The 288,358-nt window shown below is 37.7% G+C and overlaps 12 protein-coding genes, 1 long non-coding RNA gene, 4 other non-coding genes and 9 pseudogenes across 25 annotated transcripts; 9 read left to right on the forward strand and 17 right to left on the reverse strand.

Moving 5' to 3' along the window:
* The first annotated feature begins 38,393 nt into the window (after positions 1–38,393).
* LOC147487249 (small nucleolar RNA SNORD96 family) lies at positions 38,394–38,485 on the forward strand. Its single transcript, XR_015203331.1, has one exon. It is a non-coding gene; the product is annotated as a small nucleolar RNA SNORD96 family (small nucleolar RNA).
* A 4,524-nt stretch (positions 38,486–43,009) lies between these two features.
* LOC147487250 (small nucleolar RNA SNORD96 family) lies at positions 43,010–43,099 on the forward strand. Its single transcript, XR_015203332.1, has one exon. It is a non-coding gene; the product is annotated as a small nucleolar RNA SNORD96 family (small nucleolar RNA).
* Positions 43,100–43,266: 167 nt separating this feature from the next.
* LOC147487251 (small nucleolar RNA SNORD96 family) lies at positions 43,267–43,357 on the forward strand. The gene has a single exon (XR_015203333.1). It is a non-coding gene; the product is annotated as a small nucleolar RNA SNORD96 family (small nucleolar RNA).
* A 649-nt stretch (positions 43,358–44,006) lies between these two features.
* On the forward strand, positions 44,007–45,531 carry LOC147487252 (phenylacetaldehyde reductase pseudogene; annotated as a pseudogene).
* A 4,584-nt stretch (positions 45,532–50,115) lies between these two features.
* TRNAP-AGG (transfer RNA proline (anticodon AGG)) lies at positions 50,116–50,187 on the reverse strand. The gene has a single exon. It is a non-coding gene; the product is annotated as a tRNA-Pro (tRNA).
* A 64-nt stretch (positions 50,188–50,251) lies between these two features.
* LOC147487254 (uncharacterized) lies at positions 50,252–52,909 on the forward strand. Of its 2 annotated transcripts, XM_086572412.1 has the most exons (4): positions 50,252–50,415; positions 50,489–50,598; positions 51,176–51,253; positions 51,402–52,909. In XM_086572412.1, the coding sequence occupies exons 1-3, from the start codon at positions 50,333–50,335 to the stop codon at positions 51,214–51,216; spliced, it is 234 nt and encodes a 77-aa protein (XP_086428538.1). In that variant the 5' UTR covers positions 50,252–50,332; the 3' UTR covers positions 51,217–51,253; positions 51,402–52,909. The 2 variants fall into 2 exon arrangements, with proteins under 2 accessions (XP_086428538.1, XP_086428539.1); XM_086572413.1 differs by lacking the exon at positions 51,176–51,253 and having other exon boundaries at positions 50,254–50,415.
* A 5,069-nt stretch (positions 52,910–57,978) lies between these two features.
* LOC147487255 (UDP-glycosyltransferase 73C3-like) lies at positions 57,979–60,326 on the reverse strand. The gene is made up of 2 exons (XM_086572414.1): positions 59,566–60,326; positions 57,979–58,939 (listed from the first exon to the last, which is right to left on the reverse strand). Exons 1-2 carry the CDS (start codon positions 60,189–60,191, stop codon positions 58,051–58,053), a joined length of 1,515 nt encoding a protein of 504 aa, XP_086428540.1. The 5' UTR covers positions 60,192–60,326; the 3' UTR covers positions 57,979–58,050.
* Positions 60,327–63,170: 2,844 nt separating this feature from the next.
* LOC147487256 (UDP-glycosyltransferase 73C3-like) lies at positions 63,171–65,193 on the reverse strand. Its single transcript, XM_086572820.1, has one exon. It carries the CDS (start codon positions 64,847–64,849, stop codon positions 63,350–63,352), a length of 1,500 nt encoding a protein of 499 aa, XP_086428946.1. The 5' UTR covers positions 64,850–65,193; the 3' UTR covers positions 63,171–63,349.
* A 2,420-nt stretch (positions 65,194–67,613) lies between these two features.
* Positions 67,614–69,399, reverse strand: LOC147487257 (UDP-glycosyltransferase 73C3 pseudogene; annotated as a pseudogene).
* A 398-nt stretch (positions 69,400–69,797) lies between these two features.
* Positions 69,798–71,613, reverse strand: LOC147487258 (UDP-glycosyltransferase 73C3 pseudogene; annotated as a pseudogene).
* A 1,422-nt stretch (positions 71,614–73,035) lies between these two features.
* LOC147487259 (UDP-glycosyltransferase 73C25 pseudogene) lies at positions 73,036–74,982 on the reverse strand (annotated as a pseudogene). The gene has a single exon (XR_015202194.1). The product of XR_015202194.1 is annotated as a UDP-glycosyltransferase 73C25 pseudogene (transcript).
* Positions 74,983–75,378: 396 nt separating this feature from the next.
* Positions 75,379–77,403, reverse strand: LOC147487260 (UDP-glycosyltransferase 73C1-like). The gene has a single exon (XM_086572819.1). The coding sequence runs from the start codon at positions 77,082–77,084 to the stop codon at positions 75,582–75,584; it is 1,503 nt and encodes a 500-aa protein (XP_086428945.1). The 5' UTR covers positions 77,085–77,403; the 3' UTR covers positions 75,379–75,581.
* LOC147487261 (pentatricopeptide repeat-containing protein At3g47530-like) lies at positions 77,363–78,373 on the reverse strand (annotated as a pseudogene).
* Positions 78,374–78,975: 602 nt separating this feature from the next.
* On the reverse strand, positions 78,976–85,306 carry LOC147487262 (UDP-glycosyltransferase 73C12-like; annotated as a pseudogene).
* Positions 85,307–87,699: 2,393 nt separating this feature from the next.
* On the reverse strand, positions 87,700–143,533 carry LOC147487263 (ARM repeat superfamily protein). 3 transcript variants are annotated; one of them, XM_086573010.1, is made up of 51 exons: positions 143,397–143,531; positions 143,220–143,310; positions 143,091–143,145; positions 142,878–143,009; positions 142,736–142,807; positions 142,390–142,480; positions 142,198–142,293; positions 141,353–141,431; positions 141,189–141,252; positions 139,048–139,151; positions 138,828–138,933; positions 137,900–137,989; positions 135,602–135,679; positions 134,846–134,913; positions 134,668–134,767; positions 133,977–134,111; positions 133,800–133,889; positions 133,605–133,670; positions 132,577–132,675; positions 132,416–132,490; positions 125,666–125,725; positions 124,800–124,889; positions 121,155–121,276; positions 119,945–120,074; positions 119,788–119,867; positions 114,183–114,318; positions 112,664–112,745; positions 112,321–112,466; positions 111,947–112,027; positions 111,760–111,860; positions 111,253–111,491; positions 111,052–111,161; positions 108,960–109,085; positions 108,761–108,835; positions 108,534–108,667; positions 108,382–108,454; positions 108,116–108,247; positions 107,857–108,038; positions 107,644–107,766; positions 107,398–107,458; positions 107,192–107,287; positions 106,363–106,463; positions 99,900–100,005; positions 98,910–99,023; positions 98,748–98,825; positions 92,095–92,193; positions 90,178–90,249; positions 90,003–90,088; positions 89,796–89,886; positions 88,180–88,287; positions 87,700–88,114 (listed from the first exon to the last, which is right to left on the reverse strand). In XM_086573010.1, the coding sequence occupies exons 1-51, from the start codon at positions 143,422–143,424 to the stop codon at positions 87,992–87,994; spliced, it is 5,076 nt and encodes a 1,691-aa protein (XP_086429136.1). In that variant the 5' UTR covers positions 143,425–143,531; the 3' UTR covers positions 87,700–87,991. The 3 variants fall into 3 exon arrangements, 2 of the variants coding, with proteins under 2 accessions (XP_086429136.1, XP_086429135.1); XM_086573009.1 differs by having other exon boundaries at positions 89,796–89,889; XR_015202383.1 differs by lacking the exons at positions 87,700–88,114; positions 88,180–88,287; positions 89,796–89,886; positions 90,003–90,088; positions 90,178–90,249 and adding an exon at positions 92,403–92,479 and having other exon boundaries at positions 92,109–92,193; positions 143,397–143,533.
* A 4,092-nt stretch (positions 143,534–147,625) lies between these two features.
* Positions 147,626–148,309, reverse strand: LOC147487264 (uncharacterized). The gene has a single exon (XM_086573991.1). It carries the CDS (start codon positions 148,307–148,309, stop codon positions 147,626–147,628), a length of 684 nt encoding a protein of 227 aa, XP_086430117.1.
* Positions 148,310–165,603: 17,294 nt separating this feature from the next.
* On the forward strand, positions 165,604–170,549 carry LOC147487265 (protein FAR1-RELATED SEQUENCE 5-like). 2 transcript variants are annotated; one of them, XM_086571012.1, is made up of 4 exons: positions 165,604–165,915; positions 166,110–168,188; positions 168,278–168,880; positions 169,461–170,549. In XM_086571012.1, the coding sequence occupies exons 2-4, from the start codon at positions 168,064–168,066 to the stop codon at positions 169,474–169,476; spliced, it is 744 nt and encodes a 247-aa protein (XP_086427138.1). In that variant the 5' UTR covers positions 165,604–165,915; positions 166,110–168,063; the 3' UTR covers positions 169,477–170,549. The 2 variants fall into 2 exon arrangements, 1 of the variants encoding a protein (XP_086427138.1); XR_015201170.1 differs by lacking the exon at positions 169,461–170,549 and having other exon boundaries at positions 168,278–168,516.
* LOC147487266 (uncharacterized) lies at positions 170,304–172,657 on the reverse strand. 2 transcript variants are annotated; one of them, XR_015201172.1, is made up of 4 exons: positions 172,296–172,657; positions 171,070–172,032; positions 170,856–170,949; positions 170,304–170,695 (listed from the first exon to the last, which is right to left on the reverse strand). It is a non-coding gene; the product is annotated as an uncharacterized LOC147487266 (long non-coding RNA). The 2 variants fall into 2 exon arrangements; XR_015201171.1 differs by lacking the exon at positions 172,296–172,657 and having other exon boundaries at positions 171,070–171,466; positions 171,799–171,928.
* Positions 172,658–172,665: 8 nt separating this feature from the next.
* Positions 172,666–177,467, forward strand: LOC147487267 (hydroxymethylglutaryl-CoA lyase, mitochondrial-like). Its single transcript, XM_086571011.1, has 8 exons — positions 172,666–172,831; positions 172,915–173,089; positions 173,195–173,374; positions 174,531–174,611; positions 174,703–174,866; positions 175,746–175,882; positions 175,979–176,094; positions 176,978–177,467. Exons 1-8 carry the CDS (start codon positions 172,677–172,679, stop codon positions 177,224–177,226), a joined length of 1,257 nt encoding a protein of 418 aa, XP_086427137.1. The 5' UTR covers positions 172,666–172,676; the 3' UTR covers positions 177,227–177,467.
* Positions 177,468–218,858: 41,391 nt separating this feature from the next.
* On the reverse strand, positions 218,859–225,714 carry LOC147487268 (RAP release 2, galactose-binding-like domain protein, putative (DUF1997)). Its single transcript, XM_086572435.1, has 6 exons — positions 225,432–225,714; positions 225,140–225,330; positions 225,010–225,055; positions 224,111–224,190; positions 223,874–223,990; positions 218,859–219,346 (listed from the first exon to the last, which is right to left on the reverse strand). The coding sequence occupies exons 1-6, from the start codon at positions 225,628–225,630 to the stop codon at positions 219,275–219,277; spliced, it is 705 nt and encodes a 234-aa protein (XP_086428561.1). The 5' UTR covers positions 225,631–225,714; the 3' UTR covers positions 218,859–219,274.
* A 2,483-nt stretch (positions 225,715–228,197) lies between these two features.
* Positions 228,198–228,892, reverse strand: LOC147487269 (protein DMP9 pseudogene; annotated as a pseudogene).
* Positions 228,893–244,105: 15,213 nt separating this feature from the next.
* Positions 244,106–247,111, forward strand: LOC147487270 (uncharacterized). Its single transcript, XM_086573992.1, has 4 exons — positions 244,106–244,387; positions 245,030–245,488; positions 245,755–245,874; positions 247,034–247,111. The coding sequence occupies exons 1-4, from the start codon at positions 244,106–244,108 to the stop codon at positions 247,109–247,111; spliced, it is 939 nt and encodes a 312-aa protein (XP_086430118.1).
* Positions 247,112–254,323: 7,212 nt separating this feature from the next.
* Positions 254,324–256,683, forward strand: LOC147487271 (uncharacterized). The gene is made up of 4 exons (XM_086573993.1): positions 254,324–254,668; positions 254,785–254,985; positions 255,089–255,450; positions 256,056–256,683. Exons 1-4 carry the CDS (start codon positions 254,324–254,326, stop codon positions 256,681–256,683), a joined length of 1,536 nt encoding a protein of 511 aa, XP_086430119.1.
* Positions 256,684–260,448: 3,765 nt separating this feature from the next.
* LOC147487272 (putative receptor-like serine/threonine-protein kinase At4g34500) lies at positions 260,449–265,782 on the reverse strand (annotated as a pseudogene). The gene is made up of 7 exons (XR_015201304.1): positions 265,433–265,782; positions 264,933–265,037; positions 264,710–264,832; positions 264,318–264,434; positions 261,292–261,345; positions 261,055–261,184; positions 260,449–260,973 (listed from the first exon to the last, which is right to left on the reverse strand). The product of XR_015201304.1 is annotated as a putative receptor-like serine/threonine-protein kinase At4g34500 (transcript).
* Positions 265,783–265,856: 74 nt separating this feature from the next.
* Positions 265,857–266,669, reverse strand: LOC147487273 (protein DMP8-like). The gene has a single exon (XM_086571319.1). It carries the CDS (start codon positions 266,667–266,669, stop codon positions 266,061–266,063), a length of 609 nt encoding a protein of 202 aa, XP_086427445.1. The 3' UTR covers positions 265,857–266,060.
* Positions 265,857–267,293, reverse strand: LOC147487274 (histone H2B-like; annotated as a pseudogene). Its single transcript, XR_015201305.1, has one exon. The product of XR_015201305.1 is annotated as a histone H2B-like (transcript).
* Between the last annotated feature and the right edge of the window lie 21,065 nt (positions 267,294–288,358).

The raw sequence follows: 288,358 nt of genomic DNA on the forward strand, positions 1-288,358 counted from the left end.
CTTAGCAGTCTTGAACACACTATACACATTGTATAATAAGTCAGCCAACCCACTAAGGACATAATTTCTACACAAGAAATCAGCATGAAACCAAGCATCCTTGGCCAAAACCTTCTCCTTGTCGGTTTCATCAGGGCTTACATCAGGAGCCTTATCCCATAGAAACTTTGCCAAGTTCAGGGCGGTCAGATAGAAGAGCATCTTCTATTGTCGGTGATTGAAATCAATTCCATCAAACTTTTCAAGCTTCTCCCCATGAGGAATAGAATGGGAAACAGCAGTAGGAACAGTAACAGCAGGAGTAACTGGTGGTGTTGTCATATTCTGAAATACAACTACACTTTGTTATTCCCTTAAACCAAAAAAGAGAAGAAACATAAACAAATTCTGTTCGGTAAAGAAGAAGAAGAAAAAGAAATTTGTCTTAAGTTGTTAGGAATATACAACTTAATTGTACTTACTCTTTACTAATTACCAAACTATACAAACATTTTTCTTATACTTCTTATTTAAATCCGAGACTAGTGTAGATACACTATGTCCTTAAGACATATTTTCCCCCTCATGGTGCTTGAAGGTTGATGGGAAATTGTCTCCCAAGATATAACGGATTTCCTTCTATAGAAAGCTAGCACTTCAATTCTATAGAATCAGCGAACACAACATAGTATTTGACTAAGAACAGAAAAAGAAGAGAAAGATCAGAACTCTGTGTGATCTGGTGTGTCTTCTCTCCAAATTCATCCACTATTTATAGGTGAGTGGTGCCTCTTTGAAACAACATAGTGACTCTTGGGAAAAAGTAAGCAACTCTTTGAAAAGTCACATGTTTCGAAAAGACACACCATTTCGGCATAAAGCACTATTTCGAACCAGTGCCTATTTTGAAAGGTCACACCTTTTCGGCATGATGCATTATTTCGAACCAGTGAACATTTCGAAAGGTCGCACCTTTTCAGCATAATGCACTGTTTCGAACAAGTGCATCCTTTTGAAAAGGTTTTTCTCACTTTACGTACTGTTTCAAGAAAAACTCATTTCATCTCAAGTGGGGTAACTTGGGAGACAAACTACTCATTCATATTTTAATGGATTTTTGCAAATTCATTTTCCTAACAGATTTTTCCATACTTTGCAGACCGGTCTTTTCAGTATCTTGTGAGGTAAACTATGGTAAAACAATGTCATGCAGATGAGTTTCAACTCCCCACAGTTCAATGGTTACTTAACATCATCAAACATACATGCAAAATACAGTATACTACACGTACTAAAAGAAACTACAACAATAATATGATATACTATACTATGACAATAACATGTGTTACTCAAGTTTATAATTATGATCATATTAAACATAGTCATATTATGTTCATGCTATATATATGAAATGAAATCCACAAATGATTATGATAAATCTTAAGGAATAGAAGATTTACATATGAAAATGTTTTCTCCAAGATAATATTATTATCAATCTTCTTTTCATCATTCAATATTCCAACTTTCATAGTGAAAAAATCCACACACGTGTACATCTCTTTGGCTATTTATGTATAGTCATATGATGATGATGCCTAATAAGACAATCCACAAATGTTTCATCTCCTTGTCTAAAATAGTCATAGGATGATATTATCTAATAAGATATTCCACAATTTTACATCTCTTTGACTAAAATAGGTTTAGAAGGATATTAATTGTCACATATATTGTTTCTTCTCGTAGACAATGATGCTCATTACAAAAGAATTATATGACATAGTTAAACTTCATGCGAAAAGTAAATAATGCATTCATGCCAAACATGGTTAATATCATACCTTAGGTTTCGGAAAAGTAAATTTTAATTGTACCCCTCACAATTAAGGTATACGAGATTAACAAATCCAGCCACTTAATAAGCAAATAACAAAGGACTCTACGTCCTCTTCTGACATGAGTTCAAATAAGATAGAAAATCTTATCAACAAGACATCAAGTGCAACCACAACATCTAATGGCCGGCTTAACCCATTAATGTATTCAACTAGCTAGTAACAATTTACCACTAAATTATCACCAAGTTCAACGTAAATCCAAGATGATTAATACCCAAAGGTAGCATGACACACAACCTTAACGTATGCTATATTAGATATAAGCTACAAGTTACTTCATTTTTATTAACAAGTATTCTCATAACATTATAATTATAATCATCATCTAACAACACGTACACGTACTCAATAGACAATGTAAGTAAATTATGCATTAAATGTGATTGATACTAACAATCTTAAGGTCCTCTTAGACCATCTACATACATCTTCATGTATAAAGAAAATTAATATCAAACTACATCTAGTCAAAGCAATCAATATCATTAATGATCAACACCTCCCAAGTATAACTTTTAACTAGGTTATTAAAAATAAAAACTTTATGCTTAGGGATTTCCCTTCTAAGAATAAAACTATCATGCAACTTTAGATAAGAATATCATCATATAATCAAACTAAAAGAATTGCAAAAGAATGAAAGAATATGATACCTATCCGATTGAAAAATCAGATTACCACGTTTTCCTCTATCTAGAAACTCAGTCCAAAAACACTGTAAAATTGAACCATCTCATGATGAACTAGATATCGAGCCACATACCACTGTAAAACTCTTTGAATCAGCTATCCAACATAAAAAGAGGGATGCAAAACTGAGCTTTGAGTTGAAAGTTATTGTCGTTTTCGTAACGAGTGATGGAGCAGTCCAAAAGATAAACTTTGACATTTTTCTTGTTTGAAATCTCATATTTGACTCCCACAAATGTAGGAGAAAGATATACAACCATCTAGGGTTTGATAAGCCACAAAAGATCGATAAAGGTTTAATCTTTAAATGGTTTTCCTAGCAAAAAAGAAAATATTAGCAAAATATCTAAACCCTAACTTAATAAAACAAACAATATAATAACTCAAAGCAAGTAAACGATTTATCTTTTGATTGCCATTTGAAAACACTATCCTCTGTTCTACGAAAATATCTTCTTAAGATTGTACAAAGGGTTAGATAATCGAATATAACTAAAGGACAGAGGAAGAATGGACTCTTAAGGAGTGTGAATTCCCTGTCCTTAAGAAGAGATTTCACACCTTCAGATAGTGTAAAAGAATTCACAGGTGTTTCTACTCACATGATTCAATGACAAATTAAACCCTAATTGTAATACTCACAAGCGCACAAGGTCTATTGTAATAGACAAGCAAGAGCGAGATTGATCCCACAAAGAATGCAATTGGGGACAATTGAGTTTTAAATTATTACTTAACCTAATCCAAAGAAGGTTTGTTTTATAAAGATTTGAATTAACTATTACTAAACCTATTTAATTAAACTACGAAAGCAATACAACTTATGTTTAAATTATCAATGGAGAAAAACTAAGGCATTTGAATCCACCCTAGACTATTGTATGTAGGTTATCTTAGTTTAATTAATTTAAACTTCTCTTTTTATTATGAGTAGCACCATGGAAAAGCAACCCTTGCTATAACACCCAGCTATTTCTATTTATTATTATTTTAATATATGATTAATATTAACAATAAGAATAAATAAAATAAAATAAATAGGATAAAGATTAGTAGAAAGAGAGGAAACGTGGGAAAAGAGGATAAACCCTCTTCCCTGTTTTCGGGGGTTTTGAAAAATATAAACACAGAGAGAAGTTCACACAAAAAGTTTTACATAGAGAAGAAAGAAGAAGAAAGGGGTGGATTTGTGCACCTCTTATCTAGCTTTGAATCGGATTTTTGGCGTTCTATTCTATATATATTTTTTCTGCGAGATCCGAAAGGTGAGTAGATACTGTTATCTTTCACTGAAATTATCGACATTCACATTACTACATATGTTAGAACTACGTATGTTAGTCTATTTAAAATTTGCTTATTCTGTCCATACATAAGTTTCTATATAAGTTACGATTTCTGTCGAAACCATGAGGTTCTGTTTTTATTCACGAGTAATAGTTGAAACAAACCTTTATTGGGGGGTTTAAATGTTTGAATGGGTTGATTTTTATTTGATTGATTTTATTGGATTGTGTTGTGTGAATTGTCCGATTTGAATTCCTTGAAACTGCTGGTTTGTTTGGGATGTGAAATCTGATCGGTTGGTTGTGGTTGGATGTGATACGTGGGTTAATATTTAGGGGATGTTGTTGAAGCTCCGAAGGGGTGTCAATGGCGTCGATGGAGAGTTTTGGGAAAATTTTGTTTGGTTGTTTTTGGTTTAATTAAAGTGGTAGGGGTTTTTTATTTTGATTAAAATTGATGGGTTTATGGTGGCTGATCGGTGGAAGCTTTGGGCAGGGCAATAATGGAGTCGAACTCGGTTTTGGGATGTGAGGGGAATCGAGTTTTGGTTATGTCTAGAGGTTGGGTTTTTGTTGGGGTTCAAAATCAAACTATTTCGGTGGTGGTGAGTGGGAGTTGTGGTGGCTGATTCGGTGGTGGTGTGAGCTATTGAGGAAGAAGAAGGAGACTACGATCTAGTGCTCTAGGGCTTCTATTTCTTTTAGTTAGGCTTAGGCCGAAATAGAACTGGTGGGCTTGAGTTTGTTTTTAAGTTATAAGACTTTTGGGCTTAAGTTTTGTTTGAGTTGGGTTTGGGCCGAAATATAAACATGTGGGCTTAAGTTTTGTTACGATGGGCTTTGGGTGAGAGTTTGTTTTTGGCCTGAATCTGTGCCTGGTTTGGAATCGAGTTTTCACATAGTTAGGGTCAGATTCAAACTCTTTCCAAAACATGACAAAGTGAGTTTTCTGAGTCGTCTTTCCAACTCAATTGGTCTCGTCTCATTCTGAGGTCTATGGAGGTAGATATGGCGTCTGCAAGTTTGGTTAACAGAAAATAGTGCGTCAAAAATTAGTTTCTGCGCACTGTGTTCAAGTTCAGTTTTAATTTAGTTAGAGTTTGAACTAAATTTTTATGAAAACATGAAAAAATAAGATTTGGAAGTCTGCTTTCTGTTCCAATTGGCCTCATTGCATTCCGAGGCCTGTGCAATTAATTATGGTATATGGAAGTTTGACTGGTAGAAAATAGTGCATCAAAAATCAGTTTCTGCGCACTGTGTTCGAGCCTAGTTTTCAAATATTTAGAATGAGATTGAGTATTTTTGTAAAACATAAGAAAGTAAGTTCTATGTGTTAGATTTTCAATGCAAAAAGCCTCGATGCATTTGGACACCTGTGGAAAGCGTTGTGTCATTCAGAAGATAGTCCGTCAGAAATCTAGTTTGCTAAAAATTAGGATGTTTACCAAGTTTGAACTATTTTTACTCCGAGATAGAATGACATTGGGACTTCGAGTTCTACATGAAAAATTAAGTATACCTATCCTAGTTTTCAAATAATCAAGTGGTGTATCATTTGGATGGCTATAGGAAACGCTATTATTTTGGCAAGTTACCTAGATAATCTACCATGTTTTCTTTTTAGGGGAGCTCTAGTTAACTTTTCTTATTGTAATGAGATAAATGATTTTACTTAGACATACGAGTGTCTTGAATCTTGATTGCTTAATTTCACATTTGTATTATATTCCAAGTACAGTTGTTGCATATACACTAAATGTTAGTATAGATTTATGTTATATCACGTGACATGTTATATTAAAGTTTGTGTTTAATATATATATAATTGAGGAATGAAAGGGAAATGAAGTGTACAACCTTAAAACATAAATTCTTATTGTTCTTTGACTTTGACTATATGTCTGATAAGAACAATGAATGCTTGATTCCAATCTTGAAAGATTTGGATACGTAGGCAGCTTTGAGCAAAAGTGCAGCCACTATATTATATAATATATATTAGTTATTAATTAGTTATTGTGATAACTATATGTGTACAACGTTAGTACTTAATTGTGTACGTGATTGTGGTTCTTTAAAATGTATTCACGAGACATTTAACTAATGCGTTATTCCTGATTGAACCTTTTGATATCTATGATTTATATAATTGATAATGAGGTGAGTTGATTAGTTATTGTGTTTGGAATCTTTAGTAATGATTCTATTGTTTGAGACGATGTTTGTTTTGTAATGAAAATATTATAATAAATGAGAACTCTTGAGTGTTAAAATTCGGTGTAAAAGTGTACGGTAAAAATTTAATGTATCGCCCACATCTTTAGATCTCTCCACGCCTCTTTGATGAAAAGAAATGAAAGGAAATATTTATGACTAATGACATGTGAAAAGCCGCCTTAGAGAAGAACTAAGGCATTCGCCTTGCGAGTGGGCTGTATTCCTTGAGTGTACGAAAATGTAGGTTTGAATTCCTTTAATGTGGTGGGAATGACCTAAGATATTGATTGAATGTGCCATGATTGACTTGTTAATGTTATGATGGGTATTCTTTGAATGTGGCGAGAATGACCCAAGGTATTCATTGAATGTGTCATGAATGACCTGATATTTTGTTATGCTCAAAAGAGACTTTGTGTATGTGTATGGAAAGCTGAGAGATGGATTTGGCTCACAAGTTACGAGTTTATAGGATGAAAATATGTTTCCTGTAGGCAATATCCCCGCTTGGGACATATGTCTTGTAGTGGTACTTGGTGTGAGTGAGACACACGGATATGTGTGATTTGGCAAATGTGTGAAGTACAAATCATGGAGTAGGAACTAAAGGTTGGGTTGTGTCTTTTAATAAATGAGTCAACAAGATAATTAATAGGCAAAGTAAAATATTTATTTTACATGTGATAGAGTTATTGCATATGAATATTTATATATTATGATGTATATGATTTCTTATGAGAAATGTTTATGTGGTTTGTATGAGTGGATACTCACGAGGGATGAATGTACTATCTGGTTGTGACTTTTTCCTCGTTCTCATAAGTAGACGAGTGATATTAAAGTAAAATATTGATTTTACGTGTGACTGAGTTATTGCATATGAATATTTATGTATTATGATGTACATGATTTCTTATGAGAAATATATACGTGGTTTGTGTGAATTGATACTCACAAGGGATGAATGTACTCCCTGGTTGTGATATTTTCCTCGTTCTCATAAGTAGACGAGTAGTTTTTAAGAAAAAATATTGGCTTTAAGTATGAACGAGTTGTTGGATATGATTGGTGATATATTATGATATAATGCATATAATTTCTTACGAAGGAATGCGAATATGGTTAGCGTGATATGATGGATATGGTGGTGTGATATGAATGTTAGTTAATATTGGTGATATATTATGATATGATGGATATGGTGGTGTGATATGAATTTTAGTTAATATTTGTGATATATTATGATATAATGGATATGGTGGTGTGACATGAATGTTAATATTGACGATATATTATGTCAGATTATATATACTCATGATGGTTGCAGTGAGAGTGAAATAAATGTGTTTGGCAAATCTAACTTTGTTTTGCAGGAGGGTAGGACTTATTAACTTTTTATGCAGAGATGTTGTCCTACCCTAAGAGCACGTGCTGGCTTAAAGGTAAAGTGTATCAAACTCATATTTAAATAAGTTATCATATGTGTATGTAATAAGTGGAATGTAAGTGGTAATTATATTGTGAGTTATTTTGGAAAGTGAGAATGATGAATACTGTTATATGCATGAGATTTCTTGGAAATGTATATTGGGGGTTGAAATCTTACTTGGGAAGAAATTGCATGCCGTTTTGAGAATACGGAACTAAATTGTCTTTCAAGTTGAAATGATTGTAATAGTATATTTCTTGATTTGAAAGATTGAACATACTGCTATACTATTTTATATTTTTAGTCTTACTCATACCAGCAAATTCAATTTGCTGACTCATGTTTACTTTGTTTTGCAACGTGGGTGTGTTTTTGGAAACATAGATGGTGGAGTGCAGTGCATGATAACACGTGATTTAGATTTGCTCTTGGAGTCTTATGGTTTAAGTTTTTCTGAAGTGTATGATTTTGTTTTGAGACAAATGAAATAGAGTTGGTTAGTTTTTTTGTAGTTTAATAATGTGATTGAAGGATTGTCCCTTTTGGTTTTAAATTTGATCTCATATTTTAATATCGTGGTTGATAATATGTTATTAAGGTTTCGTTTCATCCTAGGTTTTCAGATGATTGAATAGGGTGATGATTGAGATAATTATATCTTGGATAATTCCCTATTTTAAATTTTTTGAAAATTTGGGGTGTGACACTTGCTTAATCGAAGAAATGATCGTGAATCTCTTATATAAATCTATTTATTAGGTTGATTGTATTTCAGTAAACAACAGTATAAACTCCTAGCAAAAGTTGTCTTCTTATAGCACAATGATAAGCACCCAAAACTGTAGTTTAAACCCCTTAATATCTAGTATTTTATTTAGGCAAATTGTGTTTATACTAATGTGAATTTATCTTTGTTTACTTGTTTTTGTGTATTTCAGGTCTTGGAGCTGAAGAAGTGAATAGGGTAGCTAACTACCTTGCCGGATTGAACCATAACCATGAGCTGTCTACTGTACATTTTGCTAGTCCTCTAGATTTTGCTTTACAAACCATTATAAACGAGGACGCAAACGGAAAAATCTATATAAAGAAGCATTGATTAATACAAGTGGGGGTCTGCCTAACCCTAGCTTATTTAAAAAAAACATCACTTTTATGTGGAAAAAGAGTTAAGATGATTGTTTAAGAAGTTATATGGTTAAATGTCAAGTTTCAAGAAGAAAAAACCTTTAAAAGCCTAGTTAATTAAAGCTAAAAAGTCAAAGTCAACTCAGGCAGAAAAAAGACAGAAAGTCAACAGAACTTCAAATGGTCGTACCTTTGGGCTCATAACTCAAAATTGTGCCTATTTTATATCAAAATGACCAGCTCAAAGAGGCTTTCTAATGATCTAAGCCTCGACCCAATCAAGAGTAGCAAAAGTGGACAAAAAAGGTAGTGTAGTAAATTCCAACATTTTGGATTTAATCCTTTGGGGTTTGGACTTGATTTAGTGGCCCAAAACTCAGCTCCCACGCCTATGCATGAAAATTGTAATCTAAACCTCTAGCATATAAAGAGGATTAAGGCAAAACCCTAAACATCTTCTCCCCCAATAGTTTAGTTTTAATTAGGGTTTATATTGTTGCCTCCACTCCATTAAAATACCTTCAAGTTATTATTCTAATTGAATTTTTATTGCTATTATGTCTTCTTATTATTTTATTGTTTATGATAGTCCAAATAATCAAAGCTAAACTCCGATTAGAGGGAGTTTGAATGAAGCTTTAAGAAAACTTGATTTGTTAGTATAGAATTGTTAGTTAGAACTTCAAGTTTAATTAGGTTTTTCTTGACTTAGAGATAAGGAGAGTTTAACTTAAACTAGAGAATTGTGAGTTTTGTTATGAGAATGGAAAACAAACTTTATCTCATGCTAATTAGTTTATGACTAAATATAGTATAAAGTAATTAGGGTCATTAAAAGTCTAGGATTTATATTTGAGCCTTGTGTGAGAATATAAAGACTAGGTTTTTCTCAACAATTTATGCTAACATGTTAAGGAAGTGAAAAGTAGATTTCAATCTCTCTAACTTTCTCTATATTTGATTCGCATAATTCTATTGTTTAGTTTAAGTTTAGTATAAGTTTAAATTCATAGTATAATTCGTAGTATCATCACAATAGTTAAATTCTTATTCAAACATTACTGTCACTGTACCATTGTTTTTCTTGATTTAATTAGTTGAATTCTATTTAGTCTTAATAGTTTAAGAGTGGATTTGAACCTTTATTAGATCTATATTACGTGATAGTATAGACAGAGAGTAGAGTATTGATCTAAACACATGTTTGCTAGATTAGGTATTAGTGTTTTATATATTAATAATATTGTGTTTAGCAAATTAGTGTTTATCACACAACTTCTCACAAACTTATTTAAACGTAGAGACGATGCTTTGATAATAACAATTAACTAGTCAAGACATGGGATCATGCAAGATATAATTAATGAAAGTAATCCTATTAATATCAGAGAAATCAATCAATTATATATTATATTGTAAAACCAAGTTAGAGAACAAAAAACCAATTCAACTACAAAAAAACCTACGCAAGTATAGGGCTTCTTCTAATCCCTAGCTTGTTATTTAGCTAGGCATGGTAAAAGGAATAACAAATAGTAGAAGAGAATCAGCTATTAACAAAACTGTAGTCCAGAGTGGGTGTCTTCTTCTCCAACTCGTATGTTCCAGCTCCAACAGTTGTGCTCCAAGGATCCTCCTGTTTTAATGCAAGTTGAGGCTCCTCTACTCTTGATCCCTCTTCGGTATATATAAGAGTTTGGTATAATGTATGCAAGAGTTGGAACTGATGTGGGAACGTTTCGTTCGGTGTTTGAATAGAATTGGGAGTTTTCCAATCTGCGAGAGAATCGGGGAAAAAACACTATTTTTGTGCATACTGAGAAGGAGGGGCGGGCGCCCTCTGACTTTGACTGTGGAAATCCAAACTTTCACAAAAGCTTCAAAATGTCTTATACATGCCATTTTCAACCTTGTATCGAGTATCCTCTCTGTAATCAAACCATGAGGATTTTACAATCCTGTAAAGTCTCCAATATCAGCCCGTTTTGTCGCATTCATGTCGATTTCTATAAAACCAATGAAACAAACTAATTAAAGGAGAATATATAAATTAACTGGACAACTTAATATAAATGTGTAACATTTATGTGCTTATCAGCTACTCTCCAGAACAGCAACAACTCTCTCTGGCGGCTAGAGGAAGAAAAGAAAGAAAAGGTTTTGGGTTTCTAAATCATTCACTTTGGTTGAAGACTACAATCCTTTATATAAAGGTTCAATGTCACTCACCAATTAAGAGCTAACCTCTAAAGCACGGACGCACCAACCAAAAGGTTGTGCTCTTGTCGGATGCGGATGCGGACACGGCATGGTCGTGCGTCCGACGCGGTCAACTAAACTGGACACGAGTTAAGACGCAATTAGGATGCGATCAATATGGTCAGGATGCAGATTTTGACTTTAAAAAATATAAAATAAATCAAAATAATGCAAAAAAACTCAATTTTCCGGTTTTTATTTTGTTAAGACTTATGACATGTTTTTAAAGTTTGATTAGGAAATATTAAACTTAATCTTGTGACTATTTATCTTGAGTTTTAAATTTATGAATGTTGATACATTTAATTTAGTTTTTAATGTTCAATTTATATAAAACAAAATTATAAGTATTAATTAGTTTCCGCATCCTTTGTTGCGTCCACGCGTCCTACTTTTTTTAGATATAACCTTGTCGTCGCGTCTGTGTCTGCATCCGCGTTCGTGCAACATAAGAACTAACTAACCAATGTGTGACAAAAACAATAATATGGAGTGTAAAACTGACTTCCAAGAGTTTTCCAACCAATGTGGGACTATCACACAAAAATACAAAGAGAGAAAGACCACACTTGTTCATCTTCTCAACCAAGCTCACATAAGTAATTTGAAATACCAAAAGGAGAATTCCAACACATTATACATGGGCACATAACTTGGCAGGATGAGCAAATATGTCAGGCCACTTTCTTTTTTATGTTCCGCTTGACTTTCAAAGTTCGAGCAAATAAACAAAACATAATGGCCTCTTGTATACTGGACTTATTTAACTATACACATAAGAATGTCGTCTGATTAATTGGACGACATGTCTAAATTGAAACTTTTTGAAAGTTCGTTGTTTTTTTAGACCTGCACCCCCATTTGAAAAAAGAATTAGACTGCACAAAATGCCACGGAATTTCTCGATTTATCGCGATATCTGCCGCTTTTTTAGCAATTCGTCATCGAAATACTACGAAATGTGCCTTGGTATGGGGAACTCACTGTATCGGACAAATATCGGCAGATGCCACGATAAATTACTATTTTGTAACAATTTCTATTGGTAGATTTACCATTCAAGCATGGAAACAAACCTTATAATCGAATTGCTAGGGGAAATGGTCAGAGAAAAAATGAACTAGAAAAGAGAGAGTGAGAGCTAGTTGAGATGGAAAATACATGACAATTTAAAAACTCAAAATACTTGAGAACGCTTCAATCTGTTTTATCTGCTCTTTCAAATCTAGTTTGTTCGCTCTCTGCTTGGATTGGACTTTGTTAAAGATTATGTGAATGGGAAAGAACAATAGGGTAGTGATTTCATGCTCTTAGGTTAAGAAATAACTACATTAAAAGTGGGAGTACTAGATCATTTCCTTTGGGCAACTTGGAAATTAAAAACTTATAAATGTGTTGAAACCACCCCTTACCTCCTATATATTCGGTTAGAGGTGTCAATGGGTCGATTTTGGGTCTGGTTTTAGCGGTTTCGGTTTGGGTTTTACTATATATTTGCGGTTCTATTGGTTTCGATTCTCAACTGTTTTAGTATGAGAATTATATAACTCAACCCAAAACCATCAAAACCCACGGTTTTTTATCAGTTTTGGTTCTAATTCGGGTCTTTATTATTTATTATAATTATTAAACAATTTCAATTATTTAAACACTAAAACTTGTTTTTATTTTTATTTTTATTTTTTCTTTTCCTACGTGATAATATTTTATGTATAATTAGTGATGTATCAATAATCATATTTACATCAATCTATGAACATATATCAATCATGCACGTTAAAACATTTACCATTCATGTGATAATTTCAAGCTTTGATATAGAAATGAAAATAATCAAATAATCAAATAATCAAATTTGATTTTTTTTACGTGCATACATATATATTTGTTTCTTTGTATTAACTCGATCGTGTACACGTGCAATCACATATATTTGTTACCTTGATATATTTTACGTGCATACACATATATTTGTACATGTATATTAACTCGCATTTTAAATCGAACATGCGAGTATATACATGCGTCTTACAATTACGTCTCATCACTAATTTTTAACATAAACACTACATATTGGTTTATAATAAGTGCGTGTACCACAATATATCAAACATGTGTATCCTATTTAAATATACACGTGCATAAGTTAATAAATATAAAATGTATTAGTTAATTCATAATATATATACACGTTGACATTATTATTAACATCTATGATACACTTGTTTAACGTATTGTTATAAAATATATATTTAACAACACACATTCACTATTATGCTATATATATTTAATAGACTTTTACACGTAAAAAACATATTTTATATTATAATGTATGAGTTTGATTATCTTAAATGTAATATAATACTAAATTTTATATATCAAAATCATAATAATTGGTTCTGGTTTGGGTACCCATAGGTTTTTTACTATTCGGTTCTACGGTTTCGATTCTTTATCGGTTCGGTTCTTACTGACCCGTTTTAAATGGGTCTAACTTTTTAAGACCCAGAACCGGAACATTCAATTTCGATTCCGGGTAATGTACCCATTGGCACCCCTAATTCTGTAATATCGATTGTAATTTCTGAAATTCCGAAAATATCAATTTTCCAAACCTCATTTTATCAGTTCACTACCTGATATATTTACCCTAATTTCAGTTTTTGAAGATTCTGATATATTGCTCTGGCACGAAATTTTGTTCTATGCTTGAGTTGCACTCCAGACTAACTCGCCGTCTCAGGTAACACATCTTGACCATTATCTCTGTAGTCAAGGAAGTGAAATGTCTTGAATACACTTGTCGTTGTAAACTACCAAAATAACCCTTCACTTCCCAATTCAAGACCCATTTTCATGTTTGAGAAAGAAAGAGACATGTGTCGACATCTCATCTTATCTAATCTAACAGTCACAAATTAACACTTAATAATATATATTATTGGACACGTGTCGACAAGAGGGGTATTGGTAGCAAGAAAAAACAATTAGAAAATAAATCTTAAGCTAGAAATTACACACACACACACACCCCCCCCCCCCCCTCTTAAATCTCTTGAACACCCACCATCATTTTTACCCATATTAAAGTGTTACTTTTAATGATTCCTGCCGCCCCTAAATCTCTTGAACACCCACCATCATTTTACCCATATTAAAGTGTTACTTTTAATGATTTCAAACAAACAAGAAATAAGCCAAAAAACCCCACTTTCCAATTTTAATCATAGTCTATACTACTAAAAAAAAAAGGCTAGTGTGTCACTTTTTAAGTAACAAAAATGACACAACAAGTCTGATGTGTCGGGTTTTTTAGATTTACAAAGCGACACAAGTAGTGGTGACACAACAGGTTTTTGTCAAATCGACACAATATATATAGTACTTGTGTCGGTTTTTAAATATAAACTGACACAACAAGTATACTACTTATGTCGGTTTTAGCATTTCACAACTGTAAATTTGATATGGGGAAAACACAAACTGACACAGGAAATAGAACTGTTGTGTCGGTTCTTCTTTAAACCTCACAAAATTAGATCCCTTATTGTGTCAGTTTTAGTAGATCACTTGTTTCGAAAAAAAAAGAAACGTAGAACAACAATTGACCTGTATAAAAACATTGTCATCCACATCAATATAACACAACTAACGATCTCAAAAACAATTTCATTTCATTACTAAATAATTCCATTATCCAACATCAGTATACAACCAACCAACTAACTATCCAAAATACAAAATACAAGATGTTCACAAAACCCACAAAATAAAACCTAATCAGCCTAGTCTAACACCATGCGAGAAAATGATTTCACGTCTAGCTTTTATCCATCCATCTAGCCCTCATAGCCGCGTTCTATTAAGTTCAATCTACAAAAAAAGGGAAAAAAAAAACCAAAACAAAAGAAGTAGTTAGGTTCAATATATCGTAAATCAACAAAATTCATTATAGTATAAAATGCAAATACGTTACATATTCACATGGCATAACCTCAAATATGTGTTTTTTAAGTCAGGGTAAGCAAAAAACAATTAAAACCAACAAAATCTAAAAAACACACCATCCATTGATGAGTACGTACAAGTGATCTAAAGCTCATATTCCTTCACCTTCAACCCACTTTCCAATAGCTGCATAGCCTTTGTCACCTCTAACAATAACATAACAAGCACTACTAGTTTGGTCATCTGGTATATACCACTGTTCCCCTAATAATAGTGGCTTATAGTCATTTACCATGGTACAAAACTCTTTTCTAGTTTTAGAACAAGAAAATATGTAACACCCCAAAACTCAAACAATTGCAAACCTATATGACACGTGGTTTTTATAGTAAAATTTCGACAACATCTCCTCTATATTTTCGACATTTCATAAATATAAACTTGTCATTACCTGAAAATCACAATCATATATTTCTCATTGGTTTACTGATAAAAGTGATTTTACGTATTCTAACTATCTATGCGTAAACACAAATAATCAATTTACGTAAATACGTGTTTATATCAATATTCCTACTCTCAATAATGAAGTAATATAAGAGAGTCAGGATTCGTTCCACTCTTAAACCCTCAAGACTTAATAGAATTCAACTACTCGACACAAGGAACAATGGTGAACAATGAGAGTAGTGTGTAATTTCTAATGTTATTATACTATCATTTCTATATGAATTTGAATACAACATAATCTAAATATTCTAACTTTATGAAATTTAACTAAACAATAATCCAACCCAACATCAATAACTACGAAATGACTAACAACCAAGAAATGAAATTAGATCTAAGCAATAGATAAATGACAAAATCGAATTTGATCAATAATAAACTACTTTATTTATCTAATGAAGCAATAACAATATTTTAATACTTTAAATAAAAACAAGGGAAATGAAAACTAATTAAAATGAAGATTTAATTCTAGATCTAAAAATTATTCTAACCCTAAACTCCATTAACATTAGCTTCCTAACCTAACTACTTTTTCTACCTAACCTAATTGCCCTTAACAAAGAGTCAAACTTTTGTTTTTATACTTTCAGATCTAAAAATCATGCATGGGCTTGGAGCCATATTTTGGGCCGGGAAATCGGGCCCAAAACCCAATTTCTTTAGTCCAAAATGGGCTCTTCAGCTGCAGTTGGCTTCGACAGATGTTTTGTCTACTTTTTCTCCTCTGATTGGTTCAAGGCTTAGACCATTGGAAAGCTCTTTCTGAGCCGGTCGTTTTGACATAAGATACTCCCAATTCTGAGGTCTGAGTCCAAAGATACGACCCTTCGAAGTTCTGCTGACTTTGTGTACTATTTCTGCCCGCGTTGACTTTGACTTTTCAGCTTTTGACCGGGCTTTACAAAGGCTTTGTCTCTTTGAATCTTGGCCTTTATCACAGAACTTCTTAGCAACCAACCCTTGCTCCTTTATCTCGCCAAAGTGGCACATTTCTGCACATAATTGACTTTACTGCCTGAAATACATAAAAACACGTAATCAGTATTAACTCTTATTTATTACTCACATAATTAGTCTAAAAGTATGATTGTTAAGGGGTTAAAACTACAGTTTTGGGCTCTTATCAACCACCCCCAAACAGCATTTTGCTTGTCCTCAAGCAAATATGAGAAATTAGCATAAGTGACCAAAAATGGAGTTCTATCTACTCGTTTATTTGTAGCGATTGCATTGACCATATGCAACAAGGCCTTAAACCACTAGGAATTCCCTAGTGAACGAGTTATAGCCTCGTGAGAGTTTTCCAGTAAAGGTACTCACAAACTTTATCTATACTACAATGACTAAGAAATAAAACTATTGTTTCCTCATTCATGTCTCAACTATCTATACATCTCACTAGCAAATGAATAAGAATAACCAAGTCAAAAACCTAAGCTAATATATGCATAATAATCAATCATCTATGATACAAGTATATATACTATGAGTAATACTATGAAATGCCTAGCAGGTTCGTTTCTGAAAACTCGGAATAGCGTCCTTAAGTAGGTCCTCACATAAATGTCAAGACAAAAACCACTCGATTTTTTTCCGCTCAAGTTTATTTACTCGATGTAATGCGGTGGGCACACTTTACCCTACAATCTCAATGACAAACAAGGAAGCCGGAGTCGATCAAACACATCTGCCACTTACTATCACACTAACCTATTCCTAATTGAGCTAGAGGTCTTTATTAGGTGTTGCGAGGTTTAGGAGATGGTTTAAGAAGGAAGGAAATGGATATTCAGCAGGACAAGTCTGAGATAATAGAGTCTTCATATTATGTAACTTAGAGAAAACCTTGTTATTTTCTTTTGCTTCTATACTTTGTTTCCATCCTTAGCCATATTTTTCTTTTTCTTTTCTTTGGCTTTTGACTCCCTTTTATTCTATTTTTGGAGTTTTTATTTATTTCTATTTTTCTTTTTCTTTTCCTTGGATGGACAATTCTTTTCTTTTTCTGAAGCAACTAACTAATTTTTGTTTACACAGGTTTTTCTCTTCTTCTTTCTTCACTCATTCTATTCTCAGACTTATTCTAGATTGGGTAAGTTGAATTTTTTATTTTGTTTTGTTTTTGTAACAGGGTAAAGGAATTGTGGTTTATGGAAGGGCTAATGAAAGGCTCAGTGGGGCGACTAGCTGAAAATATACTTAGGTCAGAATTTCTAGCTATATCGATCCAAAAAAGGCCTAAATTCTCTCTTAGGACATGGTATAGTGGTCAAGCAAGTGGATGTGTGATTTCTCTATTCTGAATATACTTCTCCCTTGTGTCATTTCTCAAATGTTTCACTCATATAAGGCTTTAGGCTATATTCTCACAGGATTTGTAGAATAAGTACTCTAGCCTAGATTTCAGAAACTTACTGCCAAACAATCATAGATACTCATGTAATATATTTATAGATAGATGCAAAGATTATTACCTACATATTAACCTAAGTTTCTAAAAACTATTCTAATGCAAAAGCTATGTGAGACTTCTAGATTATTAAGAGCATAGAGAAATAAACAATACCAATATTCCTAAGTGTATAGCATAAACTTTTTATTTATATTTTTGAATTTTATAATTTTTAACAAGAAAACAAGTGCATATTATACATATCTATATCCTAACAGATGCCTTAATTACACGTGTTTCTATGCCCACCCCCAAACAAGAAACATGCTTTGTCATCAAAGTATTTAAATAGAGAGGGTAGGAAAAATACCATGGAAACGTGTGAAATTCTGGAACATCTGCAAAACAAGGTTATAACATACTAATATAGAAAAGAAAACTGACGCAACTCTATATGAGTTCCATCCATTATGGGGTTAACAAGAAATAAATTGCTTGGGACATAAGCAGACACTAACTGGAATTAAAAAAACTTACCTCCACTCCAGCGTTTACTCGTCATCCTCCTCTTCTATAAAGAAGTGAGGTTCCTTCGCGTCCATTAAAGATTGCCATCCTGCTTGTATGATTACTTCGCGAAACCAAGCACCATAGGTGTCACTTTGGAACAAGTCTTCGAAAGACTGTTCCGGTATGATACGCGGGGATGTCATCACAAAACTACTCTCTGGAACAGCTGCAACAATCCTGAACAACCCACGCAAAAAAAATCGGAAATTTTCTGGTCTACGGAAGTTAGGGCGCAGGTGCGCTCAACTTGGGCGCAGGTGCACTCAGTGCAAATTTTCAGAAAATGATTAGGGCGTAGGTGCGCTCCACTGGGGCGCAGGTGCGCTCCGAGGTGCTGATTGTTGAAAATTGAGACGAACAACGGGAAACGTGGGAGTGAAAGGTGAGAGATGAATGTGAGATGTAGTGTGGGTTGTGAGTGTAGAATGAATGAAATTTTTATAGGTTTTGAATTGTTAAAACGAATTGGGAAGTTGCCAAAAAGCTTTAAGGCAATTTCCGGAAACAATAAAATTTCCGAACCCGAAAACGGAAACAACTCATATTCTTGATTCTAAAACAACCCTAATATCTTTTTGGGTGAATTTAGGATAGAAACTGCCTAACTCATCGATATTTCATCCTACCACAATATCTATTAATCGATATGCCCATATCGATAATATTCTCAACCCTCACTCCAGAACAACTTCTAGACTGGAGGATCCTACCACAAATCATGCTAGAGTAAATAATACCACCCCCAAACAATTTGGGAAGGTGGGATTAAAGATAAAAATAGCGCACAATTTGAAAAGAACAACATTATATTAAAATTAAAATTCAAACAACATTTAACTACCAAATCAAAGTTAACTACGGAATTTAACAACGTAACATCCAATCTACTAAAAATAATAAAAAACAACATCAAAATAACAAACAAGGAGAAATCTAGCTACTCCTAAAGGGAGCGAGGTGGGGATAAGAATAGGAAGTTTAGTGATCAAGCATGGAAAAACCAAACACCCCACCCCCAAACAAATTTTTGAAAATAGGTTTTTGAAAATTTGTTTTAAAACGTGGGTCTTTTAAAGTCAGATTCCCCTAGACTTAATGTGATATATATGTATTAACATGCAGTTTCTCATATATCAATAATCTAAACAATTGTGGATCTTTCCATAAATAGTTAACACGGAATGCACCATCAAACAGAATTAAGAACCAAGATTTCCTATGACATAGCTTAGTGGAATGAGAGCAAAGCCTGATAGATCTAAAACCTAATCGAGCATACAGTTTCTTCTTTAACCTCCTACGAAAGGGATGCCAAGTAAATGAACGTGAGAAAATTGATGGTTGTGGAAGATACGTGGGATGTGGATAATTTTGAGAAGGAAGAAATGGAAAAAATGAAAAAGTGTCAGGTGGCTTGTCCTTGGGTGTTACTTCTTCACCAGATGGTTTTAGATAGTTATGAAGCATAGGAGAAACAAGAAGGTCAAGTACAAACTCAATGGTTCTTTGAAAAGGTAGAGGGTGAGGAACATTCGTGATGGAAGGTGAATGAGTTACATGAGAGTGTGAGGTGGGTGAATGGTGTTCAACTAGTGTTCTTAGTTCTATATCATCAGAGGCCTTGAGATATGCAAGACATTCCTCAATAGGTGGGTAAGAAGAATCACTGGGATAGAGGGTAAAAAATTCTTCTTCCGTCATCGCGTTAAGAGATGAGTGGATGTCAATAGGAGGGGACTCGCGAGGTGGCAAAAAAGGGTTGCAAATGAGTCGAAGGAAATCTTCCTCGATGTTATCTACGTCTAGGGAGTAGAAATTGTGATCCTTGCTTTCTTCCATAAGAGGGGTATCTACTAGTGTGGGGACTAAAGCGTCAGCCGCACTAATGTGAGGTACAAAACTCTCAATGGACTTCACTTCTCCTTCTATAGGCAAACCTAGTTGTCCCTGTTTTTGTCTAAACATGTTAACTTCTACAGAAAGATTTCCAAAAGAAAGAGTCATTGAGCCATCCCGACAATTGATTTGGGCATTGGCGGTTGCCAAGAAAGGGCGCCCTAAGATGATGGGAATAGAATCATGAGCAACTTCTGTGTCAAGAATAACAAAGTCGGCTGGATAGTAAAAATCCTGCACTTTAACGAGAATGTTTTCAACCACACCCTTAGGATACTTAATAGAACAATCGGCTAACTGCAAAGTCATTTTGGTTGGTTGAAGTTTTGTTAGATCCAGTTGTTTATATAAATAAAAAGGGAGTAAGTTAACACTCGCTCCCAGGTCTAATAAAGCAGTTGTTATAAAGGTATCACCTAAGGTGTATTATCTTAGGGATCGACCGGGTCCTTGTACTTAACAATTCTGTTATGTTCGGATAAAGAGGATATTGTTCGTTAAGAAGGCTTCGCGGGGTATGTTGGTTTTCCTCTTCTTGGTGCACAACTCTTTTAAAACTTAAGCGTGTCCAGTAGACTTTTATAGCATCTAGAAAAGGTAGGTTGATAGTTAAATTTTTAAACATTTCCCTAATCTCATCAAAATTCTCGTCCTTTTTAGACACAATTAGTCTCTCGGGATACGGTGGTTTATCTTTATACCTAATATGAGGGGGAACATATTTGTTAACCGTTGCTTTATCTTTTATCACTTTCGAACTAGGTTTCCATATTGGAACCTCTACAGGTGTAGGGTCTTCACTTTCTATTATTGGGTCTTGTAATGTTTTCCCTTTTGGTTATGGTTTAACTGGTACTTCTACAGTTGTAGGGTCTTCAGCTTCTATTATAGTATTTGGTATGGTATCATTTTTAGTTTGCGGGTAATCTTTAGGCATAGTCACTTGGTTATCAACTATTCGCCCTGAACGAAGGGTAGTAACTATCTGTAGGTTCCCTTGGTTTATATTACCATTACACTGAATACTTTTTATTTCGAAGGCGGTGTTTTTTGACTTAGGATTAGGCACTGCTTGACCTGGAAACACGCCTGTTTGGTTATTATTTTGGTTAGAAGACATGTCAATAACCTTTTGGCACAAAGACTGCATCATTTGCATCGTTTGTTTCATCATAGTAGAGTTTTGATCATGTTGATCTTTCATAAAGTTGGAGTTTTATTGCATAATTTGATTTTGTTTTTCCAACAAGGTCACTACTACTGTGTCTGTAGATGGTTGAACTAGAATTAAAGCTTGTTGAGCGTTCATGTCTTGATGTTGATAGTTCTGGGTCATGGGCCATATACCTCTATTCTGGTCACCTAAGTTCCCTTGTCCTTGATGTTGAGTTAACTGGTTGAAGTGTGATGGTTGTGGTGGTATTTGTGCATAGACAAGAGGACAATAGAAGTCGGAATGCTCAAGACTACAACAGACATTACAACGAGTAGAGTTAATGTTCATGACCGGAGTGGGTTGTTGTTGAACGAGATGGCATCTACCTTTTAGTAAGGGCATCGATAAGAGTTTTAAGCTCGGGATCATGTTTAACCTCAAGAGAAGAAGGAGAGGAGCTGGAGGAATTGTTACCTCCCCAATTGTTGTTCTTCTTAGATTGATCTTCTAAGAATTTATAAGCCTCCAAGGCTCCTTTACTAAGAAAACTACCCCAGTCATGATATCTAGAACCTCCTTATGATAATGTGAAAGCCCCTTGAAGAAAGCACGAACAAAGCGTGTCTTTCGCAAGATTATGATCGCGGGCATTCAATGAGAAGATCGCTGAAACGATTCCGTGCCTCCGAAAAGGATTCATGAGGATTCTCGGCTGAAGAAATGAATCTTGTGAAGCATTTCATCCGTCTTCGATGGTGGGTAAAACTGTTCCATGAACAATTGAACAAGTTGAGCCCATGAGTCCACGAAGAGTTTGGCATTTGGGCAGTTAACCAAGATGCCGCCTTGTCGGGCTAGGGTGAAAGGAAACACCCTAAGTTTAACTTGATCCGACTTTACGCTAGGATGATGGAATGTAGTGAGAACTTGGTCTATCCTACGCGTGTGCTGGAAAGGCTTCTCGTGGTCTAAACCATGAAAACCGGTAACAAGTTAAATATATTAGGGGGATTCAAAATCCCCCACTAGGTCTGCAAGAACGATGCACGACTTAGGGCCATCGTTTAGGGCTTTATAAAAATCAGAGAGAGGAGTCTCTTGTTCTTTAGCCATTGATGCAAGTGTAGTGTGTGAAATTTTAGATAGGCGTGTTGTATTTATTTCTATGAAAAACAAGCCTGATTATACTAGAATTAAAACTCCTCTGACAGAAGAGGCGAGGAGTGGAAGAAGGAGTACATGAATGCCTCCTTGCTACGCGTTTGAATAGCGTCTTGTATACGCGATCTCAGTGTATTTAACAAGTTTGAAACACTGAATAACTTGAAGAAATAAAAATTTGAACTAACCTGTGAAAATCGGGCTGTTCATGATGAATTTTCCTTGTAGGGCGCAGGTGCCCTCTCCTTGGGCGTGGGTCACACTCAGTGTAAGTTCAAGTTACTGTGTTTGGGCGCGGGTCGCGCTCAGGTCAATGTTTGAGTTTTAGGCCTTTTATCGTACTCCAAAAACTTTGACATTTTTACAATAATTTGCTAAGACTTTTATCAAGTAGCCTGTAAAATTTCAGATCAATCGGAACTATGAAAGTCCCTCTACTGCCCTGCAAAGTTTGCAAAACAGTTTTCGGACACAATACAAAACAACCGAATGGTTAACCCATCAAAACAAAGCTAAAAATTTCCAAATTTTTACTGGAGACTCCTGACAGATCCTACTTGTTCCTGTAAAAATTTGAGAGCAATTGGAGTTCTACAACCTCTCCTTATCGGCTGGTGTTCCAGATATTAAGTGTTTGCAACACTGTAGAAACACACTGGAAACACTCCACTATTTAGGAGGTCAAAACAAATCAAAAACTCGTCAAAGTTTTACTGCAAACTCCTGACTTAGGATAGATACTCCTGTAAAAATTATAGAATTTTTAGAACTCCCTAAGTAACCTTACTCGTCTGTTTTTCAAGAACATACGGTGTGAAAACTGAAATGCAGCACTATAAAGATCGTATTTTTTTTTCACAAGGTAAACCAAATTTGAAAAATCTGAAAATATTCCAGTAAATCAACAACACATTAAATATTATGTCTGAAAATATTTAGAATTTTCGAAAATTTAGAAATACCTTCACCGCAGTGTTTTTCTCTATGAATCCATGAGCCCTATGCCTAAAACAAAGAAACAGTTCGAAAATTCAAGAAATAAGAATGAAAAATTAAAAGGGTGGGTGGGTAGAGAATGGGGGATTGCCCCTTGGATTCAAGCAATTGAATTCTTGTCTTGAACGAGATTAAGATGGTAGCGGCGCCATTTGATAAAATGTAAATTTATGTATAAATTAACTATCTATGCGTAAACACAAATAATCAATTTACGTAAATACGTGTTTATATCAATATTCCTACTCTCAATAATGAAGTAATATAAGAGAGTCAGGATTCGTTCCACTCTTAAACCCTCAAGACTTAATAGAATTCAACTACTCGACACAAAGAACAATGGTAAACAATGAGAGTAGTGTGTAATTTCTAATATTATTATACTATCATTTCTATATGAATTTGAATACAACATAATCTAAAGATTCTAACTTTATGAAATTTAACTAAACAATAATCCAACCCAACATCAATAACTACAAAATGACTAACAACCAAGAAATGAAATTAGATCTAAGCAATAGATAAATGACAAAATCGAATTTGATCAATAATAAACTACTTTATTTATCTAATGAAGCAATAACAATATTTTAATACTTTAAATTAAAACAAGGGAAATGAAAACTAATTAAAATGAAGATTTAATTCTAGATCTAAAAATTATTCTAACCCTAAACTCCATTAATATTAGCTTCCTAACCTAACTACTTTTTCTACCTAACCTAATTGCCCTTAACAAAGAGTCAAACTTTTGTTTTTATACTTTCAGATCTAAAAATCATGCATGGGCTTGGAGCCATGTTTTGGGCCGGGAAATCGGGCCCAAAACCCAATTTCTTTAGTCCAAAATGGGCTCTTCAGCTGTAGTTGGCTTCGACAGATGTTTTGTCCACTTTTGCTCCTCTGATTGGGTCAAGGCTTGGACCATTGGAAAGCTCTTTCCGAGCCAATCGTTTTGACATAAGATACTCCCAATTTCGAGGTCTGAGTCCAAAGATACGGCCTTCGAAAGTTCTGCTGACTTTGTGTGCTGTTTCTGCCCGCGTTGACTTTGACTTTTCAGCTTTTGACCGGGCTTTACAAAGGCTTTGTCTCTTTGAATCTTGGCCTTTATCACAGAACTTCTTAGCAACCAACCCTTGCTCCTTTATCTCGCCAAAGTGGCACATTTCTGTACATAATTGACTTTACTGCCTGAAATACATAAAAACACGTAATCAGTATTAACTCTTATTTATTACTCACATAATTGGTCTAAAAGTATGATTGTTAAGGGGTTAAAACTACAGTTTTGAGCTCTTATCATTAACCCAGTTACTTAACTGTCTCGACCGATGCCAGAGCATTCAAATAACTGGCTTACACAAATGAGATCACTTCAACATTAGGACTTAGTACGCCAAAGTACTTTAATGTCTCGACCGATGCCAGATCATCCAAGCACCTCATACAAAGTCATTACCGAAAACACAAGTAAAATACATACATCCGAGTCCCATAGCTATCGAAAGGTTTACACCCTTAACAAATGATATTTACTATAAAACTTTATAAAAGAGAAACAAAAGAGGTACAAAGACAATACTTATAGACCTTAGTCGCCTTTTAGTACTTTGGCGACTAAATTTAGTGTACTCTAATTTAGTATCACATCTTCCACACCAATTTAGTCTACTTTACTTTAGCCACATTCTTAGATCTTAAAACCTCTGTTGTTTCTTTTGTAGCCTAGTCTAGATTATATTGGAATCATTGTTGTTTCCCATAATTGTCATGGGGTAGCAGCGCGAGCCTGTGGTCTCGTGAATTTAGAACCCATGAGGGTAAGTTTATCTCACTCATGGAAAGGCATGGAAAGAGGTTAGTTTCAGATTAAACGATCGAGTTGCTACTCTGTCACTAGATGAAACTGAGCTTTAATGAAATGAAAGCAAGGAAGAAGACTCTAAAGTGGTAGGATCTCATTTGGTTTGGTTTGGTATTGGTGTTGTTATTGCTTCTAGAATCTTTGCTCTTACTGGTCAGGAAGCAAAGGGGACTGTTGGCCCTGTAGTTGTTCTATCCTATGCAATTTTTGGTATCTATGCCATGTTCTCTGTGTTCTTTTACACCGAATTCGCAATTGAAATCCCTACTGCAGATACATTTCTAATAGAACACACAATGTATACATACTATATTTCCTAAAGTTTCCGTTGATTATAAATTCAATGTTTTCTTTCTTGTTGAGTTGGTAATGACTAATTTTATATCCATACTTAAAATGAAATCCATTCCGACGCCTAGATCCAAATTCAGAACGAGTTCATCTTGTACTCTTCTCATTTCTCCTAATACCAAAAGATTGAGCAATATACCTAACTATTGAAAAAACTGAAGATTAACAACTAAATTGTTCTAACGTACACCTTAACGACTACTTGGACTCCTTAACAAGAAAGCTAGCTAGCTAGCTACTCCATGGGTAGCTCAAAAAATAAATTAGAAAATAGTTCTAATTAATATAAGCCAATAGAGCCCAGATAATACCTTACACAAATAGTCGTGATGATCTATGTGATATATTGGTCGATTAAGTCAATGAAGTCCTGACAAAGTACATCTATTTCCCTAGTCGTGTACTTGTCCTTGCTAGCCAACTCCATCACCTAAGTAAGTCAAGAAAAAAGTTGATGGATCATGAATTTTTTTCGATAACATACTTTTTTCGATATCATATTTTTTTGTTTATGTTGATGTGATATATTAAAGAACATGATAACTCTATTCACCTTCTTTTTTATTGGTAGACCAGGATCCTCGATCAACTGCAGCATAAAGAGCATCACATAATAACCACATAAGATAACCCCCTTTTGTTGTGGGCACTTCACAAAAAAGTATATAAAACAATCAATTATATATATGCAACCAATAACAAAGATACACATTGCACTTTTAGCAGAAAATAGTAGTTTACCTTCACGTAGTTCCAATTTGGATTTGGATTGTTCTTTCTCTTTCCTTGAGATAAGTTAACTGTTTTGATTGCACTAACAATTGCAAGATTTTTGCAATAAGAACGAAAAAAAAAATAGTCAGCCCTGCTTGTAACTTATTTAAACTCATAATCAACCAAACGTTCGAACCGAATGATTTATTCATAAAGGAAACGAATGCAATTCAAGGCACTATTACTAAAGACCATATCCAAATAGCTAGGGTCCAGTCAAAGAAATTGAAAAGGGTACTCATGTGTTTATCTCTAATTTCAAATCTGGATTTGGGTCACTTCCAAGAGAATTAAACCAGTACACTTCCATCGATGGTATGTCAATACGTATTAAAACCCAATGCCCGCTACGACAAATCAAGTATAATTGAATTAAATAAATTCTTACAAAAATAAAAATAAAAAATTATTTCATAACAATTCACTAGATCGAACTCGAATTTTAAGCTCCAATATATGACTAACCCACTCAAGAATTCTTACAACAACAAAGTTTTTTCTTCCCCTACTACCACTCTAGCAACCAATTTTTCTTTTTCTTTTTAATTAGATGGGTCAAGCTAGGTGATGACCAGATGGATACGTGTGTTAATATGTAGGCAAAACTAAAGTGTGACCAGCTCCTACTTACTCCAAGTAGGAGGTGACAACTCCATGTTCAAAGTAACCACACAATGTAATGGGGTCTCATGCATGCAACGAAATGGGCCAACGCCTAGTAGCTAGTCTTATTCTTGTATCTAATCTATCCTTAAATAAATAGATAGTAACACAAAAGAGCAATTGTTTAACTCAAAGAACCAATGATTGAGGTTCACTAAACAACAGGACACATGGTGCTACTATAAGTCGGATATGCAATATGCACTATGGCTATTTTTTGCATGCGCAATTCAGCTTATCATTAATTTACAAGGAGTTTCTTTATGCAACAGACCATACATTTACTACCAAATTTTTTGCATCAGCTTCTTATCTCTCTTTACAACGAGCAATAAGCTAAGCTATAAAAAATAGACTAGAATACTGTTAGGCAATCATTGTCGAATTGAAGAGAAGCTAGAGAGGAGGAAAATAAAGGGAAGGAGGAGAGAGTGGGGAAGAGATCAAAAAAGGGAAATCTATATATTATGCCTAAAATTAAATCTCATTAACACTAAACACCTAAAATTGAATCGAAATTCAAAAGAGAAAAAACATAATGCTACGGTTCAAAATTTCTTATCTACCTCATACACTATATACTCACAATAGTCGCAAGTTAATATCATTTACCAAAATCAGCAACTTAAACATGCATACAAATCATACATAACAAAACAAAACCCTCACCTCGAGCACATCAATGCAATGCGAAACCCTCATTTTCCTCACCCGTCTCATAACATCATCTTCTAACATCAACTCAATAGTCTCACGAAACACATTCAATTCTCAACTTTAGCAACTTCAATAATCCCACAAAAACTCAACACCCCAACACCATTTTTCTTCCTACAATCCACTACCAAGTTGCCAAAAATGGAACTATTCGCACTTAACACACCCGAATGTCTAGATTAATGGGTAAAACAACAATGTTGGCTACTACAATTCTCAAAAAAAAAATGAATGAGAAACAAACGGAAGAATCGAAGAGAGGAGAGAGAAAGAGAAATCAATATCATAAAGTAATGAAGGGAAGGGAGTAGGGGAGGAGGGAAGAGACTTTGTTGTGTCACTTTTAGGTAGAATCATCACAATCAGTTTTTAAGAACCGACACAACAAGCCTTGTTTTTGGTAGTTGACAGTTGGGTTTTGAAACCATTGATAATGACATGTTTTGGCTTATAACTACTAAAACAAAATCAGATTTCAAGTTTTAATTATTAATAAGGACAGACTTGACTTTATTATTTTTCACTCTTTCTAATTTTACCCTTCTATGCTTGGTATGCACAGACGTCTGTGCATACCAAAGGACCTGCACTGACACTTGTGCATACCATTTTATACCAAAGGTGGTACGCATTAACGTTTGTACATACCTAAAGTGGCATGATTTAATATATTTGTCAGTTCATCAAAAAAAAATAGTATGCACCGACACTTGTGCATACCGTGGTACTATTGTCTTTTTCAAATAAGAGTCAACTATTGTCCTTGACAACGTTTTTGAAATATGGGTGGTTTTTTGGGTTCATTATTTCGAATTTTTTTCTTTATCAATTTTGTCCCCTCAAACAAAATTGGTGCTTAATTAGTTGGGGAAGATGAACTCAAGGTTTAGGGCATAATTATCAATGAGTGGTGTGGGCCGTTGGATGTGAGTAATTTGATATTGACACGTGTTATGTACATTCTCTAGTTTAAATTGGATATTGCAAAACTAATATTTCATTTTGATAATTTTTCAACGAAAAGGGTATTCAAGACATTTCAATTGCCCTGGCCATGAGATAACGGTCAAAATGTGTTGACTGAGACAGTGAGTGAGTCTTTGGGGGGTGATAAGTGCTCAAAAAGTGCAATTCAACCTTCGATTATGCCTCTTGTTTAGCCATCTTAGTGGACTAATAGTGTTTGTAAGTTATGTTTTAAGATTCTATAGGTGAAAAAGAGAGTTTTGTAGAATACTAGAGAAAAATGGGTAAAATAGAGCAATTCGGAGCATTAAGGATCACATGGGAAGCCCGAGAACAATCATGGAGAAGGCCAAGGAATTGAAGCTATTAAAGATGCGACTTGGACCTATTTTAAAGCCTATTTGGAAGCCCAAGGCCAAAGGATTCGTTGCTTGGACCAAAGCCCACAAAAGAGGATAAAAGGATAGAGCAGAAGAGACAAAATAGGCTTACGCGTCTGGGATGCATGGATCGAGCGTCCAGACGCATTGATCAAGTCTGGGACACATGAATAGTGCATCCAGATGCATGAATCGACATTGTAGCTAATTCCTTCTCAGTTTTAAAGACGAAGTTGGACTCTGGAAGAAGTCTATTTGTATTAGGAAACAAATGACGGTTTGGAATGCTTCTAGAGCTCGTTGTAACCCCTATAAATAGAGGACATAAGTGCCTCATGTAATTTGCCAATTCACTTATAATCTTGTCTCCAAAACTTGAGGCAGAGAGAGATTAATAATAAAAGATCGGTTTTAACTAGCTGAGTCTTAATAAATTAGTCTTTCTAGTCTTATGTTCTTCGACTCTTCTTCTTCTCGTTCTTCGTGTTCTTCCTTCTATATGGAAGGCAAATCTTCTCCTTCAAGGGAGGAGATGAAGCCGGTGCTTAAGGTTTAATGATTCTTCTGGTTCATGGTGTTCTTCAACCAGGTTAGTTCTTTATGTTTTTAGTTATTAGTTTCATTGCCCAGACTAGGGGATGGAATTATAGATTAAGGTTTTTATTTATTGCAATTGAATATAATGCTAGAATAGAGTTTTATTTATTGTAATTGAATATTATACTATTATTCTCTACTTTTCTTCTAGTTGTGTAGTGTTTTAGAGTAAGGGAAGTATTCCTTGTTTTGCCTTAGAGGGTGATTCATTGAATAGTTGCCCAAGCTCACATAAAAGGAAAGAAGATACTAGTAACATGATCATAGGAATAACCTAAAGTTGAGTTAATTGTTTAACGATGTTTCACCCAAAGAGGGCATCGGCACTCGCTCGATTGCCCGATTGTAGTCTACTTGGAGAACAACATGAAGCAAAAGGTCATTGAATCAAAAGCATTGGTGGATTTGAATCTCTTGAATCTATCTCTCTTATATTCTCTCCCCATTTCCAATTCTTAGCTTTAGTATAAGTTTACTTAGTTTAGTTTAGTTTAGCATTAGAATCTACTATATCTATAATCATAGTTTTTAATCCCTCAAACCCCCTTTCCAGTCCTGTCCTTCATATAAACATACACTTAAAAGTGGAACGATACCCTACTCATCCTTTACTTATTGAGGGATAATTAGGTTTTGATACACTTCTATTTGTTCAACGACAATCATCCATCTACACACACAAAAGGAGTGAGTGTCAACTGGCGCCGCTGCCGGTTTAAGTTGTTTATGTTTAATGTTTTCTTTCAAGATTAGAACTTTGGATTTTGAGGTAATTTTAGCCGTATCATCCATCCTTTTAAGAAAGAAAGAAGCTTGAAGGACATCTTGAAGACAAGATCTACCATCCAGGTTAGTCGAATCTTCATTCTTTTTATTTCATTCTTAGTATAGTTGTATAATAGTTTAGTTTTATTGCTTTCTAGTATAATTGCATTTAGGATCTTTTCAACAATTGAAGTTGTAAGCCAACACAGCGAAACATCAAACTCTAGTGTTTCTTGTCTGAATCTTGACAAACGGACTATCGTCTGTGAGCCGTGGTACTTAAGCAATCCAAGTGATTCACCATAATCCTAGAAGAGACAGCTTTAGACAACGGGCGAGATACTAGCTGCAAAGCCCAACCAAGTTGAAGAAAAGTAGTTTTGCATATTAGTATAATTTAGAATAGTTGTATATTAGTTTAATTGCATTCAAGCATAGTAGGATAGTTTTTCGTCATTTTTGCATTTTCTAGTGTATGCCCCGTCGTCCATATCATCGTCCGGTAAGAACACAACAGTGGACAAGGTTTAACAACCAACTCACAAGAATACTAGACGAGATTAAAACAATGGCCGCAAGCAATGATGGAGGTGTTATGAACCTGAATAATCCTAAAGCTATCCCACCCATGCAAGCACAATAGAGGAAGAAGCTGAGCGATTTCTATTCGCCAATCATTGGAGACCCACCCAAAGATATTATTTTTTTCTAGAGAGGCGCGAAGCTAACCAGGTTTGAACTTAGAGCATCGGTAATCTCTATGTTTCCAAAGTTCAATGGTTTAGATAATGTTCAGCCTTATGTTCACATGAACAAATTTCTATCAGTCCTCAAAACATTCAAGAACCGTAATATCGGGGATGAAAGTATCAAGTTAATTCTTTTCCACTCTCACTCGAAGGTAGAGCATCCGAATGGTTAACCTTAACCGCATACCGATCAATTCAATAAACAACCGGAGAAGTTGAGAACAAAGTTTATGAACAAGTTCTACCCACCCCGTAGAGGCGGATGCCATGCAGAAGCCATCAACAATTTCAAAGGGAAGGTGGCTGAAGAATATCATCAAAGCTGAGAGAAATTCAATAATCTGCTAGTCTCATGTCCACATCATGGTTATGATAAGAGCACACTTGCTCATTTTTTCTATCGAGGACTCTCGATGATGAACAAGAAGATGATACAATCAATGCACAAAGGCAAGTTTACATCGATGGATGGAGAGGAAGCTTACAACTATCTCGAGAATTTAGCTGAAGAAACACAACAATGGACTACTAGCAACGAAGATGTCGCTAGCATGGAGGGGGAGCCAAAGTAATTTGGCTACCAAGCACATGAACAAGCAGATCAAGAACTGAAGTCTACATTGGCCAACCTGGCCACCAGCATTGAAGCTCTAAGTAAGAAATTCAACCAGTTCTCCATGAATCCCACCAAGATCAACAAGTCTCAAGCTAAATCTCTCCTAGTCATGCAAGCTAGCCAATACTGCGAAGTCTGTTCGGACACTTCTCATGCAACTCTAGAATGTCCTAGTTACTATCAACATGCATCAGTTGGAGAGTACAATATTAACTCATTTCAGAGGCCCAACCAAGGTAGTAATAACTTTTAAGGCAATTATTGGAGACAGAACGTTGGACCCCCAGGTTTTCAAGATCAAAGTTATATTCCACAGACAAGTCAAGCTTCACAGTTGGTTCCTCAACAACAATTATACTCTCAGCAGAATTCCAATACAAGTGGAGAGTTAGTGCCTGATCCTAGGAGAAATTATGCCGCACCTGTCAACCTGGAGAATGCTATTACTTTGCTATCACAGAAAAATCAGAAGTTTGAAAGTGTTCTAGAGATTCTTGCACAGTCTCAGCTCAATCTCCAACAATCTCAGGCAAGTCACTGTTCTAGAATGGAGTCTCTAGAGGCTAAGGTTGACCAACTCACTACTATTTTGTCTATAAAGAGACAAGCCACTCAACCTAGCTTATTGGAACCAATATTGAGGAGTGAAGATGTATGCCACATTGGGACAACTTCTAGTACTGATCACCTCCATGATCATGTCAGCTCAGTTACTACTTTCAGATCAGGATTGAAGATAGACAACAAGGTTGACTCATCTGCTCATGATGACATTGCTACAGAGCAATCAGTCAAGATTTCAAATGAAGTTCAAAAGGAAGTGGGAGAAATCCTTTCAACTCCTATTTATCAAGATAACCAAGACAAGATATGCAAAAATGCCAAAGAGGAAGAAGAGCAGACACATGTTGATGTATTTGTACCGAAGGAACCTTTTCCTATGTTTTTTGCTCAAAGCAAAAAAGACAAGCAATTTTTAGAGATGAAGGAGGCATTTGAGAAAGATAACATCAATATCCCCTTTCTCAAAGCGATCAAGCAGTTGCCATCATATGCCAAATTCTTGAAGGATCCATGCAACATAAAAGAAAGTACTCATGTTCCAAAGCGAGCATTTCTAGTTTGGACAAACAACATCCGTTATCCATCGCCAAGCTCGGTCAAGCTCAAAGATCCGGGAAGTCCTACAATATCATGCAAGATAGGAGAAAAATTCACAGGTAATGCTCTTTTAGACCTTGGTGCTAGTGTTAATCTCTTGCCATATCATGTGTACCAAGCGTTGGGCCTGGAGAACCTAAAGCCTACAAAAGTCAAATTGAAGTTGGCTGACCGTTCTACAAAGATTCCCAGAGGCATAGTTCAGGATGTTCTTGTTCAAGTAGCCGATTTCTACTATCCAGTGGATTTCATTGTGATAGACACCCAGGAGACCTTTGATAAAATTCCAATCATTCTAGGCCGACCTTTCCTCGCTACCGCAAAAGCTTTGATAAATTGTCACAATGGTGAAATGAAGATCAACTTTGGTAAGATGTCCATGGACATAAATATCTTTCACCTGTTGCATAAGGATTGTGATGACGCTGAAGGTGAAGAGGTGTACTTCCTTGATAGCATGATACAAGAATCCTTCCATTCGAAGATACAATTGAGAGTGCTCAATCTACAGAAAACTGTGATGAACCTGAGAACCCCACCACGGAGGCCCTGCTAGCCATGTTCTTGGAATCTCGGCAGAAAATTCAGAATTTAAGTGAGCAGAATGGAAAATTGACAGAGAGAGTATCATATCTTGATAAGATGAACTCTACATTTAAGGATGAACAACAGACTTCTACCCAGAAAAATCAGTTGCTAGAGAATCAGCTTAAAGAAGTTTTGGAAAAACAACAAAATCTAGAAACTAAAATGAGTCTTCTGAAGCAGAAAGTGAACCATATTGATAAGAAGAATTGCACTGCTGAAGCTTCTTCTACACCATCATTGTCTGAACGAGAGAAGTATGTGAATCAGTCTACCGCCCACCTTAAGCGCAGTCAGCCAGTCATCCATTATCATTACTGTGGTGGTAAATGGCACATCAGATACTATTATCCTGTTAGAAAGAAAGATTTTTGTCAATCTTCTACACAGAGGAACCACAAGGCCTATCACACAATCATCAGACCTGAAATAGTTCAAGGTAGAGAAGCAACTTCACCAGCAATCTTTCCAGCATATCAAGGAGTATTTTTGACAACCCACAAGGTGAGACCTCCTCGTCCTCCAAACATTCGTCAGATTTGGGTAAGAAAATCTGATCTCCTCACTCCAAATTGATAATACATTACATCTTGGGGATCTAACGTAAAAAGACCTAAAAATTCGGCATCAATGGTAATATCCTACCTTTTTCTCATCCATTTCATTTACTTCTTTATACATTGAGGTCAATGCATGCATAATTAAGGGGAGGGTGTACTTGAGAAATGAATTTTGAAAATTAGTTTTCAAAAACTAAAATATTTTTTTTTCTATATCAGCAGCATGAGAAAAATGAATTTTAATGATGAGTCTGGGATATAGATTATATACTGCTTAGTGTTGAGTTTGATAGATAGTTGATATTATTGATTTCATTACCGCTTAGACTATTTATTATGCTCGGACATAGTTTTTGTTAATAGAATTCTTTATCAAGGCACCACCATAGTACTTGGTCAGTTTTGTATACTTTTGCTAGAAGAGAGATTTAAACCCTTAGTAAACTGGAAGTAGAATTTTTAGACTTAACCCGTAAGACTTGAGCTTTATACCCATTCTTTGGAGAGTTCTTACAAAAAATCCGAATCTTAGTGACTCAACATCTTTCAGTTCTTTATGTCGTTGTAATATAGTCTCATTATTTGTTGATTTGGTTAATCACGAAGTGACATCAACTGGGGAGATAGCCATTAGGTCTTGTAGTCTATTCAAAACAGAGTATCATACTGATAAGTCAAGTAGTGAACCCATTCAGCCTTTATCCCACCTAGTAGGACCATCATATTAAACCCTTTTGAGCCTTACAATAAGTCATTTTCTTCCAAAACCCTTTATCCTTTACCCAACTCCAGACAAGGAGTACAGCCAAAATCTTTATCAACCATACCCATATGTTTCTGAGAATATGAGGGGCACAAGGAGGAAGAAAGACCACAAAAGGAAGATTACAAGGAAATGTCAGAGAGATACAATGAAGACCATCATTATGTTCAAAGTGAAAGAAGCTAGTGGAAAACAAGCATATCTAGTACTAATCAAGGATATACCACTACTCTTCAAAAAAAAAAAAAAAAAAAAAAAAAAAAAAAAAAAAATTGAATAGAATGGATGGAAAAGCTAAGACAAAGGAAGAATTTTCTCTGCAATACAGAATTTGAAGAAATCTTCCAAAGAAAGAAGCAAAACCCTTAGTGTTTTTCAGAAACAACCTTATAATCCTTTTTACCTTTTCTTCATAAACCAATACCCAAGCCAAGTTACAACCCATGACTTATCACTACAATATGGTACGAAGTCTAGAATAGGTGAGAGGATGCTAAAGTGAAGGACCCGACACTTCATATGTGATTGACATTCTTTCCATGAGACTACTTTCATTCAGAAGTCTGTTTTTCAAGGTAGTATGTGGGATGTTCGTATGCATTATTCTTTTCCCCACATACATGAGGTAAAATAATATACCATCTTCTGAGAAATTCTTTGTTGAGAGTATGACCGGTGAGGATTGAAAGTCGAGATTATCTATCTAAAGGTAAACTAGGGATTCCGTTTCTTGGATAGGAGAGTATAAGAGATTGACTAAGTACAAACATAAGCCTTGATTGAGAATTTTGTCAATTTTTACTATCTCCCATCATAATCTATGAGTCTTTGCAGCAATGCAGTTAGCAATGAATACCGTTTGTTGGAGTAAGCACTAAGTGGGTAAGGAATTTCTCTCTCTGAAAAATACTATCATTCTTGAACATGCTATTGATTGATTTTGTGGGTATATCACCTGAAAACCCTCACGAGACTATAACTCGTCTTTTTTGGGGAACTTAAAGGTTTAAAGCCTTGTTACATATGGTAAATGCAATCGCGATGCCTGCGAAAGTGAGTTAGGATTTTATTTTTGTTATTAGGATGTTATTTTGATCACTTATCTATTTTTTTTTATCTTATTTGCTAATAGACTAGCAAAAGGCTAGTTGGGAGTTGTGATAAGTGCTCAAAAAGTGCAATTCAACCCTCGATTATGCCTCTTGTTTAGTCATCTTAGTGGACTAATAGTGTTTGTAGGTTATGTTTTAAGATTCTACAGGTGAAAAAAAGAGTTTTGTAGAATATTAGAGAAAAATGGGTAAAATAGAGCAATTCGGAGCATTAAGGATCACATGGGAAGCCCGAGAACAATCATGGAGAAGGCCAAGGAATTGAAGCTATTAAAGATGCGACTTGGACCTATTTTAAAGCCTATTTGGAAGCCCTAGGCCAAAGGATTCGTTGCTTGGACCAAATCCCACAAAAGAGGATAAAAAGATAGAGCAGAAGAGACAAAATAGGCTTACACGTCTGGGACGCATGGATCGAGCGTCCAGACACATTAATCAAGTCTGGGATGCATGAATAGTGCATCCAGATGCATGAATCGACACTATAGCCAATTCCTTCTCAGTTTTAAAGACAAAGTTGGACTCTGGAAGAAGTCTATTTGTATTAGGAAACAAATGACGGTTTGGAATGCTTCTAGAGCTTATTGTAACCCCTATAAATAGAGGACCTAAGTGCCTCATGTAATTTGCCAATTCACTTATAATCTTGTCTCCAAAACTTGAGGCAGAGAGAGATTAATAATAAAAGATCGGTTTTAACTAGTTGAGTCTTAATAAATTAGTCTTTCTAGTCTTATGTTCTTCGACTCTTTTTCTTCTCGTTCTTCGTGTTCTTCCTTCTATATGGAAGGCTAATCTTCTCCTTCAAGGGAGGAGATGAAGCCGGTGCTTAAGGTTTAATGATTCTTCTGGTTCATGGTGTTCTTCAATCAGGTTAGTTCTTTATGTTTTTAGTTATTAGTTCTATTGCCCAGACCAGGGGATGGAAGTATAGATTAAGGTTTTTATTTATTGCAATTGAATATAATGCTAGAATAGAGTTTTATTTATTGTAATTGAATATTATACTATTATTCTCTACTTTTCTTCTAGTTGTGTAGTGTTTTAGAGTAAGGGAAGTATTCCTTGTGTTTGCCTTAGAGGGTGATTCATTGAATAGCTGCCCAAGCTCACATAAAAGGAAAGAAGATACTAGTAACATGATCATAGGAACAACCTGAAGTAGAGTTAATTGTTTAACGATGTTTCACCCAAAGAGGGCATCGGCACTCACTCGATTGCCCGATTGTAATCTACTTGGAGAACAACATGAAGCAAAAGATCATTAAATCAAAAGCATTGGTGGATTTGAATCTCTTGAATCTATCTCTCTTATATTCTCTCCCTATTTCCAATTCTTAGCTTTAGTATAAGTTTACTTAGTTTAGTTTAGTTTAGCATTAGAATCTACTATATCTATAATCATAGTTTTTAATCCCTCAAACCCCCTTTCCAGTCATGTCCTTCATATAAACATACACTTAAAAGTGGAACGATACCCTACTCATCCTTTACTTATTGAGGGATAATTAGGTTTTGATACGTTTCTATTTGTTCAATGACAATCATCCATCTACACACACAAAAGGAGTAAGTGTCGTGGGCTTCAATGACAATCATCCATCTACACACACAAAAAAGGAGTAAGTGTCAGAGAGAAAGGAATTAAGATTCAGAAACTAGTCCTCAACATATATGTTGGTCAATCTGGTGATCACTAGAGCCGTTAGGGTAACTCTATAAACCCACTTTTACACACTACTAATTTCATATCTTCACATCTTCATTGAACCTAACCCCATTTTATTTTTTTTTGGGTGTTAAACAATTGATAGTTTTGGTTTTGATGATTGTTTTGTGATAGGTATCTAGTTTTAAGAAATGGGTATTGACTTTTTTTTTTTTTTTTTTGGTATTGTCTATATCTCTACTGGTTATTGTTTTGCTTAAAAAATGGGTTTGTATTAAGCTTTTGCTGTCTTCCGAACTCTATAGCTTTATTAGTGTTTCTGCTATGTTCTAAAGACAAATTCGCTTCATTTACCTTATTCCTCCCCTTTCCAAATCACTTTATTGTTTTTTGGTTCACACTGAATTCAGTGATTTTTCATATTCTTACATTTTCTTTTGTGTCGTATTCATGTTCCACTATTTCGACATTGTAATGTAGGGTTTGAGGCAATGTATTTGCACTAATTATTTCCATATCTTATTGATTGATTAACAAGGACAAGCTAGCAACTCATAGTTTAATGATTTGTGTGCCTATGAGGAAATAAGATAAAAAATAACACCATCTGTCGGGACTGATAGGATTTAAATCCATGTTGATTTTTTTGCAATTCTGAGGCACTTGTAATGAAATTAAACTAGTATTTGCCTTTTTTTAGTTATGTAATTGATCGAGTGCAAATGATTGGTTAATGCCAATATCGTTGTAAATGGCACTTAAAATCAATAATTTCATTTCATACTTAATATTTAATAAATATTATAGTGCTAAGTAGGGTCGTATCCCCAGAGACTACTTTAATTTCTACTCTATTTAAAATGACTTATCAACTAGAACAATAAATTAATATTTCTTTGTAGTAAAATTTCTAATTAATGAAAACAAACTATAAAAATAATTGAGACTTAAACAATTATAACTAAAGACAAGGATTTCAAGGTTTCATCTATATAATTTATGCACAATTTTCTCGATTTAATTTATTTTATATAACTCAAATTAAACTATGGCTAGATGCATTTAATTCGGAAAATCTATATTTAGAAATAAATATTAATGTAAAATGTAAACTTTAATTCTTCACCTTTTTAACATTCATTAAATTTAATTTAACTATTGCATGGCAAAATAAATACCACTACTAAAAAAAAGACTTGTAATGACGGCTAAAAGCTGTCATGAAACAGGTTTAATGACATTTTTACGTTAAAGAAGCAACCGTCATTATAGAGCCCGTCATAAAAGTTTACAAAAACCGTCATTAAACTTATGATGGTTTTCGTAAAGCCGTTATGCACTTCAAAGATTTTATGTCAAAAATATGGCTAAAACCGTCATAATAGACAAAAATAATATTGACTTTTACATGGTACCCGTCATTAATTTTAGTACAACCGTCATGATTTTCAGTAAAAACTTTCAAGAACCCTATTAATTTGTGATGGTTTTGGAAAAACCGTCATAAAAATATACATTTTCAGGAAAAAAAAATATTTCAAAAAAAATTATACCCATAAAATTGCATAAATCATTTAGCATGTATACAATCAAACTCCACTGCAAAGTGCAAACAACATAACATAATCACACACAAACTAGCCATTTCTTGATCTAGTTTATAATCCATTCACAAAACATAGTCCATTACATTTAACCATTTCAAAAATTTACATACATTTAACCAAAAATACCCACAAAATGTCTCTAACAAGAACGGTTTGCATGATTTGACTTTCTTTCATCCATCCTTGTTCAAACTTAACCTGCAAAAAATTGAAGTTGAAAAAAATAAGAAGAGCCTATCATTCATAGAAAACGACGAAAGGAAAAAAACATGACTTCTGACGAGACGAAATAAGTGATAACACTAACTCAAAAGGATTACAGAAAAAAGTGTACTTGCAAACATTCAAAATAGCTGAGAAGGTGACAACATTAGGTTTTATATTAAGTTCAGGCATTTTGTGGACAAATCCCCAGATCCACAATAGCTCCAGAGATTCTCCTTTTGCTTCTTCCTTCAAAGGATGCGCTTTTTCAGAGACTAACTGGTCAAACACATAACCCTGTCGCCATTGCTCTCCTTTCCTTCATTAGCAACTTGGAGAGCCATACAAACAGATGATTCATTCATTTTCATTCATTTAATAGTGAATTATCTTAACGGTACCTACCATAGTATTTAACTCTTGAACCATTAAACACAAATAGAGAATCAAATTAACCTTGAAAACTACGGGAAAGTCAAAATTTTATAGCAAAACTAACTCAAAACTTGAATAAGAATGTCATACAAATAAAAATTTACAGCAAGATAATAAATAAAATTGAGTACTTAAGAACTATATAACTAAAATTGAGTGGCTTAAGCACCTTACGAAACCCACTTTCACAACAAGATACATAAACAACAGTACACAACACACTGTTTCCTATTAATGATTCTAATCTAGATATAAACTCACACATAATAATAAAGAGAATCAGAATACAAACACAGCCGCCACCTTGCCCAGTGATTGACATATTCACTATTGTCATGACTAAGCCAACTGAGTTTGCCCTTACCCATTTATTACACCCTCAAAGTCTCAAACCCTAATAATTTGTAACACATCAATCAAACTATTGCTCACATTCGACAAACATTTTATTATATAATAACCACATTCCAAAAATTATAATGAATTTGAAATCCCCATTCAAGCAAAGATGTAGTTCATATCCAAAAACTATTAAGTTAACCAAAATGTACACAAATAAACGACCAACATCTACATAAAACAGTAGAACAGGAAAGAAATGACATTTACCACTGACCTCTAGAAACAAATAACCAGCTTGAAGTTTGGCCATGTTGGCATTTCGAGGAACACCTGTCTTGAAAGCTTTCCAACACAAACAACACCCAAAAAGCCAAACTTGAATATTTTAACACAAAATCTCGTATAGGGAAATAAAAGGTGTGTGAAACTGTACCGGCCGGTCTTCTGGATTGGCGACACATTTGCAGATAGAACTGCTTGGTGAACGAATTGAAACTTTTGAAGCTCTGAAACAACAGAAGAAAACATATAAGAGATAAAATTAGTTAGGGTTTGGAGAATGGCGGATGATGAAAAATGGTTTGGAGAATGGCGGATGGATGGGAGATGAAACTGTTAGGGCGGCGCACCAAGAATGACGTGAATTCGGTTTGAAATTTAAAGAGGATAAGGGAGAGGTTGGGTGTTCGACATTTCGAAATTTCATTGGTTTTCTTACGATATATATTCGTCATTTTGCATAAATGAACGAGGAGTTGCCACTTTTTCAGTTTTTGACGCTTCAGTTAGCCAAGTGCCAATATTTACTTTTGAGTCTGGACGGTTCACTTATTCTGGACGGTTTTTTTTTTTTTTTTTTTTAAGTCTTGACGGTTCAATTGAGGTCAACAACTTGTGCTAAAAATTGTGAAAGGTGTTGACCGGTTTATTATTATTTTAACTTGACTAGTTTAGGAAATCTGTCACAAAATTATTATATTTTCTTGACGCTTGTATTATACACGATATAATGTTACAACAGCCGTCATAAAATCATCATATTTTCTTGACGCTTGTGTTATATATGACATAATGTTACAACAGCCGTCATAAAACCATCATATTTTCTTGACGTTTGTGTTATACACGACATAATGTTGCAACAGCCGTCATAATTTTTTTTCCAAAATACCTATCTTGACGGTTTTCAATAAAGCCGTCAATATATATGAAAAACATGCGTCATAATATGTCTTTTTTTTAGTAGTGTACACACTATCAAAAGAGTAATCCTAAGTATAATATGTCAAACTATGTACACATAATGAAATATATTAATTAAGTATTTAAAACTAAAGGTGTACTCCCGTAATTGGAACTAAAATTATTTGACATGCAAAACAATAATGAATGAAGCTAAGAAAAATTGTGCAATCCTTATATTGACTACGTACATCTTGAAATCCTAGAAAAGAAATTAAGTTAAAAGACATGTAGAATAAAAAAAAGTTATATAAATTTTATTTATAATGAAATAACTTACGTAAACTTCTTCTTCTACAATGAACTACTTTATTAATCTAAAACTTTGATCTCTACTAATAAATCTAAGAAAATGAATCTAAGAATGAACTAAAGAATTCATTGCCTCATGCACTCCTCTCCAAATTAAAGACCTTTATTTATATGCTTACAATGTGATCACAATAAGAAAATTTCCCTCTTAAAACAAATTGAAATGGTAACAAAATATATACTTAGATACCAAGCAAAATATTCTCTTGCATAAAATATTGTAGAAACTTTCTAATCCCGACTTGTCCTTGATCTTCAATTTGAATTGTTTCCTCCATTAAATATTTTCTCCAATAATATCATGGTGTTTATGGAATGGGGAATATTGAGAATTAATAATAATGGAAAGGAAAGAAAATATTTAGGTGGGGAAGATTTTTGCATGAAAATGGAAGGAAAAATATGTATGGTTTGCGGCTAAGATTTGCATGATTTGGTGGTAATGATTGATAGGAAACAAGGAAAGTTAACTTGGGAAATAATATAAAGCTAGATATGATTTTGTGAATAGGAATTGGTGTCAATTAAAGATACCAAGAATATTTTCAAACAATATCTGATCCAATATTCTTGATCACAACCGCACTAAGTCACTTAATAATTTGGGTCGTCCATTCTAATGTTTGGACTTGGGCCTACAATTCCAAATAAACTTAATCAAATATATATATATATATATATATATATATATATATATATATATATATATATATATATATATATATATATATATCAATGTCACATTAGCTAGAGTGACACAATAAATTGCACACAAAACATGCAAATATATTGTTGGACTCATGAAAACGAGTAATTCACAATGAAATAATAAAAAAGCATTATTTTACGTGAATATGGGGAAATTAGAAATAGAAGAAGATTGATAAGGCCTCGAAATAATATATAAAAATAGGCATATTTGGGCACTTATCAGTAATGTTTGTGTTTATGTACTTCTATGTGCTATATGAATCTGATTGTGGCTATGTTGGTTTCAAATTAAGTTATTTCTTTAGCAATTCACTATGTTGAAGTGCATGTTTGAGTGCCTATGAGGATATCAGATATAAAGAACACCATCTTTTAGGACTGATTGGCTGTAATGCCTTGCTGATATTCTACAATTCTAAGGCTGTATACCAGTAAAAATAATTGGGTTTCTTAAGTTGAGGTTTATTTTAGTTTATACTCTGAGGCTTTATAATTTAATTTTTTTCCTTTATATTGAGAGGATTTATAGGCTTCATTTAATTAGTCATGTGCCATTCTTGTTATGCTTTTGCATTATAGAACTCAGCTCAAGTGCCCATGAAGAAATCTTATGTAAAAACACCATCTTTCGGGACTGATTATTGGTTATATGTCTTATCAATATTCTACAATTTCGAGGCTTATATTTAAAAAGATATTGTTTGAGTTGAGTTCTCTAGATTCCAAACATCTTCTTTGCCATTAGTATATTTCTTTTGGGGTCAATTGATTAGTTTTGTGATAGGAGGATTTCATGGACTTGTCAATGTCGGTGTGACGATTGGTCGTATTGTTCTTGTGCACAATGTACAACTCCTTGTCCCTACCTGTATACTGTGGAAAAGCTGCAAAGAAGCTTCTTGTTTGGATCTAGATATATCATTTTCATTTCAAGCAATGATATCATTTTAAACCTTGCAATATTTAGTCCATTATCACTCACCTAATTCTGATAAGCTAATTTTTTAGGCCCTTTGAATCTGGTATATTTCATGTTATTTTTTCTCGACTTGTATAGGTTTTAGTGCTTTTGAGTTGATGAATACAATTTAATGGAATCGAGAAAGCAAACTCACCCTGTCCTTAAACCGATTGCAAATGTTAAGTTTGTGTTGGATGTCTTGTTTTACATGGTAGACATGCTTATTAGATTTGAATGTGTTTCTTTGGTTCTCAGCTTTCAAATGGTAAGGGAAGCTATTTTGTATTCCTTGTCATTTGAGATGGTTGCAAAAGCTATGGAGTGATTTTCTTCTTACGCGTTTTCTTCGTTATGTGTATTATTTGTTTCCATGGTACAAGCTGAACTGATTGAACCTGCGGTGAAGGGAACACTTAATGTTCTTAGTTCTGCTTGTGCAAAAACACGTTCTGTTAAGAGGGTGATTGTGACATCTTCCCTATGGCTTCAGTATAGTGCAACAAAAAACCTAAAACTCTATAAGTTACATTTGATGAAACGTGGTTTTCTGATCAAGAGTTCTATAAGGAGTCAAAGGTACATTTTTCATTTGCATGTTCCTGTTTATCATGACATATATGAAACTCTCTCTCTCTCTCTCTCTCTCTCTCTCTCTCTCTCTCTCTCTCTCTCTCTCTCTCTCTCTCTCTCTCTCTCTCTCTCTCTCTCTCTCTCTCTCTCTATATATATATATATAGGCCCGATCTTAGAAGTACATACTTATTTTAAGTTAAAATAAGTACGTAAGTAAAACTTCACTTAGAAAATGAATTCAAATCTAATTTTTTGTGGATATCATCCACTCACCATAAACATCATCTCTACAAAATTTCAACTCATTTGGAAATCTCTAATCTAGACAAAAGATGATTGCAAAAATACTATTTTCTAGACCGTTAGATTTCTTTTTAAAGATGACAACAATTTTTAGCTAGGTTAGAGGTTTCCAAATGAGCTCACATTTTGTAGAGATGATATTTATGGTATGTAGGTAATACCCACAAAAAGCTAGAGTTGAATTCATTTTCTAGGTGATGTTTTACTTACGTATTTATTTTAACTTTAAAATAAGTATGTACTTCTAAGATCTAGCCTATATATATATATATTTTATTTTATTTTTAAATTTACAACTTGCTAGTTGTGTAAACTTACCACAATACTTCTTTATCACTTTGAACGTGTGATAAAGAACAAGCCACTACAAAATGCTTTGGGGGCATCAATGATACGGTAATTTGTCCATAACTGTCACCAAATTCTGTTTCAAGTAAATATTGACATAATACAGGGTCAGTGAAGAGCAAAGAAAATACTAATCCCTATTAATTTTACTAAGCAGTTTTGGTACACGTTCTCGAAGACTTTAGCTGAAGAGGCTGCCTGGAAATTTGCAAAAAAACATGGCATTGACATGGTTACCATACATCCATCAGTGATGATTGGTTCTCTTTTACAGCCAACACTTAATCAAAGCACTTCGATGATTCTAAACTTGATAAATGGTATGGTTAATATTTTTTGCAGCCGTGGTTAGTTTTTTTTATCTTTCTATCAAAAAACATTTTACTGTCTGAATCTGAGAAATTAAAGAAGGGTTTCTCATGACCAGTGAGTTTTTTATATTCAATATTGGGTTCTTTAATAGTTCAATATTCAATGCATGCAAAGAAACATATGATCCCAACTTGACTTTTGGATGGGTTAATGTTAGAGATGTTGTCAATTCACATATTCTTGCATTTGAGGTTCCTTCAGCACATGGAAGGTACTGTGTAGTTGACAAAGTTGCTCACTATTCAGAGATTGTGAAGATTCTACAAGCTAGAGTTTTACTCTTTTATTCAACTTCTTGAAAAGTAAGTCTCTATTTCCTAAAGAAAGTGTGTTTGCATTTCTTAGTACAGTTGGAACTGAACTGAAATATGCTGCGATTTTATCAACCCGGCCGTTTCACAGATGCTATGCATTGAACAAAATTATTTACTATATTCATGGTTTTAAATCCTCTATCTCATAAATTTCTCAAGTGTGTTGATAGCAAGCCTTTTGAACCAACCTATATTGTCTCCAAAGAAAAGACAAAGAGCTTGGGAATTGTCTTTACTCCTTTAGAAGTCACTCTCAAAGACATTGTTGAAAGTTTAAAAGAGAAGATGAGGCTATCAAATCACAAATGTTCCAAATAAGTAGTCTATTGCTACAGAGCTACGGAATTAGATAACTGCCAAAACCATGTTCCCTCCCTTGTCTAATTCAAGTGTTTTTAGGTTTACTTTGTTGTTTCAACTTGAAATAATGAAATTTTGCTTTCACAAAGTGTTTATTATCGGTGATCGATTTCATTTATCGGTATAATATGTCATGAACTATATGTTTATGTAATACTATTTTTGTATCACTTTGATCATTGAGAAAATTATTTGCCATATTGCATTAGAGAGAAGTGATTCATCCATGGTTCACCCTCGAGCCAATTAAGCACTGCATCTATGATTACCATTTACAAAAAGTTTATGCAGCTGACATGCAAAAGAAGACAGTGCATACCAGACTTGTCATGCAAAGTAGTCAGTCAATATTAGGCTTGTTATTCGATCCTAGTTAATAGTTATAGAGTTGAAGCTTCACTATGCTCAGGCTTGGCTCGCTACTAACAAGCATGAAAATATGTTAAGGCTAGACTCTTACACTATGTGAACAATATATCCCCGACAAAGCCATGAAGGTGTGAATTGAAGCTCTAAGCCCCGAGTAGCTCAATCATTTTACACTGCCAAAAAATTACCAAGCCGGACAAGCTGAGCTTAGGTTTATTTAAGCTAGGTTTGTTTTATTATTGATTTTTAAAATATGTTCAAGTTTGGCTCGTTTGCTAAATGAGTGAGCTTGAGGCCTTGAGAAATGCCTAGTGGTCGGGCAACACTGTGTGGTAGGACACACCACGTCAGGAAAAAAAATTAAAAATAAATAGAATTGAGCTAAGTAATAAAAGGAGTCAAGCTAGCTCGGCTCAAATCACACTCATAGTTAAATGCCTGAATAAATTCATTTTTATTCAATCTATTTCTTCAACTAGTTTGGGCCGTCCGGTTCTTAAGCAGACTATCCGCTTACGGACATGAGAGAGAAACGAGCCAGATCAGTAATTTTTTTATGCTTTGTAGGTCCCTCCAAGTCAAACACAAATAAGGAAAAAAGATAAAAAGAAAAAAAAAATAACGGAACAACAAAATCTAGTTAATAAAAAATGGGATTTACAATCTTTTCCAACACACTTCAACAAGTCATCCCCAACTTTTTTGCCCAAACGGTTTTTCCCAAAAAAAAAATTTTGCTTTCATTTTGAACGAGCACTTGTCTCCCTTTGGTGCAATCTCTACTGGCAGACTTAATATCTCAAATGGAAAAGGAAGAATTCGAATTACAGAGTGAAAGTATTGGTGGAGAAAATATTGAGGTTTATATTCCTCAAGTATCATGTAGTGTCAAGCCGAAAAAAAGGTCAAGTTTTTGAGACACTAGTTGATTCTAAATGTTTTTACAATACTTACGTGAAAGAAGCTGGATTTAGTGTTCGGAGTTGGTTGGAGAGGAAGAAAGATGACGAGATCATAAGAAAGGAGTACGTATGTTACAAACAAGGAAAATGTTCACTAATAGTAGACATTTACACGAAAAGGCATCGAGGCAACTCAAAAGAAGATTGTAGAGCAAAAATCGCACTACGAAAGTTAGCGTCTGGTGCTTTCATGGTTAGTGTTTTCGTTGAAGGGCATAGCCACTCATTGGCAACCACGAAGAGTTCACCTTCTACGATCTCATCGTGGAGTTTCTGATGCCCAAAGATGCTTAAGTCAACAGCTTAGCATGGTAAATATTCTGCCACATCAACAGTTCAGTCTTCTTGGAGTGCAGTCAGGGGGAACTGAGCATATTAGTTTTATAGAAAGAGACTTAAATAACCTTCGTAGGGATGAGCGTAATGAGATGAAGGGGCAAGATGGAGACATGTTTCACGAGTACTTAAAACTTGAACAAGGTAAAAATCCTTCATTCACTTTTAAGATGGAGTAAGATGATGAAAAAAGAATTACACATTGCTTTTGGGCCGACGCGGCGTCTAGACGAGCTTACAAGTTTTATGGTGATGTAGTCATCTTTGACACTACGTACAACACCAATTGATACGGATTAATTCTGGCACCTTTATTTGGAGTTAACAATCAATGTATACATATCAATGTATGAAATCCGGTCAGGATGGGTGCCCGCGCACATGTGAACCATATTTTCTCAGCTGGTATGTCAAGTAGCCAACGAGCAGAAAGTGCCCACGCATTCTTCAAGAGGTATGTTAACAAAGAGAATTCATTGGTAAATTTTATGATTCAATATGGTAGGGGACTTGTGCACCAGCGTAATAAAGAGTTGATGATTGATCACAAAGATATGATTGAGAAACATAAAATGAAAATGTTGCACCATTTCTTGGTACACATGGTTGGAGTTTATACATTTGAGTTGTTTTTTATATTTCAAGAAGAGTTGTGTATGAGCTTCAACTACAAATTTGAGCTTATTGGTGAAAATGACGACTGTCATCTTTATAAAGTTCAAAATAAAATGGTGGAGAAGTCTAGAGTTCGGGAAATTCTTTATCAGAAAAGTTTAGATTTGGCTTCATGCATTTGCAAAAAAATTGAGAGTTTGGGGATCCCTTGTAGACATATTTTGGCTTATTTGAATAAGATGCATGACTTTAATAAATTGTCGGATCAGTATATTTTAAAGCGATGGTGTAAAACTGCAAAATCAAGGATAGTTATAGATGATGGTGGAATGGAGATCACAGATGATAAATCATATCTAATGAAGCGGAGTGAATTGATTCAAATGTATGCACTTGTAGTTAGCAGGGCCCTTGGAAGTAAAGAAGCAACAAAAGTGTATACCGATGCTTTGGAGAGTGCACTTGTAGAAATTAATAAGTTGGTGATTGGTTGTGGTACGAGTAGTCAAACGAGTAGTCAAATGTTTGGTTGTGGTACAAGTGTAGGAGGTTCGAGAAAAAAGGGTTCTAATATGGAAAATAGTTTTTATGAACCGAATCATGTGAGGCCAAAAGGATGTGGAAAAAGGCTTAAGGGATTAAAGGAAAAAGCACTCAGAAAGGTGCAAAAATATCATGGCAGAAAATATAGTGGATGTGGTCAGGTTGGACAACATGATAAAAGAATTTGTCCAAAACTTATAAATCTGTAAGAAATTCTCTTTTATCATTCCATTTTTATATTCCTGATAAAAAATTCAAATATTCATTGTTATGTTAATTTTGTTGCAGTGAACAACCTTTCATGCACGATGACGACACAACTCAAAATTGTAGCACAGATGACGAAAGTTATTCTTCTTTAGGTAGAATCTCTCTCTCTCTCTCTCTCTCATTTCACATCTGTTATTTTTCTATTTGCAGGTAATGGCAATCGACTTGGCTATGGCTCTACATCATATAATGCTAATACAAAATATGAATTAGCATCTCAATGGAGCACTCCAAGTGTTGGTGGCAGCGTGGCTGTTGGTAGTCGTGGCTATGGTGGTTATAGTGGAATTGATGGCTCTTATGCCTGCCCTAGGAGCTATGGTGTTGTAGGAGAGCAAGATGTTAGTACTCGTAATAGTAACAGTATTGGTGAGGGTGGAGAGCAACATGGGTCAAGTGTTGGTCACATGGGAAACGACTATGATGCTAACTATGGCTATAGAAATACATATAATTAGCTGTTTAGTCCATAATCTCACGCTCGATATGCGTTTTGGACAAGATTATAGCAGAGTTATGATGGGTTAAATTGCTTTTGGATGCCATTTAATTTTTTTGGTAGTTTATATAATTCTATCAATTTTAAATTTGGGGTTGATTTTGAGCTTTTGAATTAATTCTAACTACATTTGGATTCTACGGTTGAGTTCTCAACTTTTACATTTTAACCTGTGCTATTTGAGAGTAAAATAAAGATAGAGAGTAAAATCCTTTGTATATATAGAGAGTAAAATCTTTTAGAGTCGAAACCATTTTGAGGTTTCGAACCTCCTGTTACTATTGGTGAAGAGTGGTAGACGAATTGACCAAACTTGTTAGTTTCCTTTTTATCTTTTTCTTTATTTTTGGTGTTGACCTGGAGACCTACCAAGCATAAAGAATTATTCACGAAACTGATCTGGTTCGTTTCTCTCTCATGTCCGCTTCCAGTCCGCTTAAGAACCGGACAGCTAGTTTGGGTAATGAAATCAAGTAATTATGTGTCTGACTACGCTTAACTTGTAATCTCGCAGAGCTTCGGTGTGTTTGAAAGCTTTATATAACAAGGTTGAATCTGCCAAAAGTGAGCAAAAGCGTGGATCAATGCGTTTAAAAAAAATAAAAATAAAAATTGGGGGCATTCCGAGAATTGAACTCGGGACCTCTTGCACCCTAAGCAAGAATCATACCACTAGACCAAATGCCCAATTCTGTCTACCTGTCGCACTAGTAGATTTAACAATACGTACATGTGTGTCGAGAAGTGATACACCCTCACCCAACTCCAAAGTCCAAACACAAAAAACGGAACAGTAAATAATATTCCGAACTTTACATTCCCAATTTTCGTGATGTCCCGGCTGCGTAATGCTGTTCTTGCCACTGGTTTAGTAGCCTTCGCATCTGCTGGCATGGCTTTTCCTTTCTTCATGGCGTAAGTATATCTTTGTTGGTTTTCCTAATACGTTACTTGTTTTGTCTCACTTTTAAACATCATGGCTCTGCAGGACAGCAAATAATAAGCCTGTTATTGACTCCACGAAGCCGTTGCCACCCCAGGCAACTTTCAGGGGGCCTTACATAAATACTGGTTCACGTGATATTGGACCGGACCATGGTACTCACCCGAAGTTGTAATTTATCGTCTTTTGAAATCTGTTTAGTATGCTTTTTTAAGATATCGATTTACTTATTAAGATTGCAGTCTTCCATAAGATAACAAATTATAATTTTTATTATAAAACTTTTTGACATTATGTTAATATTTCTACTGAATTTTACGATATTAAGAATGATGGCCTCATAATTTGAAGGATTGTTCAGATAACATAGTATAGATATTGTGCCAGTGAAATGCCCAATTCCCAAAAGGTTTACCTTGTTTGATCACCTATATAAATGGATAAGTTGATGCTTCCAATCGTAGCCCAAGTTCTGTTAAGGTCTGAGAAGAACATAGAGAACAGATTGTGGATTTGAAAATATCCATCTCAAGCATACAGTCTCGTCAATTGCAGCTTTCTTACCTCTCTCCGCCTAGCTTGGAATTTTCCTTCTGCACAGGGCAACCTGACCAATACACCACATTTTTTGTATAGCATTTCTGTGTTGGCTAACACACCCAATCACGGTTGTTCCAACTATTCACCACCACACCTTATGACATCAGTTTACCTCCTCTTATCTGGTTGCAGATGTCATCCAGGTTGGGGGAAGCAACAAAAGTTCCTGGTAGTTTGGTTTTGTTGTTTGTATTGACTCTGGCATGCCTGGTATTTTAGAATTCTCTGAAAATGAGGTGCCACTTTTTTTTCGTGAGCGTTTGAGTGCGTTGTGTTATCAGAGGACAATATGCAGAAACAACACATCCTTTGAATGAAAGCTTTCGAATTCTGAACTTGACGGTGGCTGTTTTTGTAGGACGTGCTCTATTGGTAGATGCAGCATATTAGCTGCTAAGTGGAATTCCTTTACCAATTGTTATGAGGGTGCACTATCATCGTTCTCACATCCTTTTGGAAGACGACTTTGTATGCATGGAGAGTGGAATTTGAGAAGCTAAATCGACTCTACAGCCCTAGCCAATAACAGTGTAGAACCTGCAGGCATTGACAGGTGCAGTAACTGTGGTACTGAATCTTCTTCCGAAAAGGTCTAGCACTCTCTAGTCATGTATACCATTGGAGGATATGACCTTGGACCATTAGAGGAATGGATACAAAGTGAATGTTCTTATGTCCTGAAGGCATATATAGCAGATTAGCAATTGGGGTTGGTAGATTAGTCAGCGAACTTGGAGAGTGGATGAGTTTGGAATTGTAAACATGTAGTGTTTGCTGTTCAGAGATCGTATGAAAGAAGAATTGGTGAACTTGACGTGGATGACTTGCTAAGAACGTTTTCTTGTCTGAATTGGATGGTTATAGGCTCACATTTGACAACACTCCTCTTCCATGGCTGTTCTTGCGATCTCTCCACATTCTCTTGCTTTTGTCCCCACTTTTCCCTGATTCATTAGTTTGTTTGTAGTTTCTTCATTGTCTTCCTTCTACGGAACTCCAACTACAAAAACTCTTTCGGTTCTTTCCTTTGTTCCCTCTTCAGATAACCATTTCCCTAGTGCTGAATATATCTGGTCACCTTTGATCCCCAAAAGCTTTCAGTCCCAAACCAATCTCCATCACTGAGCAGGTAGTAACCGACATAGGCTACCTTGAAAAACATACGTGACTGAGTTTGTTTTTCTTGATCAAGTTACTTTGTACATTAATTGGTTCTTGTCTCCCATAACTGTGAAACTTATGCTCTTTGATAGAGAACCTTGTGGCATTGATGAACGATGAATGGTTTATCAGGCATTGTGTTAGTAACAATCAACCGTCTGAAAATGGTTATATTTGTTAAGAAAACCATGATAAATGATCCAGCCTAGGCATTCAAGATCCTAGGTTGAGGGGATTTGGCATGCGTCATCATACTGATTGGATACTGTGTTACTGTTTTCATCTAGATTAGATCTGGCTGCTTCAGAAGACAGCTTTGTATGATATGGAGAGCAAAGCGGTGCATCAGATGAATATTTGTATGGACAACCCATTATCAGTGCCATTGCTGGGTGCGCTCTTACTGCTGGTTTCGAATCACTCTCGCTTGCCGGGCAGTTAGCAATAATTTTTCTGTGGACTTCCGGAAATCTGTTTCATGTAGCTTGGCAAGGAAATTTTGAGTCATGGGTACAGGACCCTTTACACGTAAGACCTATTGCTCATGCAATTTGGGATCCTCATTTTGGTCAACCGGCTGTGGAAGCCTTTACTCGAGGAGGTGCTCGGGCCCGATGAATATCGCTTTTATTCGGGTGTTTATCAGTGGTGGTATACAATTGGCTTGCGCACTAATGAAGATCTTTATACTGGAGCTCTTTTTTTATTATTTCTTTTTGCCATATCCTTAATAGCGGGTTGGTTACACCTACAACCGAAATGGAAACCAAGCCTAACACAGCTAAGTTAAGAGATAATTGAGCATGCCATGACGTTGTTAGGATCTCATATAGGCCCTTATGACCCTGGCCAGTAAATGGACCTTTATGAGCCTCTAAAATATCTTTCAGGCCATGACCAATGCCCCAATTGGTCCTATACATGCGACCGGCTATCAGAAAAATAATTGCAATAGCTAAATGATGGTGTGCAACATCGGTCAACCATAGACCCACTGTTACTGGATCTAATCCTCCACGAAAAGTAAGAAATTCCGCATATTTTGACCAATTCAAGGTGAAAAATGGGGTTGCTCCCTCGGCAAAACTGAGATAAAGTTGAGCCAAAAGATCCCGATTCAAGATAAATTCATGAGGAAGTGGGATCTCTTTAGGATCTACTCCAAATACGTCTAGAAATTGGTTAATCGGTAAAGATACATGTACTTGGTGCCCCGCCCAAGAAAGAGGCCCAAGTCCTAGCAACCCCGCTAAGTGGTGATTCAATATAGATTCTACATCTTGGAACCAAGCCAATTTTGGAGCAGCTTTTGTGATAATGGAACCAACCGGCAAAAGCATTAATGCAAAAACCAATGCACCAATTGCGATGCGATAGAGCTGTAATTCACTAGTTATTCTATATGCTCACCAAATCTGAAAAAGTCGGAGGTTATTTGTATTCCTCGAAACCCACCCACATCACCATTCAATATTTCTTGGCCCACTATTGGCCAAACCACCGGAACCTTGGGTCCAATGTGAGTAGGATCACTTAGCCATGCTTCATAATTGGAAAACCGGCACGCGGGAAATACATGCCACTCACCAAAAGAAATATAATGGAGAGTTGACCGAAATGGGCACTAAATACTTTTCGAGAAATCTCTTCCAAGTCACTGGTATGACTATCGAAATCGTGAGCATCAACATGTAGGTTCCAGATCCAAGTGGTAGTATCCGGGCCTTAGCTATTGTTCTTGAGAAATGACCTGGTCTGGCCCATTCTTCGAAAGAAGTTTTTACGGGATCCCTATCCACCAAAATTTTAACTTCTGATTCCGGGGAATGAATAATCATTTAGTCCTCCTCTTTCCGGACAACATACAAAGAGACCCACCAACAATCAAGTAATTAGTAAATATTTGAGAGATATTTATAATTAGTTGTGGCAATTCCACCCAGAAGGTAACGGGTTACTCCTACAACACGTCCTTGTACAATGCTCAAGGCTCTAGGCTAAATAGCAGGAGCAACTTTTAACTTGTTATGAGCCCAAACGATAGATTCAATAAGTTCTTGCCAATAACCGCGGCCGCTGAATAGAAACATTAAACTGAAAGCCCACACAAAATGAGCACCTAAGAATGAACAGAACCATTACTATATTTTATCTAAGTGGAAGAATAGAGTAATTTTTCCTACAGATTAGTATAACTCTAGGAGTTAGTTTTGATTGATTTATGATCCAAAAAGGAAAAAGAATCAAATAACCATTCTATGATAAAAATAGAATAACCATCAATTTTGTGCGCATACCGTGTATACACTAATAATTGAAATATAAAAATACCTGCTATGATTCCTGAATTTGTAATAGATCCACAGGATAGGGAGTTGTTGTTGAGAAATCTGAAACGGGAAGGTTACTTTTTAATTCCTACGTAACCATAATATAAATATAATCTTGGTCTAAATGTAGTATAAAATATGGATACAATCGTTCTAATTTATTGGTTTAATCCGGTATAAATATCAGAAAAAGACTACTTCTTGACAAAATAAACAAAAGATATATCTATTCATGTCAGGTTTGTTTTTAATGGTTTTTCACAAGATAAATAGATATTTTTATCCCCCGGAGAAAGATCTTTCTTTGATGAAAAGTTTTCTATTTTCTTTATTAATCGGCCATACCTATACTGAAATAATATAGGTTCTGAAGTCATAGATACCACCCATGTCAACTTGGGATCGCTCCCTCATGAGGTCTTTCTCATAAGCTTTCACCCATTATAGGACCAAATAGGGCTTGAGAAGCGTAACTAACAGAACTACCTCTAACTGCGGAAGCAAACGGTTGGGGCTTGGTGATTGGGGCTTGGTGAATCATGCTGTTTAAGTAAATGAGCTATTGAAGAAGCACGAGTGATTGTGGAAACAATTATAAGAAACAGACAGGATTTAGTGTCCAGGTAGACCGTAAGTGTATGTTATAGACGGCAGTCTTCAATTGGAGGTCATGCTCTCGTTCTACAGAAGCATAGAGCTCATTAACATCACGTCCGAAACAGTTTGAGAAACTGCAGAAATTTGTAGCAGGTCGGAGCTCAAACAACCCTTCTTTCAAGTGGTAGACCTTTGTTGTAATAATATATTCTCATGATGAAGGAAGGAGAAACAACAAAGAATTGTATTTTGTGCTCAAACTACGACATTGTTTTCCTAGAAAGAAATGATTTTTTCATCTAACATACTCTTGCAACACCACACTTGAATTCGTCTGTCTTTCCGCGGTTCTTCTACGTGTCTAGACTCCGACCAATAGAAATTTATTACTACAGCGCTACCTTTTTTTGATAATAAAACTTCATTCCTATTAAATTAAAACATGCATTATGTGTTCTGCTTGATACAAACAAAAGCTCCTGAGGCCATGAAGAACCACCCAGTTAGCCAAATTAATTGCCCAAGAGTTGGCAGATACGTGGCATAACATAAACATAGAGAATTTAAAAGATTCAAATGCAACAATTAAGCTATCAACTATTGGTCTCTAACTCCACTTATAGCTCACATCTGGGTTGTTGATTATGTTGATCACTCCTTTTGCATGTCCTTCAAAGATAACATAGAGAAACTGTTGTTGTCTAGCCACCTCAACCGCAAACTCAGCAGCGACTAGGTTGGCTTCCTCCTTTGTGTTGATATATTCTCTCCTCGTAGCAGCACATACTCTCCATTCGGGTCCCTGAGAATCACAGCAGATAAACACAGTTTCTTAGAAGTGATATAGGCATTAGCAAAGTTACATTTATACCAACTAGGAGGTGGGGCAACCCACTCCTCCTCCAGAGTAGCAACATCAACAATAGGTGCCGATAGAGTACTGTGAGTTTCAGCCGCCAACACCCATTCTTTCTAGGCTGCCTCGGCCTTAGCAAGGACCAAAATCATATTAGGAGCAACATGTTTGAACCTACATTCATTCCTGTGCCACCACAAGTGATACATCAAAGAGTAAGCATAGAGTGACATGTTTTCGCACCTGTTTCATCTTACTATAACCCATTTTAGTCTCCACCAAGAAGATAACATCCGGATTTAAACGTCTCACTAAACCTTTCAAATTTTGGATTGCTTTGGGAGACCTCATTCCTTGACAGTTCCAGCTTATAATCATCGAGGGGAAGGCTTCTGTATAAGGCCAGAAGCCACAGAACCGTTTTCAGTAATGGTAGCATGTGCAGACCCAAAATCAACACCTCCCATGTTATTCGGATATGTAACAGTCTCAGTCACCATCGGAATCGTAGACCCCGACACAACAACAGTCATCGTCCCTCCAAAATCAGAACCAATAAACACATCCCCATATTCAGAGAAAAAAGCGTCACACATAGCACAACCTCTCTCAATGACCCTCCATTTTCGACGACTGGATCAGTAGGTAGCCCAGAAATTTCAACATTATGAGACCCCATCAGGCGGCTCTTGTAAAACCTTCTGGCCATTTTCACCTATGACACCCAAAGAAACATTTCCCGTAACTTTCTTGATTGCCCTCAAGACTTCTGAAAATAGGCTCAGCATAATTATTTTCCATATTAACCGCGTTCTCACTAGTAATCAGCTGCTCACATGTAATCAACTGCTTAGATAAACCAAACCCAGTAGCACCCATGGTTATAGCATCTCCATTTCTTTCAAGTGATACATGGTGGTCACTAGAAACTATATTCAGTGTGATACTATCTCTCTCTGCATCCATATAAGTGTTGACATATATGAGACTCTAATATATTAATAGAATTGACCATTCACATAAGTTCGAGCTTATGGAGAAATTGACAATTTAACATGGTATCAGAGCTATTGGTTTCTGAGAGGTCTTGGGTTCAACTCCTACCAGGTGAAGATGTCCAGTCCTTCAACCTATGTATTTCCAGCGTATCCCGCTGAGGGAGAGTGTTGACATATATGAGACTCTAATATATTAATAGAATTGACCATTCACATAAGTTCGAGCTTATGGAGAAATTGGCAATTTAACATGGTATCGAAGCACATCCTCGAACTTCACATAAGTTCGAGCTTATGGAGAAATTGACAATTTAACATGGTATCGGAGCTCCGATACCATGTCGCTCCGATACCATGTGCTCTGATACCATATTAAATTGCAAATTTCTCCATAAGCTCGAACTTATGTGAAAGGTCAATTCTATTAATATATTAGAGTCTCATATATGTCAACAATAAACACTATAGAAAATCCTCGAACTTTGCGTTATCCTTCTCTGTATCTTTGCATTGACCCTCATTTGAAACTTTAACATGAGCCCTCTTATCAGTTAGAGGAGAGATATTCTCACCACCAATGTATACTCCCACAGCCAGTCATCGTAGTCATCTATATTCATCTTAAAAAAGGATTTACCTACAGTAAGTTTAGCCTCTTATTTGATTGAAGAATATTTGCCTTTGTTATTTCAATCTGCCAAGACTGAAGGGGTAAGAGTCTGTAAAGCAACATTTTCCATGGAAGATGAGCCGGAGTGTAAATGAACTTAGAAGTGGTGTCATTCTTCCACCGAAATTACTTAATTCATCGGAATTGATACAGCTTCTCTTAGTGTAAGAAAGCCAGGGGAAGAGTGATAACACATTGAATGACCATACCTTAATATTCCGGTGAGTTAGGCTACATATACCGCAAATCACAAAGTTTTAACTCCTTTTTGGGCTTATGATTATTTCTCCTCTAGTCACGGTATGTTGCTTTGATGCTTTCGATTAATTTTAAAGATTTATATGTTTATAAACCTTACTCAACAACATTTGAGAAATCTGTGTAAAACTTTAAAATTAGTTGCCTTTCTTGTCCTCATTGTTAAGTGTTTGTTCGGACTCTCGCTTGCTTGCTTGGTCCTTGATATCTTCGATCAAGAGTGTCAAACTCAAGTGAGAAGATCCACCTTCTTCCATTGCTTTACTTGCCATCTCTGCCAACTCTCTTGCTCTTTTTCTTCTCCCTTCTCCTTCATTGTTTTCATCCATTAGTCGGTTTACAGCTCTCTGAACCTGTTGCTTTGTCACCAATATTCCACCCTTGTCCTCCTCTCCCCAGGGAACAGGATCACTGACTTCAACTGGTACCCCTATGCTCAAAACTTGTACAATTAGCTTCTCATTAATGAATTGGTCTGCAAACATAGGCCAAGTTAGCATCGGAACACCTGCACACACTCCTTCCAAGGTAGAATTCCAACCACAGTGTGTTAAGAATCCACCAATGGCTTGGTGTGATAAAATTAGTACTTGTGGTGCCCAACCTTTGATTACTAAACCTCTGTTTTTGGTCCTCTCCTCAAATTTTTCATCAGATAACCACTTCTCTAACTCTTTATATCTCTCGCCACTTTTGATCACCCAAATGAATGAACATTGCGATGCTTCTAGGCCTAAGCCAATCTCCATAAACTGCGCAGGCACAAGACGACATAGGCTACCAAGACAAACATAAACAACGGAGTTAGGATTCCTCGAATCCAGCCACCTCAAGCAATGGTTTGCATTAACTGTGGCCTTATCACCCCTCTCAACTTTGTCTACAACCTCCTTGTTGTATAGAGAAACAGGACCGACATGCCAAACTTTATTTTTTTTTACCTTCTGGTACTCCTTGATATACATAGGCTCTAAATCACAGAAACTATTGATCACTACTCCATATGCAGTTAATTCAGCCTTATTCATCTGGTCCAGGGGCGGACCTAGGAGAGGGCTGGACCAGGCTTCAGCCCGGGGTCCTTTTGCTTACAAAAAAAAAATACTATACTACCTACACTACTTAAAGCCCAACTGTCCAAGGCAAAAAAGTCTGTCCACATACTTAGAGCATCTCTAGGTGGTAGTATCACCTCCAAAATTGCTTCCAAAACTCGGAATTTTGCAAAAAACCAATTCTAGGTGGTATCACCTATCTAGCTGCATTCCTGGATGCAAATTTTCGATTCCAAATGTGGATGCAGCGCTATCACCTAGCTACAGTGGTAATGTCGCGTGGGTTTTTTTTTATAAACTTTTTCAATTTAGCACGACATTCCCGTGACTGGGAATGTCGCGGTTTTTTTTTTTTAAATTTGGGGTGACATTGGGAGTGTCGCGCGACAGTACCAATAACGAGCGGGGTGAAATTTGCTGCCACCTAGAGTTGGTCAGATTTTAAGAAAAGTTTTGTCAAATTTCGGAGGCAAATCTGCAGGTGATACTACCACCACCTAGAGATTAGAACTTGGGCTTGAAAGATTACACAATGGCATGGCTATAATCTTTTAGGCTTTTAGCCCGGAGAGAGTTGAAGTCCTGGGTCCGCCCCTGATCTGGTCATGCACCTCGTAGTAGTTATTTGGGGAATTTTTAAGGTGGCTCATTATACGCGACTTTGTTATCTCAATACGATCAGGCAAGCCTGGAATAACGAAGGGCTCTGACTCTGAGTTGATATTCTCAATCCCCTTCAAATGAATTATATTATGGGAGCAGAAAAGAGAGAAGCAACACATGCCATGGAAGACCAGTCTTGGTATACTAAATTTGCGAGCAATCTCTGACGTCCACGGTAAGCAAAAATCAGATATTATACAACTCGGCAGCAGTTCCATCTCTTCAATTGATTGTTCTAGTTGTTGTTGTAGCATAGCGGTTGCAGTGAATAAGTTCTTGGCCAAGTCTCGCGAAGGGAGAGTATCGAAATTTTCACATCCGTCTGGTAGTCCTACTTCTACACCTGGGAAATGGAGTTGGAGAAGTCGAATTGGGAGTTTTGATTGCATTGCACGATCAATGGTAGTCTTGAAACGTAAAAAGTTGAGGGGTGTTGTGACTATGGTGACAAGCACGCCACGCTGAGCTATCAGTCTAGCTATGTCTACCATGGGAATCATATGGCCTTGGGCCAAGAAGGGGAATAAAAGGAAGTGAAGCTGATGGCCTTGTTGAGCCATGATTTTAGTGGTTTGTTGTAATGTTGGATATGTTAGAATAGTTGTATCAACACAGCAACTAGAGTAGAACAGAAGGAACAGTAGACAAGGACAGAATTAACATGTAATAACCAAGGCGCGGATTAGGCTGTCTTTAAGGAAAGATTTAAGCCCTTCCAATGCGAGAAAAGGCAACAAGCGATGCGTCTTCCTCCACGAGGATTCAATGGTTAACAAGAGCGACTTTGCACTAGAAACAGACTACCCTCTAGAACAGCAATATAACTCTCTCTGGCGGCTGACAGGAAGAAGAGAAGAAGAAAAAGACTGGTTTGAATTTTCTGTTTCTCTGAGTTGAGTTTCTGATCAAGTCTATACCCTCTATAGACTCACAGCCCTATTTATAAAGGTTAGGTTGGTCTCCTAAACAGATAAGGAAGAGATACCAACTCCTAATAAAACACCGAAACTTGTTGCTCAAGAAAAAAGCAAAACAAGTTTAGGCTATTGGTCAAACCACTACCCACAACAGTAAGCCCAAGTCCAAGCCCGAACCCTACCCGATGTGGTGGATAACCAATGTGAGACTATCTACTATGCACTAAAGTGGAGAGAACACATATGGTTCATCTCCTCCACTTTGCACACACTCACAAGTATTTCGAAATACACTTAGAGATTCCAACAGGATATGTGATGCATTCACTTATGAGTGCGTTTATATTAGAGAAATTATACAGAGGAATGGACGAAGGTTGTCTTGGGGCTTTCTTCCAACGCTATCAACGTAAGCTGGTATGTCAGCATATAGAATTTATTTGGTTAAGAAATTTAGTGTATTGTTCTGGCCTGGTTGATTTACATGGTATTTAATTTTCCACATAGAACTGCTAACATACTATACAATTTAATATGCTTTTTCTTCTTGTTTTGTTTTCTTTTATTTTTCACGTGCCTTTTGATCCAAAGAAACAATTGATTTTAATTTTATAGTTTTGTCTCTTGATCTTTGTATTTATGTTGGTGTACTTAGTGCGTGAATACTTGAGACAGTGAGTTTTTCTCGCAATTCACAACTGCCTCCAGTGGGACACTGGCCGTGATGGTTTTCAAATTGTGAACCCCCATGATAAAGGCGCGCAAGAATAAAAGAAGAAAACGTAGTTTATGCTGGGAAAAAAAACACAGTAGTCTAATAGAGTATATTTAGCAAGATAATTCTTAATATTGACATGTAAAGGATTAACCAACAGTACAGTCGTGCATGTCTACTTTTTCTGCAAACATAAGATAAGTTGTCATTGGAACCCCTGCACTGCTGTACACACCAACAGTACAGCCGTGCATATCTTCTTTTTCTGCAAACATAAGATAAGTTGTCATTGAACCCCTGTACTGCTGTACACACCCCTTCTAGCTAGCGTCAAATTCCAATCGCCATTGTGTTAAGAATCTGTTAAGGATACACATATGAAATAATACGTATATCCAATGCTATATTTTGTGATATATTCTCTGTGATTTATTTTGGATTTATTAGTGAAAACCTCCCATTTTATGACATGCTTTTGTGTTTACTCCAAATTTTGAATCATCACAAAAGTCCCCCAACTCCGTCCCAACCCCGTTCATAAATCATCCATATTTACTCTATTGCATAAAATACTTTTGGGGGTACACACAAATGTATGTCACCAAACTCTCACGTTGATCGAATTATTCATCCCAAGGCCGATATTGTTTCAGAGTTCTGTTGTAGGTAATGGTTGTTCATAGCTCATGTTAAGGTTCATACTCCAAATAAATATAAACAATCATTGTTCATACTCCAATAGATGTTCTTACTGATCATATATTATATTGAAGCATGAATATTAATTGTTCATAACCCAAATAGATATGAACAATGAGTGTTCATTGCTCATGTTGAAATATGAATAGTGATTGTTCATACCCAAATAGATATGAACAATGATTATTCATACTTCAATAAGTGTTCATACTGTTCATACATCACATAATGTATGATATCAGTAAGAACAATGATTGTTCATATGAACCAGTGTTATCAAACTCAGCCTGGTTCGGCGGTTTGACCCGATAAACCGGTGACCCGATCACTAAACCGGATTAGGTCATATAGTAGATCGGTTAGGCAATTGACCCAATAGTAACCCAGTTAACTTGTCCAGTTAACTTGTCCAGTTTATGAAAACCGCTTCAACCCAGACGGAACTGCTGGGTCATTAATAGTGTCTGAAGTAAGAAAATTCAAATTTGTTTGATGAAGACTCGAACCGTGGGCGCCTAAAAAACTGAACAGTAACTCAACCAGTACACCAAAACAAGCTGCTTTGTTAATTTGTGTACAATATTGTAGATATAAACAACATTTAATAAGAAAATGTCACTTTAATTCTAAAGTATTGCAGGATTGAACCTTGGGCATTTGGAAGTGAGTTGACCCTCCAAGACCACTCAGATACTTAGTAAACTTGTGAAATAAATGTACAAATTATATATATATAATATAATAGCCTAACCCACTGGTTGAATCAGTGACCCACTAGTAGAACTGGTGACCCAGTCCTTTTGCCGGGTCAGTGTTCAGGCTGGGTCTGATAACACTGATATGAACAATGAGTGTTCATAACTAATATTGAGATATGAACAATGATTGTTCATACCCCAAATAGATATGAACATTGATTGTTCATACCCCAAATAGGTAGGTATGAACAGTGATTAAGCAATGATTGTTCATACACTAAATATGTATGAACAATAATTGTTCATACTATATACACTGGGTCGTTTCGGTTGGGCCAGGCCACTTATTATTTCGTATTAGGGGTATATTTGACATTTCATCTACCCGAGCCGTTTTTAATTTTGCGTCAAGAGTATACTTGACCTTTCATCTACTCGGTCCTTGTGAATAATTAAAAAAAAAAATGTCCTTACGTAAGTTACTTTCTCCCCGGAGAGTTTCTCCCCGTATAAACAAATCATGTAATCATAAAAGAAAATAAATCACAAAGAATATATCACAAAATACAACATTAGATACACATATATTGTTCCATATGTGTATTCTTAACAGAATCCACCGATGGTTTTGTGTTAACAACATTTAAGAAATCTGCTTAAAACTTTGGGATAAGTCGCCTTTCTTGTGCTCATTGCTCAATGTTTGTTTGAGTGGAAGCTCTTTTGTTTGCTTCGTGCTTGATATCTTCGATCAAAAGTGTCAAACTCAAGTAAGAAGATCCACCTTCTTCCATTGCTTTACTTGCCAACTCCGCCAGTTCTCTTGCTTTTCTTCTTCTCCCTTCTCCTTCATCGTTTTCATCCATTAGTCTGTTTACAGCACTCTCAACCTTTTCTTTTGTCACTAATACTCCAACCTTGTCCTCCTCCCCCCAGGGAATAGGATCACCGACTTCAACTGAGACTCCTATGCTCAAAACTTGTACAATTAGCTTCTCATTAATGAATTGGTCTTGAAACATAGGCCAGGTTAGCATCGGGACACCTGCACACACTGCTTCCAAGGTAGAATTCCAACCACAGTGTGTTAAGAATCCACCAATGGCTTGGTGTGATAAAATTAGTACTTGTGGTGCCCAACCTTCGATTACTAAACCTCTATCCTTGGTCCTCTCCTCAAAGTTTTCATCAGATAACCACTTCTCCAACTCTTTATATCTCTCGCCACTTTTGATCACCCAAATGAATGAACATTGCGATGTTTCTAGGCCTAAGCCAATCTCCATAAACTGTGCAGGCGCAAGACGACTTAGGCTACCTAGACAAACATAAACAACGGAGTTGGGCTTCCTCGAATCAAGCCACCTCAAGCAATGGCTTGCATCAACTGTGGCCTTGTTACCCCTCTCAACTTTGTCTACAACCTCCTTGTTGTATAGAGAAACAGGACCAACATGCCAAACTTTATTTCCTTTGGCCTTCTGGTATCCCTTGATATACATAGGCTCTAAATCATGGAAACTATTGATCACTACACCGTATGCAGTTAATTCAGCCTTATTGATTTGGTCGAGCACCTTGTTGTAATTATTTAAGGAAATTTTTAGGTTGTCCATTATACGCGACTTTGTTATCTCAATGCGATCAGGCAAACCTGGAATAACGAAAGGCTCTGACTCTGAGTTGACATTCTCAATCGCTTTTAAATGAATTATATTATGGGCGCAAAAAAGAGTGAAGCAACACATGCCGTTGAAGACCAGTCTTGGTATATTGAATTTGCGAGCAGTCTCTGATGTCCACGGTAAGCAGAAATCAGATATTATACAACTCGGCAGGAGTTCCATCTCTTCAATTGATTGCTCTAGTGGTTGTTGTAGCATAGCGGTAGCAGTGAATAAGTTCCTGATCAGGTCTTGCGAAGGGACAGTATCAAAATTCTCACATCCCTCTGGTAGTCCCGCTTCTACACCTGGGAAATGGAGTTGGAGAATTCGAATTGGGAGTTTCAATTGTATTGCACGATCAATGGTAGTCTTGAAACGTAAGAAGTTGGAGGGTGTAGTGACTATGGTGACAAGCACGCCTCGCTGAGCTATCAGTCTGGCTATGTCTAGCATGGGAATCATATGGCCTTGGGCTAAGAAGGGAAACAAAAGGAAGTGAAGCTGATGACCTTGTTGAGCCATGATTTTAGTGGTTTGTTGTAGTCTTGGGTATATGATGCATTCACTTATGACTTATGAATGCGTTTATATTAGGGAAATTATACAGAGGAATGGACGAAGGTTATCTTGAGGGTTTCTTCCAAAGCTACCAACTACATGTAGATTTTATTTTGTTAAAAGATTAGGTGACCTGGTTGATTTGAATGGTAGAACTGCAAACATATTCTACAATTTAATTTGTTTTTTCTTAGTTTAGTCTCTTGATCGATCGTTGCTGTATTTATATTGACATTGGCCAATGGCCATGATGGCTTTTCAAATTGTCAACCCCATGAGAAGGGCAAGAATAAAACAAGAAAATGTAATTTAAATTATTAGTTCTACATTTAAATACAACTCTTCCTTTCCTCTTCTTGTGCCTTTTTCTCTTGATTCCTCGTGGCTGCGATAGCAAGCTACTGAAAGCTTCTGGGCGACTCCTATTTAGCCATATATTATGTTACTCAAATAATTAACGCTTGCTTAACGTCAATACACCTATATGGCTATATATAACATAAAAAAGTGATAAAACTGAAAGAATAGTACATAATCAAAAGCCTTAGAATACATTAGATTGCAGGTCAGGGAACATTCCAGGTCAAGAAACCAACTACTTAAAGCGAGAAAAGAAAAGAAAAAAGTTTTTTTTACTTAGTCAAATTTTTGGGTCGAGCGAGAAAAAGGTACTGGACTTTTCTCACCAAAATTTTGTCAGGCGCGCACGCGCTCAAACAAGCCTAATGCTCAGCGTGCCCGCGCTCCACCGTACTCACAGCGACTTCAGTCGTTTTCGGAAACAGTACAAAACATAAGTTTTTTTGTTGGAAAAACTTAACCTAACCAAAAGAAAGAAAGAGAGAAATTGTAAGAGAGAAATTCTTAGTGAGTTGAGTGTTCATTCTTTGTGAGTGAATTGAGAGCTCTTGTAATCTGTTACTCTGGACATCTAGTAAAACTTGGAACTCGCAGTATAGACGTAGACAAATTATCGAACCACAATATATCTGTATCTTGTGATTTGTTCTTCTTTTACATTATATGTTTGTTTAATTTACATTGAGAAGTGTTGGGACAGTACTTGGAGGGTGTTGAAGTCTTGTCTAGTGAGAAATATCAATCTTTGTGTAAGATTGATCTATTTGTAATAGATAACGTTGTTTCCGCATTAATTTATTCACAACAAAAATATTTATTACAACGTACTGTTCTTCTAAAAAAATATTTTAGACGTACACTTTGTGAAATAATTTGTTCTTTACACGGATTACAACAATCGAAACTAAAGGACACCAAAGCCATGATCATGCCAGAACTCTATCGTACTCTAGGTGCTTAATCAGGCTAACCTGAAAAATGGTGAAGAAATGGGCGTAAATCAACGCGCCCAACAAATAATCTCTACAAGCACTATTCCTAATCTAACCAAAGAATTACCAAGGCACTTATATATGTGCCTACATAGCATGTGAGACATAAAATCAAATCATCAGAAGAAGCTATTAAGGAAAGCAAGCAAGATCGAAAGAAAATCATATATACAATACTATGAAGTAAAACAAGCAAGATCAAGTGTTTACACAAATTCTCTACCGGTAAAATTAGTAGCTTATTAATTTCTTTCTTAATTAAGTTTGCGGGAAAATAACATTTACACCCCTGTACATATGGTATGGTAATTGTGGTCTTTCCACCAATTTCAAATCCCATATTCCCCTTGTCAAATAGTACGGCGGACTTTTTCCCAAGTTGCATTGTCATTTTATATATACTCTTTAAATTCCAATGTCGAGTTCCTTAGCTTCTAGCTTATTAAGGAATATTGTTCTGCGAACACAGGCCAAGTTATCATAGGAACACCTGTAGATACTCCTTCCAACATCGAGTTCCAAACACAGTGTGTAATGAATCCGCCGATTGCATGGTGTGACAAGATTAGTACTTGAACTCAACCCCTAATTATTAGACCTCTATCTTTGGTCCTCATCTCAAATCCTTCTTCTGATAACCACTTCTATAACTCTTTATACCTCTCACCACCTTTTATACTGTTTCCGAAAACAGTCAAGTCATGCTGAAATACGGTGAGACGCGGGTGCACCCTTGGGCAAAAGTCGAACGCGTGCACACCTAACAACCTGATCGTTTGCGAAGAAAGGAGCGCGGGCGCGCCCTTTTCCAGGCATACATAAGCGCAGGCGCGCCTTACACGAGAGAAAGAAAAAAAAAATACCTTTTTTCTCTACAACTAACAACAAAAATCAATGCATGGGAGTCCATGTTTTGGGGATCAAATGATGCTCCCATTATTTCTTAAGATTTTAAACTTCATATGTCTAAATAAGTGGTAGAATCTCAGCTCTTTACCTTGCTAAATAGGCATGACTGCTTATTAACATACAAAATCTTTGTTGCTTTCTTGACATTCAAACTGCCAAGAAATACCGCGTAGACATTCAAACTACAAAAGAAATACTAACTAGAACGTAAATGACACTTACTTGTTATCCTATTACATTCTAGTTAGTGTTATGATATATGTGGAATAATTAGTTTTTTTTTTTTGCAGGCAAAATATGAATATTATATATAATAATAATAAGGTTACAATAGGGGTTAAGCACCACCCGGGCTGGATTAAGTTCCCACTATGCGTGACATCCCGAGTTTGCACAAGGGCTTTGATAAACTAAGTGGTTACCTCATTAGGCATTGCCCAACTAGTTGACATTTACTTGCTATAATATTATTACATCTGAAAGCTACAAAGCCAAAATCACTGAATGAAAATTGTACCTGAAAAACATGTTGAACTCTAGGAATCTTGCATAAATCAACATCATCACAGAAGTCTGTTGTAAACGTCTTCGGCCTTAATGTTGCATGTCCCTCACATTGTTCTGTTTTTGAGGGATGAACGCTTTCTTATTAGCCTGGTTCTTGATATCCTGAATCATGAGTGTCATACTCAAATAAGAAGACCCCCCTTCTTCCATTGCTTCCTTTGCCATCTTCGCAAAATCTTTTGTTCTTTTTCTTCTTTCTTGTCCTTCATCATCCTCATGCATTAATTTCCTTACAGCTTTGTTAATCTCTTCCTTTCTCACCAATACTCCAACCCTGTCCTCCTCTCCCCACCGAACAGGGCCACTGACTCCAACAGGGATTCCTATTTTCAGAACGTTTACGACTAGCTTCTCATTAAGAAATTGTTCTGAAAACATAGGCCACGTTATCAATGGAACACCTGCACACATGCCTTCCAATGTTGAATTCCATCCACAATGAGTTATAAATCCACCTATCGCTTGGTGAGACAGAATTAGTACTTGTGGTGCCCAACCTCTAATTACAAGACCTCTATCTTTGGTCCTCTCCTCAAATGCCTCTTCAAATAACCACTTCTCTAACTCTTTATATCTCTCACCACATTTGATCACCCAAATGAATGAGCAGTTAGTTGCTTCTAGGCCTAAACCAATCTCAATGAACTGTTCTGATTTTAGGCGGCATAGGCTGCCAAGACAAACATAAACAACAGACTGTGGTTTCCTTAGATCCAGCCACTTCAAGCAATGTTCTACGTTGATTGAGGCCTTTCCACCTCTTTCCATTTTGTCCGTGACCTCCGTGTTGTAAAGAGAAACAGGACCAACGAACCAAGCCTTACATTGTTTTGCTATCTGGTACCTCTCAATATACAATGACTCCAAATCATAAAAACTGTTGAGAACTACACCATATGATGTTGACTCGGCCTCCTCAATTTGGTCGTGCAAACCTTTCGTGTCGTGAATTGACTTTTTGTTGAATTCTTCAGGTAAGCATGACATTGCTATTTCTATACTATCTGGCAATCCTGGTAGGACCAGTTGCTCTAAGTCAACATTAACACTCTCAAGAACTTTGCAATGGTGTAGGTTGTGAGTGCACAAAAGAGAAAAACAACTTGTTCCATGGAAAACAAGCCTTGGTATATCAAACTTTTGAGCAGTCTGACATGTCCATGGCAAATAAAAATCTGATATTATACAACTGGGCTTTGGTTTCATTTCTGCAAGTGATTGTTCTAATGGTTTTTGTAGCATAGAGGTTGCAACGAAGAAATTGCTTGCTAACCCTCGTGAAGGGATAGAATCCAAATTTTCACATCCCTCGGGTAATCCTACTTCAACACTTGGAAAGTAGAACTGAAGAGTTCTAATTGGGAGGTCAGATGCACCATCAATGATGGACTTGAATCTCAAGTTGTTGAGGGGTGTAGTGACAATGGTAACAACTATGTCACGCCGAGAAAACATTCTCGCCATGTCAACTATAGGGATCATGTGGCCTTGGGCCATTAAAGGAACTAGAATGAAGTGAAGCTGGTCGTCTTGTTGAGCCATGCGAGTTGGTAATTAAGTTTTGGTTTTGTTGGAAGTTAAGAATGGGATGAACTAGGAGATTGACAAACTCCACATTTGGGTATGAAGTGCACTAATCACATGGAATTCATAAAGTTGAGATAATAGGCATGCTGCACGCATCCAAACTTATGAATTTATCTACAAGTAGCTCTAATTTTAATAAATTTTAAACTAGCCTGTGTTTGGATGTTGTGAACTGGCCATATATAGCGGGCATCTGCTAGACTGTTAAGCAGGTTTCCACATGATAATGTTTTTTTTTTCTTGGCTTGGGATAAAAATAGCAGAACCAGCATGCAGGGGTGTGTGCAGCTTCGAACTTTGAAAGTCAGGCGGAACATAAAAAAGAAAGTGGTCTGACATATTTGCTCATCCTGCCAAGTTATGTGCCATGTATAATGTATTGCCAATTTGCCATACACCGCCCATACCCCCTTGCCGTCTCCTTAAAAGTTCAAAGAAAAAAACTGTCTTACAAAACATTATGTAATATATATGTTGCTGATTCTAAAAGCTCCATAAGTACTGAAATCTCCATATTTCATAATACTTTGAACGGTCGGAGTACAAAAATTTTAATGCATGCGCGCAGTGGGGAAAATATATTAAAGACTATGAGTTCTACATTAATCAACAAAGTCTGCTACACTCTCTTTGGCCTTAATGGCACGTATGGTCGACATTGTTCTGTACTTGGCAGGAAGTTTTCTTCTGTTGTTGCTACTTAATATCGTGGATGAAGAGTGTCACATTCAAGTAAGAAGAGTCCCCTTCTTCCATTGCTTCCCTTGCCATGTTAGCAAGCTTCATTGCTTTTTTTCTTCTCTTTACTCCATCATCGTTGCACGTAAGTTTGTATATATATAGTTTTCTCAACATCTTCCTTACTCACTGATACTCGAACTTTGTCACCTCCCCAGGGAACAGCGTCAGTGAATCCAATCTCAACTCCTATTCCTAAAACTTGCACAATGAGTTTTTCGTTAAGAAATTGCTCTGCAAACATAGGATAAGTTATCATTGGAACACCTGCACACACCCCTTCTAGTGTCGAATTCCAACCGCAGTGTGTTAAGAATCCACCAATTGCTGGGTGCGACAAGATTAGTAGTTGTGGTGCCCAACCCTGAATTATTATGCCCCTATCTTTGGTCCTCTCCTCAAACTCCTCTTCTGATAACCATTTCTCTAATTCTACATATCTCTCGCCGAATTTAAACACCCAAATGAATGAGCGTTTTGATGCTTCTAGGCCTAAACCAATCTCCTGAAACTGCGCAGATGTCAAGCGACACTGGCTGCCTAGACAAACATAGATAACTGAGTTTGGCTGCCTTGAATCGAGCCACTCCAAACACTGGTTTTCATCAATTGAGGCGTTGTTACCTCTCTCAAATTTGTCTAAGACTCCCTTGTTCAAAAGAGAAACAGGGCCAACACACCAAACTTTATCTTGTTTCATCTTCCGATACCCGTTTATATACAAAGACTCCAGCTCGTAAAAGCTATTTATGACTACGCCATACGCAGTTGATTCAGCATCCTTTGCTTTGACATGTATAACTTTGAGTCCTGAGGAGGGTTTATGGGTTGATCCAGGTAGACGCGACTTTGTTATCTAAATATGATCTGGCTTGGCAAGCCTGGAATAAGAAACGGCTCCGAATCAGAGGTGACAGTCTCATCAGCCTTATAATGTACTATGTTATGGGAGCAAAGAAGAGAGAAGCAACTTACGCCAAGGAAGGAAATCGTCGGAATATTGAACTTGCGAGCTGTCTCGATCATTTGTCCATGGTAAACAAAAATCGGATATTATGCAACTAGGCCTTGGTTCCATTTCTCCGAGTGATTGTTCTAGACTTCTAGAGGTTGTTGTACCATATTTGTTGCAGTAAAGAAATTTATCACCAAGTCTTGTGAAGAAAGGGTATCAACATTCTCACATCCCTCTGGTAGTCCTACTTCTACACTTGGAAACCGGAGTTCTAGAATTCGTATTGGGAGGTTTGATTGTATATCGCGATTGATGATTGTCTTGAACCGTAAGGCATTATTGGGCGTTGTGACTTGGTGACAACCACACCCCGCTGAGCAAATAATCTGGCCATATCAATAGCTGGGATCATGTGACCTTTTGCCATCATTGGAAAGATGATGAAGTGAAGCTGCAGCTGCCCTTCAGTCATCAGAATTGAATAGGTTGTAACGTTGTTGTTGTGCTGGGAGAAATGTATGATTATCTTAAAATTGGGTATGGATGATGCATTCCTTCTTGGTGTTTATATCACTTTAGTCATATAGAAAGGGAATTAATGTGGTCTCTAGGCCGGCCAGTGTCCAATAGTATCAACGCAAGCTCTAAGCTCTTATCTCAGCATAAAGCGATACAAACACATTATTGACTAACTTTAGACTTTTGGTCATAGTGATTTGATGTTTACTAAACTTCACTATGGAACTTATATGACTCACATAGTAGAACTCCGATCCATATGGAACTAACTTGCGAATCATACATAATAGAAGTCATCTTAGCCCATATTGGCGGCTTGGCGCATGAGATCTAAAAGTCTATGTTCGTTTTTTGCTTTTGTTTTTCTGATTTCTCATGGAGAATTGCTAGCGTCCTGACCCATTAAGGGGGTAGGACGGTCCTGACCTGGTAAATGACATAAAATCTTAACTGTTAACCTTTTAAACAAGTTTCTATTAACATAATGAGTTGACTCGGTCATCTCTTCAGATCCAAATAACAGCCACAGTTCCAAACTCCACCAACAATTCTCCACCGCCGGCGATTGCACAGATCTGATCTTCGGTAAGTAGTAGCTTCACCGGCGCCATCCATGAAACAAATAACTCAGTAACTCTGTCGATTTTCGGATCTGGCCATGGGTTGCACGACCCTCTTCCATATGCTATTAATTTCAAAAGGAAAAGATGGGTGAGAGATGAGAATGTATAAGATCATCAAACCAAGTCTTGCATCAAGAAAAACAAAGTGGAAGAAAACAAGTTATTTTTGGAATCAACTTAGTTAAAAATATCAACCCAATTTTAGTATATTTTGTTTGGGTTCAAATAAATATTCAAGATTCTTCTTTTTAACATGTATGTATTGATGCTAAAGTTGATAGACTTATATATTGGGTTTGCACGGCTTTTTTTTTTTTTCTGTGGGGATGGTGAGCATATATATTTCCGATGAATTAAGACTGGTTGAGATTCTGTATACCAAGAAAGAACGAAGGAGAGAGAGCCTAAAATTATTAAGTGACTGGTCAAGTCATTCTCCATTCAGTTTATTTTGTCATTTACTAGGTCAGGACCGTCCTACCCCCTTAATGGGTCAGGACGCTAGCAATTCTCTTTGTCATGTGCCTTCTAATCTCAAAACAAAAAAAGCCAGTTGTCAGGGAGACAATACAAGATAGAGTCCCCCTTCGCAGTTTACCAGATGACAACTGAAACTACAAGAAGTACTGTCAAATTTTGATTTTTGTTGAAGTTATTAAGCAGGTTTCCACCTGATAATGATTTTTTTTTTCCTTCACACGCTTGACGCTTGTACTGGGACAGAAAAATAGCACAACCAACATGCCGGAGACGGTTGCATTGTTTTTTTATTTGAAGTGAACAAGGTATGGCGGTACGTACGAAAAGAAAGTGGCCTGATATTTTTGCTCATCAACCCAAGTTATGTACCCATTTATTCCGATAATCCCCTATGATTCTCAGGAAAAAACAAAAAAAAAATCAGCGCAAACAAAATTGTACTATGTTGCTGGTTCTAAAAATCTTGATATCTTACGTACAATTTGCCGCAGTTTAATATGTGACTGCATTTTGATAATACTTTCAGCATTTGAAGTATAATTCTAATGCTCCCAGTGACGAAAACAAACCATGATTGGAACATAATCAACTAAACTAAGAAAAGTGTGCCGAACTCTCTTCGGCCTTAATGGCAGGTATGATCCACATTGTTCTGCTTTTGACAGGAAGTTTTCTTCAGTTGTTGCTCCCTAATATCATTAATGAAGAGTATCATACTTAAGTATGAAGATCCCCCTTCTTCCATTGCTACCCTTGCCAACTTTGCAAGCTTCATTGCTTTTTTTCTTCTCTCTACTCCTTCATCATCGTTGCATGTAAGTTTGTATATAGCTTTCTCAACATCTTCCTTACTCACTGATACTCGAACATTGTCTTCCCCTGCCCAGGGAACAGGGTCAGTGACTCCAATCTCAACTCCTATTCCTAAAATTTGGACAACAAGTTTTTCGTTAAGAAATTGCTCTGCAAACATTGGACAAGTAATCATTGGAACACCTGCACACACCCCTTCTAGTGTCGAATTCCAACCGCAGTGTGTTAAGAATCCACCAATCGCTTGGTGCGACAAGATTAGTACTTGTGGTGCCCACCCTTTAATTATCAGGCTTCTATCTTTGGTCCTTTCCTCAAACCCCTCTTCAGATAACCATTTCTCCAACTCTTTGTATCTCTCGCAGCTCCTGATCACCCAAATGAATGAGTAATTAGATGCTTCTAGGCCCAAACCAATCTCCTGAAACTGCGCAGATGTTAGGCGACATAGGCTGCCAAGACAAACATAGATAACTGAGTTTGACTGCCTTGAATCGAGCCACTTCAAACATAGGTTCTCGTCAATGGAGGCCTTGTTACCTCTTTCGAACTTATCTAAGACTTCCTTGTTGAATTGAGAAACAGGACCAACACACCAAACCTTATCTTGTTTGGCCTTCTGGTACCCGTCGATGTACAGAGGCTCCAAGTCGTAAAAACTATTTATAACTACACCATATGCAGTTAATTCAGCATCATTTACTCGGGCCCGTAGGTCGTTCAGGTCTGTTGAGAGTTTGTGGGATGCTCCAGGCAGACGCGACTTTGTGATCTCAATTCGATCAGGCAAGCCTGGAATAACAAATGGCTCTGACTCGGAGGTGATACTCTCAGTCTCATCAGGCTTATGATGTAATATGTTATGGGAGCAAAAAAGAGAGAAGCAACTGATACCATGGAATATAAGCCTTGGTATATCGAACTTGCGAGCTGTTTCAGATGTCCATGGTAAACAAAAATCAGATATAATACAACTTGGCCTAGGTTCCATTTCTTGAAGTGATTTTTCTAGTGGTTCTCGTAACATAGCAGTTGCTATGAAAAAATTTACCAATGAGTCTGGCGAGGGAAGGGTATCAGCATTTTCACATCCCTCTGGCAGCCCTACTTCTACGTTTGGAAACCGGAGCTCAAGAATTCGTATTGGGAGACTTGACTGCTGAGCACGATCAGTGGTTGTCTTGAACCGCAAGGCGTTTTTGGGCGTCATGACTATGGTGACCACCACGCCCTGCTGAGCAAATAATCTGGCCATGTCTACAGCTGGAATCATGTGGCCTTGGGCCAACATTGGAAACATGATAAAGTGAAGCGGCTGGTCTTGATCCATTAGAACTAGTTGCAAGGTTGTTGTTATTTGTTGGGAGGAACGTATATATGTACAGCTATAAATAGGGTATAAATGCATTCGTAAAAAAAGTATCTCTGGCCTGTTTTCAACATTATCAACGCAAGCTCATATGTCAGCAAAGAAAATCCTTTTCTAACAAATTTCTTCAAGTTTGTACTTTTTTTATTTTACACTTTGTCTTGTAACATCCTAAAGATCAAAACGCAAGATACATACAAGATTTATCTTATTTATTTATGGTACCTTTCGTTTTTTTCGATAGCCATTCATTGTATCTAATGTTTTCTAGCTACTGTTTTTCTGAATTGTCGTGTGTGATGTACCTTGTAATCTCAAGCAGACAATCCATTGGGCAGTTCAGTACTTCTGTCTACAGGATATTTGCAATTTTGATGTTGCTCTTATCCTAGATGTATGGTTTTTATAGCCAACACAGTATGGAGACAAATGGTGACTTAAACAATTAAATATTTTTCAACCTGCGGTCCCAAGTGCTTAGGCCTCAGGGACAAGAAACCAACTATTCTTTGAATCTTGAGAGCCTGTCGTAATTAAAAGAATAAAATCGTATAATTAAAAGAAAGAATGAAAACTAGCACTCAGTAGAAATTCAGAATGTTTCAACATCCAACAATCATAAGCAAAACAATTTGAGATATTATCTTTTGGGAGATTCTTTACTACTCCGTTTGATCAGATATAAGCTAGAGTAAATGACACGAGTAAAATCCCAAATTTATAAAAATGGCAAGGAAGTAAAGGTCATGAAAAAAAACACTGGGAATTGGATCAATGTTTCGGCCTAAACAGTTTTCATCTCTTGCATGGTTAATTTAGTGCTAGCGTGGTGCAACATGTCTTGGATAAAGAGTGTCATATTCAAGTGAGATGATCCTCCCTCTTCCATTGTACTCCTTGCCATCGCCCCAAGCTCTCTTGCTTTCTTCCTCCTCAGTTCTCCTACTTCTCCCTTATCCATTACTTCGGTAACTGCCTTCTGAACATCTTCCTTCTCCACCAACACTCCAACTTTCTCTTCCTCACCCCATTGAACAGTGACATTCACTCCAACCCTGACCGCAATTCCCAAAACTTGTACAATTAGTTTTTCATTGAAAAATTGCTCGGCAAACATAGGCCAAGTTATCATTGGAACGCCTGCACACACCCCTTCCAATGTCGAATTCCAACCACAATGCGTTAAGAATCCACCAATTGCTTGGTGCGATAAAATTAATACTTGAGGTGCCCAACCCATAATCAATAGACCTCTATCTTTTATCCTCTCCTCAAAATTTTCTTCGGACAAGAGTTTCTTCAATTCCCAGTCATTCTTGCCACTTCTAATCACCCAGATGAATGGGCAATTTGATGCTTCGAGTCCTAAACCAATCTGCATCAATTGTGCAGGAATAAGACGACAAAGGCTGCCTAAGCAAACATAAACAACAGAATTTGGCTCCTTTGAATCAAGCCATTTTGAAAGTTCACGGTCATCAATTGACATCCTGTTACCTCTCTCAGCCTTATCTATGTCTTCCTTATTGCATAAAGACACTGGACCTATGCACCAAGCTTTATTGCCTTTAATCTTTTGATAGGCCTCAACATATTTGGGCTCCAAACTGTTGAAACTATTTACAACAACACCATATGCTGTTTCTTCAGCCTCTCTGATTTGGTTGCGGATATCTTGCAAGTCCGACGATGGATCACTCAACCCTGCTGGTAGACAAGCTTTAGTTAACTCAACTCGATCAGGCAAGCCTGGAACAACAAAAGGCTCAGACTCGGAATTGATACTGAGATGAGGCTTGTGAAGGTGGATATTGTGGGAGCACAAGAGGGAAAAGCAAGACGTGCCATGGAAGATGAGTCTTGGTATATCGAATCTGAGAGCTGTTTCGTTTGTCCATGGAAAGGCCATATCAGAAATAATACAACAAGGAATGGGCTCCATTTCTCCCATTGACTGTTCTAATGGTTGTTGCAGCATTGAAACCGCGTTAAAGAAATTCTTAGCCGTGTCTCGTGATGGAAGAGTATCAATACTTTCGCACCCCTCCGGTAATCCTACTTCAACACTTGGAAATTTAAGCTGGAGAAGTCGGATAGCTAGGCCAGATTGTATGGCGCGATCAGTGATGGCTTTGAACCGTAAAGTATTGCGCGGTGTGGTAACTATGGTGACGACAATGCCACGTTCAGCAAATAGTCTGGCCATGTCTACCATGGGGATCATGTGCCCCTGAGCCATTAGAGGAAAAAGAATGAAGTGAAGTTTCTGCTCTGCTTCTAAAGCCATGAGATTTAGTAAGGTGGTTTTTTCTCGGAGATACAAAAATGATATAACTTGAACTTTGAAGATATCTGATGAGAAGAGTGTACTTAGTACTTACTTAATACTCTCGCTTCCAAAGCTTACAGATTTTCACAAAGAAAACGTAAGCACCAATGTCAGCAGAGCAGCATGGATATTCTATTATTTATGCAGGCATGGATATATATATTCTTTATTGGCCAAAACTGGGTCAGGTCATGGGCACATCAGAACCCAGAAATTACTGTAGTAACTGAATTCTTCTATATTGCACCGCTTCTGATAAAACTTGATCCGCTAGCTTTCTTCACATGTTGATTATAGTATCCCTCACAATTTTTGCCTCATCCCATTTCCCACTCAAAGCATACAAGTCTGATATTATAGTATAAACACCTCCATCATGCTCTGGCTTCAACACCTTCAAAACATGTTGTATCACTTTCTCAGCCAACTCGAATTGCTTATGCACTTTACACACAGCCAAGGAAGAACTCCACACAATTACATTTGGTTCAATTCTCATTGACTCGATAACTCCATAAGCTTCGTCCAGCTGTCCCGCCTTACCTAACAAATCAACTACGCATCCATAGTGTTGAATCCTAGGTTCCAACTTCCAACCCATACTCTTCAACCATGTTGTAGAAATATTTAAGCCTGTGAATGTAAACTCATTCGGCCTTACACCAGCTTCTTTCATCTTTCCAAACATAAATATTGCCTTGTCACCATATCTGTTTTGAGCTTACCCACATATCATAGCACTCTAAGTGATCACATTCCTCTCTTTCATCCTCTCAAAAAGTAGAAAAGCATTTTGCGACAATCCACACTTACTATACATATAAACCATAACCGTCCCAATCTCGACATTCCATTTCCAACCATTCTTCACCATAAAACCATGAAGAGACCTCCCTACCAACAACCCAAGACTACCCACGTATGAACATCTTGCTAAAACCAATCCACACCTAACTTGGTCAGGTTTCCCCCTAACCATATACCCAGCAATCATGGCAGACCACGACGCAATGTTCTCAAAAAGCAACCGAGCTTTCTCAACATCCCCAGACTTAAATACCCAATAATCATAGTATTCAACGTAACCGTGTTTCTCTCAGGCATTTCATAAAAAAGTTTACAAGATTCTTGAAATGAAGACACGTAATAAAGAATTTGGACTTAAGCCCAAGTTTCACGTAGGTGATTTATCAAGATTTTAATGTAAACAAGACTGAATATGATTATATGAATCAAAAGGGATGGCATTTGAGTGTAGAGTGTTAAAGCTTTTCTTATACTTGGACCCCATCAACTTATTATGCTTCTTCTTGTAAATCATTAAACCAAGTTTAGGTGAAACATTATTTGCATTTTGTTTTCTTCATTCTGAAAATGTCTCTTCTTGTGTTATATAAGGAAGACAAATCATTTTTTCCATTTCCGAATCTACCATTACAAAAAAATTCTAAAACTATATTAAGTGGGGGTAACTTTGACTTTTTATGTTAAACAAAAGTACTGTAGTCACTTGTCATGTCTATTAGCACACGTGAATAGTATCCTCAACGCATAGTGCATTGGGGCTTTGCCTATTTATCGAAAATATTTCACCGCTCCAGACTTGTGCAATTAACGTACAGTAAGACTGTCACCACCACATCACAGACATGACGAATCAAGCATGGGAACATGTTATGAAGCTAGTTAACTCTATATGCAAAAGCAAAATGAAAATAGCTATCACAGAAATCATAACCAGATCGAACTATAGGTTTATATATAGGGGAGTCCTTTGAGAACAAAAGTTTGGTGTAAGTACTAATAATTAGTACGTCTTTTGTCTTCATCATTTGGAAGATATCTTGGTGAAGTCATCAATTGAGATTTGAGAGATAGTACATGCATCATACAGGTGACGGAGCTTTTGTGATCCTCAACTCAAATTGTTTTCAAGTTCTACGGATAATTATTCTAGTATCATCACATGAATATACCTTTCCAAGTTCAAATGCATGAATCTGGAGTCTAAGCTAATTTCACATGTCATCCGTAACTTGACTATCCGATCATAAATTTTCAAAATTCGCAGTACTAAACTGTAGGGTCCCTTGAGTCCTTGAGAAATAGACATAAGTGAAATCCGTGAAAAACACATGTAGTATATGCTTGATATGCATCGGATCAGTTATCAGACCTCTATCTTTTGTCCTCTCCTCGAATCTTTCCTCAGATAACCATTTCTCTAACTGCAAGTCATAGTGGCCACTTCTGATAACCCAAATGAATGGGCGTTTTGATGCTTCTAGGCCTAAACCAATCTGTTTTAATTAGTTGTGAAGGAATAAGACGACAAAGTTAAGGCTGCCTAAACAAACATAAATAACAGACTTTGGCTCCTTTGAATCAAGCCACCTTAAACATTCGTCGTCCACAATTGACAATTGAGACCTTGTTACCTCTCTGAGCCTAATCAAAGTTTCCTTTATTGCACAATGACACTGGACCGATACACCAAACTTTATTTGGCCTTTCTGTACTCATCAAGGTATTTGGGCTCCAAAGCATCAAAAATTCAAAACTATTTACTACAACACCATATACTGGTTTTTCAGCTTCTCTAACTTGGTCCCGAAGATCACGCATATCGGTTTTGGGATCATTGAACCCAGGTGGTCGGCATGCTTTAGTTATCTCCACTCGATCAGGCAAGCCTGGCACAAAAAAAGGCTCTGACTCAGAACTTACACTCTCATGAGACTTGTGAAGGTGTATATTGTGGGAGCACAAGAGAGAAAAGCAAGATATGCCATGGAAAATGAGTCTTTGTATACTAAACTTACAGGCTGTCTCATTAGTCCTCGGCAGGAACGTATCAGAGATGATACAACTTGGCGCAGGTTCCATTTCTTGTATTGATTGTTCAAATGGTTGTTGTAGCAAGGAGAGTGCAACAAGGAAATTCTTAACCATGTCTCTCGAAGAGAGAGTATCAGCACTTTCGCATCCCTCTGGTAATCCTGCTTCAACACATGGAAACTGGAGCTGAAGAAGCCGAATTGGGAGGCCAGATTGAATGGCGCGATCCGTAATGGCCTTGAATCGTTATGCATTATTACAAAGTGTGTTGGCTATGGTGACAATCACCTTGCGTTGGGCAAGTAGTCTGGCTATGTCTATCATGGGGATCATGTGACCTTGAGCCATGCATCAAAGGAAACAATATGAAGTGATGCTGCTGCTCCACTTCAGGATATGGAAGTTACCTAAGATGGTTTTTATAACACCCCGTCTTTTAATTGCTTTTCCTATAATAATATTAATAATAATAATAATAATGTAAATAAATAACAGAGATAAGATATCCAGTAAAAAGCCCGTAAGTAAGTAGATAGGTTTAAAACCCTTGTTTTTCGTAGGGGTTTCTCATGTAGAGTTTTGAGGGAAAAACAAAACGAGAGTTTTAGAAGAAAAAAAAAAAAGGAGAGTTTTACCGAGAAAAAAAAAAAGGGTTGAACAAGAAAGATCGTCCGGTTTATACCAACGACAACTTTGGGGGGTTTCTTTTTTTAAAAGTCGCTCGGTTTATAACAAAGAAGTGGATATTTTACGTTTTATTTTTGTTTACCATCGATTTTGTGATACGAGGTACTGTTCACATGATGCTTTATTTAGCCAATACGATATACTGTGTAGTGTAAACTTAATATATAACTTGGAATAAATCTAAAGTGATTTCTGGCTATGAACAAACTGGACGATTTAGGTATTCAGGAATTGGTTGGATGGAGAGTTGTGGGTTCGGAGGTTGTCAAAACCTTGAACCCACCCAAAACGCCCTCTTCTTGTTTTTTCATTAGAATTCGGTCCTGTATAGTTTTACTGAACTTTTCTGTTGTTGGGTTGGTATATATTGTGTGGTGATGTTAACTGTTGTGTTACCATTGAACTTATATGATTGTTGTTTGGGTGGAATGGGTGAGGGGGAAGCCTTGAAACAGCCATTAATGGCGTTCGACCAAGACCCAAACCGTTCTGATTTTTATGTGTTGTTTGAATGTTTTGTTGTTTGGTTTTTGTTGGGAGAGTGTTGTTGGGTTGTGGTGGATGTGTTGCGGTGGATTGGGTCTTTGGAGAGGAGCCGCCCGAGCTCAAGGGTTTTGTTAATGGCGTGGGATACGATTTTTGCAGTATAACGAAATCATGAATTGTTAGGATAGGTGTGTAGGGGTTTTTGTGGGGATGAAAACCGCTGGGTTTGTTTTAGTTATAGGTGGCCGGTGGTGGCTGCATCGGTGGTGGAGGCGCTAGTGGAGATTTCATGAGCAAGGAGATGAATAGTGACTCACGATTTGGGCTTGGGCCAAATCGTGGTGGGCTATATGTTTTTGTTTGGTTTTTTTTTAAAATTTTAGACTATGGGCTTTTGGCTTTGGGCTTTTAGGTTTTTGGAGTTTAGGCTAGGTTGACCAATATTGACTGTTGACTTTGACCAGAGTTGACTTTGACCAGTTGACCCAAAAATTTGACTTTTTCCTAAAATTATGATTCGGTCTATTAGGATAAGTCTAGGACTATTAGCATGTTTGACTTATGCTAGGACCTTTATAAATATACTTGTGTACGTGTATTTACTGCTTTGTGATTTTTCAGTCTTTTACGATACACAACGTTATGACACTTATACATTCATGAAATTAATAACGCGTAAACCAAAAATAATTGAATCAAGATTTTTCCTTCGTTCTCTGAAATAAGTTATGCAATAAAGTTCAATAATGCGTAAATAAAATTTACCGCACCCTTTTAGAACTCTCCACGCCTCAAGTTTTGGAATTTGAGTTTATGACTGATGAAGTCATATGTTAGGTGGGCATTTATTGAATGTGCAATAAATGGCCTGTTAGCGTTATATAAGAGTATTCATTGAATGTGCCATGAATGACCAGATGGTTTGATCGCCTCTAAAGAGGAACTAAGGTATTCGCCATGGGTTAGTTGAATTCCTCGAGTGTATCGGAATGTAGAATTGGGTATTCCTTGAATGTGGCGAATGACCCGGGCATTCATTGAATGTGCCATGAATGACCCGTTAGTGATATGATAGGTACTCCTTGAATGTGGCGGGAATGACCTAAGGTATTCATTGAATGTGCCATGAATGACTCGAGTTTTGTGCCCAAAGAGGTCGTGAAATATGTGTATGAAAGCCCGAGATGGATATGATATTGTGGTATTCGGTGGGAGAGAGGGCACAGAATGTGTGATTTGGCAAATGTATGGAGTGCAAATCGTGGAGTAGGTACTAAAGGGTGGGTGTATAAGAAAAGTAATTGATTAATTGATAAGAGAAATTGATTTGTTTATACGAGCGTGCTTGGGTTTACCTTTGAATACATATAGAATATCTACATATGTTATATATACAAGTTCTAACTTTCTTTTGCAGGAGGATATGACTTAATAATATTTTGTGCAGGGACGCGGTCCTACCCTTATACAGCGGCGGATATCGGTAAGTGTAATTCAATTATTTAGATATTAAAATGAATTATTAGAATGAGTTAATAAAATGAAAGTTTTGCTTGGGAAGAAACTATGCCGGTTGAGATGACGGAACTACCTGTCTTCCAAGCCGAAAATGATTAGATTATGATAGATTTAAAGTGTAGTTGGATAAGTAAAGTTTGAAATATTTATATGTAGTTAGTCTACTCATACCAGCAAATTCCATTTTGCTGACTCATGTTTGCTTTGTTTTGGCAATGTGGGTGTGTTCTTGGGAACACAGTGGAAAAGCGATGGAACCGCTAGGCGTGATTAGGATTAGTGCTGGAAGCGGTCAGTTAGTTTTCTTTTAGGTCTGATTCTTTATTGGAATGATGTAATAACGTAGTTTACCTTTTTTATGGCATGAGAACATGGTAATGAGGAATTTTATTTTGAGAGTTGGTTTGATGTTTTATTTGGACGAATGATATCTTAATAAAGCAATGGCGGATAATTATTGAGATTATTTTTAATTTATGTTGTTTCTTTTATGACATGACTGTTAGGGTTTTGTATGTGTAGTATCCTCCGTCATAGTCTGGGTTTTTAAACAAGTGAACCTAGTGATGTTTGAGATTTTTTTTATATTTCAAATATTCACTTTGTTATTGTTTAGAAATTCAGACTGTGACAGTTTTCAGGGAGAAAATTGAACAATCCAATTTGGAGAGAGCAAGTTATGTAATGGATAAATTGTACTGCCAAGTTCCAAACACTGCCAAATTAAGGTCCCCCTCTTTGCTGAAATAGAAAACGTGAGCACCAATGTCAGCATAACGATAGCTATTGTTTGCTTGGAAACTTGGACCAGTGTGATGCACTGATGGTGGGTGAGAATTTAAATGATAAGTCTGAAGTTGTCCATATCTGTTTGTACTTCGTAGTAGAATAAACCTTCATCCTCTCCCCTTTATCACATGTCCTTTAACACTGCGCTTCATTCCATTTCCTGCTCGGAGCATATACAAGTTTGATATTGTGTATAAACACGCGTGTCCTCCATTATCTGGCTTCACGCCTTCACGTCCAAAATTTGTTTTCACTTTTATCAACCATCTTGAACTGCTTATTCACCTTAATGCTGCCACCTCATAAAGAAACTGGTCTAGCACACAAGTACACAACACGCTCTTTCCTTCAGCCTTCCAGTATTCTTCATTGTATTATTGCTCTTTTTTTCCTCCAATTCATCACAACTATTGACCATCACACCATATTGGTTCAGCATCTTTAATATTACTGCCGTATGTATTGGAAGTACTTCGGTGCAACCATGACTCCAGGCTGTTATTTTGTCATTTCAGAGCATGCCTGAAAAAAGAAAAGGTTCTGACTGAGAAGTAGCCGTATGGTGGATCTCAATGTACTAAATTATGCAAGAGATAAGCAACAGATGCATGGAAAACAATCCTTGGTGTTTGAAACTTGAGAGCTGTTCCAGATGTCCATGCATGGATGACTCATGTCTTTTTTTTTTGCTAAAGGGTAATTGTATTAGATAGCAAAGAAAAAACAGTATACATTTGTGAGGGCCTTGGGTAGACCACTCCAACATACATTTCCTAAATTTTTAAGAAATAAATCTGAAATAGGTAGAGTGTTGGTTCTCTAACCTATAAACAAAATTAGGTCTATGCTCCCACCATTGCTTCTGGCCTTTTGCTAGGGTCGCTCCTTTCTTTGCACACAAGTCTGCTCCGAAATTTGCCTCCCTCCATGTGCTTGTTAGAACTATATTTGCCTTCCCTTTAGTCCTTTCCCAATCTGCTCTAACTTTCCAAAGGTTATCGAGTTGGTTTGGAATGCTTTGATTGCTGCTGTGGAGTCCGACTCCACCCATATTTTCGTGAACCCCATCTCAATCGCCTTCGTAATACCTTCAACAATAGCTCTTGATTCAGCCACATAGTTTGTATCTGAGCCTATTCCCCCAATGTAAACTCCAACAACTTCGCCTGTGTACTTCCTGAATAGTGTTCCCCAACCTGCTGGACCAGGATTGCCTCGAAAGCACGACCATCCGCATTGATTTTTAAGTATTCAGTGATGGAGCAACCAATAACACTCAAGAATCCTTGGTGCTCGACTCAGTTTATTCCTCAGTCCCAAGGCATGAAGTGCTTCCAATTCTAGAGGGGTGTTGTCCATGGTGCCACCAGAGAGCTCATGTGCTCTTAGAATAGCCCTTTTGATATGTATTCTGACCTGCCCCTTCTCAACATTCCCACCATCATAAAGAACTCGGTTTCTTGTCTTCCAAATATGTACAAGGCAAGCAATAGTCAGGCCGGACTGGATGTCTTTTGTGAGTGGGCTCCCCGGACTTACAAGAATTGAGAACATCGTCCTCGGTAGATGCCTGACCGCAACTTGAATGATTCCTTTAGATAGTTCCATTGTTCTTGTCGAAAGTGCATCCGAAGAGAATGTGTTCCTGTGTCTCTTCATGCTGCAAGCCCAGGCAACACCTAGATGCAATTTTAAAATTCCTCTTCTTAAGCATGTCATCAGTGTGCATAATCCCCTGGAAAATTTTCCAGCCAATGGCTTGAGTACTTGGGTGCAACTTGGCCTTCCAAATGAATGTATGCCTCACCTTTTTCTCGCTTCTTTTCGATTGCTTCATGTGCGGTAGATCGAGAATTTGCCATTGGTAGATGGCATCCGGATCCTAGCATCATCTTGTGTGGAATTTGGGGCTTGTAGGTCATTAACATTGACACCGTATCCGAATCTGAATCATTTCAAAGGGGAAACTCCATTGTCCATTCATGTATGCATTCACTAAGTCTTGAACTGCAATGCCCCCAAAAATCATCTGTCATCTGAAATATATGAGTGAAAGTTCCGGCTCCTGTCCAGTTTTCCTTCCATGTGTTTATGGCTTCTCCAGTACCGATGACCCAGGTCGTATGCACTTTTGATTCCTTGAGAGCCCATTTGATGCCTGGCCATATAGTAGAAGTCTTGTATTTTGTCCACTCATCACTTCTTGCACCATATTTCCCCTTCATATACATTGCCCACCATTATTATCATTTTCTAAGCTCCAAGACAACTTCATCAAAGATAGCTAGATTAATGTCTTTGAGTCTCCTCAGCCCAAGTCCACCCTCTTCCTGTGGCTTACATGTTTTCTCCCAGTTCAGAGTCATGAATTTCTTTTCTGCAGGATTTCCAGACCAAATGAAATTTCTAATAATTTTCTCACACTCCTTAATGACTGAAGCAGGCCATTTGTAAATAGCCAAGTTGTGGACGGATATGCTATTGAGAACATGCCTTGCAAGAACAACTCTTCCTTGAAATGAAAGCATCTTGCCAGCCCAGCTAGTTGCTTTCTTCCTTATCTTGTCGACCAGAAGGGTTAGGTTTGCTTTAGTTAACCTTCCTGTGATGATTGGCACACCAAGATACTTCTCCGAAGGCCACCCTCTTTTATGCCCGAAAAACACAATAGATTCCCTTCGCATGTGGTCATGGGGCTTAGAAAGATTTTGCACTTGTCTTTGTTGATGTCTTGACCAACCGAGCATTGATACACCTAACAAATCTAGAAGAGACTTTAGACATCTTTTATCAAAGATTACGTAACATAAAAATATCATCGGCAAACATGAGGTGAGAGGGGCTACAATAGTTTGTATGTGTTACCATTCTTTTGACTTTCTTTTGGGAGACTAGGTACTCTATTCCCCTGCTGAGACAGTCTTCTGCAAAGGCAAAGAGGAGAGGTGATAGTGGATCTCCTTGTCGTAGTCCCCTGTTTGCTGTGAAATAGCCTCTTGGCCCTCCATTGATCATGACGGATATGCAATTGTTTGTGATAGCTCCTTGAAGCCAATGAAGCCAGGTGTCAGAGAAGCCAAATCTTTCCATGACAGACCAGAGAAATTTCCAATCGAGTGTATCAAATGCTTGAGAGATGTCAAGTTTGATAGCTGCATTGCCTCCATGTCTCTTGACTTTGAGTTCATTAATCATTTCTGAAGCAAGCCCAATGGCATGATGTGAGTTTCGATTGGAGATGAAACCATATTGAGCCTTTGAGATGATTTTTGAAGCTATTGGAGCCAGCCTAGAAGCCAAGATCTTTGTAATAATCTTGTAAGCAAAATTTGAGAGGCATATTGGTCTGTACCGATTAAGCTGGTTTGCATTCCTCTCTTTTGGTATCAGCACAATAAAATTTACATTGTAGCTTTTTGGTAGTCTGCTTTTCAAAAAGAAGTATCTCACTGCTCTATGGGGAGGTTGTAGTTCATGCAATGACTGTTCTTCATCAAGTCCACTGGAAGAGTACTGTCAAGGCTCGCCAGCTTCTAAACATAGGTTGGAGAAACCGGATTGGGAGACCAGATTCCAGGAGAATCAGTAATAGAATTAAAATCCACTGCATTTTAGGTGTGGAGACTATGGTTACAGTCCCACCACACGCAGTTAATAATCTGCCGGTTCACTCATGGGGATCATACCATATACGGCCGGGGGCCATTAACGGAATCAACACAAAGTGGAGTATGCGACTTTGTCAAGACAAGGTAAATATATGTTAAACATTTGAAGGAACAGATCCGCGAACTTGTTGAGTTCAAAAGCTGGATACAAAATTCGAATAAACCTGTACACACGCCGTTCCTGATTATCAAAAAAAAAAATGAAGAACTATAAATTACGTGCCAAACTCTTGAAGAATTGTCCAGTGTTGATATTGTTGACATGACAATATTTCCAATGTTGTAGACTTGTAGGTTTACCAGCTAAAGCTTGAGCAATCAATATTATCAGCATATAGGAACTACGATTCAACGTATACATTTGCAGAGATTTTAGAAAACCTTTTACTAAATTCTTGCAGATAACTTCACCTTGCCCTCGAATGGGGAATGTAGTAATAATTCAGGCTAACGAGGAAAGCCTTACTTCGGCAAAGGCTTATCGATCGTATCGATCGTACAGCATTGTTGGACTTCGCTGTTTTCGCAGTCTGCATTGAAATAGATTTGAAGAGAATATAACAAACTGAGAGTGTTGGAAATACAACTCCATCCAAACCTCGTAATTTTATAAAATATTAACAGTCACTTTACAAGTTCTGTATTTTACAGCACTAAAACATAAACTTGAGCATATCTGACTACAAATTACAATATATATTTTGTTACAGATCAACTATACAACTTGTCAAACACCTTAGAACATGTGATTTGGAATGTTATGCCCTCAAGTCTTCCACTGTGCAGTTTCACTCACACATTACATCCTCTGCTGTTCTAAACGTCTTAATTAGCTCATGTGTCATGGCCACCATTTAGAACTGAATCAGCTTGCTCAAGTCATGATGCCTTCCATGAGAGTGAGTTTGTGGACCTTAGTAACATGCCGATAGATGAAGAACAAGTTGCGCGAACAATTGCATCTGGTGACTGGCTCATTTTGCCAACCAACATACCGAAAACCTGAAAGAGTCTTGTTTCAGTTTCTTTAAGCTAGTTACTATGCCGAGTGAAAAGTAAATAAATACCTGTGGAAAGTACGGAGTTGAGAGGCGCTGGTCATCTGAATGAGACAAAATGCTGCTAGAGAAGTAAATCGCATTTGCTTGGATTGTCGCCCAAGGAGCATCAAATGCCTGTGTCAAGATATGTAATTACTCCAACCCAGACTTTTCATATTCTATCACGTGACTATCTATCATCTACTATTTATGATATTAAAGCAACTATTCCAGAAAATATTGCGGGAGGTTCAAACAATTCAATGTAAATTTGATGTTTACATTGGACCAAATTGCTGATTAGCAAAACATACTATTCTGTATTTTTCTATCTAGGTCACATACTATATTCAATGAACTAATCAACAGACTTCGAAACTTTTCTCACTTTGGTACCAAATTCCACCACCATCTCCATATTTACAACAATCACCACCATCTTTATTACTACCACCGCGGATGCTACCACAAGTATTCCATGATCCCCACTTTCACCACCCTCACTACCACCACCACCACCATTTCATTACCAACGCTCCACTCAATTTCTATCAATGTTTTTTCAAAATGCAAGTTTAAGATTTAGTTTATAGAAATATGGAATTGAAATATCAACAACCCCAAATACAAATTTACAAAGGACATATTGACTTAGGCCACTTGTTTATAGGTGAAACTTGACTCAGATTGCTTTGTTCTTTGTTCTTTCTTGTTTTTTTCTCTATTTATTTATTTGCATCTGGTCACAAGTCGGTTAATTTTTATTTGCACTCGGTAATTTTTTTAGCTGACAGGCTAGCTGGCACCTGCAACGTAAGTCAAATTTCGCTTATAAAAGAAGTGAACGAAATCAAAAGTTACCCAATTGGCCAATTTATAAAAGTATTATATGATGGTGGTGGTGCTGGTGGAAAAGAAGCATGCGGCTTGTGCATGCCTTTTTTTCTTTATGTGAACATTGTGAAATGCTGAGTAAACTTTAAAATTTAAACATGAAACCTGAAAATTTTAACATACACGTTATCTCACACATTGACACAATTTTACCTGAATTACCAAAATGGAAAAAAAAAATTAAGTACCTTAGTTGTATAGTAAGTTGCCCAAAGTAAAAAAGTACAGAATAGTGCATTGATCTAATTGGCAACTTGGCCTATAGATTTAGTGTTGTTTGCAACCATTTAAGTACTAATTCAGTGTTAGCTACTTAGCTCTAAGAAACAAATAAAAAGGAAAAGAGATTAATTAGATGAGAGGCAGTTAAATATTTGTATATAGCAATGTCAGGAACTGACAATTCCAATCATAAAACAATAACCACAACAGACCTCAAGCCTAAGCTAATGGAGAGAGACTTATATACACATCCTAACAATACCAACAACCATATGGTGGACCAAACCTCACAAGATCTTCGTGAGCTCTAGCAGCGGACTTGAAACTCGAACACCCAACCTCAGAGAACCTACTCTTATGTGTGTTCACTTTGAAAGCTAGAGGTGATTGAGACACAAAAACGTATATCAAAGGACCAAGAGTACAAGAAGGAGCAGGCACATCCCTAAAAAACATCCAAGTCCCCCACCATATAATGTCTCCAGTCTAATTAACGTGTAACTAAATGAAATCATGCAGGTGCAAACCTGGATTATCAATGCCATATAGGTATCAGCTCTGGAGGCAAAATGTTGACATATGAGTCTTGTAACATCCCTTAGGAAATCCTCGTAGCCACTTCTGATAAAAGAGGAAAAGAATTACATAGCATGTTTAATTTCTCAACTAAACATAATATAAACTTACAGGGAGCAAGAATCAGATGTCTGAACTTGGGTTTCATTTACGCATACCGATGGTCCGAGTTGAAGTAATGCATGTTTAGAATAGCAGACATATTATCCACTTCCATCAGGTTCACAACACATCGGAGAGTATTCTACAGAAACAATAGTTGAAATGTTATCAACTTTTTCAGTACACAATTCAATAAGAAAACCAAATGAAAAGTACTCAAAAGTATTTTACCCGGCAGGCTTGTCGGACACTAAGATTATCATCATGAACATGAAGAATCATACGTGGAAGAGTCAGATGCACCTGAAAATGTAAAATTACTACCGATTTCCTCTAAAAGTTTTATGAGAGAACGGAGCTTTCTTGTACTGTAAGGTTGTCAAGATGAGCCATGTAAAGTGGATATATACAATATACTTTATCTATACTTATTCACAAGAATCAATACCTACAATTAGTTGATTATTATCCACATTTTCATACAGCCGGAGGATCACTTACAGTACAATAGGAAACATTAAAAATAATGGAAAACCAAAAACTTAAGTAACTTTACAGTTCCAAAATTTCCACACGCAATGACATTTTCTTAAGCGCGTTGATTTAACACAAGATGAGAAGAATCTCACCCCTCCTGAGGAGGAAACTACTGAGATTTGTGGGTCTTTGACTCCAGAAGATTCCAGTTGTCCCATGTTGATTGTTTGTCGTTTTTAAAAACTCCGGTTTTTAAGCAGGATCCTATGTCATGGCTTCGCCATATTTTCCGTGCATGATGCATATCAAATGGCAAGTTGAGTAATGTTATCATTGACAGTGGTTCTAGCGACTCAAGGATGAACCCCAAACCTTATATCATTTCGTGGTTACAGGATGGCGCCACAATAAATGTTACTCACCGATATTTAATTCCTTTGTTTATTGGTCCTACATACAAGGATTGAGTATGGTGTTCAGTTGTCATTGTGGATGCTTGCCATTTCTTACTTGGATGACCATGGAAGTAATGGGGGTGAGAACACTAGTACATTCACTTTTCACGGAGAGACGATTGTTTTGACAACATTGGCTCCAGTACACCCTCTTCCTAATCCACGCCCACCAGTAAAGCAGGGTATTCTAGCAGCAGGATATGACCGTGGTATGTTTGTTGCTATTATTGAATCATTTGTTTCAATGTCCTAATACTATCCCACCTGTGTTACAGCCATTACTGGATTCCTTTTCTGATGTTTGTAATGAGCCTACTCTGTGTTATCAGACCCGGCCTGGCCAGGCGGTTTGACCCGGTAAACCGTCGAACTGGTCCCTTAACCAGGCTGGATCCATTACCAGATCGTTTATGCACTTGACCCAGTGCTAGTTTTGTCAAACCTAGTTAAAACCGGACGGTTTACCAGTGGACAGAGCCCACTAACCCAGTTTGGCTAGCTTTAGAAATCCAAAATAAATTTGAGTGTCATGTGCACATTTGAACCCTAGTTCCTCTTTTCACCCACTAACTAGTTGCTCTGCCACTTTGCCTACCAGCCCGTACGGATAGTCTGATAGATTCTCTCCTCACATATTGATTCAATCGCAATTGCAAAAAACCAATTCCACGAACTCTCAATAAAAAAATCAATTCAATTCAATTCAAAAATTAAATTGGCCAAAGGCTTACAAGTCCTTATATATAGGAAAACAACTTCTAAAACAAGTAAAACTCCCTAAATTCGGAATTAAAAATAACCTCAAACAAGTAAATCAGTGTACAATGTGTAATTCGGAATTAAAAATCTCCCTAAACAAGTAAATCAGTGTACAATCTGTAACTTACCAAATTATATTGATTAGATCAACAGCAATAAGAAGAAAAGAAACGTGAAAGTAGAAAAATATTTAGACGCCAGGAAAAACAAGTCTATTATCAAATTACTGTATCACAGGGTTGTATATACATTACAAATTTAAGTATAAGCGAGCTGTAGTAAGTCTACCCTAAATTTGCAGGTCCACGGCTCAAATAAATTCCGTAAAATTAGCCTAACTATCAAATGAAAAATACAACCACGTTGAAAATCCCTGTCTACGAGCTTCCAACCTAAAGAAAGATAAATATAAATCTTGAAATAGTGTTCAGTAATATAACAGGGTATGGTAAGATACCTGATCAAGGAAAGCCTCACGATGCACACCAACTCCATAGTTGCATAGCGCTCCAAAGGCTGCAAAAGCAGTTGCTCGCAACTTCACATTAATACAGACCTGTTACCGAAAATTGAATGAATAAATCCATCGGGACTAGTAATAAGAAAAATGAAGGACACCAATATGACTCTTTTAATGAAGATAGCTTGGAAATTTCTCAATGGTAATGATCAGCACTAACCAAATATACCATGAGAAATGGGGACTTGGTCCTTTATTAGGATGTGCAACACCTAATGTGGAATTCGTTCTATCAGAAAGATTACCTGGTCCTGGTTATGCGAACTCTTTAGTTTCCAGTGTAACTTCGATGACCAGCAGCAACCATTCACCAAGTCATCTTCTACCAGTACGTTCATAAGAGATTTGTAGGGGCAAGTATATTAGTATCCATGGTTGAGTTAAGGACGGGAAGAAACCAAGTGCTCTTTGATGTGACAGGGCACAAGTGCAAGAAGGGTGTTCTCAAGTGGATACACTCTGCTGCGTCACTATCAATAGGAAACAGCTATACAACTGATGGGCATACACTCATACAGCTGAACTTGAGTCCCGACCTCCAAGAGCACCTAAGGTACTACCATGCAAGTGGCTCCCACCCACCCTAACCCTTATCAAGATGAATGGAGATGGTGCATCCAAAGGGAACTCTGGTCCTAATAGTTTTGGTAATATCTAAAAAGACTGTAACTCTCAGGTCCTTGATGCCATTAGTTAAGGAATACAACCAACTACAAGCTTCACTGCTGAATGTCAGCTATTGTAGAAGGTGCAGAAAGAGCTGTGAAAGAGGGATGGGTGGACTAATGGGTTGAGTATTGATTCTACTGCTGCAGTACAAGCTTTTGGGGGTAAGAAGATTCCTTAGTAATTCAGGAGCAAGTGGTCACAGGCACTTGGATCCCTTCATCTTGTGGTAGTCACATCTATATGGAGAGAGGTCAACATTGCATCTGAACTTCTGGCCAATCATGGTGTCTTTTGGGACCTAATATTTGTTAACATATTGTTAGGAGGCCTCCACTCCGTTATAAAGTAGAGGATCCCATATAATCTACTTTAAATTTAAAAACTTGTAAAAGTTACTAAATTGCCTTGGGGACATACCCTAGAAATTTAGGATGCCCATTCTTTTTTTTAGGTAAAGTGCCCATTCTTACTTTTCTCTTCTTTCGTTTGTTTTTTTTTCATCCTTCAGTCACTACTATAATAGTTACTTATCTAGCCAAAAACCAAGTATGAATCAATTCACTACATATGCAATTTAACATGTGGCAGCTTGACAGAAACAACTCAACCACAGCTATAGTAGGCCAACCTCAAACAATGCATATCATGAGATGATGAGAATATGTTCTAATACTTCAAATTTTCAAAATGGTTCATAAAAAAAATCAAGCAAAAAACTCTCCGTAAGAAATTAAGATTTCAGAACAATATAAGTTTTGCAATCAACTTAGTTGCTAATTGGATAGGTCATCCTAATTGACTTAAAACTATGCATTACACTGAATCTCATTAATTTTATGATCTATGTGTTGTATATCAAAGCATTAATATAGTGAGCATTATTTACTGAGTTCCTATTCATTTAAAGAATTATCATTATAATAGGGCTAACTAATATTGTATATCAAGATTGGATAACTCTGTTAATTTTGGGTATGCAGTTTTAATTCCAATTAAAATTACAAACTGATTACCATATTGCAATTTTCTAATCCTGAGAATATGCATTGGCCCAAAGGTTGATAATCACTTTATTGGTTAGGAAATTGAAGTAGGGTAATCAGTCTGTAATTATATTAACTGGAATTAAAACTGGATACCCAACAGGTAACGGACTTATCTAATTTTGATATACAATATTAGTAGCCTTAATATAATGATAATCTCTTAAAGATATTCACTTCATAGAGAGTAGAGACAACTAGACCAGGTATTTCTGCACCAATGGAAAGATTGTACAATTAAGAAATGGTTGCTGTCTTCCAATTTATCATTATGTTTTGGGGGCAGGGGGCAGGGGGAATTCATCTTTATCCCCAGCTCCTTAGAAATAAAAAGGTTTAGTGAGAAAAGGTTGACAAATCTGCGGAACGAAATTTCATAACAGCATTAAAAAGAAGTTAAAAAAATGGTTGGTTCCTAGTTGGATCTTGCAACCTCATATCTCCGAATATTGCAGCGACGACATTATCATCTAATCTCGCAAGTCAGTAACAAAGGTAAGACTCGAGGAAGAGTTCCTGTAAGCCGTGGGAGGGTGATGAGTGCCACTTTACTATTTTGCAATTGGGCTATTGTGCAGCTTGAAGTTAAGTTATTGTTAAATTCTTTTTGGTAAGGGAGAATGATGTGATGCATAATATTGGCCACGTTACAAGAGTCGTTCAAGACTCCAAACCGAACTTGTATTATAGCAGTTCTTTTGATTCAAACAATATCCTTAGTGACATTATGGGATCACAAAGGAGTCGTAACACACCTCTGAATAATGGAAAGGATCTGGTTTTGTCTGAAGGGAGAGAGGAAACTTCGTCGGTTATATTCCCTAACTGCAACCGTAAATTAGCCAAAGAGGTTATGAGGTTATCGTCTACCGTGAATTATGGGGACCCACCCAGTGGGAGCAGGAGGAGTGTGAGCGGTAATAAGTTTTCTTAATGACGCCAAAGACCTTGTCTTGGAATGTTAGAGGATTAGGTGATATGGATAAAAGAACTCTTGTCAAGGATTTTATTCGTCAGTCTGGGGCTTCGATTGTTACTCTACAAGAGACTAAACTGGAAGTGATAGATAATAATATGATTCAAGATATTTCGAGCAGGAATAATGTGGGGTGGGTTGCCACTCCAGCTTTAGGTACCCGAGGTGGGGTATGTGTGATTTGGGACAAAGATGTGATTGTTGTAGAAGATTCCCTTATTGGGGCATACTCTGCTACCATTTTGTATTATGAGATTGGAAGCCTTGATAAATGGATGTTTTCAGGAGTATATGGTCCATCTAATAAGAGCGATCTCAAGGATCTCTGGGAAGAGTTAGATAACGTTCGAGCTTACTCTGTGTTGGATTCGTGGTGTCTTGCAGGGGATTTTAATATGATAAGGTTTTCTGAGGAGAAGAGTGGTGGATGCGCCATTAACTCGGGTATGAGGAGATTTTCAAACTTTGTTAATCGGCACGATTTGGTGGATCTGCCGTTTGTTGGGGGTAATTTTACTTGGTCAGACCACAAAGTGGACCCTATACTTGTTCGTCTTGACAGGTTTCTCATTGATACTGGATGGGAGGATAAGGCCCCGAACTTGATCCAAACCATACACTCTGCTCCTACTTTTGACCATCGGCCCATCACTTTGGAGTGTAGAAAATCTTCTAAGAAACCCTCTCCTTTTCGGTTTGAGTTAATGTGGCTGCTTGAACCGACTTTTGAAGAGTTGGTGAAAACTTGGTGGGGTGAAGGAGTATTTGAAGGACGACCTAGTTTCATTGTCGCAAAAAAATTGAAGTTTGTTAAATCTAAAATCAAAATGTGGAGCAAGGAAGTCTTTGGGAGTGTGGAGACTCGAAAAAAATAATTCCCTTCAAGAACTTAAGGAATTGGACATTGTGGAAGAGGAGCGTAATCTAACAGGAGCTGAAAGGGACAGGAGGGAGGTGGTTAAAAGAGAGTTAGAGAAAGTGATCTTGATGGAAGAGATTGCGTGGAAGCAAAGATCAAGGGATAAGGAGATCCAAGAAGGAGACCAGAATACGAAGTATTTCCACAGCCTCGCAAATGCTAGGAGAAGAGTTAATTCGATTTCCAAGTTGAACATAGGGGGCTCTATGGTTGATGATGAAGAGGTAATCCGTAATGAGACTGTGAATTTTTATACATAATTGTACAAAGAGCCTATGAGATACAGACCTCAACTTGACAATCTCGAAGTTAATCAAATTTCGGTGGAAGATAAGGAGTGTGTGGAGCTACCGCTTCAGGAGGAGGAGATTTTTGGAGCTCTGAATTCGATGGATGGAGACCGCGCTCCGGGCCCTAATGGGTTTCCTGTTGAATTTTTTAAAAAGTTTTGGACTACTATTAAAAGAGATTTTTTGGAGATGGTGAGAGATTTTCAAATGAACTGTTTTTTGGAGCATAGTTTGAACCATACTTTTCTCACTCTTATTCCTAAGGTGCATGGGGCAGTGGAAATGGGGGATTTCAGGCCTATTAGTCTTGTGGGAACTGCTTATAAAATTATCTCGAAGGCACTTTCTTTGAGGTTAAAAAAGGTTCTTGACTCGGTTATCTCGCAGGAACAAGGAGCGTTTCTTTTCGATAGACAAATCCTTGACGGTGCTCTGATTGCTAATGAAGCCATTGATGATAGGATTCGTTCTTGGACGCCTGGAATTGTTTGTAAGGTGGACATCTCCAAAGCCTATGATAATGTGAGTTGGTCCTTTTTAGATTATATGTTGAGGCGGATGGGTTTTGGAGAGGTTTGGAGAAGTTGGGTCCGTAAGTGCGTTTCGTCTGCGTCTTTTTCTGTCTTAGTGAACGGGTCTCCCGCGGGGTGGTTTAAGAGTTCTAGGGGTTTAAGGCAGGGTGATCCTTTATCTCCCTTCCTTTTTCTCATTGTGGTGGAAGCATTGAGTCGGATTATTCGAAGAGCCAATGAGTGGGGTGTTTTGTCGGGGTTTTCCGTGGGGAGACACAATATTAAGATCACCCATTTACAATTTGCAGATGACACAATCATTTTTTTGGGCAATGAGGGGAATCAAGTTAGATACCTTAGAGGTCTTCTTGCTTGTTTTGAGGCGGTATCAGGCTTGAGGATCAACATTGCTAAGCGCACGGTGTATTGTGCAGGAGGGAGTAATAATGCAGTTCAGTTTGCTAGTGTCTTGGGGTGCTCTCCTGGTGTTCTTCCGGCGTCTTACTTAGGTCTTCCTTTGGGCGCTGCAAATAGGTGTGTTTCTATTTGGGACCCGGTGATAGAGAGATATGGGCGCAAGTTGGCTTCTTGGAGAGGTTGTTACCTCTCAAAAGGGGGTAGAGTGGTCCTCATTAAGAGTTCCTTGTCTAGTCTACCCGTTTATTTTATGTCGCTCTTTCGAGCACCAGTGAGTGTTACTAAGCGGTTGGATAAGATTTCGAGAGATTTTTTTATGGGGTGATTCCGAGAAGGCACATCACTACCATCTAGTTAGTTGGAATAGGGTGTGTACTTCTAAGGATCAAGGTGGCATTGGTATTAAGAAGACCCGGTTTATGAATCGTGCCCTTTTGAGTAAGTAGTTGTGGAGGTTCGGTATTGAGAGTGAGAGACTGTGGAGGAGAATTATTGTCTCCAGGTATGGTTTGAGTCCTTTTGGGTGGGAGAGCCGTGATGTGACAATCCCCTATGGGTGTGGAGTGTGGAAAGGGATTATGAAAGAAGTGGAGGACTATAGGAAGAATATTTCCTATAAAGTCAACAAAGGGGATAGAGTCAGATTTTGGGAGGATGTTTGGAATGGGGATAGAGCCTTGAGTAGGGATTTTGGGAACTTCTATGCCATGTCAGACAGGAAGAATCAGCCGGTTAGGGATTTTATTGTTATGATAGATGGTACTCATGGAACATTGATCTCAGACATACGTTCAATGACTGGGAGATTGATGATTTGGCTACCTTGATGGCGAGATTAGAGTCTCCACCTAATATCACTCTCGAAGATGATCAACAGGTTTGGGCCCATGATGCCAAAGGTATATTTACTGTTAAATCTTGGTATTCATCCCTCCTTGCTGCCTCACCTAACCAACCTCATATCCTATCATACCTTGATTATCCTTGGAGTTTCATTTGGAGGGCTAAAATTCCGTCTAGGGTTTCTTTCTTCACTTGGTGTTCGGTTTTGGGTAGAATTTTAACTATTGGCAATCTTCGGAAAAGAAAAATGATTATTGTTAATTTCTGCCCTTTTTGCTATGATTCAGGAGAATCCGTTGCTCATACTCTTATCCTTTGTCCTTTTTCTTATGCCATTTGGAACTATTTTATTCAATCTGGTTCAATCTCTTGGGTGTGTCCTCGATCTGTTTGTGATCTTTTGATGATGCGGTCTAGTCTATGGTCCCCCACCCGTACTACAAGAAAGTTGTGGAGTATCATTCCCTTTGTAATACTATGGGGTATATGGTTGGAAAGAAACCGGAGACATTTCGAGGATAGAAGCCTTGACGTTGCACATTTGATTCTTCACATCAAAGGATTGCTTTTCCTTTGATGTAAGCGGTGGAAGGAGTTCAAGGAGATACCATTCGGGTCATTTGCTTTTTCTTGGAAGGATATCATCCGAGATGTCTAATCACTGTTGTATTTCTGCGTTTCTTTGTTGTTGTCTTTTATTTTACGGTTCTTAGTAGGATATCTCATCCTATATTGTAATTATCTTTTATATAGTTTATATATACATTGATCGTTTACCTCTTCAAAAAAAAAAAAAAATAATTGTTAACTAAAAATGATACGACACGAGATTTTAACATGTTCATTCAATAAATGACAGCATAACCAGTAAATAAAATAACAAGTCGTTCATACAAGAATTATACATATATGATAACTCACTTGAAGATTGCGTAGCCGTAAAGAAAGATTTAGTAAAACAGGATCCACTGCCTCCTCCTTGGGGGATGACTCAAGGACCTATATGGCGTATAAATAAAGCTTATAAACATGGATGGAAGATGTAAAAATCAGGCAAATAAGAAGAAGGAAAAGGTAACTCACTATCAGCAAGCATGATACTGCAGTTAACTGAACAGATTCATCGGGATCCTCCAGTAGAGCTACTATAACACCAAGAACTTGAGTTATGTGTTGAAGGATATGAATAGAAGGTATCTGCAAGTTCAAGGGAATGAGATTAACACAAGAAAAAATAATAATTAAGAATCATATAACAATGCATGTCCTATAATTATGTACGGTGACTAACATCTACAAACTATAATGAATCCGACTAACATGTATACAAGCAGTAAACCGCAAAACGGAGTTGGCAAACAAAGTTCATACCTTCAACAATGGATTCAAGAAATCAGAATTTTGAAAAGAGGATTGGGAGGGGGGGGGAGGGGGGGGCGGGCAAAAGGGTAAAAGAAAGGAGAAGGGAGAGAAGAACATAAAGAAAGAGATTACTGTGGCAGAGTTGTGAAGACGGCAGCTTGCATCAACTCTTTGCGGTTGGTGAAGGCGAAGGTGGTTTTTGGTTTTGTAAGGAAGACAGACAATCAGAGTTTGTTTTTCCCCCACTTGGGAGAAAATTCACTTCGTTTGGATAGCAAACAACGTCTCAACTTCCTTGACTATTGTGAGTCCAAGAAATGAATTCATAACGACATACACGCATTCATAAGATTGTATGGAAATGTAACACATATTAAGTTGCTAACATCAAACGAGAAACTAGTATAATGAATGCCATCCACCAACCAACTCACTAAATTTGCAATTAAGTTGCAAACTTTAGTGAGAGTGAGACAAGGCCTCAGAATGCATAACTAGTATACCGAACTAAATGATTAGCATACAATAATCAACAAAGAGAGTGTATCAGAAGATAGTATAAGGTGTCAAACTTGATCTGCAGAAACCTATGCTGACTAAGCCGAAGTGCACACAGATGGTTGACAACGAGAGCGCCTTAAACTAGGGAACTCTTCCTTTGAATAGAACCAAACATATATCGAACTTTGTGAGGATAAAGAAGATAATAACCTGTACTAGTCCTCTTAGGCAAAGGCGTCTTACAGTAGATGACTCGTCTGAAACATGTCGACACATAACTTCAACCATTTGCTCCAACTGAGAATCAATTCCATCACTGCAAGAAGACAGTTTCTCAGTCAGTGACAACCAATCGGCAGGTTGCAAAACTAAATATAGCATTGGGTAAGGGCATCGACATTAAAATGCACTGGACAGTAGATAAAGAAACCATCCACAAAAGCATAACACGTATATCAGCTACGGGACTCATACACCACTTATCCTCCTTAAAGTATGTTTACATAAAGCCAATTAAAGGAGTGATTAGCCTTGCAGCTCACTGGTTTTTTACTTGTTCAAACTTCAAAGGAATATATTCATCAATATCTTTTCTGTAATTGTACAACGGCTGAAAATTAGTAGCTCATAATTTATGGAAAACAGTGTATACATATACATATACATATACATATACTTTAACTGGCCTGCTAAATATCAAGAGCTATAGCTTCTGGCCCTTCTTCCACGTTTGTAATAACCAATAAATAAACCAGTATGCACAGAGTTCTGTTTGAAATAAATTTATGGTAGAATTTTTGATGCATGAGCATGGATTAATAATTAATTAGTTAATTAGTAGTTTCTAGTTTCAATTAGGAATAGGATTTAGGATGGTTTCCTATTTGGATTTCAATTAGATTTAGTAGTTGAGTTTATTATATAAAGGCATCTAGGCCTAGGCCTTCACTGTAAGATGGTTTTTATTGAATATTAATAAGAGAATTGTTCTTCTTGTTTGAAGTTTTAAACCCTAGTTTTAGGTGTTTATTTCATTAGAATTAATTGATGTTTATCAAATGTTAAAGCTTCCGCCAACAAGATACATCAATTTTAGGTCCAAATTTTTCCTTTATCAAGTAAATCCCGCAAAATATGTCTAGACTAGAGATCAACCAAACATTATACAACTCAGAAATTCAGAAGTCTTTAGTGGGTCACTTGGTTCAAAGTTTCGTTCACCAATCCTGAACAATGAAAAAGAATAAGGGGGGACGTTTACTTGTAGATTATAACAAGACAAAAAAGAATCCATGAGTTCTAAATAGATTTAAAATCAAAATGGGGTGAAAATTAAGAAAGATCTAGGAATGGAAGCAATGCTACAAAGAGAGTGGATCGATGTGGTACACAGAACACCAAATGGGATAGAATTCAGTTGTCTGAAAAGTAATACTTGTGGGAGTGAACTTCTTCGAATTATTTATTTTGATAGAAATATGTTTATCAGAATTGTAGAACATTTTCAAGTATCATATTTAGTAACATGCAAGTGTATATTTTGGGCAAAAAAATGCACATTAATAAATTCCACGAGTCTCTTGGAATTCTAGAGTCCTAGTCATACTAAACCACTTTAAAATCTATAAAGTATTCTACTTAACTACTTAGAGTCTTAATCTATGTTACATGGACACTACATATTCTCTGGAAAAATCCATGTCCGACGCGTATCCACGTCAGACACTCCCGTCAGGCGTCAGGCCCACGGATACATTATGCATGCTATTTCAAACTAGAGTTTCATTTAAAAACTAAAGGACTGAGAACACAATCTATTAAAATAGTCAAAACCCCATGATATGCCCTAGTAGTTTATCTGTAAGGAGTTGTTTCCTAAAGTCTTGAATCCAAGAAATAGTTGTGTAACAAAATAAAGATAAAAGTTTTTTTTACTTAGTTGGGTCCGCGTGTCCTCTTTCATATAGGTCATCCGTCACCACACATACCAGTTATTAATGTTTTTTTTTGAAAAGTTTGTTGGGGTTAAGGCAGACCCCCACCTGTTTATTGCACATAGAGAAATATTACATACTTAGAAGGAGGTACATATAACATAAGGCATCAAGCCTAAAACACTTGGGATTTCTCCCTACACGTACAGTCCCGAAGGAACAAACACTGGCAAGAAAATCACAATCAGCAACCCCATCAACCATAGCCTGAGGGACCATCTGCCTTCAATCTACAAGCCCCATACAAAGACAAAGGAAGCATACAAAGACTACAGCAGGCATGAAGCCCTCACACAAATGAGATTAATCATTACCCATGCCACAAGCAAGTATTCATAGGAATCGTCTCATTTGATCTCCTACTTTTTAGCCTTCAATTGTTTTACTATCTTAGGATGGTCTTTCCTAAGATGAAATTGTGTTTTCTCATAATCACAGAAAAAACACCCGCAAGCACAACACACGTATGTGAGTCCCAAAGTGTCATCCCAAAACTCTTTCGTATAATCCTCAATATATCTCTTTTTGTTTTTGGTTAGTGACTTTACCTTCTTCATCATTGCGAGAATAGGCTCAATTTCTCCAGAAGAAGAACGCTCTTGGATTCTTTTGCTTCTTTTTGGCTTTACAGTTGACCAATCCTCTGAAGATGTTTCATGCCTCGACCTGTTTTTAGGCAAGTGGTCGTTAAATATTTCTTCCTCATAATCTAATAGGTCATCCATATCATCTACCTCCTCATTTTCAACAAATAACCCTTCATACATATTTCTTTCTCGGCTATTGGGTAGTTGGGGAAGAGAAGTAATCCTATATTGGTGACTCTAGATAGGTATAACCATAATGCTCTCCTCAAGATCTCTTTGGTCCCCATTAACACCACCTTGCACCTGTGCAATATCGGTTTCCGTATGTGTACATACCACTACACCTGGTGAGATCAAATGAAAGTTACTCTCAATTGCTCTCTGTAAATGGGGAGCAGAGTTCACCCTTATGTTAGATTGTGCTCCACTCAATCTAATTGGTTCATTGTCCTTTGGAGTTCGAAGCTGAAGAGCCGACCCTAAACTCACTCTAAGCAAACCCTGAGAGATTAGGGTTTGAACATGACTACTGTGAATCACCATAGCAGTTGAAACTGTTTCTTTCTCACTCACACGATTTGTCTCTGTATCCACTTCCTGACCTACATAGGAAACTAATGCATTATTCTGAACCACATTGTTTTCTTGCTAGCTCATCATATCTTGTGTGTTATCCCCCAAGCTGTTGTTGTTCCTCTGATTCCCATTCTCACCATCATTAGCATCTATATTCGAGAAACTACTAGTTTCACCCCTCTCTCGTCGAACATTCCATCTGCTGACAGTTCTAACACCACATCTGGTTGTAGAATGCCCAAACTTGTTGCATTTCTCGCATGATGAAGGCTTCCATGTATATTCCACACCAACAGCTACCTCCCTCTCCTTCACTTTGAGCCTCATTGTTCGTTCATACTTGTGGTTCACTGGGATCTCCACACAGACCCTTGCAAACGACAGTCTCTTCCTTTTAGCAGTTGCATCATCCATGAACATAGGACCTCCTACTAAGCTTGCAACATAGGATAACCCATCAAGTGTCCACATTTCTTTTGGAACATCATTAAGCTTCACCCACACTGGAACAGTGGTAAGTTTGTGTCTTTGAGTATCAATACCCACACTCCATGGTTTAAGCACAAAGATCCTTCCATCAATAAAGACCGGACCTGCTTCTAGAACCATTTGCCTATCCTCTCTTTATCAGTTGTTATATCAAAATTCGTCTTAAGTTTCCAAGTTTTTGTCAGGAAATCTTTAACAAAGGGGAATGATAATCTCTTATCAAGGAAGTAACCAACAAGGTAGTCTTCCCATTGTTTGATGCCCTGATCCACCAAATCATCTGGGACAAATGCTACCCCATCATTGATCACTGGTGAGAAGCTTTTGAGAGTGGTGAGGTTAGTTGACGCACCAGACCCTTGAAAAAGGGCACTCCAAGTAGTAGGAGTAGCATTGTCAGTGTTTCTAGCAAAAGTATTAGTGGAAATCACCATAGTTTCAGAGTAGAGAGATTGCTTGAGGGAGATGAAATAGTCCTATTCGGGAAAGAAAGAGCGAAAAGAAAGAGATAAGGAGCGCTTACCTAACAAATATTACTACACATAGTAATATTTTGGTACACAGGATCAAGAGTTGAGATGGCTTATGTTACCCCTGGTCGCCCTCTAAGAGACCCCATTTTTTGGATCCTTATTTGAGTTAAGAGCAAGAGTCCTTTAAAGCACAATTTGAGTTATTATTGTTACTTACTGTTAGAATTGAAAAACCATAAGAGTACCTAAACAACTGATATGACAAAAACAAGACTATCAATTAAGCATAACAATAACAAAAAAACCTTCCTAATCCTGTTCTAAGCCACTAGATCATCTCTATTCTAATATACCACCGATCCACTATTGGAATTTTTTAGTAGATTCATTATGTGAATGAAAACTCACTTGATTCCAAGGGTTGTACCCTTTGGGCTCCTCATGAGTCTTTTGGTGGTTAGACTTATAAGAAGTGTCTTTTAGGTTGCACATTTTGGAAGAGACCTCTTTGAAAAGGTGTGATGCCTTTTCGTAGAGACACATTTGAAAAGGTGTGGTAACGCTTTGAAGAGACACCATTCTTCCTATATATACTGTACATGAGTTTTCTACAAGTTTTCCGAAGTGTGTGAGAGCACGATAATGGAGAATTCGCTGAGACATGTCAACTTGGAGTAGCCCTTTGACATGTGAGATTGTTTTATCCTAGGAGGTGGACAACTAACAAATCTACAAATCTGTGCTACCGTAGCAGGGGTGAAATTCACTTTAAAGAGACCGTGTCAATCACGTGACTCAATCTACAATTCGATAAGTCTTTCTTACTTTTCTTTTTCCACTACTTTGTGAATTTTGTGAATTGTGATTTCTCATCTTTAAAGAAACATATCTCCTTTAATTATTCTAACAACCACTTCATAAATAGCAGCAATTTTAGGTGGTAGCAAATGTTTTTTTTTATCGGTAAAGTATAGTGTATATATATATCGAAAAGAAAAAAGATGAGATATCCTATAGTACAAGCAACAAAATACTAAGAAGAAAAAACATACAAAAATCCTATCAACAGCTCATAATGGACTCCCATCTACACATGAAAGCCTCGAAAGGGATGTCTCGAAACTCGTCGTGCACTTTCAACCAGAAAAACAAACGCGCTTTGATGGCCAAAACCACCTTCCCCATAGACATCGTAATAGCTTCAAAATGTCTATTATTCCTCTCCAACCATATACCCCATAGGATTGCAAAGGAAGCATGCTCTAAAGACGGCAGCCCTTCCGAGAATGGACCTTCAAATTCAATGAGGCTAAAACCTTCTTCACCAAACCAGGATACACCCAAGATATCACTTCTTTACTATCTACTTATTTCCATGCTTCTTTCTCTTTTTTATTTTTTTTTTAAATCGGCTTTTGGAACGTTGGAACCACATTACAACAAGACCGTAGGCATCAAGATTGTCGATATCTGGGGAGCAAATTTTGGTAACACTTAATGTAAGTATGGGGTGGTAAGGATGTAAGCATAACACGAAATGTCATTATATCTCCCAAAAAATCGTGATCTCCCTCGAAAAGTCAATCCACAAGCATAGATAATAGCCGGATCTATCATGGCAAGGGAAGCTCCCCTTACCGGTAACTGCTTCTATTATTTATTAAAATTCACTGAAGGAATATCAAGACATACTAATAACTTGTCCAAAAAAATGATGATTTTTGTAAGATAATATCATTCAAGGAGAAAGCTCAAAACTTTGCATGTGATTCGGCCTAAATTCAACCAATTCAGCCAATTCCAACAAAATCCAGCTTATAATTTAAAACCACGTATTTACCCACAAACACGCATATTCTTCCTTTTTGCAGCAAATTAGGAGTTTCAAATGACTTAAAAAAATTGTCGGAATTGGAGACGACTATGTTAGAAATAGAGAATTTAGGTGTTGAGGGGTTTTTGGAAGGCAGATGGTTTGTAAGCATAGGGAAGGAGAAAAGAAGTCTGATACAATGAAGAGAAAGTGAAGTAAAAGATACCGAATTGAGCTTTTGACTTTTATAAGTTACTACCTTTCTTTCTCAGTCAAATCAAAGTTAACTACTATTTCTTTGAACACCTTTCTCTTACCTTCACATGTTTTGATTAAGCACAATTAATATTGTCACAAACCAAATTGACTTTTCTTTGAGATTTCCCAGCTGTTAACTTACCAAGTTACAGCCAAAACTTTACGAGATTTCTCGTATTAGACCTCTCAAATGTCAGTTCCCGACCCGTAGACTCAAATAGTGGTCCGAAATTCAGGATATGATCATATGACACAAAACCGACATTTTGTATAAGATTTTTTTTCTATGGATGTAAGTGTGTGATAGGAATGTGCTTGTGTGGATTATGGCAGCCTCTCTTTCTTAACGAGTTTCATATATGATATAGCTACCAAGAGTAAATAAAAAAAAGTCAAAATCCAATGCAACTGAAGGAAAAAGCATTAATCCCATCAAGCTCTTTTAACTATTCTAAACATAATATTCACATTAGTAGCACATACCTATAACGAACAAATTCTGACAAGGCTGCAGCAGCAGCTTCCCTTTGAAATCTCTCATGCCGATTCAAGGCTTTACTCAGACATGTGCATATATTTGGAACCTAATGTAAGACCATACGAAAGAGAATGAGATATAAAATATAAGCATGTCTTTTTCCTCTTATGTTTATCTAAAAGTAACTTTGCGGAGTTGTCTGTTAGAGGTTTAAGGCACAAGAAGTAAGGAATAAGAGAGGGCCAGAGAAGAATAATCAAGTGTTATACCAGTGTTGCATATGGTAGCTAGTTACAAAGTGGTACCGTAACTGAGGAAGTGTCGTTCCTAAGGTGGTGGGATTGTGATACCCCATGGGGGTCTATTCCCACATGAATAAGAGCATGTTTTAAATCTTGGATATGTTAATATGATCAATCACATGTTCAAGCTTCCTTTTAAGGAAAACCCCACACCCATGATGGGAATATAGACACGTGGTATAGGCAGGGCAAAGGTTCTTCCCCTTGCACCTATTTTACGCCATATTTCAAAAGTAATATGTGTCACATGTCCATGTCGATCGGACACACACGGACTCATATTGTATGTGATATACCTCAATTTTTTTTATATCTTGCCGTGTCAAACACTTTGTATCCGTGTCGGATACGGACACACAGAAACGTGTCAATGTAACTTAGCCTTACACAAATTTGGGTAGGACAAAATAACAAATACAGATACGACATGATGAGGAAACATGGATTAAGGGAATGGATCCTTGGACAGTCTTTCCCAAACTCTGATAGAGAAAAAGGTTGAAGAATGGAGATTCAGACAACATGTTAATACCTCTTTAGGTCTCTTTATTGATATGCAACTTGCCAAATCTCCAATAAGACTGATCCATCTTTCATTTTCATTCAACTCACCATCTCTAGCCAAAATCTACGATAAGCAATTTACACATGTTGTAACTTAAATATATCAAAAGATGAATGACAAGTTCTCATTACTAAGCAGGATTCTGATGGTCTCTTCTCAAAGATCAAATGCACCTTTCCCATTTCAAGATCACCAACGCACTCACAGAATGCCTGGAATGCGTTTAACAGAGTCCTAGAAAATAAGAGAGAATTCAAAAATAAGGTTCAGAATGATTGGGTGGTAAATAATAATTACACATCAGAAAACAAAAGTGAAAAACAAAAAATAAGAAACAAAAACCAAAATAGAAACCACAAAAAACAAAAAGATACGCATAAAGATCAAAGAAAGAAGTTTTGATACGCAAAGAAGTGTACCGTAAAGGCTCCTGCTGACCAGATGCAACAAGACCATGACAGGTTCCAAATTGTAGTGTAAGTGCAGATAAAACAGTACCATAATTTTGTTCCACAGCTTTCTTTCCAACCTTACCGCCGCCTCTGCAACAAAGTCGAATGTTTTGTTAACCACATGGAAAAACAAGGACTGCATAACTTTCAATTTACATTTGCATTTTAAGCTATTGAGACCTGAACAAAGCAGCAAGAGCAAGAATAGCAGCTTGAAAGACATCACCCTCCACGCGAACATCAAAGGACAGACCACTATTGTCTCCTCTCTCTAAATCCTTTTTGAAGATTGGTGCTTGGTTTAGGACAGATACCAAATGCTTCAGAAACAAAATTGAGAGTGTTGCGTGCTGGGAAAACGCCTAATAACAGAGAAAATGAATAAGCATTGCCAGTAAATTCGATCCATGCAAGTAATAATCTCAATAAGCGGACTCACATAGAATGCATCCTGTATTGGCCATCCCCCACGTAATCTGGATATATCCTTTGTGGTTATATCCTTTCCAGCAGCAATGAGAACTTCATCGAAAACAATTTTCGAACTGGTGCTTTCAGCAAAACATGATATCTTTGTATGGTTAAGGAAATTCTCAGTAGACATAATGCAACAGAGTAACCACCAAATTACATGTACATAAGAAACAAAACCATAGGAAAAAAAAAAGGTGTTGGTGGAAAATATGCTTGACCTAAAAAGGATACAGCACCTAGAACTTCCTGACGCAAATGCTTCTCAGTCACCATCATTAATGCAGAAAGCAATGAGTGTGTTGTCCTGTACGATAGCTTGATTTGCTTAAGATCACCAAAAAGGTTAAAGATGACTAACCAAGGGATGTTCAGTAAAAACAAACCTTGACATGTCGTTTTCATTCAACTCGGTTCCCCTCTTGGTAACAAACTCAATGATAGCCAAAATGGCACCTTCTGCTGACTGTTTGACCTTGTCACATATTGCAGCAGTGCAACCATGTAAAGTGACAACAAACTGTTCAGAAATAAGTGGAAAGAACATGAAAATGTCAGATTATAAATGCATCATCCAACGTAAAAATAATGAATAAGAAACAACAATCTTCACCTCCTCTCTTGATAAAAGTACAGACACAGAAGAAACAACCCTGCTAAAAACCTCTGACTGATCAATAGAAGCATCCTGAAAAAACAAAAAGAAAATGGAATTAATTCACCAAAAGTTAACTACTTATCCTGTACTGCTAACTTAAGAGAAGAAATTGACAAAAAAGGAAGAGAATAAAAAACAAATCTCAAATGCTCACACTTCTCAGAATGGCAATGACATCTTCTAGCGATGACAAAGCACTGTACAGTACTTCAATATCCTCCACAACAGATCCTACTGGCCTTGGAAGTGAAAGGGATATGCTAAAGAATAGATCAAGAATCTGCACCACTAAAAGGTAATTAGCGTATTCACATAAATATAATAAAATATGAATAGCATCATTTCGTAATAATCATTAGAAGCTGTATGGAGGTGATAGCAAATGTGATCATTGTGGAGGGACCAATCAAAGTGAAGCAAGCCACTCTATGTTCATCACGTTGTTGATAACACTACACAACCACCAGTGATGACATCTACTTCATCTGGTTCTTATGATCCTCTCACCAATCAACATTTGTACCCATGTTCTGAATGCATGCAAATGCATCCTGACAGTCAAGGTGCCATCTTTAATGCTATCAGTCACGTCTTCGGTGAATAGACTAAGCATATCGAAGTTGAGTACCACTTCGAACGCTATCTGAACCTGCAAGTATTGATTGCTACTTCCTAAGTTGGTTCTGACAATGACACGTGCACGTAATACTTTTGATACTCTTTTCCAACTTGGGGATGTTTGGCCCCTATGTTCGATTTGTGAGAGTTAGTTTTGGTAAGTATCTATTTCTGACCTATGTTGGTAATCTGGTAAATTTCTGCATTTGCGTGCCCTCAAATGTACTTAGCATATGACAAACAAACATGTCCAGACTCCAGACCCTAAGCTCGTAAGGTGTCAAACACATTTACATACTCTGTTATCATTCTCCTTTCTTTCTTTTTTCTCTACAAATTCTAAGGGGTTTTTTGCATTTTGGTCCTAGTGATAATAGTGATATTAGGGTTTGGCCCACAGTAAATCGTTTATTGCACTTTGGTCCAAAATTGCCGTTAGCCCATCAAAAATTTCATAATGCCACATTTACCCTTAAAATCATCGGCCATCACTTAACTAGTATTTTGCATTTTGGTCCTAATTATAATAGTGATATTAGGGTTTAGCCCACAATTAATCATTTATTGCACTTTGGCCTCGTCAGCCCATCTAAAATTTTTCATAATACCATATTTACCTTTAAAATCATTGGTCATCATTTAATCATTTGCTTTTAATGAACGGCTCGTTTTACACCAACTAACCGAGTCCCAAACTCACATTTTATTTTCTTCCTATCTTACCACCACGCCACCACCACCACCTTCTCCTCCACCACTCAATTATCACCTCATTCATCACCATTCAACAAGCACTATCATCTCTCTCAACCTTATACAAAGATCAAAATCATTTGTCCTATTGAACTTAACTCACTAGAGGACTACAAAAATTAACTTTGAATTTTAAAGAAATAAGATTGGGTATTTGAAATTTCAACTTAAACTCCCTTAATAAATGAGACAAAAATCTTAACAAACCTTATCTTAACTCGAAATCTAAAAAAAATTGAGTATCAAAGATCAACAACATACCTGAATGTTCAAAGATCGCTAGACAAACTTGGAAATATGATCTTAAAGTGAAAATGTGATAAATGGGTAGTTGATTGTGTTAATAGTGACCATTGCTTTTGGATGGTGGTGGTGGCGATTCAAGTTGTTATGGACGGTGGAGGTGGTGGTGGAGCAGTGTTCAAGAAAAAAGAAGTTAACTGTTTAAGCTCCATCGTGAATTGAATGAATGAGATGATGCTATTAGTAGTTTTTAGTAATTGGTCCTACTCTTAATAGCAATATTTGCAATTTGGTCCTCAAGTAAGTCACGTGTACAATATGTGCAGGGTATTATGGGCATTTCAGAAAAATATGGACAGAATAGAGTTGGACCGTTCAGTCATCGCACTTTAATGGCAATTTTGAACCAAAGTGCAATAAATGATTAATTGTGGACCAAATCCTAATATCCCTATTATCACTAGGACCAAAATGCAAACTACCCAATTCTAAGCCTAAGCTTTTGAAGATAACAAAATAAATAAATAACGAAAATCAAGATGCAAAGAATGGCATATTTATAGTAAAGCAAAAGGAACTTTATCATTGTATAGGAAAACCAAAATTCTATTTACAATGTAAGTATTACAGACCTGAGCCGAAACTTTTCTAACTTCAGCATTCGTATCTGCACAGCGTGGAAGATAAAAAATAACCCTTTCCCCTAGACACAAGGAACCCCGACTTGGCAATACATATGCAGCTGTGTAGTGAAACATTAAAGAAGTCAGAGGGGCGGAAATGCATAAAGCTGTAGAGAAATTTTTCTATCAGGGAATTAGAAGATCACTTACATGGTAGGTTTGAAAAGTTTTTGTGCAATGTGCGGTCAGTTTTATTGACATGTATGCAACTTCCCTGGCAACCAAGGGGACAATAGCTACTAGAACAAAGTGTTCGGAACTTCACAAGAATTTCATAGACAGCAATACAACCTCTTCTTCTTTGATGCTCCATCGAAGAGGAGACAAATTGATCAATTTGTCTCAGAATATGCAGAAGTAGCTCAGCTCGACTTCTTCCATCTTCTCCACTAGTGAAGCCAGATAGTATGATTATGTCAGTGATCCCAATTCACAGTACGCATTTAATCCGCAGCTATTATTTGAAAACATAAAATTCTATCTATATGGTCTTTGATGTCAGACATTTTTAAACCCTTCCCAGAGCAGTTGTACACTTCATGACCGGCAAATATGGTTTATGGTGCAACTTGTGCTTACAACAATGATATTGATTTATCAATATCCAAAAAAATCAGTACACATTACATCAAATAAGTCATTAAGAGCATAGAGTACCTAGTGTGAAGAATCGCACAAAAGAGAGTGACAAGATTGTCTATAAGAGGATCAACAATTTCTGGTGGATCATTTGGTAGAGCAAAGAAACCTAAGGTTGCCTGAAAATGTAACAACACATTCATATTTTAAGCTATTTAGATTTAGAAATATTCACGGAAAAAAAAAAAAAAAAAAGCAATGATACCTTCATAACATGATTTCTTGTTTCAACTGCTAGCCTAGGCTCCACAGACACCAATGTAGTAAAGGCACTTAATGCAAGGGTCTGCAGAATGAAGATGTTAGTGCCACGAGGTAGCCTAGAGGACACCAATCTTATATACAATCATTTGGGTAGGCCAATGATTGATACACGTCTTCAAATGGAAAACATGCAGATCATGAATATTTTCACATGACCAAGTCCTTACCTATATATGTACTCTCTTTACTAATAACAAAATACTAATAACAGACACGCAAAAAAAAAATAAAGTACATATTCAATAGAAGAGATTATGCAGGCAAAAAATGGTATAAACTTAGAGTAACAAAATGCAGTGGCAGACACATGCAAACCTGAGTATGGAGAAGTTCAACACTAAAGCCATTTAACTCCTCTTCGTCATCTCGACCCATCAAAGTCAAAACATAATCAAGCATCTGGTCTCTTCGTTTAAGTGGAAAAGACGCACCACTTTCAGCAGCATTGATGACAGCACGGCCTGCATCAGCAGCGTAAGACTTAAGTAATTTCTGCTTCCATGAACCTTAGGAAAATAAGTGGTTCTATTACCAGCAAAGAAGGGGGACATTTTATATCTCGTATATTCTTTCTTACCGATAGAAATATGAAATAACTGCAATGCAGCAGAAAATATACACCATATAATGCTTTAGAAATTTGCACACACACAGATACCTAGTAAATCAATTGCTGTTATGACCGCTTGTTTAGCTGTTGGGTGTTGTACATGAAGGAGCCTTGAAAGCATATTAGTTCCCTGCCAGAACCAAGTAAGAAAATAATCAAGAAAGCACCAACAGAAATAACTAAACGGATACAAAAGCAAGCATCAAAGAAACAGCATACGAAATAAAGACAAGATAACAGTGAGAAAGGCCGAACTAGGACGACCATACTACGTGCAGAGGAGATTGGCCACAAGGACGCTATTATTAAGTTCACAGGAGAAGCTGCTAATGTCACTAAGTGAGTCGAACTACAGAATGTATGCTTTTATGGTGAATTTGAGATGGGTAAAAGAACCTCTACATGCAGATCCTTACCAGTGATCCACTACCATCTCTGAAGAGTGTCTTTGCTCCTTTCAGGAATGAGTATAGACGACGCACTCTTCGTCACAGTATTTTACAACCTTCGTTGATTAAGGGTAACAGTAATCACTTAGCTCTTGCTTTTGCTCCCACCCAATGCAGAACTCAGGGCCATCGTGGCAGAGGCCATGAATTTGTTATTTCACTTATTTGTATTGTGCAGTACCTACGGAAAATAGGTATCGATGCTAGAACTAATTGGTTATCTGCCTGGTCCGTCTTCCTCCTGTAAAGGAAAAAAGATAACCCACTTGCCCACTTGTAGTAGAAACATGCGTACTCTTGTACAACGAGGAGAAAAGGAGTTTTGAAGATACATGTCACACTCTTAAAATATAATGCATCCACAGCCCCTTTCTTCTGTTTCTTCCTTTCCTTCTTTTCAACCTTCCTCCTCATTGATTTAAGCTACCAGAGTTTTAGAAATTTTTCTCCCTCTTAATATAGTTCTTTAATTCAATATCACATTGATTTAAACAAACAGAGTTCTAAGTAAATCGTATTGCAAAGAAATCAGAAGAGCTTACAATTGTTCACAGATAGGCACAGATAATAACTTTATATTTTCTTTTTTTATGGTTCTGACTAGTGAGGGCGAATAATTCCAATTAGGGTTTTTGGAGATCCTAAAGGACTATTGCAACGCAATTTTGCTATTACTAAATGCATTTTTTTTAATGGTATCACCAGAGAGGCAGAGACTCTTGTTTACTTCAGTATAGCAAGCTAGGAATGTTCGAATTGTTTCTGGATTGACCTTGAGCTCAATATGATGAAGAGTGTATTAGGATCAAGTTTAAACACAAACTAGCTCCCGAGTCGCACCCCTACTCACAAGTACCATCAATGAAGGAGAAAAGAAAAATAATATGCAAACAGGCTATCAAATCTTATTCACCACAAGAGCGAGACAGCCAAGGCGGATTAGTTCACACTTCTCCTTGAAATAAAGAACCGAGAAACAACAAATGCAAAAGGGGATAAATGAGAACCATTGTTCAAAAGGAATTTTTACCTCAAATACATACTACCTATCGGATACTTAATACATCTCCACCGAAAAAGGAACGAAAAAAAGACTTTAAAGACAAACAACATCATACCACGAGTGCATCTATTCTGGCCTCTATAACATTCGATGGTGCATATCTTGCCGCATATCCATACATCAAAGCCAAAGCAGCATGTATGTCATCGACATCTTGTACTTTTACTCTATCTGAGAAAAAAGCTAGAATTCTGCACATGACGGACATTAGAGGTGTCACAATATGCAAGGCGATCCATGTGGTAAAGGACGTAAAACAAGTATATGCTACATTGTTGTGAGAAAAGTACCAAAATGAGGGGACTAAGTATTATCAAAATCCACTAAACAGAAACAGAAACAGAAACAGAAACATAATCATAATAATAATAATAATTGTTTAATTTATTTGTAATACTAATAATAATATCAATAACAATAATAATAGTATTATTAATATTAATACTAATAATAATAGTAGTAGTAATTGTTTATATTGATTTCCATCCACATGCAGATGTCAATATAGTCATTTGGTTCATTTAAACATAAATTACTGAGTACACATATATACCGGTCAAAAAGTCTGTCACGTCTGGCCAAGACAGAACAATAAAAGTGCTAATAATGATCCAAACTAAGAGTCTAGCTAGACTATCTAAGAACAATGACCTACCCAGTCAAACTAAAAAAGCTCTTCATAATACTTCAAAAAGTGCACCAAATAGAATTTAAGAGGACAAAATATGCTTTGCCCCTCATAAGAAGGCAGCTGTTTTAACAAGAACTATTCTGCCTCTCTCCATCAGCTCGGGCTTCTTAAGTAAAGTGGTTTTTAACATCTATATGCACGACCCATCTAATTCTGGAAAACAAATTGTACACAAAGGAAATGAATGCCAATGCTATTAACTAATTCAACAGACGTACATGCAAGCTGCACATAAAGAGAACGTTGCAGTTTGACCTTTAGTTCAAAAAACATAAAATAGACTTGATGGATACAATACAAAAGTGTATATCATGCAATGTTGGTCGGTAATTAAGAATAAAGTTCTCCAACATGGAGGAAATCACAATTGAAAAAGATCTTTCAAGGGCAAGGGCTGATCTCAGCTAAAAGAAACTCATTCCAATTGACACGTGAATCAGGTAGAGAAAAAGAGTCGTTGCTTTAATTAATTAATTTTCTCAAAGGGGGGCAGAAAATGGGAGGGTGGTATTTATTTTGGCGCTAAGTAAGATTGGCCCGGCTATGTGTGTCCGTATCCAACACAGTCACACGGATACAAAGTGTCTGACACAGTGAAATATAAAAACTAGAGGTGTAAACACATACAATATATATACTGACACGTAGATACGACACGGATTATTTTTAAAATGTGACATGTTCATGTAGGTTTGGGGCAGTTGGTCATGCCTTCACATGTTCTGTAACGTCTAATGCATGTTTTTTCTCGTTCTATCTCTTTTTTCCTTTTTCTTTTTCCGTTAGATTTCCTTTTTCTTTTTCCGTTACAGCATCTCCAAAATGCTTGGGCTGGTAACTGTCCATATCACCTTCTATGTTGTACATGCTCTCTTCATGTGAGTATAAATTCTTTTTGTTTTTACCGGTAAAGTGAAGATTTCATTTAAATTAAAAGTAGGTTAAGGTAACCTAAAAGTTCAAGGGAAAAAAATTCCTTAAAAGACTTAAACCCTAAGAAATCTGAAATCAAGAATCCCCTATACATAATAATATTCACCCCATCTCGCAACAAATGACTCAAAATGAATGCTTCTAAAATTTATACACACTTTATACCAATAGCAAAGACGGCCGTTTGTGGTCAGAATGACCAGACCTTCCGGAGATCCATAATTTTACCCTAAAACTGTCATTTGTTATGTTCCAACCATATCCTCCGCATCATTGCAAATGGAACCATATTCCGGTCACTTGGCCTCTTGATGTAGGATAAGACTGAATTCAGGCAGAATTCAGTTATCTGCAGACTGATTTCTAATAGAATTCAGTTACGGGCAGTTATTAATAGTAGTTAGAATTATCTACTTTTAGAATGCAGTCTATAATAGACTGCCAAGTGTCCCTAGTAAGTTATTCCTGTGAATTAGTCTCTTATATATAAAGACACTCTCATTGTAATGAATTTTCATGCAATTATCAATCAAATTCCAGAAACTTGTATTATTTGTTCTTGATATTTCAAGTGTTCCTTGTGGATTCAAGGGTAACAATCGAATTGTAAGACATGATCTACAATTCAACACTTCCACTACGCCACCTCTGGATGAAAAGTCATGCACACTATTTAGTACAAAGATCCACCACTCGACTCGACCAGGACTAACCAAAAGTACCCAAGATACCTCCAGAAAATTTAACCAAATCTGTCAAGAGATGGGACAATACAAGACTAAATTGTTAACCAACTCTACAACAGGAGCACTGAAAAGACAATGGTGGTTTGACCCCTAACATTTACTTCCTAAGATTATCGATCGTAAGAATCCACTCCAACGAAGCAGACGATATTCTAGACGCTGGAAAAACAGGAAAAAGGATACAATACCACAGGAGGGCGGAAATCAAAAATGAAAGTAATAAAGAAAGAACCATATGAGGATTCCATATCAACGATTCAGGATCATGTCGGTTCAAAATGTAGGCCTTTCCATAAGGGAGGCTAACCCGTCAATGTCCTAATCACGGAAAGCAGGTCAATGCCAAGATTCCAAGAAACACCTTTGGTAGCTCTAAGAATGCATTTGCTAATTGTAGACCCTTTGAGCTTAGTCATGTTGAACAAAGTTACATACTCCCTAACCAAGGATACTCCCAAAAAGAATAAGCTCACCCAAACCCAGATTGTACCTCTCTTGAAGTTTGGGAGAGAGTATACCAACAGGGCCACTCTCCCAACTATGGCTGGAAATGGTGCGGGTTTTGACCCGTATCCGACCCACTCAGGATCCATTTTATTGGGTTTGGATCCTCTTTCCTCTAAGCATATCTGAATTTAAAAACGGATCGGATCGGATATGGTTTGTTGAATTTTACCCATATCAAATCTGGGTCGGATATGGATATACCCCTAAGTAGTTCATATCCTCCCAAATCCATATCCAAATCATAATAGTTTATTATATTCTGCATGAGCTCAACTTCACCATGTCCTGATGTAGTGATGTTAACATTCACCAAAGAGAAAAATAATAAATGTACCACCTAGTTTTACTGACTACATACTAGTCTTCCTAAATCTCTTTTGACTTTGCTAACCAACTAGCCAAGAGGGAACTTTTATCCCGTTTTTATTGTCTCGTTACTTTCTGTACTTGGGAATACGAAAACTTAATCCAAACACCAGAACAAGAGTCTCATTTCTGTGTTGCATGGGTACGCCGAAATTCCACCGTGTCATACCGACACCGACACCAATACGATACAGATTTGTGGTCGGAGTCAAAGGGAAAAAAAAACTTATTCAAAGAAATAGAGAGGAGAGGTAGGAATATTGATTGGTGAGTCTCCCTTGCGCAAATTTTCTTCTTTTTCTTTGGTCTCCATTCTTCTCTTTCTCTATCTTGAAGGAAGAAGATCTACTTAAGTTGCTGATGTCAGACAACTTAAAATGGGTGGAAATAACAAATGGGCCAGTCTTGAAACAAAAAATGCGGGCTGGGCTTTTCTAGAATGGGTGTTTAAACCTCTAACTAGTAATAACTGCTAATTGTTTCAAACTTTCAAAACCCAATGGGCCTTGTCATGTGGATACAGCTAAATTTCTAGGTACAATTTCAAACATCATCATTATAGAATCCAACTACCTTAAGCCCTTAACAGTGTGCTTTTCAAGATTCACTATTTTAGAATTAAAATAATTTCTTTTTAGAAAAATTATAATATTAAATTATAATATTAGCCGTGTCCCCGTGTCCTGATTTTCAGACCTTGCCGTGTCCAAATTGCCGTACCCGTGTCTAAACCCGACACTCGTACCCATGCAACACAGCTGAGTCTGAATGCAATTTGAAATGAAGAGGAAAGGTATATGGAGACTTGCTCTGATCTGCAACACCAACACAGCGTACTACTACTTACTTCATAGCCTCTTTTCAACTCTTGACCGCTCACTTTAGTCTCATCTTTATCCCCCCTTACGCATCATACCATCTCATTTGAGTTTCACATTACAGGTTTGCAGTTCACTTGAGTTGTTAAAAGACCACTTCTTTGGGAAAATCTTCTGCTGAACTAAACTAATATTTGAAAACATTTGTTGGTCAGATCTTGATTCTTCAAAAAAGTTGCTGTTTAAATAATTTTGGATCAGGTCCAAAATGGTTAGGATACAGTTTGCTATTTAGGATCCAACCGGGTTTGAATCCAAATATGGTTCACCATATACAGATATGGATATACGTAGATCTGCCCGAACCCAACCCCACTCCCAGAGTCCCAGCCATGGCGATCCTCATGAAAGCGCGACACCACTATTCTTCTCCACAAACTCTCTCTCTAAAGACCAGATCTCCACAGCCACTCGTGGCTACAGAGCTAAGTTAAAAGTGGGTATTCCGAAACCCCAAACCCCCAACTTTCTCAGCAAACAAACCCCAACTTATTGACAAGGTAGTTAGTACCTATGAGGCCATGATGCTCTACTAAGTCATCCCGCAAAAAATTAAAAATGATCAAATCAATTCAATGAGACACTGTTTCGGGCATAGAGCAGAGGAACATAGAGTAAACAAGAAGATTGGATAGTGCGCTTTCATTAAGAACTAACCTGCCCCATTTATGTATAGACCTAGGCTTCCGTCCATTAAGCTTTTTACGAAAAGGTTCAACCACAGATCCCAAATGAACTTGGACCTGTAAGAAGGCCCAAAAGGGAGACCGAGGCATTTTCAAGCTAAAGACAATGCCTCACAACCAAAAACAGATGTAACTCCCCCCTATATCACCCCCCCACCCACTGGGAACACCATGCTCTTGGGAGGTTAATGCACACCCAAAGACAGCCTCACAACACCCAAGAATACCCCTCAACTACCTCACTTGCTCAGCCCTAGAGATCATCCTCCATAACACTTCTACCACCATGTCTAAGACCTCTAGAGCTCTTGAAGAACCCAGCAGGATATCCGTTCACAAGGACTGAGAAAAAAGCAGTGGAAATTAATTTTCAAATCCATCCCCTCCACTTAGGCTGAGTCCAATGGCTCTCTATCCCTTTAAAAGTAGTGTTAAAGTCAATAAAGTAGAGCTAAAGTCAACAAAATAGAGCTAAAGTCAACATATTTTACTCTCTATCATTATTTTTCTATGTATATATACAAAAGATTTTACTCTCTATCTCTATTTTACTCTCTATATTTTACTCTCTATCTCTATAGAGAGTAGAATCCTTTGTATATATAAAGAGGAAATTAATGATAGAGAGTAAAATCTGTTGACTTTAGCTCTACTTTTAAAGGGATAGGGAGCCATTGGACTCAGCCTTAGCTAGTTAGCGCCAAAATCATAACACAGAGAACATATTTCAAAACAAATCAGCTCACGTAATCATAAGCTTTTGTCATGTTAACCCATTCCATTAATAACAATTCTATACAGTTTGAAAACTTATAAAAATAAGAAAAAAAATAAGACGCAGACTAATAGTTACCTTTGAAATATATTTTGCCCAATACCATCAAGAATGTCCTTAAGCTTTTCCAAGACAGTATCCAAATGTGATGCTGCAACCTGTGATAAATATTAGATAATCTAATCACAAAAAAGTAAAATGTTGTTATCGAGAAAAGTAGCCTACACCTACGTACCAATCCCATGCCTTTTGCCAGTCCAACCCTATTTGTCGGAGCTGCAATGTTGGCCTTCTTATACATCCAGTCAATCTTCCCATGAACGTAGACTCTGTCATCCACTTTCTGAAGAAGAATGCCTAGGCATCTGCAAGAGAAAGGTCAAGATAGACATAAACAGAGGCTTCATATAATATGTAGAATCTAAGGTGTGTTTTGATAGATCGTAAAACATTTTTACTTAAACCAGTTTAATATATGCAAGTTTTTTTTTTCAATAAAATAGTTTTTGCGACAATATTCTCAGATCATTGGCAAACATATAATAAACATACCCATGTACAATAATTTTATTCAAGATATGTCCAGTCATCAATAGCAATAATTCGGATTTCTTCCTCTATAACCAAAACCCTTATCATTTTCATTCCATTATAACTTCAACTCAAAATTGTTTTCTTGATTTTTTTATTCAACTTGATATCCTATTTATTAACATGGAAGCAGAAAATTGAGCAATTGTGAAGTTTTAATAATACTCAATGTAGTCAAGGACAAATCTCAATGTTTTTATATTCTTTGATCCAGGAGCTTTAATCCGAATTACGCTTCTAGGTTTTAGTTCACCTTAATACCCTTTTCATTTGACCTTCTTTAACATTTTGTGGTATCTCCAATCTAGTAGCTTCCATACAAGTCAAACACTGGTTTGAATTAATCTTGAGATTATTTTCTCTGAAAGACAAGAGGTTTATAAATTTTGTAGATTAAATCAATGGGAAATTGCTATGTATACCTACAGGCTTGAACATGTTAGAAAAAAACAAGTTGCCTTTCTATAGTTCAGTGTTTTAGGACTTGGACAATCCATTATAGTAAATACGAGGTTTTGGCACTTCCATTTACAGCCTTTTAACCTGGAAATCAACAAAAGAACCAAAACTTAATTTCGCTATACAAACAAGGAGAAGAACCTTAAAACCGCACTAATCAGCATACTCCAGAATTCCTGAACGTGCCAAATGATGAAAAAAGAATGTTTCCAGTTTTTTTCAATTTGTAGATACAGTTTGATTGGAGTAAAGTTTCAGACCTAGTTTTTAGGATTTGTAGGGATGTTTTATATGGCCAATAGATCTCGAGAAATCAAAGGTGAAATCTAGGTAGGATAGTGTATAGCAGAACCTAATGCCACTTAAAAAATACTATGAAACTAATAAATGAGTACCTATGAAGTAAAGCTGAATGCTTGTCGTCTGATGTATAAAGTTCATATTGTTCAGCTAAGACATCTCCTAAAGATATCACCCATTCTCTGTTCTCAATCACATCTAGAGATTCTGCAAGAAACTGACATGCCAAAGAGCATACGTCAATATTAATACAGATTCCACATTTCCACCTGAGGATCAGTGACTGCAAAGTGAGGCTGTTCATATGGTTCCTCAGCATATTCAAGAAGATGCAAAGTCAACCCTCCTCACACATACACACTGATAAACAAATGAAAGTGAATGACAGAGATATTGGCACACCCAGATGAAAAGAAATGATATTTTACTATGTTCAGATCTTTTAATTTATATAAATAGTGGACAAAAACTCTAAACCTAAACAATGCCAAGCACTTCCACAAGTTGAATCCCCAGATATATTGGCACACCCAACTTTAAGTGTGAAACATTTGTTGTTGTACCAGATCTACTATGAGAAGTCCACACTATGATACACAAGCAATCATATGAGTGAATAAAACGTATACAATGACATCTTACATACATTCATGGCAATTCCTGTTAAACACCGCTTTGATAAGGTTTCCACCAACACACTGCCTTCAAATAACAAGTCATATTTTTATAGTACATTCAAATTAAACACCATTCCTTTGGTTTTAAGTATTCCTCCTATTTAAGTATTGCTCCTCTTTAAGTTTTTTAAACATGAAACCAAAATCTTTGGTTTAATGCATCACACATTTTAAAGAACAACAAACAATGTAACAAAGTAACAAACTCTGCTTTGTAAATTTAGTAACTTTTAGTGTGAAACTTTGTTCTTGTACCAGATCTAGAAGATGAACATACGGGAATATGTAAAAAGGAAGCAACTTTTCAGTCATGTGTAATAAAAAGTTCAATAAATCGGTACATCATCTTCTCCATTACGATAACATAAGAAGATGAAAAATATCAACTTACTTTTGCACATAACCATTGTTGCTTACCATTAAAAACTCAGACTTTGATATTGTGAACTAGAAACTTTGCAGAGTGAAGAGTGAAGTAGTGGGAAGGAATGAGTAGGAAGCATTTCTATATAAAGGAGGAGTGTGTGGTGTGTGGAGCAGGCTCTTTTTACGAAGAGGTGCTGGTTTGAGGTGATGATTCCTGACCCCCAAGGGGCAACTCGGCTTTGAGAAGATTCTTCTCCGTGCGCTAGCATTAAATGAACATCCAATCACAATCTTCTCAAAGCCAACTTGCCCCTTGGGGGTCAGGAATCATCACCTCAAACCAGCACCTCTTCATAAAAAGAGTCTGCTCCACACACCACACAATCCTCCTTTATATAGACAATCCTACTCGCTCTTCACTACTTCACTCTGCAAAACTTCTGGTTCGCAATATCAAAGTCGGAGTTTTTAACAATAAACAACAATGGTTATGCGCAAAAGTAAGTTGATCTTTTTCATCTTCTTATGTTATCGTAGTGGAGATGATGATATACCAATTTATTGAACTTTTTATTACATATGAAAAGTTGCTTTCTTTTAACATATTCCCTTCACACATATGTTCATCTTTTAGATCTGGTACAAGAACAAAGTTTCACACTAAAAGTCACTAAATTTACAAAGTAGATTTTGTTACTTTGTTTCATTGTTTGTTGTTCTTTAAAATGTGTGACACATTAAACAAAAGATTTTGGTTTCATGTTTGAAAAACTTAAAGAAGAGCAATACTTAAAGAGGAGGAATACTTAAAACAAAAGAAATAGTGTTTAATTTGCATGTATTATGAAACCATGACTTGGTATTTGAAAGCAATGTATTGGTGGAAACTTTATCAAAGTGGTGTTTAACAGGAATCACCATGAATATATGTAAGATGTCACTGTATACATTATATTCACTCATATGATAGTTTGTGTATCATAGTGTGGACTTCTCATAGTAGATCTAGTACAACAACAAATGTTTCACACTTAAAGTTGGGTGTGCCGAAATCTCATGTTGTAGTAAGAAAACATTTTCATTCATATTGCAAAAAGTTAGATACAACAAGAAACTCATCTCTTAATCCTTACTCCTTTAGCAAGATGGCAAGAGAAGGAAGTTAATGGATATACAGAATAGTGAACATTCAAAAAAGATGATCGATATCGCCAAATTGTATCAAAAAGAGCCCATCCAAGAAACAAAGACTCATATTCAACCGATAGCAAAAACCAAGGGAAGCAGTTTTGTAGTTTGATTACCCCACTAGACATTCCATCAGGTCAGAAAATAATTTCACTAATCCACTACAAGGGTTTACAACTAGCTAATTAAATATATTGTATATATTGGGCTAATACCTGTATGCCCCTATCTAGATCCATGATGAGCAATTGTGGATCCATCCATCCACTTTGTTAGATTTTCAGACTAACTACCTCAAGCGCACTCTTGCAAGCAAGACCCATAATATCGATATAATTGGATACATCCAACCCTGATTTTCTGATATACGTGATATATCATAGATGTCAGTAATACCGTAATACATCTCTTTTGGGTCAGTTGATAACTTGATAGAAAAAAATTGTATATCGTATTATTCGTATCATATTGAAATACATTTGTAAATAACGGATATATCGAATGATATTTGCAAATTAAACAAACCAATTGATATTGATATTAAGATATTTTAGCTAAGGTTGAGCATTGTTGATCATTGACAATATATAGAAAATCAGTAGAAAAAAAAGGTTTGATAACACATGGATCATTTAAATTACATAGGCGATGAAAAATAAGAATAAAACATCATAAAATAAAGCTATCACATACTCGCATGCGATGTCTTATAGGATTAGGAGAATATGAGCATGTCTCAAGCGCATGATAGAGTGATACACCACACCAAGACCCAGGAGATTCAAGACTTGAAGAATCTACAGAACTAAAGATATATCTGAAATATCGATGAAAAGTTCTAAGGATATGAAGCGATTATATCGTATTTATCCATAAATATCGGAGATATTATGACATGTTTCCAAAAATGTGATATATTTCGCCTTAAAATATATATTCGGATGTCCTAAACTTTGGAGCAACCAACTCAAAACCAATTAGTGATGAGTGGACGGTCCGAGGAACATTTAGCTGTACTGCAAGGGTTTAAACAGTCCATGTGGCACTAAACTATAATAAACATCTCAACAGGATGATATATCTCCAAAATATCCGTATCGGACTCCTTATTTTCCGTTCTATATCAGGATATTTTCCGCCTTGCTAGCCAGCATGTTTTGACTCTAAAGGATGGTTTGAAAAGGCAGAGAGAACATTCTTTTAAAAGGACTTAAAAGTCAAAGTAGGAGAATCTCCCACAGTATACATCTAAGACTATGCATATCCCCACTGAGATTTTGGTACTGCGTACTGCATGAAGTCTCCATAGGTTATATTAGAAAGGAAGAAAAATCTCTATAAATCACAACAGGCCTACACTTTCTGGTACATGGCACACACTCTTCAATGTGCCCATCAGTTTGCATTTTTAAAGGTTGGAAGAATCTGGCTAAACTAGTGAAACATCCAAAAAATCTAATACGATAAATGCTTCACCTTTATTGAATTGTTTAAAATCCGCAAACTTACATTTATAATCATGTCATCCCAAGTCTCTTGGTACGAACTATCCTCCTTCAGTTCTTCTGTGTCACTGACATAAGCTTTCATCTTCGGAACCTAAAGCTTATAAAACAAGGAATGAATGAGACGATGCATATCTTAATAAATTCATAATATCGCTTCTCAATAAATTACATGGACAGAAAATAGATTAGATTATATTAGATAACATGCGTTAAGGAAAGTAAATAGATTAGATTATATTAGATTAACGTGCGTCAAGAACACGAGCACTCAAACATCATTTATTGAAGGAAAAATTTACACTCAGCACTTGTTGAAGCTTACATACACCCAAAGTTGTCAATACTGTACTGTGAAAACATGTCATGCCGAGAGCAAAACAATGTGTATCACACACGGTCTCAAAAAATTTATGTATCACACGATACAGGAAGAGATATGATACAAGATACATCCTGTAAGGGGCTATACACTTTAGACACATGACACAATCAAAAAAATTATCCGACAACGAATATTGAGGAGTTATTTAGTTTTTCGGTTTTTCCTTCTCTTTTCTAAGCTTTGGAAAGTCACTTCAAGTTTTTTTGATAAGCAATAATCCTAACCCAAAGCAATCTTTACATACTCAACATGCATTAGTAGTATTGTACGTGATAAGATACTATTTGTATATGTTTGTAGATGATACTTGCAAACACATTTGCATATACATATCAACCTATAAAAATTTGTTTTTAAATGATATATGATTCAATGAGCGATTTCGTAACTATGTTTACACCTACTTTAGAACCTTGCAACATCTTAGTTGCACATGAACTTTACACAACATATTTTTACATATTTAGGTCCTTCTTGCTACATACCTCATCTTGCCAAAATAAACCAAGATCCTTTGGAAAGAGTGGCGCCAAATAACATAAGACCTACAAGAAAAATGATGGAATTAAGTAAACACACCATAATTTGTATTTATTATCTTATCACTACAACCGCACTCTATGGTGTCAGAAGAATCATATTTAAACAACACTGTAGAACTCAGGTTGTGTGACGACTGCATAATATTCAAACAGTGCTAAAGGTTTTTGAAGGAGCAACAACGATTTCGCAGTAAAGGGAGGATGATGTGATACTTCAGCACTCATGCACTCGCACAACACAATGAATTCAGAAAGAAAAACTGATTTCACCTTTGGCAAAAAATCTTCCTTGCCTGTCTAATCTATGCTCCCGCAAAATCATTTATGTAAAACGAAAATGCAGAAAAAATGGGCTTTGCCCTCGGGAAACATACCATAGATCATCCAACTACTCAAAGACCTAAAGTAGTCCTAAGCAGGAAGCTAAAGCAGAACTTACCCCAAAACCATGCAAAAACCAAGAAACCACATAATACAGACAAAAGAAAAAGGAAAAATCTTCAAATGCCTGTATTTCAGATTTACAGGATAATTCAGGTGATACACAATCCTCAAAGCATCGACTTTTCCTTATCACTAATGTTCTATATGAGTTCTCTACAGTTTCAAAAGATAAATATCTCATAGAAAAGAAAAGGCACTGAGGAAATTTTGTTTGGAAACTCCAATTTCTTATTTACTGTAAGAGTGTGATATTTCTCAGTCAAACAGTTGACATTTATGCATCACAAAAAAGAGAGGTTGATTTGAAAAATAAAATACATCCTCAGATTATTTACACAAAGCACATTCACTGACTCACTGTAAATATGAGTGGAAAAAAAACGGAAGATGAAGTGGAAAAGAATACAACACAACCAACAAAATAAAGTAATAGAAAATGAAGTTAAAGGCCTTGCTTTTTGCTTTTCTTCTTTCATTCTTTTTTATCACTAAAAGGCTTGTTTTTCACTAAGTAATATGGACACTTCCTATTCTTAAAAAATTCCATGTCTGACACACGTTCTGCATACGATTTCTAACTAGGGTTTCTTCGATGCCCTAAAAGAAAGTAATCCACTAACATAGTTACAACTCTATGAAATGTCACTTTCATAGTTATTTACTTGTAAGGAGGCACTTCGAAGGGTCTTGAGCGCAAGAATTAGTTTTGTAACTAAAGAATAGGAACATTTTTCTTTTTAATTAGTTGTGTCCCCGTGTCGGACACCGACACACATATTCATGTCAATGGGACTTGGGTTTTCTGGTGATGAGAACTTATTTTTTTTAATCGGCAAAACAGAAAAGGCATTTTTTTTTTGGTGACGAGAACTTTAATGGAAAACGGTTAAACTAATACAGCAGAGAAGGAAGTGGTGTGAGTAAGCATCTAATGCACTCCCTAGGACATCCAAACTAGGTCGACACGCACCAGGACTACTTATTATGAGCTCCTAGCTAGGTGAGGGAGATATCCACTGAACCAAACCAAATCTAACAGATAGGATATGCAAATAAAGCAAAAGGCAATGCAACTCCCCGTTAAACAGACAAACTGGAAAATCTTCAAAAAGATGACCCATCTGTTCCACATAGATCACAAATCAATATCACTAAGTACCATCAACTTAAATCACCATAATTTCAACATTCTTACCTATTTTTAATAGATTACATGTTTCTAGATCACCACCTCAATCACCAACTCACAAATGTGAAAAGCTTCAAGTTGTTTACAAATTTTCCGTTTCTTTCCTTCAACACGTCTCAAATCTTATTACTAGAGAGGAAAAGCTGTGCGGACTCCCTTTAGCCACCAAATCAAATGGTACTATGTCTCTACAAGGAACATTCTTAACATACAAATTATACAATGATCAATTTTATTTTATTTTTTGCTGGGTACATACAATGATCAATCGTCTTTGGGCTTTATTGTCAAAGTAATAGAACTCTGGCATATCCATAGTCCATAACCCTATGACTTGGATGATTAATCAAAGGCTAGCTCTCTAAAAAGCTTAGAAACATGCTTTTACTGACAGTAAATATACATGCTAATCATATGCAAATGGCCTTAGCTTGTTGCTTTATACTTGAATCAAATTGCAGCAGAGTGAATCACATTCTTCCATTCAATATCGTCCAATAGATTAGTTTCTCACTATAGATTTCCCCGTTCTTTCTTAATTTCCCAAAACGCTGCTCCATTAAGTATAGCTTGTCTACCTGTCATCTTTCAGAACCTTTAACTTTGATGAGGTTCACAGACAACATATGTTCCCAAAGAAAACTCCATCTCGAGCAACCTCCCCAACCATATAATTAATAGACCCTTATCAAAGGCTCCAATCCTATGGCTAACATCTTCCGAGATCTCCTCTTTCAGATAAATCTACACACATTGTTTATTCGTTATCACCACAAGATCATCCATATTAGCAGTTCTAGCACTCCACCTACCCTGTCCTGCTTCAAGATCATGTAAATACCTTGTAATCTAAAAGAGCGATCAGATCTTATTGGGTCTCTAATGGTATAATGTTAGAATTGTTGCAAAAATGGCTTGATTCCAAAGTTCATAGCGTGTAGAACAAAAGGAACATGGAATTGTTGAAATCCAATGAGAAATGAATGAAATAATTGTTTCCACTTGAAATGAGTTTTGTTTGAGAAATAAAGTGTAAAACACTTAGTCCCACATGGGAAGAACACTAAAGAGTTGTTGAGTTAATAAGGCTTTGTGTTTGCCTTATGGGTTGGGCCCCAAAAGGGGTACCACTAATTTTCCGTGGAGATGGAGATGGAACGTAGCCAAGCTATACAACACACGTGCGCCGTAGCCGCCAGAGAGGCAATCCGGCTGGCTCGGCATGGCTTTTGGCTAAGCGGCATATTAATGTGTATTGCACATTCTATTTGGACAGCCAATTCCTTGATAGCCCAATTCGTTTGGGCCCAATTGGCTTATACAGTTTCTTTTGTTGAACAGACGAACAGTGGATAGAAGAGACGTGACTTTTTGAAAAGTTACAAAGATCCGAAACGTTGCATTAGTTTGAAAAGGTGTGACTCTTCGAAAAAAATTGTTTATGGTTCGAAAAGGTGCATTGTTTCGAAAGGTGCTATTTTTCTTAAAAAACAGACTTCTTTGCAATAAAAAATCTATCTTTTTCTTGCATTCTCTCCCTTCAAAAATTAAGTATGTTCGAGTAAAAACACGATGTTGGTTCTAATTCTTTAGAATTGAAGAGCTAGCATTCCTTAGAGCAAAATCCTTTCTACTTTGGGAGACAGAGACAGCTGCTCAAGAAACCTTGAAGCACCATGAGGGAGCAAATCTGTCTTAAGGACAGTGTGATACACTTGGCTCAGATTAAACTATGTTGGTAATACTAATTCAAACGAATAGATTTGTTACTTGGTAAATCTCTGTTCTTTTTTGTTAGTTATCCTTAGTTCATGCATGATAGTAAGCAAATTTCTAGTTGTTCTTTCTAACAAGAATTACATCTCTTGTAATCTAACATAGCTCCATCATTCAGTTTATTATGCATTTTTGTCAGAAATACTTCAACTTATTATATATCTATTAAGATATATTTTCGTATTAGGAAAGATCTTATATTGTATATTGTATGTATTATTGGTTTAAGGAAAGATCTTACATTGTTTCCCACATATTCTATAAACGTGGGTAGGGTATTATTTAATTCCTATTTTGTAGATTGGGTATCTTGACACCCAAGGATGTAGTATCTACAAATAGATGTATGGTAGAGAGATGATATAACTCTCTACCCCCTTCTTCCATCCTAATTAAGATTATCATTCCGTTGTCTACATCATCACCATTTCTTACTGGTTTACTTATCATTGTGTCTTAACTCTCCTAGCATCACCATTAATATGGGTATCAGAGCTTCAGGTTTAAATCTGAGTTTAATTGTATGCTAGGAAAGGTATCCACCAAAATAAGTATATAGCAAAAAGGTATCTTATATATCGCATTCAGTTTCAAGTCTTATCTTTCGTCCTAAGAAATACCCAATCAATTTTAGTACTGCAGATCACTGATCTGAAAATCAACAAGATTTCATCCCTCCAGCCAGATTCACGGAGTCTCATCAAGTCGTCAAATCGCAGTTTTTTTACGATTCGTCCAAATTTCTAGAAAATTTTCATAAATTCCAGAAAAATCTGAGGATCAAATAAGTCTTCTGAACCAGATGCTAAATCAGCATGGTTCATTGTGTATTGTTTGAGTGGTAAAAAACAAAATGTTTCCACAACAAATAGTAGTCAATTCTTAGTGCTATTTGTATTCAAGTATTTGTTGTGATACTGTTCTTTAGGTATCATTCCATAATCAGTTCCCTACTCTTCAAAAGTTCTAGCATAACATATATGTTGTCATAGTGTTCTTTTTGTATTGATCCATAATCAGTTTGCTCAAGAGTTTTAGTATTTCGAACCAAAGAGAGTATTCAGTTTTTGTTGGGAACCAACATTTCCAATTTCCAGTATTAGTATCAACAAAAGAGTTATTCTTTTTGTAGTGATGAGTACGGTTTTTGGTTTCTCGCGGTTACGGCATTTTTGGTCTTAGTGCAGTTTTTTTTTCATCAGGCTTATGGTATATGAGTATTCAAGTGTTGTGAAAAGATTTTGGTATTCACGCCGTATTTGGGTTTCCTAGAGATGTTGTAGGTACCAACTAAAAGTGTCTGACATTACTCCAGTATTTCTCATGAGTATTGTGGAGTTTTTTTTGTCGTTTGGTACTTTGTCAGTCTTCTCCAATAAGGTGAAGAAGTATACATTTTTGCTCAATATAGTTATTGGGGAATATGTCCATTTTTTTTCGGTATTTCAGTATCCAACTTCTGTTGCTAGTATGAAGTCTCGCATGAATGGAACTCGATTGTCATCTTTTATTCTTTGGACCTAAACATTGTTGGGTCCCGTGTTTGACAAGACAAAGTTGGTTAGTTGATGGATGTTTGATTATTTTCTACGTTGCAAGTATTCCGTAGTCTTTGGACCCAGTCTTTGGAATACAAGTTTGCAACTCGGTGATATTCTCTAATCTCTATTATGTTTGCAAGTATTACTAAGTATTTGTGTGGCGAGAGGAAGCATATCAGTATTGAGTTGGCCTCAACTTAACCCACCGTATCCTCCTTAATTACTCCTCATTGTTTCTTTAGTATTGGCCAAGTTGAAATTTTGCATAATCCAACTTGAAGGGGAGAATATGAAGATAATATGGAAAAGTACAAGATATATATGAGCATGAGACAATGTCGTCATGTCTCCAGTTTCAGTATTGACTCAACAGGGTGTTTTCTCATCAAGTTTCAGGCATTTGTCAGTTGGTTAGGTAGCAGTTGTCTAACTGCAGCGGTATTTTGTTGAGTTTAGCTGTGATATTGTTAGCAGCATCACACACATCAAATTCAGGGATATAGTTTACACTATGCATTTTGTCAGCCGTAGCAGTAATGAATGAGCAGCAGTCGAGAAACACGTCATCTAATTGTTGTTATACTTACAGTTTGCATTACAAATCAATATTCAAGTTCAAGTCATGCCTAAACCAACAGTTTCAGTGCCTGAACCGACAGTTTCAGCTTTTAGGTTCCAGTCATGCCATAAAGGAAAGTATTCAGAATGAGTCAGCTGTTGAGTTTGTCATCCAAAGATATTCTATGTGAAATGGAAAGTAGTATTGCTATCTTAAGTATGTAATCCAAGCTGTAATATACAGAGTTTGTATATTTACAGCTTGAGGAGGAGTGTTAAGATATGTTTTAGTATTAGGAAAGATCTTATATTGTATATTGTATGTATTATTGATTTAAGGAAAGATCTTACATTGTATCCCACATATTCTATAAATGTGGGTAGGGTATTATTTAATTCCTATTTTGTAGATTGGGTATCTTGACACCCAAGGATGTAGTATCTACAAATAGATGTATAGTTGAGAGATGATATAACTCTCTATCACCTTCTTCCATCCTAATTAAGATTATTATTCCGTTCTCTACTTCATCACCATTTCTTATTGGTTTACTTACCATTGTGTGTCTTAACTCCCCTAGCATCACCATTAACAATATCCTTAGAAGCAAAGGAACTATAATCTTGGACTCTTGGTGTGAAATGCGTCAAGGTTATAGACAACCAAAATCCCTTGGACTAAAAGGAACTCTATAACTGATTCTGCTAAATCTCAACGAATACTAAATCCTTGGGAAGGATCTTTATTGTATTATTGGGTGTGTAAAAACTTTGTAGGAGCTCTAAGGGACATTTCCCAAGGGTGTTGAGAAGGAACAGCCCAGCCCGAATTATTTAGGAAGTTTCTATACTGTAAACCATAATATGTTCTTATATACAGTTGGGTGAGAGAAGGTCGAAACTTATTAAGGTTGTATATTCTCTCTCTTTTTCTCCAGACTTTCTTCTTCGCCTTCTCTTATTCAATAACTAAATTATAACTTTAATGCCTCAGTCTTTAATCTTCTGGATTTATTTTTCATTTAAATTAACTTAAAATATACTATGTGCAGTAAAGAGACTATGAATATAGATATTGCATTTACTGCACATAGTAAATTTCATGATACTATGTGCTACAATGCAATTTACAAAAATCATGAAATCAATTAAATCATTGTACGGGGAAAAGAGGAAGGTGCTCACCGTTAAAATCTGAGTAGCCAACTGGCCTCGAGCAAGTGGATCATGCAAAAGCACCACTAAGCGCGAGAAAAGCTCCTACAATTGCAAGAAAAATGGCTGAAACTGAACTCCTTTTGTTATGATAAGGACATTTAAAGTAACTGATACAACAGAAGTCATACTTCAGGCTTTGGGATATCATCACGAGCTTTGCACTCAGTAAGAAGGAAATTACTAGAAGATGATCTCTGCCGGCATAATTCTGAAATACATCTACAGACCTGTAAAAGAAGCATAAGTTACATCATGATTGACTATCATGATAGCTCTGGTGGTGTGCATGTGTGTGGTGGTCAACCTCTCATATTAGAGGTGAGTTTTAGGGTGAATGATCCAGCCGGATCAAGAAATGATCCAGGTACCGAGTGGGTGATCACTCTAGGATAGTCTTTCAATCACCATAAAGGAGTAGGAGATCTCATCCCTGTAGAGGTGATCATTGCATTCTTAGTGGAGCCTTTAGCTGATATCTTCAATGATTAAGTTTCAACGTCTTGTGTTCCACTGTTTTCTTTTTGTCATATATCTGAGTCAAAGAAAGTCTTCTTCTTTCTATCTTTTTTATTGGTTCAGTCATGTTGCTTGAACATTTTAGTCTCTTATATTCTTATCTTCCATCTATTGGGTTTTGTATTATGCAACATAGTCCTAAACCAAATATGTGGGCTATATGGAAGGTCAGAAGTAAATAAATAGGAGGGTGTTTGCACATTGGGCACATAATTTACATTGATCATCCTTGAAGAGGCTACACAAAATCAAACTTTTAGGTCACTGAACTTCAAAATATCTTTTGTAATTGGGACTTAGATGTGATGTATACTTGTTGCAAATTGCATGCATCACTCACCTTAGTGCCTTGCTAAGAAAGCATACAGGTGGCAACTGGCAAGGCAGCTGAGCAACATTCTTAGTTACTATGCACCCATTTTGACCCGTCTACTGAATAAGCATTGTAACTGTACCTTAACAATGAAAGTCAATTTTACATCTAGCCCCCAGCCACTACATGCACTGATGCACACGTGTCACATAGACATATCCTGATCACCCCCTTCGGAAACGCATACAACTCAAAAGAATAAAAGCACAACATGCATCTGAAATAAGCAATATACTGAACTGAGAATTGACTAATGGAAAGTCCTACCGTGGCAACTGCACCAGTATATTTTCTGGGGATGACCATCTTCAACAGATACGGCCAGAGGATATGCTGCAGATACAGTGAAATTTGAACACCATCAACAAAGTAAATAGTCATACTAAGATTGCTGCCGAGAAACTAACTAAATCTTTTTAAGAGTACAATTAGTACATGTCATAAATAGCAATTCCAGTATACCTCCATTTCAGGAAGTGTAATAGTAAGTAGAAGAAGACCCTTTTCACATATTGCTCTCAACTCACTTCCATGAATTGAACTACTACTCATCTGAGAAGAAGATTTGAGTTAACATCTCAAAAAAATTATATAAGTCCACAATATTCAATCTCGCTAAACAGTGTAAACAGCACTTACTCGAGAGACTTCTTTGGAACTGTCAAAACCTTTTAGCTCATCATCTGATATAGCACAGTGGCGCACGAGATATTCCACAAATAACTCTCCTGAAGGACCAACCAAGTAACAGTGCGAAGCCATGACAACAATCAACTGATATAGAATAGAATCATATTACTACCTCCTTAAGAACATAGAACACTATACCAACAGTAGCGCTTCACAGCTTTAGTACTTAAGGACAGACAATGCAAACAAAGACCAATACAGCATGAAATTATCAAAACATGCAGACACAAAACAAAAATATATAGAAGAAATTTGGCAGTTGAAAAAACATTATCAAAAACAACCACTTGACAGGTAAAAACATTCCTACTCCGAAATTGGCAATGCAACTATTTGCTTTTATCTAATACTGGGTCTTTTTATCCTTCTGGGATTCCTTCTCTTTCAATATCGATCAAAAAACCTCATCTTGATTTGTCAGATGAGTTTTAAGCTTTGCTCTTCTTACTTTTCATATTTATTAATTGGTAATCTGGAGGAAAAGTACAGCATACCTTATATCCAATATAGACCAACACAGTAGAAATATACAGTTCATTTAACGTGTGCATTTGCATTGGTGAAAAGTGTGCCCAAATTTTAAAACGAAATAATTCGCAACATCCCAACTTATCCAGACACAATTCAAAACTTAACTGACCTCTGAAATGGCCTTGCAGACACCTAAACTCTGCTCGTCCAGTAGCAATTTAACAGCTTCAACAAGTACAGGCCTTTTAGTATGCCATGCTTCAGCCAATCTCCAAATAAGAATAAAATAATATCAGCAACTGTAAGTCAACAGAAATGAGGCTTCAAAAGTTGACAAATAGGAACACCTGGGTAAGAGATGCTTTACTACACAAAGAGCTCCATATGTTATAGGATCTTCCTTTAGCCTGCATTTCTAGGAGCATAGAGGAAAAACTATGTTAAGTAGTTTATTAAAACATTTCTGCACGATAATTGAATACAGCAAAGTGTTTTCACTTAGCTTCAACAAAGAAAGTGTTGACATATTTAGTCCCACTTTACTTAGCTTCAACAAAGAAAGTGTTGACATATTTAGTCCCACATGGGATATGTTAAGCCATGCATAAAAGATATAAGTCTTGAGGCCTCTCCACTTATCGCCAATTCGTTTTGAGTTAGGTACCCAAATTTAATATGGTATCAGGGCAGGCTATGTGTTTGGCCCAAAGGGCCTTGTTGTTTGTCCACGTGCTAGGCTCAAGTAATGCCACACGTGAGGGGGCGTATTTAGATGTTTAGTCCCACATGGGATATGTTAAGGGACACATAAAAGAATATAAGTCTTGAGGCCTCTGCACTTATCACCAATTGGTTTCAAGTTGGATGCCCAAATTTAATATAAATATATCATAATGATATATAGAAGTGCATATGCCACACATCCAAGAGCTACATTAACTGGACAGACTAAATACTGAATATTTAACAGGAACTTACATTCATCATCCCAAAAATAAATACAAAATTACAGTTAGTGGTTTTATTTAGGTTTTATAGAAAAAACCACGACTACATATTAAAGTGCATTACTAAGAGCTACATTGACAGAATATGTCACTTACATTTAAAAGGAACATGAAAAGTTCCTCATGATATATCAAACCAACTGTCAGGAAGCAATGCTGAACTGCATTATAGGTCTGCCACAGTAAACAATAGTAACGGTGATAACAGAAAAGAGTAAAGCCGAAAAATAGTCGTGCAGTATGCTTTCATATTGGTTTTCCCAAAGTTAAAAAGATTGTGGAAAACAAAATTGTAGAGTTGTTGCTATCCACCGATAAAATATTTGTTACATGGAAAGATGTTATTCTTTTTGGAGAGGAAGATCTGACGTATCTAAAATAATTCCCTGCCTTTAGTATGTCATTCAGACATTTCTAGCTTTATCACCGGCTGATGCATATTTCATTGCCAAAAATATTTTTTTAACAAATAAAAGGTCAATTAAATTAAGAAGAACAATAAATATAACAGAGAGAAGATCAAAAAGAGCAGTAATGAAAGTGCTTTAATTGTTTATAATATCAACTCGATTGAACAAAGCAGGCATATCCACAGAGTGTTGAAGACCAGCCCAACAAAGATGAAATGAGCTTATAGGAACTGAAAAGGCTAAATTATAATAGGTACAAGAGAATCAACAAAAAGTAAAGCTAGTCTTCAATCTAGAGTTTGGTAAAGTTTTCCCTCCCAAGGGTGGCATAGGCTTTCTACACAAGCAAAAGCAACAGATAATTTGAAAGTGCAACACATATCCAACAAAAGGATGAATCCTTTGTTGATTTAGTAGAATTACATGTCTCTTACGAAAATTTAATACGTCCGGTTTCAGTGTCATTTTCTTTTGCTTTGTCCTTTTCCATGGCAGATTTGGTGTCATTTTATTCTAGAGGCGGGGCTTTGGTTTGTCCGGTTTCGGTGACGATGTTATTAGCATCATGGGACTTGAGAGTCCACTCTGAGAAGGGACTACAACTGTGGAGCATGCTGCCGTTTGCTATTATGTGGGGCATTTGGTTGGAGAGGAACCAGAGACACATTGAGAGAGTAACATTGCCTATGGAGAAAGTTGTGTTGGCCATCAAAGCACTTTTATGTTTCTAGTCGAAGGTGCATATTGAGACACGAGATATATCTTTTGAGGCGTTTGTCTTTAGATGGGAGTCCATAATGATGAGATGATCAGACTCTGGGACACGCCTTTATGTTTTTTCTTTTCTGTGTATGTAATGTAGGATATCTCAAAAATTACACTTCACCGATCAAATTACACTTCACCGATCAAAAAAATAATAATAATACGTCCGATTTGGTGAATCACTTAATCCAGAAAGACGTTATTTGGGGACTCTACCATAATTCGTGTGGACTAGGATATTGTAATTAAAACGCCCATGTGATCCGTATAGGACAATAGGTGAAGTTTTGGAGAGTAATCACTGCTGGCCCAAGTTTGACGAGGTTCCCTTTAAAAAGCATCGATGTTTAACAATATACTATCTTATTTGTACACTTTTCTCTTTAATCTTTTGTAAGGATGTCTTGCCCTAACCTAGCACTTGTCTTTTCTAACTATGATATTTACTAGTTACAGAGCCGAAGAAAACACTGCACTGAAACATCAGCAGTGTTCTAAAAAATCAGCCTAGGCGGCCACCTAGAGGTCCCTAGGCCCCAGCCAGAGCCTAGCTGAGTTGCCTAGACCTCTGAATAGGCCAAGCAGGTGACCTACGCATTTAACTAAGCGATCTGGGAAGAACATGAAAAATTACCAACCAAAAAGGGCCAAAAATAACAAAAAATAATTAAAATGTATAAGCTTGTTCACCACACTTGAAAATGTATATATTTCTGCGATTAACTGTTTAGCATGCTATATTACATGTGTCCAGCATTAAACAAGTTTTACCATATTCTCAAAGGGATACAACTTTTCTGCATCGCCATGATGTTCCTATGTAAAGTATAGCTTCAAGAGGTAAATAATACACTCCCCACACATCCAAACAAGGTTTGAAAACAAGTGTAATAGGAGTATTTGAAGATATATAAAGGATCTTGAGTTCTTCACATACAGTCATCCTATATATAGTGAAAGAACATAATAAAGTACAAGAAAATTGTTGGAGTTTTGAAGCACACAAGACTGTTTTAGAATACTCTCTCCAGTCGTCTTATCCCACTTCCTACTTATTCCTGTTAGTGTATAACTTCTCATTGTGGTTTTAAAGTATTCACATTCCAGGAAAAAAAAAAAAAAAACTCGCTCCACTACCACACACGAACAAAAAAAGAAGCAGATAAGCGAATAGCAAAAGAGAAAAACAAAGAACAAGAGTGACCATTAGAAATTGCACCTTCAGTCCTACTGCAAAGTCTGAATGAACTTTGCCATCATTGTGAATAGACACCACGGGAAGCAGTGTGGACAAGATAATTGTGAGATCCTGTAAGACAAAACACCAATAAAAGCAGTGATGACTTCAATTGAACATCAATGAATTGTAATTGGATAGAAAAAGGGATTTTTTATAAACCCTAAAAACACAATTTTGATTTTGAAAATCTTAAAAAATTTCATATCAAATGTATTAGTAAAATTGTACTGTTGTTAATGGAGAAGAAGTTTGGAGAAAAAGAGGATACGGCCTTATTAGTTTTGGCCTTGTATCACTTCAATATATATATATGAAAAATAAGGTTTACAACCCCTTATTTACATATTCCAAGTCAAAAAGGAAAATTTCCTTCGTTAGCAAAATTACTTGGACCAACATGTAATAAAACGTTAATATAAACACATGCCCTTATTTACAACATATTCCAAGGCAAAAAGGAAAATGTCCTACATTAGCAAAATTACTTGGACCAACAAGTAATAAACCTTTAATATAAATTAAAACTGGATGTATGGGCCTGGGCTAGCGGACATCATCTATGAGCCATGCATCACAAATGGTTTGGGATCTCTTTTTTCTTCCACGTGAAAAGTCGTGGTAAGGCATACACTATTGCAAATTGATGCATCTATCAGTACTCCTGTGGCTTTTCTTCTTGAGGACACTCAACTGGCCCATGTACTGACAACTAGAGCTAGGCTCACTTCCAACTCCCCACCCACCACATGTGACTTCTTAAAACAGTCACCTGATCTATTAATGGTCCTTGAGCTTGCCTAATTTGAATTACACCTTCCCTACCCAATACAACAGCTGAACTGTGAAATGAAGAAATAAATTAAACCTGTTTCTGAACCCAAATTAAGAAAGAAATTAAACATGTTACCTCAAAATCAAGCAAAGGGGAGCCATATTCTGAATGCAGAGAAGCAGTAAGGAGACTATGTAGACTACATGTTGCTGAAAATGCAATATCGTGATCTTTCTTGTACCTGCTCAAGGAGAAGCAATGGAAACTGATTTTCACTAAAGACAATGTAAGATAAACATATCCATTATGACACTAAGCATGGAATACAGACATTACAAATGAATAAAAAGCTTACAATTCCAGTATAGTTGGGACCAGTCTATGCAAAGATGTCTTTAGTTGTGTCCTGGTAATAAGATGAACCATCTGGCCTAAAGCCTCTACAGAAGCGACACGCACCTGTACATCAAGAATCACATAAAAAAACTTCACAAAAAATTTTACAAATCCAGGTCAGATACAACTACAACAACCTTGGGGGCATGGAGGAACAAGTATCAACAAAAGGGATACTGTCAATCTTTGAAGTAGTAGGGCATGGGGAAAGACCGCAAGAGGATCCTACCTCCCCATTTCTTTTCATTGTGGTGACAACTGAGGAGGAACTCTCAGGAGTTTTGCTAGTATCAGAAATGGGCCTACCACTCATAGCCTCTAGTGTGCTCATGACACAATGTTTTTCTAGATCCACCTACTACTTGGTATATCTTTTTGAAAGGCCATCATCTTGTGCTTTTTTTTTTTTTTTTTTTTTTTTTGGTAAAAGTGATATTCCATTAATAAAAGAAAAGTAGGCTGAGAAGGCCTACAATACAAGAGAACAACCGAAAAATAAATATTTACAAGCGATGAAGCAAAACATAAGAAGAAAAAAACAAAAAACAAAAAAACCCCATACATGCACCGTCACCCCATGTCTAAAAACATAAGACGATCCCATCTAGCAACAAAATACTCAAAGAAGCATCCTCTAAACTCTTTGAAGACTTTAGACCACCGAAATAACAAAAAATTTATCGAGAGAATTGTCTTCTTAAGCGAAATAGAGATGCCATCAAAGTGACAACAGTTTTGCTCTAGAACTAATAGGAGGAACTTTGAACATGGAGAAACAGATTTACAGCGGATTATTAATGTGAAAGAAAATCTGTTTGAAGGTAGCAAGAGACCCCATCTTAAGAAGGTTAAAATTTCAGGATTTCATGATCAATTAGGACTGCACGTTGTTGTAACTTTGTATTAAAGATGGGCATCCAACTTAAATCCAATTGGTGATAAGTGGAGAGGCCCCAAGACTTATATGTTTTTATGTGCGGCTTAACATATCTCATGTAGGACTAAACATCTCAACACACTCCCTCACATGTGACATTATTTAAGCCTAACACGTGGACAAACATATTTGGGTTACGTGGAGTAAATAATGAGGCCCTTTAGGCCAAACACAATAGCCCGCTCTGATACCATATTGAAGATAGGCATCCAACTTAAAACCAATTGGTGATAAGTGGAGAGACCCCAAGACTTATATGCTTTTTTTAAGGGACATCTCCCAAGGCTATCCACCCACCCCGATTTTTCAGATAGTTTTTATTATGTAAAGCCATGTCATTTTCTTATGTATATAATGGAGTGATAAAAGGCCAAAACTAACTAAAGTCGTATCCTCTTTCCCTCCAAAGTTTCTTCTCCATTACCAATAATATGATTTTACTAGCCAACGGTTGAGGTTAACATTGGAGAAACAAAGTTGACTCATAAAACTGTAGGAACTGTTCATAAGAACAACCATTTAATTCTCCTTTATCAGTAAATGTCAACTTTCATCCCCTTCGTGGTCAGAATAGGTCAGGAGTGTTTGTTAGTCTGCATCTATAGTATACAGATGATTTTGTGGTCTTAGGGGCTAGAGACCTGAAGCACCTTAGATTTCTTCTTGGGATTCTCTCTTGCTTTGAAGCCGTCTCTGGGCTCAAAGTCAATATGGAGAAGAGTACGGTTTTCAGGGGAGGTGACACTAGTGATCTTAATAGGTTTTCAGGATACAGTGTGTTGTGTTGGGACCTTTCCTACCTTGGTTTGCTCTTCGTGGAGGGGAATAATTCAGCGGCTATTTGGCACCCAGTTACAAATACTTTTGTAGACAATTGGAGGGTTAGCATGGGTGTTACCCCTCAGTACTTGTAATATAGGATATCTCATCCCACAAAATAATTTGTTCTCTTTCACTATTTATGATATATAACACCTCCACATTACTGATCAAAACAATACATAACTAATAAGACGGTGTAGAATGCATCGTCACAGGTCTTCTATATCAATCATGTGTAAAGAAACTTATTCCAACGAAACCAATAACCAAGAAGCCATCACCACAAATAAGAGTAAAGATGAACTAGGACAGAATGGGGTAAACAAAGCTATGCTACAAACCTTCAGATCCCGAGAACTTGCCCAGACCCTCAATAGAAGTTCAAAAGCTGAATTCAGAAACGACCTGCACTAGATGATACAGATTTATTTTGAATCTAAACTACTGTGCTGAGATCATTAGTTATGAAAGATCCAGATACGAAACAAACCATATATAAACTTACATGACATCACTGTCAAGAAGAGGATGAGATGATAAATCCAACCCATATTGCCAAACAGCTTGACACCAGCATTTGAAGGCTGCAAAGCCAGGTACAGATTAGAATGAACTAAATGAATGGTATGAACTAAATGAATGGTATGAACAAAAAAAAGATAAAGCTAATGACTAAAAATAGTGTTCTAAAAATTGGTCTAGAAGGCCGGCTAGCTGGTGCTTCGCCAACTCACCTGAGCCTTTAATCATTTTGGAAATCGAGTAGGCCGACTGGACAGGTGACGAGGCTGATTCAACTCGACTAGGCATGTGAGTAAGCCAATTTAACACCCGACTAGGCATGGATATGGTTAGTATATCTCTTATTCAATGCCAAGCTCGTCAACAATCAGAGGAGAGAGAAATAGGTATATTACTTGCTACTTGCTAGTGAAGCTAGTAAGGCGCAAGGATGAATTTTGATGATGGTCCATGGTAATGATGATGTCGAGTCTGGTTTAGACTTACTTGGGAAATGTTTGGGTGTAGATTCCGTATGCATTTTTTAAAAGTGAAGTTGGATTTCTCCATTTTATATGGTATTAATTTGCATACATTGAACAAAACTGACCGCCTAGCGGTGGGCTAGGAGCTAGGCATCCTCCTACTGCCCAACTACCACCCAGCACTTATTAGAACATTTCCACAAAGACATGCAAAAGTCACTGGAAAATATCTTATGAAGTGTTTGACATAATGATAGTACAACCAAGCATTACTACTAGTAAAATAATTATAAGAATCATGATGTTGCTCATACTGTACAGCAACGCATGCACCATTGACAAGTTTAAAGTGTAATAACTGTACCATTAGCAAATATTGGCCGCTGCATATCCTTCACATTTCCAAGAATAGGTAAAACTCGGGACAGGACGTCTTTCAGCCGTGGAGTAAACTGTGAAGCTTCAGTTGGATTAACATGTAAAGGACGCACTTATTCAATAGCTCTAGCATATCAAAATATCCAATGAATAAAGAAAAAGATCAGTGATGCTTAACCTTCAACTGAAGCAAAATCTGCAAGGATTTGAACCATAGCTGGTAGGGAAGAATTGGGCCCCAAAAGGTGCAGGAAAATTTCTTCCATCATCTACCAGATAAAAGGATAAAGATTAAACATGTTCCAAGGTAAGAGTACGGTAAACAGAATTAGCAAAATAGAAATCTACTTATCAGGTCTATACATATACTGATATATCATGATGGGTGTATGCACGCATGGGCGGGGTAGGGCATATCTGTGATACAACCTAATACGGGAACTTTTGAATGTTTAGAACATGGATGTTAATCTAGAGAGTTTTATGACTATATTAACTTCACCAAAAACATGAACGGCGCTTACCAGATCAGGCAAATGAGAACCTATTGAAACAAGTAGGCCTGCTGCAGCTCTTTGCCAGTCAGTATCATATTCCTACATATTTAACGAATATGTCACAAGGAATCCTTCTATCAAAGACAAGATGAAATTGATTAAATATTACCTTGGAAGAGATGATCTCTGACGTGGCAATCTTAGCAAACTTGCCTAATAAAGAAGGGTCAGCATCTCCTTTATCTAAACACCGTATAGCAAATGCCATGACTTCAAACAAGCCAGCAATATTCCCAAACCTCTGTTAATTACAAAACAGTCAAACTGATAAGTTATGAAATTACAAAATTAACCAAACAACAAAGAAGAGAAATTTACATACCCTCCTCCCACCACGAGAAACAGAATAGCAAGAATCAAGAATCAATAAAGGATGGCTGTAAAAATAGAATAAAAATTATTATTAAATGTTTGAATTGATAAGAGAGTAGAGAATTATTGTTGTTGTTACAGTGAAGCGATGTCTTTGAGTGAATTGATGGAAGCTTCTCGAACAAGTGATGATTCATCAGCGAGAGAAGAAACGAGGACCTGTATTGCATCTGGAGAGAGAGAGAGAAAAAATAAATGAATACAATGATTTGATTTGATTTCGGTTATATTTATAAGAGAGAGAAAAAATTTATACCTGGTAAATGCGAACTTGAAGATGCCATAATACAAGAAACGAGGAATTGTTTTGATGATGGCAAATACAAGTTATAATAAGCTCATATTTTGGCTCGGCTCGTTTAAGTCAAACATTTTAAAGCTCAAGCCAAAAGCGTGAGTTGTTTCTATTGGTCCCGTATGTTATTGTACCCACTAGGGCATGCTACATTGATAGTTCACCGTGAACTATTTTTACTTTTATCAAACTATTAACAACTGTAATACAACATTATCTAGCGTTACCTGCCATTAGCTACATTACCTACCATTGGTAGAGTATTGACTAGCCTTCCTCCACTGAAATATAATTGATGCATCACTAGCATCAAAAATTAGTAGCAGGCCTGCCATATGAAATTAGTTTTCCTTTGTACTGATTCTTTTGAGTAAATATAATGATTCTTTCAAGGAGTAGTAAAGAGCATCTTTAGGAGAGACACTATTCTAGCATCAAACAATCTCTCCTAAAGATGAAAAAACACTAAAGTAAACACCAAATCAGCAAAAATTTGGTATTTGTTTTGGAGCTGTATCAAATCTCTCTCGCGGCTTTAGATAAACCGCGCGGTTTTGCGAACACCGCGTGGGCTTTGGTGTTAGTTTGGGCCTCTGTCTCGTAGTGTTTCGAACACCAAATTTTGATGTGTTGCGGTTTACCAAAAACCGTGTGGGCTTGGGCTTGATCTCTTGTGCGGACAACGATATATCCAAGTGCAAAATATTCTCAAATCAATTCAAAACTCAAGAAAGATCTATTTCTTTGTTCATTTTTTTTTATCGGTAAACAAGGTTTTTAGAGAGGTCCCTACCCCTTTTTATTAGAAAATAAAAGTAATAATTTTGTTACATTCTCTCTCTCTCACATATTGTTTTCCCCTTACATCATCAAGAGTAACTTTCTTTACATCTTCAGAGAAAATAACTTGGTCCCAACTCTACATAAGTTGTTTGAATATTGGTAGCTAAAAAATCATCTATCTTATTGGACTCCCTAGAAGCACGTATAAAGCTAAAATGTTCAAACAATTCCTTCGTGCGGTCAATGCTTCTGAGCATCTTCTCTGGTTGCCAAGGATGTCGACTCTTCTTAGTTAAGAAAGAAATAACACTCATAGAGTCATTTTGTGTTTTAATCCTCCTGATTCCATGCCAAATTGCCAAATTCCTACCTTGCTCTACTGCTTGCAGTTCTTTTGATTCTATCGAATGCTTGTTGGTCTGCCCGTGACTTGCCACATTTACTTCTCCCTCATCCATTTGAAAGCCAGCTGCCCAACCCCCTAACAGCCCTTGGATTATGTCTGTGTTTAGATTATACATACCCATTTCTGCCTTCTGCCATATGCTGAGCTTCGGTTTCCTTTTCTTACCTTTTACTCCAGCATATCGTTGTGTTTCTGGTCCTTGTTCCATCTCTGTTGCACCTGTCATTAGCTTGATTCTTGTTTCCTCAATCACTGCCCTCACTAACTAATGTGCGTAAGATTTTTTATTATCAGACTTTTTGCCATTCCTTAGATTGAAGGTTTTTGTAATCACTGTCTCTCTCTTTTCATGCTTGCCTCGTTTCTCTACCATGCCCATCATACTGATGTCGTGCTTCCTAACCATTTCGTTAACTTCCACTTGCTTACATGCTTTGTTAAGTCCCCTCATATTATATTCCAGCAATCAACCTTGATCATTTAAGCAGGTGGGGGATGTCTAAGGGGGGTGATATTAGGCCCTTCTTTTCTGCTGCTACTAACCTTGTCACTCTTTGATGAAATTCCTTGATGTGCTGAGTGTGGTGTGACTTTCTTTGTTTATGTACCCTCTTCATGCTGTGCTGCTGCTATACTCAAATGCTTGACTGTGTTTTCCCCGTGTTGCAGTAGAACCCTTGGCCTCATGTCTTCTGCTTTGTCTACAACTCCTTTGTGGAAGTCCTTGTTGTTTGCGAAAGCCCTCGAGCATCTGTCAGTCATCTCATTGCCTTATGATTTCAGCTCATTAGTTGTGTTTCTCGCTCTGCATGTATGTTTTTTTGTTGGAGATTCCCACCCTTTTCAATCATCAACAGAGTGCACTTCTTGCACTTCCTGTTCCTGGGTTTGTGCTGTTTTTGTAACCTCTTTCTATAGACCTTCTTTCGCAGTAACGACATTCACCTCTTCAGTTTTAGTTTCTCTTTTCAGCCAAACTTTTTTAACCTTCCTCTCTACCTTAGGTTCCTTCGGGCATGTTTGGTTGGTATGCCCAAAAACATTGCAAGTACTGCAACACAGTGGCTTCCAGTTATATTTGAAGGCCACTTTGTATACTCGTCGTCGATCTAACACTACTGGTATATCTGTTGGATATGGGCATATTAAGTCATTCTCTATGCATAGTCTTGCATAAGATGTTCTAGCCATATTCTCTGTAAGATGGTCTGTGAACATAGGTATTCTTTCTTCATTTCATTTAATAAAAATCCAAGAGAGCAATATCATAAGGAGCTGCTACTGTTGGCAAAAGGCCGGGACAAGCTGACAGGACAGACCAAGCTTGAGACAACAATATTAATGTGATTAAAATTATCGTAAGGAGCAAGAAAAATGATAGAATTCCAATCAGATGACTTAAATATAGATGATTAAATTACTTGAAGGAGTAAGAAAAAGGAAAAACATTCTAATCACATGATTTAAATAGATATCAGAAGACAAAAAATAGCATTGTTATCCAACGCCAATACTTTTGAAGCATCACAACCATGCCTTGCCTTGGCAATCCTAAACCAAAAGCTTAATTTCTCAGTGCATGCAATATCTACATACACATTACTCAATTCGCAGGATCCAAAGATCTTCATTGCCAAAAAAGTTTATAAAAAAATCCCACAAACAAAAGCATACAATGTATGTAGTTAAAGAGATAAAGCAGTACAGCAAGTACATCAGTACCATTCAAGAGAAGTTTTATGAGGTTACTATAATCAGCTCGCGCAGATGATGGAGACTGAAACAAACAACGAAACAGTGAGCTCGAACATAGAGCCAAAATCTTATTCGCTTTGTAAATTACATCTTCAGTAGTAAAATATCATATGACAAATTTAATCTTTGGCAAGCTCATTCTCTCTCAAGTAGTCAAGTCTCTCTCTCTGAAAAATACCAAAACCCCTCTCGCGAAACGGAGTTGACTTTTTTCTTCTTTCTTTACAGAGACGAAATCATCAATCTGATTAAATGAAGTCAATTTGTATCCCGTCATTTCTAGAGCATCTTCCAGAAAGTGTGATCTTACGGGGTACGTAAATCCCTTAAAAAAGGAAGTGTAATAATAAGAATAACAATAACACTATAACAGCTATACTACTACTACTACTAATAATAATAATAATAAATATACAAACTTAAATTCAGACACTGACAATACACAATAAACGATGTAACTCAGAAATTACTTCACCACTACAAACTTTTATACTAATACTATGTATTATTGGTACTACACATGTTATAGTACCTATAAACTACAGGCAACTCAATGGGACCAATGGGACCGACATAAACAAAGTATCCCTTCAATTAGAATCTTTTGACTAATAAGTTCCTTCAATGTCTTGAAGTGCATTGGCTTTGCAACAACGAAGGCGACAATACCATTTTGTTTTAAACTCTAAATGCAGCGAGCTCTTGTAGGTTTTTCAAGAAACAAAAAAACAGATGCCTTAATTATGTTTCCCAAATTATAAACCTAACATCCAATTTGATAAAAAGTCCAAACCATAGCACAGTAGATGTATTGCAAGAAAACACACACACACACACACACACACACACACACACACACACACACACACACACAGAAAATAAGGGAAGAGAATCACCTGAATGGTTGGGTGTTGTGGCTGACTCTTGCTTTTTCTTGTAGCTCAAACTCAACCCACTTATCCAGATTTAGAGCTGAAATGGAAATTAAATTGAATTATAATTTTATCGTGTGTTATGAGTTTCGAACATAGAGGTTGATCCTATCCAGATTTAGAGCTGAAACGGAAATTAAGTTGAATTATAATTTTATCGTGTGTTATGAGTTTCGAACATAGAGGTTGATAGATCTGAACTAATAATCCTAACATGCATCTAATCTTCACTTCTCAAGCATCGCAGCCTTGTTTTAGAGAACAAATTAATAATATATACAAAGATGCAATAGTACGTGCTACCTAATCATATCCTATTTTACTCTTCTATGTTGCAAATATCGTTCTCTGGCTGCAGCCAAATCATGTTCATCTTTTCTTTTATGAAGATCTTGTTTCTTTCTATCTGATGATGGTTGTTCAACCATAATGTATGCTTGCATGAAAGAATGGACTTCTGGTTTGACATCCACCGCTACAATGTTGCTCTCAGAATGCGAGGATGTTTTAGCTACTTCTAGTTTCACATCTACCGCTGCATTATTGCTCTCAGAATGCAAGGATGGTTCAGCTTTATCTCTCACTTTTGTCTTGCCAGAATTTGAAGTTGAGTTAATCCTTGGAAGGATTTCTTTCCCTAAGGTATCACTCTTAACTCTTCCTTCCACTTTAGCGTCCAACACAACATTGATCTTTCGAAGGTTGGAATGAAATTCTCTCATGGCTTTTAAGTAACCAACAATGTCATTCTTCATAACATCATATTTCTCCTCAAGCAAGTGATCTTCTTCCAACCATTTTTCATCCTCTGTGAGTTTCTTCTTATAAGCACTTGTAACAAATTTGGGTTTATCACCGTACAGATGTTCATCTTTGCTTCTCTCTTTAGCTAGTTTTCTCTCCTTTACTATTCCATATTCATGTTTTCTGGCTTCTACATATTTCAATTTTCTCTCTTTGGGATCTTGAACTAAGGGACAAATTACATCGGCTTTCATTTGATCATAAACGCCATCATAATAAAAAACTATGGATCCTCTTCCAAGGCCTTCTTTTGAATCAAGCCGTATTTCTTCATGTATATATGTAGAAAGCTCTTCTAGCTGTTATTTCTTTTTGCGCCCAAGGAAAACCCTCTATATCTTCACAGCTGGTTCTAAAGAGACGAAAGGTATAGAATGGCAGTGATTTATAGGAGTCTTTCTTGTTTAAAAACAATCCCAATTTAGCAACAAACAAAAAAAGATCAAATTTTCATCACATCCAACAACAATAAACTCAAATTAAGTAACAAATTCAATAAACAATAAGAAATAAAGAAAAGGGTATTGATAAATTTATACATACACAGCAACACGATCGGGATTGAAAGCACCAGTAATAGAGTTATACTCAAATCAGGAAGTTCTTTGTATTAGAAAAAAGCAGAACCCATGGGTTTCGAATCTCGGCTATTCTTCGTTCATCCAGTAATCTTCTTTGTAGCCCATCTTGGAGTATCTTTTAAATCTAACTACTTGAGGAAACCATAACTATTTGTCTTCTTTCACACAATTTTTTTGAAAGAACATGACATTGGAAAATTCAAGAATATACAAAAAGTACAACAGAAACACTCTTCACTTTTACCTCCTTCCTTTAGATTTGGAATCAAAATGATGTTTCAATTCTTCAACTTCTTTTTGCGAACTATAGCAGTTTGGCTTCCACCCTGTTTGAATGGCATTCCCATGAGTGCAAGTAGCTTTTGACCTTCTTTATCAGTTTTTGCTGTGGTGGTTATGCAAACATCCATCCCCCTTAGTTTACCAAGGGCATCATAACGGATCTCTGGGAAGACACGTTGCTCTCGCATACCAATGCTATAATTTATATGCCCATCAAAACTGTTCGGGCTGACACCCTGAAAATCCCTTGTCCTAGGAAGCCATCAAAGTAAATCCTTTTTGACGTCGTTTAATTTTGGAAGAAGAGAAGAATATGAGAGAGGGTTTGAAGAGATGAATTTTTTTTGGAGAGTTGGGAGTGTTTTGTAGAATTAAAAAAAAATATATAGAAAGAGGTTTTTATCTATTTTGGGTTACGAACAATTGAAATTGCCAAAAAAGGGCGTATAATTCTTTTTTTTATGTAAAATTTGATATGTCAGTCCTAGAGAAAAAAGGGGGTTGACGTGGGTCACTGGGAGCATTTTCCACTACTCAGTATTAATGGTCTTTGATTGCAACAATGCTAACCCATTTATCTTTAGGTAATTCCATCGGGCACTCATCAAATTGGATTGGGCAACCCCTAAAAAAAAAGAAATTTTACAAGTTTGTCATATTACAAGTTTACCATCAAAGCCCAAGCCCAGCAACCAATTCAACCGGTCTCGCCAAAACGAACCCCTCGGGTCGTTTGGGTGTGCATTCAAACGATCCCGCCATGTCGTTTGAGTGTACAGTCAAACGATTCCGCCATGTCGTTTGAGTTTACACTCAAACGGCTTGACCACATCGTTTGAATGTGCATGAAAACGACTCCACCACATCGTTTCAGAGTACACGCACTCGGTCTGAGTTTGTCGTTTAAAACTTGGGTCTCTAGAATTCCATGGAACGGTCTGAGCATGCCCACATCGTTTGAGTGTGCATGAAAACGACTCCACCACATCGTTTTAGAGTACACGCATTTGGTTTGAGCCTGTCGTTTAAAACTTGGGTCTCTGAAATTCCATGGAACGGTCTGCGCATGCCGTTTGAGTGTACACTCAAACGGCTTAACCACATCGTTTGAGTGTGTACTCAAACGGCTTGGTCACATCGTTTGAGTATGCATTTAAACGGCTTGTACATATCGTTTGGGGCTTATATGGACCGATGTGGTGAAGTCGTTTGGACTAAAATAATTGAGAAGTTATAAAAACAAAAGAAATTCCTGATTAACCAATGATTAGTCCGATTAACCAATAAAAATTGATTACATAAACACCAATTACACTTTTCTTATACATACATAAACACTGAACACTTTTCTTATAACACAAATCATTAATCGATCGTAATTGTACAATAATTTATTTAAACAATTATCGGCAAAATTGAATTAGCAATGATCAATTATCAACACATCCCAATTGAATTAGGAAAATTGAAATCCGATTTAAAAAATTGGGTTAGGAACAACATAATTAGTTACTCCAACACAATTACATGCACTCTGCACTATTTATCTGTTATGACATAGTATCTATATAACCAAATTAAAACATGTAATCAAACATGCCAAAATCTAAAATAATGTAATCAAACATGCCAAAATCTAAAATAATAATTTGTTTTATATCTAAACTTGTTATTTTTCATTTTTTTTTTACAATTGTGAATCATAAACTAGTTTGGGGTTTGGGGTTCAGGGTTTACAAATTTCGAACCAACATATTTCACTTAATTATTCGAAATAATAATTTGTTTTATATCTAAACTTGTTATTTTTTATTTTCTTTTTTAAAATTGTGAGTCATAAACTAGTTTGGGGATTTGGGGTTTAGGGTTTACAAATTTATGTACCGACATAAAAAAAATTTAATTTCAAACATATTTCACTAAATTATCCAAATCTAAAATAATAATTTGTTTTATATCTAAACTTGTTATTTTCTATTTTTTTTTTCAATTGTGAATAATAAAATAGTTTGGGGTTTGAGGTTTGGGGTTTAGGGTTTAGAGTTTACAAACATATTTCACTTAATAATTTCAAATATATCAAAATTTCAAATTCTTCTACATAGAATACTCAAGTTCCCATTTACTCATCCTTACTCCTTTTTTTTATCAAAATCCTTATTCCTTACATAGAATATTCAAGTTTCTATACATACTTAAGTTTCTCTACATATTAGAATAATCAAGTTTCTCTAAATAGAACATGAAGATGAAGAAAAAGCATTTAAGGTAATGTTTGAGGTGTAACAACAAATTAGAGAAAGAAAAAATAGAAGATATGTTGAAAGTGAAGAAGTGGAACAAAATGTTGAACGTGAAGGTGAAGAATTTGAAGATGCGACTAGTCGAGCAAATGAGATGCCGAGAAATCGTCGACGACAAAGTGCAAACCTAAATAATGAGGTAACACTTGATTAGAATGAATACAAAACACTTGATTGATTGAATGAATAAATGAATGCAAAACACTTGAATGAATACAAAACATTAGGCCAAACGACATGGCTGGGTTGTTTGGGGATACTATGGAACGATATGGCTGGGTCGTTTGAGGACACTATGGAACGACATGGCTGAGTCGTTTGGAGACACTATAGAACGACATGGCTGGGTCGTTTGGAGACACTATAGAACGACATGGCTGGGTTGTTTGGACCCTATATGGAACTACATGGCTGGGTCGTTTGGACTAAATTTAGTTAGAAGTTCATTTTTTTTTTTGTGACTTTGAAATCCCTCATTACCTAAATGCAAATTGTTTGAGACTCTTGTTTTATTCTTCTATATGTAAGATTTTTTGCCGCTATCCGGGAACCGATTCTTTGCAAACTCGAATGACGTAGATTGTCAACCGATTTTAAGTGATACAACATAAATTTTTACTACGGAAGAGGTATGATTGAGTAGGCATTGATTTCATTTTTTTATTTATTTTCTAGATGTAATTTTATTAGTGTATTAATAATGGTTGTTGTTTTTTATGTGTTTATGTCTTTCATACACGTAGCGAGGCAATCGGTTGGGCAACTGCTAGAAGAAAACAAGTTAATATTGTTGTGGTCATTGAAAAGTCGGAGTGTGCAAAGGGAAACTGAGTAGCAAGATTGAATTTGGCTTGCGAGTGCTCGGGTGTGTATTGGTCACACAAGAAGGAAGGCAAAGGGTGGGCTAATAAGAGAAGGTCGGGAACCAAGAAATCGGGATGTCCATTTAAGTTAAAAGGTGTTTTCCAATGCGACACTGTCGATAGTTGAAAAATATAAGCTAGAAATGGTATTCACAACCATGTATTGGCAAAGACCCTTAAAGGACATGCATTTGCTACTCGTCTGACCGTTCCAGAGTTCGAGTACTTGTCAGAGATGAGTAAGTGTGGAATAAAGCCTAAACAAATTTTAGATTCCATCAAGAATAGGTATCACGAAAACATGTATAGTATATCCCAAATCTACACTGCAAGGCAAAAGATAAGGAAATTGGATATGAACGGTCTCACACAATTGCAGAGATTGCGTGAGTTGTTAGCAAAAGAATATTATTTTGAGGAGTTGAGACAGGATGAGAATACTGAGGAGATAACGGGGTTGTTATGGGCTCATCCAGAAGGTGTTAAGTTGGCTCGGACTTTTCCAATAGTTTTCATGTTAGACGCTATCTACAAAACTAATAGGTATCGGTGGCCTTTCGTACAGTTTGTTGGGGTGAGTTCAACATGGAAGTCTTTCACCATGTGTCAGGTGTTGCTTCAGTCTGAAACAACAGTCAACTATGAGTAGGCCCTGCATCATTTTAGTGGCGTGCTTGATGACATAAGCCCATCCGTGATCATGTCTAGCAGAGACTTGGCCCTGATGAGTGCCGCTGACAAAGTTTTCTCTAACGCACACAAGCATCTATGTAGATGGCATATCGCTACGTGCTTCTTTTCAAAATGTTACGATATATTTCCAACTACAGAACTTGTAGAGAAGGTCCAGTTCTTGTGGAACACTGTAGTCAAATCGAAGACAAATGTTATTTTCCAGCGTAGATGGGATGCATTGGAAAAATATTACAGGGTTGAGTACTCCAATTTTGTTAGTTATTTGCGAGAGACTTGGTTTCCTCACATGGATCAATTCGTATATTGTTGGACTGACCAACACATTCACTTTGGGAGTACAACGACCAATAGAATTGAAGGGTCTCATGCTCAGGTAAAGCGTGTATTATGAAATACAAACTGTCATGATTTTTTTAGTATGTTTAGCTTAATCCACCCGATTCTAGAGATCCAGATGTCTGAGATTAGAGCTACCTTCGAGAGAAGTATGATTGTAACTCAGCACTATCACCGGATTTCTTTGTTTCGTGAACTCAAGGGCCTTGTCTCACACAAGTGTTTGGACTTGCTATTTGAAGAAATAGATACCGGCTAAAGATGGAGAGATCAGGTGTTGGTGTTATTTGCGCACGAGCCATGGAGTGCCATGTGCTCATGAATTAATTGAGTTTGAAGAGTAAGAGCCATTAACTACTATCAACCCCTTTTGGAAAACATTATCTGTTTCTCCTAATGTGTCACTGGGTGTTGGTCCCGATGTTACACCTTCGATGAACTTGTTCATGAATAGGTTTGCAATGGTTTCTAAAGAAGAGCAGAGGGTTATGATTAGGAAGCTTATGGAGATTGTCGTACCAGAAAGTACATGGCTAGTACCGCCTCGTGAGAAAGCAAAAACCAAAAGTCAGCCGAAAAGTAGCTGCAGCAGAAAGCTTCCAACTGGAGATGAGAACTCTTCAAAGCGAGATCCAGCTCATTTTGAACATTCTCAACGTGACCATGAGGAGTGGGTCTCGTCACAACCAAACACTACACCCATCCAAAACACCCACACCACACCAAGAAAGAAGTCTTCTCCAAAAATACCAACCCAAAACACCCACACCACACTAACAAATAAGTCTTATCCAAAAACACCAAAAACAACCACACCAAGAAATAAGCCTTCTCCAAAAACACCAAAAACAATCACATCAAGAAATAAGCCTTCTCCAAAAACAGCCACACCACGAAATGTGAGAGATGGGTTAGACTTTGGAAAGATGAGGGGTCATAAGGATTACGGGTTGGATATTCCTGAAGAAATACATAAATACATTGTTAGAGTTCATGACCCTGTTGGCGATGGCAACTGCGGCTATAGAGCTTTCTGCATTGCATTAGGAAGAAACCAAGAAGATTGGCTGCAGATGATAAAGGACTTGTACCAAGAGCTTATTGACAACCTCCCCCTTTATTGTACTTTGTATAGTCAAAGTGAGGTTGTTTATACGATGAAGGAAATCCTACATGAAGAAGGTTACGCACCCTTAAATAAGTGGATGAACATGCTCTTTGCTGGATACCTATTTGCTTCAAGATTTAATATTGTCCTCATGTATTTAGGAGCTCATCAGTGCTTCCTTATCATGCCGCTGAGAACTCAAGCAAATCTTGAGAGAGTGAAAAAAATGTTGGGTAGCGCACATGTTGGTGGAAGTCATTTTGCCAATGTTGAACTTGTTGAAGATTGTTCGGTTCCTCTAGTAATGTGCCAATGGATTAGAGCTCGATATGATATTGCTAAAAGTTGGAATTTGGCCTTAACAGCATGGCAATTGCAATTTATGGCTTTGAACATTCCCAATCTAATATGGGAAAACGAGCCCGTTGAAGACCCAATAGTACATGTTATCGACTAAGTTGTTTGTATGTTGTCGATATGATATTTTGTTGTAATTTGTAAATTCATTTTGACATGTTATTTTGATGTAATTTGGAACAAGTGTAATTTGATTTGATTTTTATGTTATTTAGAAAAAGTTGGAGTTTGGGGTTTTATTTTATTTGATTTGGAAATCGAGTGATCAACTAAGTTGATTCGGACGGCAATTGAGTGATTTGGAAATAATGTTCATATGTTGTCAATATGATATTTTGATGTAATTTGATTTGATTTTACTTGATTTCCCAAACGACATGGTCAAGTCGTTTGACCTTTATACCAAACGGTCTGAGCTGGTCGTTTGACCTTTATGCCAAACGGTCTGAGATGGTCGTTTGAGACAAAGTTGTCTGTTTTTTATCCAAACGATCTGAGCTGATCGTTTGACCTTTATGCCAAACGATGTGGCTGGGTCGTTTGGCCTTTATGACAAACGACCTGAGCTGGTCGTTTAAGACAGAGTTGTCTATTTTTTATCCAAATGGTCTGAGCTGGTCGTTTGAGACAGAGTTGTCTATTTTTTATGCAAACGGTCTGAGCTGGTCATTTGGCCTAAAGGCCAAATGATGTGGATGGGTCGTTTGGACAATTTATTTATTTATTTATTTATTTTATTTTCATTTTGTTTTTACAACACTTTCATTTCTAAAAAACAAACAATTTCCACTTTCAAAACATCAAATTCATATACTAATACATCAAATCGCGATCAAATTTAGATACACTTTGATATAAACTCAAATTCATAAACTCAAGTTCAAATTGATGTTGTCGCAGTAAATTCATATACACTTTGATATAAGCTCAAATTCATAAATTTACTTTGATGAATTTATGTCTGTACCGCCCACCGCTATACTTGCACCTACTCAAGTTACTTTTTACATAAACTCAAGTTACTTTTTACGCGACCCTGTTGGCGATGGCAATCAAATTCAATTTGAATACGCAATCAAATTCAAATACATAAACTCTGTAAAAAAACTCCTGAAATATTTTTGCCATAACTTCCTTTGTTTTATTGACATATTCATATCCAAAACTCATCAAACAACCTGCTAATAAATAAGTCATTGCAAACAACAATCCCAAACGCCATATTACAAGTAATGGCGCACAGTTATTACAAAATACATCAAATTCAAAAATACATGCATAAATTACATCAACATCGGAGGAAGCCGCACTAAAAAATCAGTTATGTCTGTACCGCCCACCACTATACTTGCACCTACTCAAGTTGTACACCTCCTCGAACGAAGACCTTGCTTCTTTGGGAATATTATTCCCACCGGCCAATTGCAGACCTCTCTCTAGCAATTGACTCGTTTCATCGATGACGTTGTTCTGTCGAAATAAGAATACAAAATAGTTATTAATTACCGTTTTGAAATAATAATGTGAGAATAAGAATAAGAATACAAAACAATAAGAATACTCACAATCGGTGCATAAGATGGAAGTGTCTCCATGGAGAAATGGATAGGAAACTGCTCGCGATTTATCAATCGAATGTGAGAATGCCTCACATACCACTCCATGTACTCTAAATAACACTCCCATAGATAAGTACAGATGGGTCCTCGATTGTTGGGTTGGATCATGTGATTCTGTCATGAGTCCCAATATGCAGGCCCAACAGTTGTCCATGTCTATTTCACTTCATACCCGCGTCCGGCTACAGTCCTCAACGAGTAATTTGGTGTTGGAAGAGTTACAGGTATAAACTGCACATGACCCAACTGACGCATGACCCTTGTAACGCAGTAAATCTCCACAACGTCAAAAAAGCAGATCACTCCCTCAAAAAAGGTAATTTCATCGACTGGGCGTTCATCTCTGACATTCTTGTATGGACACCAATCAACCTTAAACAAAATAAATTGTCATTAATCACATACTCAAATAATTAATTACTAAACAAAAATGAAATACTTACAGTCCACACCGCTATATCATCAATTATAGCTTGGTAATACTGCAATACATATGTTGGGTTCTCATAGTGTGTGGCGCTAACTGTGTGTTTAAGAACACGCGACCCAGCTAACTGATACTCAAAGTTTAGGATTGGCTTGAATAGCGGGAAGTACTCATAGATTCACCCCTAGATATATACACACACAGTTAACATACTAATAGAATAATATAATTAACATTAAAAAAAATCTGCAAAATATTTAAGTTTTACCTGTAGAAGAGTCAGGAAGCCCGAAACACCTTTTACCTTCACACACAAGGCAGTCCCAAGTGCTCTATATAAAAAGGCCAAAATTGCTGCACCCCAAGCATACTCGCCGATCTCTTTGAATTTTAGCAACTTGGTCAAATAATAAACAGGCACTCCGGTCCCAGACTTGTCGGGAAAGATGGTACATCCAAAGAAAAATAGTAGATAAGCTCTTACAGCCCTCTGTACCTCCGTCAAAGTCGACACCTTCCCCGTTACACCTTGCCCTTTATCACAAACCTTCCCAGCAAACTAGCTCCGCAGGAATTCCAGCCTTACCTTTGAAATGAACCGGGTCGCGTCTAACTCCTTTTTAATCACAGGCTCCAAGACACCCAGAGCACGGTGTAGGAGACTCTCCAATTGTTCACGAGTCAACTCTGTGTTCCCTTTCACTGCTCTGCCTCTAATTGCGATGCCTAGGATTTGGGAGACATCATCCAAAGTCACAGTCATCTCCCCAAATGGCATATGGAAGGTGTTGGTCTCTGGATGTCACCTCTCCACAAACGGAGAGATCAACACCGGATCTTGATGTTTGTAACACCCAAATACACCCAGTCCTCCTAAGCTGAAGTTCAAATATGGGAGATCTTTTGAACTCTTTCTTGAGATCCCACTGGCTTAACTTGGCTAGATGCGGAACACACTTTAACACTCCGCGCTCCGCCTGAAATAATAAAGATCGACTCAATAAGGAGAAGCAAAAGGTTTTGTAAAGACAAAAGAAAATCAAGATACTAAGTTTATGATAATACCTTATGTTCCCAAACATCACAAGCCACATGCACCGAATAGTCATACAGAAGCTGAGACTCAGTAGGGCCACCACCATATACACCTCGTGTGTACTCCAAATCATCCTTGGATTTTCTCACATAGTCTACCACTGGAGATGCTTGGACTTCAATCGGTGCTTCAACTTCCATCAATTCTTCTTCTTCCAAATCATCATCCTCCTCTTCTTCATCACCCTCCTCCTTTTCATCACCCTCTTCATCATCCCCATCATCACCATCATCATCCCCATCATCTCCATCCTCACCATCATCATCATCATCCCCATCATCATTAACTATACTCTTCCCACGATCCATTGCTATATTTACATATACATCTAAATCTTTATCTACATCATCTAAATCTTTATCTATATTCTCAGTTTCACTCTCACTCTCAGTCTCAGTCTCACTATCTACATTACTCGGAACAACCTCATTGTGGTCCCCTCTACGCACTGAGGCCGAGGTGCCCACACTCTTTTTTCTCTTCTTCTCTCCTTCTACATCACCTACATTCGTAGGATCATCATCTGCTTTTCTATCACCTCTACGGACTGAAGCCGTTGTTTTCGACCCCTTTTCTCTCTTCTTCTCAGGCTCAGGTGCGTCACCGCGACCCGAAAAGGAACCCCTGCCACTAAACAACTTCTTTACACCATTGAATGTAGTTTTCGCTACATTCTTGACATTCTTTGATCTAGGCATTGCTACAAAGAAAAAAAAAACGAGTATTAGTAACTATAATAAGTTTAATTTACACCTTGGTTCAGTTTAAGGTTTACCATAAACAATAGGTTATGAAAAAAACAAAAAAAATAGACATCAACAGAAACGTACCAAACAAAAAAGCAAAGAATTCATATGCTAACTCATTCAACATTTCAACTCCAATCTAGTTAAAACAACAACAATCAATGTACACTGTCAATCCTGAATTCTGATAACTACTGTTACATAAAAAACACAACAAACAAACAATAACATAAAACAGCTATGTTTGAAAGAATAGTTAATAAATAACCACTATACAAATAACACTACTAAAAAACCTAAGGTACTGAAAACCAGCTTGTATAACTTACCTATTAACTTAACAATTAGAATAGCATTACTTTTCCTAATCATAAAAATTCAACTTTCTGCAGAGGCCCATATCAATTCTCTTAAAATCCAATCCAAGTTTCTTTACCCCCTCAACTCTCTCCACACCATCTAGTCTAGCTTTACTTGGAGCAGCAGGGCATGTATCTGCAACTCCACTCAACAGACCACATTTAGGAGGCGTCTCAAGACCATCTTTCTCGCATAAAGCCTCATCAACAACAACAACCCCTTCAACTTGTTTCGCGACGATCAAGTCCAACAATGACTTCAAATATTGGGCATGGATAAAGGATCTTCAATTGCAATAGATATGCCAATGAATGTCACTGCCATCATTATCTATCTTGCAATTGTTTTGGCGGGTTATGTTGTTGTATCCATTACTGATAGTTTTGCCTCTAGTGAAATATCAATGAGGCTTATGATATCAAAAGCAAAAGCAATATTCACCCAGGTTAGGCTTTGTTTGTTACATTTTCACTAGAACATGATAATTTTAATTTCTCAACGGCTAGTATATATGCAATAAGTTAGAAGTATTTGGTGGGTTTATGTGTGTTTGCTTTTGCATATAAACAGGCATCATGCAGTTGATAGGTTAGACTTTACCTAGAAGCTTCTAGCCTTCTAATTAAAAGGCCTTGTTTTCTACCTACTGAGATTATGAATCAATGAGGATATGATGATGTCTATATACATGGTTCATGGCATTTGTCAAAGGTTTTCTCTACCCACCCCTGTCTCTCTTACTTGATTGGGTTGTGGTTGAAATTGAATCCACTGCTTAGTATCCATGGTTCATGGCATGCAAACATATATTATCTCCAAATTCGATGCAGTATGCTTTCTTTATCATGACTGGGTGCAATATGATTTATTTATCTTATATATACTTTAAATAAAGAATTATGTGTCCTGAGATTTATTTTAACTAATAGAGCTACGGAGCTACCTTATTCTTTCATGCAGACCAACAAATGGATGCAATAACTACGGAGCTACCTTATGCAATAACTACGGAGCTACGGGTATGTATATGCAACTCCACTCAACAAACCACATTTAGGAGGTGTCTCAAGACCATCTTTCTCGCATAAAGCCTCATCAACAACAACAACCCCTTCAACTTGTTTCGCGACAATAAAGTCCAACAATGACTTATACATCTTATCCAACAACACTTGTTCTTCCTCTTCTTCTTCTAGCATTACTACATCCTTAACCATATCATTACTAGAACCACCAAAGTTTATCGACAACATACAAAAAAATTCATTCTAAATCAACTATAATCGCAAACAAACATAGCTTCTATTACAGTTCATTATATATTGAATTCATCTTTGATTCCCCTCACCTTTTTTAGAATGTGATTACGATGGACAAACAACTTGAATACTTCAAAGAGTACAAGACAAGAATCGATCAACTGGAAATGAATCAAAAGGGACAAAGCAAGCAAAATTAAAAGTTCTTACCTTCAACTGGAAATGAATCAAAGAGTATAATGCAAGAATCGAACAACTGGAAATGACGAAATTTCAAGCTTTCACCGCTCTCCCAACTTGCAAAAGCTTCAATGGCGAAATTGCAAAAGCTTCAATGACGAACTTGAGAACCAAATGTCGCGACAACTCATAATGTTTTGTTGTTGTGAGAAAATGCTTTTGTTGTTGGATTCGATTTGATTTTTGTGAGAAAATCGCAAATTGGTTTGAGTTTTTTGTTGAGGGTTTTGGGTAAGAGAGATGACCGGTTACAACAATTTTTCCCAGTTTCACGATTAGGTTGCGGGGTTGTATTGGGCTTTTGTTGGGCTTCACAATTTGGGCTTGGGCTGGAGGTTGCCCAATCCAATTCTGGTGGCGCCCAATACAGGACTCTATCTTTATCATTTCAAATTGTCTAAGTGAAAGTTTTAAAATATTTTATTAGAAATTTATCATATCAAACAAACACACGTGGTTTTGTTTCAAGATCTTTTGCAATTAACTTCAAATGTTCTAATAATGGTTTTGAATTGTACTTTGGAGAAATTTCACGAAAAACTTATGTACGGAATCATATAATTGATACATAAAATCATGGTGCTTATTCCTAAGTTTTCAACCCAACATCGTTGGTTGCATGTTTAAAATTGCAAAGTTAACTTGCTTGAAATTGTTGATTCTGCTCCTAGTACAATGAGAAGTATGGAACTCGCGGTTGATTTTATTTATTGTCTTGCTGAGGCCGGTTGTTGGCCAGATGGTACTTGTAAAAAATTATTAACTTTTTTTGTGAAAATGTTCCGTGCAGATGATATTTGGCGTAATGGAAAGGCATTTGGTGCATCTAACTATATGTGAGTTCATTTCATTCCATGAGTTGAGCACTGTTTTAGAATCTCACGAATTTCAGAATCACAAATATTCGGATCTTATCCAACTTATTCCTTTAGTGGATCTAAGTTTGGGGACTCGTGCCTTTTCATCATTTGTTTCTGAGGTGCAAATGCATCGTGGTACTTCTCATCGATCGAAACATCTTCTCGAGTTGTTAACCATACCACTCATTACCTTGATATCTTACTAGTAAATTTGGTTAGACTATTTAAGTTCGGAGTTACTAATAACATTAGAGCATCTTTAATGGTGATAGCTGAAAAATGTGGAACATTTCGAGATTATTTCGAACATATTGCTCTAAACCATCTAACAATGTGAAACATTCCGCAAAACATTGAAAAGTCGAAACAAAATTGTGTGACAGTGTCTCTATCCCTTTTGCACCCTTTTGTTTTTTATGTGACAAAGTATTGTGATGTTCTCCTCGATCACAATATCTTGTCGAGTTACTGACCACTGATTATCTTAATTCTCTATTGTTAATATAGTTAGACTATTTGAATGCGGAATTACTGAAGACATTATACTGTCACAATTATATTTTTTGAGAAAAATATTTCATAAATACGGTTTACACTGTAGTTTTTTTTTAAACGTCGAAATAGTATATTAGATGATGTGTTTCGTTTGACACCAATTTCCACTCTTGCTAGTATATGCTTTCTCATATAGGTTTTTGGCCAAAATTTTTGAAATGATTATTTCAATGTCTTAAATATTATTGTCTCATACTTCAAAAGTGTGTGTTGTTTGGTCCCTTATGTTATTGTACCCCTGCAATAATGCTAGCCCCTTTATCGATGTTCAAATTGTTTCAGTGAAAGCTTTAAAATATTTTATTAGGAATTTATCATATCAAACACATGTGGCTTTGTTTCAAGATCTTTTGCAATTAACTTCAAATGTTCTAATAATGGTTTTGAATTGTGCTCTGGAGAAATTTCACAAAAAACTTATGTATGGAATCATAGAATTGATACATAAAATTATGGTGTTCATTCCTAAGCTTTCAACCCAACATCGTTGGCTGCATGTTTAAAATTGCAAAGTTAACTTGATATAGATTTTTGTAATGATGCTACAAAATTCATTGTTATTGTTACAGAGAATGAGAGTGAACAAAAAAATGAAGAATGAGCTATGGTTCATATACATGTTAGTTATAATCCTTTCACAATTGCATGTCTATGGACAATGCTTTGTCCAAAAAAACGGCTGAAGTTTACTTCAATATTTTATCTTGTAGTTAAAATTCTAACTTTTTTTTTTTTTTTTTTGTTGAATTGTGTACGATCTTCCAATTGTTCTATGAGTGTCACTTTCATTAGTTTGAGAATGTAAATTTTGATAAGTGACTATAAATTTGGTTATGCATGATGATGATAATTTAGGTTATATACTAGAGGCATTGCTTGGGATTCTGTAGGTACATATTTTGTTATTTTTTATCCATTTGAAGTTAGAAGATTGTTCAAAAAAGATGTTAGTTTGAAATGTGTATGGTCATGTTCTGTCTAAAGTGTTTGATGGGTGTATCAATTTCTCAAATAACAATAATTACATTTTCAGTTAATCTGATATATTTTATGGGCCCCTGTTAAAAAGTGAAATTAGCGTTTGCCTATCCTCTAATTGTAATTTGTTTTTGAGTTTTGTAGTTGTGAAATATTTGACTGAAGATTTGGGCAAGTTTGCATCCATAATTCGATCTGTAAGGATTTCTGATAAAAGTACAGAGAAAGTGGCTGAGTGTTTTGAAAGCCTTTTATGTTGGGAACCCTCGTGTGAGGAGTATTTTATTTTTGCTTGTGTATGGTTATGATGTAAATGCAGAGAGGGATGCCAAATATGTTGCGACTTTTCTAAAAGTTATCGAGCAGGAGGCTTTTGGTCGTTATGGAGAGTTGTCAACTATATTGGAGGAGTTATTATGTGTTGTTAATGAAGAACTAGCAATCGAAAAATCAATAAAGAAACTGCGTGAATTAATTGGTGTATCAATTTCTCAAATAACAATAATTACATTTTCAGCTAATCAAATATATTTTTTATGGCCTTCGTTAAAAGTGAAATTAGCATTTGGCTATCCTCTAATTGGAAATTCGCATTTGGCCCCACTTCTATTAATTGACTTGACTCAGTCAACTTTAACGCCCACCATTTCTATTTTCCATATATCTTCCTACATGTTCTTAAATTTGGAGGTCACTAATGACTTGCATAAGTAATCTTGTTCATATTGTTAATTTGTTGGATATGGTTGTAGCTTCTGGTTCATTTAGTATTTGATTGACTCCATGGATAGCAAGCTTTTTTGATTGACTGATCATCAACATATTTGTTTGTTATGACTAGTATTCACCATGCTTCGTGGACTTGGAAAAAAAAATCATGATCTTTAAGTATATATTTCTCAAAGAAATCGAACCCTAGACGGTGCTAATGTAAATAGTAAAAACTATACTTCGACCATTACACGAAGAGAATTGGTTAGGATAGAAGTGGCTGCACCATTTTCTGTGGAGCCGCCTACGTATCTAGTTATTCTCTGATAAAACTATAATCAAGCCGAACATAGTTCATGGAGATCTGATTTGGGAGATGTAGAAGATGGAAGAGGTGGAGCTGATCCAGCATCTCCTCGTCCATATGGGGAATGGAATACCCTTTTGATATGGTGAGTCACTTCCTTTTATAGTGTTTTGTGTGACTCTTACTCTTCTTGCGTCTTCCTATCAAGACCTAGTTATGAATGTCATTAATGTCATCAATTATGTCGCATCCTCTTGCGTGATCTTCTCGTTTCTTGCTTGAAATGTATGGACAACTGTTAGAAAAATGATTTGCTCAAATCCATTTAAATATGAATGAGTAGTTTGTCTCCCAAGTTACCCCACTTAAGATGAAATGGGTTTTTTCTTGAAACAGTACGTAATGTGAGAAAAACCTTTTCAAAATGATGCATTTGTTTGAAACAATGCATTATGCCGAAAAGGTGCGACCTTTCGAAATGTGCACTGGTTTGAAACAGTGCATCATGCCGAAAAGGTGCAACCTTTCGAAATAGGCACTGGTTCGAAACAGTGCTATATGCCGAAATGGTGTGTCCTTTCGAAACATGTGACTTTTCAAAGAGTTGCTTACTTTTTCCCAAGAGTCACTGTGTTGTTTCGAAAAGGCACCACTCACCTATAAATAGTGGATGAATTTGGAGAGAAAAATACACCAGATCACACAGAGTTCTGATCTTTCTCTTCTCCCTCTGTTCTTAGTCAAATACTATGTTGTGTTCGCTGAGTCTATAGAATTGAAGTGCTAGCTTTCTATAGAAGGAAATCCGTTCTATCTTGGGAGATAGTTTCCCATCAACCTTCAAGCACCGTGAGGGGGAAAATCTGTCTTAAGGACATAGTGTATCTACACTAGGCTCGGATTTAATTAAGAAGTACAAGACACGTACAAGACAAAAGGTTTGTATAGGTTGGTAATTGGTAAAGAGTAAGTACAATTAAGTTGTATATTCCTAACAACAACTTTATAGGAACATGTCTACTAGCCCTGAGTTTGATGTTATGGAAGAAAATGGTTCAATTGCGAGCATGTTGTTACATTCTATTAGTGCTAATGTGGTGGTTGTCAAGAGTCGAGGAAGAATTGCTTTAGATGCCCGTCACATGTGTAATGAAGAATTTAAGGTCTTGCATGATGAGCCATCGGATTTCGATGGGAAGTTATTCCCATATGTCAATAGCTTGGTTTCTATCTCCACACTGTAGACATATTTTCCATCAGTTGTGCATATTTATCTTTGTATTTTTGGTTAATGAATGATAAATCGCAACCGTGGTCTCAATTATTCATTATGGTTTTAAGGATGTTAAATGTTTGGACATGGAAACAAAGCCGTATGTGTTTTCTTGTAATTTCTATTATCAGGATGTGAGTTATTGACTGCCTGCAATTCTCACATACAATTTGCAGTTTATTTTGTTATGTATTCCATATATGAAAGTAGGGGTATTTAGGTTTTAGTCCTACTTATAATAGCGATATTAGGCCTTGATATATTTATACTTCAAAATTAGACTTTAGTCCAACTTTTGGTAGTCAAACTCGTTAACTGCCTTGTATTTTGCTTCATACCTAGAATACCCTTACACGTGTGTCTCACGTACAAACCATAAATTTTGATTTTAGGCTTGCTACATGGCAAACATCTAAAGCGTGTAGATCTACCAAAGCACCACCATTGATTTCCACTTTCGCGTATCTCAAAAAGGTGGTCATAAATGACGAGGGAAACATTTCTTTTCCCTCACTTGTGCTCTCTCTCACTCAACTTACACTCGTCCTCTCTCTTACTTTAACCCTAACTTCTCTCCACTGAACCATAATTCGCACTCATTTCAACTTAATCCTCTCAGTCGAACCGAAACTTGAACCATAATTCTAACTCATTTCAACCATAATTCTTCTCAGTTCTCTCATTTTCATTTAACCCTTAAAGGTCTGACCTTTACCATCGAAGGTCATTTGGGGTGGAATATTTGTGATTGTTTGAGGTGACCATTTGAGGTGATTGCGTTGATCGGGGAATTTTCTTCAAGGGACCATTATTGTTTTACATCGTTGATCGAGGAAGTTCTACGTAAGTGTTATTGCATGTGTTTGAAGTTTGCTTACTGTAAATTTTAGGACCAAGGTCTAATTTTTCATTATGTTCTAGTACTATAAACTAAATTACTAGTATACAGTGATACCTAACCCTAACTTTACTGAAAATTTGGGCTTTTGTTTGCCTGTTATCTAATTGTCTATTTTTCGTTAATTTTTTTGGTGTAGTATGGCTTCTCCTTTACTGGGTGTGAAGGAATTTGTGGTTCATTATGGTGGTTGTTGGGGCATAACTACCCCAGGGAAGCTTAAGAGAACCGATTACAAGGGTAGGAAGAAATCAAAATTGCAAATTGATGGTGATGGGTTATGTATGCTTGATGTTAACAAAGATGTAAGGAAGTTGGTTGGTGGAGTTCATGTGTAAGATATCACAAGATGCACACCTGTTGCATATGTGGGATGAGTTAAAGTCTGAAAAAGACAAAAAATATCACTTAATTATTTGTCTCCCCAGCACCAAAAGTCACAAAGTTTACTAGAAGCCCTCCTATTATCACCACTTCAAGCAGTAACACTCTCCCAACAGTTACGTCTACACCAAAACTACCTAGTACACCTAATAAATCAATAAACGTTCATGATAGTGTTAAAAGGTCACCCAGATTCACTAAAAGCTGCTCAAATGTCCTCACACTACCTAGTACACCTACTAAAGCAAAAAAAAGTTCAAGAAAGTTGTAGAAGATCACCCAGATGAAGTCAAAGTTGCTCAAATGTCCCCACAACACTACCCACTACATCTCAAAATCCCACAGTTCCCACAGTAGCAATGGCACCTATAAGAAGGTCCATGAGACATAATAGAGAGCCATTGGTACTTGAAATTTCTGATAATGAGGGTGATAATGTTATGAAGGGGCCTGAAGAAGTGATTGCTCAATCTAAGCTAGGTGATCTAGATAGTGATGGTGTGAGAACATTGAGCAGTCTCAGTTAGATGAGTCGGAACATGAATACATGGAGGCATTGAAACATGCAGATGATCATGAAGTGCATGATGTTGGAGATGTGGAATTGGATGGTGTTCCTGATGTAGAATTGAATGAATGGTGTAGCAGTGGATGAAGTGCTGAATGGTGACCGTGACAATGACTCTGACAATGACTATTATTATGGTGAAAAGTTTGGTCCCACTGTTGGAGGGAGAAATGAAGCTGACAATGCATTTAACTATGAATCTAATGATGAGGATGAGGAGTTCTTACCCGAGAATTCAAAATGTGGAGATGACTTTAACTTAGAGGATTGTGGTGAGCCATTTGTGTTGGAAGAAAAAATGAAAGACTTAGAAGAAGAATTGCAAGGTTCTGTGTTGGGCAATGTAGTTAGGGAAACAAAGAACATATATGAAGCAGAAGAGATAGAAAAGGTTTCAGACCCACCAGTTATAAATGAACTATGTGACTTGAGACCCAAAATGACTTGGCCTACCTTAGAAGATTGCAGAGATTTCTTCAAGTTCAAGGCAATTAAGCAGAAGTTCAGTTTTAGGCAACATAGGGATGACAAGGTCAGATACGTTTTGTTATGCAAGGATGCGAAATGTAAGTGGACTATAACAACCACTATTGCAAGGGATGGTCACACTTTCATTTTGAGAAAATACAATGATGAACACACTTGTGAAGCAAATGAGAAAAACAAGTATTGTCAGGCCACATCACTTTGGGTTGCCAAACATTTTCAAGATAATGTGAGAGATCATCCAAATTACAAGCCAAAAGATCTTGAAGCTGATATGTTTAGCATATTTGGTGTTAAAATCTCATATCGGTCTGCTTGGAGTGCCAGAACACTTATTCTTGAAAATTTGAATGGAAATTATGAGGAAGGGTTTGCTCTTGTCCCAGAATTGTGTAGGTAAATAAAGAAAGACAATCCATGAAGCATTGCTGAGTGGTCTAAGAAGAATGGGACTGATGAATTCATAGGTGTTGTGATAACATTTAAGGCTTCTTTGGATGGGTGGTTGAATGGGTGCAGACCAGTAATTAGTCTTGATGGGTGTTTCCTTAAAGGAAAATATGGTGGATGTTGTTTAACTGCTATAGGGTTGGATTTACATTTGTAATTTCCTCTTGGGATTTACATTTGTAAAGGTGAGAATAAAGCTACTTGGATGCAATTATTAAGTCAGCTAAAGCCATTTCTGATTCAACACAGGGATCCTTTGACTTTCATCTCAGACAAACAAAAGGGATTAATACCAGCCGTGGCACATTACTTCCCAGATTCAAATCACAGGTATGAACTTGATTACTTCCCAGCTGTGGCACATTACTTCCCTTATTCACTATGCTTGATTAATAATAAACTATAACTTCTTGTTGCAGATTTTGTTTCAGGCACGTGTATAAGAATTTTAAAAAGACTTTTAGTGGTGAATTATGGGAAAATTTAGCTTGGGGAGCAGCCAGAGCATACAAGTTACCAGAGCTTACAAGGATTTTGACACAAATTCTTAAGACTGACAAGGCTGCTTTAGATTGGTTGGACAGAGAGGATAGGCACACATGGGCTAGGGCACACTTTGATTTGACATCAAAGTGTGATGGGCTTACAAATAACTTCAGTGAGTCTTTCAATTCATGGATATTAGAGTATAGAGATAAACCATTGTTTCAATTTGTAGACAAGTATAACCTAGCTCTATTGCACATCATGTATGATAGAAGGATGTTGTTTATGGAGTTACCAGAAGAGGGTTTAGTGCCTAATATTAAGTTTATGATAGAAAAAACAGAGCAGAGATATATGAGGTACAAGGTATCTGGTGTGTCAGACACTGCTTTTTTGGCTATGAACACCCAGACTGGTTCAAAGTATGTTGTGGATATAGTGAAGAAGACATGCACTTGCATTGAGTGGCAAATGTCAGGAGTGTCATGTGTACATGTTGTTGCAGTTATCAGGGAAAGAAGAGAGCCATGGATAAGGTAATTTAGTTATTTGCAGTGTTATCATGTATTTAGTTATCAAGTGAAATCATCCTTTGATATTTGCAGTGTTAGATAAGGTAACTTATTGACTGAGACTTGTATGCTCTGCCAATGTTAGATATGTGAGTCCATACTTAAGTGTTCAAGCATTAAGGGCAACATATGCAAATTACTTGTATCCAATTGATAACAAAGAGGACTGGGATCCAATAGTAAGTTTATTACTTGTATCAAATTTAATCTCTTAACATTATTAACTTATTAAATTGGTTTCTAAAGTGGGGGGTGGTTTAGGTTGCATTCAAAGACTTGGTTGAACCTCCTGAACTCTCAGTACCACTAGGTAGACCTAGGAAGCAAAGAATTAAAGATGAAGATGAAGCACCAGCAAGCAATAAAATCATTAGAAAATGTAAGAAGTGTGGTGAGGAGGGTCACAACAGCACCACATGTGAAGCAAGGAAGTAAGCAAACTACAAGAAAGGAAAATAAAAATAAAAGGTATTAAACTATTTATTAAACAATGTAATGTGCTTGTGTTTTTTCTAATTATCGAATATAATGCTTAAATTTGAAGGTGCCCCAGTGGATGATGGAGCTGAAGTGCAACAATCACAAATAACTCAAGTGCAGCAACCACTTGAGTTTCCAGTGCAGCAGCAAGAAGCACCAACACAACAAGACGGAGCAAGTGGAGGGACTAGCAGGGGTAGAGGTGGAAAGGGAGAAGCACCACCAGTACAAAAAGCACCCCCATCACCACCACAAGGTAGAGGTGGTAGGGGCAGAGGAGAAGCACCACCAGTGCAGCAGGCACCAGCAGCACCACCACCATCACCACCACAAGGTAGAGGTAGGGGAGGCAGTAAGAGAACAAAAGGAGCACCAATGCAGCAAGTACCACCAGTGCAGCAGGCACCACCATCACCACCACCACAAGGTAGAGGCAGGGGAGGCAGTAGAAGGCAAAGAGGACCCACATAAACCAATGGATGCAGGACAAAGGGTATGTATCATTTGATGTTTGGTGAAGGCTCACCTTAAACTCCTCCAGTGACTTCAACTCAACGACCTACGGAGCATCTTAGTTAGACACAATAAATAGTTGGTCAGTTGGTACTTTTTATCACTCAAAATGGGCATCATAACCAGACACAATGTGGCATATTTTGTTATGTTTTAGATATTCTAGTTTATTTATGTGATTCTATTGAATTGATGTTGTTATAGTGGGCATATTTTGTTATGTTTTGGATATTCTAGTTCACTTCTGTGATTATGTTGAATTGATGTTGTTACAGTGAACTTGCTTGGTTATGTTTTAGTTATGTCTTGATGGTGGACTTGTTTTGTTAGTGAATGAGACTTGTGTTTGCTTCTGTGATGCGCTACAGTTGTGGTGTTGTTACTATAGTATATATGACAGAATTTAAAGTTTATTTATTAGAAATACTTAAAAGGGAAGATCACCCTTACAGGACACAGATGCACACACCACACTTAGAATCACTTGGGATATTCAACAACTCAACAACACTTAGCCTCACACACGTGACAATTGAACACAAGTTTGGTATTCATATCTGTAGGTAGCATTGGTTTAGCTGTAGTTAGTCTCTCATTTTTACCACATCCAACCCAATCACAATGGAGCCACAATTCAACCAGTTTGTCTGATTCATTGACATGCTTTACCAAATTCATGACTCTTCTGCATGGATTAAGGTCATTATCCATAACCCTTCTATATCTCTTGTGCAGGTATGGGCATTGTGGAGTTGTGTGGCCTTCTTGGTAACATAGTTGACATATCTGTTTATAGAAAATAAAATTAGATAAGTTATAGACTTTGACACAAGTTATATATTACCTTATAGACTTTGAGCCCTACTATAAGTAGGTTAATTAGGTTTTAGTCCTATTTTCTGCCATTACCAATTGAATTAGCTAGTAAGGTTTGAAGAATGTATACCTCTTGTACAGTGAAGGTTCTTGGACCTTAGTACAGCTTCTAAGGAAAGGTACAAAATAGTCATAATGGTAGGCTTGGCAGCAAACCATCAAAACTATTTCAGGAAATGGAGATACAGCATAGTCATAACAATCATCAAAACTATTTCAGGAAATCAGACTCAAAGCAAATGCAATCAATTAAAAAAAAAAAAAAAGTCCAGATACCCACCCACCTTTGATCTGCACAAACTGAATATCAGATCAAGAGCAATATTTATCGATGATAATGTTCTTTCCTTTGTGCAAATGTGGCCCAAAGAGATAACAATTTTCTGGATTGCCTTGATGTCGTCTCCCGAGAGTATTTTGCCCAACTTCTCATTACAAGTTCTTGGATGAGCGTTAATTTATTGCAATCAAGATCCAATATATGAGTTGTGTTACACAGCTTCTCAGCAGTTACCATACAGAGAGCAAGCTTACCTGATTCGGGATCAACAAGTCCAGGCAATGGACCACGCAGTCCAATGTGCCCCAATGCTTGCATCGCAATGGAAGCCAACGTTGCAGTCTCAGAGTACCACATTTTGCCAAACATTTAATAGTGTTCTGAAGCAACTCTTCAGAAATCTGTAGGGAGCTATACCATTAGAGAGGCACAAATTGGAAGAAAAACTTACAGGTAAAAAGAAACAAGCAGATAGAAATCTCTTACACACAATACCACATCAAAATAATTTAATTGTACATAATGCATTTGGCATTATGTGATTTCCATTCAAAATAATACTTTCAATTCAAAAGCATTTTCATCGCATAATAAATCTGAATCAACATTCATGTCATTTAAAAGAAAAAATCGTTTTTTCAAATTCAACATGAAAACAGAAGTTGAGACACATGTAAATTTGGTTAAAATCTCAAAAGGGTTGTTTCCCTGTTATCCATGAGTGCAAACCCACCCACTACTATGGAGGAATTAGGGGTGCCCCCTCAAAACTACTGAAAGCAGAGCCCTCTCCCTCTCCAAATCCAAGATCCAACCGACTAAGCAAAGATATAAAGATATGAACTCTCAAGCTTCAACACTATTAGTTACACATACACCCACACAAGTTTACACCGTTAATACTCCTGAGATGCATTCTGCTGTTATGTATCCAATAGCACATAATGCTCCATCATGACTTTCAAACCTAAAGAAGATTACAAGATCCAAAATCAAATGCAGAGAAACGAAACTTAAAAATTAAAATTGTTATTAACAGTACTTGATTAATGTTTAGTTTTTGGTTCCGCTGATTGAGGAAATGAGTTCTGAAATAAGGGTAGATGAAGCAGATGGCGAAAGAGAAGAACAAGCTATTCCTAGTATTGCTTTAACCATAAAACTTTACCAGAATATCGTAATGCTATAATCTAGAGGAAAAAGATGAAGGTAGCTTTGCGTGAAATTAACCTGAGGCATATAGAAAGCAGTAGAAATCAAAGAGCCCTCAAAAAGTCAAACAGAATCAAGGGTTAGGTATGAAGAAAGAAATTAAGCATCAATATCCAATGGGTTGGAAGGAAAAGTTGTTAACATCCTTGGCGATGACCAATACCCTAGCTGAGATTGAATCCGAAAATTCAGATTTAAGAAAACAATTGTTGCTTATGATTTTTAAGATCAAACAAGGATCTCAGTTTTGAATTTTCAATTATTATTATTATTATTTTATTGATTTTAAGTAGTAATTTGTTTACAGAGATGAGCAAGGGTGACTTAAATTAAATTAATGATTGCAACAAAATCCGTTCCCAAGTGTTCCAGGTGGAGCATTTGCTTGTCCCGTCCACAATGTCGAGTTTAGAGGAGCCACCAAACATGACTAGTCATGTTGACAGAATTTGGAGATTTTCTTCTGGTGCATGCAGGCCTAGTAGTATAGATGAAGTTGGAATGGGCAATTGTTGGATTGAGGGTAGGAGTTGCAGCTCATCTAATACTTGCAAGTAAGTGTGTGTGTGTGTAATGGTTCTAATGTTGTTGTTTGTATCGATATTGTATTGTTAATGTTTTGTGTTTGAATATGCAGTGAAGAATATTCCAAAGGGACATTTGTATGGAAAAGACATAGCAGGGAGTTATCTCGCGGGGGTTCGTTGAACCATAGGACTACGAGCTTGGATAGGAGTCATGTGGTGGCTCGAAATGTTTGTAACTCGTGGCATTTGCCGGATCGACAAGATGTATGGAAGCTGAACAATAAGGTGATCTCTACTGACTTGAGTTTATAATTTCATTTTTTGCTACTTATTTATTCGATTTTAGTGTAGATACTAGCTTCCATTTATTGTGGTTATTCGATACTGCAGTTATTAAATGGCATGCCGAGTTATGTCAAGATTGTGGAAGTTGGACCAAGGGATGGGTTGCAAAATGAGAAAAATGTGGTGCCTACAGCTGTTAAGGTTGAATTGATACAAAGGCTAGCATATTCAGGATTGCCTGTTGTCGAGGCCACGAGTTTTGTCTCACCAAAGTGGGTACCTCAGGTATCTCAGATTTACTTTTCCTGTCCTTGATTGTTAACTACTTTCACTGTAAATCCGATTGCCTTTCTTTGTTGTTCCTCAACATATTGCCAACTCTAGGAGAATTCAGTTGTTCCATTTCTGTTGATTGAAAACTTCCTCCCAATCTTGGTTCTTGAATTGTTTAATGCCTAAGCTGAACTAGTATGGTGCTAATAGTTCATTACAATGTAAGAACTTATTTTTAGCTTGGTAATTGACGCTTAAACTTGTTTAGGGAACCATGATGTTCCATATGACATGTTCAAGCACTTTGTTATGTGAAATCGAGGATGTTAAGACTTAAGACCCTCTCGTGGAACTTCTGTGTGTTGTTATCTGCTACTATTACTTTAAATAAACTAAGTTATCCCAACAGATTGTCATGAAATGATGAATCTGTTTGCTTTATAATTTCACGCCTGTTGCATGCATTTCTTGATATTTTTACTTTTCTGAAATGAAGTTTCTGAGACCACTATGTATGAGGTTTTTATCTGAATGTTTTTGTCTGTGAGTGTCTCCCTGTGAATCATGCTTGCGTAGTATAGCTGAAACCAACTTGTGTACCCTAGTATAGGGTATCATTGCCTCTCAAGTGTTGACATGTTAAGTCTTGAACTGTTAGACCTTGTCTTAGAAGAAATCTTTCGTATTGATTAGTATTTTTAAAATGCATGTCTTTTATATTGTCGGAAAAGTCTTGGACCATTTCATGCTATTCTAGCTATCTGTAGCAATGAAACTACATATTGGGCGTGTTTGAGTACACAAAGTAATTTATCCATGGTAAACCCCTTTTAATGGAAAATCTTAATGATATAGCACACTGAGGAACTTTTAGCACCTTCAAGAACTTTCTTGGAGAATTTTCCCATGCCATCCCTATATAATGTTTTCCATCAAAATTGTTCTATCTCATGAAATTCTTCTCCAAAGGGTGGGTATATCAGGGAATTATCCCCTTTAAAAACCAAACACACTGATAGTGCTACCAATATTTTGTCAGATATTTGAGCATCATTTAAGGTTTCTGTGTCTTAAGGATTTTTTTTTCCCACGGTGTTTTACCCATATTGTATATTTCCCTAAACAAAGTTAGTACAAATGTAAGATCTGATTTTGTTATTATATACAGCTAGCAGATGCAAAAGATGTAATGAAGGCAATTCAAAATTTGAAAGGTGCTAGATTCCCCGTGTTAACACCTAATCTCAAAGTGAGTAATTTTTTCTGGAACAAACTACAGACTGTAGCCAACATGAGTTTATGTGAAATGTTTTGCATCTGTTTTTATTCTGTATTTCTAGGGTTTTGAAGCTGCCGTTGCTGCTGGAGCAAAGGAAGTTGCTGTATTTGCATCTGCGTCTGAATCATTTTCTAAGTCAAACATCAATTGCAGCATCGAAGAGAGCCTAATTCGTTATCATGAAGTTGCTGATGCTGCCAAAACGCTATCAGTCGCTGTTCGTGGGTATGTCTGTCTTGTTTGCTTTGGTGGCACTTATTTTTTGACCACCTCACTAGTTGCTCAATTCCCCCGGTGGGGGAAAACTCACTTGCTTTGTTGTAGTCCTTGATGATTTTTAAAACCTTCACTATTCAATCTAAGAAATTAATATTCCAAATGTCCAAACCGCTGAGTTGGAAGACAGCATATCTTTGCTACAAGTGATTGAAATTTCAGTCAGGCAACCTATTTTCTGGAGATTCAAATTACTGAGAATGTGTACAGTGCCTATGTTCTTGGTATGAAAGCAGCGTATGATCTGGTGATCTTCTTTGTGTTTGCAGGCGTAGGAGTTGTAATATGTTAAAGTTAGGTAGCAGTGTCTAGGGATTGGAAGCTAAATTATTGGTGAAATTAAATAATTTTTTTTGATAAATGATGCTTTGAATATTCAATGCGGAGATATTTTAGGTGGAAGCAAAGTTTTTTCTCTATAGTATGAGAAATTATACTTCTTTTATGCATACTGGATTACTGGTATTAAGTGTGTGATGGTAAGAAGCATGTTTACTAGATCTAACTTGAGAGTTTCTCTACATAAAATAGCCTTTTTACTGTCTACACTGTATTTATCGATCAGATATTGTTTGTCCCTGAAGTGCCCTTTTTTTCTTAATATATATGATAACATACTTGGGATTAGTTACTTTGTGAAAAACAATTCACGTTTATGATCTATTTCATATTGGACTTATTATGGTTGTTGAATTTCATTTGTGATTTCCCTCTTGAAACCTTGTATTGTTGTCTCTTAATGAGTACTTCATGTATAGAAATAATGAGCATGCTCCTTTCTCCCTTTTACTTCTCTTTATGCATTTCTGATTTGGAGTAAAATTTTAGGTATGTCTCTTGTGTTGTGGGGTGTCCAGTAGAAGGATCAGTGCCTCCCTCAAAGGTGGCATATGTGGCAAAAGAACTTTATGACATGGGTTGCTCTGAGATTTCCCTCGGTGATACAATTGGCGTTGGTACACCTGGTACTGTTCTGAACCATTTCTTCTTCTTTTATGTCAGCTATGCAACTATCAATTTGGTTCTTAGAGTTTCTCTAATTTCGACTTCATGCTTGACAGGTACTGTTGTTCCAATGCTTGAAGCTGTAATGGCTGTCGTTCCATTAGAGAAGCTCGCTGTTCATTTTCATGACACTTATGGGCAATCTCTTTCTAATATTTTGGCGTCACTCCAAGTAAGTCGCATTTATACTTGACTTTTTAAGAACATAACAATCCAGAGACTTGCTCATGTTCAATATCAATTTGGTTGAAGATTGTGTGGGTTTTGGGAAATGAGAAGCAGGACAGCATGTTACTTGATTGTATCTTTGTAATAAGGGTTTAATTTCTCACTCCCCCAAAATAGAAATAGGGGTTAAAAAGAAGCCTTATAAGGTTCAAATAAAAAGTTTCTCCTCCACAAGCTCGCATGCTATTGACTAAAGTTCCAATTTGCATCCCTATTGACTAAAGGACGAGGGTTTACTAAATTTCACAGAAAGATAACAAACTCAGTAAAGTCTCAGGTAAAGTGGTTGGACCAGTGGAAACATTTTAAGATTTGTGTAAAAAATGGATTAGAAGAGAGAAAACAGGACCCCCACTCTCTATCATTTATATTCCTATAAAGAAGGCAAATGAATCAAAGTGCATGAATCATGATGCTAATGGCCTGCGTGGCTTGTCTCAGTCCATCACGGGGATTCTAAAAATGCCTGAGCTGGAGAGAGTTGTGTTCTGTTTCCCATATAATACCGACTCAATTGGATGCCTTAGCTTCCAATTTTTACTTATCGACCTTTCCAATTCCTTTGTGCTAAATCATGAATGATTCTGAAGTAGAATTGGTAATCAATGGATTGGGAAATCTGTACATACTCAAAATGTCTATGCAATTTGGTTATTAAGGCAGAGCACTGTTTCAGTTGGTAGGACATGGTCCTCCTATGCATGAGAAAGCTTATGTTCCTAAACTTTTTGTGAAACAGTTACTTACTGCTTGCTTGTAGCTTCGGTGTATCGGAAAAATCATACATTGAACTGTTCCTTACTGCTAAAAGTTTTTTTTCTTCACAGATGGGAATCAGTATAGTCGATTCATCTGTTGCGGGCCTTGGAGGTTGCCCGTATGCCAAAGGTGCTTCTGGGAATATTGCGACAGAGGATGTGGTGTACATGCTCAACGGGCTTGGCGTGAAAACCAATGTAGACCTTGGCAAGCTCATGTCAACTGGGGAATTCATCTGCAAGCATTTGGGACGTGCATCTGGCTCAAAGGCAACCGTTGCTTTAAGCAGAATCACATCAGATGCCTCTAAAATATAACTTAATGTAAATCTGGTTCCTGCCAAAGAAGACTCCAAAAGCCAAAAAATTGGCGGTGATTTTTTTAATTTGGATTGCACATTGATGCTTGATATATGTACACACAACTACACAAATAATGCCATAAGATGAGTTTGGATTCAGAGCCCTTGATGAAACGGATGTATGATCAGTGAATATGTTCTGATTCTCATCGAGGAGACATTATGATAAGCAATAATAATACTTTTTTTCGTACCAATATGCTATGTTACTTCCATTATCGAAATAAAATATGCTATGTTACTTTGGAATTTACGTAGGATCCGTGTTGAATTAATGGATACAATGTTATATCTAGAATATATTTCACACATATATTGTCATTTGCCTTATTATTACTGTGATTTTTTCTTTTAAAACCTGAAATAGGATAACGACGAACTAAAGAAACTCGTCTGAAATCTACTATAATGCGCTTTTAAGGTAAAAGTCGGGACATCTCAAAGTCATGTACCTGCAGTGGTACATGAGTGCCAACATGACATTCAATTGTGACGGGAAATATTATTATAGATGTTATATTAGTGTTAGGAAATATTGTGTTTTCATTATAATTATCCCAAATACATTGCCTTCACCAGACTGTTTCTTTTCTTGTTTTACACTTTTACTGCAATGCTCTAAACATTTGCATTTCATAGTATTAGCAGTACCATATCATCTTCAGATCTGGCCCTGTTGTTAACACTTGCGGTAAGAGCAAATCACAAAGTCATTATTAAAAATAGAAAAGAAAAATCACTTATTTGAGACTGTAATTAACCCGTAATTAATACTTAAATCTCGAGTTGTAGCAGAACCACCAAAATGTTTTATTCAAACTTGAGTTATCGAACTTAAATTTCGGGTTGTTAACTTGTTCACCAAAAAAAAAACAAACTTGAATTAAAAAAAAACAAACTTGAATTTTGGTCCCAACTTGGTTTAGGCTTCCAAACCAACACCCTCCAAATTGTGCCTTGGGTAGCAATCATAGCCTAAGCGGGCAACCGCCTTGGGGCATGAGTGGCAACTGAGTCAGACGTTACAAAGGTACAATCACACACCTTAGACACGTTAATGGTTGCTCAACTTTTTAGCCTAAAAGTACTAGTAAACGGGCACGTGCTAGGAAAGAAAATTGGGGTAGAGAAAATCAAAAGAATGAACGCATATAAATTAGAATAGTAACATATTACATTTGTTTGAATGGATATATTATGTAATATGTTTTAGATTAATAAAGGTCGAGGCCTGACAAAATACTTCAATAAGAAAATAACACTTCAATACGCTAGTTGTGTTCTTTGTCCGATTCGATTTTTGCTGCTGTGCCATGGAGCGAATAAATATACTCGAAGAGGTATTTAATCGCTTGTAATTTAATCAATATTAGTGCATATGCCACATACTAATTTATCCAAAAAATAGGTATTATGTTGATGAAGTTAACCTTTGTACTGCTGGTTGTGTAATTATCTTGTTGAGCATTTATATGTGATTGATGAACATTAGGAAAAATACATTAGACACTGTTAATATTTGTTCTATATATAGATATATTAATGCGAATATAATATGTAGATTGAATTGAATATTGAGAAACAATTAGGAAAAATACATTGGACACTGTTAATATTTGTTTTATATATAGATCTATTAATGCGGATATAATATGGAGATTGAATTGAATGTGTAAATAAAAGCTTTCCGAAAGATTGTTGTGGCAAGATTACCATTAGAAAAAATTACACTGTACAATGTTGATAATTGTTCTATAGAGCTATTAAGTCGGATATACTATGTGGAGTGAATTGAATGTGTAAAAAGCTTTCTGGAAGATGTCGATGTGGCAAGATTACAATTTAAAAAAATTCAATATATTGTGGATTTTATTTCATGTGTATGGAGATTGAATGATTCAAATGATGGAGTTGTGATTTTTTCAAATTATCTATATGGAGGCGAAAAAATTAAGAAATTATAGATGCTAGTCGGATCGTTGAATTAATTCTGTTTCACCCTGTCATTAGTCGCATAATCCTTTGATCAATTCTTGCATTGGTTATTGGTCCCCATTCTGAAAATGCTATCATCACCCAACTCCAAATGTAGTACTTTGACAGAGTGCATAATGAAGGAGTTCAGAGGCGTTGAAAGCGTGGTCCATTGTGCACACTCACTATGCTATGCGTAGATGATTATTGAAAAAGTTTGTCAAGCGGCAACAATTTTGATTATTGAAATTGCTAGTGTTGGGAAAAATATTGGGAGACTGGTGTATTGGGAAAAATGCTAGTGTTTTTCATAAAAAAGAAATTGTTGGCCTGGTATAAAAAACTCAAATATTGAATCCAAATTTTTTTGTCAAGCGGCAGCAATTTTGATTATTGGAACAACGATAATACAAATTGGTGTATTGGGAAAAATGCTAGCATTCTTCATAAAAAAGAAATTGTTGGCCTGGTATAAAAAAACTCTAACATTGAATCCAATAGACTGAACTTTTGTATGTCAGAGGTGTCATGTTGAATAAAAACCTCATCCTCAAATGTCTTAAAACGAGATTCTCCATACTTTGGTTTCCTTTAATTTATTATTCTGGAGTCAAATTAAAAGTTCGAAGAGAAGACCAAACCAAAAATGCTCATTTGCACATGTAGCGTATTTCGTATCTACTAAGGTGAAAATTTGGTGAAGAACGTTATCAGGTAAACTGCTTATTCCGCCTTTTGTATCATGCTCTATCTTTTTCAACATAGATATAATTTTCCATCGTTTGATTCCATGATTTTAAGTTAGAAAAAAAAATAGTACAAAAAATTAGTTTATTTATAGTAGGGCAAATTTTTTTAAAACTACATCACATTTACACATGTAAGAAGGAAATACTGAGACTGGAACCTACTACGCAAATGTCTTCTTCGAGTATCAGTTATTCGTTGTGTACACCTGATTGGCCCTCTTTGTTGTTCGTCGAAACACATGAACAAACACAAAAATGAAATAAAATAAAAACAGACATAATGCAAAATTGGCACATTAGTTGTCCTTGCTACTCCTGCTACCCCATTGGCTCCACCTGAATCTAATGATCCAACAACAAAATGCCCAATTTTGGAAATCTTATGTGAGAGGGTTTTATATTAAAGAATTTATTGATTTGGGGCATCTTTTGGGGAATGGATCATATCTTTTTTCACCAGCTTTAAAACTTGTGTTGACTGGCTGCTTCTTTTCAGAGGCATTAAGCTTGATGTTTTCGACCCTGTTTTTCTTGTTCATTTTTGTCAATCTCACATCTTTAAAGTTTTCTCCTTTGTCTACCTAGAAGCCTCCAGTTCCGGGAGCCTTGCCTTGATTCTCTCCACTTCTTTCCTATTAAGCTCATGCTCTGCCACATCTATCTGCTTCCCTATTAATTCGGCAAGAAATCATTAATTCGCACATTATTCGTGAATTTATTTTCACTATAAATTTGCTGAGTATGTTGTCAAATTTTCTCGCAATTTTTTATTTTTAGTTTCGCATTATACTCAAATTACTTACGAACCCGAACTTTTGTTGTTTCTGTTTTTATTAATCCGAATTTAAAAAACGAATTCTTATCGAACCTCGAATTTTATTCAAATATTTTCCGTATCGAGTTTTTGCCGCATTACGAATTGCTAACTATGATAGAGTGTACACTATTTAAATTTTGTCAAATTTCAATGAAGAAAGTTAGTTTACAACTGGCTCAACTTTTTCCCTCTTTTTTCATACCTTTTCGGGAAGCAACAACCGCCTTGACCCCCTTCTCTCTTTCCTTACAAAATGGCGTCATCCTCTCCTACCCCCCCTTTTTTATGGAGCTCACTCTTTTAGCATTCTAACCCATCGTCTTCTTCAACTACCACCGCCTCAAGCAGTTTCTCAACCACATTTGAGGATGGAGCAGGTGTGGTTCATCAATAAGCTATGGATAATACTAGTATGAATGTAGAAAGAAGGGACTTTTGTAGAAATAAGAGTTTTTTATTATTAAACTGACCAAGACCAATTTTTCCAAAGGGCCACTAAATTGGATGAAGATCAAATTTTGAGTATAGAAAGTAATATCTATTGGAAGATCAAATTGGTACATATGGCGTAACACTAATTTCCTGAAGTAATTGACTTTTTGATGATATTTGAGATGCCTGCATGTACAGAGTGGGTCGAGAAAATGAACACGTGAACAGAAAACCATGGCTAAAAACAAATCTACAATAAGTGCGTTTGTGATTTTAACTTGAGTCAAAGTTGAATTCAAGAAAGGAAATCAAAATGAAAAAGTCGAATCATTGAGGTAAGCGGAAACGAAATTCGACGCTAACTATGTGAAAATTTAGCAAAAATTGTTGGAAGATTCAACCCCAAAAAATCGAGAATATTTTAGAGAATGAGTGTCAAGTGGTAAAAGATTGTTGAAGACATAGAGAAATGACTCAACGATGGTAGCTCGCAGTTCTATGAAGAAAATGAGCGTCAACACTTAAATTACCAACATGCGTAAACGATTTGATTAAAGTCATCTCTATATGTATTCATGTGAATGAACAAAGTCAAGTGTATTCATGAAGTCCCAGTATCATAGATCAACAATGATGACAACAATATAGTCTTGTATAGAGTTTAATTCCTAATCTATTAGATGCCAATTAGAGCAGCAAAGTAGATGAAACAAAGAATGTTATCAGAGCAGCAGCAACGATCACCGAACACCCCGACCAGCAAGCCTTTGCTGCACCATCTGGAATGGTTTGAGAAAAATACGGTGGCCTGCTATATGCCTCGATAACATCTCTGTAACGACCTTTCCTATGGAACCTCAATTTGCCAATGCCTCTATTATTAACATAATAATAATAATATTGTAGACCTGTAGTAAAGAGGAATTACTTACAACATTCTCTTATATATGTTGAAGAGAAAACAAAATCCTAAACACGGACTTAAGCTTACAAACATGGAACACTGTCGAACTGTGTCAAAACCACCGATTACTATAAAAGCTCGAGTTTGTAGAGAACGCAAAACTATATGAATATCAAAAGAAGGCCCGAGGGTAGAACATGGGCATGGCACACCTAGAAGCTGGGGATAAGCTACTGACTTTCCTTTTACTCACTGTACAAATAAGCAGAGCTTTCAGTCTTCCTTCCAGTTTTTGCTAGAAAAGTATAATACCATTCAACTGAATGCCTCGGGTACCTCCTTCTTTCCTTGTCATGGAAGTCAACTCCATAAAGACCGAAATGAGAAGTTTAACCACCCGTTACTTCAAAAACATCAAGGACCACACAAAGTATCCCTTGAGGTTCGATCCATTCCTGCAATAAAAATTGAGAAATTAGAGCGTGAAGGTCCTGGATTATGTCTTTGGTACATGTTTTTTATTGACTGAATAGATTTATGAGAGAAATTTTATTTTACTTGCACTCTTTGTATAAAATGGTAATAACTCAACAGTTTACCGAATAAATATGCTAAGCTATAAGCCTATAAGGATTTATGGGAATTTACTATAGCATTGCCTAAGCACATATGCACCAAAATTTGGTTTGGTTTGATTAGTTAACAATTAAGACGTGTTTATAACTTTATGTTTCAGACTTTCAGCAGTCTACCAAGGTACCAAATTGTTATGCTTCGGAAAAGGGTAGTACTGGATAGTGGATAATGCTTCAGTATTTTCCATGCTTCCAAGCTGTCTAACATCCATAAAACAGAAACTAAAGCAATACTAATGCCAAACCCAGATCCATCACCAGTACCAATGTCAAAACCTAGTCCATTTCCACCAAGCCCAAAACCAATGTCAAGGCTTTCCGATTTTTCAGTTGTGGGTTTTTCTGATTCCTTGATATCCTTAAGAGGTCTATAAGCAGAACAGAGCCAGGTGCTCAGTAAAACTAAGAGGCACAAATACAATATCAAGTTCAGATTCATTTTCATTAGTACTTAATACTTGGAAGGTGAGGTAGCCAAGTCCTTAGATTTATTTATAGTAGAGTATCATAATTCATAAATTGTTCATTCCAGTTGTTAATTTGGTTACTTTAAGTGAGAAAATTTGTTGCTCAAAATATGCAACACGTGATTTGCAGTAGCAAAAGAACCCTCTTTTTCTGGATTCATGTAGTGCGTCTAATTGTCAACTTTGCTATCTGTTTCGTAAGAACTCAGATAACTGAGACTCTCCTGAAAGCCTGAAGTTCAATGTACTTGAATCAGCTTAAATCAAGGAAATTAAATGATCTTAGAATATCGAAATTTCACACACCTGTAAGACATATTATCTTATCTTTCATCTTGTATTTTCTATTTTTCTTGACTAAATATTTTATCTGTTGAGTTTTGACTGGCAAATTTTCCACAATTCATAATCAGAAAGTTGAAGCCATTTAACATCAATTGGCATCAATACGCCCGATAAAGAAAAATGACCCATTCCGCCAGCATAAATGGATTAAGGTGTAGTCTTGCTAGTGCTGAAGCTCAAGACCATGACCAAGTTGACTCAAATGTACCTGTACAACATGTTTGCATACTTGTATGTGATATACTTCTCCAGAGAATTAATTCCAAGAGTTTCACAGGACAGACTGATAGGAGAAAAAGTCTCAGTACAACCTCTGCAACGCAGTTGTCAATATAAATTGAGAACTGAAATAAATTTGTTATTTGCACAAAATTCATATTTTGGGCTAACATACAATTTACTGGATCAAGAATACGACTATTTCAACTTGGTACTAAAGTCGGAGAGTTCTAGCAGCCGTATCCTAGGAATGCTTGCTGCTTCTTCTCTTTCTTTCTGAGTGTTGTATCCCCTGTTCACTGCACAAAGCCAAATCAAATTAGCACCACAAACTGCAACTTTAAACTCTGCACAAGTTGACACAAAAATAAAATAAAAATAAAAACAACAGTGAGATGTGCTAAGCCACAAAAGAAAATATTACCTAGATATAAGTTCCATGCATCCAAGTCTGGAAGCAAATTTTTGATATACATCTGTAAAAATTTAATTCTTGCAGTGTCATTGTGGGCTGCTGGATTAGATGAGTCATCGCTAGTCATTGGAAGTCCTACAATATTAAATGGTGCAACATCTGAAAACTCAATCTCGATCCACATAGTGTATTAGTGCTATTAAGCTGAAGCAAAAAAATTCAAGGTTCAGAAGTTGTGGGGGAAGTTTAATGGTATTACCATTCTCATGGATTATAGCTGCAGGATTTTTGTAATTTAGTTTTACATGGTCCAGCAATCTTTGTAGTCCCCATCCTACAATTATTCCATCAGCCTAGCAGGATCCTGGTCATGAGATCATATACCAACTTTTGAGTCAGGATGAACATATGTTTAGAGAACCAAAATCCAACAGATGGCAAGTAAGCAGTTCATTCATTATCTTACTCTAAATAAAAGCTCATTTGTAACAGCAGCATAATTACGAATGCCAACATCCATCTAATGAATACATGGGTAACACAAAAGTCAGTAGAAATCAGAAGAGTTCTTCCTGTAATACAAAGATGAAAAGGTGTACTTGGCATGTGTGTGCGTTTTTTAAGAGTTTGACGGCTGCTACTTGCATGCCATTAGGAAACTGACCTCTGCAGACAGTTCCATAGTAATCAAATGAGAAATATTTATTGCCAGTACTTAGATAACAGGTAAGAGTCCTTTGCAACAACGAGAAATATTTAATTCCACTTTGGAACAACGGCGATGGATTTTCACATCCCATTGGGATATCAATTTTCTGACGGTAAAGAATATCGTATATGCCAATCAGACAAACTACCAAAGCCAGTACACCATTCCGCTTCAAGATCATGATAAGTAGGCACCTATAAAACCACATTTACCCCATGTGAAAATCGCCTCGGTTTCTCTCTTGCCACTTCACTTAGTAACATTTCAATAGATTCGGAGTTAGCATTGGCCTCTTCTTTCAAAACTTTCATAGCCACCCATCCATACTTCGATCACCTGTAGTAATGTTTATATCGTTTATCAGATTCCCATCACTTTGGCTCCGCCAACAAAACATTGAATTTTTCTTCTAGACCCACCCATAGTAACCCACTAAATATATCACCCACTAAATGTTAGGTGGGATGTACAATTGTCTTAGAAATGACAATAGATCATCCATGGCTCCTAATTTAAATATTGAGGTTACTGTGAATTAAAAAATAACATGGATATGCAAATATGCAAAATCAACTACCGGGTGTAGAAATTGAGAAAAAGTAGAAAGTGAACCTATCGAGAAATGAGTGAATGTCGAGTTGCATGGCAATGAACAACTTTAAGCAACAACTGGGTGAGGATCAAATACACACTCAAATTATATTGCCGACTCCTTTTATATCCTAGAAAAGGTTGATCTCCTGGGAACATGAAACATCGCAACAATCCCAATATTCCCTACACAAAAATTCAACCATGTTCACATTGGAATGCTTACAATAAGAATGACTGACAAAAGCTTCTACACCACCATGCAGATCACACTACTACCTAAGATACTTTGAAATAATTTTCTCCCACCCCGAGATGTAAAATGTGCACGCTTCAAAGTGATACGTCACATTCCACGCAACTATTGACTTTGCTTCAGAGAAAAATAAGATAATATTGTCGATCATGAAAACATAGCTACGTACAAACAATTGATAGAAAGAAATAAGAGCAAATATATTCATGGACAGTAGTTGCTGAATGCGATAGGGAAATGACTCCTATGAGATTGTGATCTTTTCCAAAGGAAAAACTTTCCTTAGAAACTCTTTTTTAAACCTTTCACTACATTAATAGGGTGTATTTTTTTTTCTTCTTACTCTCCTCTCAATAGATAACTTGTCATTTTTATACTTCTCTCATCACAACCATCCAATCCTTTCATTCGCCACTATTTTTATCTTGTTCTCCAAGCTCAGCATGCATATCGGACTTAACCTTCTCTCATTGTGTGTCTTCCCATGTTAGTGTTAGTGTTAGTTGTTTGTTTACCGAATTTCTAACAGAAAAATCTCAATCCATTCTATTTCAAAACGGAGTTCAACCTCAACGATCCGTACATAAATTTGAAATCGTGATAAAACACTGAACTTTTCTGACTACATATAGAATGAGAAGATTCAACATAATTTAATTGCTATAGTTTTTGTAATTAATGTTGAACCAAACAGTTAATAATGTAACATATTTTCTTGTCCAACTATAGAGTTCCCAAGACAACAGTAACAACTGTTCCACCAATTTTTCGTCATTACTTGCTTTCAAATCAAAACAAAATCACCTAAAGCTTAAAAAGATGAACTCTAAGCACTACATTGCTAACAATCAAATCCGAACAACAAACACAAAAAAAGTAGAAAATGCATAAAATAATGAATCTCACCTTAAAGAAAGTTGTTCTCAGAAACTTCTATATTTTTTAAAATCATTGGAGATGTCAATAGTTTGATAAAAATTAAATAAAATATTCAACTAAGAGTGCAACTGTGTTGCATGGGTACGGGACGAAGTGTCTAGTTTGGACACGGGTACGACGATTTGGACACAGCGAGATCTGAGAATTAGGGTCTGTTTTGCTTGTGTGCCATACCCGATTAACCGTGTCACACGTGTCCCTTGGGACACGGCACGCTCGATCTGAGAAGGAAATAGGGCGCCCCATGCAACGAGGGAGTGCAATCACTTGTTAAAGCATTGAGCGGATGTCATAATTAGGAAAAAATTAAACCACGTGGGTAGGGTTGGGGGAGGGATTAAATTTTTGCAACAAAGACTATATAAATCTTGTAAGCATATACAAAATTTATAGCCTATGCATAAATAAATCTTGAAAATTGAAATTAGGAAGAGTACGAAAAAAAATTCACCGAACACACCTCTTCCATTACAGTTGCACAGGGGTGATTCCATTAACCATGATTTACTGGTATTTGACCGAACTACAACCTCAGAAAGGTAGATTATATGAACCAACATAAATAAGCATTTGATTAAAGGAGATTTACAAATGTAGCTAGACCATAGACATTAGATGGTAGAAACTAGTAAAAGCAAGCAATATGTGACTCGGTTACACATCTGAATGAGCTACAAATATCAACGTAAAAAATGTGTACCAATACTAAGTAGAGGCAAAAAAACCATTAAAAACCAAGGACCGAGTAAATTATTAAGACTTTAAAACCCAAAATTCAATTCACGAAAGCAACAACTTGGTCGGGGCAAATAAAAGAACTACAGAATTGACGTTTACATAATTTTGAAAAATAGGAACCTTATCCTAACAAAACAAATTCTGCATAGACAACATAACCAAAGAAAAAAAATCACTTACAAATCCCTAGAAGTACAGGATCTTGATATTCTATTTTTCTTCACTATAAGAAATACTCACCTGACTTTAACAGACAAAATAAATACGAAATTTCAAACAGTCAGGGTGTTTCTCCGAATTCAAATAATGCACTTGCTTTTATTATTAAGAGAAAAGTCTGTAATTTTGACTCTTAATAATGGAAGAAAGGTATAACTTAAAACCTGACAACTAAACGAGGCTGAAAGATGAAGAATATGAAGAGCAGATAAAGAAAGTTGATGTCTCAAAGAAAGCATCGGTACTCTTGTAAAAAACAAATTGGAAACAAAATTTAAAAGTAAATTAAAAGAGATGCTGTCGAATACCAACTTTTTCTTTGGGAAAGTATCGAAACAGATTAGAAGACCATACCTTTCCGTTTGAGGCAGGAAGTTGGGTAAAAAAGTCACTGTTCTGTGACTGGAAAAAAAAAATAGAAACAAAATCCCTACCTAGGTTTCAATTCATCAATTCAGTCAGCAGAGGTTAACGGGCTTTTATTGGAATGACGTAGTTCGGGAGGGAGCGAAATAACGGTTAATTTTTTTTTAAATAGGGAAAACGCGAACGGTGTCTCTGAGAATGTTTTAAATTACCGATTTACCCTTTCAATGAAAGTGGCTGTCCAACTTTTCGGTACCCTTCTCATTAAAAACTTTGTGTTAAAAAATACGAAAACTAATTTGGAAATCTGGTATCCGCTTTTATATATAAGAGATAAGATTAACACTAATAATTTGGAGAATTGGAGTCCTGGTTTATTAGGTCCTCTCAAATTGTTTTAGTAATTCCAAGTTCAATCACAATGTCTTCCCATCAACAGATTAGAGGTAATATAGGCCAAGACCATGACCATCATGGTGAGAAAAGCACATCACAATCTCCCTCTCTCTTCCAACCAGTTTGGTGGCTCTATTGGCGTGAAATCTGATCAGATGGAAGACAACAAGCCATATGTTGAAGATGGGTCTGGGAATACCAAGGAAGGATGTCCAAGCTGCACAGCAAGCTGACCACTTCAGGTATATGGACTAGATCAGAGATCATGCAGACCGAGGTAATAACAAATTCATAAATAGCACATTTATTTTTTGGTAATGTCATGCAACAATGTGCTTCATGCTTGAGCATCTGGCTCAATTCATCGTGTAGCAAAGGCTTGTGCAGCTATTCTTGACTCAGAAAATCAGAATGTAAGAATCTACTGCTTGGATATCAAATTTACCCTTAGAAAAGCATCGCCAGCAAACCTTTCTTTGGTTTCTTGTTCTTTTCATTTCTCAAAAATATTTGAAAGCCACTATTTGTTTGCTATGGTGTCGACCAAAAATATTTGAATTGTAAATGCTATGGACATAACACTTATTACTAGTATTACTACAATGAATTTCATTAAATAGAATAGAATCACAAACAACCCAATAACCATTTTGTTTTATTGACAGAAACAATACAGAAGAATTTATATCCAATTATTCACCTTAGACAAACTTTTGAGCCACTCCAATCAGTACTACTAGAATACTGGCATACTGCTAGCGACGGGAATGCCGACAAAGAAGACCAGAAGCATCTGGAAGAAGTAAGGACATAGAGAAGATGAAATTGGAGTTGGTAATATATGAAGATTTTAGCTGAGAAGAGGAAGATTTGAATTTATTTCAGTGGAAAACCAAGTCAGAAAGAGACCTCGGGACGTTCGGATAAATTATCTGAAATAAAGAAGATTATAATTATTCCACCAAGTGACCAAGACATCATCCTCTTCTTTTCATTAAGTTACTCTGTAAATTCTTTGCCATTTGGCCGTAGGCAGAATACGTCCAGGACAATATTTCAAGTTTGAGTTCGGCAAACATTTCCCCCTGCTGGTCAAAGTATAAGTCTAGAAAAAAAGTAAATCAAACTTGCATGAAGTAGATGATTAAATTTCTTGAGGTAAGGTGGAATCTGTTAGAAAAATGATTTGCTCAAATCCATTTGAGATATGAATGAGTAATTTGTCTCCCAAGTTATCCCATATATTGATATGAAATGGGTTTCTAAAAAGAAACAGTACGTAAAGTGAGAAAAACCTTTTCGAAAGGGTGTACTGGTTTGAAACAGTGAATTATGCTGAAAAGGTGCGACCTTTCGAAATGTGCACTGGTTCGAAACAGTGCATCATGCCGAAAATGTGTGACCTTTCGAAATAGGCATTGGTTTGAAACAGTGATTTATACCGAAATGGTGTGTCTTTTCAAAACATGTGACTTTTCAAAGAGTTGCTCACTTTTTCCCAAGAGTCACTATGTTGTTTCGAAGATGCACCACTCACCTATAAATAGTGGATGAATTTGGAGAGAAAGGGATACCAGATCACACAGAGTTCTAATCTTTCTCTTCTCCCCCTGTTCTTAATCAAATACTATGTTGTGTTCGCTGATTCTATAGAATTGAAGTGCTAGCTTTCTGTTGAAGGAAATCCGTTCTATCTTGGGAGAGAGTTTCCCATTAACCTTCAAGCACCGTGAGGGGGAAAATCTGTCTTAAGGATATAGTGTATCTACACTAGGCTCGGATTTAATTAAGAAGTACAAGACACTTACAAGACAAAAGGTTTGTATAGTTTGGTAATTGGTAAAGAGTAAGTACAATTAAATTATATATTCCTAACAACTTAAAACTTTCCCCTTCCTTTTCCACAGCATGATAAGTGGTGAACATCGACTTGTTGGAGCATATGTGGCGAGTAGCACCAGTATCCACCCACCATTCCCTTTCATTTCCAATCATGAGACATTCAGAAACCACAACAGATATGTTCATGTCATTAACATTATCAGAAAGTATGTCCATTGTCACATTTGCTTCAGTCTTTTGCTTCTTGTACTTCTTTGGCTTGCGACATTCACTTGCCTTATGTCCAGCCTTCCCACAGTTGTAGCACTTGCCCTTGAAATTAGTAGGCGTACTACTCTCTTCACCTTGAGCTTTGTCTTGGCGCTTCCTCTATCCTTAGACGGACAATCAGTTCTTCAAGATTCATATCTTTGCGTTTATGTTTAAGATAGTTCTTAAAATCCTTCCAAGATGGTGGTAATTTCTCAATCATAGCAGCCACTTGGAATGATTCTCCTAGGGTCATTCCTTCCGGAATGACATCATGGAGGATTACTTGAAGTTCTTGGACTTGGCTTATGACGGTCTTACTATCCATCATTTTGAAATCAAGAAATCTGCCAACTATGAATTTCTTCATGCCAGCATCTTCACTCTTATATTTCTTGTCCAACGAATCCCAAAGTTCTTTAGCAGTCTTGAACACACTATACATATTGTATAATGAGTCAGCCAACCCACTAAGGACATAATTTCTACACAAGAAATCAGCATGAAACCAAGCATCCTTGGCCAAAACCTTCTCCTTGTCGGTTTCATCAGGGCTTACATCAGGAGCCTTATCCCATAGAAACCTTGCCAAGTTAAGGGTGGTTAGATAGAAGAGCATCTTCTGTTGCCAGCGCTTGAAATCAGTTCCATTGAATTTTTCAGGCTTCTCCCCATGAGGAACAGAATGGGGAACAGCAGTAGGAACAGTAACAACAGGTGTAACTGGTGGTGTTGCTATATTCTGAAATACAACCACACTTTGTTATTCCTTTAAATAAAGAAAAGAAAACAGAAACAAATTCTGTTCGGTAAAGAAGAAGAAAAAAAAAAATCTGTCTTAACAATGAAATCTTCAAGATGGGCTCTTTAGGATGTCCTGTTTTACTATTGCGCCAATAAAGTGGAATCTTCTGTTTACTTGATTGAGTCTTCACATATATGGCATGGTAGATTAGGACATGTTAATTATGATACCTTGCGTAGATTAATTAATTTGGACTATATACCAAAGATAAAAATAGACCCACACCATAAATGTGAAACTTATGTAGAATCCAAGTTGACCAGATCATCCTTTCATTCCATTGAAAGAAGTACTGAACCTCTAGACTTAATACATATAGATATATGTGATCTTGAAATGCATTAAAACTAGAGGTGGTAAAAAGTATTTCATTACTTTTATTGACGATAGCACTAGATATAGTTATGTTTACTTGTTGAGAAGTAAAGATGAGGCAATTGAAGTGTTCAAACACTATAAAAATGAAGTTGAAAATCAACTAAGCAAAAAGATTAAGGCTATAAGGAGTGATAAAGGAGGTGAATACGAATCACCTTTTGAAGGTTTCTGTTCTGAACATGGAATCATTCATCAAACTACGACTCCTTATTCACCTCAATCAAACGGTATTGCGGAATGCAAAAACCGAACTCTAAAAGAGATGATGAATGTTATGTTGTTAAGTTCTGGTTTACCCCAGAATTTGTGGGGGGAAGCTTTGCTTTCTGCCAATTACATTCTCAACAAGATTCCTAACAAGAAGACGCTTAAAACACCATACGAATTGTGGAAAGGTCATCAGACTTCCTACAAATTCTTAAAAGTGTGGGGGTGTCTTGCTAAAGTGGAAGTCCCTAAACCTAAGAAGGTGAAGATAGGACCCCAAGACTATTGATTGTGTATTCATTGGATATGCAAACAATAGTAGTGCATATCGTTTTCTGGTTCATAAATCAGAAATTCAAGATATACATGTTAATACGATTATTGAGTCAAGGAATGTTTCATTCTTTGAAAATATGTTTCCGTATAACATATGTATAGAGCCAAGTTCAACAAAGAGAACTTTAGACGCTACAACTAGTAACCATCCTACACAAAGCGAAATTGAGGAGGAACCTAGACGTAGCAAAAGGTCAAGGACGTCAACGTCTTTTGGACCTGATTTTCTAACATGTTGGAAAATAATCCTCAAACGTTCAGGGAGGCAATGTCATCTCCAAAAGCTACTTATTGGAAAGAAGCAATAAATAGCGAGATTGAATCCATAATGCAAAATCATACATGGGAATTGGTGGATTTACCACGAGGTTCCAAGACTTTGGGATATACGTGAATATTCACAAAGAAATTTAAGACTGATGGATCAATCGACAAGTATAAAGCTAGACTTGTGGTTAAAGGCTTTAGACAAAAGGAAGGATTAGATTATTTTGACACTTACTCTCCAGTTACAAGAATAACTTTCATAAGAATGCTAATAGCAATAGCATCAATATATGGATTTGAGATACATCAAATGGATGTAAAGACGACATTCTTGAATGGTGAGTTAAATGAAGAAATATATATGGAACAACCCGAAGGGTTTATTGCTCCTGGACAAGAAAGGAAAGTTTGCAAGCTTGGTAAATCTTTATATGGATTAAAGCAAGCACCTAAGCAATGGCATGAGAAATTTGACAGTGCAATGTTGTCAAACGGTTTCAAAATAAACGAGTGTGACAAGTGTGTCTATGTCAAAAGCACTCAAAAGGGATGTGTCATTGTTTGTCTCTATGTAGACGATATGCTAATTTTGGATAGTAACATGGATGTCATAAAATCTACCAAACAAATGTTGTCTAGTAAGTTTGACATGAAAGATTTAGGTGTCGCTAATGTTATCCTAGGAATTAAGATCTCTAGGACGGAGGATGGACTTGTTCTATCACAATCTCATTACATTGAGACGATTCTTGAAAAGTTTAAGAAATATAACATCACACCAAAAAGGTCACCAGTTGACGTAAATCTTCATTTAGCCAAAAATACTGGAGATAGCATATCTCAACTAGAATACTCTCGTATACTTGGCAGCTTAATGTATGTCATGAACTCTGTCTGAGGCGACATAGCATACTCTATGAGCAAGCTAAGTCGATATACGAGTAATCCTGCCAGAGATTATTGGACTGCCATACTGAGAGTTTTGGGATACTTAAAGTATACTCAGAATTTTGGTCTGCACTATACAAGATATCCAGCCGTTCCAGAAGGGTATTGCGATGCTAATTGGATATTTGACACTAAAGACTCAAAGTCCACAAGTGGATATGTCTTTACACTTGGAGGTGCAACTGTTTCTTGGAAATCCTCAAAACAAACGTGCATAGCGAGGTCCACTATGGAATCAGAATTCATTGCATTGGACAAGGCTGGAGAAGAAGTAGAGTGACTTTGAAATTTCTTAGAGGATATTCCAAACTGGGCTAAATCTATGCCAGGGGACAGCCAATCTGCTATTGGTAGAGCACAGAGTAGCATGTATAACGGGAAGTCTCGACACATACGTCGCAGACATAACACCGTTAGACAATTGCTCTCAAATGGAGTTATCTCAATCGACTATATAAGGTAAAAAGATAACATTGCGGATCCGCTTACAAAAAATTTAACAAGAGAGCAAGTAGAAAGATTATCAAGGGGAATGGGCTTAAAGCCTTTGAGATAATCAACCAAGAGTCATCATAATGGAAAAACCAACCTAGTTGACTGGAGATCCTAAGATCTAGGTTCAATGGGCCAACCGAATTATGTTTGTGACTCAGTTAGCACTGGAGAGTAATATTATACTCTAATCCATTCCTATATAAGATAGTGCATATCTGCCGCGAGAATCAGGATAAGTCCAGCTTTTAATGATTTACTATATCTTGGAAAGTTATTGTATCTACCAAATTCATGACCATGGGGATGACATGTCTCAAAGACCGAGGTAACTTAAGAAACCGAGTGAGAGTCTTATATAGGCCCGGTACTTGAGGCGATGAGTGGACGGTTAAGCGGTTATGAACTGGTGAGGTGGAGATCGTGGAATCGGGAGGGGCGATTAGGCGGTTAGGGAGAGATAAGAGAGAAAAGAAGAAAAAGAAAAACGAGGAGAGAGGAGAGGGCTGTAAAATCGAGATTACATAGGGATTTGAAGGTTGTAAAATCGATTATACATTTGGCTATCACACGAAAGTGACCTACGGTTTAGAGACAAGAAAAGAAAGGGTTATAGGATGGCAAACGATGACTAAGAAAGGGAGAGGAGACCAAAAAAGTGAGAGAGGGAATCGATGAGGGAGAGGCTCACGAGTGTGGAGTTGGAAGAAACACCGGAGGAAGTTCAAGACGCGACGGCAGAGAGGCAACCCGACTCTTGCGGGGAAGAAATGGCGAGATTGAGGGAGGAGAATGAAGATCTTAGAAGAGAAAGGGAAACTACACAAGAGGGGAGGGGACTAGAGAGCGAGAGAATAGCGAGATGGGGAACAGAGGTGAGGAAGCCCTCGAGGGCTAAGAGGTGATCCGGAGGGGCGGTCCGGCTTGGGAGGTGATCCAGCGATGATTGAAAAGGATAGAAAATAAGTCGGACGGCGGAAAAAGAAAAGCCAAGGGGGTGAGGAAAGGTAGTAGCGGACTTAATCAGAACCGCTAAGCGGATTCAGTTTGGAATTCGAGGTACCAAAGAGGTTTACGCAACCGAGGTTCGATATGATATGGGAAGGGTGATCCTGCGGACCACTTACACCATTTTAGGCGGATGCGGCTGTGGCAAAGAAAAAGTATGGCGGACTCCGCTGCATGATGTTTCCGCTAGTCCGAAAGGGGAGCTTGGATTGGTATTACCGATTGGCGTCGCGCGCGGTATAAAAAAGTTCGAGGATTTGGAGGCGAGATTCGTGGACCATTTCATTCATCGAAACGGAGAATAGTGGATATCGCGGACCTCTTCAATGTCAAACAGAAATCCGCCCGAGGCAGGGAGGAATTTTGTGTAGGTTCAAGGAGGAGACGCGTTGAGGGTAGAAATTTGGATGAGCACACCGCGTAATAGCATTCCGGCATGGGTTGAAGCGAGGTACTAGAGTCCATGAATCAGGTCCAAAATCGAAGTCCGCGGCGTTACATGCTGTCGATCCAAAGGTCGAGAAATACATACGATATGAGGATATCTTTGCAGAGAACTGCTAAGGAGCCTAGGAAGGCGGAGAAATCGATTATAGTGTGTAGACGAACGACCGGAAAGACAGAGGAAAGGCTGCGGCCCGTGAAGGGGATCTTACGGGGAAGAGACACACAAAGGCGAGAGGTCGAGGACATAGCGAGGAGAGCCGCTGGCGAGAAAAACCATACCGATATAGCGACAACTCCTTTGAACAAAACTTTAGAGGAGATATTGCCGTTAATCAAAGGGATGCGATATTTTGAAGGTCCGAAAAACGCCTAGAGAAGCTGGAAGAGAAGCCGTTTTTTGCGGCGTACCACGGATCGAAACCACGAACCAATGAGTGTTTAAACTTTGCGGTGGTTGGTAGAGAGAATGATAGAAAAGGGGTTCTTTGAGAGTTCATCGGGGGAGGCACATCCGGTCAAAAAGCGCCAGCCGTAGCGAGGATCCTAGGAACCATCAATGTCATCTTCGATTGGGAAACGATAGGAAGGAATGCTCATCGGGACAAAGTCAGGAGGACGTCCAGCTTACAGCAGATAAATGAGGTCTCGAGCATTCCGCGACCAGTGCCAGGGACCACGGAGGGGGATGGTAGGATAGAATTCTCACCAAAGGATCTGGAAGCGGTAATCTCTCCCCGAGGATCTTGGTGATAACAATTGCAGTGGGTAATTACATGGTGAAGAGGGTGTTAATAGATTGCGGAAGCTCAGTTGATTTGTTGTTTAGCGGTGCTATGGAGGAAATGAATATTGAGAAGAAACAATTGAAGCCTCCCCGGACCAATCTGTTTGGATTCAACGGTAGCATGACCGAACCCATAGAGGAACCGGAGCTACTAAGATAGCTGCGAGGTCCTGTAGCGGTGTTCACCCGTTTCATGGTTGTGGACTCCACATCGCAATTCAATGCCATCTTGGGAAGGAGATGGATTCCGCGAGATGAAGGCAATTCCATCCACCTACTATCAAGTGATCCGTTTCCCGACTAAGGGAGGAATGTACGAGATAAGAGGAGACCAAGCCGCGGCTCAAAGAATACACCAGGTGGTGGTTCGAGAGTTGATCCGCGCAACAGACAAGGGGGCGCGGAAAGAGGGCGGACCCGGGGCGTAGCAATCACAGATCGCGGTAACGGTCCCGAGTTGCCCGGTGGGGCGAAAGACAATGGATGAGGTGGAGACAGTGAACGTAAGTACTGGAGAGGAGGAGAAACTGGTGTCTATTGGGGCCGATTTATCGGAGAGTTGGAAAGCAAAGTTGACCGCCTTGTTGATGGAGAACAATGATGTGTTCGCATGGTCTGTGGAGGATCTGGTGGGACTGGATCCAGAATTTGCTTGTCACAGGTTGCATATGAGAGAAGGGGCCAAGCCCATCCGGCAAAAGATGAGAGGCTTAAAAGCCGCGAATATCTTGCTTGAGGATACGGGAGGAGATACATAGGTTGAAAGCGGCGGGGATTATTCGCGAATGCAAATTCACGGAATGGCTCTCCAACATTGTCGCGGTTCCAAAAAAGAATGGAAAGGTAAGAATGTGTGTCGACTTCACGGATGTCAATTTACAATGTCCGAAAGATTGTTACCCAATGCCGCGGATAGACGAGTTGGTGGATCGGACTGCGGAGTTTAAGTTCTTCTCTTTCATGGACGCATCTATGGGATACAATCAGGTGTTCATGTATGAGTCGGACCAAGACAAAACCGCGTTTATAGTAGAGGGGGGAGTTTACTGTTATACCCGAATGCCTTTCGGCTTGAAGAACGCCGGGGCTACCTTCCAGAGGATAGGTGAGAAGATGTTTGAGAGCAAGATCAGAAGGGGAATGGAAATCTACATAGATGACATGGTGGAAAAAAAATATGACCGAGGAGGAACATCCGGAGGGATTGAAGGAGACGCGTTTGCAATATTACGGACCTACAAGCTGATGTTGAACCACGACAAATGCACCTTTGGGGTGGCGTCGGGGAAAGTTCTTGGGTTACATCGTCACATACCGCGGAATAGAAGCAAATCCGGACGGTCGGGGCTTTGGTAGAGATGCAATCACCCCGGATGTGAAAGAGGTCGAGGTTGGCGGGGAAGAATCGCGGCTCTCAACAGATTCATTTCAAAATCCTCGGACAAGTGTAGACCTCTGTACACCTGCTCTTTGCGGAAAACAACGGACTTCCAATGGACCGAGGCGTGTGAAAAGCTTTCCGGGGAGTTAAAGGTTTATTTGGGAAGAGCCCCTATCTTGTCGCGACCGGGGCAAGGAGAAAAACTGTATCATGTACTTGGGGGTGTCCGAGATGCATAATCAGCTCCGTGTTGATAAGGGTGGTGGACAAGATAGAGAGGCGGTGTATTTTCGAGCAAAACCATGTTAGATGCGAAACCGGATATAGCGGGGATCGAGAAATTAAGCTCTGGCGTTGGTTTTCTCGACTTTGAAACTAAAACCGTGCCGATGCTCACTTTCGGTAGTGGTGGTGACAAACTTACCACTCAAACAGGGCCTGGCGGAAAAGTCGGGAAGAATGTTGAAGTGGGCGGTAGTCTTTGAGTTCATACGACATAGAGTACCGGTCGGGACAAGAGAAGGCCGCAGGGCTATGGCGAGAATTCTGGCGAATTCCGGCCGAGGACCCTACATGGGAGAGGAAATGGTTATGGAACGCGAGAGGCGATCCTAGTCATGATCCATTCGACCCTTGGGATATGAAAGCGGGTGGAGGGTCTTTGCGGATGGATCCGCGACCGACACCGAAGCGGGATCGGGGGTGGTGTTGGTTACACGGAGAACAACCGATTAAATTATCGATGAAGTTGGGGTTCGCGGCTTGAACAATGAATCGAGTATGAAGGCGGTGATAGCGGGGTTGGAAATGGCGGTGATCTTGGGGTGAATGAATTAACGTGTATTCAGATTCCAATTTGGTAATATGTCAAATGAACGGAGAGTTTGCGGCCGGTGCCCCGGATGGCAAAATATTTAGAGGTATTACAGAGAAAGGCTAACAAGTTTACTCAGATCAAGTTAAGCCCACCTGGCGCGGTGAGAACCGACCGCGCCCGATCGTTAGCATATGTGGCGGCGATCTTACCGAACCGAGGGCGAGCCGTTGAAATTAGGGTCTTGAACAAACCAAATGCGTCGAGGGGTGAAACAGTTTTGGGAGTCACCGAGAATGAGAGGCGGTGGAGGGGAACCCATAAAGAGTTTCCTTGCGGGGTCAGAGATCGAGGACAAACGGGAGAGAAAAAGAATGGAACAGGTGTCTCAAAGATACACTCTGATAGATGGTGACTTATACAGACGCAATGTCAGCGGACCGTTATTGAAATGCATCGGGCTTAAACAGGCAGAAGAGGTCTTGAGTGAGATTCATGAGGGGGATTGTGGGAGTCATTCTGCGGTAGGGCACGGCGCACATCGATTATTATCTCAAAATTTTGGCGCACATGAAGCGGGGCGCAACGGAGTATGCCAAGAGGTGTGAAAATGCCAAAGATTCTCACGGCGATACATGCTCGGTGAGTCTTTGCATAAGGTATTCAGTCCTGGCCTTTTCGCCATGTGGGCTTCGATATCGTTGGACCGCTCCCCGGCGCGGGCAAACGAAGGTTCGTGTTGGCGCGACGGATTATTTCACCAAATGGGTTGAGGGTGTAACCGCAGCGGCGGGTTAAGGAGGAGCAAGTCAAGAAATTTCTGTGGGAAAATATAATTTGCCGATTTGGGCTGCCGCGATACCATAATCGCGGACAAACGGTACTCAATTCATTCGGGGGGCAAATACGCGAATTCCTCCAAGCATTCAAGGTGAAGCAAGGATTCTCAGCTCCTTACAATCCGGAGGGGAATGGTCGGGCGGGAAATCCTCTAACAAGACAATAATGGATAATTTGAAGAAGAAGTTAGAAGATCGAAGGGGCGTGGGCGCGAGTTGAATCGGTGCTATGGGCGTGCGAACAACACCACGAACTTCCACTCAAAGTAAGCATTTGCCATGGCCTATGGAGTGGAGGCGGTGATTCCCGTAGAGATGGTGGAGGCGACAACGAGAACCGAGCCGTAGAGGGAGGAGTCAATGAAGTTATTTTAGGCTGCGGACTGAACCTTACGAGGAGGAAAGGAGGGATATGGCGCGCGCATCAAGTTGGAAGAGTACCACGGGAGATTGCGAGAGGCGATGTATGACAAGAGGGTGAAGCCCGCGGCAGTTCAATGGGGGACCGCGTTCTGAGAAGAGTAACCCCAGCCACCAGAAAAGAGAAGGACGGAAAGTTGGGGCCCAACTGGGAGGGGCCATACACCGTGGTCGAGAAGGGCGGGGCCGGGACCTATCGGTTACTGAGACTACGAAGGGGGAGGACATCGCGAGACCTTGGAACATAAGAATGTTGAAGAAATTTTATGAGTGATGCTTTGTACAGTTTTATTTTAATTAAAGACAAGCTCTGGAATCAACGAGATTCTCATCTAAGTGTATGATGATGTTATGTGTCAATTTCTTTGTCAACGAATCGAAAGTGCAATCGAGACCAAAGAATTTGGCGGTGTAATGGCCGTGAACACTCAAACCAATCGGGGCAAAGCCGGCTGCCCCCCCAGCCTCCTCGGCTATAGAGACAGCCGGGGGGCGAGCCCTTAGTGGACGATGAGGTCAAAAACAACCAAGGGGGCAACCCGAGCTGCCCCAAAGAGCCTCACGGCTGAGAGAGATAACGGAGGGGCGAGCCCTTCGTGGGCGATGAGTCCGAAACCAACCGGGGGCAAAGCCGAAGCTGCCCCGAAAGAGCCTCTCACCGGCTGAAAGATAACGGAGGGAGGAGGAGCCGCCCTTGGGACGGACGGCAGTCCGAAACCAAGCTGGGCGAACTAAGCTGCCCCCAAATAGCCTTACAGCTGCCATAGACAGTGAGAGGGGAAGCCATCCGCGGATGCGGTGGTCCAGAACCAATTTTGGGCGGACTGTGCGGCCCCGAAAACAAATTGTCACAGACAGCTAAGCATAATATAGTTGAGCAACTTGGAAAAACATTTTCCCCAAAAATATCTGGAATACATCGTTAATTGGCAAAGGTTTGAGCCCGCTGGGAACACCCAGAAATACGGGACACGCATAATATCCAGAACACCAAGTAAAGAACAAGTATATTACAAAAGATATTGAGCTATAAAACAAAGAGGTTGAACTCCGATCACTGCTCCTCGGCGGGTGCGGGAGTAGAGGTGTCCTCGGGCATCTCTTTCTGGGGTGAGCCGGATATGTTTACTACCTCATCGGTGGCCACGGGGCGGTGCGGGCTCCTTGTCGACAGGCCCGGAGGGGAGGTAGCGGTGGATCGGCAGCTTGGTCAAGGGCGAGGCGGCGAGGAAGAAGTCTCCCGGCGGTAAGCTTCGGCCATCGGCGAACCCGGTTCCCTAGCGATTTTCTTTTTTCGCTAGAGTCGCGGAAGCGGTCGAGAGGCAGTACCGAGGATTGTTCAAAGGTGGTTTCTTGGGCGGCCTCCATTCTTTGCCTTCTCACTAGTCGGTTTAGCTGAAGGTCCGCTATTTGGCGGCGGGAGAGCCCCTTCGCGGACCTTATTGTCGTTGTGTTGCCTTGAGGGCGCGATACGATAGTCATCGCGTTCTTTCTCGGCTTGGCATATTTTGCCTTCCGGCCGCCCTGCCCATGGATCTCCCCGCTTCACCGTCTCCGGGGTGTCCAAGGTGTTAGTCAATCCCGGATGGCGTAGCCTATATCCGAGCTCAAAACACGAGAGAGGAGTTAGAGGTGACACAAAGTAATGATGCAAGGCAAAAGATTCAAGAGGAGACTCACACCTTCTCCCACCCGGTGTGATGGCGGCGGTGGCGAAACGTTCGAAGTCACCGTGAAGCTTGATCTCGTGGAAGATGGGATGAGAAGAACGAGAGGCAGCCACCGCGGCATTGTCTAAAGCGGAGTCTCTAGTGGTGGCGGCGATCCCCGGCCTTGAACTCGGGATGCCAGATTTCAGGCCCAACGGGCACGGGATCCTTACCATGACGGCGCGATGGGACCAACGGCCGTGGGGCCGCAGCTACTGGGGCGGATGGGGCAGCAGGAGTGGAGGTGTTACCCGCAGTTCTACACCTCTTGGCGGGTGGCCCCTGCGGCGCCGAGTCGGTCTGCTCATCTTCAGGGTCGCTGTCCCACAATTTGAGTTTGTTGACATCCATGTTCTGAGTGGGCGGAGGGGAGTCGGAGACTGCAAAATCGTCCTCCCAATCAGCAAGGGAAGAATATGAGCCGGGGACACCTGCTGGGGTGGATTGGTCTGGAGCAGCGGTAGAGGGTTTCTTGGTCCGTGCAGCAGCGGCTCTAAGGGCCTCGGCTTGTGAATGAGAGATCTTTTTGGTGTAGCCTCTCTTCTTAGTCTTGGGGGGAGAAGGTTTGGGCAATCTCTCTTTAGGTGGAGGCAGACGATAGAAAGGGCCTTGATACGGGCCGAAGTCTTTGAGGGTTGGGTCGAGAAGGAGCGGAGTGGCTTTTTCAGGATCAATGCCTAGAAGGCCGCACTGGTCGTTTCCCAGATCGCGGAGTTTCTGAAAGATTGCGGAGTAGACACCGTTGTAAAGTTGTGAATGAGAATCGGGCCTCCAACCTGTGACAAAGAAAGTTAGCGGCAAGGTCAAAGACGGATAAGAATGAATACAAGGACACACCAATCGCTCGATACACACTTACCTCTCCGAGAAAGTGTAAGTGCCTTAGAGAAAACCTCTGAAAGGGATGTCCGGCGACGAAAGTTCGGACACATACAAAGGGTAATGGTGCCACACTTTATCGAGGGTGGTGATGTGAAGAATGAAAGATTTCTTTTCGTGGGCGACTACAAAAGGATTGATAGCCTACACCGCCAAACTTGGTACTCTTTTTTGAAGTAATGGGCGATGACATCGCTGAGTTTGATCCGGGGAGAGTTGGTTTTGTTGTAAAAGTTGGCGTACATGACCGCCAAAATTGCCAATGCCTTGACATGGCGGAATGTTGAAGTGATTGCATACTTCTACGTCAAGCAAAGACAGGGGGAACCTTAAGCCGGCTACTATTTGCCCAACGGTAACGACCAGGCTCCCTGGCCGCGGTTCTACAAGATGGGGAAAGTGAGTTACACCTGACACATGCTCTAACAAAGACATCATCCGATGCCATAAAAGCGGCTTTGACTGCGTCTAGGTTGGGTCTGCGGTAGTGTGAGGGGGGTGGGGGAAGCTTAAACGATCTCCCCGAGGTAGAAGGGATAGCGGCAGGGCTTGTCGCCGCGGAGGTGGGAGTGTCCGATCCGTCAGCGATGGTGTTACTAGATCTAGAGGGTGGGGTCTCCGATCGATCAGATCGGACGACAGAGGAGTTCGAGGACTCCGAAGCAGACATGATGTTCGAGAGTGGGCGAGGCAAAGAAGCAGGGATTTCCAAAATTCGATCAAGATAAAGATATCCCACAGCCTAATGGGCGTGGAAAAGAGATGAACAGTGATCGGAACTAAATAAAAAACCAAGAATGGAAAAGAGGAAAGAGGAAGGAGAGCGAACCTGACCTTCAATGCGGCTGCAAGCAAGGAAGAGAAAGCACAAATGACGGAGACAGTAACCGGTAAGAGAACCGCTGGAGGAAGATGCTAACAAGAAGAGCGGAACAATTAGAGCAGAGGAAGAAGAGAGAGAGGTGCTGAGGTTAGAGAATGAAAGATGGAAGAATAATGGGAAAGATGAAGGGTTTGAGGGTTTGAGCGGGATTCGAGGCATCAGGGGCAAGCAAGTAATATTCAGGAGAGTGATATCCAAAGGTCAAGAGAAATGGTCCAGAGGATGGGCGCCACGTGGATATCGAAGAACGAGGTGTCAGGTTCTGCAGGTAATCATGACGCGTACAGGCATGCTAAGCACGCGTGTGAGAGAGAACAGAGCAAGCACGTGTCCGTTGAGAGATAGCACGTGCCCGTTGAGAGAAAGCACACGTTGATATCATTAAGTAAAAGAAGTAGGGGCCGCGGATTGATAAATTTGAGAATATCTCGGACCCCCAAACGAAGTTTTTCACGAGGTTCGGGGGGCCGAGAGGGGGCATTTGTATCTACCAAATTCATGACCATGGGGATGACATGTCTCAAAACCCGAGGTAACTTAAGAAACCGAGAGTGAGAGTACAGGATATAGGCCGCAGTACTTGAGGCGATGAGTGGGCGGTTAGCGGTTATGAACCGGTGAGGTGGAGATCGTGGAATCGAGGGAGCGATTAGCGGTTAGGGAGTATAAGAGAGAGAGAGAAAAAAAAAAAGAAAAAGAAAACGAGAGAGAGAGAGGTCAAAAATCGAGATTACATAGGGATTTCGAAGGTTGTAAAATCTGATTATACAGTTATGTTATCCAAGTGGAATATTATAGAATACTCTTTATAGAAATCACCTATGTTAGTGCAAAATGGGGCCGCTTCTATGAGAATTTTAAAGGCAAATGTCTCAAAAGCACTATCTGAAACCAAGAAGTGTTCAAGGCCAAAATGAACACAAACGTGAGAATCAACAGTATTCGAGAAGGTACTGCATGAAGATGATTGTCTAGGTTTATACAAACGGTTGACAGTTCAAGGACATTAATTGAAGTCTACTGATCGTCTAATTAAATTCGATCATCTTTCACTAAGGCAAGTTTAAGGCCTCCCATGCTACTTGACCTGATGTGATATCTTTTCATTTGTAACAGAACAGAAATCCAATGTTTATGATAGAAGAAGCCAAATTTTCATTCATGTGGGGGATTGTTAGAAAAATGATTTGCTCAAATCCATTTGAGATATGAATGAGTAATTTGTCTCCCAAGTTATCCCATATTGATATGAAATGGGTTTCTGAAAAGAAACAGTACGTAAAGTGAGAAAAACCTTTTCGAAAGGGTGCACTGGTTCGAACAGTGCATTATGCCGAAAAAGTACGACCTTTCGAAATGTGTACTAGTTTGAAACAGTGCATCATGCCAAAAAGGTATGACCTTTCGAAATAGGCACTGGTTTGAAACAGTGCTTTATACCGAAATGGTGTGTCTTTTCGAAACATGTGACTTTTCAAAGACTTGCTTACTTTTTCCCAAGAGTCACTGTGTTGTTTCGAAGATGCACCACTCACCTATAAATAGTGGATGAATTTGGAGAGAAAGGGACACCAAATCACACAGAGTTCTGATTTTTCTCTTCTCCCCTTGTTCTTAATCAAATACTATGTTGTGTTCGCTGATTCTATAGAATTGAAGTGCTAGCTTTTTATAGAAGGAAATCTGTTCTATCTTAGGAGACAGTTTCCCATCAACCTTCAAGCACCGTGAGGGGGAAAATCTGTCTTAAGGATATAGTGTATCTACACTAGGCTCGGATTTAATTAAGAAGTACAAGACACTTACAAGGCAAAAGGTTTGTATAGTTTGGTAATTGGTAAAGAGTAAGTACAATTAAGTTGTATATTCCTAACGGAATCTTCATCTGCTGCTTCATCGGAATCTTCATCTACACGAGAGAAGTCATCTTACCTATATAAAGTAATCTTGTATGAGTTGAAAAGAAGAATATTTTGTGCCAAAAATAAAATTGAGGTGGATGGAACATAAATAAAGAAAGAGGAACAAGGTTTAGCACTTCACCTTCAAAAGGGTTTGCAATTCGGTCTTGATTCTTTGGTCGTCCCACTCCAGCTTATTGAACCACGTACTCCTGGTCCGAAATAGTAAAAGTTTCTAGTTTGGGTACACTGTGAGTACTATACCCAGGGGGTAGTCTCTTCAAATTCGAGCAAACAACCACATTTAGAGATTTTGCGGAGGGCCAATCAACAACAAGTGAATCGCTTCCAATGAAACTTGACAGTTTTGGTAAATAGGAAAGACAGAATTCGTTCAGAAGAGGGTGACTGGCCTTGTCTTTCTCTACATCTCCACTCTCCATATCACTGTTATCTGGAAACAGTATCTCCAAAGCGGAGCACGATCCCACATACATCCTTTCCAACTTGGAAAGATGTTGAAATACTCTCAATGGGAAGAGGTGCCTCAACTTCATGCAATTTCCAATAGTTAGATCTGTTAAATTATGGAAAATTGGAGAAGGTGGCAAGTAACAGAGTCGGGTCGAAGAAACAATGCTTTGAACATTTCAGAGTACTAGCAGTACCATGTCATCTAGCTTCTGGCCCTGTTTTAACACTTGCGGCAGGAGCAAATCACAAAATCATTGTTAGAGTTTCTATGCAACTATCAATTTGGTTCTTAGAGTTTCTATACTTTCCACTTCATGCTTGACAGGTACTGTTGTTCCAATGCTTGAAGCTGTAATGGCTGTCGTTCCATTAGAGAAGCTCGCTGTTCATTTCCATGACACTTAATTATGGGCAATCTTTTTTTAATATTTTGGCGTCACGTTTATACTTGACTTTTTATAAGCATAACAATCCAGAGAACTGCTCATGTCCATAGCAATTTAGTTGAAGATTGTGTTCGGTTTTGGGAAATGAGAAGTAGGAGATCAAATAGAATAAATAATTTTCTTCAGGGATATTGTTACTTGATAGTATCTCTGTAAATAGAAATAGGGGTTACAACTTACAAAGAAACCTTATAAGGTTCAAATAAAAGTTTCTCCTCCAAAAGCTCGCATGCTATATCTTCCAATTTGCATCCCTTTTGACTAAAGGACGAGGGTTTACTAAATTTCACTGAAATATAACGAACTCAGTTAAGTCGGGTAAAGTGGTTGGACCTGTGGAAACATTTCAAGATTTGTGTAAAACAATGATGAGGAGAGAGAAAACAGGAATGAGGCTGCTGGGGGGAATGAGATCATAAGGGATGGAAGGACCAAGCTACAGTCACTCAAAACTGAAATGGAGGAGGCCCCGAACGGAACAGCTTTATGGAGAGATGGAACATTCAAGTGGGAACGAGGAAAAAAAAGGTAAAGCACTGCTGTTGGGAGAGAGCTGGAGCAGGCATATACAACTTGAATACGGATGGCACACTCAAAGGAAGTCAAGGAGGATGGGCAACAGTGTTTCGAGATGTGAATGGGGCTGTGGTTGCAGCAGCACATGGTAAAGCAGACTATGATTCAATAGACTTGATTGAATTGCAAGGGATTGAACAAGGGCTGAGACTTGGATTGCGAAAAGGTTATCAAAGAATGAGGGCGCAAACAGACTCGACTTGTGTAACAGCTTACATGAAGAATGAAGGGTAGCACCCTTGGCGGGCACATCACATGATGAAAGAGATACATGACATGATAGAACAGCTAGAAGATTTTTCCATTATGCATGTACTTAGAGAAACAAATAAACTAGCAGATATACTAGCATCTACCATACCTACTGTTAGTTATATAGAATTTAATCTTAGTTCTTTTTCAGAGGATGTAAAAAAGATTATATATGATGATGTCATGGGCAAAGAATATGTAAGAATGTAACCGAGCTATGATTTTATTATGAATAAAAAATGGATAAGGGACCTCTCAAAAACCCTGCTTGATGTTCAAAAAAAAAAAAAAAAAAAATATATATATATATATATATATATATATATATATATATATATATATATATATATATATATATATATATATATATGGCCTCAAAGTGGCTTGTCTCAGTTCATCACGGGTATTCTTAAAATGCCTGAGCTGGAGAGAGTTGAGTTCTGCTTCCCCTTAGCTTCCAATTTTTACTTGTCAACCTTTCCAATTCCTTTGTGGTAAATCATGAATGATTCTGAAGTAATCAATGGATTGGGAAATTTGTACAAACTCAAAATGTCTATGCAATTTGATTATTAAATCAGAGCACTGTTTCAGTTGTTAGGACATGGTCCTCCTATAAGTCTATACATCAGAAAGCATATTTCCTTACACTTTTTGTGAAACAAACCCTTACTACTCACTTGTATTGACAAACCTTCTATGTCTGGACTGCCTTCATCTCCAAGCTAGAGATCTTGGATATATTCTCAGCAGTATCTTGGATATCATATATATATTATAGTAGTTATATCTTCCTAAGTTATAGGATCTCATACACGATGTAAACAACTCTATATAAGTGATGAATGAATAGAAGAAAGTAAGCCACTTTATTAATTATTTATGGTATCAAGAGCGGGATGAATCCTAACTCCATCCCTTAATTATTATATTTTTTTTAAGCCTACGACATGGCAAACAACACTATATCAACAGTGTCTTCCACCACCCCAACTCTTGCCCTACCAAATATTTCCACTCTTGTCTCCGTGAAACTCACAGAAACAAACTTTCTTCTATGGGAAATTCAAATAAAACATTTTCTTATTAGTTTTACTATTGGCGTTTCATTGATGGTTCCTACTTCTAAAGCCATATGAGAGTGTCTTCAACAGAACTTTGCTCAACAATCTCTTGCAAACGCAACTCATCTATGCTTCCAACTATTCTCTATAACCAAAGGAAACAAATCTGTCTCTGAATATCTCCAACATGCCAAGTCTCTCTCAGACTCCCTTGCTGCTATCAATGAACCTGTTAAGGATACTGATCTTGTTACTTCTGTTATGCGTGGCCTCGGTCCTGATTATAAAATGCTTGTGACAGCCATCCTTCAAAACCCCCCTCTCTCTCCTTTCTTTGATCTCCGTGCTCGACTTCTGACATTTGAACCCCTGAATATCAATTCATCCACCACAGAGACCACTTCTGCTAATCCCACTACTACTTTACTCTCTTCCCATAATTCCAATCCAAATTGTGGACAAAGTACCACTCGGGGTGGTCAACAAGGTCGGGGGTCCAGAAACTACCAAACCGACTACTATCACTTTAATCCATCTTACAATTCACAACAAGGTGGCTATGGCCATGGTTATCAAGGTGGTGGCCATGGTCGTGGTTGTGGCCGCAACCAATCTCCAGGCATACTTGGTTCTTCTCCATCTTCCACTCAGTGCACATTTTGTCACAAATATGGTCACACCGCTTCGAACTGCTATAGGTGTCCCCGCAATTTGGATGATGATTTGTCCTCACGATTTGCTGGTTTTCAGATTAGACCACAAGTTGACCCCAACTGGTATCCAGACTCTGGTGCTACGAATCATATGACTGGTGATGCTCAATCCTTTACAGACCAAACTGATTATGGTGGAAATGATCAAGTTCAATTGGGTAATGGTGACTTCCTGCCTATTGCACATACTGGTAGCATCTCTCTCTCTTCTGGTTCTCACTCCTTTCAATTATCCAATGTTTTACATGTCCCAAACATGCGTAAAAATCTTCTTTCTGTCACTCAGTTTACTCGTGATAATTCAGTTAGTATCACATTTTATCCTTCTGGTTTTCTAATTCGCGACTTACGCACAAGATCTATTCTTTTTCAGGGCCAATGTAAAAATGGGCTATACCCCATCAAACCAAGTCGTTCCTTTCAAGCACTTACGACATCTAGTTTGTTGCCCACACTTTGGCATCGCCGTTTGGGGCATCCCTCATCCCCTATTCTTAGAAAATTATTTAATAACAAATGTTTAGGTGCTTTTTCCTTTTGTGAGTGTCAATTTTGTAAGGCATGTGCCATGGGAAAGTCTACACGACTTCCTTTTGTTACTCATGAACATCGTACGACTGCACCATTTGATTTAATTCATAGTGATGTTTGGATGTCTCCCATTTCCTCTGTCTCTAGCTACCGTTATTATGTGCTTTTTACTGACGATTTTACTCGTTAGTCATGGGTGTTTCCCATGAAACTAAAGTCCAAAGTTTTCAGCCACTTTGTTCACTTGTTTAATTCCATTGAGAATCAATTTTCTACTACCATTAAGTGTTTTCAAAGTGATGGGGATGGCTTGCATTTGGATGCATTTCTTCTGTCACTTCAATGGCATGCTTAATGTATCACTTTCGGATGCCTTAGCATATATGAGTTATCAATCAAATCATTTCATGGTCGACTTGACATATTTGGAAGCTGCCTCACGGAAATCACCAATCAGGCTAGTGAATTTGTTTTTTCTTGGTACAGAGGACTGCCTCCGAATCATAAATTGAAGAAACTCTTACATGAACAATTCGACTAAATTCATAAAAGAAAGGAAAGAACTATCTTACTTCTCGCTTACATAATGTGCTTTTTCTCATGGATACTACTCACACATATTACAAGTTTACAACAACCACCAAAAGTGAAACTCTCAAAACACGCAATAAACTTCAATGCAGCCATCTTTGATTGCCCAGGAAAATTTCATGAGATAGGAAATCGTATATGTTTTTTCCACTTGCATGGAAACATTTTCAGAGTTGGTCAAATAAATGTTTTCTTGACTTGTTAAATTCTATGTTAGTGGTTATGCTAGGAAAGTTGTGACATTGATATATTGAAAGAAACCAAAAAAAAAAACAATAGAAAAGACTAGAGATTGATTAGGGTTAGAGAGTTCTTGTATTTTCTTAGTTGTTCTCTTTCTAGAGTTACATACTTATACTAACTTCAAACATGATAATAGAAACTACTAGATATGGATGTCCACACTTATAGAAACGTGGGACTTTTCATATTGGACATATTCTAATACTGACATATTCTAACCCTCAAGGTCAGTAATTACATGAAACTATGCAAATTACAACTTGGATTACACAAAACAAAAGATAAGAATATTGATCCCCCTTTCGCATAGAACTGTCTTTAGTTAAAGAACTCGAACAACTGTTGAGACATTCTGAAAAGTGAAACCATCGGTGTAGGCAATGGCCTAACCTGAATATAAGGGTGGAATTCGAGCTAAACAAGCCGAGCTTTGCCATGCTCAAGCTCGGCTCGCTAATTACACGAGCTTTAAATTGAGCTCGAGCTCGGCTCATATAGTAAACGAGTGAGCTCGAGCCGAGCTTAAACGAGCCAAGCCCAAGCCGAGCTCCGAGCCCTCGGTTATTTTACACTATAAATATGCTATTTGAACTAAACAAGCCGAGCTTCATCAAGCTCATTTGTTACACGAGCTTTTATTTGAGCTCGAGCTCGGCTCATATAGTAAACGAGCGAGCTCGAGCCGAGCTTAAACGAGCCAAGTCCAAGCCGAGCTCCGAGCCCTCGGCTCAAATTCCACCCTTACCTGAATACTGAAGGTGTACCACAGTCACAAACTGAAACCATAACATCGGTTTGATGGCACGCTACTTGGCTGCTACTCACTTCATTCGTTGTTATGGCTGTCATAATCTAAATTGCAAACAATAACACTGATTTGATGTGCGCTTCAATTCTTGGCTGCTACTATCAATATCACTGAAACATATCGTCACGGTTTAGGCGTGTCGCTACTAAACATACTTGCAGTTGAGGCGGATCTACACGAAAACATACTCACAATTTAGGCTTGATCAACACTGAAACATACATGCAAATTGAGGCTTGATCAAATTACTGAAACATACTTGCAGTTTAGGCTCAACTGCTACCTGAATACTGAAGACTGTAGTTTAGCCTTGTCATGAAGAGTTCGTCAAGACATGCTGGAATATGGAGACATGATTACTCTTTCTCATACGTCTCCATATTCTCCTTCCCTCATATACTACTGAATGTCTTTGTAACGCCCGTATTTTAAAATACGTATTTTTCTATTTATTAATTAATTAAATTATTTTATTTTCAAAATTCGTCGGATCGGACTTGGGATACGTGGGCCTGGTTTTGGGCCCGAGTCGGTGTTGGGCTTGGGTTTCGGACCCAAGTATATAAACACATTTTTCTAGAAAATAGGGTTCAGAGAAAAATAATATATTAAAAATGGAGGCAGAGAGAGAAGCTGGTTTGCTGGAGGGTGGAGCGCGACGAATCGGACTCGTAGAAATTCGTAGGAGCTGTTCATACAGGTGAGTAGCTATTTTGCTATTTCACCGAAAGTTATAGTTTTCGTATATCGATGTATAGGTTTCTGTTTTATATTTTGGTTAAACTGTTAAACCGCTGAACTGCTGATTAAAACCGCTTGGAACAGTTCAAGTTTGAACTCTGTTAATGGAGGCGCCGAGCTCCATGAACTGCATCTTGCTTTTATTATAGTTGTGGTTTTGACTGTGGTAGCTCTGTTCACACTCTGAATAAATGGCGTCGGCGTCATGAAGCCAGTTTTTTGTTTCGAAACCGTCCGGATGGTGGTTGTGAAACCGTACTGAGGGCGGCGGGTTGAACTTGTTTTTGTGTTGTGATTTGGTTGTATCGTGTGCTGTTGAACTGATGAGGGTCGAGTGGGGGCAGGGAAGCTTGGAGAAAGCTTGAGCCATCGTTAATGGCGTTACTGCCATTACTGGGAATTGGGTACTTATGCATTCTTACAATCGTTTGAACGGTTTTTGTATAAATTTGGTGGGTTGTTGATGTGGGATGGTGTGGGGCTGTCGAGTGAGGGCTGTAAGAGCTTGTAACAAGCATTAATGGCGGTCGCAATTTGTAGATCTAGATTTAGAAGAGTTTTGATGTTATGATTTTCGATTTTCGCTTTTATTAAAGTTGGAGGGTTTTTTGAGGAGAAAAAATCGGTGGGTCAAAATTGGTGGTTGTGTGGAGGTGGTGGTGGCGGTTTGGGTCAACTTTGTAGGTGGAGGGAGATGATGAACGATGATTTCGGTTCGGGCCTGGGGCTTGGGCCGGACCAGTTCAACTAAGTTGGACCAATTTGGTTTAAGTCTTTGGGCCATTTTGTATTTCTTTTGTTTTAGGTTTGGGCCCGATTGTGGTTGTTTAGTTTGGGCCAGTTTAAATTAAAATTTTTGGACCGAACCACTTAACTGTTTTTGGGCCCGTTTCTAGTATTACTTGGGACCAGTCCATAGGACTTAAAATATATCCAATTGGGTCTTCCAATGTTTAGACTTTCGGGATCTAAGGTTTGGGCTTGGCCAGTTGGCTCCGAACCATGACCTTGGTTATGAGCTCATGAGCCATGCACCTTTGCCTTTAGCCATGAACCATGGCTATGACCCTGAACCTGTCGAACACAGAAACGACAGTTTGACTTTGACCATGACATGTTGACTTTGACCATAATATGTTGACTTTGACCATAATATGTTGACTTTGACGATGACAGTTTGACTTTGACCATGACATGTTGACTTTGACCAGGACAGTTTGACTTTGACCATGACATGTTGACTTTGACCAGGACAGTTTGACTTTGACCATGACATGTTGACTTTGACTTTGACCATGATGTGTTGACCTTTGACCTTTGACCGTTGACCTTTGACCGTTGACTTTGATTGTGGAATGTTGACTTTTTCTAGTTTTTCACATATTTGATTATATAAAATATTGTCGATATTATATAACTTGGTTGGTCATTATCTAATTTAGATTTGACGTGAGTAGTGTGTAAAACATATATATATTGGGCTTTGATTGTGGATCGAATGATCGTTTATTTGTTTGTCGCGTTTATGTGTATATTATATGGACACATATAGTAATAAAATCTTTGTGGAAGCTTGTATAATTTGGTGGTCATTATCTAAGAAAGATTTGACCTTGATGTTGTGTATTTTTGACACGTGGCGATATTGAGATATTAGGAGATATTATATTCCTAATCGTTATAATAAAATGTATGTGATCGTTGAAGCATTGTGACATGAGATAATATCTTTGGGATATTTACATTAATGCAATATCTTGGAGAAATGTATATACACTCCATTATTTTATATGTGAGATGCTAATATAGTATTGGTGAATATTTGCCGGGAGTGTGGTGTAGTCTGATAATATATTGGCACGTGAAAAAATGAAATTTGGTTATGAGATATAATTGAGATGTTTCTAAATATTATGGCTTAGTGCAATAAGGTAATTGACCGCACTGATATATAGTGGGAATGTTTATGAGTCATTAACGATATGACACCGAATAAATTACATAACGAAAATCCTAGAACCTGACTACCACAACTCATGTGATTGGCCCTTCTGGCGTTTCAGTTAATCTGAATGGCCTTCGGCCGGCCCTTCTGGGGTTTAAGTAAAGCTGAATGGCCCTCTTGGCGTAGCCGAATAGTGGCTGGATTATTCCGTTCGCAAAATAGAACGATGATGCGCAATATTTTATGCCGAATAGTGGCAGTGCTTACATAGATTTGGCTTCCGTGTGAGGATTTACGGTGTCGCGGCATCCCGCTTCGGGGTGGTTCACGCATCGGAGTGGCTCATTATGTAAAGGGAGGCATGTGGATGTACATGTTCGGCGTTGGGTAGCGATTGTGGTAGCCGGGAAACTAGGTAAGACATAGATCTGACGTGATTTTAGGGACACAAAAAAAGCTTGAATTAATATAATTATGGTAATATGTTTGTTAATGATGTATATGTAGATAGATGATTATATATGGTTTTCTGCGAAGGGTGGGTCAAACTAATTACTTGGGCGAGACGACCCACTCTGTGATTGAGCATGAAATGAGGTAATGATATATAATACGTTTGTTTGGTTATTTGTTTAGTTAGAATCTAAGGCGCCTCGATGGAGGAACTACATGCTTTATTTATTATGTGTATAGTTTGTTGTGTGGTTAGTGTGAAGTTAAGGCGCCTCAGTGGAGGAACTACATGCCTTAATTATTATTCTTAAGGATGTTGTATTAGTCGTTGAAAGTTAAGGCGCCTCGGTAGAGGAACTAACTGCCTTATGGATTGTGTTTATAGTTGTATAAGTATATGTTGTTTTTAGGGCTACTCACACCAGCATTTTTATAATGCTGACCCGATTTGCATGTTTGCTTATCGGGTGTGTTCATTAAATGAACATAGTTGATAAGTCTTGACAGGTTTAGTGATGAAGAAGATTGGTTGCTGCTTGTGGTTTGCGTTAGCATTGCATCTTAGGTTGTGTTTTGTTTTCCCTTGAGGTGATATAGATTTTCAGTCTTGACGATGTTTTACGTATTTTCATTTGTAATTTTAATTAAAGAGTTATTGAAAAGAGATTTGTAACCTAATCTTATTTGTAAATTTTTGTAATGAAGATGACTGTTATTTAAGTTAAAATTTTTATTGGTTTTAATTATCCGCATATTTAAAACTGTTTATGGGTTTTTGGAAGTTGAGAGTGCGTCACACTCCGGAGATCGAAGAGTCGGGGACAAATAATGTTTTTCAATTCATGCATGAATTCGGGTGTGACAGATTTAATTATCGAGGCGTTTGGTTAGCTTAGACTTAGGTGAGTCTAGGTAATTCTCGGATCGTGGTTTATGGGTAGTGTTTAAGAAGTTTTATTTTCAAAACTATTTCCGCTAGTTGTTTCGTTTTTACAAAGAAAATGAAAGAGATATAGAAACAAAGAGAGTCAATATTTTTTCTTGATTTGTTTGTACGTGTAATGTGTATATTTATATTAGTTACTCGGGTGGAGTGCATATGAAATGCTTTTATTTTTTTCTTATCATATGAGGAGTGGTTGTATGTGTAATATGTTAATTATTAATGGATTTGATCAAAATGATGTGTACTGCTATAATGTTGTTTTGCTGTTGGTGATCATTTTCACATGGAGTAGGGATTAAGTATGACAACCTGTTTGTGAACTTTGTATTTGAGTGTTAGGTTATTATTCAAGAAACGATAAGATATTTTAATATATATTGAATGAGTTGTATTATCTGATGACTTTATGACGTACTAAGTAAGGAACTAATTGCCTCTGTGTTGGAGGAACTATCTCGCCTCACTCGTACATTGTAATGGATGAATAGTATTTTTTAAGTATAAAAGGTTAATCTGTTAGAGGTGATTAGTTAGAAATAGACTGAATAATAAATAAAATATACGTGTATTCTTTTTGAGATGTGTATACTTTCGTATACACGTGTATTCTTTTTGAGGTGTGTATACTTGCGTATACACGTGTATTCTTTTTGAGATGTGTATACCTGCGTATACACGTTTATATATTATTGTATATATAGAGGAACTATTACCGTGCGTATGTGATGATTAAAATTGTTTTACCAAGAAAACATGCATGTGTAGGTTGTTTTCTAAAAGGTCCGTTATTAATGATTAATTAATACAATGGTGATAATTGTTTTTTTTAAACTAGATTGGAATTTATGTAGATGATGTCTTAATATAATGATGATCGTATTTCAACAACAAACGGATTTTTATTTTGTCTTATAAGTGTGTCGTGCCTATGAATTATGACATGATTGACTAATATCGTTAAATTAGTTTCACATGATTTTGGCATATTCGAGTATTTATTCCTAATTGTTTTGTTTCAGTTTATATGATTTTGATAGATGAATATGAAAAATTATTTTTGGATACGTGTTATATTTGATCCAGTTGCAAGCATGAATTAGGATTCAAAGGTGGTTTTAAAATTTAATATTTCTGGGAGCATGACTAAAGTAAATATAAAGTTTTATTGTAGTATCAATGACATGAGTGACATTTTTATTTTTAGTATATTAGGGCACTAATTTTCTTTTATGCATAATAATGAAAGACTCCATAATATTTTAGGTAGGGATGAACTTACCATATATTATTTATTAGTTAAGTAGAATATTAACTTTCGTAGAGTTTGCTACGTGTCAAGAAATTGCATGCTAAAAAGATATGATATATTTATCTTGCGTTTAAGTGACAGTAATAATGTGTTTTAATATAGACAGTTAAACTATGATAGATTTTGTAATGGCATGAGGACATATATTCTGAAATTAATTTAAAATAATTAATACCAATGTTATCTTGCTTAAGTTTAATCAACGTGCATTCTTGTATATGTTCTAAGTTAATAACCAACGTTAGTTGTTCGTATAGCTTTACTTCTGAATCTCGGGACGAGATTCTTTTGAGATGTGTATAGCTGTAACGCCCGTATTTTAAAATACGTATTTTTCTATTTATTAATTAATTAAATTATTTTATTTTCAAAATTAAAATCGGATCGGACTTCGGGATACGTGGGCACAGTTTTGGGCCCGAAGTCGTTGGGCTTGGGTTTTGGACCCAAGTATATAAACACATTTTTCTAGAAAATAGGGTTCGGAGAAAAAAATAATATATTAAAAATGGAGGCAGAGAGAGAAGCTGGTTTTGGAGGGAGGGTGGAGCCTTGAATCGGACTCGGAGAAATTAAAGGAGGGCTCATACAGTGAGTAGCTATTTTGCTATTTCACCGAAAGTTATAGTTTTAAATATATCGATGTATAGGTTTCGCTTTTATATTTTGGTTAAACCTGTTAAAGCGTTGAACTGTTGATTAAAACTGTTGGAACGGTTCAAGCTTCGGAGCTCTGTTAATGGAGGCGCGAGCTCCATGAACTGTACTGCTTTTTATTATAGTTGTGGTTTTGACCTGTGGTAGCTCTGTTCACGCTCTGAATAGGCGCGCTAATGGCGTCGCGAGGAAGCGCCCAGTTTTTGTTTCGAAACCGTCCGGATGGTGGTTGTGAAACCGTACTGAGGTCGGCGGGTTGAACTTGTTTTTGTGTTGTGATTTGGTTGTATCGTGTGCTGTTGAACTGATGAGGGTCGAGTGGGGGCAGGGAAGCTTGGAGAAAGCTTGAGCCATCGTTAATGGCGTTACTGCCATTACTGGGAATTGGGTACTTATGCATTCTTACAATCGTTTGAACGGTTTTTGTATAAATTTGGTGGGTTGTTGATGTGGGATGGTGTGGGGCTGTCGAGTGAGGGCTGTAAGAGCTTGTAACAAGCATTAATGGCGGTCGCAATTTGTAGATCTAGATTTAGAAGAGTTTTGATGTTATGATTTTCGATTCATTTTTATGTTATTGTCGTTTGTACTGTGGTTGTTAAAAATATATTGGTTAAACTGTTTTTCTTGAAACTCGAGAAATTTTATTTGAACTGTCCAAGCTTTATGGCCGGCAGTTAAAGCCCAAGCTATAGATTGTTTTTTTTTGTTTGCTTCTCTGTTTCTCTGTTGGAACTCATTTGTTTCTTTACTGTGGCTTGGAATGTGGCTTGGAATTTGTTGAATTATGTCGGGGTGTGACAGTCTTCATATCTCCTTATTCCCCCTCTCAAGTTGGAATATACAAGGCTGAATAGGAACATACAAAGACTTGTTGATTCCGACTTGAACTTGAAAGAGAGAAAACCAAATACCAACTTATACAACCAACCAATGCCCCCTTCAAAAAATAATACTTCATACTCCAGTACGTACAAAAAAAACAAAACATGTATCAAACAATACTCACTATAGAGGGTGGAGGGTGAGTCATGCCTTTTTATGACTGCGAACTTCTGGAATAGTGGAAGATGAAAAGAATAATTCCTCGTGAGATAGAGATTGTGTGCCTCTATAATATTTCAAACAAACAATGTGATCATGTTCTAGAAACTGAGACAGAAGACGACATCAATATCAACTGCGCGGAAACTAGAAACCCAAACATCCATAACGGCATACAAACAATACTACCCCTCAAATCCTTGATGAGAGTGTAAACTACCTTCCAAAGGCTTGATACTTCAAAAATCTCGGAAACTGAATATTGAAAACTGCAAATATAGGCATGGGCGCGGGCGCGCTCTTGGCAAGGCATATTGGAGGCGTTCACGCCCTCTATACTGACCTTTTTTTCACGGCATGGGCACATGCGCGCCTTTGGCAAGGCTGTACTTGAGCATGTGTGTGTCCTCTTCTTTTCCAACTTCCGATTACTTTCGGTGCCGTCGTCGCCTTTTTAAACTGACTTTACTTTTAGCGCCCTCTTCTCTGAATACAAAACGAACAATACTGAAAACAACTTTTGGCGTGCGGACTGAGCGCGTGTGCGCTTCGTCCAATACTAATTCCAGAGACTCCGGGATACAGAGAGGTTGTGCCCCTCTTATCAATACTAAAACAGAGAGATTGCGAAAAACGTAGATTGCGGAAGCGAAATAATACTAAGAAACTAATACAGATAAACTTCGGATCTCTCTTTTAGCATTCTTCAAACAAACTTTAAATACTAGCGGAATCTTAAAAATTTACTTTAACATGACGATGAAAAGTACCGGTGAACAATGTCGTGGTGAACAGTAAACCCGCGAACAGAGAAAATATTGAAACTTCAATTGAGATATAAGACCTTCTTCTTGTGAGAAAGCTTGAAACTTAACTTGAATACTATACTGAAAATTAAAACAAACTTAGATTTTCTTGGTGAGGGATTTCTCCTAGCATACCACTGAACCTCGCTCCGATACCATGTTAAATTCTATGTTAGTGGTTATGCTAAGAGAGTTATGACATAAATATATTAAGAGAAACCAAAAAGAATAACAATAGAAAAGACTAGAGATTGATTAGGGTTAGAGAGTTCTTGTATTTTCTTAGTTGTTCTATTCCCAGAGTTACATACTTATACTAACTTCAAACATGATAATAGAAACTACTAGATATGGATGTCCACACTTATAGAAACGTGGGACTTTCCATACTGACATATTCTAATACTAACATATTCTAACATGCCTCATGGAAAGGACATTCTACAAATTATCATTTTTACTACAGACTCTTTCTCTACAGAGGTGATACTTAGAGAAATATAAAATCTGAATAAAGTACCACGCATTAATTCAACAAAATATAAAAAAAAGAATTGAAGAAAACACAAGTATAGAAGTCTACAGACTTTACAGTAATGGAACCAACGCCAATGGCAACAATGATAGCAAGCAGAACATGCAATCTCAAATTTCACCAGTTCCGAGAGGTTGCCTTGACATATCACCAGTTGCCCATGCTTGATAATCCTTCACAAGCTGAATAACCATTAAAGAACATAAATACATCAAAAGAGGTCTTTTCAAGATGTGTCTTAAGCTTTAAAATGAAAACCCTACAGCAGATCTGCAATAGAAGACAAACCCAACCCTGGTACCTATCTGGAACATAACAGTATGTGACTCAAAGCAAAACAAAGAGGTTAAATACCAAATGCCCATCTACAAAAAAAATTGACATATTGGGAGTAAAATAAAATAAAATGCCAACTTGCAGGAGAAAAATAAAATATGGCGCCAATAAAAATAAAATAAAATAAAATATGGTTTTTCACTTTTTCCCCTAATAGAGAGAAGGGATCATGTACAAAAGATCTTCTTCCTTTGCTCACTGTTGATAATTTTTAGTAATCAAGTTCTACATTAGATGTCCCATGTCGATTAAGAAACCATTAAGAAAACCAAAATAGTCATAAATAGACGTTCAATATGTATTAAGAAACCAATAAGAATCTGACGAGAAAGCCATCTTGTCCCTACGAATAGCATCTGTGTACCACATGTAATATTTGAAGCATCTCATGCTTTCACCATTAGCCACCAGCTGTAAAAGTCAAGAAAGGTACTCTCAAACTAAGGTTGGAGACCACAAGGAGATTTCTAAACAGTGCATGCTACTAGAAGCACAATTAAGGTCTTGAGGTATAAAACGTCAAATTCAGCAGACGGCATGTGTTAGTACTGGTTTTTTCCCTAAGTGAGAAAATTGTATTCTTCTGGTAAATATACATAATACAATTACATATCGGATTAGGAAACACAATTAAGAATCGAGCTATAAAGCATCAAATTCAGCAGACAGCATGTGTCAGTACTGGCTTTTTTGCCTAAGTGAGCAAATTGTATTCATATGATAAATAAATAAAGTACAGTTACATATCGGATTCGTTAAGGGGGAGGACTGCGTGCATCATTGTCAGTACTTGTTTCAGTACAGCTAGCAAACAGGAGACTATTGCTTGCTTTGGAATGTCGTGTTTGTCCGTGAACCACTAATGACCACATCAATGGCGATGATATATTTTATTTCACCTCCCATTGTCATAATTTAGCACCAGCTAAATACCCCCAACAAGGTGGTGAACAAGGCATTTAGTCAACTGCAGCTATCATCTTCAACCACTAGTACCAACATATAGGTGAGGCAAATTTTGGTTCTCAAGCTAACCTTTGACATCCTCGTTTCTCTCCATCACCTCCCTCGCCCTTTTCTTCAAGTCTAATTTTGTGCTTCTCTTAGTCAAGAACACCCTAAGTACCATTAACTTCTTTAGGTGGAGGGCATGATCACCCATTCAACAAGCATAACTCTACTCTCCTCTCTGATCAGACTACTCATAACATATACCCACATCTGCATAGCCTTCATATGTAAATCAATTGTCTAATAAGCTTATGTTCTGTTCAATAATCCAAGGATGTGGTTGTCTAAAAAGCTTATGTTCTGTTCAATAATCCAAGGATGTTGTAAGACCACAGCTAAAATCCTCAATCTAAGCCTTAATTGCCACCTATTTGTCATCACTGGTCTTCATAATTCTTGCCCAATGCATCTCAATAAAATATATCTGATCCTGCTGTGTCTCAATTATATCCCTTTTAGTACTCTTTCTCATCTTTGACAAGTTTAGTATATGGGATCTTGTTCTTATCTACCAAACATCATCTATTAACAGTTATTTCACTCGAAAAACAAAACAATTTACTTAACTCCAAATGTCCAAGCTTCCAGAAAGACGTAACAATGTATATCAAAGAATTGTGGGTCCATCAAAAGCGAGGCACAGACCTAACAAACACTGGGGGTGGTTCACACACTTCAGAATACCCTCATCACAGGACTATAGAGTTGAACCGCTCTTAGGATCTACCTCTTATACCATTTGAAACACAAGAAGGAATATCAAGAGCATGGGTTTAACACTTTAACATGTACAGGCAAAGCCTAACAACAACTTCTTTTGGGCACACATTTTCTTTTCTGTTTTTTTATTATTCTTTTTTTCTTTTTTAATCAAGGAAAACAGATTTTGTTGACAATATAATTAAATAGTAAAAAATGCAGAATTTTTGGGGAGTAGTAGCATGTCTGAAACTGAAATCAAAAGATTACCCAAAGCAAGATCAAACGGCGAGCAGACAAATAACAAAGAGAGAGATGGTACACGATTTGGGTATTCAGGTCAATTTCCAGAGTGAACGGGTGACAATATGCTCTTGGTGCCCAGCAAGTCAAGGTAAACACATGTTCAAAGAAAACCGGAGCCGATATAAAGTCTTGTTTTCAGCACAGGGAAGATGGCATCAGCTCTCAAGTTAAGTGTTAATTATATTATTCAAAGGAATACAAGTAAGTGCAAAGTGGGCTTAAGGAGGTATCAGATGGCATTAGACTCCATGGACATTATCAGATAAGAGAGGGTGTTCCATGTACAGCAGCAAATGAGATACAAGATACTGAGAATCTATGCAAGAATCTGAGCAGGTGAAGGTCACATACTACAGGGAGCAAAATAGAGCAGCTGAATTCCTTGCCTCCTTGAGAGGCCCTACAGCATACAACCATATCACAATACTCATGCTTGTAACTTGAATCAATATGTATGGGACGATAAAGAGAATGTCCTAGTTGTAAAAAGATATACTTGTAGTAGTTAGAGCTTAGGAGCCTGAGTACTTTATTAATGTATTAGCCCTCTGAGTTGACGTTGAGTCCATGTATTGCATTTTTAAATAACCATTCTATCTGGAGCTAATATAAAACCCCAGCTCGCGGTTCTTTGGAAGAAAAAGGGATCTTGAGTCATAAGCATATGTGGTGATACATACCTTGCTAAAACCTGGCTTTCAACAACCAAATATTGTCTAAGCAAATCAAATCCTCTCTCGTACATTTCTCAAAAATCTGAGTCGTGTGTATTCTTCCCCCAACTAATAGTCTAATAGGGTGAGCATCAAGTGAATGATTTGCAGTTCTTACCAAGTGGAACTAATGTAGATCTTACTGGCGGAAGCTTCAATTTAATTGAATCTACACTTTAATTGAAACACAATTAAAAAACGACCTAAAAATCACTCTTTTATTGAATCTCTCGATCACAAATCACACACATAAACACAACTACTGAAACCCTAACTACAAGCCCGTTATTTAAAGTAAACCTAGAAAGCATAAACCAATAGGAACATGACATGTGTCCAACTAACTAATGGACTCGAACCATGGGCTTGGACTCAACTAAAGGGCTCACGCCCATAACATGTAGAGGGAACATAGGCGCACACCTATGACACTGACAGACTCGACTAATGTTCTACATCAAGAACCCATACAGTTTCAGAAACCAGATAGATATTGCAAAGAACGGAGCTTCTTATTAAGCCACCCTATTATGAAATAATGATTCTGCGAACCAAAGACAGCCTATAGTCATTCTTAAATAAAAAATTGGTGCTTTAGAAGTTACTTGATTTTCCAATAATTACTAACTAGCCACCCGAAAAAGGGTAAATATGCACCTAATTTGTCCAAGACGGGGTGAAAGAAAAGCCCTTAAGACGAGCAGTCTTGATGGACTGGATTGAGGAACTTTTGCTGTGCTAGCACTATACAGTAGCTAATCTTTGAAGGCTTATACTTGGGATGAACAGGAAAGGTGTGTACTGAAAAGAAGTATAAATTTTTTAAGGAGCTCTAGTGTTCCACAATGTGTAGAAATTCACCCTCTGAAACACCTGGACATGCGCACAACTACAACTACTTTGTAGAAAGTTTAGTACTATCATTACAGAATAAAGACATACTGCATCCTGATATTTGGACTGCTGTTAGTAAATAAAATCAAGTAAAATAGGACGTATTTAAGACATTACCAAATTCGAGTATGCATCCTCCTTTTGAAATACTATATACTAATAGGGCATACATATTAGTTTAATGGATCTAGTCCTTAAGGTGATTTTGGTTGACGTGATGTGGTAAAAGTGGTAAGAAATAAGTAATTTGACCATATGGGCAATCTTGGCGTGTGAGGGGCATATTGGGCATTTAAAAAAAGAATAATGCAATTTTGAAAAGCATGTAGCCACGTTGAACGTCCAGTTCAACTTCTCAGCAACATGTTTATCCAACATTGAACGTTGCATCGTGATTTCGAAAGCAACATTAGTGTTGCACATTTGCATTGAATTTTCAGTATGGTGTGCTGAATGCAGCATGAATGATATTGTTGCATAGAAATTTCCAAGACGCAGGGAACAAATTTTGTGGACACATGTCGTGTTTCTGTTTAGTCTATACAAGGGTATATCATACAAAATAAGTTCCTTGTACCTATGTGTTACTACATCTGGCAACGGGGATGGGAATGTTTGCCACAAACCCAACTACTTATTTTCCAAAGATTATGTTCTTCAACTTATCAACATCAAGCATTTCCTAAGTAATTAAAGTTAATATGAAAACGAAGAAGCGCAGTATAAACTTTCAAGCATAACTCTGCAAACCTGCGACATAAATCTAGGAAGCATTATTCTTAGAATTTGTTCCAGAACTTGTCTGCCAGTTGATTCAATTGCTTCGACAGGTATCGGTAGAAATGCAAATGGAACGTCAATTGTCACCTGAATTTCGTATAAATAATGTCAAAACAGAACAAAGAAATTTCTAAATGGGCTTAAATTTATTATCCAAATAATTGTCTTTCAATTTGTAGTTTTGCACATACAAAATACGAGAAATACCTCTATAAGTGTATCTGAAGTGAGTTGTTGGACTGAGTTCATCCTTTCGTTACTGCAGGATATTTGGTTCACCATGGAAGCTGCATTTCCCACACCAAATCAGTATCTAAGGACTCCTGAAAAGGCATTATATAGTTCAATTTAGAGAAAGGGCTCAGAGAGAGAGAGAGAGAGAGAGAGGGAGGAGGAATGCCATACTACGTACAAGGCAGTTAAGAAAAGTTTCCTGTACAAATGACAACCTATATCAATGAATTGTCATTTAATCCTATTCTATTCAAGCCGCCATCAGTTATCTGAGAAGGAAGTCGTCTTCTTATATAGTTATATATTCATCAACGTGTCAGAGCTACATAATTTAATTGTATTTTCCTATATGCAACCATGTCTACACTTTAACTGCATCCCACATAATAATCCACAATCCGATCACACAACATTTCCCCTAGCAAGTCATCATTACAATAAGAGTAACAACAAATAAAATAGAAAATTATAAATGAAACGAATCTCTCTAAGAGGAATAGAGGGAAGGGGGTCTCTATTTTCGTGTTCAAGACTTACGAGCACATCTCTCCTACTTTCTTCCAATCCCCCCTCTCTTCCCCATTCTCTTCTTTCCTCCATCACTTATGTGAGAAAAAACCCTTCTTAGTTAGTCTTGTGTCAGAGCTGCATAGTTTCAATCGTACTTTCCTAAATTCACAAGTCACAACCATGTCTATATTTTAATTGCATCCCACATGATAATCCCCAATCCGATCACATAACATTTCCCTCTAGCAAGTAGTAACTAGTAAGGCATCACTACTAAAACAGTAAATCACATTAACTACTTCAAATATGTATTGTACAATTACATTTGTAAAAAACTACAACAATCAAATGAGAGAGCACACCTGAAAACTTCTCATTTTGAGCAACCACCATCGGTGAACCCTCCAACTACAGATTAAACAATCATCAATACCAAAAACAACAATATTGCCATTACAAAAAAAAAAAAAAAAAACATCTATTAAAGTATACCTTGCAAGAAAGTAGCCTAATGCAACAGCCATTAGGATGCTCTTCAACTCTAACAAGCAAAACAGGACAAACCTCAAATGCAAAAAACTTAAACGTGTAAACATAACACCTAAACGTATTCTCATCCACACGCTCAATCCGTTCAGCATCCAAAACTGAATACTGACTTGCTGGCAAACTCATATACTCAACTACAAATCACAAAACACAAACAAAACTAAATAAAAAACACAATGAAAGAAAAACAATAAATATTACTAGTTCAGGGGTGCATGAAACAGTATACACTTACTTAAAGGACGTTGGAGTTGCTGTACTGTGACTGATTCAGTTCGTTTAGCAATAAAACGAGCTTTAGGACTTGAACTTGAAACAGCTGATATGCATAACACTTTTTTAAGAGGATTTGAGCTTCTATGATTTCTTGAAGTTATTGGGATAGTGTTAAAATACATAGAGTGAGTGTTAACTGCCATTTTTCCAAAAAGCATAAAAATGGCAAGTGAAGGTAGTGTCTCAGTGTGTGTATTTCGATAATAATTAGAGATAAGACTGTCAAGTCCACGAGTCTCAGTTTGTGTAGGGCCCTATTTTTTGGGTCCCATATAAGTGAATAACTTGCACGACAAAGAATGCGGTTTTATAGAGTTGGTTACCATGTTTCGAATCGACAGTTGAGTAACTAACTTTGGGAACAAGAGACTCTCCAACGACATCCGACTTTTGTTGTTGACTTGTTATTGACCAACGGGCTACATGAACTTTACCACTTAATTACTTAAATCTGGCCCAACGTGTATTTCAAAGATCCAACTTTATAAGCGGCCTGATTTTACTTGAAAGTTGTGAGGAAATGTTAGATGGTATGATTATTTCAGCTATACAAAACTTTCATAATATGACCAACGTAAAAAAAAATTTGTTTCGAAAATGTTGAGGGAGTTTAAAACTAAGGGTGTTGTTAGGAATGTACTTGATCGTGCGTTTAGTGTGAGTTTAAGTAATGTGAAATGTTCTTTGGAAGATTATTCTAGTCCGGAGAGACAGAAGCGATACAACGGTTGAATTTGCATAGTGCGAATACTAATGTTAGGCACTTGTTGTGGTTGATTGAGATAATGATTGAGTTGAGAGTTGCCGATAGAGCTGTTGAGGAGTGGAGTGAGCATTATTCGCTTGCAGCTAATTTGCAGAGGGCATTTAGGGAAAATGTGTCTATTATTATTGTGCCTACGTTGCCGATTACAGTGTTAAGGTGTCTGCTAAGGCTTGCTACTGTTGTTACTACTGGGTCTTTTTTGGCTCCTAAAGAGGTAAAACTAAAGTAATTAATTATATGTGGCTTAATTAATTATCTTTGGAAAAATAGCTTTTGTTGTTTATTAAAAGATTATTAGTTTCATTGTATGTTTTAGCGTGGTACTTATGCTTGTGGTTGCAATTTTAAACAATTTTTTTTTGGCAATAGCTATTTTTCATGTTATCACATAATGCATAATCAAATAGGCCAAATTCAGTTTGTGTTCTCATGTTTATGGATCAGTTACCCTTACATGTATATACAACAATGTTGGTAAATTAGATGTAATATGTTACATTAGGCTGGTGTGGACACATGTTAAAACTTTTATTTCACAAATCTTAAAATGATATCGCTTGGTACCATCGACGCTGAAGGGGGATGTCAATAGGCCACATCCTAGTACCTTTGTAATGCGGAACAAGGGTGTGGATACAGAAATCCTTGGAAGAGAGAAGAATAGTGATGTAATAGGCGTATTATGGCAGTTTGGTAATTTCATTATTATTATATTTTAGGCCATGTGGGCCCAATAATCTATGTCCAGCCCATTCGGCTTAGGTTCTGTTTGAGGAGGTTTAGGTTTTAATATAAATAGAATAGTGGGCCTCCATTAGTTCTTGATTGTTTTTGGTTAAGTTATTTAATTTATGAAAGATTAATGTTTCACGAGTGATTTTTATTAATGAAAGAGACTAAGAAGAGTAGACGAATAAGAATTATTGGAGAAGAAAAGTAGTGTTTTAAGAGGTTGATAATTTGATTGAATAATAGTTGGATACCCAAACATGCTACAATGGGCCTTATATAGATAACCCCAACTTGATGAACAAGAAACAAGAGTAAAGAAAACTTTTAAATTCACTTACTAATTACCTAAAAATACTAACAATAATGTACTAACTAATAATTGCTAAAATGGTCCTTCTCATCCTACATCACTTTGTAATGTGCTATGTATAAACCCTTGTATATCCTCTCTTTGTAAAGATAGCTTCTAATGTTCATTGATAGCTTGATTACTTAGTTGTGTGCTTGAGCATGGAATTTGTACTTCTGGTTTCTTTTAAATGGTTGGAATAGATTTTGACTTTCTTTTGGCGATAGCATAGTGTTCGGGTCCCGGCCTCACCATGCGACCAACAACTTGGTGGCATCGTTCAAGAGAAGTATGGACGGCATGGTGTCAAGAATGTTTATGACTTGCAGAAAACGAGAAGATGAGGTGGAGAGGAAAGGATTGAAATGGGAATAATATGTACTGAAGATGGATGGGGACAGATCGAGGAGATGAAACTGTATGGATTATCAGGAAAGAGGCAAATTAGGTTTGCAGAGGATTAAGGGAGGCTGATATTTTTGGGAATTTCAGTTGAAGTGGGTGTGAGAAAGGAGATCGTCTGTTTTTTAAGTGAGTTTCAGTTTCGCGAGCATGAGATTTCAAGTTTGGGTTTTTCTTTTTCTTTTTTTTTTGAAATTAGGTTTTTGGATCGTGAAATTAAGTTAGATCTTAATTTGGGATACTTGAAAATTTTCACAAAACGCAAAATTTTGATGTGTCGGTCTGATTAAGTATAGAAAACACTACACTCAAACTTTTCACTCAAACGACACAACAACTTGGTTGTAGTGTTAGTTTTAGTAGAACTGACACAATTGCAAAACTTGTAGTGTCGGTTTTAGCTGAAGTGACCCAACAAACCTGATCCTAATACAAACGAACCTCAAACCGACACAAAAAGTTGATGTGTCGATTTTCTACATACCCGACACCCAAAAAACCGACACAACAACCCCTTTTTTTAGTAGTGCATAACGAGTTGTGGGGAAGACAAGAAACAAACCACTACATATAATTCCCACCATTAAAGGAAAATTCTCCATAACTTGATCCATATCCTCAACATGACCCGGGAACAAACAATTTGTTATACAATGATCTGAGAGTGCAATTGCCATAAACACCATGACAGACATCAAAGCATGAACCAGATCATGAAACCCAAGTTTATAACGCTCATCTTTTGGGATTTCTACGCCAAGACTTGGCTTCAAGACTGCTAATCCCCTCGGTGTAACAAATCCGTAGTAAACCTTCCCTTCTGGATCCTTAAAACTATCAGTGAAATGGAAGAAAAAACACGATAGAGAGCGCAGCCCTATCATAACATAAATCATCGTAGTATTCACTGGAGAGCACTTTCCATCACCGTGATACCGGGCGGAAGAACCATCGAAAAAGAGAAGCGGTTTAAGGAGGAAGAAAGTTTGCGAGCATTGATATTTTAGACAAAGTTTTTGTACTCCCTTAGCAACCGCCGCCTTTTACGACCGCCAGGTTTACCATCTTCAGTGAGAGGCAATTGTTGTGATGGAGAAGAGGGGTATGGAGACCGTTGTTATGGAGGAGCAGTATTGTAGATTTTGATTCCAACTCCGTCACTTTGCTCCATTTTCTTTGTGATTTTCAGACAAAAGAAATGAAAATGTGAGAGACGGATTGGAGAAGGATGGGGGTTGCAAGAGAAAGAATGAGTTTGTGTTCAGAGCGGGTTTTATAGAGTTGGTTACCATGTTTCTAATCGACGGTTAAGTAACTAACTTTGGGAACAAGAGACTCTCCAACAACATCCGACTTTTGCTGTTGACTAACGGGCTACATGAACTTTACCACTTAATTACTTAAACCTGGCCCAACGAGTATTTCAAAGATCCAACTTTATAAGCGGCCTGATTTTACTTGAAAGCTGTGAGGAAATGTTAGATGGTATGATTACTTTAGCTATACAAAACTGTCATAATATGACCAACATAAAATTTTTTGTTTCGAAAATGTTGAGAAAGTTTAAAGATAAGGGTGCAATTAGGAATGTACTTGATCATGCGTTTAGTGTGAGTTTAAGTAATGTGAAATGTTCTTTGGAAGATTATTCTAGTCCGGAGAGACAGAGGCGATACAACGGTTGAATTTGCATAGTGCGAATACTAATGTTAGGCACTTGTTGTGGTTGATTGAGATGATGATTGAGTTGAGAGTTGCCGATATAGCTGTTGAGGAGTGGAGTGAGCGATATTAAACTGCGGTGATTTGCAGAGGGCATTTAGGGAAGATGCGTCTATTATTATTATGTCTGTGTTGCCGATTATGGTGTTAAGGTGTCTGCTAAGGCTTGCTACTGCTGTTACTACTGGGTCTTTTTTGGCTTCTAAAGAGGTAAAACTAAAGTAATTAATTATATGTGGCTTAATTAATTATCTTTGGAAAAATAGCTTTTGTTGTTTATTAAAAGATTATTAGTTTCATTGTATGCTTTAGCGTGGTACTTATGCTTGTTGTTGCAATTTTAAACAATTTTTTTTTTGGCAATAGCTATTTTTCATGTTATCACATAATGCATAATCAAATAGGCCAAATTCAGTTTGTGTTCTCATGTTTATGGATCAGTTACCCTTACATGTGTATACAACAATGTTGGTAAATTAGATGTAATATGTTACATTAGGCTGGTGTGGACACATGTTAAAAATTTTATTTCACAAATCTTAAAATTATATCACTTGGTACCATCGACACTGAAGGGGGATGTCAATAGGCCACATCCTAGTACCTTTGTAATGCGGAACAAGGGTGTGGAGATACAGAAATCCTTGGAAGAGAGAAGAATAGTGATGTAATAGGCGTATTATGGCAGTTTGGTAATTTCATTATTATTATGTTTTAGGCCATGTGGGCCCAATAATCAATGTCCAGCCCATTCGGCTTAGGTTAGGTTTGAGGAGGTTTAGGTTTTAATATAAATAGAATAGTGTTCCTCTATTAGTTCTTGATTGTTTTTGGTTAAGTTATTTAATTTATGAAAGATTAATGTTTCACGAGTGATTTTTATTAATGAAAGAGACTAAGAAGAGTAGACAAATACGAATTATTGGAAAAGAAAAGTAGCGTTTTAAGAGGTTGATAATTTGATTGAATAATAGTTGGATACCCAAACACACTACAATGGGCCTTATATAGATAACCCCAACTTGATGAACAAGAGACAAGAGTAAAGGAAACTTTTAAATCCACTTACTAATTACCTAAAAATACTAACAATAATGTACTAACTAATAATTGCTAAAATGATCCTTCTCATCCTAGATCACTTTGTAATGTGCTGTGTATAAACCCTTGCATATCCTCTCTTTGTAAAGATAGCTTCTAATGTTCATTGATATTTTTATTACTTAGTTGTGTGCTTGAGCATGGAACTTGTACTTCTGGTTTCTTTTAAATGGTTGGAATAGATTTTGACTTTCTTTTGGCGATAGCGTAGTGTTGGGGTTCCTCACCATGTGACCAACGACTTGGTGGCATCGCATCGCCCATATAAGGGTTGACCGATCTGCTCGGGTAGTTATCAGCTGATTCATTTGGAATTTGCTTTCTCAACGATTTGCTCACATCGTTTGGAGAAACACAACCACAACCTCACCTTGTCGCTAGAGACATTATATTTCGATATTGGCATGTCGATTGGAACTGAAATTTTACAGACGTGCCGAAATTTTAGATTACTATAAAAACAAAAGTTAGGTTTTGGAAAATCAAGTCTTGAATAGAAACCCAATTTTGAGAGCAATGAAAATTGAGAGAAAACCCTTAAAAAAAGAAAAGCTTATAAGGAGAGAGGAGTGATCTAGTAAGGTGGAGAGACTTGTGAGGAGTGATTGTAATATTTTTTTTCCACACTTATAAAAGGATTAGCTCTTGTGGAAGTAGGCATCATTGGCCGAACCACGTTACATCTTGTGTTGTGGTATGCTTTATTTTTCTTTGCATTATTATTACTTGTTTGTTATAGTTGTTGATTGCTTGGAAGGTTGGGTTTTGTTGTTGGTTGTAGTGAAAGTTTATATTTTTGTCTAGAGTAGCAGTATGTCCAAGTGCAAGTTATCTTAGTGGGGATCAATTGGTATCGTTTTTCTTAACAAGTGGTATCAGAGCCAGGTTGGATTAAGCCCAACAAGGTTGTTATCCAAACCTTGCCTAGAAGGTGTTTGAAAAATTTCCTGAGAGGAGGTTTGAGTTGAAATAGCTTGTGGAAATAGACCATTCTGTAAACACTCGCATGACTAGTCTGAATAAAGCTAACTACACTATTTGGAAAGCCAAGATGGAAGATTTGCTCTATTGCAAGGACTTGGCACAACCCATTGAGAATGGAGGAGTAAAACCGGAAGAGACTGCCGTGGCAGAGTGGAGCAAGCTTGACAGAAAAGCAATTAGGTACATTCGACAGTGGATTGAGGACAGTGTCTTCCACCATGTATCCCAAGAGACAACCACTTTTGGCTTGTGGAAGAAACTCGAAGACCTCTATGAGAGGAAGTCGATCGGAAACAAAATGCTACTCATTGAGAAGTTTGCTAACACGAAGTACAAAGAAGGTTCTTTAATGTCTGAGCATCTTAATGAAGTACAGAATACCATCAATCAGTTGCACTTGATGAAGATTAATATGGGTGACGAAATTGAGGCTTTGTTCCTATTAAACTCTCTATCCGACAATTGGGAGACGTTAGTAGTTTTTCTTAACGGAGCTACTAAGGATGGAGTCATTTCCATGGAGATGGCTACTGGGGCATTGTTGAATGAGGAGACAAGAAGGGGTTCACGAAGTAGCTCCTATCACTCAGAGATTCTTGTCACAGAGAAACGGGGGAGAGGTAAGAGCAGAAAACCATCTCATTCTAGAGGTGATGACAGAAGCAAATCTAGGGGTGAAGCTAGAACTCCTAAGGCAAAGAGACAATATTATTATTGTGCCACCAAGGGTCACTTCAGGTATGAGTGTAGAACACTGAAGATGGATGAGAAGAATAACTGTGTACATGAAGACATGGTAAAGAGGAACGGAAACACAGGCCGAGATACTACCGCACTAGTAGACGATGATCTAGTGGGAATTGTGTCAGATTATGGTGAGTGATGTGTTAGTACCTCATGCATGGATACAGAGTGGGTGATAGATACAGGAGCATCTTATCACGTCACACCACACAGGGGATTTTTCACTACCTACAACTGTGGTGAATTTGGTGAGGTAAAGATGGGTAACATCGGAGTCTCAAAGATTATATGCATTGGGGATGTTCATGTAGAAACCAATGTCGGCTACACTTTGACACTCAAGGATGTAAGACATGTCCCTGACATTCGGCTAAGCCTAATTTCTGTTGGGAAGTTAGATGATGATGACTTTCTAAACTTGTTTGGTAACGGGGTATAGAAACTGAGCAAAGGTTCCATTGTAGTAGCCAAAGGGAAGAAAACTTACTCGCTTTACAAAACACAAGCTAGTTTGTGTAAAGCAGAAGTAAATGCGACACAAGAAGAAGCTTTGTCCAAACTATGGCATAAGAGACTATGTCATATGGGAGAAAAAGGCATGGAAGTTCTTGCCAAGCAAAAGGCCTTGCCAAACATAAAAGGTACACATTTAGATAGATGTACTCACTGTTTGGTAGGGAAGCAACACAAGGTGTCTTTCCAAAGATTCCCCTCTCACAAAAAAGACAATGTCCTTGAGCTAGTGCGCACAGATTTATGTGGTCCTATGAAAGTAAAGTCCCACAGGGAAGTTTTGTACTTCTGGACTTTCATTGATGATGCATCAAGAAAGATATGGGCATATAGTCTGAAGACCAAGGATGAAGTACTTGACGTGTTCAAGACATTCCATAGCATGGTGGAAAGAGAGACAGGGAAGCCTTTGAAGTGTATTCGCTCAGATAATGGGGGTGAGTACATTGGGCCATTTGAAGAGTATTGCAAGAGTCATGGGATTCGTCATGAGCAGACCGTTCCCAAGACTCCGCAACACAATGGTATAGCCGAGAGGATGAACCGGACCATTGTAGAAAGGATGAGATACATGTTGTCTCACTCTAAGTTATCCAGGAGTTACTGAATAGAAGCAATGCGCACAGCCGTGCATGTGATCAACCTATCGCCTTCGAAGCCTCTGAATACTGATTATCCAGAGAGAGTATGGTCAGGCAGAGATGTTGATTATGGATACTTGAGGGTATTTGGGTGCAGGGCATTTGTTCATATTCCCAAGGATAAGAGATCCAAACTTGATGACAAAGCCAAGCAGTGCATTTTTCTGGGTTATGGGGATGAGAAGTTTGGCTACAAACTCTATGATCCGATCAACAAGAAAGTGATCCGAAGTCGAGATGTTGTGTTCTTGGAAGACCAAACCATAGCAGACTTTGAGAATGGTGAGAAGCTAGAAGCTTTCATTAGTGATCTTGTTGACTTATAATCAGAAGTTCCTACTGTGTAACGTGCAGAAGGCATTGAGAATGCAGAGAACCATGAGTTTGAAGCTCATGATGGGATATAACCTATTGATATAGAAGATGCAGATGAAGTGCATGAACCACCACTTGAGCAAGCAGAAGTGCATCATCCTGAGCCACAAGAAGATGGGGCAAGAAGGTCTGACAGAGAGAGCACTACACCAGAAAAGGCCAAAAACGACGGTAATTGCCGTCCTAAATCGAGATTTACGACGGGAAATGGTGTCCCAGAGTTCGTCGCGAAAAGCTCTGTCGTTAATATTAACGACGGGAAACTGCGTGGTAACTTGAATTAGAATTGCGACGGGTGTGAGACATTTATTGCCGTCGTTAATTATACGACATTCAAAGCCGTCGCAAATCTCCTTTCTACGGCAACTTCATATTTTCAAATCTAGAACGTACCAACCCGTCGTAAATTTGCGTCCTAAGTTTAGGACACACATTTCTGTGATACATTGTTGTTGGAAAGTCAATTAACGACACTATGCCCCGTCGTATTTGTTTAAATTAATGTTTTTTTTAATAATTTTTTTTTTCATAGAACCTATTTTTCCCCGACATCGCTACTAAATACTACCTAATTCTCATTCTCAAATCATAAAATCAATTACACAAACATACTAAAACAACACATTTCAAAAATTGATATATTATACATTGGTTTTTCAAAATTTACAATGTTTTCGAGTTGTTGATTGCCAATAAATAACTAGGCTTTCAAAGTACACAAGGCATCATAAGAACATAATGGAAAAAACAATTTGTACTTTGAAATTCCTATCTTCATCACCTTTACGCAATTTGTTCTTCCATTGAGTCGCACAACCTTTCATGAGGGTAAAGAGCCTCGAGAATTTATTTTCTAGAGATGGGACAAGCAGCTAGCCAAAGCAGAGGCAAACATACAACACGGCAAGAGCATTATCAATGCAGCGCCACTCCAGCAAGAGCAGATTACGGTTCGTCCGAATGAACCTGGAAGTTAATGTACAAGACTACTAATTATGGCCAGATACTTAATAATAACATTCATATATTAAACACTAAAATCAAATAATTAACACAAAGGGCACTACTGAAAGCATCAAGGTTTAAGTATCTAGTAGACTATTTATCATTGAAACTATCATGTAAGATAAGAGTTGTCGTGAAAGCGAGTTTAACACTATCATATGACGGACTCAAGAAAAAAAAATGTACAGATTCAAAATGATATAATTCTCATGTTCAGTAGAAACTTACCCATTCAAACTTGGGAGTCTCAAGAAAGATATGAAACCTCTAAAACGTGCATGGGCTAGTTGTTTGTTCCTACTTGAATGGGTTTAAGGTGCACCCCGCCTTCAGAAGGAAGTGGTAGTATCCTCAAACTGAATAACTTAAAAAACCAAACACATATGGGGCCCAAGGAAGCACAAAAGCATATAAATGAATTTATATTCTAAAAGAACCAAAGCAAAGATATGTGATGTTATAAGCAAATTCCTAACTATAAATCAAGAATTGTTCAAGTCATTCAATTTTAAGTACACGAGAAATACTTCCAAACATATCATTTGAGAAATACTTCCAAACATATCATTCCTCTTGTATGTTGAGCTAGTTTCTCTTTAAAATGAAGAATGCGGGGAAAAGCACAAGACCCATCCATACTTGTATAAGCGACCACAAATAGCTACTGACGTTCTTGTGACCTTACCATCAGAACTTTCCTTAATCTAAAATAAATACACAAACCCAATAAGCGTAAAATAGTACTGCAGTGAATCTAGAAGCTAGATATACTAGCAAAGAATAGACAAAACCAATTTATCTTGAAGTTAGACAATACGAAAAATGGGAACTGAAATCTTGAAGTTAGGCAAAGACAGGATGCATTGAGTATCACAAAAACTGCAAAGAACTTCGAATATAATATATCCTATTCTACTTTTCGACCGCCTTTATGCAAAAGGGTGTTGTCAACTGTGAAGACAAATGTGGAACTTCCTTCGAGAGAAAAGACTAACTTTATTCCTAAACCTCGATCGGCTTAGCTCGATTAATTCCCTCTGCTCATCTTTCTTTATAGTATATAAAGAAAGTAGTCAACCGAAAAGCATAGCTTACGGGAGTTACCTTCGTAAACTAACAACCGGATTTCTCTTTGGCTACAGCTTTGCTAGTAAAGGATTCTATCCAAACTTAATTTCTATCGCTAGAATCACATGTTTAACCATGCCCGGGTAGGTTTAACCTAGAAAAGAGTCCTATACAGCGTTCTCGTCTACAAGAAACAAATTAATCTTGTAGATTCCTTTGTATCGGATAGGCAATTGCTTAGAAAAGTCACTTTGTCTTCGCCTCGAAAAGTAGGCTTCTTACGCGTTCTTTCCGAAGTAAGCGAAACCTCATATAGTTGAGTTTCGAACTTAATTCTAGTCTGACTTATCAAAAACAAGATGCGAACTAATTCTGATCTGAAAAGACCGAGGAAACAAAGTAAGATTTTCTATTCCGGATCGCAGCTTTAGACCGCCTCGATTAGACCACGGCTTTAGTGACTTACTACAGAGTAGCGCACTTATGTTCTTATCTTAGCTGACTTCTAGAAAGCTGAAAGCAGAGACTAGTAGTTTGTAAATGGTATTTTCTTTTTACTTAGCAACAAAAAGTTTAATGATTAATATATGGATAGCCTAGCAGAGCAGCATGTGCCAAAATATAAGCACAAGAATGTATCTTATATATTCGAGAACGCACATATTGCAATGTTGAGAGTAGAGCCCGCAAATTCCCTTGTTTCCCTGCAGACCCACCGCTTTATCTCAAGATCCAAATGTCTCCGCAATCCTCCTCAGAAACAAACAAAGAAAGTAAGATTTGAGAAGTGATGTTTATTTCAAGTGCTCAATAGAAGGCGACATGAGAAACACAACTCCTTTATAAGTGCTAAGCATCTAAAAAACGGATTGGATGGAAGTGTTAATATCTACAGCAGAGGCATTTTAGATATAAACTCATAACAGCCAGGAGCAAACCGTAACAATGTTGATCTCAAAAACTTACATGTCTCTCTCGTCTCGATCTCTCCTCGAGTTTGACGGTCACGCTCATTCTTTTCTCGCCAATGCTTTTTCCCCGAGGACGAGACTCCATAAAAACTTGACAACAATTTTCATAAAAAAGAGAAATAATATTGATGAATAATTTAGTATGAAACTAGTCAATGCACTTGAATAGGTTTTCTACATTTATAAGATGACAAGTAAAGATAATCATAAACACAAACAAATAGAGAAAAGCTAATCTCCACGGACGCATCACAGCTCTCGCGGTAATGCGTTGGTGGCGATCCAAATCTCACTCTTCGCCTTTCTTCCCCCAACGCCGTCGAATTCTCCGGATGACGAAGCACCTTTAACAAAGTAGAATTTAAGCAATTAGCATACTTTCTCGGGAGCTCTCTTGATTACTATTGCCGGAAGGCTTCTTCTCGGCACAAGAGAAAGTGTAAAATCAACAAGATTACCTCCAAAGATTGAAGTGAGATCATCAACAATATTTGTAGTTGAGGATACCTTTCGCGATGGTCGACGAGGTTCCGTAAGATGTCCGACGGGCCGTTTCAGTCTTTGGTTTTTTTAAATTGGGACTCAAAAGTAGACTCGATGCGAGAAAGCAAAGACGAAAATAATAGTCCGCTAATATTTCGGGAAAAAAACAATATCTTGCTTCTAATCTTATTCCCCTAAGTGTACCGGTTTGTGGTTCTCGTTAGGCCTTGGTGCACCGCTAGCTCTACCGCCCGAAGAAAAACTCCGGATCATTCTCATTCTTTTGTTGACTCTCTCTCAGCAGCCCCTCTCACGAGCCTCTGTAGCAGCCCTCTCCACGAGCCTCTGTAGTTGCCCTCTCAACGAAGCTTGCTCGCTTTTTGCCGCCGTTATTAATGCTTCTCTTGCAAAATAAACTCTCTTTTTTTGCTTCGCGGCTACCTTCTCTACTTTTCCTTAGCGGTTGGTTGCCCCTTCACGCGTCTCGAGCTTGTATTCTCTACACAGCAGAAGACGCGTGCCTCAAAGATTGACCTTATCAACAACAGCCTTTTACACCCTTAGGCGAAGCATCGGCAAATGCTCTCTCTCCACGTGCCTCCCTTGTAGCCTCCAAATTCCTTCGCTCTCTCTCTTTCTCCTCCCTTTCTCTCTGCTCCGCTCACGATATAATCTCTCCTGTTTTTTTTCTTATTTCTTGCTCTTGAGCCTCGTGCAAAGCTTTCCCATCACCTCTTCCGCCCGACCACGGCCCCGCCACGCCCTCTGGATTGTAGTACTTTTCCCTTTTCAGCCGGGATTCAAACGATTTATCTTTGACACACTACAAGAACAAAAGCATTTAGAAAAATGATACACAGGAAAACACCAACTAGAAAACAAAAGAACCAAATAATCACATTTATTAACAATACTAGAAGCAATAGTCACACGATTCTGATGAGCATACAACATTAGTTGCGCTCTAGGAATCAAGCACTTCAAAAACAAGGAAATAGACGTTTGATAAATGCGGCAAATTAGCTTTAACATGAAACTTGCATATAAATGACATGAATTAAGACCGACTACAGAATATTACACATGATGTAATCTTAAATTTGTGAAATTTATGCAGTTTACAAATTTAGAGATCAATAAATGCAAGTGTAGAACCAACCATCCACACCTTTTGTTGTAAATTACCGTAAAATGAAAAAAAAAACACATTATTGTCAAAACTCAAAATTTCAGTTAATCGGACATTGTCGATTCATAACAATGTAATGGAACACGTAAAGAAACAACATACAATATTAATAAAGTTAACTGTACAGATTTACAAAAAAAAAAAAAAAAAATTTGCTCCGAATGTTCTCCAAAATTAAACAAAAAGTAGATAGAAAACTAGATATCCATCACATTTGAAAGATTTCAAAGATATGTACAGAAAAAATCTCAATCGTCATCGAATGTTAAGATGGGGCAAAACATGCACGAGTATAGATTCATACCATCACAAGATTGTGTTGTCAGCAAATTTAACACATTAATAACTTTAGGGAACATGTGAAGAAGTAATATATAATTTAATGATGCTTAACTACGCATTTTATCTTTCCCAAGCAAACTTTTACTAAAGTAAAGGATTTCGAATTGCTCCAAACGGTAAGGGCTTACCCAAATGTGCAATGTTTCTTTTATTTATAAAAAGAGCTATCCAAAAGTAAGAGAGAGAAAAAAGGTATGGCCCGAGTAGAGCTAATAGTTCTCAACTCAAACTAACACATATTAATCTTAGCCAATATATAGAGAGATCGCCAGAGCGGGTTCTTTTTTTTCTTGCTTTGAATATAATATAAAATAATAAAGGATTGGCTGATCAAACTGGAGGGGAGCTTTAACTCTGTAAATGGTATGGCAAATTTCATAACCCGATGGGCTCAAATTAATGCAAGTTCCGTATCTCCCTGGAATTTTTAAAGAGAGTATTTACTCCTACCTGAGCTTGGGCTACTATGAGTTACTTAAAATCATATGTTTATTGGGGAATGTTGGCTAGGGCCATAGTTTTAAAGTGGGGTTTTAGAGCTTGCCCCTTTCCAGAGAAGTGAACATATGGGACTTGCAACTCTTTCGCGATTGAGAAAGGTTAAGGTTTCGGATTGAGAAAAAAGTAGTCCCTAGCAGGAGTAGGGGAGGGAAAATAAAAACACGAAAGTGAAAAAAGATATAATACCTCAGAATATAATATTTTTCAAAAGTTGTGTGTCTGACTCGCTTATTCTTATATCAGTTCGGAAGGGGGGATTAGCAGGATCTTTAGCAAGCTATGAATAAGATCATAGCATCATTTTAGTCACATGAATAATAACTACCAGTTCTATGGTTCATACAAAAATGAGATCCTTCCATGAACCGAAAGTCACTTCATCTTTTTAAATTCCAAGCCAAAGCTTTCAAAGGTATTTAAATAACCATGATGTGTTCGAACTCGGGCTACTTCCAAGCCAAAGCTTATTACCATTAAGTTTCGTGGAGCACAAAAATTAAATAACAAATAAAGACACTTTCGATTTTCTAGGAGTCTACACTAAGTTCATGCACATAACAGGGGTCCAAATATACATGTCGAGTGGCGACACTTCCTTCCTTATTTTTGCTTCTCGCTTGTATTGCTTAAAAAGTCAAATACACACTAATCGATTGTCAACCATGCATGTTTATAAAGATGTTGTCACGACGAGCAATAGAATCGTAAAGTAAGGAGCTGAAAACTCACCCAAAGATCCACAATGAAACCGCAAAAAGCATTGTACCCACCATCACCCATTCATTCTTTGTCACAAGACCCATCCGCTCTAGTTTCAAAGTCGCTACTGGCCGGGGCATTTAGAGTTTCTTCGGTTTGGTGGAAAAATCTTATATAGGATATATGGATTAGCTAAAAGAGAAACAGAGAAACAAATGCAGGTAAGCTTTCAGCCTCGAACAAAGTAACCCATGGAGTTCCAATTTTAACCCCAAGTTCCTTGGCTAGCTTGAGGCGCAACAAGTTATTAGCTGCAGCAGTTAGGAATACGCTAAACATGTAATATGCAACAAGTTATTAGCTCAGCAATCAAGACACCACTAGATGAAACTTATTCAGACGCATAATATGCTAGACATGCATTAGTAGCTAATCACCGCTCACATAATCACATTACCTTAAGTTTGCATATTGAAAATAAAACACACACACCACACACACCCAATGAGAACAAGATTGACAAATATAAAACCACAACAGGCGGTATCTTGACTAGCTCGGACCAGCCTTGTACTAATCGAGATGTTTGGTCGAAAGATAAACAGTTAAACCATTTTTTCACGATTCTTTGAAGGATTAAGAGGTGGGTCAGTTAGTAAAATCTTACATTCTGTTGGATCTATCTGTGTATATGTATATATATATAAGAACCAATCCTATAATCTTTCACAATAAAAGAGTGTCAGGACCAATGAAAAGATTTACTTTTAGTTCATTGAAAAGCATGATCCCAAACATGGCCCATATCATCCCAATTCTGAACAATCCCATTATTAAAAAGATCATGTTAATTTAGTACCAAATGACGTATGTTAATTTTGGAATAAATTCATTTATTTGTGTATCCTAAATTCAACAACTTCACAGTCCATGGTCACTTCATCACATTTTGATTAAACTAGCATTCAAATAACCAAATACATTTACTGAATAACTCCAGAAGAACAAAAACTATTGAACTGCAAATAGGTTTCATGTTTTAACATGCTAACAGAATATCAATATCTAACCAGAAACACCATCGCATGGGACAGCCCAAAAAATACATAAAAAAAAACACTTTCACCTAAAACTTGACCAATCAAACACATAAAACCTCCAAAACAAGCAATTTCACCACTAATCAAAACCAAAAGCAAACATTTTGATCAAACTACCCTTACAAAAATGAAACTATCTAATTCATCAAAGTAATAAACACTAACCATATCAAAAAAAATTATTATTATTACCCCGGTGCCATTGTCGCAGACGATTACAATTTTGTTGTCCATCTTCTTCTCCGAAATTTCTCTGATCTACAGCAAAATTTGAAGCGAAAATAAGAAACCTGAAAATTTAAGAAATTTGCACAACCCTTGACTAGAAATTGGGGTTCTAACAAAAACGAAAGTTGACGAGAGAGAGTGTGTGTGTGGGTTACCAAAACTTGAGAGAGAGAGAGATGAAGCTCTTGCCGATTTTGAGAGAGATTTGAAGCTCTTACTATCAAACCACTACTACCAAAGATTTATTGTCAGAGCCCTCCCACCAAATCCTCACTTTCTTTTTATACTAGGGTTAGTGAAAGAAAGAAATAATGGGCGGGGTAGTAAAATATTCACGAAATGTTGAGCGCGAAAAAGACAAGTGAATCACTTTCTCTCTGAAAACCATCTCTACACGACGGTCACCGAACCGGAAAAGCACGCAAATGTCTAGTCTCCGATTTGGGGCCGAAAACTAATGTCGTTCAGTCAACCAAAGTCATCCTGAGTCAACCTAAAAAAGCAATACGACGGGATTCAAACAATTTAAGACGGTAATTATTGTTCCTAATTAGAGACGGGGTATATAGTCCCAAGAGTGTGTCCTAATTCTTAAATTCTAGTGTAGTGGAGACAAACTTCAACCAGGTATCCACCTCACACGTATGTTTTACTATCTGATGGTGGAGAGCCTATGTACTATCAAGAGGCTCTTGAAGGTACAGACAAGGAGAAGTGGTTGAAGGTCATGCATGATGAGATGGATTCTTTGCATAAGAATCACACTTATGACTTAGTTGAGAAATCGAAAGGAAGAAAAGTTATCAAGAATAAGTGGATCTACAAAGTCAAGCATGAGGAAAATAATCCACACCCAAGGCACAAAGCTCGCCTTGTTGTGAAGGGATTCTGTCAAAGGAAAGATATTGACTTTGATGAAATTTTCTCTCCTGTAGTTAAGATGACTTCTATCAGGGTGGTATTGGGTATGACCGCAAGTATGAACCTTGAGATTTAGCAACTAGATGTTAAGACAACTTTTCTTCATAGAGACCTTGAAGAAGATATCTACATGGACCAGCCAGAGGGGTTTGAGGTCAAAGGCAAAGAGCACCTAGTATATATGCAAGCTGATAAAGAGTTTGTATAGGTTGAAGCAGGCACCGAGAGAGTGGTACATAAAGTTTGATTCCTTTATGGTGAAGCATGGCTACATGAAGTTCACTTCCGATCATTGTGTGTTTGTTCAGAAATTTTCATATGGGGATTTCATAGTGCTCTTGTTATATGTGGATGATATGTTGATAGTTGGCTAGAACATCAACAAGATATCCAAGCTGAAGAAAGACTTGAGTAAGTCCTTTGAGATAAAAGATTTGGGTCAAGTAAAGCAGATACTTGGTATGCGGATCACTCATGACAGAAAGAGTGGGAAGTTGTGTCCTTCTCAAGAAAACTACATTGAGAAGGTGTTGAAAAGATTCAACGTGGATCAAGCGAAACCAGTCAGTTGTCCGCTTGGTGGCAAGTTCTGCATCATCAAAGATATGTGTCCAAAAGGTGAGCATGAGCAGAGTCAAATGGAAAAAATTCCTTATGCATCCGCAGTGGGTAGCTTGATGTATGCAATGGTGTGTACCAGACCGGATATTGCTTTTGTCGTTGGTGTTGTAAGTCGTTTTCTGTCAAATTCAGGTAAGGAGCATTGGGAAGGTGTTAAGTGGATATTGAGATATCTCAAGGGCACTTCCAAAGCGTGTTTGTGTTTTGGTGGAAGTAAGACTTTGCTTAAAGGCTACACAGATACAGACATGGCAGGTGATGTTGACTCGATGAAGTCCACTTCCGGTTATCTATTTACTTTTGCAGAGAGAGTAGTTTCTTGGCAATCTAAGTTGCAAAAGTGTGTTGCTCTCTCCACTACAGAAGCCGAGTATATTGTAGCCACTGAGTGTTGCAAAAAGATGCTATGGATGAAGAGGTTCTTCGATGAACTAGGGCTAAAGCAAAAGTAGTTTGTAGTTCTATGTGACAGTCAGAGTGCCATCCATTTGAGCAAGAATCCGAGTTTTCATTCTAGATCCAAGCACATACATGTGTGTTATCATTGGATTAGAGAAGTTCTCGAAGACAAGCAATTGTGCATTGAGAAGATCCATACCGACAAGAACGGGTTGGATATGATAACCAAAGTGTTACTGAAAGATAAGTTTGATGTTTGTTGTGCTACTGCCGGAATGGTAGCACACTCCTCCTGTTGATTCGGGAATGTGTGGAGTACCCCCCTCATGGTTTCGGGAGGGGGAGATTGTTGGGGTCCCTCACCATGTGACCAACGACTTGGTGGCATCGTTCAAGAGAAGTCTGAACGGCATGGTGGCATCGCCCACATAAGGGTTGACCGATCTACTCGGGTCGTTAAGAGTTGATTCGTTTGGAATTTGCTTTCTCAATGATTTGCTCATATCGTTTGGAGAAACACAACCCCGACCTCACCATGTCGCTCGAGACATTATATTTCGACATTGGCATGTCGGTTGGAACCAAAATTTCGCAGACGCACTGAAATTTTAGATTACTATAAAAACAAAAATTAGGTTTTTATAAAAACAAAAGTTAGGTTTTGGAAAACCAAGTCTTGAATAGAAACCCAATTTTGAGAGCCCACAGGGGTTTTTCGAAGGTAAGAGAGGGCTAAGGCAAGGAGACCCATTATCTCCATATCTCTTTGTGTTGATCATGGAACTGCTGGGGGGTCTCTTAAAGAAGGGTCTGGAATCACGAAGTATTATCCCACATTCAAAGTGTCGAAGACTTGCCATCTCTCATTTGAGCTTTGCAGATGATGTCCTTCTTTTCTGTAGAGGGGAAGCAGAGTCTATAACTGTAGTAAAGGAATACATTGATTGTTTCTCCAATCTTACAGGGCTCAAGCTTAACTCCATGAAAACTTCTATGCTCATGGGTAGCATGACAGAGGACGATGGGCTGGCTCTTGCCAATTTGCTAGGGATTCAGAAGGTTACTCCCCCTGTAAAGTACCTTGGATTACCTCTTACCTTTGCGAGACTAAGCTCCAAGGACTGCTTGCCTTTGATTGAAAGAATCTCGCTCAGAATTTCAAACTGGAAAAATAGAGCTTTATCTTATGCTNGGGAAGATTGCAGCTTATACAGTCCATTCTTTCTTCTTTCCACATCTATTGGGCTAAGACCTTTATCTTGCCTATGGGAGTTCTTGATAAGGTGGCCAAGCTATGCAATCGGTTTCTTTGGGCTGGATTGTCCATGCAAACTAAGATGCATAAAGCCAGTCATGCAAAACTGAGATTACACAAATCCGAAGGGGGGGTTAAGCATGATGGATCCGCGAGTGTGGAACAAAGCGGCATATTGTGGACTAGTCTTCAAAGTGGCGAGTAAAGAGGAATCTTTATGGACAAAGTGGACCTGGGAATATCACATAAGGAATAAGCAGTTTTGGACCATGAGGATACTGCAAGACTGTTCTTGGGTCTGGAGATGCATTCTCAAACATCGAAAGACTGCTAGAAAATTCATACGATGTTTGCTAGCGGACGGTGAGGGGACTTGCTTGTGGCATGATCCCTGGATGAATTCAAAGTTGTTGATACATGATAATCAAGCTCGAAACTTACTGCAGGACTTCCCAGATGACGCCAAAGTGAGTGAACTGATTACCAATGGTAGATGGAATGAAGTGGTAGCACAGCTACCAGATGGAGAGCTGAAAGGGAACATCCTGGAGACGAGCATCAACCAAAACATAGGGAATGATCTAGTGGTGTGGACACCTTCCAGTAGTGGTAAGTTTACCACTAAATCTGCATATATGGCTATAAAGAAGGTCAGTGAGAAAGTGAAATGGCACAAGCTGGTTTGGGGCAAATTAACTGTCCCAAAACACTCGTTCATAACTTGGCAGTTATTTGCAGGGTGCCTAGCCACTCAAGACAGGTTGATACACAGGAGGATTATCACCACTTCAAGATGTTGCTTCTGTGAGGTCCATCCCGAAAATTCGAAGCATCTCTTTTTCAACTGTGAGTATTCAAGCATAGTGTGGGCAGTAGTAAAGCAGCGACTGGGGATACAAACTTTGGTTTGTGAATCTAGTATAGAATGGCAGCGTATTTTGCAGATTAGTCGGCAAAGATCGGTGACTAGTGAGATAATCAAAGTTGTTGTCTGCGCCACAGTTTATGGTATCTGGAATGAGCGGAATAGCAGGAAATTCAAACATAAATCTCACACAGCTGATACCAAAGGATGCGAAATTACCTCCAGAGAGTGATAAAAGACGCTGAAGACACACCTGAAGCTAGGAATATTTGTGCCAGTTTCGGCATTGTCTTATCGCTGAAGCAGCGAACACCTATACTAGGAAGTTGGGAGAAACCACCACTTGGTACGATAAAGGTTAATACCGATGGGGCAGTAAATGCTGAAGGTGCGGGATATGGAGGAGTTCTAAGGGATCATGAAGGGGTACCAGCGATTACCTATATGGGCCACTCAAATATTAGATCGGTTATCATCCAAGAACTAAAGGGAGTTGAAGCCGGGCTTTTAGCGTGAATATATGAACCGTAAGAATATCTTGGTAGAATCTGATTATTTGAGGGCAGTTCAAGTGATCAACGGGAGGGAGATATGTCCTTGGTATTGTTTAGAACTGGTTGCTATGATCAGAAGGACCATAAGGGAGTTTGAGTCTGTTGTAGTCTCCCATGTGTTTAGGGAGAGAAACAGAGTGGCTAATTGGCTGGCGAAGGCCAGTACTGTAATGGGTAGATGTAGTCCTTGTGAGAGTCAAAACACCTTTTATAGCATTCCTCCGCTAGCGTATGAGTTAAATGTGATAGTGGAGGAGGATGCTAGGGGTATGATGTACCAAAGAGGATAAGTTGGTTTTCTAATACAGGTTGGGGTCTGTCTAACCCCCAACTGCTTCAAAAAAAAAAAAAAAAAAAAAAAAGCTTGTAAGGAGAGAGGAGTGATCTAGTAAGGTAGAGAGACTTGTGAAGAGTGATTGTAATTTTCCTTCCTACACTTATAAAATGATTAGCTCTTGTAGAAGTAGACATAATTGGCCGAACCACGTTACATCTTGTGTTGTGGTATGCTTTACTTTTCTTTGCATTATTATTACTTGTTTGTGATAGTTGTTGATTGTTTGGAAAGTTGGGTTTTGTTGTTGGTTGTAGTGAAAGTTTAGATTTTTGTTTGGAGTAGCAGTTTGTCCAAGTGCAAATTATCTTAGTAGGGATCGATTGGTATCGTTTTCCCCAACACATAGTATCATATAAGTGCTCATTATATTCGCCCAATTTAGTTTGTACTCATCTGTTTTATATGTGTGCTACTAGAAGTACACAACAATGTTGGAAATCAGGTGTAATATGTTACATTAGGCTGGTGTGGTATAATACGTGTTAGCAGGACTTAGATTTTAATTTTTTATTTAACTAACCTTTCTGTTACATGGCGTAACTGCTGTAACATATTAGTGGTCGAACACTTCTGAGTACATTTGGATGTGTTGTGTATTTGTGTATAAACACTCGGGCTCCTTCTCCTTGGTAGCAATTTTTCAAGGACGAGTTCTACTTACGGGTTATCATGGTATCTGATTGGGTGTACTCAGGGATTTCTCGCAGTCCTATCCCTAGGTCTGCGTGGAGGGGGAGAGCTGAGTGCCAGACCTGGTGTTGAAGGGGAATGATTAGTCCCACATTGCCTAGGTACCTTTAGGATGTGTTTTGTATAAAATACCTGGGCTTCTCTCTCTGTAAAGCTAATTTTCAAGGATATAGTCCAAGAGGTTCTAGGGGTCGGATGAAATGAAGCTTAGCTATTAGTTAGTTTCACATGCACTAGGATATTCAAGCTCTCAAACCTTTTTTTTTCGGTGGTTTCTATATGTCCAATTAACTTTAGTTTGCTATCTAGCAATACGTAGATACATATACTCTAGTTGTCTTTTCAATGTTGTCATTATTGTTGTGGCTCGTGTATGTTGTTTGTGTATGTCGTTTTCTATGTGCTCGGTACTTTGTAAGCGATAAAAGAACAATGTGCCCAATGCTTCTGTCCATCATACTTATTGTTGTGGTCGTTGTCCACAACTTAAACCACTGGTGGAGCAAGAGAGATATGATATGAATTAGACTAACGTTCATAGGATCAGCAGAGCATGGCGCAGCTTTTGAGAAGCTACAACGAGGGAGCTTCATTTACATGTTTTACACACAAAATGTTGTTTCTCTAGGAGAAGCCCGACTTTCCCCCTACTTGAGAATTAGTGTATGAGTCCTAGTATCTATTGGTTATCAGAGCAGAGTGCATAGACTTGACTGAGGACAAGGATGAGGCCATGAATCCATGATGGTTGCATCCAACGCCTTGCTGTAGATTCTGGAAAAAGATAACGCGCGTTTGAAATGAAATGCAATTACAGGAATTTTGATATTGGAGGAGCGTATGCATCTACATTAATTTTGATAATGGAGGGGAGTGTAAGATCGAAATAGTTTTAATAAAAATTGAAATGTGAGTACATGGCTGTGAACAGAAACATGTGGTATTTTGACTACAAGGTTGTGAACAGAAACATGTGGTATATTGACTAATATAGGTAGTCGGCAATTTGCATACTAAAGTAACAACTCGTCTTTCTAAGTAACATTATTTCAACAGCACAGCGCTGTCTCCATTTTGACATGCTCATATCATCTGACCCCCTGCACTCAATAGTGGAGAGAAACTCTTACTTGTGATTAGGGGTGGGAATTTGGCCCTAACGACCCTAACCCGGCCCTGACCGACCCGACCCTAAGCCCTCACAACTAAAGCCCTCACAGAGTATAGGGTAGGGCCGACCCGACCCTAAGGCCTTCTAGGGCAGGGCTAGGGCTAAGGTTCTGAAACATAGGCCCGACCCTAATTCAGCCCTAACCAAGCTCTAGTTATAGTTTCACATTTTCACTATAAATACACGTACCATAATTGTCCAACTCTTTGTTAAATATTTTAAATTAAAAAAACATTGTCCTTTGTAATTTATCACTTACACCCAAAGGTACTTTCAATAACTTATCTTATATAACAAAAACTTGTTAACCTATCTAGCAGCCATGAAGAACAATGAGCACTAGCCTAATAAAAAAATAAGACTTTATTTCTTTGATCATCAAATCAAAGTCTATAACTTATTATTCTCAATTTATTTTTCCACTTACTTCTTATAAATTATATTTTTATTCTCATCCAAGCCAAGTCTAGAACTAAAGGTTTCCGTCCACACCATTAAAGCGAAATACAGAGCAGAAATTTGTAACACGTAAAACCAAAAACAACCTTTAATCCGAAAAATGGCATTTGTAAAAGCGAAGAAAATAAATAGGCCGGCCTAAAAACCGACCCTAAAGCCTTTAAAAGGGCTTAGGGGTAGGGCGAGGCTTGAGATTTAGACTTGTGACCCGCCCGACCGACCACTATCTTTGACTTTAGGGGCCGACCCGACCTTAATATCTAAACGGCTTTTAAATGTTTAGGGCCGGGCTAGCCCAACCCGGCCCATTGCCCACCCCTACTTGTGATAGGAGGAGCTGTGTTTCGGGGTGACCGGTTGTCCTGCAAAACATCATTAAGTTACTGTGTGGACCCTCATAAATGGTCCACATGGCTTTACCTGATCCTCCTCATTTGTGGCTTCGTTGGATCGACTTGTGTAGTGAGACATCCAACTCGATGGAATGCTTTCGGCCACCTGATGCCTCTATGGACCCGGTTTGGGCATGATCTCTGGATATGACACCCAGTCTGGACCCTTTATATCTGCAGGCCTAGCCCTAGTTCGTAGCTAGGTCACAACATGGCATGTGGGCCAAGCCTCACTATAAGCCCGTAATCAGCTGCAAACTAGGGATAGATTTTGACCCTATTTAATGTAACTGAAAACTAAGGATAGATTTTGGCTCTATCCAATATAACTGAAAACAAAGGATAAAGATCCATATCCAGATATTCCCTAGTTTTTTGGATGGTTACATATTGAAAAGTTTTGACCAACAGAACTATATTAAAAAACTCCACACTCCGGAGATTTTCAGAGACTTGATCCCTCAGAGGTATGTAGGCAGCCACTGAACTAAAAAGTGGTTCAGTCTCAACACCTCAAACATATTCTCTTATACAACAAGTTCAACAAGGTGCGCAAGTTCTAAAATTGTTTTGTAGTAGCAGTATTACTCTCGCAGGTGATCAGGGGCGGATGCAGGATTCAACAATAGGGGGGCTACTAACACTAATTCTCACTAGTATTTTTTTTTTTTTTTTTTTGAGTGAGCGTTACCACTTGTACTTTTGGGTTTTGAGCAAAGTTAGGGGGCTACGGCGGGTCGACCAACTCATAGATCCGCCCTAGCGGTGATGATATCCGAAGGGTCGGTTTCTCGAGAGTGTTTTGGTAGATCAGATCCAGTAGCTTACGGTTTTTGCCCCGACATCTTTTGGCTATGCGCGTAGGGACTCAACCCATGACCACGTTCTTCTATTTTATTATATTGAATATCACGATCAATGGCTGTTGGTAGACCCAAAAAAAATCAAAAGGTGGCTAACACCAGTCAGGCTCCAAAAATTGCACAAAACCTTCCTCCTAATGCTGAAACAACACAACACACAGTTGTTGATGAGGTTCATGCTCAACATCGATATCTGGCATCGATTCCCCACGAGAATCTGGGCCCAGCATGAAGAAGAAGATTTGGTGGAAAACCTGCGAATTACTGTTCCAGCAGGGGAACAAGATGCAACTAGGGATACTCGAGTCGTCACACACAGAGATGGAGTTGCATCTGTTGGGGCAAGACCATCGATGCTGCCTCAGCGTCTGCAGCAACGCCTTGGGCCTAGGTTGGGTGCTATTTCCACCCAATCTGGACCATCCACATTGTCTAGGCATTTGCAAGGCCGCATTGGGCCTGGATCGGCCCCTCAGGATTTGAGCCACAATGCTCACCCATCTGATGAAGAAACTCTAATGTCCATGTTGCTCAGGCTGACCAGAGAAAACAATCAACTTAGGAGAAATGACGACAAAATGCCTAGGGAAGAAAACTCTCAGCAGGAATCTTCCGTACCGAGGGAGAGCAGGTCTCAAAAGAGGAGGCATCATCCAAGGAGCCATGCCTCCAGCCGCACCAAAAACCCAGAACTCCAATTGTGGAGCGTTTAGGTGGTGTTAACGCTATACTAGGACGGGTTCGTATCCCACAGCGTCACTAAAGCAGATTAGTGTCAAGACGTTCCCAGTACTCCAAGGAACGATCAATGTCAGTTTCCGGATATTCCTCTTCATATCAAATCGATCTAGAGTGTGACATGCAATGCTCTCGCAGTCTGGTACTACAAAGAGGACAATACAGACCAGCTCGAGGTAACAGAAGATTTGATCGTAGTCCTGGAGGTTCAGATTCCTCAGAATCCGGATACAATGGTTCGAGAAACACTCACTGGAGGACTAATGGAGGTTATCAGAGAGCTGGAGATAGAAGAGGTAGCCAACAGTGGGCCAGAAGCCACAGAACTGGAGCCCTCCACAATTCTGTGGGTGGTTACGCTCGAACCAGAGAGCTAAACCCACGCAGGGCTAAAGCAAATTTCAGGTAACATAGGCAAGACTCTGTTGAGCCAGGCTGGAGCCCTGAAAGGAGAAACCGTACCCACAGAGTCGACACTAACAATGTCGCTCTGTAGAAAAATAGTGACAACTTGAATGAGCAGCGAGTTCAAGAACTCATTAGAACTGCCATGGATTCCAAAGTTACTCGGGAAGATAAACGACATAAACTAGCAATCAAAGGACCTGAAGAATCTCCTTTTATAGATGAAATCAGAGATTACATTTCCCCGGTTCTTTCAAAAACGACCTTCCGGTCCCAACCTACGATGATGTAGATGGTTGTCCAGATGAGCACTTGATGAAGTACAGATCTTCTATGGCTCTTTTTAATAACAATGATGCGTTGATGTGCATAATGTTTCAAGCTACCCTTAGTGGAGAAGCTTTGACATGGTTTAACGAACTCCGTCCTCGTTCAATCCATACATTTTCGCAGCTCGCCGACAAGTTTTCAAAACATTATCACTACAACAGGAAGACCATAAAAGGTTCTGGAACTCTTTTCAACCTCCACATAGAGAAAGGAGAAAGCATTCGAGACTTTGTCGAAAAACTTCGAGGTGCCTCAAGCGGTCAACAATGTCCCGGATGATGTTGTTTGCGCTAAAGCTTTCAAAAATGCTCTTCCTTTTGATAAGTCCGGTGCGGCATAACTCACTAACTCTGAAGCCTCCGTAAACAGCGATTCGAGGATTTGCTGGTGCGAGCAAAAAGGTATGCTACTGTTCAGGAAGATTCAAAGTACAAGCAGCAAAAGGATTTTTCAAGTGATAGAGGAAAGCAGGAACAGCAGCAGTGTGACAAAGACAGAAAGAAACATAACAAAGATGCCAAAATTGGCATCTCACAAAGTCAGAAACAAGATGGTCACCCGAGCAAAGATCTTACTCTTCCAGAGCTCAGCGTCAGTCTCTCAGAATTGTATGACAAGCTCAAAGGAAAACTCTCCAAGCCGTTCCTTATGAAACCTGATACTGAGGGAAGGAGAGATAAGTCAAAGAAATGCAAGTATCACAATGATTTCAGCCATACTATGAATGACTGTTATGCATTCAAGAAGGAGATCTCCAAAATGGTAGATGGGGGACAACTGAAGGAGTATCTAAAGGGTAGTCAAAAGCTGGCTCATGTAATCTAATCGAGCACGATGTGATAGTTGTATGTCATGCTCAGGCGGCTGTTTGCTCATCTAACCGTGAAAGAAAATGGAGCATGAAGCGCAAGATTCAAAAAATTGGTAGTTGGAATCACGTAAACATCATCAACTTTAAATCTGGGTTTTATGCTGAGACTATTGTAGAACGAGGACTAACTTTCACTGAAGAAGATGAGCGAGGAGTTTACTATCCTCACAATGATGTTGTGGTGATTACAACATGGGTTGGCATCCGCAGAGTCCAAAGAATTCTGATAGACACCGGCAGCTCTGCCTGTATCCTATTCTCTGGATGCTATTCTGTCATGAATCTCGACGAGGATCTTATTCAGGAAGATGATACTCCAATTATCGGCTTTAATGGTGCTCCAGCTAAAAAAGTTGGTAAAATTAATTTGCCCGATCCACATGGGGTCCTAAGATTGTAGGAGTTGACTTAGTTCTGGTAGACTGCCCATCCACATATAATGTCATTCTAGGCAAAGATTGGCTTCATGCAATGCATGCGATGAGTGTCCACTTATCACCAAGCCATTAAGTTTCCAACGCCAGAGGGAACTTGTAAGATCCGGCGACCAGTTAAAGTCTACGAAATGCCATGAGCATCGATGGATGATTATAAAAAGTCCGAGGTCGAGGACACACCATTCTCAACACTTAGCGAAATAGCAATTCTGGCCAGAAATTTCGACGAGCACCAACGAGGGCAACCAAAGTACCTCGGGAGGCACCAACCAAGGGACCTCCAACAGTCGATAAGATGAAAGAAGTGCAGATAGGAGAAGAAGAAAGTCAGACCACCTTCATCTCTGAAGAATTTTCTGAAACAAAGAAATAGGCTTTGGTGGCCTTATTGAAAAGTAACAGAGTTATCTTTGCTTGGAATCCAACAGATATGCCCGGTATTGACCCCAGCGTCGCTTGTCACAGATTAGACATCAACCCAAAAGTCAAACTGGTAAGGTAGAAACCACGGAGAATGGCCCCAGACAGGTAACTCTTAGTGAACAGGGAGATTGGCAAGTTATTGGAGGCTGGATTTATTCGACCAGTTGAATACCCAACTTGGGTTTCCAACATTGTAGCAGTACCAAAGAAGAATGGGAAGCTCAAAATTTGTGTCGACTTCACAGACATGAATGAAGCTTGCCCACTGCATCCTTATCCTATACCCAGAATTTCAGATATGGTGGATGCGACATATGGCTTCAATAAACTATCTTTTATGGATGCAAGCTCAGGATATTATCAGATTGTACTACAATATGATGACCAGGAGTATACAACATTCATCACAGATAGAGGCCTATATTGCTATGTTGTTATGTCATTCGGCCTAAAGAATGCTGGAGCCACATACCAAAAGCTTGTTAATACTATTTTTGCGTATTGGGGTTTATATTGACGACATGGTTGTGAAGTCAAGCGAAGAATGCGATCATCTTGCTGACCTGCAGAAAGTATTTGATCGACTAAAGAAATACAAAATGAGGCTTAACCCTGCCAAATGTTCATTTGGCCTATCTTCAGGCAAATTCTTAGGGTTCATGATGACCCACAGCAGAATTGAAGCTAACCCGGAGCAAATTCGAGCTATTCTCGACATGCCACCCCTACCTGCAGAAAGGAAGTATATAGGCTCTTAGGTCGTCTTGCGGCTCTCGGTCGTTTCATATCTCGATACTCTGATAAATGTAAGCCGTTCTTTCAGATTTTGAAAGGTGTATCAACCTGGAATGAAGATTGTGAAAAGGCTTTCTCTGAAGTCAAAGCCTACCTTACCTCTCCCCCAATTTTGGTTAGTCCAAAGGCTGGAGAACCTGTAGGAATTTATCTTGTCACTGAATCGACCCCTGCGGCCCGGTCGCGATCATTTTTGTTGATGATTCTAAAGAAAAGCTAGTTCATTTTGTTAGCAAAACACTAACTGCAGCAGAAAGTCGTTACTCCAAAATTGAGAAAGTTGCGTTGGCCTTAGTACATGCAGCTCGGCGGTTGAAGCCGTATTTTCAAGGGAGAACGGTGAGGGTTTATATTGAATATCCTCTATGAAAGACCCTCGGCAAACAGGAGGAATCAAATAGGCTGATTGAATGGTCGAGTTAAAGACCCTCGGCAAACAGGAGGAATCAAATAGGCTAATTGAATGGTCGAGTTACCTCAGCACATATGATATTGTTTATGAGCCAAGGACTGCAAAAAAAGGGCATGCTCTTGCCTCTCTTATGGCAGATTTTCCTAAGGATGACATCCAACTGAGTCCAGAATTAGCAGAAGTAGAACAACTTCCTGATCATTCTGTTCAGTTCCCTACACAAACTGAGGAATTCTCACCCAATACATCGATTAAGGGCGAAATGATTCTTGACAGTAATCAAGCTCTCTGGACCATCTTCACTGACGGTTCAAAAAATGCATCCGGATCTGGTCTAGGTTGTGTACTTATCAGCCCGAAGGACATAAAATTGAAAGGTCAGTCAAACTAGGCTTTTCGGCCTCTAATAATGAAGCCGAATATGAAGCTGTTATCTATGGTATGAATGCCGCACTTAAGCTGGGAGCAAAGAACATTCAAATGCTAACAGATTCTCGCTTGGTGGCTAATCAATTTGGTGGTACTTTTCAAGCAAAAGATGAAAGGATTGCAGCATATTTGACAGTCATCCACCAATTGGCTGTGCAATTTGACAAAATCTCCATCAGTCAAAGGCCAAGGAATGAAATCAGGCACGCTGATGCACTAGCTTACCTCTCTGTAGCTGTCCAACTAGATGAACCAAGAGAAATCCAAATTGATTTCCAACAAGAGCCGAGCATCAATCTAAAACCAATGAGACTTCATGAGGCATATGTTATAGAGTAACGCATTACAAGTCTATGTTGTTAACACTCGACGAAGAAAAAGAGAACAGGCAGATCGTGCATCTTCAGAATCTAAAGATCTAGTTGATGCTGAGGATCGCCAGACTTTGGCATCCTTACGCAAACAACTCAAAAGAAAGCATCCCACAGTCAATAATTTAGATCAAGGAATAAACCCTGATAACCTTGGCAGTATTGGAGGCGACCATGAAAATACCGTGGGCGACATCATCCCCACTGAAAACGAAAAGTCTGAATCTGAAGTAGAATCTGAAGAGGAAACTCTTGATGATTTAGAGATAAGGGACTTAGAAATCTTGGCACTAGAAAAATCTGATTGGAGGCTACCCTTCATCGGGTATCTGAACTCAAGGAATCTCCCCACATAGAAAGCTTTATGTCAGAAGGTTAAGCGAGAGGCATGGAAATTCGCAATATTGTTCACTAAAGAAAGAGTCGCTCGACTTTACAAAAGGCCAATGGGGTTCGGGCCACAGTTAAGATGTCTTACCCCAGAGCAAGGCGAAATGATACTTAAAGAAATTCATGTTGGTGTTTGTGGGAATCACTCGGGAGGTCGCAGTCTTGCCCACAAGGCTTTAACGCAGGGTTATTGGTGGTCGTACATGCAAAGAGATGCAAAACGAATCACTCAAATTTGTGTGTCGTGCCAGAAACATGCTAAAGTTGGAAAACTACCAGCCATATAATTACACCCAATTCTCAGCCCTTGGCCTTTCTCAAAATGGGGGCTCGACATCGTGGGACCTTTGCCTAGGGCACCTGGGAGAGTTTGTTTTTTGTTGGTGGCTACTGACTACTTTACAAAGTGGGTCGAAGCCACAGCTTTGGCTTCAATAACTACTGCAGATGTAAAGCGATTTCTATGGCATGATATTATCTGCAGGTTCGGAGTACCTTCAGAATTAGTATCGGATAACGGTTCCCAATTTGGCTCCACAGAGATGCAACATTTTTTTGTGGGTCTATGAGCATAAAGCACAACTTTTCTGCTCCTTACCATCCTGAAGCAAACAGCCAAGCGGAGGCTACTAATAGGGTAATCTTAGATACCCTTAAGAAAAGGCGTACTGAAGCTAAAGGCAACTGGGTTCGTCAGCTGCCTGCTGTCCTATGGGCATATAGGACTACCCCTAGAAGGTCCACAGGTTTTTCACCATACTCTTTAGCATATGGTGCAGAAGCAGTACTCCCAACAGAAATCATGGCGCCAACAGCCAGAACTAAAGCAGTAAAATCCGGAGTTGAAAATGAAGTCTTAGCTTATGACAAAGCTCTTATTGATGAACGTCGAGATACAGCTCTTCAACATTTAGTCAAATATCAAGAAAACATGAAGCGCAATCATGACAAGAAGCTCAGAGAACGTGTCTTCAAACCTGGTGATTGGGTCCTCAGAAAAACTAGAAATTTTGATAACCCGAGCGCGGGTAAGTTTTCTAAAAATTGGGAGGGGCCGTTCATTGTGGATAGGTTGGCATCTAAGGGTTCTTATTACTTAAAATCTTTAGCCGGTGATGTCATGAATAAAGCATGGAATGCTTCTCATCTTAGGAAGTTTTTTAAATAAATAATGCACTGAAGTTATTTAATAATGCCGTGAAAACCTTTAGCCGGCGATGTCACGAATATCATAGCTTATCATCTTAGCAAGCTTTTCTTTATATCATGTACAGAGTCATTGAATAACCACTAAGTCAAATGATCATTAGCTGTCCTTCATTATTTGCCTCATCAGAAGTTAATGTAATACTCTTATTAACATTGCTATGAATTTTGAGCACAACAACACTACGTAAATCCGAGTTCAAAGCGCCGGCGGCAGACCAAGTCAAGTTGGTGGTTAACCCCTCCAACTAGACACTCTGCAGGTTCCAACCTAAGATAACCAAGCTGGTATAGAAGACTTTGTGATCAAATCTCTACCAGCTTTACAAAACCAGGTTCAAATGCTCAGCATACCTGGTCAAGTGAAAAAGCCTCATTTTTACTTGCAAAAATTTAAAGCTACTGACATGTTTGCACTTGGAAGTCACGAGGAAATATTAAATGCATACTCACGAAGCCTAAATTGAATGGCATCAATGATCTAGCTTGGTACGGACCGGGCGTCCCTCTTGCTGTTCAAATCCTTATAATTGGTAGAGGCCGATGATAAGGCAAGTCTTTGCCGCGCGTCAGGCTTGAAAAATGTCTCGTACGACTAAAGTATCGGGTCCAGGTATATGCCTTTGACCCTCTTGCCTGGTTTCGGCGTGAAACACAAATCCCCGAAGTTCAAAAATCCAACATATAGAAGCGCACTGTGCGTTGGTCCGAGTGAATGGCACTCTGGCTCAGCCCTATTTGTGAACTGGGTAACTCCAAACTTTTAGGACTTTAAAAACCCAAGTGTTGGATGCAATCTATCCCTTGGAGGCGCCGCCAAGTTTGAATAGAGAACATCGCTTGGTACAGTTGAATGACATTGATCCTCTAAACCGAAGCAAATATGCATAGAATCAGACTCTGCGCATTAACGTCATCTCTGAGCTTCATAGCAAAAGAAGTAGAAGCTCAGCCCATGGCCAGCTACGCTTCAGGCTAGCTGGGATAATCTTTTTTTTATAAACTGTCCGAGATAACACCTTCAAAGGTTCAACTATATGGACTTATTTATATCTGAGCGGTACTATGAAATTGCTCAGTCCGATTACGCTTCAATCGGGTTATTTTACAAAATCGTCATTCGATATGTATTCTGAGTATGGCAACATGCTCAGCCCGGTTGTATTTGTTCAATCGAGTTATTCTACAATATATTGGTGAATCGTCAAACATCAATTCCTTGTCAATTCTATTTCTTTTCACATTATGCTGGTGAAAATCCCCAATTTTACCAGTATACACAGTAACTTTCCTATTCAACACTACACGTGAATCGTATCCACATGTAGTGCTGGGAGGCGATAGTATATAGCTTTGCTAATATTCAAGCCAATACTTTTCAAGTTCTATTTTATTGCCAAGCCGTTGTTGAAGATTTTTTATTTCAGAAAAGTACATGGCTTCAAAATATCCTTACAGGCCACATCAGGGTAATTCAAGATAACTAAAGTGCAGAAGCCTTCAGAATATCCGAACAACAAATGGAAGATACATAATAAGAAAAGCAAAATGTCAAGATGGCTAGTCTGTAACACGATTCTTGAGCAAGCGCAACTCCTCAACTAGATGCCAGTTTTCCTGCACCACACAACCTGTATTCTCCTCACTCAGACGACGATCACTTTCCATAGCTCGTACTACATTCTGGGACTCCTTGAGCTTATCAACTAAAGTAATCAGTTCTAAGTCTTTAGACGCAATCATCTCATCACGAGCAGACAATGTTTCTCTAAATTCGACAACATTCCTCTAACAAAGTGGTAACATGGTCTCGCGTGAGCGTTGAGATTCTAGCTCGACCTTCGGCCTGAAGCCTCATGAAAAGGGTGGAGGACTTAGTCAAGACCTCCTCAAAGATCTCTTGAAAAGATAGTGAAAATGGTACCGAACCGGAACAAGGGTCTTTTCTAACTCTTTTAGCAGAGCAGTTATCTGCAAAATTGTCTCACTCTGTGGTTCCCGGAGTGACTAGAGACATAGACAGAGTGAGCCGACTGTACATCATCTGCAGTATCAGGAATAGCATAACGAGTACCCCTTCCATTCATATCGGCACTAACATGGTTCTGCTCAGCGACGATACCAAAAGCGGTGACCTCAACAACACCCTTAGCATGTGGATGTTCTCTAGAGCCTCGCATAACAATTGGAGAAGGCGGGATAGAAGTAGACTTGGAAATGGCGGCTCGGGGAGAATGCAAACCCGAGCTACAGGATCTCAAACTAGGATCAGGATGCCTTGTGGTAATCGGTGGAGCATCATCTTCGTCAGAAGAATAATAGATGTAACACCGACGCCGTGCATGATTCTCTACCCTATCACCTATGTTAGAATTCTGAGCACCATCACCCAATGAGCTAGGGAGGATGATATCTGAAGGAGCAATACGAGGAAGCCTCCTTGATGCCATAGGTTTAACACATACTTCATTTCCCTTTTCTGAAGCTCCAGCAGTGTCGGGCATCATAGACTGAAGAAGATGAACAATGTATGCGGCAGCCCAAGCAATGATTGTATCAGGGTAACTCAACTCCCTAATAATCTCTGGGAGACCAAACAAGATTTGAAGGTTATGTTGAACCACATTCTCATCAACTTCACTCACCACAACATCAGAAATCTAGGTATCTGTTAAAGAAAGAACTAAATTGAGCTGCAGAACAAAGAAAACTGTAGACGAATAAAATAATTTCTTAAGGAGCTCACCTGAGAAATTATTTGGAACATCCATTCCGCGGCCTGCCCAACCTTGAACTCTGTAGGCTGGTGTATGCCATGTTAAGTAATGAGTAGGGGGATGGATGAACTTCCTATCCGAAGAGACAAAGTCGACTGTGAAGAAATCTGGAACTACGGGTATATTAACATTGGAATGCTTGTTCAGGAAAAACGATATCGGATTCTCTTTCTCTTCTCTGCCACGTGGCTTCTCCGCATGACAGAAAGGGGGCGATGTGTGGACCCTCATAAATGGTCCGCATGGCTTTACCTGATCCTCCTCATTTGTGGCCTCTTTGGATTGACTTGTGTAGTGAGGCATCCAACTCGATGGAATGCTCAGCAGCACAATGCCTCTATGGACCAGCTAGGCATGATCTCTGGACATGACACCCAGACTAGACCCTTCATATCTGCAGACCTAGCCCTAGTTCGTAGCCAGGTCACAACATGGCATGTGGGCCAAGCCTCACTATAAGCCCGTAATCAGCTGCAAATTAGGGATAGATTTGACTCTATCTAATGTAATTGAAAACAAGAGATAAGAATTCATATCCAGATATTTCCTAGTTTTTTGGATGGTTACATATTGAAAAGTTTTGACCAATAAAGCTACATTAAAAAACTCCACACTCCGAAGATTTTCAGAGACTTGATCACTTTCGGGGGTATGTAAGCGTACCAATTTGAACTAAAAAGTGGTTCAGTCTCACACCTCAAACATATTCTCTTATGCAACAAGTTCAACAAGGTGCGCAAGTTCTAAAATTGTTTTGTAGTAGCAGTATTACTCTCGCAAGTAGTGATATTCAGAAGATCAGTTTTTCAAGAGTGTTTTAGTAGATCTGTAGCTTACAGTTTTCGCCCCGACAGTTATATGACTGACATATCATTAAATTTCTATGATTCAAGAACTTAAAGTTTATCGTTCAAAAAAGACTAGATTTGTCGTGGTCTATCTAGCTTAATATTTGATAGCAAGAAACTTAAAAGCCAATCAACTTCATATCATATGATTGATAGAGCTTTAGATAATTAGATGTACTTGAATCTATCCCAAATAGGTTGATATGAAAGTCGCCCTAAACAACTAGATTCTGATCGAGCTTCATTGTTGCTAACAGTATACAAGTAGCATCGAGAACAAGTCTAATTAGAATAAGATTTCCAGCCCACCACATTTAACTATCTATGTAACGGCGTTGTGCTGGTCCACATGTAGTGAAGAACTTAAAAGGGAAGTGGATCATTACATAATTAATTAAGAGAGAAAGTTTCTAGGATTCAGACTTACAGCTCTGAAAGGAAAGTCGTCTGCTTCGGCATGTGTACTACTTGTCCCATCTTTGGTCGCTTATTAGCATCCAAATCTAAACATCGCAGACAAACCCGGTAGTGCCGTTTCAAGGCTCAAAGGTGAGGGAGGACTTTGATCAACGGTGACCACTTCCTCTCCACGATGGTAGCTACCATTCCTTTAAACCAATCAACCATGTTTACACGCAAACGATGCGAGAAGATGTATCGGGGACATAATTATCTAAGTTGAAAGGATGCAAGTCAAATGCTCCCTATCATCACCTCTCCGGCCGGTCTAGTATAATCAACGGGACTCCTTCCAAAAATTATTTCCATAAGTAGAACTCCAAAATATCGTCGGCTTCCCTCACTAAGCATACCCTGTTGGCATACTCGAGCAACACATCTGCAATGGCATCAAAACATTCTGGAATGACTTCAACCAACGGTCCCCCATTTGTCTTGGCCCGATCACAAAAGTGTAGAAACTAGAAAGTTAGAAACTGGAAATACCCAAATGTCCCCATTACACGCGTAGTCACGTAGCTGGCATCTGATCCCAATAGTATAACACCCCGTGTTTTTATTCTTTTATTTTCCTAATAATAATAATAATAAAGATAATAATAATAGATAATAGATAAAATAATATAGGATAACTATCAACTTACGGATAAAAGCCCGTAGGTAAATAGATAAGGGTTGTCCTTGTTGTTCGGTGAGTTTTCTCACGTAGAGTTTTTGGAGAAAAACACAGAACAAAACTTTATACAGAAAAAAAGATTGGAGTTTTACTGAAAGAAGAAAAGGAAAGGTTTTTCTGGTAGCTGGCTGATAATCGGAGAGCGCTACAGGTGAGTAGAGTTTATCTCTCACCACTACTAAAACTATAATTTTTGTCTGTTTAGATTACGAATTTACTGTCCAAGCTTTATGGGCGTTAAGGGCAATTAAAGCCCAATATATAAAAATCGTCACTTTTCTTTGTTTCTCTGTTTGAACTCATTTTCTTTACTGTGGCTGGAAATTTGTGGATTGATGTCTGCGGTTACAGGTTGATGTTGTATTATGGTTGTTTGGGTGAGGTTGTTAACACTTGAAGGTGCGTCAATGGCGGCACGAGCCCAAACGTCCTGTACCACTTAGATACTGTTATGGTTGTTGTTATTGTAAACTTTTTGATTGTTGGTTGGCTGGTGGATGATGGGTTGAAGTGGGGTAGTGTAAGGCGTATGAGGCTGTCAAATGGGTGCTGGGAAGCTTGGTGGAAGCTCCCAAAACTTGTTAATGGCGGCTTGCCCAAACCAAACACTACAGTAACACAGTTTGAACGTTTTTGTTGATATTGTTGTTGTTTGGGTTTGATGATGATGGGGTAGTGTAGTGTGGGTGTGGGGGATGTAAATGGAGTCGAGTGAAGCTTGAAACAAGCTTTAATGGTGGCCGAATTTTGTCTCAGATCTAGTTTTGGTCGAGATGTTAAATTTAAGAATTGAGTTTTTGGCTTTTAGTAAAGTTGTAGGGTTTGTGGTTAGGAGTCAAACCGATATGAGGGAGAAGGGAAAGGTGGTGGCCGGCACGCGAGCTGGTGGTGGAGGAGAGAATTTGGGGAAAAAGGTGAACTGTTGGCTGAATTGGGCCTAGGGCTTGGGCCTTGGGCCTTAGCAAATTTTGTTTTGTGTTGGGCCCGGTTTTGTGTTTAGTGGCTGGGCCGAAATTTCAATGTTTGGTTGGGCCCGGATTGTGTTTAGTTTGGGCCGGTTTAAATTAAGCTTTCGGCTTTGGGCCAAAATCTTTTGGGTTCTGTTTTGGGCCGGTTCAGATTAATTGGTTAGGCCGAACCAGTTCAATTAAACTTGGACCAATTTGGTTTAGTCTATAGGCCCATTTCATTTGTTTGCTTGGGCCAGTTCTATTTTGTTTGGTTGGGCCGAAACTAAGTTGTGACTTCTTTGGGCCAGTTTCTAATATTGTTTTGGGTCAGTCCATAGGACTTAATATAGATTCAAATTGGGTCTTTAAATAGTTAGACCTTTGGGCTTTGATTTGGACTTTGATTATGGATTTTTGACTGTTTAATTGTGCTACGTTTTATGTTGTAAATTGTATAGACAAATCAAATGCTAAAATATTGCGGAAGCCTGCATAAATTGGTTTGTCTTTATCTAATAAAGATTTGACGTTGATATGGCGTATTTTAGACACGTGACAAGATTTATATTTTTTTAGAGACAGTCATAAAGACCTTTGACTTGGCTATGATTAAGTCTCTTGGGATAGGTGCTTGACTTTAGGCTAAGACCTGTATATATATACGTGTGTACGTGTATTAACTATTATGTGATATTTCAATCTCTTATGATATACGGCGTTATGACACTTATACATCCATGAAATTAATAACGCGTAAACAAAAAAATAAATGAATCAAGATACTCTTTCGTTCTCTGAAATGATATATACAATAGAGTTCAATAATGCGTAAATAAATTTACCGCACTCTTTTAGAACTCTCCACGCCTCAAGTTTTGGAATTTAGTTTTATGACTGTTGATGTCATATGTTAGGTGGGCATTTATTGAATGTGTCATAAATGGCCCATTAGCGTTATATAGGGGTATTCATTGAATGTGCCATGAATAACCAGATTGTTTGGACTACCCTAGAGAGGAACTAAGGTATTCGCCTTGCGGGTTAGTTGTATTCTTTGATTATGTGAGTGTTTGGAATTGACTTTTGAATACCTAATATAATATCTACATATGTTATATAGAAGTTCTAACTTTCTTTTGCAGGAGGATAGGACTTAATAACATTTTGTGCAGGAACGCGGTCCTACCCTTATACAACAATGGATATTGGTAAGTATTAATTCAAGTATTTAGATATTAAAACGAGTTATTAAAATGAGTAAATAATATAGAAGTTTTGCTTGGGAAGAAATTATACCGGTTAAAATGACAGAACTACCTGTCTTCCAAACTGAAAAAGATTAAGTTATGGGAAATATAACGTGATTGTTTGGAATATTAAAATATAATAATATTTATATGTTGTTAGTCTACTCATACCAGCAAATTTCATTTTGCTGACCCATGTTTGCTTTGTTTTGGTAACGTGGGTGTGTTCTTAAGAACACAGGTAGAAAGCAGTGAAACCGCGGCGTGTGATTTGGATTCTTGCCTGGAGCAGTCCGTTAGTTTTCTTTTAGGTCTGATCTTTTGAAAGTATGTAATAACGTAGTTTTCATTTTCATATGACATGAAAATACGATGTTGAAGACCTGTTATTGTTAAAGTGGTTTGATGTTTTTATTGAGACGGAAAATAGACTTTTTATAAAGTAATAAAGAGAATTTTAGAGATTTTTTTTTGTTGTTAAGATTTTTTATGATGTGGGTTTTAGGTTTTTACATGTGTTATATCCACTCCATCATAGCCTGGGTTTTTAGACAATTGAACCGAGTAATGTTTGAGATATTTATATTTCAAATATTCATTTTTTTTAATTGTTTAGAAATTCGGGCTGTGACAAATAGTTTGGCCAATCCAAAATATGATACCCTTGGATTCCATCTCTTGTCCAGAAGAATGTTACTGGACTTGATATCTCTGTGTATGACTTTTGGTTCCAATCCTTCATGTAGATGAGCTAATCTAGAAGGAAGTTGTACTCACAAGTTCAAAGGCAAGAAAGAAACATTGGGGCAGTAAAAATAAACTAAACTTCAGCAAATTTTCACCTTTGCTTAAAATTCTGTATTCGGCTGAACTAATCAAGTTTCTTTAGTCAATTTAATCATTACAAATATTTCTTGCTTAATACACATTATGAGATCAGACACATCCAAAGTTGTGATTTCATATTTCTAGTTTCATTATGCACTAGATAAACCATGGGTATGAAACATAAGATGAGATTCAGAACACACCCTTTTGCTGTCCCTATGGCAATCTTCATCCGAATATCCCAAGACAAAGGGCTGATATATCCAAGATCACCACCCAACCACTGCTCCAAATTGCCATTATCAACATATTCGTACACAAGCATCCTGAATAGTCAACAAGTTTCCACCAAATTCACAAATAACCCATACATAAACACCATTGCTCAAAACAGAGAAAGTGTGAAATGCTAAAAAGATATTATACCTTTGAACTCCTTCAGCACAGTAACCTAGTAGACTGACCAAGTTCTTATGCCTTACTTTTCCAATGGCTTCAACTTCTACCTTAAACTCCTTCTCCGCCTGCCCTCTACAACCAACTGAACCAAGACAGCCACAACTAAGTGTCATGCTAGACCAGAAAATTTTCTCAAGAACAAGAGTTAAAATCAATACAAACAGCTAGCTTCCACCAAGGCCAAAGCAACAATTTTACCATAATAATACAATTATTAGAATTGACCTTATCTAAAGTATACAGAAAGGGATGCAGCAAACACTTCTTAGCTCTACACCAGTACTGTCGGTGGAATGGATCTCTTGTTCACAATAGACTAAAATCACAACACAATTCAAAATGCGCCTGTCGTCGACTATGGTACAAGTTAAGAAACCATTGATCATTAAAAATTACAGTGTCATCAATAATTTGCTAAAACAATAAACGAAACACACACTAAATTATAGTAAAGAAGAAATACTCACTTCTTATTTAGAAGATTCTTCACAGCAACTACTGAATTATCCGGCAAAATTCCTCTGTAAACAATTCCATAACCTCCTTGTCCAATCACATTTTCCACTGAGAATCCATTTGTCGCAATCTCCAGCTCTTTAAGACTATACCATTTTCCCCATCCAATATATGAAATATCCACTGATACAGAAGATGTTATGCTCTGAGTATCACCAGAAATGTTACTGTCTGAACTTCCACTACACATATCAACAACTTTATCTCCATTCACACAACTGAATCCCTTTTCCTTTCTCTCCTTAATAACTGTATAAGTGATCTTACTACTAGTTTTTGCATTACTAGCTATTATTCCCATTACAACAACATAAAGTTTCAACCCAACGTATATAAGTATATTATGAAAATTGTCTTCTAATATAAGCCTAGAAAGGGAAAAAAATCCTAAACTCAATCAACCAAATAATTCAAATGATCAGGCAATTGCCTGATATTAATTAAACAATTTGATTCAATTCACTGAACCAAGAAGAGAAAGAGTAACTATATATAATCCTAGACCCAAACACCAACACAAAACCTACACTATTCCCCTGGTACAATAACAATCCTATAAAGAATGACACACTAAGTTCTTCACGTAGCCATGCACCCTATTCCATAACGAGTTGTGGGGAAGACGAGAAACAAACCACTACATATAATTCCCACCATTAATGGAAAGCTCTCCATAACTTGATCCATATCCTCAACATGACCCGGGAACAAACAGTTTGTTATACGATGATCTGAGAGTGCAATTGCCATAAACACCATGACAGACATCAAAGCATGAAGCAGATCGTGAAACCCAAGTTTATAACGCTCATCTTTTGGGATTTCTACGCCAAGACCTGACTTGAAGACTGCTAATCCCCTGGGTGTAACAAATCCGTAGTAAACCTTCCCTTCTGGATCCTTAAAACTATCAGTGAAATGGAAGAAGAAACACGATAGAGAGCACAGCCCTATCAGAACATAAATCATCATAGTATTCACCGGAGAGCAGTTTCCATCAGCAGAAACCGAAGGAAGTACCATCGAGAAAGTGAGAAGGGTTCCGGTAGGAAGAAAGTTTGCAAGCATTGATGTTTTAGACAAAGTTTTTTGTACTCCATTAGCAACTGCTCGCCTTTTATGTTTACCATATTCAGTGGGAAGAGCAGTATTGTAGATTTTGATTCCGACTCCCTCACTTTGCTCCATTTTCTTTGTGATTTTCAGACCAAAAAAATGAAAATGATCTTCAACTCCGCATGCAACCGTCGAATAGAGAAATTCTCTGAGCAACACGTGCCAATAGGAATTCTAGATGGTGAAATTACATCCAAGGACACAACTTCATTTCCTTTTTACATTCAACAACTTCCAAAATTAAAACAAAGTCAATAAATTTCCAGATCTAAGAGCTTGTAAACTTGGTGACGGCCTTAGTCCCTTCAGAAACAGCATGTTTAGCAAGTTCACCAGGCAAAACAAGCCTGACAGCAGTTTGAATCTCCCTGGAAGTAATAGTGGGCTTCTTATTATATCTAGCAAGTCTTGAAGATTCTTGAGCTAGTTTCTCAAATATATCATTAATAAAACTATTCATTATCCCCATTGCTTTGCTAGATATTCCAATATCTGGATGAACTTGTTTCAACACTTTGAAGATGTAGATTTTGTAGGTTTCAACACTTTTCTTCGACCGCTTCTTCTTCTTGTCTGTTGTTGATGCTGATGAGTCTTTGCCTACTTTTTTTCCTGCCTTTGGTTTCTTTTCTGCTACTGGGGCTTTTTCTCTGCTGGTTTTTTCTCTGCTCTTGGTGCCATTGGTGAAGGAGGGGAGTTTTGAGGGGGTGACTGGAAATTGTGTTGAGAATGGGGAGGTAATTATAGAGTTGGGTGGTTGAATGTGATTGGTTGATTTGGTTTGACGCGGATTGACGATATGAACCGTTGATTGAGAGTGAGAAAGAATGGAGGGTGGAGATTAGATTTGAGTTGAGTTGAGTGGGAATTGAATTTGTGAAAATTTGGGTGGGAGATTTAAAAATCAAAATGGGGGTTTGAGTTTTTGAGTTTTTCCGCTGTTTTAAGATGTCAGACACGTGATGGAATGTAATTGGTTGATTTTGTTTGACTTGGATTTGAGATGTGAAGCGTTGATTGATTTTGAGTGGGAGAAAATGGAGGGTGGAGATTAGATTTAAGTTAAGCGGGAACGTAATTAGTGAATAGTGTAAATTTTGGTATTCTCTCGGTTTTTTTACTTTTGCGCTGTAAGAATGTTGCAGACGTGCCAGGTGCAAATTATGCAATGACTCGTTAATATGAGCAGTTGCCTCATGACGCCCGACTTGCGCAGTTATAAGTCGGTATGTTTAATGGGTTGTGAGTCGTGACCTTAGTCACACAAAACGTAGACAAAGCACATCGGTTTCACGATTTTACACGAAAAGGTCCCCCAATGCGTCGCGCTTTCAATTTTTTTAAACCGTTATTCCAAATTTCCAGTTTTACAGACCCTGCTTTTAGTTTTTCGCCGTGTTTTTTGTTTACTAGAAATTGGGCTTTAGACACTTTTTTTAGTGTACTTTTTGTCTAGAGAAATACTAATATTATCTTTTGATTCTACTCCAATTTTAACAACACATCATTTTTGGGTGTATTAATTGTTTTTAAAACTTCTTATTTCTCCTTTTTACCCTTTCATTTGTAACTGCCAATTTCTTCTACAAATAAATAATACGAAAATCTAATGTGCGCAGGTTGTAGGTGTGTGTGTCAATCGATGCCACTCATCAGGCAAGGGTGCGTGTGTATTGCTCCAAAATATATTGCAATCAAATAATACAATTGTCTTATAAAAAAAAATCATTTGTCATTTCACAATTTCACAATTTGAATTACATCAAACAAAGCTTAAATATGTTATTCAAAATTATCATAGATGCATTTTAAATTGTTAAAGTTGTATTGAAATTAGTTGTAATCAACATACATTTTTTCCGTTTTTGAAGTTAATGTTTTCCACATTATTTTGGTCTCTCCAAAAATTCATCTCACTTTTAATTGGAAATTTGTATATTTTGAATGAATTTTAATTATTTTGATTAAACAACTACTCTTTTAATAACTGATTTAGTCTGTAGCTTTTTTTTTGTTGGTAATTGGCTTCTTTCGTTGGGACTAATAAAAGAGGTCAAAATTATAAAAGTCAGTCTGAAATTTGAGACAGATGTCAAATTTCAGTTTTTATGGAGGAAAAACAAAAAAAAAAATTGTTATTTTCTCTGAACTTAAGAAATTTGCGTCTGTGTACCTATACCCAATTTTCTGTTTTTGTTTAATCGAGCAATCGAATCGAATATATATATATATCATGCATTTATTCATTTAAAAAAAAATTCTAATAAGATTGAAGCATTGAATATGATAATCAAACTAATATAAATATATATATATATATATATATATATGATAGTCAAACTTCCCCAATACCCATCGAACTATTGAATAACTTTTTTTTCTTCTTCTTCTTTGTAAAAATTAGAAACACCTCCATCACTTAACTACAATTAGAATCGGCTATTTCTATTTTAATAACTGAGAATAACCTCCCTCTGTGTCTAGGGCTGTCAATGGGTTTTGATAACTCGATAACTGACTCGAACCAAACAAAAAAAAATGTGGTTTGGGTTTTGGTAATTCGGTTTCTGTTTTGGTTTGGTAATGGGTTTAGTTTTGAGTTCCGATAAGATATTTGTTTGGTTTCGGGTTTGTCTTCCACCGAACCGATAAGATGACATTTTAGTAATATTTATGATTAATTTTGCATAGGTTTTATCAATTGTGTGGCTGAAATTAATCGATTTAATTTAGAATTTAGTTGATTGTATAGTTTTCGGTTCGGTTTCGGTTTGCAATACATCTTATCGGTTCAATTTCGAATGAAATATAATATTATCGGTTCGATTTCAGTACCCAATTATCTAATCAGTTCGGTTTCGGATTTTCCCTAATCCGACCAGATAACAGCAGTTTTGATGTATGGAATGATTACTCATAACAAACATTAAACTAAATTTATATCAAAACCTTACTCACAAAATCATTTATGTATAATTCGAGTAAGTAATTCGTCCCAAACCTAAATACTATAGCACTTGTGAAAACTACTCAAATTACCTCTAAATAAATCTATGGTGAGAACGATTTGTGATTGATTTAAACTACTTGACTTAAGCTTGAATTGTAAGTTACGTAAAACTACAAAAATTAAACACTTAAACTAAAGAATAGAGAGAGATAGATGTGGAAAGTCAAATCCACTTATGAATGTTATTTTTACATTGCTTACAACTTAATTGTCTTTATATCTCTAATCTCCTTTGATTCATAGACAAATCAAAGGAGTACGTGTCAAGTTGTGATTTTTATTAGCAATTCGAAATACGACAATTATTCGGTACGAGAATAATTCGAGTTTCATTTGTTTACATGTTAGAAATATTCGGTCAAAAATTAGCAATACATTAATATATAATACGTAGTATGTTTTATACAAGTATTAAACGTTTTGAAATAAAAATTTGGATTTCAAAAATTCGGTACACTTAAAGAGAATTTATAATATATATTTGTCAATATAATTAAAATGTTCCGCTAATTTTTCTCAACTTATTATAATTTTACTCTAACTATATATTACAATGTTCTGCAGAGTAAAATGTTATACTTATAATGGTCTACTTATATATTATAAATATATAATTAGCGTAAAATGTTATACTTATTATAATGTTATACTAATTTTACTCTAGTATAGTTATAATACATATTTGTCAGCATTTCTTTCTCTTATATATTTACATCTCTTTTAGAATGTAGATTTGTAAATTGTATATGAAAATAAGAATTAGAAGCAACACGTACATTCATGTCTTTATGTTAGTTTACTCGATCATTTGATTTGCAAAAAAAAAAAAAAAAAAAAAAAAAAAATAAAAATGTCCTTCATAGATATACAAAAGCTTTTAAGTTGTGGTCAATCCTATATCTCTTATCCCTTCCATTTTTTTGTTTCTTATTTATGTTTTTTCATGCTACTCATCCTTACAAGAATAGTTTTCAATTTTTTGTTCATTTTTTTTATTAAATGAAATTTTGAATAATTCGGTAATTCGTGTTTTATAAATAGTTTATAGTGAAAAAAACGTGAATTATTCTGAATTATTGAAAGATTTCAGAAGTATTAAATGTTTAGGCTTTCAAAAATTCGATTTGTGACTTATACGCTAATTATCTTGAATATTGCTAACAAGACTTGTTACTCTCTTTACCAGCAACAGAAACCAGACGTCGTGGTGGTGGCATTTTACCTTTTATATTACCTTTCTATCCCACCCTTTTATATTTTGTACATTGGTTATATTTTAGTCGTAATTCGATTAATTTTATTTTACGATTTATTTGTCGTAATTTATGTTTTAAGATTAAATTCATTCCGATTTGCAACAACTTAATTATTGAAATAAAACTTTGATTGAAAATAAGAAAACAACTAACATACACAAAATATAAAGAGAGAAAACTTAATGTACTACATTTCTCCCAAAAAAAAATTTTGTTTTATTTGTAGTTAAATTGTCTGCATTCTCTTGTTTTTTGAATTCAATAACTTGATTTTGATTCGGTAACATTAAATATGGCTTTTGGTAACTTTCCCTATTAGATTAAAGATACATTTTAATGTTTTTGAAACTTGCCATTTTCAATAATTTCAAAATAAATGTGGTTTTCTAGTGTTTTCAAACTAAAAAATGTCTTTATCACTATTTTAGTTATGCTATTTCGCCAATAAATGGTTTTCTATATTGTTCATGCTATAAAACAAAGTGTTGTTAAAATAAGGGTTAATTAGTGAAATCCCCCCATTTTATGACATGCATTTGTATTTACCCCCCAAATTTTGAATCATCACAGAAGTCCCCCCATTCCATCCTGGCCATGTTCAGAAATCATCCATATTTGCTCAATTGCCTAAAATACCCTTGGGGGTAAACACAAATTATTGCTAAAAAGAGCCGTTGGCATCTGTCTGTCATTGGCAGTCGATTGAAATACCTATTTTAGCCCTTTTGACTTTGACAATTGTTGACTTTATCGTGAAAAACCATATTTAACATTTGTAACAGCGGGAAATCATTATATTCCCCCCCAAACTCTTAATAGTATAAAACCCCCCAAATTATTACTACCCTAATTAAGAAATCCTAGTTCTCATAACTGCTACTGTCGTGGACACGGATCTAGCTATTTGTGCAACACTTGTTCTCATAATTTAATTTAGAAACCCTAGTTCTCATAATTGATACCCGGTCTAGATGTTTGTGCAACACTTGTGGTACGTTGTTGAACTTTTACTTAAGTATTTGAAGTTTTGTTTGTAACTAACCTAGTTCTTGACCTTGCTGTATTTGTTAATAATGTTTGTACTATCACCTCGATCTCACCATTTGTACTTCATTCCACTAAAAAATGTTACTTTTTTGTGCATATTGTTTCCTTGTTTGTCTGCAGGACAAAAATGGTTGTGTACGATGATAGAACTTTCAGATTTAATTATGGTGGGAGTTTTAAAGTAACTAATAGGAGGCACAATGTTGAAGTGTGACATTACGAGAGAGGGGATATTGTGGGTACTGACTGTTTGGAGGCTGAAGAAACAACCTTGTTGGGATTGGTTTCTTGGGTGACAAAGACAATTCCGTGCCCTCATGTTCTTGTGATTGAAGTCAATCATTGGATTGAAGGTCATGATGTTAGAGTTATTACTTCATATGCAGACTTGTTGTATATGTGGTCTCATGTTGTGAATGATAACGAAGGATACACTCACTTGTATTTGAAGATTAGTGAAACATTTATGATGAGTAGTGATGAGGATGATAGTTGTAGGGGAGTTTTCGAGTATCCCCTGATCTTCCTCTGTGCCTTGTGATCTAGAAGTTTTGACTGAGTAGCGAAGGGATGAGATGATTGTGAGTTTAGGGTTGAACCGCCTGGCGGCTGCCTACGTATCTCCCTTTTGAATTAGAAGAATCAAACCCTATTTTACATAGTTCCTAAGAGTGACTCCCTTTGGTTCTTATAGGAAGAGTTACGAGAGTCCTAGGTTTAAGGTTGTCCTCACTGCTTGTGAGTTCCCTTCCATCCTTAGACTTTACCTTCCTATTATGATTTCTCTCTTTATGGAAGTCTGAATCTAGACCATATCTTATGAGAGGTAAGTTTCCTTGTTGATCATAATGTCCCATCGTACATGTGAAAATTATATCTAAAAGGTAACTCCTAAGATATGTCATCACGATTCCTTCCTTATCATTAGAGATCGCCCTCTTCTGTTTCCTTATGTTAAGGAACTGTCTATATCAATTCCTAACGACTTGGAGAATTGTCATAATTAGAGGTGATCAGCCACGTGCCTAGCACATGCCCACTAAACACTCGTGCTAAGCACGAGATCACTTATTCACAGAACTGATCCGATGGTCCTCATCTCATTTTGGACATCTATAGTCTTAGGTTATTTCTCATACAAGTGTAATCTGTTCAATGACAGGAAATCCCCCTACAGATGCCCCCTCTCGTGCCATCTAACACGTGGGCGCGTGAAGCGACACTGTTTTTGTCGCAAAGAATCTTTTTCCAAAATTGTTACTAGAACTGCTAACGTATCCAACTAATTAAGGCTCTGAAAAGACGGCTCGAACATACACGCCATTTCCCAAAAAAGGTAATGATGGCAGTTCCATCCTGAAAAAACGTGATGCTTGGGCTAATCGTATCCGTCCATCTTATCTGTATATAAAAAGATCTGGTGAGAGAACTCTTATTATCTCTTCTGCTACTTTTTTTCTGCATACTGAACCTTTTGATCTCCCATTAGGGTTTAACTAAAACTTGAAACTTTCTCTCTTTTCCGATCATGAATCATAACTGGTCACTTGTAAACTTCGAAGATCTTTCCTTCCTAGAACTGATCCGAGAGAAATTTCACATCCTTGAGAATATCGGCCTGGAGTGGGGGAGGTTATCTGATGAGTTGGCCTATAAGGAAGTGGTGCTCATTACTGTTGGTCAACTTAGGGCCGGACTCACTCTTCCCCTCCACCCATTGCTAAGAGAGTGTTTGATTCACTTTAATCTTGCTCTTGGTCAGACAACACCCCTGTTCTACAGAATTGTCATGTATTCTGCCCTTCTTGCCAATAAACATGGATTCACTCTGAACCGTTGGGTGTTTGGTTACTTTTATGAGGTACGACGTATTCGAGACCAATCATACTACTATCTCATGACCAGAGACAAGAACTCTCCGATCGTCTTTTTTTAGGGGAAGCAGAGTGACAAAGGCTGGGCTGATCACCACCTTCATGTGCTGGGTGATGCGTAGGATGTTCATCCTTCTGATGCTAATGATGAGCCAATGGGAATTCCTGTTCCAGAAAGCACACCCATGCTCCAACCAGTAACTCTACTTACTCAGGAACTTTGTAATTTAATACAAGAGTCTTTCGCCTAAATTTCTTTGCTATTATTCCTTAGATGACTCTTCCCCTTGGAATCAACTATCTGCTACTGATGTTACAACGGTGGACTTCATCAAGAAGATCCCAAGGAACAGAGAATGCCTTGGGTGATAGTTTTTTATCCCACCCATCTTTTTGAATATTTTTAACATGTCTGCTAAAGAACTGCTGGCTATGTCCCCTGGCTTTTCCCCTTTTGGGATAAATACTGTGAATTCTGGGCACACCGTACTTTCCCCTCCTGTGGATTAGGATGCATGACTTCTTCCTCCTCCAGTTCAGGACGAATCCTCTTTGATTACTAGAAGGAGAGGAAATTGCAAGGAGAAGAGTTTTGTGGCCGCCTCTAGCGATGCTGCGACATCGGGCCCAGTTTAGGAGCCTACTGTTAGTGATAATTGTGTGATCACTAGCAGGAGAAGCCCTGAACTGCCTCATGAACTGCTGGTGGCTAGCAATTTTAAAAAAGAATTGCATGCGTCCAACCGCTATAAACTGAAGAGAACTGATCTTGCTTCTGCTTCTGATGTTGCCCTATCTAGTAAGAAAATGAAGTTTCGCCCTCTCTCTGTTAGTGAAGAAACACTTTTTAAGGTTCCTATGACTATTCCCCATTCTGGTTTTGAGAAAGTAGTTGTACCCCTACCAGTTCCAGATCCTCCCACAGGTACTGAACAAACTTGTGACAATTTCCCTCTGACTGTTGACCCTTTCCTCCCTAACAATCACAAGGGGAAGGGCATTGCTGAAACAACTGATGTAATTGTCGCTCTCCCTCCTCCTCGATTCAGTGATAGGAGGGGGGTGAGTGACGACATTCCCCTCTCGCCAAGATCTCCAGATTCCCTTGAAAGGGAGATGATTGTGGAGATGAGCATTGGGGACGAAATGATGAACTACCTGTTACCAACAAACACTATGTTAATGATGTTGATATCGCGCTTAGAGTTCTGGAAGCTGCGCAACTTCCTGTTGACAAGGCTGAAGCCAACATGGCTGGGAGCCTGGACCTGTCCTATCACCAATCTGTTGTTCACCTTGCCAAGGTAAGACTTTCTTCTATGTTCAATGTTCGACTTCTCTCATTGTGTTACTTACACATCCTATATTCTTTTCTAGTTAGTGAATAACTTTTTGGCCATGAAAGAACCCATCTTTGCGGCCTCTACCGATACATCCACTGATGCCATGGCTACTGGTGAGCTGATCTGGGCGAAAAAGGCTGTTGAGAAGAGAACTGAGGAGTTGTAGATCTAGGTTGATCAGCTTTTAGCGAAAGAAAAGAAATCTGATACTGGCTTCAAGAATATGAGAGACACTATCTCCAACCTTCGGAGCTCTCTAGAGAAAGCCCAAAAAGGAGCTGCTGACGCTGCCACTTGGAAAGTGAAGTTCTTGGAACTACACACCCACTTTACCACCCTGCAAGAAAAACATGACCAAGTCCAAGAGAAACTTCACCGTAGGTACACCGAGATGAGGACCCTTGGCCAAGCCATTGCCCATGCAAATGAGGTCATGTCAGGCTATGAAAGGGCTCTAAAAGAGAAACGTCTTCGCTCTGATAAGAAGACTAGTGACCTCTTGGCGGAGACCTCTAAGTTCTATTCTCAAGTGGTGAAGGAGGTGAAGAAGAGGTCGGCTGAAAATTCCATTCGCTTTGCTTTGAGAGTGTTTGATGTTTCTGAAAAGTCATTTGACGCAGCCAAACAAGTTAAGTTTGAGGAGGCGATTGAGGCTACTGGATATGTCTCTCAGTTGGATGATCAGGGGCGAGTGACCAACCCTTTCATCTTGTTTCCTGATCTAGACACCAGTACTCAGCTATCCAGAAAGAACTTATGCCTGATGCCTCCTCATCTTCTAAAGAAAACACCGATGATGACATGCCTCCCGTTCAGCTTCCTTTTTTTACAGTTCCAAAGGTCAGTGTTCTGTTCAACCTTTGTCCATTCCAGCTTATCCAACCACACAGTCTGCTCTTGAAAGTGAAATAAGAGTTCTTGACGATGGTGCAGCAGCAAGCACTAATTCTACCCCTGCTTCATAAGCCTCTCAGTTGATGATTGATGATTCACATATACAATTATTTTTAAACAATTATTCTATGGGTTTGTAATATTGAGCTATGTAGCTCACATACTATTTTACTTACTGAGCTCTGTAGCTCTTCTAGCTTATGCATGCATACTATTTACTTACTGAACTCTGCAGCTTTTCTAGTTTATGCATACATTTATAACATTTTATGTTTATATGACATATGTTACTATGCATACTTTACCCCTGATGCCCCCAAAGTTTATTTGGAACAACAATAGGTAACCCTCATAGGCTAAACAAATAACGAGGCATAACCAGAATCTGATAAGGATGTCATGGAAGCCATTCAAGTTAACTGTAAGTAAAAGTTTGATTGCAATAGAAACATGTCTTTTGCGAAAGTAACTTGGTGCCATGAGCACGACACTGTGTTTCATAATGGCAGGTCCTATTTATTTAAAAAGTGAATAGGTTATCGTCCGAACAGCAGTGGGGGAGTCCTCCTCAGCGCCATCATGCCAATATAGTTCCAGGCCAATGATTGCGTGCTAGGATCTGGATCCAACCCAGATCTTCTTAACAGCCCCTATGTTTGATGTATTAAGAGCTCCAGGAACTGGTATACAGTTCAAGCTCTCAAGAACACTATCTCTTGTTCCAAGTCAAACTGGCATACATTTTATTGAACAGTTAGTGTGGTCCGATTTCTTAAAGGCTTAACCTATTGAGGATAATCGCAGTTTGAAAGAACTGGCGTACAGTTCCAGCTGCGGGGGGATGTGAAAGGAACTGGCGTACAGTTCAACTTTCCCATACTCAGTATCATTGGTTCAAAAGCAAATTGGCATGCAATAATCTTGAATAGATAGTGAGAAGATAATTCCCTAAAAGCTTAGTCCAGTGTAGATCATAAATAAAGAACTAATGCAAGGAAGAAATTCGATGGCAATTTGGAGAACTTTATTGATGACATGGAGAGGAGTAAACAATGTATAAATAATCATTAATAATAATTTACTGATAGTACTTGCGAAGGTGTTGTGCGTTCCATGGTTTGACAAAAACATCTCCTTCAATAGTGCGTATGTAGTAAAAACCAGTTCGACCAACCTTGTCGATGATGTATGGTCCTTCTCAGTTGGGCCTAAGCTTGCAGTTAGGCTCTGGGATCTCGCGCATAACCAGATCTCCAAATTTGAAAGACTGAATCCGAACTCTCTTGTCGTATGATCTTTTAAGAATCATCTGATTGGCAGATAAGCGCAGTGCGACACTTTTTCTCTTTTCATCTAAGAGATCCATTTCTCTGCATAGTAATTCCTCGTTGTATATGGTGTGCACAACTTCAGATTTCAATCTGAGTGGGAGCTACCAGTTCAGGAGGTATGACAGCTTCAGTTTTGTAGGTCAGTGAAAATGGTGACTCACCAGCTGACCGTCTGGGTGTAGTTCGGTATGCCCATAAGACCTTAGGTAGTTCCTCGACCCATAAACTTTTGGCGTCATCTAGGTTATGTTTCATGTTATCCAAAATAACCCTATTAGAGGCTTCAGCTGGCCATTGCCTTGCGGATATCTTGGAGTGGAAAACAGATGGGTAATGTGAAACTCCTCACAGAGTTCAGCGACCAATCCCCCAGCAAATTGTTGCCCATTATCTGAGATGATAACTTTGGGTATGCCAAACCTGCAGATAATGTTGTTCCAAATGAACTTTCTGACATCCTGTTCTCGAATGAAGACCAGGGGAACTGTTGTTATCCACTTGGTGACGTAATCCATTGTAACCAGTAAGAATCTGACATTGCCGGGAGTCGGTGGTAGAGGTCCTACAATGTCAGTTCTCCACTGTGCAAATGGCCATGGGCTGGCCAATGGGTGCAGTTCCGTTGTTGGAGCATGGATAAGCAGAGCATATTGTTGACACTTTTCACATTTGCGGGCAAAAACATATGCTCTTTTTGCATGTAAGGCCAAAAGTATCCTTGCCTAAGGATCTTGAGAGCTAGTGTTCTGCCCCCAGCGTGGTTGCCACAAATTCCTTCATGAACCTCTCGCATAACTTGTTCAGTGAGGTCTAGGGAAAGACGTCTAAGATGAGGTCCCAGAAAGGACTTTTTGTACAGATCATCTTCAATGAGGGTGAATCTTTGTATCTTTGCAAGTAGGCGCCTTGCTACATTCTTATCCTCAGGGAGTGTCGCATCTTTGAGGTAGGATTTGTATGGATCCATCCAATTTGGAGTGATGGCTGGAATAACACAAACTGTTGTAACTGTGAGTGCTTAGATGCTGGATTTCTTTTGGAACTCTATCGGGATAGAACGAGACTCGCTGTTGCCCAACATCAAGGCAACATATACTAAAGCATCTGCATGTTGATTTTCTGATCGAGGTAGCTGATAGAACTGAATGTTCTTAAACTTGCCTTGTAGACCCCTTACCAGTTCCAAGTATTTGGCCATTCTCTCGTCTCTGGCCTCATATCCTCTATCAAATTGGAACACAACCAGTTGTGAGTCACTAAACACTATGAGGTGTGTCAGGCCCAGGTCGAGAGCCATTGTTAGGCCAGCTTGTGTCGCCTTATATTTTGCCTCGTTGTTGGAGGTGTTCCAACCCAACCGGATAGATTTCTCCAGTCGCAAGTTGTCAAGAGTAACTAATACCCATCCTATACCTCTGTCATTTGAAGACCCATCCACAAATAGTCACCATCCAGAGCTCGACTCCCATGGGTCTGGACAGGTGTTTAGAGGTTCAGGCAGGATGCCCTCATCTGAACTGGGGGTTGTTGAGTCATACCCAGTGTAGATCATTGGGAAATCTCCCAAGAATTCTGCTAGTGCCTGACCTTTCTATGAGATTCGTGGAACATATATAATATCATATTATGATAGTTGCACAGACCACTTAGCTAACCTCCCTGATCTATTCGGTCTTTCCAGAACTGATCGTAACTGGTATTCGGTGATTACCCTGATAGTGTAGGACTGGAAGTACGATCGTAACTTCTCTGCTGCAAAAACAAGGGTTAAAGCAACTCTTTCAAGTTTAGGATATCTTGTTTCTGCTGGTAGAAGTGTTCGGCTCAAGAAATAGACATGTTTTTCAACCTTCTTTTCATCCATGCGTATCAGTACAGAACTAATACTGTAGTCAGATGAACAGAGATAAATACCTAAAACTTCTCCCTTAATTGGCTTGGAAGGGATTAGTGGTGACCCCAGGTATGTTTTGAGTTGATTGAATGCTTTTTGGCATTCTTCCCTCCATGCAAAGGAGGTATTTTTTCTGAGTAACTGAAACAGAGGTTTACACTTATCTGAACTCTTGGAGATGAACCTGTTCAGAGCTGCTAACCTGCCTGTAACCTTTTGAACCTCTTTCATATGCTTGAGTGAAGGCATTTCTATGAGTGCCCGGATCTGATCTGGGTTTGCCTCTATTCCTCACTTTGTAACCAGATATCCTAAAAACTTCCCTGACGATATGGCGAAAGCACATTTCGCAGGGTTGAGTTTCATGTGATACTCTCGGAGAACATCAAATGCACGCTTCAAGTGGGAGAGATGATCTCCCCATTTCAGACTCTTGATCATTAGATCGTCTACATACATTTCCACAATGTCTCCCATTAATTTTTCAAATATTTTGTTCACTAAGCGCTGGTACGTGGCGCCCACATTTTTCAGTCTGAATGACATGACCTGATAACAGTACATGCCATCCTCGGTTGTGAAACTTACATCCTTGTGGTCTTCCTCATGTAATGGGATCTGGTTGTAGCCAAATGACCCATCTGTGAAAGATAACAGTTCATGTCCAGTCGTCGCATCTACCAATTTGTCAATCCGCGGTAGAGGGTAACTGTCTTTTGGACATGCGCGGTTTAGATCCATGAAGTCAATACATATTCTCCATGACCCATTCTTCTTATGTACTGGGACAATATTAGAGATCCAGGTGGGGAAATTGATCTCCCTGACAAAATTAGCTGCCTTTAGTTTTTCAACTTTGGCTTTTACCACTTTGGACCTGTCAGCACCTATCCTTCTCGATTTCTGCTTGACTACTACTGCATCACTGCGGACATTGAGCCGGTGGCATGCCACGTGGTAATTCCTGGAATTTCTTTGAATGACCAAGCAAACACGTCTGTGTGTTCTCGGAGGAACTATATTAGAGCCTGACGCTCTTTAAAACTCAACAAGGTGTCGATGAAATTGGTTTTTAGTGAGTTGTCTCCCATAATTTCCACTTCCTCTAAAGGTTCCAGTGAAAAGGGACCCTCCCTCTCTCTTGGGACCAGATCTGGGAGAGGGAGATCCAACTGTAATTGCTATTTGGCAGGTTGCCCCACCTCCATTGGTTCAAAAATGAGTGGGGACTGCTTCGTTGCCTTAGCGTAGCATACTTTGGTAGCCACCTGGTCCCCTATGATTGTCTCAATTTTCCCGTTGTGTGGGAACTTCAGACATTGGTGATAGGTGTTTGGGACAGCTCGGAGTTTGTGTAGCCAGGTCCTGCCCAAGATCATGTGATAGGGTGTATTAGCTTTTACCACAACAAAGTTTATGATGAGAGTTACCAGACCAGTAGCTACGGGTAGTTGGATTTCTCCAACCGTCAGAGCTTTGTCCCCACTGAATCCATATAGGTTAGAGTTGGTGGCGACCATCTTAGAATCAGGAATCTGTAGCTTCTTGAATGTGTCGTAGTATATCATATCTGCTGAGCTGTATGGATCAACCAATATGCGAGGCAAATCATATTCTCCAAAAGGGAGTGTCAGAACAAGTGTATCTTCATGTGGGCTTTGGATGCTACAATTTTTGGCCTCAGTGAAGAGGATAAGCGGATCTTTGTGGGGTACTGCGTTGACCTGTGCACCTGTAGTCAGTTCATTGTTCACGATCCTCATTTGCTTGGCTATACGCATTTGATGACGCCACTTTTCGATGACACATCGACCGTTTGCTTTCCTTTTCGAAATCATATTTAGGCGAGGCGCCATTGAAATGCCCGTTCGGGTTCTGGGGATCTTGAACTGGCGTACTGATCTCCTCAGGCTGTACTGCGTTAGCCTATTCGTGTGCTACAAACTGCTTTAAATACCCCCTATCAATAAGATCCTGTAGTTCATTTTTTAGGGTCCTGCAGGCTCTGGTGCTGTGACCCTTACTCTTATGGAACTTGCAGTAGGTCCTTTGGTCTCTGGTACCCAAGGAGCATGGCTTAAGTGGAGCTGGCTCTTTGAGGTAACTCTAATTCTTGATAGAGTCTAGAACCTCATCTGACATTTTGTTCAAAGAGGCGAAGTTTCTGCCCATTGAAGGAAGAGCTTTTTCAGCTCCTTCCACTTATGGCTTCTTCTATGGTTTTCCATCTGCGCCACTGGTTACATTACGGTACTGACTTCTGAGAATTCGTCCCTTTGATGGAGATTAAGCCTTTTAGCGGCCATGATTACAGTCTCTTTTTTACTTTTGAGGGGAAGAGTTCCCTTCTCGAGGGGCCACAGGAGCTGTCCGACTAGCCTTTTTTTGCTTCCTAATGTCTATTCAGGATATCCTCCTCCCACCCCACATGAGTCTCAACCTTATCTAGGAGTTCCTCTAAATCACGGGGTGGTTTCCTGGAGAGGGATCTGAATAAGGCGTTGTTTTCATCCAACCCTTGTTTGAAAGCAATTATGACAGTCTGTTCATCGCAAGACTCTATCTGGATTGAAATTTCCATGAATTATTGCATGTAAGACCTCAATGCTTCTCCGTCCTTTTTCTTGATATTGAACAATGTGTCAATCCGTTTTAGTTGGTGCTTGTTGCATAAGTACCTGTCTATGAAGGTCCTAAACATTTCTTCTGAGGACATGATCAGACACTTAGGTAACCTGTGGTACCACTAGAGCGTAAATCCAGACAGGGAAGCTTTGAACTCTTGACACATGACGTGTTCATACCTTTCATATTGTCCCATAGTTGCTCGATATCTGAATACGTGATCTACCGGATTTGACTTGCCATTGAAGACACTAAAATTCGGTTGCCGGTAGCCGCGGGGGTAAGGCTTTCTCATTATTCGAGATGCGAAAGGAGATATGCCTGCCCCCATTATGGAGGATTGAACAAGGGAGTCTTGCATTTTTCTCCCCTTGCCTGTCATTCGATGCATCTGACGTATCATGTCATTCTTCTCAGCTTCCCATGCAGCTTCTTTGGTGGAATGCTTTTTGGTTTGAGCTCTTTTCCTGTGTCTAGGGTCGACATCACGATCCTGGTCAGTGGACACTGGTTCAAATGTCGTATCCGAGTCCTCATCTGAGTTTATGTATTCCGACTCAGATGTCTCATGTCGAGCTGGGCCCCCACGCCCTGGGTTTTTTGCATGACCACCTTCTGGAAGGTCGTCATCATCAAGATCGATGAGTGGCTCTTTCCCTGTGTCAGATTGATACAAAAGCCTCAGCAGTTGTACTTCTCGTTCAAGATTGCTTCTTTGCTGTTCCAGAGCATGTACTGCCTTGCTTGCCTGAACAGACTCGGGGTTGGTGATGACATCATTCTCACCATCTTGATGCTCCTCTTGAGTGTTATTCACTGGGCCTGACCGGGAGTGCGGTCCGGCATGTCGATCTTTGGTCATAGGTCTTTGGAGGGGGTTATTCGCGTCATGGTGACCGACGTTCTCCCCCCCCCTTCGATCAGGTATCTCGTGCTCTTCTTCTCTCATAGCGACGCTACACGTGGTAGCGCCACCCTTTGTTTTCTTTGCTCCTGCCATCACAATGGTAAGAGTTTTTAAACTAAATCAGTCGTTTGAATGAATGTTTACCTGCTTTCCTCCCCACAGACGGCGCCAGAAGATGTAGGGGAGTTTTAGAGTATCCCCTGATCTTCCTCTGTGCCTTGTGATCTAGAAGTTTTAACTGAGTAGCGAAAGAATGAGATGATTGTGAGTTCAGGGTTGAACCGCCTGGCGGCTGCTTTCGTATCTACCTCTTGAATTAGGATAATCAAACCCTATTTTTCATAGTTCCTAAGAACGAATCCATTTGGTTCTTATAGGAAGAGTTACGAAAGTCCTAGGTTTAGGGCTATCCTCACCACTTGTGAGTTCCCTTCCATCATCGGACTCTACCTTCCTATTAGGATTCCTCTCTTTATGGAAGTCTGAATCTAGGCCATATCTTATGACAGGTAAGTTTTCTTGTTGATCATAATGTCCCATCGTACATGGGAATATTATATCTAAAAGGCAACTCCTAAGATATGTCATCACGATTCCTTCCTTATCATCAGAGATCACCCTTTTCAGTTTCTTTATGTTCAGGAACTACTTATATCACTTCCTAACGACTTGGAGAACTGTCATCATTAGAGGTGATCAGCCACGTGCCTAGCACATGCCCACTAAACACCCGTGCTAAGCACGAGATCACTTATTCACAGAACTGATTCGATGGTCCTCATTTCATTCTAGACATCTATAGTCTTAGGTTATTTCCCATACATGTGTCATCTGTTCAATGACGGGAAATCCCCCCTACAATAATGATAAGGATGATGGTAATGAGGACAATGACATTGACAGTGAAGGTGGATATTTTAGTGCTGGTGGTGGTTACTATAATGGAGATTATGGCAATGAGGGTAGAAATTCAGGTGATGGTTGCCCTTACGGTGATGATGACAGTGTGCATGAGTTTGGAGGATACAACTTGTAGAAAATATAAGGTGGGGAAGGCGTTTGACTTAGCTGAGTGGCCTGAAGTATTTGACAAGCTGGACAACTTGACAAAAGGCAGGTTCCAAATGAAACACAAATTGTTTGAATATAATATTGAGAAGTGCAGTGGGGTTAGGGGGAATGAACCAAATGGAGGGGACCACTCTGTTGAAAGACCATCAATAAATAATAGTAAAAGGAGATCTGCTAGTTCGACCAACCAAAAGGGAAAAACTATCCAGACTAAAGGTATTTTTCTTCTCACACTACTATTTTCATAAGTCATTTTTGTTACATTTGATTTCTAAACTTTGTCTTCAATGATTACAATATTGTAGAGGATGTTGCAGCTAATGTCAATGGTTCAAAAGGTTTGAAATGTTTACTGATTTACATATGGGGTTGAAACATATATTTGTGTTTCCATTTTTTTTTTTTTTTAATTTGTTGATTTGTTTATATTCATTTATAGATGGCCCTGTGAGGGTAGAGATCAATTTTGATCAAATTGATGCAAAAGAGAGATATCATAGTGATACTTCATCAGATGAGGATTATGTGCCTATTGAGGGTGAGTCTGATAGTGATGAAACTGTTGGGGGTTTTGTAGATGAGACTAAGGTGCATCAAACTAGGAATGCTCAGAACCAAGTTGATGTAGATGATGATCTTGTAGACAGTGTGATACATAATGTATGGGAGTTTCCAAGTATCCCCTGATCTTCCTCTATGCCCTGTGATCTAGAAGTTTTTACTGAGTAGAGAAGGAATGAGATGATTGTGAATTCTGGGTTGAACTGTCTGGCGGCTGCCTACGTATCTCCTTGTTTATTTAGGAGAATCAAACCCTATTTTTCATAGTTCCTAAGAGTGAATTCCTATGGTTTATATAGGAAGAGCTTTGAGAGTCCTAGGGTTAGGGCGAACCTCACCGCTTGTGAGTTCCCTTCCATCTTTGGACTCTGCCTTCCTAAGTCTGAATCTGGACCATATCTTGTTAGAGGCAGGTTTCCTTGTTGATCATAATGACCCATCATATATGGGAAGATTATATCTAAAAGGTAACTCTTAAGATATGTCATTACAATTCCTTCCTTATCATCAAAGATCGCCCTCTTCAATTTCCTTCAGTTCAGGAACTGTCCATATCAGTTCCTAACAACTTGGAGAACTGTTATGTTTAGAGGAGGTCAGTCATGTGCCTGGCACATGCCTACTAAACACTCGTGCTAAACACGAGATCACTTATTTACAGAACTGATCCGATGGTCCTCGTCTCATTATGGACACCTATAGTCCAGGGTTATTTCCCATACACGTGTCATCCATTTAATGATGGGAAATCCCTCTTACACATAACACATTTCATATACCAACTGATGAAAGTGTGACTGGTGAGGAAATAGGGTTAAAACTTTTTGTTAGGCAGAGGTGGAGTGATAGATATGAATGTAGAAATTATGTAAGATTGTATGCTATTAAGAATATATTTGTAATCTGGTTTAAGAGGAATGACAGTGAGAAGATAGAAGGTATTTGTAAGAACAAAGGCAAGGAGCCTTATAATTGGAGGTGTTACATCAGGGTAATGACAAATAAACATACCATGAAGCTTAGAAAGCTTAAAAATGAGCATACATGTGAGGCTAATGCTGAAGATATAAATTCAATGGCTAATGCTACATGGATTGCAGAACAAGTTGAGAAGGACATGAGATTACATCACAAAACTTTTAAGCCTACTGACATAAAAAAAAATAGTCATGCATAGGTTCCAAGTTAGAATTAAGTACTGGCAAGCTAGCTTGGAATGCTAGGAGCCTAGCCATGGAGAGGATACATGGAAACTATTATTTGTCATATGCTAAAGTGGATGAGATGTGTAGGCAACTACTAATTTCTAATCTTGGTATTAGTATTGCTAGATGTAGTAAGGATGCAAGCTATATGAGTTTCACAAGTTGTTGTGTATCTTTCAAAGCTTGCACAGATGGTTTCATCAAAGGGTGCAGACCTCTTCTTGGACTTGATGGATGTTTTCTAAAAGAGAAGCATGGGAGAGTTTTCCTCTCAATCATTTCTTTAGATGATAATAATGGGATGTTTCCCCTTGCATTTTATGTCTGTGTTGCAGAGAACACTGAGACCTGGAACACTTTGTTAGATATTATGGCACCACATCTCCTTAATTATCCTGAGAAGCTAACCATTATATCTGATAGGCAGAAAGGTTTAGTGAATGTTGTTGGAAACTATTTCCCCAACTGCAATCACAGATTTTGCTTCAGGCACATGGTAAAGAACATGAAGACCAGATGGAGGGGCTTGGAGCTTGAAGCTTGGAATGCTGCAAAGACTTTCTCCCCAACATAATTTGTGAAACTCATAGATGTGCTTGGGAAGAGAGAGGAGAATAATGCAAAGCAGTATTTGTTGATTGAAGACATTACTCTTTGGGCAAGATCACATTTTGATCAAACATCCAAGTCAGACCATCTTTCTAACAATTTTACAGAAGCATGAAATAGTTTCATATTGGAAGTTAGGGACAAACCAATTGTGAAGATGGTGTCCGATTTTACAGATAAAGTTATTATATGATAGGAAGAAAAGTAAAGATTGGACTGATGATGGGCTGGTGCCTAGGGTTAAGGAGATCATCCGCAAAAGGGAAAATTCAATTGGGGAATTCACTATTGCTCCAGCATATGACAACAAGTTTCTTGTGAGAAATACTTATGGAAAGTGATGGGTTATTAGTTTGGTAAACAGGACATGTAACATCTCTATTTTTATTAATGTCCAAAATTAATTATTTCGCAAAATTTAATATATTATTGACTATGTCTTAAGTTGACTATTAATTTGAAGTAAATATGTATGTTTGATTTTTTTGAAAAAAATAGGGAAAATAGTTTGTTTGGTTTGAAAATGATTTAATAGGAAAATTTTAAAATTTTAAAATAATGTGTAGAGATTTTATTAATAAGGAAATATGGAGAGAATAATTTCGTAATCTAGGGGAGAAAATATGGAAAGACTTATCATAAATTCAGGGTTTTCAGAAAAATAAGGTTTTTTTTTAAGAACTAAACACATTAACTAAAAGAAAAGAAGAACGGAGACAAGGCGGATTGTGCATCTTTTAGCTAGCTTGGGATCGGATTATCTGCGTCATATTCTATATACTCTTTGTGGGAATACGAGATGTGAGTAATTATTTTGCTATTTCATCGAACCTATAGTTTTACGTGTATACAGACATATTTTTTTGTCCAAGGTTGCCGTCTTTTGTTTCTACTTATTCTTCTGTAGTTATTTTGTTGTCCGGTCGAATTGCTAAAACCTGATAAATGTTAGCATATTGATTTGCTGAACTGTTAAAGCTTTATGGGCCGTTAATGGCGGCTAAGCCCAAAGAAATCGTCTTGTATATTTTTTGAATTTGAACCTTTATAATAATGTTGTTTTGGTTGGCTTATGAATAGTGGTAGTGGGGGTGATTGAGTGCTGGAGAGTGGGGTTGTTGAAGCTTGAAGGAGGCGTTAATTGCGGCGTGATCCAGTTTGGGGGAAAAGTGAGTGATGTAAGAAAATCGATTTTTGTGTTAATTAAAGTCATAAGGTTTTTCCCAAGGAGTCAAACCGTTGGGATGAGGGTGGCGGAAGAGATGAGTTGGTGGTGGCTGGAACTCGATCTGTTGGTGCTGGTGAGGACAACTGAGATTGCGATCCAGTGCTCCCGATCTCAATTCCCAGTTGAGTGATATGTTGGTTGGGCTTGGGCCGAAACCAATTAGTTGTTTCTTTGGGCCGGTTTCTATTTTTGTTTTGGGCTGGGTCCATATGCTTTGAAGTGGGTCAGTTTGAGTCTTAAAGTCTGTTTAGACTTTTGGGCAAAGTTATAAAGGCTTGGGCCTTGGTTTTGGGCTTTGTTTTGGTTAGTTGGATTAGGACCATGAGTTGAAGTGTTTTACCTACGGGTTTGCGTTAGGACCTGTTTGGATGAACACCGGTTTGGGACTGGTGACTGTTGGGTTTGGCCATTTGACTGTTGACCATTGACTTTTGATTTTTTTATTGTGTTACATTTTTTTTATATATTAAATTTTATGGACTAATCCAATGGTAGAATATTGTGAAAGCCTGTATAAACTAGTTGGTCATTTTCTAAGAGAGATTTAACGTTGATATTGTGCAATTATGGACACGTGACGAGAGTGAAATTTTAAGAGACATGACATTCCTAAAACGCTATAAAAATGTTATGCGGTACGTTTGGAGCAATTGTGACATTATGTGGTATGTTGTAATTGTTGTTCTGTTAAATGATATGATATGTTATGATATATATTAAATGCAATATTTTTGAGAAATAAATGTAAATGCTCCATCATTATATCTGTGAGATGCTACTATGAGGTATTATAGTATTTGTGGATATTTCCAAAATGATTGTGTTTTAGTGCAATATATTTTATTTGGCACGTGAAAGAATGAAAATAAGAGGTATTGTGATATTTCCAAATATTATGGCTTAGTG

This window comes from Coptis chinensis, chromosome 7 (assembly GCF_015680905.1).
Source record: "Coptis chinensis isolate HL-2020 chromosome 7, ASM1568090v1, whole genome shotgun sequence".
NCBI lineage: Eukaryota > Viridiplantae > Streptophyta > Magnoliopsida > Ranunculales > Ranunculaceae > Coptis > Coptis chinensis.

Bases quoted from the DNA above. Each gene is read 5' to 3' on its own strand.
- LOC147487254 (XM_086572412.1), top strand. From the start codon at position 50,333: ATGTCCCGGCTGCGTAATGCTGTTCTTGCCACTGGTTTAGTAGCCTTC. The intron at 50,416-50,488 runs GTAAGTATATCT...ATGGCTCTGCAG, and splicing joins GCTTTTCCTTTCTTCATGGC to GACAGCAAATAATAAGCCTG. The intron at 50,599-51,175 runs GTACTCACCCGA...ATCTGGTTGCAG, and splicing joins TGATATTGGACCGGACCATG to ATGTCATCCAGGTTGGGGGA.
- LOC147487255 (XM_086572414.1), bottom strand. From the start codon at position 60,191: ATGGCTCAACAAGGCCATCAGCTTCACTTCCTTTTATTCCCCTTCTTG. The intron at 58,940-59,565 runs CAGGGGCGGACC...CCTGGACCAGAT, and splicing joins TACGAGGTGCATGACCAGAT to GAATAAGGCTGAATTAACTG.
- LOC147487256 (XM_086572820.1), bottom strand. From the start codon at position 64,849: ATGGCTCAACAAGGTCATCAGCTTCACTTCCTTTTGTTTCCCTTCTTA.
- LOC147487260 (XM_086572819.1), bottom strand. From the start codon at position 77,084: ATGGCTTTAGAAGCAGAGCAGAAACTTCACTTCATTCTTTTTCCTCTA.
- LOC147487263 (XM_086573009.1), bottom strand. From the start codon at position 143,424: ATGGCATCTTCAAGTTCGCATTTACCAG. The intron at 141,253-141,352 runs GTAAGTTTATAT...CATCTAGTGCAG, and splicing joins CTTCTTGACAGTGATGTCAT to GTCGTTTCTGAATTCAGCTT. The intron at 112,467-112,663 runs GTATCTGTGTGT...CTGCTGATGCAG, and splicing joins AACAGCAATTGATTTACTAG to GCCGTGCTGTCATCAATGCT.
- LOC147487264 (XM_086573991.1), bottom strand. From the start codon at position 148,309: ATGAAAGCCGATGTAATTTGTCCCTTAGTTCAAGATCCCAAAGAGAGA.
- LOC147487265 (XM_086571012.1), top strand. From the start codon at position 168,064: ATGCAATTATTAAGTCAGCTAAAGCCATTTCTGATTCAACACAGGGAT. The intron at 168,189-168,277 runs GTATGAACTTGA...TTCTTGTTGCAG, and splicing joins TTCCCAGATTCAAATCACAG to ATTTTGTTTCAGGCACGTGT.
- LOC147487267 (XM_086571011.1), top strand. From the start codon at position 172,677: ATGTCGAGTTTAGAGGAGCCACCAAACATGACTAGTCATGTTGACAGA. The intron at 174,612-174,702 runs GTGAGTAATTTT...CTGTATTTCTAG, and splicing joins TGTTAACACCTAATCTCAAA to GGTTTTGAAGCTGCCGTTGC. The intron at 176,095-176,977 runs GTAAGTCGCATT...TTTTCTTCACAG, and splicing joins ATATTTTGGCGTCACTCCAA to ATGGGAATCAGTATAGTCGA.
- LOC147487268 (XM_086572435.1), bottom strand. From the start codon at position 225,630: ATGCTTTTTGGAAAAATGGCAGTTAACACTCACTCTATGTATTTTAAC. The intron at 223,991-224,110 runs GTATTTCTCGTA...TACGAAATTCAG, and splicing joins CTTCAGATACACTTATAGAG to GTGACAATTGACGTTCCATT. The intron at 219,347-223,873 runs GTTTGCAGAGTT...ATGGTTATTCAG, and splicing joins TTCCTAGATTTATGTCGCAG to CTTGTGAAGGATTATCAAGC.
- LOC147487270 (XM_086573992.1), top strand. From the start codon at position 244,106: ATGGAACTGCTGGGGGGTCTCTTAAAGAAGGGTCTGGAATCACGAAGT. The intron at 244,388-245,029 runs GTTACTCCCCCT...AACTTACTGCAG, and splicing joins ATTTGCTAGGGATTCAGAAG to GACTTCCCAGATGACGCCAA. The intron at 245,489-245,754 runs GTTTGTGAATCT...TCGCTGAAGCAG, and splicing joins GACTGGGGATACAAACTTTG to CGAACACCTATACTAGGAAG.
- LOC147487271 (XM_086573993.1), top strand. From the start codon at position 254,324: ATGGTCGAGTTAAAGACCCTCGGCAAACAGGAGGAATCAAATAGGCTA. The intron at 254,669-254,784 runs GTACTTATCAGC...GCCGCACTTAAG, and splicing joins CCGGATCTGGTCTAGGTTGT to CTGGGAGCAAAGAACATTCA. The intron at 254,986-255,088 runs GTAGCTGTCCAA...CATATGTTATAG, and splicing joins ATGCACTAGCTTACCTCTCT to AGTAACGCATTACAAGTCTA.
- LOC147487273 (XM_086571319.1), bottom strand. From the start codon at position 266,669: ATGGAGCAAAGTGAGGGAGTCGGAATCAAAATCTACAATACTGCTCTT.